Source organism: Phalacrocorax aristotelis, chromosome 1, assembly GCF_949628215.1.
Source record: "Phalacrocorax aristotelis chromosome 1, bGulAri2.1, whole genome shotgun sequence".
In the NCBI taxonomy this organism is placed as follows: Eukaryota; Metazoa; Chordata; class Aves; order Suliformes; family Phalacrocoracidae; genus Phalacrocorax; species Phalacrocorax aristotelis.
Window position 1 is genome coordinate 17,213,155 of NC_134276.1, and position 260,847 is coordinate 17,474,001.

Consider the following 260,847-nt stretch of genomic DNA (forward strand, 5'->3'; position numbering starts at 1 on the left):
GCTTGCTCTTCTGGGTATGTGATTGATGCTGAGGAGTTCACAATCATGCTTCAGAGATCAGTTATCCTCTGCAGCAATTAAAGGGGGTGCCTCTCACCCCAAACCAGGAGAGCCTGGGGACATGGGAAGTAGTAATAAGCTAAGAAAGTAAAGCAGGCAAAATTCTGATCTTGGAGCAAATGTGTGTTTGAACACAAAGCCGCCAAGTTCACCTTAAAAATCAATATTCTTTCGTATTACCAATTAACATTTCAAAATCAATTTATTTGAGCTCCAATCATTCCCTGTGACTGACAGAAATCTCTCTGCAAAGCCACATGTAAAACTACAAGCTCCCTTCTCTGACATACAGCTATTGTTGGATGATTTCATTACCTATCATTTATTATATATATCTTTTAATTATTAACTGCAATATCCCCAGACCTCTGGCAGCTGCTCTGGGGAACTTCCAAGGCTTGGAAAGAAAAATCCAAAGGCACTGAAAAGAAGGTCTGGACACAAAAAAAGCTCAATTATTTTTCCCCCTTCAAAAAAAAAAAAACTAAACGATAAAAGGCGGCAGCGAAGTTTTCCTTTCATCTGCTCCCTCTCCCCTTGGCATGAGTGCCCACAAGCGCCGAGCGCTGCCCTGCTCGCCTCCCTCCGCTCCATCCTGCGCCGCAAACCCCGACGGCGAGGAGGGGTCCCTCACCCCCGGGGGGGGGGGGGGGGGGGGCAGCCGCGCACCCCCGCTCCGCAGCTGCTCAGCAGACGCGGAAACGCCCCGCCACCTTCGTTAATAACGATGCTGGTGCTTAGTTACACCAGCCCCGGCCGCCGGAATGACGGGGCGGCAGCGGCCGTGCCCCCCGCGCCCAGCCCGGGGCAGCCACCCTGCCTGCCCTTCTCGCCCTGCGCCCGCGGCGCAAACTTGCGCGCCCGCGGATGTGCTAACGGCAGAACGGGAAAACAAAAAACCTTAAAAAAACCACCCCAAAAGACCCCCAAAGCCGTCTCTTTCGCGGCAGCTGCTCCCGCCGGCGCTGCAGCGGGCGCCCGAAGCCGCGGGCGGCTCCGTGGGACGGCGCGGTGCGGCGCGGCGCTGCGCGGTGCGGGCGGCGGCGGCGGCGGCGGCCGGGGGGCGGGGGGGGTCGCACGGCGCATGTCCGCCCGCGCCGCGCCGCGCCGCCACTAGACGCTCCCCCCCCGCCGCCAAACTCACCACCACCATCTTCTGCATGTGCAACGTTCGCAGCCGGACAGAAACCGCTCCCCGGCGATGGAGACTGCGGGAAAAATCCGGCGCGGCGGGATGGCTTGCTGAAACGGCAGCGGCAACCGGGAGAGAGGCAGCGCGCGAGCGGGAGAGCATAGCAAACGAATACTAAAACAAAAAAAAAAAGAAAAAAAAAAAAAAAGAAAAAGAAAGGAAGAAACCTCTCTTTTTCTCCCCCTTCTTTTTTTTTTTTTTTTTTTTTAAATTCTTGATTTTGTTCGTAGCCACCTCGTCCTCAATGCCTCTCTGAGCAGCATCTAGCGAGCGAGCGGGAGAAGGCGAGACAGAGAGGCAAAAGAGAAGATGAGGATAATTTGCAGACAGCTTGTCTTGTTGTTTTCTGGCTTTTGGGGACTAGCAATGGGAGCTTTTCCTAGCAGTGTGCAAATAGGTAAGCGCTGCATTGGGCTGTGTGCGTGTGTCCAGGGGTTCAATCCTTTGCGAAGTGAGTTGGGAAGGAGGCTCTGAAGGCAGTTCGTAGATTTCTCCTCCACCACTCATCCCATTTCCCTGCCTTCACGAAGAATCCGCGTGTATTTGTGTACGTCTGCCCGTGTGTGTGTGTGTGTACATAGATATGTGTGCGCGGTAGGGAGGATGCTTGCCCTTTGCAGAACTCATTCCAGCTCCGGGGCGCGAAGGATGGGTAGAGGAGGAAGGGGCTCGGGGCTGGTGCCCCTGGGCTGCCTCAGCTCCCTCCGGCACCCCCCGCTTTTGCCTGGCTCCCGGAGGAGTCGCGAGTTATGTGCACCGGAGGTTGCGGTAGCCGGCAGGGGTGGGGGTAAAAGGCAACGCTGCCCTTCTTTCCCTTCTCATAGTTGGGAAGTTTAGGTTTTTGTAGGTGTCTCCGTGTCGTGCTGTGCCCCTTCCTCACCCCTTTCCCATCGCCTCCTGCTTCCCTCCTTTCAGACGTGTTTCGGATGGGACGCAGCTCTCTGAATTCTTTCCAGCTCAGCTCCATCACTGCATCATTTCTCGTGGACTTGTAAAGATGCTGCTAATAAGGCTGAGCTGTGCCCTGCCTGCACATGGCTGCATAGGAGCAAAGTTCATTATATTCCTGTTTAGTGCAGATTATCCTACATTGAGTTGGTATTTTCTTTTTTCTTTCTTTTTCTTTTTTTTTTCTTTTTTTTTTAATCCAGGGAGCATCATTGCCCTTAATCAGCCCGCCACTTAACGTAAGAGGCTGTTGAGTAGCTGATTTACCAGTGTGTTCGGTATCAGGGAGATGGAAGCTAAACACTTTCAAAGGTCAATGTAATCATGACAAATCTGGGTTTTTATGTATGAAAGGCTGGAAACTGAGAAGTCAGGAAAGAAGCATGAATACATCAGGGAGGTTAAAATCGATTGAGGACAGTGATTTAAAGGCAGCGGTTGTGATTATGAATATGATCAGTTCATTATCCATTAAAGTCTTAGGACTTGCCTTACCGTGCAGCTTTGGGAGAGACAGTTGCTTGGTGTTAGAGATAGTAAGTAGCCTGCAGATAATTCACCCTGCTTCCTTTGCTTTTTTCTTTTTTTTTTTTTTTTTTTTTTTTTGTAGGTGGTCTCTTCATCAGGAACACAGATCAGGAATATACTGCTTTTCGATTAGCAATTTTTCTTCATAACACCAGCCCCAATGCATCCGAAGCACCTTTTAATTTGGTTCCTCATGTAGACAACATCGAAACAGCTAACAGCTTTGCTGTAACAAATGCCTGTAAGTAAACATGCCATTGATCTGACCACCTTACAAGTAAATTGTACTGGAAATAACAGGAAACCACATTATTGTTTTGCATTGGAAATACATCAGTAAGTGTGTCTTCAGTATGGATACCATTTGCAGAAGAGCAAAAGGGGCAGCAGTCCTTGTTAGTTTCTAACCAGAGCAAAATCCCCTCTCCTGCCTTCTGCTGACTAACCTGATGTGACATTTACTTTAGTGTTATTACTGTAGTTTCTTGCTTCCCAGTTTCTATGGAGATGAATTTTGTTGTTGTAAAGAGAAATTATGAATGTCATGATCAGTCCGTAAACCCAACAGTTACTCTTGTTTGCTCTCGGGTATGGCGTGCCTTGCATGTATTTGAAAATATACGATAATATTTGTGCTCACAAATGCTTTTCTAATGGCTGTAAAGGAGATAGGGAAGCAGTGGTGTGCAGGATAATATATCTGAGTTGGTTGACGCTGCAATTGATCTGGTGATGTCACTTGAGGCAGCCCTGCGCTTATATTCTAGGTTGTAAATGTCTCTTATCATCTCGTAATGCATACATCCTGTGGATATGTCTCTATGCATCCATACATTGGTGCCAAATCATGTTAGTATCTGATCTACTTGATTTCACAGACCACCTCAACTGGAACAAATATTATCTTCCTACTATATATTTTATACACATACACACCCGCACACACACAGATGCACATATACCATGAGAGGAAAACAGGAAAAGAAATGCCCTTATAAAATGAGGTAACATTTACTCTTTTTTCTTTTAAACACATTATCATTAGGTGGACTTTCTACATTTAGGTCACCTCAGGGTCTTTAGACTTGGTTAAAACATATGCTGGATACTGCTTAATCTCTGAAAGTAGCAAAGCATTATTTGTGTTTATCTTCATCGATTTCAGGCTTATAAAAAATAATTCATGTTATTATGTAAGACAGTGGGATATAGTGTCGCAAAGCTGAAGACTCAGGTAGCATTACTACTTTGATGGCTGTATTTCGGATTCTGTAGGTTTTCCTCTGTGGCCTTTTAAGTTTTTGAATCCCTCCTCTTCGTTGAAGAGTGAATTGCCTCTGGAAGTAGATGCCCTAAGCAACATTGCTGAGCGAGTTTAAAATAGAAACATACTGGAGAAGGTCTTACTGTTCATCGTGCCTTTAAAATATGTACTATGTTTCTCTCCACTTTCTCACAGCCACCTCTGTGGCACTTTTTAGTATGTAAACATACAATGTACTGTGCAGTTCTCACATATAATTCAGTGAATGATTGCAAAATTTCTTTTTATGAGTCTTTGGTACTCCAAGTTTCAGGTGACCTTGCCACCTTATTTAACAGGAAAAGCTGCTGAGCTGCCAAAATGGCTCCATTCATTTTATGCAAGAAAGGCTGATGTCCAATTAACTGTGAATTCTATATTAAACAGTATTAGTTGTGTTTAGCATGAAAATCAGTATCAAATTCCACTGGGAGAAAACATTTCAAAGGTGCTTTGAAACTGGAAGGAATGAGATCTATGCAGGTGTAGTTCATTGAGAAGATACTACAATGCATGTCAACTTTTGCAGGTGCTGATTATATAGTCCATGAAGACAAATGACATAGTAGCTTTTTTAAACTTTCATTTTTAGTGAAAGAGGAGGGGACTAAAATATTTGTATATTGAAATCAGTAATTTTAGGTGAAGTCAGTTATTTTAGATTCTGCCTACACATCCAGTTCTACCGAATAATTTCCAAGGCTATTGTTGGTACTGTTTGGAGTAAGGGTATTGCACAGTATTTCCGTTCAAACAGTAGTGAATTAATTCTGATTTGCATAAATTTAAAAGTGTCAAAAATGGAACCACTTCTCTGTGGAAGACTAACATCATAGATTCAGAGAGGGTTTGCCAAAAACTTTCCTCATTTAGACTATTCGCAGCAGATTCTTCTCTCTTATTCCAACCACCTTAGGTTACGTTTACCTTGCATTGTTTTAACTGAGGAGAACCTGTCCCCTTATATTTACTGACATTTATAGAAATAGTGATTCATAATGTTATCCTTTTTTTTTTTTTTTTTTTTAACTGAACCCTGTTCTAGTTCCAAAGAGTTTAATGACTCAGAGATTATGAACCTTCACAGCATGGGGGGAGGCAGAGAAAGAGGGGGAAAGTAAACTTACATGTTTAAGTGTGTGTGTGCTCATGTAATCCTGTACATGTCTGTATTAAGTAGACGTAATCCTACAGGCCTTATTTAAGCCTGTACTTTCCACTTAAACCAACATGTATTTTTGCATTAGTCCAAGTTTGTATTTATTTCACATTTTGCAGTCTGGTGCCAACAGTCTGACTGCTGCTTCTTCTTTTTTTAAACGTTTTAATACTGAAAATATTTTTTAAACAACAAATCTCCTAATGAAACGTAGGCAAACTGACTGGCAACTGAATGAACACATCGCATGTACCTTAAGCTAAATATGAGCAGAATCCTGCAAAAATCAATTGTCTGATAGCTGCAGGACACTGGCTTCCATGTGATTGAATTTTCTGGCTTGACAGAGGCTTCTAAAGCACAGATGTGTGAGGTTTTCTAACCTAATTAAAGAACCCCCACCATCAGCTCTGAATTAAGTGATTTCATGGCAATATGAAATGATAACTCTTTGCTGAACTGCTGTGAAACAGCGGCTTTGGATCTTGCGATTTGTGTAGAAATTACTCAGCACACACGTCCCCAAATACACAGTACAAAAGCCTTAGAGCTGCTGGACTGAAATGAATATTCATGTGAGTTCAAGCATAAAGCTCTGAGACACGACCAGTTACCTCTATTTCTGTTTCCATTTGCTGCAGAGGTTACTTGTGAAGATTCAGGGCCTGGCCCCTTGCACGTGTTAGGGACTGTAAACAGACCATTTCAAAGGATTATGGGTGGCATATTAGCAGGTGACTAACCGCAGCGTTGGAAAAACTTGAATATTTTTTTATTTTCACTAGGTAAAAACATATAGCCAAATGTTCATGCCGGAGGACTTTTGGAACTGGAATAATTGTGTATAATCAGTTTAATATCTGTCTTCCAATGGTTATCTTACACTATTTTGTTTTCTTTGAACAGGCCCAGAACATTAGTATTTTTGTTCTAAATTGTGAACGCATATGAAACAGGTTGCTTGAGCAGATAGCCTCTGTTGTAAGTTTGCAAAATTGACCTGATCTACATTACTTTGGAGATAGTCCTCTTTCTTTCCCCTTCCCATTTGCGTGTTTTATTTAAACTCTGTTCATTTCTTTTGCACTACATACATTATTCAGAGAATCTCTCTTACTGACAGAGAGAGCTGAAATTATTACAAAACATGAATAGTACAAGATTCTTACTCATCAGAGAACAATACACCAGAGCTGAAACATTTGACTATTGGCATACATTGGTTTGCACATTATAAGCAGCAAAATTTGCTCTTGATTGGACGTCTACCTTCAGCTTGATTTCAGATGTTGGAGCAATGCGTTGGTTTTTGGAGAGTATTCTATGTATTTGTTCTTCAGCTGAATGCAAAATAATTTTCTCCACTCCGTGCACCCTCTATATTACATTAGTATATCTTAGCAACGCAGTCAACATTAAACCTGCTTGCAGACTTTTGAGAGGTAGCTCTATGATTTTACAAAGCACTATTTGCCTTCCAGCTCTTGTCTTGTGGTTGCGAATTTTTCTGTTGAAGTTTCGGAAATCCGTAATGTATAACCAGTCTTGCAGTTCTTGTAGAGGATTAAGCAAAATGGGGAAGATAAGAGATTGATTCAAGTCTTTCATCAGTGTTCCATATTAAAAGTAAAGCTTTTCCCTTTTAGTTTATTTGACTTTATGTGTATTCTGAGATTAATATATTCCTAATAAATCTAATTTTGGTGTAACTCATACACTCCTCTTGTTTCATCTTGTGCACAACTCAGTTCTTACCAGATTTTGGTCCCAACAGATACAAAACCCCAAAATACAACTTTATTATGTGCCACATGTATTGGAAGAAAAAAAAAAAACACCCACTGGAATTAAAAATTTTGTCTCTTGGAATAACTTTATCTTATTCCAAGAGTTAGTCTCTTTGACTTTTATGCCTTATGGACTCATGTGGGTTTGATGACCTGAAGCTGGAGGGCCTGATTCTGCCTCACCAGCATGAATGTAGTTTCTGGGTGAGATCCCCCGAGGTTGGGGGCAGCGCTGACAGACAGGAACCTCCCTTGTCACCCTGCCTTCTCTGTGGGTCTGTCTCTGGGTCTGTGTGTGCTAGTGAGGGGGGAGGCAGTGTCATTTTGGCATTAACTTTTCTGCTGAGACATCCCGAAAGCTGAGGCAATAGACTCAAATGTAGTATTGCCTTTATATTGTGACTATCTGTCATTTTACTTACAGCAGTTTTGGCGTTGATTTCCTAGGCTGCATCATAATGGGATTTTCATTAAATTTGGTTATTAATTCTTCTTTCTAATTAAAACTCAATTTAGCATTAGGAGTGTAACCTTAGTTTAGTAATCAGTGTAATTTAAAACCATGGTGTTCTTTATTTAGGAAGTGAAGTTTCATATAGCTGAACAGTATTTTGCTATCAAGAGCAGTACAGTATTCCCAAGGATGCAGTTTGGAGTATATTGAGAGTTACCATAAAGGCACACCATACGGTCAGGTTTGAACTGCAAAAGCAAATAGTGTGCCAGTTGGCTAGAAAAATGGGACTGGATTAAATCATACCCTTCCAAAATAGGATCGATTACAAAAACTCATTTGAAGTGAGTGTTTTGCCTTAATACATGGAGTTCATTTCAAGCTAGACCCCACTTATTGAAAACAATTTCTCTTAAGATTTCTATTACTAGCACTTGCTGATGGAATCAAAGAATATATGTGTACTCGGGTGTCATTTGCCATAAGAAGGATTCTGTATGTTTTTAAGATATAACAAGATCCATATTCAAAGAGTTTCATAGCTCTAAATGTGATCTTTGTAAAATAGCCATACAGCTGAGAGAAAATCAACCATCAATAGCTCCAGTCCATCAGAATCTGGATTTAATTTTCAGGGTTATTTTTGGGAAAATAAATGATGGGCCTTTGCTGAAATACAGTCAGTTTTTTTTCGGTGAAAATTCAGAACATGCATTTCCCTGGCATGAAGAAAGACTTTTGTCCTAGCATGTTACTGGACTGGCTAAAACTGTAAACTCAAGAGCTAAAACTGTAAACTCAAAAGCTTTATTATAGGCTACAGAAATAATTTAATCTTTATTTCAGAGGATTAATAACAAAGACTGTGTTCCTTCATTCCTCCTGCAGAAGCCAATGCAGTGCAGTACTTCTTGTGTAGGACAAAGCACTTTAACAAGTAAATTAAATTGATTAACTTCAGCTTTATCATTGTAATCTAAGTTTGTATGCTAGTCAAAATAGCTCATGCATTTCATTTTTAGGTCGTGATTGTTTTGAGACTTGCTTGGTCATGAGAGAGGAAGCCGTCTGCTTTGATTCTTAACCATTTTAGATTCTGCTATGAATTGTGCAAGTTCAGGTTGTGAGCAGGTGAAGTTCTTTGGGTTTAAAAGTGTTGGATCAAATAATCTTTTCTCATACTTCTTAATGCTTAATATACAACTGATTTAAAGGGGATGAAATTTGTGCTGCTGCAAAAGTGAAGAATGCCGTTTGATTGCACCAGTGTAATTAAAAGGAAAAATTGGCCTCCTCTCTGGATTTCCATGACTCTAGGTAGTTGGCTTGAGGCAAAGTTTTTGGACTAGTGCAGCACAGAATCTGCTCCTGCAACTTGGGTAGGCATACCCATACCGAAGTTATGCGTTGGGACACAAAGTCAAACTAAACAACTTATTCCTGTGAAAATCAAGAATTGCTTTTCTGCATTTGTAAAAATAAATTTACTCAAGAGTACCTGATCACAGCATCTTGTTTGGAAATGTTGGTGTTGCCTTACTTTTAAACATCTTCTCAGAAGTTTTATTATCTTTGTCTAGTTTGGGTTCTTACACAATTTTTTTTTCTTTTTTTTTTTTTTTAATTATTTTAAAGATCTTAATTGTTTGTCAGTGGAATTACGGGTTGAGTACTCTTGAAAATTCTGTATCAGTGATGTCTGTTTTCAGGCACCGAAGTTTAAATAGAGAGGTTATCTTACGTTTTGGCACTCAAGAGATGTTCCAGTATTTTCCAGAATACTCAGCAGTACTGTCTTCCCAGTGGGAACTGCTTACTGCTGAGCACTTTGGAAAATGTGTCCATATCTGTGTGGTAACGCATGGGTCAGCCGTCTTGTCTCAATAGTGTTACTTCTTTGTGAGAGCTCTGTTTCTTCCCTGCTCTTTTTTCCATAGTCCTGATGAAGCATGTCCCTGACTTGTTCAAATAATTGCAGCTGTTTGTTGGGTTTACTTGTGGTAAGAAGATGGAAGCAGTGTGTCACATACCTATCACCTTTGGCAATGCACTGTAGAGACCCAGCCCATCCTTCCTCTTCACCAGGTTCCTCAGAAGCTGGTTATAGATAAGCTCTGTCTTGGACTCAAGGGGGAATACCTGGATACTTATTAACAAGCTACTGTTCTTGCTGGGTTTTGGCCAGCTATGCTAACACTAACAAATTCCAGTTCAAATACTGGCTCTTGTCCTGCAGTTCTTTCCCCAGGCAAGGCTCTCTGTGATTTAAACAGGGATGCTACCTGAGCAGGGATTGCGGACTGTAGCCTGTTATAATGAAGGAATAGTAGGAACCAGCTTTTTTGCAATATGATCAGGTTCTCATTCTTTCATCTCATAGCTCAAATTTTTAAAACTATGCTTAACTCCTGTTATTTTTTAAAAATATATATGATTTGTAATTGGACCCCTGGTACATAATTGCATTTTTTAAAAGGATGTCATTTGGAATACTGTTTTCTAGTGTTCCACAGGCTATTTTGGTGGTGTATTTATATGCAATCACTGCTCCTGGAAAATGCAGTCTTGTGCAGTACCTTTCTATTCTAACGTCATGGACAACATGAGCATGACTACAGGTTTTTTTTCTGTAAATACAAATAGCTCATAAGAGAAACAAAAATCACTTAAACTTTTCACCAGCTTATTTATTAGCTTATTTGTGGGAAAAGGCTTTAAACACATTTTGAGGACCAATACTAAAATATATCCGTTTTTAACTATTCATAACAGCTCCTCTGTTTCTTACTTGTAGACTCTCTGTGCTTGCGCAGTGCATGCACACTCTTCCAGTTGCTTTTATGGTGTATTTGCATAGTACGCTCTCAAACCTATAAAATTTGAACTTTATTTTTATTTGCACATCACCTTTTCGTACAATTCAGGTATGCCCAATGAATATCCTTTTTGGAAAGTTCACAGGTAGCGAGAGTTAATTCCTGAAAAGAACTGAGGCTTTTACACTTTGCCTCAGTTTTCAAATGCATTTCTAAATGTATATGGAATTTGCAGTTTCACATTGTGGTGCAGAAGGTGATACATATGTTAGTATTAGAAATTATTATACAAAATAATTAGGAATTATTGTACAAAATATTCTGGTTTTGTTAATCTCACAGGTATGGGTTATGCTTTATTTCCTTTTGTTAAAGATTTCACTGATACCACATGGCTTTTTTCTTGTCAGTGTCAGGGGTCAGACCTGTTTCCTCAGTGGGTAAAATGATTCGTGTAATACATATTCAAGGCAGAGGCAGGGGAAAGAGAGGAAATTCTTGTAGAGCAAAGAGAGTACGTAATAGAGCATATTATTTATCTGCAAAAGCTTCCTGTTCTGCTTTAATATTTCTGATGTACAGTGGCAGTATTTCACACTACTAGTTAATGTGAGATATGGGTCTGGATGGTACTGTGTTCAGGTCTGGAAAACATTATTGAGTGTAAGTGAAAAACACTTTGTCAAGCACAGATACATTCATGTAAAATTTGGGAGTAAAAAGCTATAATGATAATAATAATAATAAAGCACATGCACGTCAGTACATATAGTCCTTTGTTTCCTCACCTAAGCTGATGGGGGAAAAACAAGCAAGACTTTACAGACCCACAGTCTCTGCAGAGTTGTGTAAGGCCTTGTGTTAGCAATTTCCTCTGGGTTTTCTGTGTGGATCTGTCCTGGAGAGGCTTGCTAATAAAGTCCTCCAGGCGTGGTCATTTCCATCCATCTAAACTGAGAAGAGTGTCTAAGAATGGACTTTTCAAGAGCCCTGCAACTTCAGAGAATTGATATTCACATGCTTTTGACTGACTCAGGAGTTTTTGTCACTTCTACTCCAAGTAGAGAGCACAAGCCAGGCAAGAAGCTGGCTGTTGGGGCTGTTTGCGCACCCTGTTAACACTGTCTTTGTATCTAGCTGTTTGTGTGGCCTCCAGTTGAGAGCTGGGCAGGGGTTTTTCTTTCTCAGTGTTGTTTGTTTTTTTTTTTTTTAATTTAAATCAATATCCTTCAGTGCTTCTCAGGTGGTAAAAACAATGGGGTAATACTTTAAGTGATACATGATGATATAGAGAAGAATTGGAGTTGCTGTCTGGAGGCATAAGTAAATGTCCGAGGAAAAGAGCATAAGGAGACATTGGTGTATTGGGAGTACATAATGTCTGCATCTGTTGCAGGATTACATATGCCCCATGAAAGTGTGTGGCTGGCAGGTCAGGAGTAGTGTCATCTGGAAGTGATCCAAGTTACAAGTCCTTATAGATGGTACAGAGAAGATGTGAAAGCAATCTGGGGGATGAAATGTTGTCTGATGGCTATGAGCATCAGTGTTTCAAAGAAGAAAAAGTAAAGGTCACCAAAATAAATGGGAGCATGAGTGGCGTGTAATAGTGTTCACAGATTATTGTGTTCTAAGGCTAGATGTGACTGTTTTGATCATCCAGTCTGACCAATGAGATGCTAGTCGGCCAACCTCAATTAATTTCTTTATCCAACCCGTAATTTTTTTTCCAAATAAATCCAGTGTTGAATTAAAGACTGAAAGAATCACAGGTAAACTGTCATATCATCAACACATCATTTGGACATATCACCCACTGTCTTTATCTGTGTTGAATGTAGGAGCCATACAGAGTAGGCAAGCAGAAGGAAAATGTCCGCTGTGTTTGTTGTTGGTCTTTAATTTAGAGGGATACCATAATCAGTGTGATTTGCATCCAGTCATCACAGTTGTGGAGCTCCCAGAGCCCCTTGAGGTTTGTTCTGGCTGGTTGGTACTGTGTCTTGCCTGTGTGGAGGGTCAGCATGGGACACCCTTAGTAGCAAGGCTTATGCCACACCAAGACACGTAAGGACTTACTGGGCCTTTTTCAAGTTCCCTTGAAAAATACTTCCAGTGGCCACAAACGGTGGGGTTTTTTCCTCTCCTGAAAAAGAACATCTCCTAACTCCAGAGCAGGGATTATGGCTTGAAGCAATAGTAATATAAACTTGGTAATATGTTCAAAGGCCATTAAGTATGTTTTTGCTAACAAATGTACACTAATCCCTGTTATTTGTATTCAGACTCCTCTACCTACAAATACAACTTAATGGTCATGTATGTTACATATATTTCACTTTCTATGACCCACAGAGGATGTGAATCTATTACTGCTTTCACCTGGAGGGTTTGGGCTGTTAGCTTAAGATACCAAGAGTTATGAATTTAGCTTTGGAAATCCCAGGTTTCACCTGCTTTGTGTGTCAGAGGAGATGGCGGCCTGAACACAAACATGATGATGAATGAGATTTAATGCACAAGAATATTTGCAGAAAGCAAAAGCCTGAAAAAAGGAGTACAAGAAGTGGTCCCATAGCTGTCTTCAGTGATCTTTGTTGTGCTATTCTGAATAGCAAACGTATATGGAAAGAGGAAAAAAAGGACAAACCTTTTATTTCCTTATACCATAAGTCATTAAAACAGGGAGGAATAGTAACATGAGACCTCAGCAATTAATTATGGTATACTAATAGCTGTACATGCAGCTCCTGTTTACTACCACTCCATCTGTTAAATGGTTTGCTTAAATGATTTATTATACAGTTATTATTAAAATCAACTGGAAAAAAGGCAAGGTTTTAGATAACTAACTTAGAAAAAGAACAGGCCCAGTTAATGCAAATGCATGTGTGCAGCATGTAATTGGTGAGGTCTGGCCAGGCATTGTGTGCGATGACTTAGAGCCCAGGCAGGAGGTGGGTCTGCCCCGGTTCTTCAGGGACCCTTGCAGGCTCAGAAGTGACAGACTGCCTGGAGTAAGGAGTCGAATGACTCTGAGACGTTGCACCTGAAGATGCTGTTTGCCCTCTGTTCATCCTCAGCTGGGTGGGAGAAGGGATTCAAAATACAGCAGGAGCCGTTCATTTATGAAACAATATTATTTTATGTTGGGGAAGAAGGTTTCTGAGAGTGGAGGAAGGACTGATGGGCAGCACTGCTTGCTGCATGGGGAATTCTCCACTTCTGCAGACAGAGCAGGAAGGTGTGGCTGGTGCCTGTGAATTATGGATTATAGCTGGTGTGAGCTGACATGACTTTGAAAAACTTTAAGGTGAACATGTGGTGGTGCTAAGCTGAAAACTTAGTACAGAGGGGGAAGTAACAACTAGTCCATGTGTTCAGTGGAGTACAGTAGGAGTTAATAGACATGGAAGAGCATAAGGCTAAAAAATACTCTTCAAAGAGACTGAGTGAAAATTCAGTTCTCTTCCATCAGCCATCCTCCTCTCCCTCCCTGCTTTTTACTCTTATGTGCCCCAGCTTTTCATGGTGGAATGGGAACAGTCTGGAAGAAGTGCCACCAGTGGAAGATGTTGGCCATGGTGCTTCCTGAGCTCTGCAACTGTGGAGAAGTGCTACTGCACTGGAGGCAGCAGCCAGCATGCCAGGGCCTGAGCCCCCCATCTCCCTCCTGCCCACACCTAGGGATGAGCTGCTGCAGCTTCTGGGTTCAGCTGTGTTATTAGCTCTTGTAACGTATTGATTACAAATAGCCATTAGCTTAACTACTGCAGGGAAAGGAAGGGAAGGGACAGAACATAAAATATTTGTTTCTTGGTTACAAAAAGAAAGGAAATTATATCCTTATATGACCTCAGATAAACCATGCCTGTTTCCATCTCTGTCTTACTGCCCCCAGCCTGCCTTAGACTCCATCATGGTCAGTACTTTAATATTTTAAGGGAGTGAATGGAAGGAGGGAGTGGTGGTGTTGTACCACAAAAGACAGTTAATACAGATGAATTGGATTGCTTTCCTCCATTCTTCTCTGGGTCTCTGACAGATGTTGAAGGACTCCTGTATTTTTATTTCCTGGTGAAAGCCCCAGAAAGCCCATAATTCTTTCAGTTACTGTTTATGATGGGAATCTTTTGCACTTCAATACAGCTGGCGGGCACCAGAGCTTCACACCTTAATCACATTTTCTTTGTCAGCCTTTCACATACTATGCTAAATGGGAGACTAGCAGAAAATCCTTTGAGCAATTACAATAATAGGATAATAATAATTATTGCAGTTCCTTGCACTTATATAGTGTCTGTGAGATTAAAATGAGATCCAGCATAAAATTACCCCTTTGAAAAGGTGTGGATATGCCTTGCCAGCAGCATCTCCTTGAGAAACTGCTCTCCATGGCCACAGCTTCTTGCTCCCTTAGCTTTAGTGTGGTCAAGCAGGGCTGCACTGCCACCTTCCTATTCATGTCTGTGAGCAATTGACTGCACAAATAAAGTCATTAAAGAGAACGTGAATGAGGGGAATCAGCAGCATGATGAAGTTTTTTTTTCCTGTGTGTGGCTATAAAAGACAGGAGAATGTTAAAGGGTAAAGTCTCTCCAGTTCAGAGGGAGCATGCTTACATGAGGTATTTTCTTTTCTTGACTGCACATCATGTAGATCTTAGGAGCATTAGTGAGAGTTAAATGTGTGCAACCAAAAATGTAACACACAGGTGTAGCTTTAAGCCTGTTAAATGTGCATTAGGATAATGCACTATCTTCCTATCTGGTCATTTCTGTGAAAGTATTGTCTGCAAACTGTTGGATTATTGGTACAGTAAGTGAGCAGTTTCTGTCTACTGAAAAAATCCTTTGGGACATTTTTCTGGCCCCAAAAGAAGTGCTCCACACTTAATTAAAATTACGAATTTCAGCATCAACCTTTCAAAATGCTGTACGTATTGTTAGTGCTGTGATGATAAGTTCCTTAAGGATGTGTGTGACCATAATAAGTTGGTGCCATGTTTTTTTCACCAAGACAAAAATAGCAAAGTGATTTAAAATCCTAGATTTTTTTTTTTTTGTGGTGGTGCAGTTTGTAACTTTCCATGTTAAGAATATAGAACAACTCTGACTATTAGTGGGAGTCTGCCCCTTTTTCTCACCTCTCTCAGTAGGTCCGAACAGAGATGGAAGCATGTAAAACCTATCAGAAGACAGTAATGCAGCAGACTATATCCCTGCATCATAGTGTGACTGAAAAACCTAAGTTTGTCACTTCAATTAAAATGGCTATCCTGATGCTTGACGTCAAGAGTCGTCTGGACAGGGTGCTGGGCCATCTTGTTTAGACTCTGCTCATCCTAGAAAGGTTGGACTAGATGATCCCTGAGGTCCCTTCCAACCTGGGATTCTGTGATTCTGTGAAATAATGGCTCAGACTTCCTAAAATACAGGATGTGCTGCAATTCTGGCTCCTTGTATAGCCAGTTGTAACCCACAGTAGACCTCCGTGGAGGGCAGCCTAGGTGTGGCCATTCCCAGTATCACATTGGGTGAAATGCCTTGATCGGCAGCCACCCATTCCTCATTGTATGAGAAGACAAACATAAAAGGTTATACTGTAATACTTCTCACTCTCCCCTGTGGTCATCTTGACGAAGCAGAAGACACTTTGGGCCCTGATGTCAGTTTGGATCCAGTCCCCTGGAAGTAGTAACACCTGACAGTTGTCCTAAAAGATTGCAGCAGAGGTTTGCTGGAGTATCTTACATTTCTGCCACTCCATCTTCCTTGGTAATTCCAACTCTGTTTAGCTGTACTGAGGACGTGAGGAGAGCAATTACAATGGCTGGCAACCGTCACCTTCCTGGGGCCTTTTTCTTCTGCACCTACACCCCAGCCAGGACAACCCCTACCTGAGAAGGGCACTGAGAGCAGAGGCTCCCTTTCTGCCAAGTCAGCAAAACTATGCAGGGAGCAAAACAAGGGTGACACTTGCATTCTTCTCCTGCAGGGCCTCCCGTACCTAATGTATTTATGACTCCTGTATTTATCACTTACGTCGCTCTGGCTTTCTGACACGTATCTGCAAGAGAATTTGAGCAACATTTTGATTTCTGGCGCTCCAGCTGTTTATTTTCTTAGGACTGTTACTTGCTTCTCAAATTATGCACTTGATTGACAGTGTTTGCTTTGTGTTTGAGGTTTGGGGTGATAGGGACAAGGCGCTACAGCATTTTGGGATGGTGTCTTAGGTTGAGCTGAAGAGGCAGACACATCTAAACCATCTTACTTGGTTTCTTCTACATGTGTGTAGAGAAACTTTTACCAAACACTTAAATACCCTTAGAACTCTTCTGTTGGCAAGTGTAAATATTTAGGAGACAATCTCCAGGAAGAAGTTTTAAGAGAGTGATGCATCGCACATCCTGGGACAGTAAATCCCAAAACTATATTGGAAGCATGAATGGGAGTTAATTTGCTTGGACCAAGTTGTTAATTTCTAGTTGAAATTGTTGCCCAGACATCTGTGTAAATGTGTATAGCTGACAGAGAGCCGTCCTTCTGTACATGCATTTCTATACTTCTTTCAGCTAATTCAACGATTGAAATACTATATCTAGCACTCAGACAGCTTTTGGATTTATGATAGTCCTGAAGGACTTTGACTTAGAGTTATTCATATAGGTAGTTTTTAGAATTTATAATGGAAATAATAACTGTGATAATATTCGTCCTGTTGCTTTAGAGCACCGAGCGAGCGCGAGAACAAAAAAAAAAGCACCTGGAAATTCCCAGGGTGAAGCTTTTGGCACAGCGCTCTGCTGTCCCTCATAGAGACTTTAGAGGCCAGAGACATTTCAGGGACTCTAGAAAATTTTCAGAATTTGCAGAGATGTAAAACCAAAGTGAAATGAGCCCTGGAGCTGCAACTAGTATATTTAACTGTATTTTAGATGCTCTACTTATCTCTTTCCACTTAGTTATTGTTTTGCACTGTTCGGGGATGTGCATGTGCACTGTAGAAGCGTTTAGCAAGTTGTCTCTGTCCCACTCTACATCCTCACAGGATGATGGTGACCTTCAGTGGTTTGTTCCGCCCCCCTTGCTGCTTTGTCATCATCCACGTTACTGCCCAGAGCGCACGCTGGATCTTGAGAGGTTTCAGCAGATCTCTGGGGTCTAGGCAGTAATGAGGGCATCCTGGAAAAACAAGAGCAGGCAGCTGGGGATTAGCAGAGTTAAGTCACAGTGAACTACCGGATGCGGTGTTGCCCTGTGTTCTCCCTTCCCCGTCCGGCCATCACATCCACCAAGCTCTATGAAGGGAACCTGTCAACAACACTGTTTAATCAGAATTGATTTTGAGGATAACTTATATATATATATTTTTTGGTCATACTTGTGATCTGTGTTTTCCATGTTCCTGTGATTCTCTATTGGAAATGTGATGTCTTCCGGTACCCAGCAATGTGGAGGAGGACGTGGAGCACAAGTGGGCAAGCAGATACAGTATTTCCTGGGAAGAAGCGGGGAATGAAAACCAGGTCTCTTCTGCACTTGTCCTCAGGGAGAACAGAAAGAAGAGCCTTTCTTTGGGCTGAGGTTGAGTGCCCTTACTGAAACAATGTAAGAGTTAAGATTTTTAACCTTAAGGGCTAAGAAACTAACTTTGGTGTAAACTTAATGACACCAAAGGGCTTTCTCATAAGGGGAAAGGCTGCCATAGTCAAGGGTTTTTGTTTTAATTTGTGACTAAGGCAATCTTTCTTCCAATAGACTAACTGTGACCTGAGGGAAAGCCCTTTTGCAGTGGGAGCAGAAAACATCTTTAAAATTAGTGTCCTTCTTACATTCGTGTCTTTGTAAGAAGAGGGTTAGTGATGTGGTCAGGTGTGAGCAAGATGAATGGTTTTCAGATATGCTTGGGACAATGGCTTTGCTTTGTTGTTGGGGTTTTTTTTGCTGTTTGTTTTGTTTTGTTTCATCTCACACTCAAACGCAAGAATCTTCTGTGTAAATCTTAAAAAATCCCATAACTCCAAAGTGGGTGAATGTGGGCAAAGTTGGTACTTTCCATTTCAGTGAGGCACACTGGGGCGGGAGTTGTGCTGCATTAATGCTGTTTCACAGGTCGTTAATGACCTGCAGAGCTGCTGCTGCCTCACTGCCTCCCCGAGCTGTGGCAGTGCTCCCACGCAGGGCTTGTGGCACCCCTCGCTACAGGGTGCTGGTATCCTTTCTTCCACTGTCCCAGCACATCTTGGCCTCAGGAAGGGACTTGAACGCAGCCGAGTAACAGACAGGGCTGCTTTTAGGATGGGAATGGGGTTAAGCTGGTAGGGTTGTACTAAAGCCATGGTGGGCTGCAGCTATTAGAGAATATTGGAGCAAACTCGCATTAAGCTCCTCCAGCCCGTGCCATTGCTGTCTGTGCTGAGCAGTGCCCACCTCTGCGGCTGGCTGCCGGGGTCTGGGGTCCAGACCAGGAGCTGCCTGGTGCCTGCCCACCTGGATCCTCACAGGGGAGGGGGCCGGGCAGCAGGGCTGCAGAGGGCACCAGCTGTTCTTCCATAGAGGTAGGAGCCTATAAACACTGATTACCAGCCTCAGGCTTACTGCAGCGAGTACTGTCATTAAAAGCTCAATTGCAACCACTAAGGTGAATATAAGTGACTCTGAAAATAGGTGATTTCAGAGGGAAACTTTCAGACCTTTTAAAAAGCAAAATAGCTAGTGCTTGTTTGTATGCCTTGCAATTATGTGGGGTTTTTTTCTTGCTCTTTAGGGTTAATAAACTGTGGTCATGTCGTAAGAGCATGCCTGTGAAGTGTTTATAGAAAGACTTCTTGAAATGCTGCCAGAAGACCTGGAGAGCTGAATACCTTGCTTTTAACACAGAGCGACAGCTTTGCATCACACATCGTGCCACTGCATAGCCAGGATTGTAAATACCAGATTTTAATTACCAAGTATATTTATAATTCATTAATAAGAGGTAGACAAATAGACTGGGCTAGCTTTGCGGTGCAAGGAAGATAAATGGAATATGGTGCATAGGTAATAGGTGCTGGAATAGAACGTGTGGAATTTTTCTTTCCTCCATTTTGGCTTGCTGCAGCTATTTTGCTTGAACTCTCAAAGTTGTTCTGGGAAGAGGGGCTTGAAATAGGACAAACTTACACCCATCATAAATGTTCAGAATCCTGAAACTGAGCTTTAAGTACAATGTGGACTGCTGAACACAGAACAGAGGAGCCGCTGTACTGTTTTGTTATATTCTGTGGCAAATATTTCTCGAGCTATTTAACAAAACTCCTTTAAACTTTGGATATATTGAATAAAATATTTCTTAGCCATGTCCTTTCTAGTCGTTCTTGAATATATAAGTTTAATTGACTTGATAAATATTCCAGGAGCTGCTTATCAATTTGGGTGGTATGATAGATGCTATATAATTGATTTAATGACCTAAAACTGTTTTTAGGTAATGAGATTTTCAGAGCCTTTCTCTTGTAAACCTATAATCATCTGCTTCAACAGTTGTTTTCCAGGCTAAATTAAAAGTAGATGCGAGAAACATAATGTATAAGCAATATGTTGCATACTCAGCTGTAACTTGAGTAACCATCAGGCTGGCTTCAGAGGAGTAATTAGCTATAAGAAAATGATGAGTACCTATTTTTATATCATTAGAGATTATTATTATAACTGGGAATGCTTTTAACCTGAAGGTGAATAAATGGCACCTGTGCAATATATATTCGTAGTTTGAAGTAATTTGAATGAAAGATGTAATGGGAGATAGCAAATGGAAATTCTTAGTTTGTTCATAGCATCCCTTTTTCTTGTGGAGGTATCTTCTGACACTTGTGATGAAAGTGGCATTTAATACAATTTACTAGTTGTGTGTAAGCTTCGTGGTGGATATGTGTTACAGCACTATTAAATGTGGTGGTTCTTTGACTCTCTGGACCAGGGCTTTGCCAGGAGTCTTCTTGGCCCCCACTAGCCCCCACACCTGGGCATTGGGAGGGCCTGGGGGAGCACAAACCTCCATGGGGGAGCTTAAAAAGCCCCCAGGTCCACTGACTTATTTTGCTCACTTTATGTCATGCACTGTAGTTGGGATCATAAGTCATGGGTAGGAAGGGGGGCGTTTTTTAATGAAGAAGGTTCTTTTCATTTTAAAAAGTCCAAACCACCAAGGGCATGAGATACCTGGTTCCCAGATGGAAGCTGGAGACCCCATTGCCTGTGAAAGCAGCTGCTTCTAGAATGATGTTCAGAAGCATTGCTTAGTCTTCTCTTCACAGCTGACATTTTTCCCCAAATGGAGAGGGGAAAAAAAAGCTTTTGGTCTCCTCAGTGTCTTTCACCTGGGGATTTCAGATGTGTTTGTATTATCTATTACCTAAGTTTCTGAATGTTTCACAATATATGTGGAACATGAAAAGATTATTTCACTTGCTGTGCAGATGCATTTGCTTTTTGTGTGCTGTAACGGGTCAGGAGAGCTGAGCAGAGATCCAGAGGAAGGCTGGCATCCTCCATTGCGGGCGGTCCGTGCAGGTGGGGTGAGAGGGAAGATCTCTAACTCTTAACACCAGGCAAAGTTCAGCAGCTAGAGGCCCTGAGGAGAGCTCCCCATCGCTGCTGCCACAGACAACAGAAGCAATCTGGGCTATTTTCTACTGATCAGGCATTTGGGGCCTGATTTCCAGCAGTAGTGTGCTGAGGACACCCACTGCTTCAGCAGCGGGAAAGCTAATGGGAGGTGCTGTTGCTCAATTTTCTAAAAAATAGGGCTCTATTTTTCTCCTGATTGAGTCACCGTATGTCAAAGGCAGTTTATTTTGTCTGGATAAAAAAGTCAGAAGGGTTTCTGCTGGAGCACGTACGTGAGTTCACCCAGTTACAGGATCAGTAATTATGTGAAGTGACTTTAACCACCAACTTCTGTTTCAGTTTTAGTTTGTGAAACTAATAACGTCAACAAAACCCCTCTTCTTTTATAGTTTTTAGGACAGCTGGAAATTCAGAAAGATTCAATTCCCAGCTATATATGCTGAATGTGCAGTAACATCTAGGTACATACATGTGGCAAAGTGACTCTAGGTCCAGTTTCCAACAGTTTGATCAACTATGTGCCAAAACCAGGATTTTAATTTTATCTAGATGTACTCATCAGCAACAATCTTTTATTTTAGTAACTGAAAATGCACAAAAAGTTGAAGGAAAGGAAATCAATAGTATAAACTGCTCGGTGCCAGTAGATTTCAGGGCATGTTCCTGCTCCCCATTTCTGAGAGTTTAAGGGGGGCACTTTCATACTTCAGAAATAAATTATCCACTATCAATGAAAAGTAAATGCAGTGGACAGCCAAGCTACAAGTGAAAATAATCACTGCTATATGATCCATCTAATGTACATTTAGCAGTTCTGCTTTAGAAACAGGGTACAGAGAGTATTCTTTGAGGCCCATCTCAGAGAAAATTTGTTTTCATGCTTTTTTCACAGAAACCTATTTAGGTCAAAGTCACTGTAATTATGTGGATGCGTAAAGTTAACCATACTTCTAAATGCTTAGCTGAACAGGGTGTTCGAAGCATTTCAGTGTTCTTCAGGCCAAAGCACAAATACTTTACAAATGGGGAGAGAAAAGTGAAATGTTTGCTTGAGGCCAAGGAACCAGTTACCAGCAGGACTGCAAGGAACTGAATTCCTTGACTAGCTTCTTGCCAGCCAGAGCACAATTTGAGTCATTTACATATTTAGATATGGGTGTAGGAAACTTCATGATGGTTGTGTTTTATGGTTGTCTTTATTCTCTGGAAATGCTCTGTCTGAATAATATGAGTTTTTTAAAGAGCAAATAAGGTATTAAATGAGAATCTATTACTAGTATAAAAATAAATAGAAATTTATGCATATTTTCTTGTTTTTGTCTTATAGCATTGTCATGAACAAGTTTATAGCCTTAGCAATATGTTCCGTTTTCCCTAGTACCATTAAAGCTGTCATTTAATTTTAGTTGTGTGGTGTAAAACTGCTTGTTGGTTTATCATCAAGTTTAAGAAAGATGGTATATTCCTGGAGCAGGGAGTACACTTTTTCCCAGCAAAATTAATTCCCTGATTGTAAAGGGCAAGAGCAGTTGCTGAGCTATTGTTTTACTATTTTGTTTTGAATTTTTGTTTTAATAATTTATTAAATATGTAGTGTAAGCCTCTCACACATTAATTTTTGCCTGAAAAAAAATTCTGAAAGTAATTCCTCTGTTGTTGGGCTGTTTTTTAAGGAAAATACATATACATGCTGACTTTTTAATAACGATTGAAGTATGGAAACAATTGTTCCCAGAGAGTGGGATGACCTTTCAGAGTTTTAGAAATAATGGTGTAAATGAAAGTAATTTATTTCATACATTTTTAGTGCATTTCCCCAACAATGTTTGTATGCATCAGATTCAAACAAACAAACAGATATGTTTTTTGCACGATGAGAGGAAGACCTAAGGGATTCTTTTCTGAAGAAAACTGTTGATGCAAAAAGTTTGCATGGATTCAAGTACAGATTAGCTGTGCACTGGGGGAAGAGGTCCACGAGGCCAAACCACTTGGAAACACCCAAGAGCTGTAAATAGTTGAGTGCTGGAAAATTCAGGGGAAATATTCACTTGTAGCCACTACTGGAGATAGGTGGACCCTTTGCCCGAGGCAAAGTTACCATTCTTATTTTGGGGGATATTTCCTATCACCTTACGGTTATAGACTCTTGATGTAATGCTGGGCTTACATAAGAGCAGGCTAGACATAATGGCAAACCGTCTTTGCACTGGTGAGACTGACCCCCGAGTATGATTTCCTGGAAGCGGGGGGACCACTAGAGAGTGCTGCTCACGCTGTTGAGCATCAGGCTCATGCAGGTGTAGGTGATGGCATGAGACGCAAAGGCTGGAGAGGTTCAGACCCAGTAATGCAATTACATGTTCGGTGCTAATGCTATCGAAAGCCTCACAGGTATCTCCAGAGGAGAAGGTACCCTTTCTACTCATAAACATCAAAGGATCTGTAGGGTTACTGATTAGGAACTGCAGCTTCTTTTACTTAAGGAAGGCATGGATAATTAATGATTTTGCGTTCTGATTAGAAAATTAACATTGCTAATGCTGTAACTAGATAACTGAATTTTGGTATTATAAAAACGTTTTGAAATGCAATTTGACAGAGCATATATCAGATTAAATTGGATTGATTATGGGAGTTTTGAAGTTGTTGATTTCTTTGAGAGCTCTGTTAACGAAGCATTATATTGTTACATAACCCATTAATAGTACTGTTCTACGTAGCTAACAGCCCATTACCCTCAATGGGTAATCAAGTACGTATGCAAGATGCCATAGCAAGCAGGGGACAATAGGGTACTCCACTAAGTCCACTATAGATCTAAGGGTACCATTCTAATTTTGCTGTGTTGTGGGGTCTTGTTTTCGCTGCCAACTTGGGCTGATGATATCGAGTCTCACAGATTGCTGTCGTGAAGTGAAACCATGGTTTTGCATTGTCTGTTAGCGTGGGTGGAGTGTTGTGAGAATACCACATGGCAGGATGGTGCAGTGACAATATTCTGTCTATTCAAGGAACTAGTGAAAGGAACTGACACACTGGGACATGTGCTGTGACTCTCAAAGTGGCAATGAGTTAATAACCTGCATATAGTTTTCCTCAGTTTTTTTTGGGCAAGGTACTTTTCTCCCTAGAGGCCAAAGCAGCTGCACTGTACTCTGGGGTACCATGCAAGAAATGAAAAATGTACATTAAATATTAAAAGGAGGAAGCCAGCCTCAAAACTAGTAGTAACTAGAGATTTTGGCTGCACACCAGTTCTTTTTAATTCTTTCACAAACTTCCCTGCTTTGAATCTTGGCCAAAACCCTATTATACTATATATTCAGAACTTTGGAGAGAAAAAGCCTTGGCGTCTTATAGTGCAGCATCTGTGGTATTCTTTTCCACCTTCCCATGCCTTACTCTGATGGCCCCATTGAAGGCAATGGGCAATGCTAAGGTACAACTCAAGAATATAATCCAAAGTCCAATGGTACATAGATATGACAAAAAGTTATTTTTCATCTTCTGAGATTTTTTTATAATAGTGTTGGTGCAGGAAAAGATATTTTCACAGCTGGCAGCTGAAAACTGTACTTTTTGAGGTCAGGAAGATAGGGGGTCAAAAAATAATAAAAAACATCTGTTGTTACTTTTTGCAGTAAAATTGCCCTTTATGCAGATTTTTCGCACTCCACAGCTACCTACTCTGGTTATCTGGGAGCCCCAAAAAAGAAGCCGCCTGCAGAGGAAGCAACCACTAGGGGAAATACCACTAGGGGAAATACAGTATACTACAGTTCTGTTGCCATCCTGGCATGCACGGTCTGCTACCTTATGCTTAGGAGATAACACCGAATTTTTATTTTATTCTGTGAAGAGATTTTTGAGGGTAACAGGAAGATTAGGGATGTAGGGAAATTATGAACTTTCTGGAAGTTTGTGTTTATTTACTTGCCCCAAGGATTCCTGCATCATCTTAACTGTAAGAGGCAAAATCTAGGCTCAGCAGAGGTTAATAGGTCTGAGAGAAATAACCCAAGTAAACCTAAACGTACCTGTCAAAGACTGATAAGAGCATAAGTCTGTCAGCTGCCCTTATTGAAAGAATCTGCATTTCTGTAGTTCTGGAATTGTGTCAGCCCAAATTCCTCTCTATTTTATTGTTTTTCAGTAACACACAATTCTTTGGAGTGTTTGGTGCCTTGCAACCCCCGAAACATAATTCAAATTTTTTGCCATCGGAACTACACTCACAGTCCTGGAACATTAAAATTCTGCCTGCGTTGCAGGGTGGAGGCAGTAGCTATTTTTTAAAATTTTTTTTTAAAAGCCCCAACATTCACAAAAAAAAGCAAGACATAACACTTCCTGCTTTTGATGTTAAACTCCTCTTTCTTAGACTATTTTTTTTTTAAATGAAAAGAGCTTTGCACAGATGTAATTAGCCTGAGTTCATTGGCATTGATCTGAATTTACATTGTCTCTTGTCTCTTTTCTTTTAGCAAGTTTTCATTTTCAGTAGTTTGAGTTTCATTTTGAAAAGTAGTCTCCACACCCAAAGTTGGAAACTTGTGAAGCAGGACCTAGAATCAAGTAAAATTTTAGTTTCATTTAGAGAAAAAAAATGTCAAAACTAAAATGAAAGCAGGCTTCTCAATTAGGAAACCGTTTGTTTTGCTCTCATTCAAAAAGACAAAAAGAAAAAGTTAATTTATTTTGAAGAGGGGCAAGTGAAATGGGAAGGTGAAAAATGGTTAAAAGGAAAGGGCGGCAGATGCAGGAAAGGTTGAAAAGCCTGTTAATGTAGTTTCAATCAAGATAACCAAAGAGAGCAAAAAGCAGATGGAGAGGATTTACTTCCATGAGTCAAACAGGAAAGTAAAAACAGCAATTCCAGAGCACTGCAACATGACAATTGTTGTGCAAGCTGGACCAAACCCTATCTAAGCGCCATCCTGCCTCTAACAATTGCTACTGGAGAATATTTATAGAAAACCAGGCCTGTACAGGGTGATCATTGCTCTGTGACCTGTGCAATTTCTGGCAGAGCGTAGAGATTTCTGGGGCCAATGAGTATATCCATGCCATTCCATCCATTTATCTATCCTTCATGGCTTTGCCTAATCCTTTTCTCAATTTACATATCCTCCTGAAATCCACAGCATCCTGGAGGGGCCAGGAGGACATCATATTCATGACCTACAACGTCTTCCCTTCTTTGAGTTATGAAATTAATGGGAAAGGGACAGAACTTCTGCTACTGGCAGTTGCTTTTCCAGAATTTACGCAGAAAACTGCATCATGGTGACTGATTAAACTAGGAAAGATGTTTTCTCCAAAATATCATTTAGCCAAACATACAGATTTTTTGATATGGAGGTATTACATTAATCCATTCAGATTTTGTGAGTAAGTTTGGCGGCTTGCTCTCTCCCTGTATCTCTTTCCCCATCTCCTTAGGAATCGTTACATTCAATTTAGATATACTTAAATACCAGTTTCCAGTTTTAGTAATTGATACTCCCATTTTGAAAACTACTTTAAATTCTATGTAAAACTCTGAAATTTGAAAATGACACAAACCTAGAAAGAGATTTTTTTACCTTCAGATATGTTTCTGTTTAATTGTCCAAAAAAAAAAAAGAGAGGATTTTATCTCCATCTACAGCAGATGTTGCTTTTATTTCAGAATTGCAAGCAAACTGAGAAATAAGTTATTCAGTTTTCCTCCTGCATCTTCAGAAAAGTCATATAAAGTTTAATTTTATTTTAGAAGTCTCAGATGATAACAGTTGTATTGTAGTACTCATTGGTGTACTCCAGTCTTGCAAATAATCAAAATATGTATGCCATTGGCACATGGCATGGAATAATGCAAGCAGTAGCACTGCAAGACCGGGTCATACTAAATTCCCCAAAATATACAGTTAACTGTTAAAAATTCTACTCTACCCAGATACGAAGTTGCTACAGTACTCTCTGTCTCCTTATGATTTTTGTGACTGCTTGGTCAATCAAAATCAAACAAACAACTAGCTCTTGAAGACACTCTAGATTTGTCAGAGTCCTTTGAAGACGCAATATTTGATTAAAAAGAACATTGAAATGGCAGAGGAAAATTGTCTGTAATATCTGTGACTTCTGTTCCTGAAACCACTGCACTGAGATTTTGAAACATAGGAAGTGTTTGAAGACTCCCCTTTGGAAACTGTACTTCTATGATAAGTAAGCCCAGAACAATTTTAAAGGATATTGCACTGTATGAACGATCAAAAAATGCAGATGTTTTAATAAGTGGGCACGATATTTTACGTTATATCACTGAAGCAAGACAGTGCAGCGAGCAGGGATGGCACTGGGATGTAGAAGTCTAACCCTGTAATGTTACAGGTATCTGTTCTCTACCAGAGTTATTAGGACTCTTCTTGACAAAGAGTAGAAATCCCTTTGCTTGCTTTAATCCCAACCTTATATGCCACTTAATAGAGAAAAAGAAATAATCCTAATGACAGTGTAATTAGGTAATTTAGATTTTATTTTCCCTATATTTTATTCCACTCTCTATTTTATCACCATCTTCCTAATTAGGAAGATACCCATGATAGGTGTGAAAGCTGCTTGGATACTGGGAACCTTTTGTTGGTTTATGTTGAAGCAGCAGAAAACAGCTAGAATGACCACGGATATTCATATTCAATGCTAAGTATCAACCTAATTAATATTTAACAGTCATTTATTTTGTAAAAGCCATTTTTTGAAAAGGAACTTTTTATGCCATACCAAATTATATGGCATAATAATATGGGGAGAGAACTTCTGCTAATGTAAATTGGTAGAAAGCCAGGGCTCTGTCTTAAGTTTTTAAAAGTGATGTAGGTTAGATAAGAAAATCTATTGCAATGTGCAGGTTTTTTTCTCCTTTTTACCCTTCTTTTTTCCTCTATAAAGCTAGCACATGTTCCTTAGTGGAATTTTAGTTTTCAGAATTACTTGTGGTAATCTGTGACTTAAAGGTATTGGATAACTATTACAGTCTACCAATAGAGCACAACAGACCACTCGCATCCTTTCCTCGTTACCACCTAGGATGTTTTTTCCCAATTGGACAGGCTTCTGGTTGTGCAGACAGTGGATGAGTCTGATTTTACATCAATATTCTCAGTAAAATTGGACAGATGTATTAGTAATCTTGCTCTGTGTGCTGACAAGCAGTGCATGAATAATGAAGAGGTCTTTCCAATGTGACCCTGCTGCAGAGCGCTAATGAACAGGCATGTGCATTATTAGTTGATAGTACATACCAAATTAGAACAAAGAAATGCAATTTAAGGTGCTGTTTACATATGTAAAGTTGTAGCTCCTTTACTTTAGGAAACAGTAAAGAAATGGGACTTCCGTGCTGGACCTGTGTAGCTAGTTTTCCTTGTTTTTTAAGAAATTAATCCTTTTTCAAGAAAAATTAAGAAAGCTTCAAGAAAATATTGTTCCTAGCTTTGTAGTCAAAAAGCAGACTATATTACCTGTAAAAATATTTCCATTTAAATTACAGTATGGATGAACAGATAAATGGTTAAAAAATGAGCATTCATGTTCAGCTAAAGGTAATGAACATTTTAGCTAGAAATGTAATATTTTTAATATTTTTATTTTTTTTTTTTAAGATTTTGTCATCCACTGCTATCTCAGAATTAAGAGTCAAACAAACTGTTTTCTCTTGCATTCTCTAACATATGCTAGCAGACCTTATATTTTGCTTCCTTTTTTGTGATTTGGTGGTAATGGGCACCAATGGTTCTATGATGAAATTATTTTTTGTGTACTTTAGACTGCAAATTAACCCTTTTTGTGTTTTGAAATTGCAATCAGTTCCATAGCAAGGGAGAGAAAAAGATATTATGGGATAAAATTTTAGCTCAGGGACACTGCGATTCAGAAGTGGTCATTCTAGTAAGTTGGTAGTCATGGGAAGGCGTCACAGGTCCATGGATTCAAATCGTAGTGGCATATCCCTCCAGTTTGGCACTACTGCCATGGACGTTTAAGTCTGCATCGTTAATATCCACAACACAGCCACGCACAGGGCTAAAGACAGATACTCACCACCCAACACAGACACAATCTTTTCCTGTGGTGTAGTGGCTGGTGAGATGAACTTTCCAACCCTGCAGGCTTCAAGCTGTGTGTGCACAGGTTTTCACTAGATGGTCACCAGGAGAGTAGGTGAAAAAGGAGAGGTGTGATGAGCTGATTGTTGGAAGTGGTGTGTGGCAGGGGGAATAGTTGATGCTGTGTTCGCTCAAGGAGTCTTTGGCCCTTGGAGCAAAGATACTCAAAGACAGAGCTCCAAAGACATCTAAATATATTGCTCAATATTTTGTAAGCCATGCTACTGTGGACAAAAGTTTCTCTCTCTCAACTTTTAATTTAAAGATAGATCAGAATGATAGTTTAAAGGATGGTGGTCTTTTGAACTTTCACCTTCATTCTAAACCTTGCTTTGCCCCAGAACCAATGGAAGATTTGGGGCAGTTGTGTTAACCTTTCTGGCCTAAATTTCCACTGTTTATTGTTTCACTTCCCAAAGATTCTTTCTAAGAGCAAACGAGCAAACACAAATTGCTTTCTATAAATGCTGGCTTCATAACTCATTTACTCACCAGCATAAGGCTTTCCATGTTACCGTTTTACTTGTTTAGAGTTTTATCATTTTCCCCATAAGTTACAATGTTTCATTAGGTCTCTTCAAACAAATAATATTAAAAATCATTTTATAAAATGAAATGCTTTCTCACTGTTATTGAATTATATATGTTTAGGATAAGGAGCACCTCATTATTATCAGAGCATGAAATCATCGATCAGTTTCAGTTGACCAGCTAATTCAAGGAAACATCTGGTCTGTGGTCTGCATGTTCCTCAGATGACTGAGGAAGCCAAGAAAAAGTGCTTGGAAGACAAGCAGTCTTCCAAGTCCAATACAGTCCAAAGTGATTTGTTTTGTTCCATTTAAAATGGTAGCAGCTTGATCAATCAGATTGCCTCAGAATTGGTGTGTTCAGGTTACCCAGGTATGTGAGGAAGCTCAAGGCTTACTCACATTTGGAAGCACAGCAGATGTGGTTCTAATCCTTCCATCAAAAGTAGTCTGTTGAAAATCATTGCTTTCATTAAGAATCAAAGTTAGCCCCTAACCTGTATTCTGAATCCTGTAAAGTTGTGGAAATAATGGAAAAGGCAAGTAATTATTTTTCTTGCTGTTCTGTTCAATTTGCATAGTTTGGTTTAAACGAGAGTTTGCTTCAGTATTTGTTATATTCCAGTAAGACTAGTTCTGAGGAAAGGATAAATTCTGGGTGTATTGAGGTCTCTTCCAATTTATGGAAGGGCTTATCTCACGTGGTTGCTTGTATTTTTAGGGGTTTGATTTGATGGTTCAAGAGTTAACTTCCAGACAGATATTTCTGTGTTTTCCTCAGATTTTTAGAGGAATTGATCATTTAAACCACTGTGGTGAAGAGAATGGACAATACGTGGAAAAGTGATCTAGCCCAGGCAATCTGGATACCATTTTTCACCAGTTCTGCAGTGACTCTTCTGGGTAACGTCCCTCTCTGTGTATTGTAGATGAGCTGAGTTAGTCCTGAGTAGTGCACCTTTATTTGCAAACGTAATGTCATTTTAGTAGTTCTGTGTTGCAGGATTTTGCAAAGTGAGTATGTACATTTTAGGGCAGGGAAATGCAAGAGACTTAACTTTGTTTCTTTTTCTGTTTTTACACTAGATATTTCAGAATATGAGTCTTTTTGTCTCTTGTCTATTTTGCAGGTCCCTCTAGAAAAAAATTTCCTTACAAGTTACAGCAACGTGTGCATATACATATATATGTGTACAGATGTGGGCGTGCATGTTACACTTAAGTCCTCCAGTTGTCGGTTCTTATGCAAGTTTGATGCTTTTAGTGATGTCGCTGTAAATACTTGGGGAAAATAAGGACTCCTAAGGTGAATAAAGGTTATGTGCAAGGTGCACTTCTTTTGTTTATGTTTACAAAGATCAACGTGTTTATAGGTATATAAAGGTAGATATAGGTATTTATAAGTATACACAGACCAAACTAGCCAGGCATGAATTTCCTTTGGCCTTAAACCATTCACTGGCTGCAAGGTAGATGTGTTAGGACTGGCATAGAGACCTGTTCGACTGTAGGTCCCTTTGCCCTCACCAGGTCTGGGCACTGGAGCAAATAATCCACGGCCTGATCCAGACTACAAAGGTAGAATAGAAGAAAGGAAGAAGTAGCCCAATTGGTCTGGATGGTGGCTCCCTTCCAGATACACAACCTCACCCCATATAAAGGCATTCTCCACACCAGAAGTATGGATGGAGATTGTAGGATTATCCCCGATTTCACCATCTCGTAGTGGAGCCAGGACTAACAAGCCTGTGGGAAGTGAAAGCCCTTGGCTGTTGTTTGTGATAGGAAATTTTCCTGCTAGGAATGGACATGTTATTGCCAATGGCTGGCACTCCTGGACTGGCTTTGAGATGTGCAACACTTTGGATCTGTTGTGGCATCACAGGATTAAGCCAACTCCCCCTGTACTTTCTGGACCTTTAATCCTTAGTGTCATTCAAGAAACATCCCCCTCACAGCAAAATGGGGCCAGAGTGGGGCAGTCCCACTGCCTGTTTCATACATACATTCATACTTTTCCTTATTTTCAATTCATTATGTTTGACACACATAACATCTGACATACTCCAGGACATGTCTCCTGGACACACAGGTTTTCTGCTGCTTTGAAAGTCCCTCAGGGCTTCTGGATGGTCTCTGCTTGGACCCCATAACATAGCTACTAAGAGCAGTGGAAGTTCCTCTCTCTGGAAACGTCGTCTTTGACCAAGGAAAACTGATGGGATAATCTTAAGGCTTCACTGATGGCAAATGTAGCCTGTTGTCACCGTGACCCTGCTCAAGTACCCACTCTGACCTGTAGCAGCTGAGCAAGTTGGCAGTTCTACTGTCCTTAATTGAACTATTCATGAGCTTGAAGTAGTTCAGGGTCACTAAATATATATGTAAAATCTATGTTTTCACATTAGAAAAATAATGCAAATATATTTTGTTTTCTAAACAATTCCTTCTGTTCTAGTATAAGGGGCAATTTGTATAGTTTTTGTTGTGTGATTTAACTATATAAATATTTTGACAATAATCTGAACAAGTGATGTCTTTAATTAGCAAGCAATGCTTGAAAAAACAAGTAAAATATTAACTAAAACTGTAGTATCTTCTATTTTCATTTTACTGACTGATGAACATCAACAATGGCTTTTAGACCATCATGAACTACATTTGCGTTTGCTGACTGTCCACAGTTTAAACCATCAGACTGTTCTACTGTCCCACAGGCTGAGTTTTGTGTAATTTACCATTATGCGTTGTGATTTTTGTCGGATGGGCATTAAAGCTATGCCTTATGTTTTTTAAGAGTCACAGTGGTTGTACACTGAGGATTTGTCATGCCTGACAAAGCAAATAATAGGTTCTCATGTACTGGGACCAGTGCCCACCAGTACACTCCAAATTAAGCCATCAGGGGCATACTTAGTCATATTGATTAGATGAGTATAGTTAGAGATGTAGAGGAAGAAATTCAAGTTGAGTAAACCTGATGGGAAAAAACAAACCAAAGAAGCTCAGCGCTGAACAGCAAACACCGTACCTGGTAAATGCCCCTGACAAACTCTGATCCCCAGCTCGCGGATGAGGCAGGGGAGGGACATACGGGGGAGCCGCGTGTCTGCCTGTGTCCCTGCCAGCACAACCCAGCTCTGTGCTGATGGACCCTGCAGGTGCAGTGACTGTGGCTGCTGTGGACTCCCAACGCTGCACTAGCATCAGTGCTAAGCACTGATAGAAATTAGAAGAATTATTCTGTAAGTCACCATCTAGAAGGTGGTTGTCATACACTATTGAAGATTACATCTCTTTGTGCTCTATTGACTAAAAATTATAATTTAAACCTTTAAAATATACATCACAGTGTCTGTAGACTATAACATTAACAAGCTTGTACTATGCCATGTTGACTGACAAGATAATATATATTTAAATAAAAACTGACAGTGGGGCTCCAACAGACTTCCCTGGAATTCAGACAGCAATTAAACATTACTCAGTCGTCTTTGTACCACAAATTAGTGAAGAGGTAGAACAACCAGCGAGGAAGCTCACAGCCAGAAAATACCATTTTCGTAAAGTGATCATTAATAGGATGTCAATATTTACCACACTGTAAATATGCAGTCTTGTCTTTCTTTTTCAAAGCCAAATACAGGGCCATGGTACATGTCATTTCTGTACAGTGATGACTACTGTAGCTGCAAATAGCTATCAAATAAATATCCTGCCAAACACTATTAGTACTTGTGCTTGCCATAGAAATTAGAAAAGCTTACATACAGTTCTTAAATGAGGGCAGCATAAGTAGCTCTGGGCAATAATTTGGACTGTCCGATCGTGTCAGTTTTACAAGAGGACCGTGACTAACAATAGCTCTCCAGTACCAGGAATAGTGAGAGCAGCTTGGGATGGGATGGCTGGATGTGGCAATTCAGGTTATGGGTTATCTCAGTGCTGCTACCTCAGGTGGAAGCATCTTGCTTTTTATAGCGTTAACTGTAGATGCAGGACCCTGTTGGAGCTAGGCCTAGGCAGGATCAGGGAGCTCAGTGTAATATTTAAGAACAAAGAGCTGAATATGTATACAATTGTTTCTTGCCTGTAGTGATATAACTGCAAGGGGTCAGACCTTTTGGACTTTGAAAGGTATCTGTTACTTCAAGATGCTAGGTTAGATTTGCAACGTGAGGTGAAGACCATATGTGACAACATTAACCTGTGTTGGTGGCAGTAAGCGTGATATTGCCACTGAGTAATGCCAGGACTTCACTGTTGAACAAAAGCCATACCTCAAAATTAAAATTGATTATGGATTTAAGAATCATAAAATTAGCTGAAGTGAATAAAATAAAGACTTAAGTGACAGTGTTTAAAAAAAAAATCACGTGTTCCTATCAATATAGTAGAACAGGGACAAAATCTCACTAACATAAAGTATAACAAAACTTTTTTATTCAGTTCCAGGGTGGAACTGCTTGACAGCTTGTTTCCTCAGTTCAGTAAAACACATGGTGGACTTGACAAAGGATAATCTAAATAAATCACTGTCTCAACCTAAATTGATTATAGTATTGGAGTGATAATCATGTACTTAAGGTTGCACTTCCAGGTTCAGACTCATAAAATATTGTTATAGCCAAGTATATAATGCTGAAATACCAGCCATGTTTTTATTCAGGCGATGTTCAAAGTAATTAACAGATTCATTAAAATTAATATTATAATTAATATAAAGTGGTTTATGATTTCAAATGTCCTAGCATTTGCCTTAACTGGAGGTGACTTCTTTTTGAAGCTAGAATAAATTCTCGACAACCTTGAGGTTTCCAAGTGTGGAAACAGTGGGGCTTATTCACTTAAAATAATGGATGGAGGCTCTTTTTTTTTTTTTACACATATAGCTAAAAGAGACCTTAATTATTCAGTCCTTACATTTAACATAGTATATTCTTGAATGAAGAAATACGTGCTCTGCCTTGCTTGAAGATTAATTTAATTAATACAAGTACTGTTTAAACCAGATGGAAGTTAGAACGTGATCTCTTAATTCAGGGTTATAGTGAGGGTTCTAGTGTTGCTGCTGAACTGGAGTAAGTGTATGTGCGTTTCAAAATGAACAAATTTACGTTTTATATAATTACCTTTGAGATAGAGTTTTTAAAGTAGCATAATGCATATGTACTTCATTTGCGCCAGTCATAGTAATTTTATTTTTTTTTTGTGCTGGGGGTTTATAGAAAAGGGAGATATTTTCCCAGATACTTTATTTTTGACAAGAGGCTTTTGGAACAAAATGCGTATTTTTTCAAAGGATTTCTGTGGGTTGTTTTGGAAAATGAGCAAAATCTTCAACTGAAATTGGTGATTTTTACTTTGGATTAAGAAATTTTTATGCATCCTTTGTAGCTGAAAAATTGAAATTCATACTGTAACCTGTTTTCAAATACTGTTTTAACAAAAGGAGGGAAAGGAAATGGATGTTTCTCCACTGAACAAAGCAACAGTTTCTTCCAAAAACTTTTGCAAAAATACCTGCCTTTTCTAACCTGCTTTATGCTATATGTTTCCTAGTATGAGAAGCACATTAAGATAGCACAGCTAGACTCTTTAACTGACAACTTTCTCAGTATCAGTCTCATGAAGATGAATATTTTCTTGTGGCAAGGGAAGGTAATAATATTTGCAATAAAAAAAATTCATGTTCAGTCTGGAGAAACAAATGCCTTATCAGAGAAAATGCCTTTATGAGTTGGGTAAAACCAAGATACTATTAAAGTTACTTTGCCTTTTGAAATTTCTATTAAATATCCTCTGTAGAGAGTCGGTCTCGTGTACCTGGGCACACCATTCAGCAATACGCCTAGGCTTTTCAATGTCTTTTGTCCGCCTCTGTCTATTGAATAGATGAGATGTTGTATTATTTGGTGTTAGGAAACCATCATTATTTAATTACAGAAACTGTAGTGATAATATTAAAAATGGAATATTATCTCCTTGGAATAATATATTATAAAAGTAACACTAGGCTGTAGTCTTGGAGGAATGATACAAACCAGACGACCTTTGTGTCCATGATTGATTTGATGTAATCTAATTAAAAGCTGAATGAAATGGTCTCTGATGAAATGCTAATGAGCAAGAACTCAATATTTTGGCTTTGTAGTTCTTTGTCAGAAATGACTCGCTTAGCAGTTAGGAGCATTATGAAATCTTTCTAATACCTGATGTGCTCCCTGTTTTCCTGGTATGAGCCATTTACAGGGTGGTTGCAGGTGCCAGCCCTGAGCCCTGCCGGGGTGGGCTGTCTGGCTGCAGATCGAGCCAGAAATGTACTTTCCTGGTTGAAGTCCTAAAATATCCTGATGCGCCGTCTTGGCATGTCACCTCAGATACTCATCAGGCTGTACTGCTTTTCACTGCCATACATAGACATGAAGGACAAGCTTCTGCACTGCTTTGTACAAGGTGGGTATAAAGCACTGTCAGAGTCACATCAGTGGTATGCAACTCTTTCTTGTATCGGGTTGGGGGGGGTGCGGGGGTGGGAGTGTAAGTGCCTATAGGAAGTGCGAGGCAGGGGAGTGTCATCTTGAGTTTCTAGTTCGGAGACTGTATGATGGGAGCTTGGGTTCTTATTGTTTTCATGCGGGAAGCCTGAGCTGGTGCTGGTAGAGATATCTGAGTAAGCTCATGTGATTCAAGTTGATAGATAATAATTTATAGGATGATTAGTTATCGTTACTGCAATAGTAGCTACATGCCATCAACATTTACCCTGCATGCAGCAAGTGAGATTCTGTTGTGGGGGTTTTTTGGGGGTGGGGAACAGATGGTTTAATTTTTTTGCTAGATCCCAGGAGATTATTGGGAGCTAAAGGATTCATCCTTAGAAATCCAAACCTGTGTGGTATTGAGCTAGAAGGACTATCCTTTTTATACTGAGATTTCTGTTTTGTTTATACCATGTTTGAGACTACACCTGATAGGTCTTGGTTTGTATGTGCTTTGGAGTTTTGGTAGCAAGGATACACTGTGTAAATCATTATCCTAAAAAACCCCAGGTTTTACTTCTGCATAATCTGGCTGCCTTGTATATTTTTCTCTTTGGACACTAAGGTACTGAAACAATCACATAGATTTATGATTTACCTGGAGGACCTGTAGCACCTCAACAAGTTTTTTTATGTGCCCATTTGCCACCTGTTTTAAGGGGACTTGGTAGATACTTTTTATAACCAAGTCAGTAGATAAATCCCTGAATATTATTTGTGCATAAATTCTCTTTTGAAAGTGTAACATTTATCATGCATTCAACTTTTCAATTAAATAGAAGTGTATTGTTAATATTAAGTCTTGATTTAGTATAAAATTGGATATTGAGTATATAAAATATTGAATTTATTATAAGAAGTATACAGAAGAGTAGATAGCTGAGAGCTGCGTATGTGAATCATCAAAGAAGATTTAGACTCTGAGGTGTTACATCATGAATGTGTCACACTCTGATTTTCTAGTTCAGTTGTTTACTACCAAAAAGTCAGTCTGGTGGAAGCACTTCATTTCAACAAGTCACAGATTGTGGTCTCCATGTGTACTGTATGTTATTATTGTCTGTGTTTATAATTTGAACATGGTAACATCTAAGACACACTATGTTAGGCACTATAGCAACATAAGGGAAGCCAGTCCCGGCCCAAGGAGAGTTTTAAGCTAAGACATGAGATGATTGATGGAGAGGAGTTCAAAAAAAGAGAGAAGAAATCAGCAGTGCTTATATGGGCAGGTATTGGTAAGGTAGTAGTGCTACCAAAGAGTACAATATTTATAGATGCAAGAGTCATGCTAATATGGGCAAGGAAGAAAATAGATATTTTAGCCTAAATTTTCACCTTCAGGTGCCTAATATCAAGTATCTAAATTAATAGCTTGGGAGATGTGAGAATCTCTTACCATTCTCACTAGAATTAACTGGTGTAGAGGCCTGAGGGCAGCTTTCACAGTCAGGCCTGCCTTTATGAATTCACATTTGGAGGTGTTGGCCTTTATATCCTAGCCATATGTGTGTTTCTTCGTAGTTTGCAACCAGCAGTTTCTTGTAAAGTTTATTTATTTACTACATAATAATTCTAGCAGTTTCTCATGTTTCTAAAAGTATAGTAGGGTGGCAGAGCAGGATGAATTAAATCATGGAGGAGAGGCCTGTATTTATCCACAAATAGAAGTTAAACAGCTCAGTTTTTCCAGGAGCATGAATATGTAAACCCTACACAAAGGTCTGCAGCATACTCTGTAATTCTCTTCCTATTTAAGGGCAAAACCCTGGCTTCTAGGAACTGAGCTCAGGAGTGGGTTTCTGGTATTCCTGATGTAGTAGTGTGCAGGACTTGATGCTTAAAAGAATGAAAACTTGGAGGCTGTCCATTCTTCTGAAGGATGCACTGGGAATTGCCCTTTAGCACCTGTGAAGAAAGAAAATCAAGATAGACATAAGTATTCTTGGATATAAATTGCTTTCAATACTGTTAGGAAAGCTGCACCCTTCTTCTCATTTTCTCTGTGTCTCTTTCTGCCTCTCTCTCTCCACAGCTTTCTTTCATGCATTTATTAAATATTAATTAGGTGGTAATGTATTCTATTAAATTACAGGAAACATTCCTGTGATTTTATGCTTTGAGCTTTGCAAAACCATAAAGAAAACACATTAAAACACTAGTACAGATGTGTAGTTATATTCACTTCTGCCATATAAATCTGTACTGAATTTGTCTCGTTGTAAAACCTTTAGAAAATCGACATTTTTGCACAAATGCAAAATAGCAATAAAGTCATAACAAAATGGAAGCGTTTTTTTTTGGGGGGGTTGTGTTTCTTTCTGCCTTCTTACTTAGTAAGTCACCTTTGGAGGGTGTAAAATACCAGTAACTGGAAAAGAAATGTAAACAGAATAAAATTATATCAATAATTTTTCAAGGTCGAGTATATTTTTGCAGACCTAATCTAGCCACCTTATGCACCTCCTGTGTGCGTGCAGGGATTGAGAAGGGTGCTGTATGTCCATGCTGAATTTGTGAATGGGAAAAAGTGGCAGAGGGCTTCAATTCACAGTAGTTGTTTTACCTTCGTTTTTGTTATCAGCCTCCTGAAAATAAGGTTTTGGCAAGTTATCTTCATTAGAACTTGCTGAAAAACAGCTATAAACACCTCATTTACAAAGAAGCTTTATGGCTTACATACGTTGATGCTGACTGTGGGGTAGTGTTCTGGATGCTCTGTAGTTGGTTTCTGATACTGTGGCTGCAGTTTGTGCCAGCTGCAATGACGGTGTCTGGGTTGTTGGACCCAGAGGTGTTTCCCACTTCTAAGGTCTGGCTGTGTATCCCACCCATGCCTCAAATCCATACTCCAACACAAACTTATTTGTAAAATTGTATGCTTACTTGTGCGTTCCCAAATTTATTTAATTTCTAACTATAATTGCAGATAGGATACAAGGCAGATACATAAAACTCCCTCTAGATAAATAGTTAGATACTGAATTGTGTAAACACTGAAAATTTTGCATATCCCTTAGCAAATCTTTGCTAATGACAGCATATTGCAAGGTAAATCAGTTAGTTTATAGCTCAATGGAACAAGACTTTGAAGACTTGGAATTCAGTAAAGGTTAGGAGCAGGCACTCTTCCAGAGTGTTTTCTGTGCATGCTTTTTCCCATGCTAATGCCCTGAAGTCATCTCAGCCTCCTGCCTTGTCCTCTGGATTATGTGCTTCCTTGGTCATTCTCCCCCCAAGACAGTCCTTCCTTCTGTATTCCCTTGCTTGGCAGATGGAAAATTTTGAATTGTTTGCACAGGTCCTTAGTTTCATATCTCCACAATGTCTTCATGTCCTCCTCTGAGCTCTCCTGTCCTTTTTACCTGCATCACTAGATCCTCACCTTCATGAGTAGTGTTATACAGCACTTGTGGTGTAAAGAGATTCTGGCAAATCCTCAGCCTTGCAGGTTTGGCATCCCGTCACTTTTAAGTCTGGAGAAGATACTTCTGTGAAGGCAGCTGCAAGAGTGTGCCCCGTACTCACATAGTTCACAACTTATTTAGGAAAGTGGCCTTAGAGAATAAAAGAATCTAGTGTTTACATTTTCTGTGCCACTGTTACTGTTTTATCCATTGTTAATTTAGAGGATGCTTGCTATGAAACCTATGCTTGTTTGAAGCATAAGTGCATATTATTTGCTTGAACAGTTACAATATCCCTTCTGTCATATATACAGGTTACTAGAAATGTGAGTTCAGTTTTTCATTACTTATTCTTTGTGCAGCTGCTAGAGCAAAAGCTTTGTCATTATGCTGCCTACATAAGTTCCTGACATAGAAGAGAACTAGTAACAGGTATTGTTAGGATGCTAAAAAAAATTTCCAGTGTCCATTCTGGACTGCATTAATTATAAACTCTAAATCCTGAACACAGACCCCACTTCATGAGCTCAATTCTATAGCCTTCCATGAAGGTATTTTCTCTTGTAGGCAGCTTTTTTTTTTTTGCCTATTTTTAGTGTTACTGTAATGTGTGTGCAATCTAAAAGAAAAAATAAAATCCTGCACTCAAAAGCTGAACGTGATGCAGAATCAGGGAGGAATAGTTCTGCAACAGAGAGAAATACTGTTGAGTTGCACTATATCCTCTGTGGCATTAGTGAGCATATGAATTGATCTGATGTTACTTTTTCTCCCAGTTGTCACCAGATGGATCACCACATTTATATAGCACCAGTCATCTGTCTTATTTCTACTTCATAATATCCAGTGTGAAGTAAACAGCACTAAGTAAACAGCAGAATAGTTCAATACCCTGAGCTGATTTATGAACACATGCAATACAGCAATGAAATCAGAGGCAATTACAGTGTAAAAGAAAAAAATGTCATCTTTGTGTACACCAGGAAACCTGAAATTGTATTACCAGTTTGGAGTGAACATGCAGTGAAGCCCTTTCTCACGAGAGGATTTTAATATCTAATTAATGGCGCCATTTCTTGCTCTGAATTGGACTCCTCACCTGAACAAAGCAGTAGGTGTGCTACACGCTTGAGGGCGTGAAGGCTGGTCTAGTCAGCAGTTCACCTGCATGACCTTTACATTTCCCTGCTGGAGTGTGGGGAGCCTGTTTCCTCTCTTGCTTTCTATAAGGAGGGAGATGTAGAGGATCTCCGGTTTAGGATGCACACACTTAACTCCTGTTAATCCTTTTGAGAGTTACACTGTGGTATCAAGGTAAGTATGTACTTTTAATCTCTAAAGCAGGCCTCTAAGAGGTAACTGGAATTTATAGGTCTTATCAATTTGCAGCAGTGCAGGTGAGTAAGAAGAGTCTTTAAAATAAAGCAACTGCTGACTCAGCCTAGATAGAGGCTTGGGAGTAAAACTGAAAATTCAGCAGTGCTAGTCCCTCCTCATCTGCCAGCTGACAGAAAGTGTTACTGTTTTCCTGCTAATCCTCAGAGACTGGTGTAATGTAAAGACTTGGAGGTATGGGTGTCTAAAACAGGAAATCGGTAGTGTTTGGAGATGCTTTAAAGGGTGGCTCCTCAGGGAATCCTCCCACAGCTGACAGGGAGAAACTCAAAATAATAAGGTTTACTTTACATCTGAAAACTAACAGAACTGTTCAGGTAGATTCACTAGCATGAAGACGGTTCAGCTAAGATTTCCTTTGTTATCAAAAAGTGGTAGGTGCATCTGCACTTGATCACTTTTATATTTTGATTACTTGAGACAAGTAAGGTTTGATAATCATCCTAATTTGAATAACAGCTATCCAAATAGCTCGCTGCCAATACATATTGAATAACAGTATCATTGTGTAACATCAGATTTATGTAATATGCTATTGTCAGATGATGGATAATAGAAATGCAGGTTTGTTGTGTGGTGCTGGGAGGACCACATTTTGAATCCACATTTGAGGGCCAACCTTAATTAAATGAAAGATCACTTCAACCCCCAAATAATTATGTTGCCCTTCCAATCATCCAAATGGCTCAAATGTCTGCTTAATGTTTGAAAAGATATTGAAAATTGGATACTAGACATACAGCTTAGCAATAAACAGCAAAGCCAGAGATGCTGTTCCTGCTGATAATTTAAAATAACATACTTTCAGACAGCTATGTTTATTTCTTTAGGTACTGGTGATATGATCAGTAGTAGGAAAAAGTACAGTGGAATAAGAGGGCTGATATACAGAAAATAAATTCTATTTCATACACTTATAAAAGAGCAGTGGTGTCTTGAAAAGCTGAAAGTGTTCAGTGGGGGCTCTGATATTCTGCCGTCAATTAATTTCTAATATCTGGAGCTTGATTAATTATTACCAGAAAACAATGGCCTTATAGTTGTGTCACTTAATTTTTTTTTCTTTGTAGTTGTGTAAAACCATTCGGAGTGTTAGGCATTGCTCAAGGTGCTTTAAGAACCAGAAGCTTGTTCTTACTTAGCTGTCAGCCAAGGGTTTTTTCAGGTACCATTAACAAGTGTTACTTCCTGGAAAAAACTAAGTACATTCAATTTTGTATGACCATATTGCAGCAAACTTCTTAGTTTTAAAATTATAAATAACATTGAATGTTATATTTTAAGGATGCAGAACTTCCAATATTTCTGGGGTTTATTCTCATAACCCATTACACTTTGCTTTTGAATAAAATGTACATCTACCTACTAAATGCCTACTTCACCATGTAGAACGCAAGAAACAAGTACAATGAACAGAATTCCATAATGTAAATATTGCTTATAGTTGTAAATATTTTGAAATATCTCAAAATTTCAAAACGTAGATATTTTCAAAATTTCAAAATGTAGGTGTTTAGAAATATTTCAAAAGGAGGCATTTTGAAATTGCAAATGCAATGAAAAAATCCATATAAAAAACGTCTGTGCTTGCAGATATTTATGGAGAAATTTCCTGGATCATTAAATGCCTCTTTTCATTCATAATATGGAAAAGTAGTGCACCTGGTGTTTCTGATGAAAGAAATCACACTCATTTTCTTTCAGCTTCCTGAAGTTTAACATATCCATGATCTGAATAACAGCTTTTACAACAAAAAGCTTTATGGGTTTATTCTGAAGGCTGATAACATGAGACAAAATATCAGAACAATTAAGTGTATGCATAAATCCAGATAACTACAGGGGGGGAAAAAAGTCATTAAAAATCTTTATGAACCTGGGACATGTTTTGATTACTGTTCTATAGAGAGAAAATGCTTTCATAAGAACTCATGATATCTGCAGTTAAATTATAAAGATGACATTACACAAAATTAAGAAACATAAATCTGAAGTTTATATTCATGACTTCAAAGTCGAGATCTGTATTTCATCTCAGAAGTGAAACAAAAGCTGAACCCTAAATCAGCTGCTGTTCATTATAATTTATATACATGTATACAGTTAGAAGTGAATGAAACAGTAGAAAAAGATGACAGTATACTGCCTTTCCTTAAAGAATTGTCTGTAAACTTTTTGTGTCTTAACATTTGATGTCCTTCAAGGATTAGAAATTGCAAAGGAGGTCCTGGCATGGGTCAGGAGACTCCACTCCATTGCTCATGTGTAGCACTGGGAAATTTTGGCCTCAGATTGGTGTTATGTGAATTCCCCAGCAATGGCAGCTGTCCTTTTCTTGAACTAGCTGTTGATGTTTTTAATGTTGGTAACCCAACTCCGTGTTATAGCCTAAGACTGCTGTCGTGCAACTCCATGCGTGGGTGACTGCTGCCTTCCCTATTCCCCTGACCTTTTCCTTTTTTGAGTGTGGAGTCAACCATGTTAGATTGAAATGCCTTCACTGTTGATTTAAGATTTAAAAAAAAGATTTTGCGTTGGGGCGTTGAGTTTAGAAAGCACTCGTGGGCTCCATTTAGTTCACTTTTCTGTTGTCATGGTGATCTCCAACATGGAGGTGTTAGAAGTGGCCTGAGGTAATAACATTTGCAGCTCTTCCAGCTGCCTGCAAAGTAAATATATGTCTGTGACCTTAGATTCTGGGACGTAGTTTTTTAATAACTGCCTAAAATAAATGTAAATTTTAAAAATGAACCCTTTGAAATGTATATTTATTTAAGTCTATAGGACCATATTTTAATTCCAGTGCAATTAATACTCTTGAATATAACTGCATGTTTATGCTTTGAGATTATATATCTCAGTGCTTAACTTTCCCGGGGCAGACTCTAATATCCTGTAATCCTCCCAGGTCCAGCAGCAGAGACAATCTTGTAAACATGAGAATTTTCTCCACAAAACTGTCCTTGAAAAATAAATCTATGGAATTAGCCCCCTATCACTGTTCACCACTTACTCCTGTAAATATAATGTTTCACTATTCAATGGGTCTAATTTAGATTAAGTCTTCAGATCAGGGCTGTAATTTCTCTGTCTGTTTACATCTGTGTTGCTATTTAAAGTTGACATATTATTGACCTAAATCATAACTTACCACATGTTTTTTGTCCAATAAGGTTTTGTGAGGCTGTCTGATTACAAGGTGAATAGAATGGGGAGAAAAAAGTGCATTGCTGGAGGGGCTGCAGAGCTTTTTTCAGTCTTTGCATTTTCTGAGGTGCTGTGTGAGGAAACTGTAAAGGATAGTAGTGTGTCCAAGGCCTCTAGTTTCTTTTCAGTGCCTTAAAGGAGTGTGAAGAAAATGGACCATTTCCCAAGTTCTCTTCTGTTTGAGAGCCATGCTTAAAGACTCTGTGAAGAACCTTAGGTTGGTACCCAGGTACCAGAATAATAGGGGACTCTTCCAGCAGGCCCCACATTTCCTTTGCGCCCACCTATGTTGCTACTGAGGCACATGAAATGACATGAGAATGGGCATAGCCAACAAGATGAGTTGCACAATGTCCATTGGAATCTGGCGTCATATCTGTCACTGTACATTGCACTGCCTTATATCTCTGCAGCTCAGAAAAGTCTCCTCTTGCAGCTCAGAATAATCCTTCCTTTAGGTGATGTTTACATCTTTATCTAGCCCTTCTTACCTGACTTCACTCTTGAACTATGAAACACATTCCTTCGGCACTGGAAGACCTGCAAATGTATCTGTCGCTGGCCCCAGTTCAGACGGTGGGAAGGCAGCAGGCTGGTTGCTGCAGAACTGTCCCAGCAGTTAAATCTGTATCTCTCAAAGCTGATATTTCTCTATACATTTCTCTATTCACAAACTTGGAAGCTGAGTCTTACAGTTATGTGAGTCTGTGTTCAAAGTTTTCTACTCTGGACCTGAAAGCTTAGGACAGTTATGGACTAGGCTTTCTTCTTGGACAAGCACTATCCGAGTCTCAGCCTGCATGGCTAGGTGTGGTTCCTATCTGTAGTGCTCACACAGCCAGCGAAGCTGAAACAAGTTCTAGTTAGTGATCAATGAGTAGAAGATTTATGTACATATTTTAGTGTACAGTCAAGATAAAGTATGTTTTAGGTATACTCATGCTATATGTAAGTGATCTGATACTTTATCACTGGATGTATGAACTAAGCCAACTTAAACCAATGAAAGAAGTTATATGGGAGGGTACAACATAGCTGCTGTCATTGGATTTGAATGTAAGATGGAAGTCCACAGCATGCATAATGTTTGCATGGGAAAGACGGAGGTTTGGCAAGTGCAAAGTGTGGGATTTCATGGCAGATGGTGTTCCTCAGGTTCTCCTGAAAGGTTTCCCGTAGTGCATGTGAATGTGGAGCTCGCCAGATATTCTATGAGCCACTATGGGTGTACATAACTCAAAGAGTTAAAAAGGTAATGAAAATGCTTTAGGATAATGCAAAGGGAAACAGATTTAAGGCATATAGCTCTGGGTGCCTTACACACATCTGAATTTGTTCCTGAAAACAGCACTGAGCACAGTTTTGGAATTCCTGTCATTTGATGTAGAAAGCCATAACAGCATCTGTGGACTTCTGTGACTTGAACTCATGCAGGAGGACTAGGGGACTGAGTCAGACAGTTGTTCAGTAATTTACAAGCTCAGTTTCAGTCTGATTTTAAAATAACGCTGTATCTAGGTGCACTTAACCATACATCAGTGCCTCAATGGGTAACAAATGGGAAGGAAGAGATCTGGCATTTGACAAAATATTTTTTTTTCTGCAGAGCTTTCCTGGACAAAGTCTTGTATTTGAATAATCTGCTGCCATTTTATTCTTGCTTTCCCCCAGTATGAAAATTGTGAAAAGGGAGGAGGGGGAAGCTAGATTTTTAATTGTCCCAAACAAAACTGAACCGTTAACCCAGTTAACCACTTATTTCATAATTATAACTGATGCAAACATATAAGAAGTTTGTTTTCCACTTTTTTTTTGGTAACTGCTTTGCTTTCCACTATTTTTTGTAACTTAGTAATTATAAAACAAGTATTATTGATGATGGCTTTAAAATACGAATGTATAGTAGTTTATTTAGCATCTCTTGATTTTTCTTTGAGATGCCTTAAGCTACTGGAAAAATTACTTATTATGTCACAAAATTTCCTGCCTTACTAGTTAAAGGAAAATATTTCCCTACAGATATTTTCATATGTAATGCTATTTCTCATATTTCACAAGCAGTTTGCAGTTTAAACTTAATCATCTTTGCCTCTCCGTCACTGAGGCTTTTTAGAATTACCTTAGAGATCTAGATCTTATTTGGATATTTATAACATAATTAGATTTGACGTATCATACTTTGTTTATCTCAGTTAATGCCTAAAGGCTTGATTCTGATCTGAGATCTGGAGAGGCATAGCACCAAATTTGGAATAAACTCTGTATCAGAGATGCTTATAGCAGTCTCTGTCCAAAATAGTTACTCTGCTCTCCTGTCTTCTCAAATGTGCTAGGTTGGAAAGATGTATTTGTATTTTGTTTAGAATGAGATAATGGCAGGAAGTGGAACCAGTCTGCAGGATTTAGTCTTTTGTCGTGGTGCTCTCCATATATATTATTGCATAGCTGACATATGAATACATTTTAATTACTGGAATAAATATGGTTTTGAACATTCAGATATACTCTGCCATGATCACTTGTACTTTTGCTTTGTATTTTTTCTATTTTTAATAATGCAGAGATCCAGATATAAAACTCAGCATTCCTGGAGAGTCAGTCTGGTGATGAAGCTCCCTGGAGATCTTTATTCTCGTTAATCAATGAATTAGTTATCACACAGAATTTGTAGCTCACCCCCAGTAAATAAATAATATTTTTGGTTATTTTTCTTCACATGCATTCTCCAAGGATAACTCTGGGCCTGTGACTGCCACGAATTCACATCTTTCTTTGCTTTGTGAAAGTTTGGTATGGTCATACCATGCTATAGATACTCCCCATAGCACTACAGCTAGTGCTGTAGTACTAGAACCAGTGTTGCAATATGTATTGGCTGGCGATGCATAATTCTTACTGCTGGGTATTTGTGTTTGGAGCGCATTGAATTACAGTATGCGAAGTGTTATGCTTCTTTGTCTTGCATGTGTTAGCAGAACTCTGTCATTGTTCTCTCTGCAGACACATATTTTTAGCAGAAGGTCTGGTATCGTGCTGATATCTGTCACCAAGCTGGTTTACCATGTCGGTCATGAAGGCTGGTCATATTTGAAGGCAGGAACACTTAGCTGGCTTACAGTAGTTTGCCCACATTGAGTTAAAGGCATAGGGAACCTTCCTGTGTTCAGCTCTCAGAACAGAGTATGTGGCAGGAGAACCCTGGTGTAAATAGATTCACGTGTGTACTGGTTTTGTTGAAATGCTAAGATATATTTGCCAGAAAATCAGAGCTGGTACTCCAGCTTGGAGCTGGGCCGGTTTGTACTCTAGCCAGGCTTTGTTCTTCCCTGATTTAGGTGTTGTGTAATGCAGCCTATGGACTCCAGTTGTTAGGAAATCTTTTTCAGCTTCATAATTGTCTATTTGTGGCATTTGAACCCTGATCAGAGTAAATTAAACTCAATGGCCATATTCAGGCTTTATGGCTGCTATCACTTTTGTGAAAGGGACCCTTTTAAAAACATGTAAGACTCCCAGAATGTTTATGTATAGGCAGTCTCTTGGAAGACATGTAATGCATTTCTGGGTTTCCTGAATGAGAGAACGTAGGGGAGAGGTATTTTTTAATTATCTGTTTTAACAGTTTGAAAATTTGCAGTTGTGTTTTGAAGGTTGTTCTTAATGTTATGTTTTTATGGAAAAACAATATGCTAAATTAAAATTTGCTGATGTGCAATACAGGTTTGGGCTACACTTAAAAATAATGATACACATAAAATATTCTGCAATTCTCATAAAAATACAGGCACACAGACTGATTTTTCTGGTCTAACCTTCAGATGCAGAATGCTGGTTTATTATTCATAAGGCAGAGGGTAATGTCTTGCTTTTCAAGTTTGGGTGCACTGTAGAAAAAAAATGGATAGTGCTGAAAATTACTGTTTCTATAGAATTTAATTTCTTATTGGACTGTGTGGTTTCAGAGAAATGCAGCTTTATTAATAAAAGACAAATTAATATCCTTTACTCATTATTTAGAGGCTCTGCATACACTAATTAGTACTACGTCATTTCTCAGATTTTCAAATTATAGTGTACAAATAAAATTTAATTGGTAATGATTTATACAAAACTTATTAATTTTATTATTACAGATTGTTGATACTGTGGAAAATTATTAATGCAGTAAGTATTTTCGACAACAGTAGGGCAATAATTATTGTTACTATTAGTATTCCAGTGTTATCCAAAATTTACTGAGCCTTTTAGAAATGCAGAGGACTGCTCAGCCTGCATCTTAAAAAATGCATAAAGCAGTGAGGACAGATGTAATATGCAGAGAGTCAGATTGATGCTAGGCAAATGTCTCATTATTTACAGGTTTGGTCCTGTAAACCTGAGCCTAAATTTAACACATTTGCGGTATTTAAGCCATTGCTGTCTGCACTAATCCGTCTAAGTCAGGAGTGACCAACCTGTGGCTCTTGAGTAGCCTACACACGTCCCCCTGCCAGGATTGTATGTGGGACCATGGTGAGGCTGCCCATCACAGACATCGCTGGATAAATAAATACACCCCACAGCTGTGGGAGCCAGTGGATGCTGCCGAGGCCAGCCAGGCACTCCTGGGCCATGCTCGCACCCAGCCCTGGCTGGTCTGGATGGGAAATGCTCCCATGTTGTCCTTAGGGTATGAACTGTTAAAGAGCTTCGCACCTGTTTCCCAGCTCTGCTGCCTCCTAGCCCCATGCGGGAACATCCTGTCTTCTACTTTCAGCCTCGTGAAGGTCCAGATATGTTGCATGTAGCATCAGTGTGTGCTGCTTATAGCCTTTTCTTTCTACAACAGTTCTGGCTAGATGAATGTGGGCTTCGTACCTGTACCCCCTACCACACATACTTGAGAGCTGCTATAGGCAAGAAGAGTGCCTCCAGGAGAGAGCTGGCAGGGAGTGGGGAGCTTTTCCAAACATTTCAGAGTGGGTGATGCCATTGGAATCAGAGCATGGAGGGAAGTGGGAGCGTATCTGTGAGAAATGTAACGAATGAGGCATGAATAATGCCTTCATGACTATATGCTTTTAATTTGCAGCAGTTAGAGATCTCAGAAGTAAGGCTAGTGAGAGCTCAGAGGTGAGTCTGTGATGAAGAAGTCAGGGAGACCCTGTCAGAGATGACTCTTCCATGGACCAGAAAGGAATGAGTGTAATCTCTGTCAGGCCACTGTTCAGGCACCTCTATGAATCAAGTTGGTGAAGGAGCAATAGGACAAAGAAAATAAGTAGTCTTAGATGCAATGTGAGGTAAAAAAGTAGTATCACACATGACTTGTGTGGGTGAGGTAGGTGAGGAAAACGGGTCAAAATTATGTTGGGCTATGTCAGAACTGCATGGAGAAGCATAAGTATCCCTGGAGGAAACAAAAGAGCTCTGTTTTGCCATGGTAAGTTTGAGCAGATACTGTGAAATTATGAGTTGGATTTATTTATGGAATTGAATAAATAGAGACAGGCCATCACTAAGAGGCAGCTTTGCCTTCAGTCACCTAGACAAGACTATTAACTAACAGTGTTTGAACAAGTAAAGTTGCCAAAAAAAAAAAGAGAAAAAAGGCAGCTTCAAGACGAGGAATTAAAGAAAAAAAACATGCGAGGCTTGGGTGTGGTGGAAGAGAGGGAGCTGATGAGGATGGGAAGACAACTGCATTTGATTGAGCCGAAAAAATAGAATGACCATTCTCACTGTTTTCCAGTTTCTCAGCGGATGGTAAATTAACATATGTCAATTGGTTTGAATTTACAACAGCTGAAGGTCAGACCTTCAACACTGAAACAGGGTGGCATATGTAAAATGGTCAGAGAGACCCAATAAATAATAAATAACTTATTTGATCTGTATATATTATTTCTAAAGGGCTACGCCTGCAAAGTGCCAAGCACCCTCCATTTTCAGTAACTGGTCAGCAGGAGCTACTCATAAAAACATTGCTTCGGCCTAGCAAGAAAGGAAGCTAGATTAATTGGAGGATTTACCCCAGTCAGTAGGATATAGTGTGTTCGGTTGCCGTATTAACACGAACCAGCTTTCTAGTGATACACAAGAGAAGATTTTAAATAAATCAATGCAAAAAGCAACTGTGTCTGTATGGAAGCGGTGGCAAAATAAAATAAGAAAAAAAAATTGATGTTCTCTACTACAGATCAGTTTAAACAGGGTCTGTGTTTAAGACTTTGTGTGTAATATTAAAAAAAATCAAAAACAACCATAAGGCAGATGAATCTGAAGTTACAGTTTATGCAAGGGTGGAAGCTGTTGCAGTTGTGGAATTCCTCACAGGAAAAGTGTTTACAGTCACAGTCAGGATTTGCAGGATTCTGCACTAGTTCATGTATGCAGAGATTCCCCAGAGCTGAGTGTGCAGGTTGTGCTCTGGATCAGTAAAAGTGTCTGCTACCAGAAGCTACGACTCCAGCATGTGTTATTTTAAATGCAGTTTTGGAAACAAGAAAGACCTTCCTAGTTTTATAGCCCATTCTTTCTCTGAAAGCACAACCATTTTGTTGCAAATATACCTGCTTACCTTTCTAAGATTTAATTAGGCTGACCTTTTGTTACAATTAAAAGCAAACAAACAAAAAAGCAAAAAAAAAATTTTAAAAAATCTTTAAAAAGTTCATCAAACTTTGAATAAATCAATTTAGATAAGACAAATAAAATACTGTAGCCTGACATCATGGGGGTGCTTAGACAAAATTCTAGTGGGGTTTCTTCTGACCCTAAAAATCTGCCTGTCCAGAGCATCCTGGTAGGTTGGCTGATAGCAAGGGCTCTTACTTTTAAATATACATGGCATTGGCTGGATTAACAGTAGCTCATCTCTTAGATGGGCTGATGCAAATTTCTACTGGTGGAAGTATTCAGCTATAGGCAATATTTGGCCTTCTTGAGAGTGGCAGAGCGTTGATCACTCTTACTGTAAGCTTTGCTAATGCAGAATATTGCATGTATTGGGGATTAGCTGCATTTCCTCTCAGAATTGTGTTTCTTGTACAAGTGACTTAAAGGTGTGCTTTTTTTCTCTCAAACATTAAACATTTTTTGTCTTCGTGAATTCCATATCTGCTGAAATAACTTAGTTTAACTGACCTTATAAATCAAAGTTTACAGTGCAGAGAATAATTCTCATGGTATATTAGGAGCTTTTCAACCTTGGTGTTGTGAGTCGGATTCACACAGATTGGATCTTCCAGAGTATTTTCATGTCAGTGTTGTTTTTCCCCCCACTTCACAAAATTTTCCCAGTGTTTAGTTTGCAGTTCAGTCTGTCTGAGGCAGCAGAGCTTCTGCCTCTGCTTATGTGGCCATTCATCTACGCATTGCAATGGCAGGATAGGTCATCATATTCATCTTAAATCATACCTTACTTTCATTCTGTCCCACTTGATTGTACAATTTGCTCAAGCCTAAGTATAATTTTTTCCTTCTGTTATTTACGTATATGCAGACTAACAGCAACTACTTTACCATCCTTTAGAAATGTATTTCTGATTGCATTTGCTTTGAGGAAGAAAACTTAAAATAAATTTTTCTTTGGAGTTTTCTTTCTCCTCTCCCTTTCCTTCTCGTCTTCATATATTTGTATTGTTTTTTTCTTAAGGATGCATAAAAAAGGATCTCATAAAGAGTGTGGTGGGTTGACCTTGGCTAAGTGCCAAATGCCCACCAGCTGCCCTCTCGCTCCTCCCGTCAACAGGACAGCGGGGAAAAACAGAATTGGAAAGTTTTGGATTGGGATGAGAGGGAGATCTCTTACCAGTTACTGTCATGGGCAAAACAGACTCAACTCAGGGAAAATTAGATAAGCACCTTTTCCAGGCCCAGCTCCACTCCCTCCCTTCTCAGCCCTTTCGGCCTGCCCTGGTGGCACAGGTGCCATCGTGGCTGTGGGGCTCGGCTTAGCCCTGTGGTGGGTGCATTGGAGCCAGCTGTGTCCGGCACTGGGCCGGTGGGTGCGTCGGAGTCGGCTGTGTCTGACATTGGGCCGGTGGGTGCATCAGAGCCAGCTGTGGCCGGCATTGGGCCAGTGGGTGCATCGGAGTTGGCTGTGGCCAGCACCAGGCTGCTGGGTGCATCGGAGCCGTCTGCAGCTCCCCTGCTGGTGCCCACGCTCTGACACCTTGTACAAACAGCCACAATTCAGTGAAGACACCCAAAAGAATATTTTTCCTCCCAACCCCAGGTACATTTTCTCCATTCTCTTTTCTAGCAGTTTCGGACTAAAGCTTTTTCCTGTGTGGGTGTGTGTATGAAAGCTCACTCTTGGTTTATATAAATAAAGGTGGTATTTTTCAAATTACATTATTTGATTCCTAAGCTGTTGCTGCTTCTTGCATAAGTTTCTCTTTCCCCCTGTTTGTCCCCTCCATAGTTATTTTCCCCCACAATCAACTCTTAAATAAGGTTTACTGCTCTGTATTTATCAGAGTTACTCTGCCTTTTGGTGGACTGTTAGAGCTTCCCCAGAGCTGTTGGTAAGTATAAAAGGACTAGTCCCTGTCACTAGGCCCATTCACTTCTTCCTCTTCTCATGTTAATGAACTTGGCTGATGCCGAGTCCTTGCCCAAACCCTGCTGGAACCTCCTTTACTCTTTTGGAGAACATTACCAATTCCAGCTTACTTCTCGCTATGCTTGTCCATTGCGTTTGGGAGTAAACTTGCTGTTCTTCTTGTGCTTCTTTATTTTGATTTTCCAAAGTCAATGTTGCTTTCTTCAGCCTCAGACATTTGGTTGTACACTGGTATAACTATACTACCTACTTCACATTTTGCTCTTCTTTTAGATGAATATTTGTAGCTTAAAACTTTTCCAAAAAAAATATGTATGTAACATTTATTATATATATTTTATATTATTCTATTTTAGATATTATATATAATATATTAACATTTCCTCTCCTGGTACTTAAACCACCATTGTAAATGGTTTAACAGTATAAAATGTCTTTCACAGACTCTGTCACTGTACTTTTGGTTGAAAATTATATATGTTTCTCCTTACTACATGAGTTACCCTATATTTTGATGATTTCAACCTTTTCCTCTTTCACAGCCACCAATCATTTAATTATTGGAGTCTTCTGTCAATAGGGAAACTGAGACTGAAAATGGGAATATTTAGACTCTGAAGCTGGATTTTTGGAGGGAGCTAGTTAGACTTTCCTGATCTGAGGAAAGCTTAACAGTATAAATATTGCTAATATATCTTTGTCCAGTCCATCTCTGGACAACTCGTGAGCCGAACATACACTGAGGTGTGAACAACCAATTTCAGCTTAATGAAATATTATCTTCCAACCTTTAAAAATATGATCACTTCAGGGCTCTATTCAACAAGTTGTTCAAAACTCAAGTTACTGAAGCTTAATTGCAGAACAACTGATATTTTGTAAAATTCAAGTCAACTGTTCTTGTCTTGAAAAATTATTACTTCATATTGTTGTCCTTTTAAAACTACTGATGTGCTTATTTCAGCTCTTGATGGTGGTGAAGGTATATATGTTATTTATGATCACTGAATGTCAGGTGTATTTTCAGTTGCTTAGCTCTCAAAGATAGACTGTGTAATTCATGTCAGTTTTTTTTGAGTAGCACTATTGTAAGTTATGGCCAAGCCACATGTTCAAAAATCCTGTTTCTGCTTTGTTCATAGAGATTTTTTATATCTGTGCAGCCTTCTGTGAATACACTAATCATTGTAGATATAATGAAGATCAAATAGTTGTAATAGATGACAAGTGCTTAAATCTCTTATGAATAACGTGATCTGGAAAATTAAAAAGACTGATTCCACTGTTCCTCCTGCCCTCTACCCTGACTACAGCTCTTGTAATGACCCTGGGTCAAGAGGCCAGGGGAAACGTGTTCCATCATAGAAATGTGGTCGGCCCAAAGAGCTCCGTCCCAAGTGAGAATGAAAAATTGGCTGTAGAAGGAAATGACCGAGGATGGACAGTTCTGAAACAAAATTTTCTGAGAAAGTTTGAAAAAATGAAGTAGTTTTATTTTATTTTATTTGAAATGTAAAAATTGGGTTTGATTTTACTGATGAAAAGATGGAAGTTTTCTGTAGTTGAAGTAGTTGGCAGAGACTTCTAATTATGTTTTCCTAATAATATTCATATTTAGGAGATGCCATAGCTTTTTTGATCACAGTGTACACTGTGACATTACCCTTGTGCCTCTTTTATTGAAATTAGAACCATTAGTTCTCATTAGAGATTTTTATTGTTTCGACATTATTTAGTAGTCCTTGGTTTTCGACATGTGAAAGCTCATGAGATGAACAGACCAAAATTGCAGAAAATAAGGTCAGTAAGTAATCATCTGTGCAATCAAAAAAACTTCATGTTGTTTACAAAATCCAACCCAGGCAAATATCACAATTTCTAACAACTTTTTTCTTGTGTTAAAGGTACAGAACAAAAATAATTATAGCAGAAGATAATTTGAATGTGTGTATATATACACATGTAACTACCTTTTTACCTTATTATTTGTGTGCTGTATCTTTTCATGATTTGTCCCTATTATATGTCTAAAAAATGTACATGCAGGAAATGTAAATCAAAGGTGGTAGCCTCAGAAAAAGAGAGAAGATATGTTGTCTTTGTCTATGTGATGCAGTACATTACGTACAATAGCACAAGGAGAAAAACGGGCAGCATTCTGGATAAGAGGGCCCTCAGTATCAGAGACTGCTTAAGGCATATCGCACTAGCTGCTTGATTTCCTGATTGCTCAGCATTTTGCAGAAGATAGGAGTTACACTAAAAGCAAATGTATGTGTTTTGTACAAATTATTTACTATTTCTTTGCTGCAGGGCTATTGCAAAAAACAACTTGGACTTTTCTAGTTTTTCACAGAGGAGGTTTTATAATAAAAGGCCCCGATAACCTTGCTTCACCCAATGAGAGGAGTGTGAATTTAAACACTATGCTCAGTGCTAAACACCCAGTGTCAAACAAAACTTTAAGAGGAGTTTAAAGTGCTGGCATTTTCCTCACTAAAACTCAGTCAGTTATTTCTAAGGAAGAACATTCCTATCCATTACACACCTCATGGTGAAGCGCTCTGTGCTGGTAGAGCATTATCCTTCATGAAATACTCACCTGAGAGTTAAAAAAAATTCACCACTGTATTTCTTCTATTTGTAAATCTAAACTTCTCTTAAATCTGACATACATCCTGACATACATTCCTTAAATCTGACATAAATGTTAAATTGAAGTATATTTCAGAGACCTGTGTCTATTTTTTCACAATCTTCCCATTAACTTCAGTGCATAGATTGCTTATAGACGTAAATCCTATGTCTGCATAGCCTCCTAATTTTGTTAATGAAGTGATCTGCTGTGCCTGCGCAGGAACTGATTTCCAAAAGTATTCTGTTACAGCTCTGTTTCACGGTTTTCTTTCTTGAGGTAGTATGAAGGTGTGACAGTAAATAGACAATCGTACGACAGGGTGACATGGCCTACAGAGCAAGCCCTTAGCCCTATCCTGACATGTCTAGACTTAAGCCTTAGGCAGTGTACAGTGTCAAATAATCAAACTGTGTTGTTTAAAATACTCATTGATATATGTTGTTTTATTTTCTGATGCTGAGGGATGACTTCAGGCTAGATTTTGCCCTTGCATGGGCACAAGCAATTCCCACTGACTTTGAAGCAAGGTGACTCCACACAGGAGCAGGATATTGTCCCTCAGTCTTTATGGCAATGCAATTATTTAATCAATTGGAGTTGTGCTTTTGTTACACCTCATAGTGCACCCAATCAATAATAAATGATCGGTCAGTATTTCTGTTTTTAGTAAGTGATTTGGAATAAAACATGTTCCTCATTGTGTTAATAACATTATGTCATAGGCTCATCCATGCATAAGCAAGCATGACTTTCAGTTTGTTTCTACAGTTACCTTACTCCTGGTCGAAATTTGGCACAATATAGAAGAATATGATTATTAAGTGCAAATTTGATGTGCTTTTAAGCCCTTATATTCTGAAGTACGTGAACAGTAGTGTTCATTGACATTACCATTGATACCCGTGGTTTTAACATATTTTTTGTTTTGGTTTGGTTTGTTTTCTTCTTCCTAATAGCTATGCTGACTTTGTTTACAGTAGTTAGTTACTGCTTCCAATGGGGAAAGAAAAATGTGGTGTCTTGCAGGTAATATCTAGAGAAGGGTTTATTAACCAATATTTGATTATTTGCCAACAGTTTCCTGAGCTGTATGAACAAGAGCAGAGCCAGTAGTTCACGGCAGGTTATTACCCACCTTGAGCACCTGCGCTGTGAGGAGAAGCTGGGGGAGCTGGGCTTGTTCAGCCTGGAGCAGACAGCTTCAGGGGACCTAACAGCAGCCACCAGTGCCTATAGGGAGGTCGCCTAGGAGATGGAGCTGGGCTCACTGAAGTGGGGCAGGGTGGGAAGGTGAGAGACAAAGAAAATAAACTGAAACAAGAGAGGTTTGGACTGGATATTAAGAAAAAATTGCCCCCATGAGGGCAGTCAGGCAGTGGCACAGGATGCCCAGATATATTGTGCAGTCTCTGTCCTTGGAGGTTTTCAACCGTGACCAGGTGAAGCCCTGAGCAGCCTGGTTTGGCCTCAGGGCTGACCCAACTGTGAGCAGGAGGTTGGACCAGAGACCTGAGGTCCCTTCCAGCCTGAATCATCCTGTGACCCTGTTCCTACCCTCCAGCCAGGTCACTTGAAATCTGTTTGATTTTTCTGAATTTTGATCTCAGTTAAACTCAGGGATAAAAAGTAGCATGGTAAGGAAATCCTGTGGGGTTGTGCTGGGTTTATCAGCACTGAGATCAGAACATTATGACAACGAACGTGATGCTGGAGGAGATTCCTTTAAGCCCCTAGTGCAGACCTCCCTATTCTCACAGGTCACCAGCTGGCAGGCCATCCCTCTTTTCTTCAGTCTGGTGGAATTGAGACAAGCAGATTAAGCAGCTGGTTTGTTTAAGCTATCTCTCGATAGTATTGTATTTGTACATAGAAGAAGAATTATCCAGCGAAGTATGGTTGTGAAGTAGATGATCCAGGCATTGAAAATCAAGAAAATACAAGAAGTACATTAATAGGACAAGATTTTTTTGTAGCTCCTCTATGTGATTTCAGTGAAACACACATTACATGTAGTAGAACCTGGAAGAAAGTAAAATGACCCTACCTAGATTATATTACTCCCTAGCAAAGGAGTAGTTGGTACATCTCTCTCTTTCCTGAGCTATGTAGGTATATAAGCATAACTATTGTGGAAATGCCACAAAAATAGGCTAAGAAAGAGACAAGAGAAAGACAGATTTTAAAAGACAAGTTTTCTGTGCTTCTATGTGTCATTTCTTTTTCACAGCAACTCTTCCACTTAAATCAAGCTGTGAAGAATATTTGATTCTGTCACTTTAGTAGCATCTACGTTCCTTTGTGTACCTATAAACAAAACAAATTCACCAGGCTAAAGGCAGTCAGTTTGATTCTGCATAGCTGTGTAGGAGAGAAAAATGCTTTATTCTGTACATTGTTCCTGACTGATTGAGTTTAGGTATATGATGTCAACGTTTCATTTAAACCTTTGGTTGGTGGAAAAGGCCTTTACACATCATGATCAGTGTTTTCTGAACTTGAAGAATGATTATTTACAGAAGTTGATTTTGGCCAGTAACTGCATATTTGTATAATAAAAGCACTGTGGTACTTAATTATTAATGGGTTTTCTGTATTTTAGAAATGAAAAGATGATAAAACATTTTCAAGGCAACTACAATGTGATTTTTTAAAAAAATACATGTGGTAACTTTGGGCTACCAGAAATTAATAGTTTTAATGGCAGAGGTAATTTTAATAAATATGCTAGTATATAGGTGTTAAAAAAATGTGTTGCAGTCCTTATCCAGGAGGAGTTTCCATTTCTGTTAATGAAATTTTTCCAGAAACAGAACATAGGGTAAGCAAGATAGTCTCAGAAAGAAAGGAAGAACTTGCTTTATAACAGCTATTTTGAGTAGGTCTTGCTGGAATCATTAAAACTGTGGAAAACAGTTTTTAATACTTTTTGTCTAATTTTATGAGTAAAAAGAAAAGATTGAACATAATTTTCTTAAAGACTCTACCTACAGCAGTCTGCCTTTCTCCAATATGCCTATAAGCAATACCCATCGATTATCCTAAGACACTCAGTTTGATCCTGCAGAGTACTGCAGAGAAAAGCAACATGTACAGAAGCATTTCTGCACTTTGGTGTTTCGCGTGATTGATTTGGCTTGGGTGCACATTAGGACAATCACATTTCATCCACCAACTCTTCAGCCACTGTTAATGATTTTTTGTCATTTTTCTTTTTTGTATATAGCGACAGACTATCTGGGAATTATGAATGAATATATGCTAATTAAGACAATAAAGTAGTTTAAAGGTACACAAACGTTAATAGGATTTGAAATAAGAGGTAGCTTGAGGCCAGTGCTGTAACTAACAGGCCATTTAAAAATTATTAGCTTCAGGCCCAGTGGACCAGTAGTAAAGTACAGCTGCCTTTTTAGTACAATATCAGAGCTAGCAGCCCCTAGACCCTGAGCTTTACTCCAGTGATCACAGCTGTGAACTGTGCTGAACTAATTTTGCTTATTCCTGCAAATGCCAGCATAGAAGCGACTAGCCTTACATAATGCCGGGGGTGATATATACAATATTTTGTTATTTGTAAAGCAATCTTTACAGCAAATTAATTTAAGTACATCAACAAAGATATGTTCTTGCATTATTTAGAGCAGGCTGTTAAATGTTTTATTAATTTTTGGTGGTCTTTTTTGCCGACTAAGATCAATTTATGAATGGAGTATATTACCCACTTTGTTGATCGAACAGTTCAGTGAAGTGAAGGACTCTGCTTTGGTCAGCCCTACAGTCCAAAAATAAAATGAAAACCAAGGGTTTCATTTGAGAAGGCTACTATCTGAACAGCTAAAGAAGTTTACATAAGGTGACAGCTATTTTACATCCCCTGTGATAACCATGATAAAGAAAAATATTTTGTAATGGCAAATTCAGTTTGACAATCTGCCTCCTTTTCCCCTAGACCCCACAGCAAACCCACTGTAGGTCCATTCACAGAGATAACAGGGTGCCAGCCAACCAATCTCAGTTAGCTTCTTATCTGTCTTCTTTTCTAAAACTATCACAGGCCTATTTCCCAGCTCTGTAGAAATCCCAATTATAGATAGTCCGTTTCAAAATGCCTTGTGGATGAAGCCCCGTTCCTGCATCAATATGAGAGAACAAAATGAGAAGGCATGTGCTCCTGTTTTAAATTAGTGAAGTTGTGGAAATAGTCAAGATGGTGCCTGAAAACCTGGCATAGAGGAAACAGGATTAGCTGAAAACTCAGGAAGAAATTAAGATAACTGAAAAATATATTTCTGTCACTACTTTCTTTTTGTTAGGCAGTTTCCAAGTACAAAAATCATGATCTCTACCTTCAGAAAGTAGATTTTTTGAGAAATGAAGAAAACTCATCGCGTGTAGAAAGATGTAAAGTGGAGCATGAAACTGAATATTAACAGCTGGTTTAGGCTTTGACCAGCAATGCCCTCTCACTTATTTGGTTCTATGTATACTTTGCCATCTTCTTATTATGCTTTACAGATTATTGTTTTCATTTATAAGCTCACGGTTTGGCAATGTCGTAGGAAGAGAGGTGAAACAGCATTTTTGATTGTTGTTCCAAGATCAGGAAGGGAACCCAAATATCTGCATCACAGTGTGCCTAAGGAGGACAATGGGCAGATAGTTTTTGAGATGCAGTTTGATTTCTTTGGGTTTATGATTTTAAGCCAGCAGGTTGTACTGCCATCTTTTTGTGTATTGGGAAATATTGTGAAAGAGAACCAGGACGGCAAGAAAGATTCTGGCATTATTGTAGTCAACAATGCAACAATGCAATTTAGTGACGTCAGTTGATGTTAATGCAAGTTAGCAATTTTGCTCTTAGAGGAGAATACGAGCTATGCTAAGCAATTTCTGCCTACTGAAAGGTTGTGTTGTGTTTCAGAATGGCTACTTGAGTCAAGGCAAGATAGGTCATGCCAAGCATTCAGAACCTTTACCTACATTTGACAGGCTGCTTTTAGTCTGGTAGCCATTAGGAGCTCCAGTTTTTGATAAAGACACCATTTTGTTAGATGTTTTACAGATACAGTGTTACAAAAGAGATGATCATTCATAACAGGACCTGCAATGTAATTCATGTGAAGCAATGCTTTGTGGGTGGTAACTATGCTTTAGCAGACATCATAAATGTTCTCCTCTCATCAGCTGCTAGGCTCTCAGACAATAGCACATTAAGCTCCATAAGTATCTCCTGCCCCAAAACTGAACTGAAATAAACTCTCCTCGTTAAACTAAACGTGGAAAAGTATATAAGTAAGAAAAATGTTAGACACAGTTAAAAAGTGATGTACTTGTACTTGGCTTATCTGCCTGTTTCTTTTAGACTTCTAAGCTAACGTCCCATTTTATAGTAGAGATTTATGTGTTTAAAATAAACAGCTGTACAGTTTACATTGGAATAAAAGATTTTGTGATCCACAGAAGTAAAAAACGCATACATATTCTTATGATGTATACACAGATGAATTTATGCATGTATTAAACCTTTTCTTAAGTCTTGTTTTAGCTGAAAAGATTTATTTGGAAAGCATACTCCATTCATGGCATTTGACACTGAAACCTGCCTTTCATATCAAGCAGTTAGAGCTTGAAGCCATTAGACACAGGGGCATGGCCAGAATCCATCTTGCACTCAGATCTGATGAGGTTGGTCTTCCATTTAGCAGGTGAATGACTTTCACTTTAAATAACCTTGGTCAAATGGTTCATTTATATTTTATTTTTTAAAAGGTAATTCCTTTTTATCATTATTTTAATTATTATGTGAGACCTACAGCTATATAGAAATGCATTTTATACATAAAAAAGTAGAAAGATTAATTTTTCAGAGAAAGAAGAAACAACTTGGTGACAAAAATGGAAGGCAGTGGAAGATGCATTTCCAGTAATCCATGCCAAGCATTTGATCTCAAAACCACCCAACTGTATTGTGGTCGGTTCTTACTAGCATAATTGTGGGAGGCTAAGAAGAATCTCTGTCTTAAAATTAATAGAGAAGAAACTGCAAGGCACACAGGGGAAAAAGGAGAGGAGAAAGAAAAGAGATAGCTCAGGGTTTCTTAGGCTTTGGACTTCTTGCCCTCCACAGGCAGCAGTTCCCCAGTTTGACATGACATGTCCATAGCAAGTGGCATCTACATCTGAAAAATCCCTTAGCTGTGATCACAGCATTATCTGGGGAAAACAGGCAAGGTACAAGATGCTGAAAAAACTTCAGTGCAGTGAGATGATCAAAACAAGAAGGCAACATAAAGGAATAAGTACAAGTAATGAAAACACAATCTGTTTGAGATGTCAGTGTGAGATGTCTTGAGTAACCGTAATTCCCAGATATATAGAGTCATTCAAACAGGCTAAGACACAAATTTCTGGGAAGAGCAGGAGAGAAAATCTCCTGGTATAATTTTGGTTTTGTGAAGTTAAGAGTAATAATGCCTAGGATGTTTGAGGGAGGGCTGAAGTATGAATTACAGAACAATGAAAGAAATCTCAGCGAATTCTTGCTGCACAGGCCTGTGCTGGATAAGAAGGGTATCTACATTCATCTTAGTGATTCTTTCAAAATATTTTATTCATTATTCCAACTATGTGAAGAACGTAAGTGTTAGAATCTTTGGTTTTCAGACTGGAACACTCAGAAAAGCTAAGTGACATGTCTATAGCTGTGGAAATTAAAATGAGAGTTAGAGTGAAAATTTACCAACTCCTCGTGTTTCACTTAGACTGTGTCTATCTCTGCAGGTACCATTTGCCTGTTCGTCAGATTAAGGCTAGGAAAACCAGTAGAAACAATAAGGTCACGCAATTTATGGGGTAATTCTAGGGTGTCAGAATCACCCAAGTGTTTTGGGAAAGCTGTCATTGCCAATGGTGATGTGTAAGAAGAAACAATCCAAACAACCAAAAAGTACATTTTGGATGTACGTGACAAAGTAAATATCGCATTATTTTAAAAATTTATTTACTCATCAGAACATGCTTGTGCTATGCCAGAAGAATAATCATGGAAGCATGGAAATCTCTTATCCACTATAAATAAAACCAAGGTCCTCAAATGTGAGAAGACTAACAAAGCAATTGTTAGGTTTTTATATATCTTGATCTTTTTCATGTATCTTGATCCCTGAATTGATAGCTCAGAAGATACCCCCTGTTTGGGGAACAGCTTCAGCAAAGCCCTGTACACTTTGTCAGAAACTGCTGTTCTGTCGATACACAGTCACAGACTCCAGACGGCAGCAGCAGAATTTTGTTTCTAGATCTTGTGAGGAGTATTTTCTCTCTGACCAAGTTGCATATAATCTTAAGATGTGATACGGTGTTCCATTTATCTGACAGTAATACTAGTTTCAAATTCTGCTTCGTACCATCAGAGGGAAGGAAGGAAAGGACAAATAGATTGTATCAAAAGTATTCAGAAACTTTTCTTATGGAAGTCCCAGTTGTGGCTAAAAAATAACTGAAAAGTTTTTTTTTTTAAGTTAGGGTGTGTGTAATTAGACAATAGCTTTTATTAACCCATGGGAAATTGGGAAAAGCAGATGACATTTTTGTCACATATATCCTCTTAACATTAACATTGTTTTGAAAAATCAGAAACCATGTTTTCTGGCTCTTTAAAGGATACTTAGATGTAAGAGTAGCCAAAGAAGAAATGTTGTATTAATGTTATTTAGTCAACAGGATGTGGTGGATGTCTGTTGATCTTACTGAGGCCAAAAGAAATCTATGACATCATTCATTCTAAATTGTAAACAGCAAAGTAGGAAGAATTATTTAAGATTATATCCTGGTGCAATAGCATGAATCAAAGTACGCAAAGATTGAAGTTGCTAGTGAGGGGACTCTTGATGGTGTGAAATGTGTTACTGAGGGAAGAAAGTAACAGAATTCCCAGCCTCGCCCCTGCCAACATTCAAAAGCTTGGACTGGGTGGAGAGCATTCCACTTCAGTTTGCCACCTGCATTGGCTGGAAGATTAAAGTAGAAGAATAAGAAACTGGGAGGCAGACTCACCAGTAAAAGAAAAATAGAGTTCCAGCGATGGATCAAATGTCATCACTCCCCTCAGGACAGGCTTTATTTTTAAAAACTACAAACCAGACAAAAAAAACCCATCTCCATTCAGACTTGAATGACAACCAGCTAACGACCCTCATCTTCATGAAGGACCAAGTTAGTCACATCTTTCATTATTCCCTGCCTTCCTTTCCTTCCTTTTCCCAGATGTTTCAGAGATCTCAGGACAGATTTCCTAAGTCAGAGGGAGCAGTTAGATGATTAGTGCCCTTCTAAAGTCACTGACTTCTAAAGTTAGTACCAAACTTCCTTGATACTTTAAAAAATGTTTTACTTGAGCTTCCTCAAATTACAGCAGGTTGTGTTTTGTTTCAGTCCAGTTAAATTAGAACGTAAAGTTTGATATATAGAAGCACCATTGGTTCAGTGTGTGAGGTATAAATGATGATAATGCATCCATCAAAACAATTTAGGTCAGGAGCCATACTGTATGGCTCTACCTCTCATACCTCATGTGAAATTCACTTAATTCCCGCCAATGACAGTTTTACTGGCAGGAGTACTGCATTTGTCCAAAACGAAGGAAAAAAAAATTGTTACTGTTTTTTTCCAAAAACTACAAATAGTTCTGCACAAGAAAATTCTGTGATTATGTAGCTATTTATAAAAAGCTATTTTTATGTAATCAACTGCACATTTTATAAGATACTCTCCTATTTAAAATTGTGGGGTTTTTTCAGTTCTTTTTCTCCTGGAAAAAAAAAAGTCTGTTTAAATGTTCCTATTTTGTCCCTTTTCAAAATAAAAAGAAAAAAGGAAGCAAATGTTGTAGAGAATCGGGCCAGCAAAATATTATTTCTTAAAACAAAATTCAGACTTCTCTGTTCTGTTTCATTAAAATGGGATATGGGGGCAGGTTTTATAAAGTCTTACATTTTGGGGAGAAAAACAAACTGCAAAGAGATTTTTTTTCTCTACGAAGGGATGTTTGGATGAAGGTCAAATTTGAACTGAAAGAAATAATATGTCTCATAAGGAAATGAATCAGTCCAAGAACAGCAAAAAATGTTTAATCACAGAAGCAAAAAATGCTAATCACACAGTAAATCTAGATAAGGTATAAAACATTATTTCTCTAGATATTCATCTAATGAGGATGAGCTTTCCCTCAGCTAGCAAACTGAAGAGGTGATATGATTTTGCAAGAAGATTTCTAACCACCACGTAAGTATCTGAGTTGAAATGTTAACCTCAGTTAAGCAACTGGGAGTTTTACCGTTGATTCCATAAACCTCTTTTTTACTGTAGTCCAGTCTAATTTCCATGCAATCTGTTATGCCTTTCTGAGCTTCAATCCTGAAGGAGGCAGGAAAAAAAAGATCCCATGGACATTTTGTCCTTGAGAAAACCTGCCAGCTTCATGGGAACTTTCTACCAAAACCTCTATGTTTAACTTTTTTAAAAACCTCTATGGTTTTGAAAAGCCTGGCAGTCTCATGTGGTAGTGATATTTTTATCAGTTTTTAAAAACAGCCAAGAAAGAACTTCTCTACCAATGTGGATTCTCATTCACATGACTACGAAAGGTAAATGCTGCATGTTGATTCTCTATGGGAGAGCGTTCAAAGAGAAAGTTTTGGCAGAGTTAGGGAAACGCACGTGTATGTGCATTGCCAGGCAGATATAAATACCAGATCCATGGAGTGCACAGGACTGGAGGACAACGGCACAAAGACTGGATAATTTATTGCAGAGAGAGCTGTAAAGTACTTCTAAAAATGAGAAAAGATTTGTTAGCATTCAGCAAATGTGAAATTCATGAGGGGAGTTCTATCAAAGAGATTAGCCAAGGCACAGTGGAAAGAGAAATTTTATAAATAAAACCAGTGGAAAATGTTTTCTTGTTGTTCTATTGGATTTAAATTATTTGGAATTATATATTAATGAAGGTAAAATACTTTAGTGGTGCAAACGTTTTCAGATGGAAAGTACTTAAAAATTAAAGCAGTTTTCCTCATAGAAATTTATGAAAGGCCAAGCTGTTTTGTGTTCTCCATCCAGAAATGAGGTTTGTCAGCACTTTTCAGGAAACCAGAGATAGATGGTCTGTACCTGAGAAATACCTGCAACCCCTGGCTGGGAGGGATTTGTGCCTGTTGTATGAGAAGGCCCTCAGAGAAGGGCAGCTCCAATCCAGTATTAAATATCAGTATGGGCAGGGGAAAAAAACCACAGAGATAAGTTTCCTAAAGTGAGACTTTTTTTTAACAATTTTTAAATGTAGCTATCTAAATATAAGTGCCAAGTCTTTCATAGTTGCACAGTCTCCTTTTACAGCCAAAAGAGATAAGTACCTCTAGTGGATGAATCAGTACACCTAATTTATCACCCATCTTAAGCTGTGATGATCTGTCTTCTGAATATGACATTTTCTGTTTTAGAGATGGGGTGAGGGGAAGAATTTTAAAACCTAACTTTCAGGTGGTAAGAATCAAGTGTGACAGTCCCCTCCACTCTCCCTGAGTGCACATATACATACAAAGGCACACACACTCCTTTCACGTATTCTGTTGGGATTGGTTGGAGGAATCTTTAATCGATGTATTCATCTGTGAACAGCAAACCTTGCTCCATATGAAGCATGGAAAAGACTTCAGCAGTTGGATCTACAAGTCATTCTTGTCTGGTCTCTACGGCCCTCCTTTTTCTGTTATTTTGGGCATCTTTCAGGGTAACCTTCTAAAGTTCTGTAACTTAGTGATCTGGTATAAGACATTGTGCAAAAAATACTATATTGCAATGTTCAAATTGGTTTTAAAAGAAGAAAATACTGTGCATGTTAATTAAGCTAATTCAATTCCATTTTCTATTCAATAGGCAAGAAATGCACTATCACTTTCCGGTATTGTTTCAGGAATTGACTTTGAGCAGAAATAGACTTTTAGAGACAATTCACAAAAATTGTTTCTGGAAACTTAATTATTAATTAAAAAATGTAACAAGTTTGTATCTTGCTTTGCAATATGTTCTCACATCTGCAGTTGCACAAACAAAGCTGCATTTCCCAAATTACCATTTGATCTAGCACATTAAACAAAGGTTTTCATTGTTCCTAGGAGAGTATTTGTAAATGAGCTGGCAAGTCACAGAGCACTAGAAGTAACCCATTGCCGTGGGTTAAATGTAAAAAACACTCGTGAATTTGCTGCCTCAAGTTTGATGGCTCCATCTGTTGATCTCCAGGCAAATACTCCTGCACACTCTTTAGTACATGTTTAATTTTATGCATGCAACTAAACACACGGACCTTTAGGACAAGTGCTTACATGTTTTTAGGGTTCCAGAATTGCAAGATAAAGGTCCATTAGGTGTAACGTTTATACACATTGAGCCAGCATTCAGAAGCCACAGCTGAGACAATTGGACCATTGTACTAAACTTGTTACAGACATCTAATAGGAGACTGGCCTTCCTGTCAAGTTCTTACAGTCCAAAATAGACGAGACACTTAAAATGTTGAGAACTGAGACATGGGAATGTGAAGTGATTTGCTCCAGAGTATGAATTTAGTTTCAGAGGTTCAGTGCCCGACATACCAGACTTCTTATTATGTAGTTACATCATAGGAGGATAAACGTTTGAGAGGAATAAATATTTGAGAGAAGAATAAATATTTGAGAGGGTAATGTTTGTGATTCATTTTTTTTTAAACTGGAAAGGTCTTAATGTAGTCGCTTTTTGTTCACTTCCATCATTAATACTGTATTGAACTGTAGAGCAATAAACTGATTTTAGTTAAAGTAATGATGTGATATTATTTCCAGTTATAATGCTTTAGGCATGATGCTACCCAAAGCGTGATGCATGCCTCCTGAATGCAGGGGAAGATAATGCAGAGGAAGGTAGACGGTGATTTAGAGGGTGCAGAGACTATAAATAGAAAATGAATAGGGTTGTGATGGGTGCTTGTTTCATTAGACACAAAAAAAATCTAACCATATAATTTGTAAAAAACGCCTTGTTTCCCTTTTCCCCTTTCTTGGATAGCAATATTTAGAAATACCCTTTTCTATTCAAGACAGTTCTTAAGATAGTAGTAAACTGGTCCTAATAAATCTATAATGTTTTTCATCCACCCACTTTACGTAACGCTGTTTTCTCTTTTATAAGCCTATCTGTCATCTTATATCAGTGATTTAATTCATGAAGATACCTCATTAAGTTGGTCTCAGTGCTGGGAATTTTTCTCAATGCAAGAGCATAATTTAGTATAAAATCAGCAGTCTCAAACACAACCCAGAGGGAGAGCATATTTGTATCAAATTTGTACTGGGTTTGGGTGCAAGATAGTTGAAAACTACATGGGAGATGAATTTAGATCACTTGTCTTGTAATTCTAGAGCCCTGACTGGCCTTGTGCCCTCTTCCAGGTGGAGGTTGGTTGAGTGATCAAAAGGAGGTGGATCAGGGAGCACAGAGGAGAAAGAGAGTGTTGGATGTTCTGTGCAAAATGAACAGAAATGTGTTTTGACATTTTTAGAGGAAACTGTAATTTCAAAGCTGTTTTAGAAATATTACTTAATCTCATCTCAAGTGTTGGAGCTTGCACACATCTATGTTGATAAATCATTTGACCTTGGGAGGCAGGTCCTTATTTAGATTAAATGATTCTCCCTTCTGTGCTTCATCTCACTTGTAGAGCTTGTATCACCATATGGCTAGGCTGTTCCTCTTGGAAGGAGTTCTTTGGGTTGAGAAAATTCACCCAGTACTTTCACATCAGTGCTGGCAAATGCAGGTGCACAGCAGCTGAACAAAATAGAGAGTATATGATTTTGATCCTTGAGGACTTGGATCACTGACAGCATTGCAGGCACACGTCAAATGAAAGCCTTCATATACTATTGTGATGGCAAGGATATGTAACACCGTATATATTTTTTTGAAATTTATTGCTGTCTGGAGTTTACCAGGTGTATTGGCTTTCTGTGGGCAGGTTTTGGTTCTGGGGGTGCTGCAGGGTGGCCTCTGCGAGAAGACCCCAGGGACGATCCCCATGTTGGACAGAGCCAGTTTGCAGCCGGCTCCGAAACAGACCCACTGCTGGCCAAAGCTGAGCCCATCAGTGACACTGTGGTGCCTCTGTGATAACACATTTAAGAAAGGGCAAAAAGCACTGCATAGGAGCTGTGAGAGAGAGGAGTGAGAAAATACGAGAGAAAAAGCCTTGCAGACACCAAGGTTGGTGAAGAAGGAGGGGGAGGAAGTGCTCCAGGCACTGGAGCAGAGATTCCCCTGCAGCCTGTGGAGAAGACCACGGTGACACATGTAGTCCCCTTGCAGCCATGAAGAACCATGGTGGAGCAGATATCCACCTGCAGCCTGTGGAGAACCCCATGCTGCAGCGGGTGGATGTGCCCTTAAGGAGGTGCAGCCTGTGGAAAGCCCACACCAGACAGGAGCTGTGGCCCATGGAGAGGAGCCCACGCAGGAGCAGGTTTTCTGTCAGGAACTGTGGCCCATGGGGGACCCACACTGGAGCACTCATTTCCTGAAGGACTGCACCCAGTGGAGAGTACCTGGAGTATGGAACAGCAGTTCTTGAAGAACTGCAGTGCATGGGAAGGACCCATGTTGGAGCAGTTTGGGAAGGACTGTATGCCCTGCAGGGACCCCACACTGGATTAGGGGAACAGCGTGAGGAGGAAGGAGTGGCAGAGACAAGTTGTTACGGACTGACCGCAATCCCCACTCCCTGTTTGGATCTCCAGATTATAGAAGATGAAGAGACAGTAATGAAAGACTGTCCTCATACCTGGAAAACTTCCATAACACAAACTGCTCTAAGTCTTTGAGTCTTGGTGCTTCCACAGTTTGTGAATTTATAGCAGGTCAGTGGGTCTGTCAGTATATCTGTAACAGCCATCTGTGCCAGGGCATCCCATGTAGGAGCCTAAAACCTAGGGAAAAGCATTTTAAAATACTTGTTCCAGAACTTGTGATCTGGAAGACTCAGTCTGTGAGTCATGGCTCTGAAGCAAGATCTACCGTGTTACTTCCCTGTTAGACTGTGGGTCTTCCAGATTCGCATCTATATGGTATAGGAACTATATAGGCTGTCAAGCCAAACTAATGCTGTTGGCAGACCAGCTGTGCTCTGCTTATCAGACTTCATTTTGTAAATATATTGTTAAGGTAGTGTTTTATTTGTCTCTTGAAGAAATTATAAAACTTTCAGCTATTGCCAAATGATAAACCAAGACCAATATCTTGTAAATATGTGTGCAGGTATGTATACATGTGTGTATTTGTACATACATGTCTCAAACTTTCACTTGATCTCTTCTGTGTCATTTTCATGATTATGGTTACAGCTGTGTTTGGACTCTGACTTCCCCTGTGCCTGTTTAGAAGATTTAAACTATATGGGTATGACTTCTGGAAATCAGTGAATAAGAAGAAGTTGGGATTTTTTGCTTTTTGTTTTCAAGAAACGATTTCTGTTTGAAGTGTGGGACTTGTCTTTAGAACAGTAACAGGGACTTTGGGAAGTCTTTCTGTCACAGAGAAAGAAGACCACCTGTGGCTTGACTCTGTGTCTCAGGAAACCCTGCAGTGTACAGTTTTTGCCATCTTGCCATTACAATTTCTTTTTTTAACTGAAGGTCACGTGAGTCGCCTGTTCTTTTGAGGTGATAGCACTACCACATAGTTCAATCTGCTAGATTAGAATGTATCTGATTCATATTACAGCTACTGCAATAACATTATCTTGGCTATTTAAGGTGCATTGCAACGTATTCCCTGGAGTCTTACCTCCACATTTATCTTATCTTTGGTGAGACCAATGGCATTGCAAAATTTGCAGGAGAAATCTTCTGTGTAATACTGGAATTATATTTTAAGCTATGAATATATGTCTGGTTTAAAGACAAATTATTCAATATATATCAAAGTATGCTTATGAAAGTGTATTTATCATGGCTTTATATTTGTGGGGGGAAAAAATCTTGAACAAAACTTTCTTCGAATGCTAATATGAGACTGTGTTTTACCAAACATAATTTAGTCCATTTATAATAAGTAAAGTGCCTTTAGAATTGTAAGAGAAATAGATAAAGAATTGGGAAATCCAGGTAATCATGTTTGCCAGGAGGCATTTTCTCAGAACAGTAGTGAGTCAGAATGCAAATCCTCATGGTTTTGCTGATTTTTGTGGTCACTGCTGATTATTGTAAAATTGATTCAGGAGTGTTGCAGCATCTCTGCATATGTTTAAGCCTAATCTCCATAGTGTCACAGGCATTTTTTTCTCTCTGTGGGTATTGTACTGAGTAAGGAAAAATTCTCATAACCTTCACCTTAGCATTTTTTCGTATCAAGGAGCAAAGAAGGGCACTATTCAGTAACTTCCCAGCCTTGTTCTCAAATATAGCAGCACAATTTTTTTCGAATTCTTATTTCAGGACTTTAATGATAGTCAGATAATCTTTTGCTGCATTTGGATCTAAGCTGAGGCAAGGATAGTTTGCTTTGAAAACGCGAAAAATTATTATTCTCTTATTTTTGGTGATAAGAATTTTAGGGTCATATCATGTTATTTAGTGAAATTTCAAGTTTGACTCTTTTCTCTCTTTTTTTTCTCCATCCTGAGAATGAATTTGAGCTTTAACTCCACTAAGTGTACAATTGCGCAGCTTGACATTGATTTCTTGTATTTTTCATCATGTAGAATCCTATGGCATGGACCACGTGTTACAAAAAGTACCCTTTGCCCATGTAAAACTGCAAAGAAGGAAGGCAATGCAGGGCCTTAACGAGGGTTTTCTCTAAACAGAAAACAAATTTAGTAACTACCACTTATGTACACAAGGTTTACATTCAACAATTTTAGTTGGTACAATTAACTGGACTGTGTTTGAATATAGAGGAGGCCTGCCATTTCCTCACAGAAACACTTGTAAAACACTGAGAAATTCCTTGATAGGGGAAAGTAACATGCAGGATGTGACTCCAGAACTGATTGAATGATTATACAAGAAAGATATAAGAAAAAAGTGTTTAAAAAGGATTATTAGTAAGAAAGATTGTGTTGAAGAAATCAGGTGGTATAGAGAACATTTGTTGCAGAAATGAGAGCCTAGGTTAGGACTGCTGGTGAAAAATGACACTTGCAAAAGACATTAAAACAAGAGTAGAAGGTCATTTACATCTCTAAATACTAAGGCAGGAAATAGGAAAATAATTGAAGCTGTTATATATTGATGATGGGAGAGAAAAACAGGAAAATCTGGTTAGAGACATAAAACTAATAGATACTTCACATTGATTTTTACTCAAGAAGGATGTTGACCTTAAAAGAGGTGTGATGGCTAATGGGAATAGGGAAATCACCTCTTTCTTCTGTGGTTCTTAAAGAATTGGTTTACCGAAGGGCAAATGCAATAACAAGTGCTTCTTAGTAGAGCTGTTAAATGAGGTGTGATACATATGATCTGAGAATAGGAAATATAATACCTATTTTTAAAGGGGGGCATAGAATCTGGCAGCCGTGGACCTAGCAGCTTAACCTCAATAGACTGTAAAGTTATAGAACAGATTTTGGTGGAAGCAAGCTTTAAAATGCAGCTATAGACGGAAAATGGCATAAAGTGCTACCAGAAGAAGGTAGAAGGTGTGGGATTAATCCATATCTTCCAACTACCAAGAGAATAAAGTAAAATAGACATGCTCGTAAGAGAAGTGATTTATGAAAATAGGGGACAAGCAGGAGAGTTAAAAGTTAGGCATGAAACTAAGGGGAAGATGGCAACAAATGTTGGTGGAAGATGAGGTACCAGGCTGGATAAGCATAGTTACAGGAGGAAGATACTAAGAGACGGTTTTTACAGTAGACAAAGATAAAAAGTCAGAAAAAAGTCAGAGTACCCTGGTGGACTTTGCTGGTGAGGCAGATACAGATATTGATAAAAGTACAGAGCAGGCTAAGAATATATGTGGAAGTAAATAATTTTGAGGAGTACAGTAATAGATGTGACATAATGGAAAATTAATAATGGTGACTAATAAAAATATCATGCTATAAGCAGAAGCTCATCATCTGGAAATGGCCTGGAAGGAAGAAGGAGCATAATTTTGATCCCGAGTTGATCGTCAGCCATCACTGAGGCGCAGATTTGGAAAAACACACTATCTTAGGATACGTCAGCAGAAGTGTTTTACAGCAGAGATGGGGAATTAATGTAAAAAAAAGCACAAAGCTTTCAACTAAAATTCTAAACATGTTGGTCATCTGTGTTCAAAAAAGATGAGATGAAAGTGGGAAAGCACAGAACACCACTTTTTAGGATGATTAGTGGAATGGCAAGCCAGTCATTTGATGGGTCTATAAGAATGTATGTTGTGTTGTCCAGCAAAGAAAACACTAAGAGGGTTTGTAAGAGCTGTGTATCAACATATAGAAGGGGAATTTAGGGGAAGGAAGAAAGCTTTTTAAAAAACTTCACTTATTTATAATCTGGCTATGAAAATCCTTAGGTTGGGGACTGTAACAGTAGGGCAGCACATAAAATCACAGAACTGTCCTCAAGCCTTCTCACTTCAGAACTGGATAAATCACCCAAGTCTAAGGAGAAAAATGCACAATTTGTATTTTTTTGCTCGTTATGCAGTAATTGTTATACAAAAGAATTAAAGCTGAACTGGTTTGAATTAGCCCATTAGCTAAGTGTGTACGCTGCACCGTAATTCTGCTGCTCTCACAGGATGACTGTGACCTCCAGGCTAGAATAGACGAGGGCATCGTCTAGTTAAAAGGGTGTGACTTGGTTTTCCCATGTTCAGGCTACGTGTGTGAATGGGTTGCAAGGAGGGAGGCTTTGGGACAGGAGAGCATAGGAAATAAATACTTAGGAGAAAATGGATACAATAAAACCCTAACTGACTGTTCTTTTCTCCTTTTTCTATGATTCTAGGATAAGTAACACTGTTAATGATCACACAGTTTCAAATAAGTTGGTTTGTACTTCAAAAAAAGTGAGATATTTTTCATTGGGCTCTTTATGAGTTGCTAGAAAGGCAATATTTTCTCAGGAAAATACCCTTATGTCTGCATTTATGTGCATAGATCAGTAAAGCCCTTGTCCAGTCTGCTGAAATCAATACAAGTCTTTCTGTATGTCTTAAATGCGTCCAAGAGCAAATCAAAACTCAGAATATATATTCAGGTCATTTGTTTTCTGGTTTTGAAGTTGACACAGAGTAGAAATAAAAGGTTTGGGGCAAAAATCTGATCACGTTGTCTCATTACATTTTCCTTCAACTGCTGTCTTAAAGTCCAGGAGTTTATTCATGAGCTAGGGTTTTACACAGTGTCAGTAGCAGAGTTTTAATGTAGCACAAGGTCTCCCTGCTTAAAAGGGAGTGAAGGTTCTATATTGTTAAAATTCAAAATGTCCAAATTTCACTTAAGAGGTCAGTAACATTTTTGTGATAAATTTCACATTTTATTACGGGAGCACTTTTCTTTTTAGGTAATGGAAATGTTCAATGCCTGATAATATGCAGAGCTATGGTTAAAACAGCATATGTTGACTTTTCACTGGTGTGCAAAAATATGTTATTTATTTTATATTTTATTTTAGAGTAAAAACACTACAGATAATGTAATGTTCTATGAATAGGATCAAAAAGTGACAAAATGTTTAGTTATTTATTCATTTGTTTCCAGAATTAAACATGTGAAAAGTCTGTGTAGTTAAATACAGGTGGAAATGGAAATCTTCAAATTAAAAATTTGGGCATGTTGGAATGTGTAAGTATGTGTTCGCAGATTTTGTCACTAGCTGAACTCTGTTTTGGTTTGGTTTTTTTTTGTTTCCTTCCAGTTTGCTCCCAGTATTCTAGAGGAGTTTTTGCCATTTTTGGACTATATGATAAGAGATCAGTACATACCTTGACCTCATTCTGCAGCGCCTTGCACATCTCCCTCATCACGCCGAGTTTCCCGACGGAGGGTGAGAGTCAGTTTGTGCTGCAGCTGCGGCCATCTCTGCGGGGAGCCCTCCTGAGCTTGCTGGATCATTATGAATGGAACCGTTTTGTTTTCCTGTATGACACAGATCGAGGTGAGTTGTGACCCAGCTTCCTTACCTTTTTAGTTCAAATTACTTTTACAAGGCTGTGCATTTTTGTATCATATTGAGAGCTTGGAGAGTCAAATTTTAAAGGGCCTTTGAGGTGAAATACCTCTGACTGAGTAGCTCTATCTGAAGGAAGAATTTCTTCATCTGCAAATATTGGATATCGGATGTACATAGTATGTAGTCGACCAGCCGAAGCCTGTGCTTTAAGTCGGGAGTACTAAAACATGTTAAGCAATGTTAGTGAAACAAAGACACAGTTCAATAAGCAGAATTTTACAGCTCTTGATTCTTCAACTCACTTAATAAGTGACAGCTGTACAAAGTAGAGAGGACCAGCCACTTCTCTACACCTGCGTTGGTGTAAGCTGCAATGTGAGTGAGCTCCTGCAGCTTCCATGCTTTGGAAGGTCAAGGCGGAGAGAGGCTCACTGAGTGTGAGGCTCTCAGGCTGCAGCAGAGAAGTGGAGGTAAGAGGCAATATCTGCGAGGTGAGTGGAATCCATGGGGCAGCAGAGGGAGGGAGTGCTGTAGAAATCTATCTTCTCCTTTCATCTGGAGTTATCTCTGTGATGGACTACACTTCTATAAAATACATAGCATGTTACACAAAAGGCTGTATTTTCTACCCACATTCTCCACTCCACATTCCAGAGCATCTCAGAAACTTTTCAGTGGTAAAAACCTGCAAGTGCATCACTCTGAGTGGTGAGGCAGTGCTGAATTGAGATGTAAAATCTCCTGTTCTCCACATCGTGTGTTCACTTTGCTGGCAAAGCCCTTTGCCTTTTGTTTATGGAATAGGATTGAGCCAACATGGCTGAGCTTCTGTGGAAGAGGCAAGATTTTTATGTTGATGGCTTGCTTTCACAGGGGAAGAGAGCAGCATAGCTGTAGTCAAATAATTATTTTACTACAGCTGTTTCAATATAGCTCCCCATGTGGACAGTCTATTCTGGAATTAAAGTGGCTTTATTCCAGTATAATTACTCTGCAGTAGAAGTAGGGAATTATACTGACTAACTAAATCTGTTTAATTATTTGATTATGGCTATAGAAGTCAATTTTCTCATATATACAAGCACTAAATTTTAGTGAGTTTTTAGCTTGGTATACTGCCTAAATACCTGATTTTAAATCAAGATGAGTAACGGAACAAGAGGAAAGGGTTTGTATTGTTCCATAACTGTGGTTTTTTTTAAAGAAAAAAGTTTTTTTAATATTTGCTGGACCTACAACAGAAGTTCTGGGAAGCATTATCACAGAATCACAGAATCGCAGGTTGGAAGGGACCTCAGGGATCATCTAGTCCAACCTTTCTAGGAAGAGCACAGTCTAGACAAGATGGCCCAGCACCCTGTCCAGACGACTCTTGAAGGTGTCCAACGTGGCCGAGTCAACCACTTCCCTGGGGAGAATATTCCAATGGTTGACTGTCCTCAGTGTGAAAAATTTCCCTCTCGTGTCCAATTGGAATCTCCCCAAGAGCAACTTGTGTCCATTCCCCCTTGTCCTCTCCATGTGACTCCTTGTAAAAAGGGAGTCTCCATCTTCTTTGGAACTATCCCTTAAGTTATATTATCCCCTCTGAGCCTCCTTTTCTCAAGGCTGAACAAACCCAGCTCTCCCAGCCTATCCTCATATGGCAGCTTCCCAGTCCTTGGATCATCTTGGTGGCCCTTCTCTGGACCCCTTCCAGCCTGTCCACATCCTTTTTGTAGAGCGGGGACCAGAACTGTACACAGTACTCCAGGTGTGGCCTGACAAGCGCTGAGTAGAGTGGGATGATGACTTCTTTCTCTCTGCTGGTGATGCCCTTTTTGATGCAACCCAGCATCCTGTTGGCCATCTTGGCCGCAGCAGCCACTGTTCGCTCGTGTTGAGCTTCCTGTCCACCAGCACCCCCAGGTCCCTTTCCACAGAGCTGCTCTCCAGCCAGGTGGATCCCAGTCTGTGCTGCACTCCTGGATTATGTTTTCCCAGCTGCATGATCTTACACTTGTTCTTGTTGAACTTCATAAGGTTCTTGCTGGCCCACTCTTCCAGCCTATCCAGATCTCCCTGCAGAGCAGCTCTCCCTTCTGGAGTGTCTACTTCCCCACTCAACTTGGTATCATCAGCAAACTTCATCAGGCTACACTTGATGCCGTTATCCAGATCACTTATAAAGATGTTGAATAACGTTGGGCCCAATATCGGTCCCTGGGGGACCCCACTAGTGACAGGTTGCCAGTTTGAGAAAGAGCTACTTACCACCACCCTTTGGGTGCAGCCTGTCAGCCAGTTCCCCACCCACTGCACAGACCACTTGTCTAGGCCATAACACATCAATTTCTCCATGAGGAGACTGTGGGGGACCGTATCAAAGGCCTTGGAGAAGTCCAGGTAGACAATGTCCACCGCCATTGTGGAATATATATATATTCTATATATATATATTATAGAATATATTAGGTGAGTGGAAAGAGAAAAAAAATAGTGAATTTAAAAGTACTCAAGACATAGTAATGGCTAACAAGAAAACAAGCACATAATTACAGACATGATCCTACAATTTCAGCAAATTGTTAAGAGAAGTGCACAACCTGCAGTCACCTTTCTCATCTAAATTCACACGCTTAATTAGATTGAGACATCATATTTAAGCATGCAATATCACACCAAGGGCAGCTTCAGAATGTCATCTATAACAGTGTGGTTAAATGATTCTTATGGCACTGAACTCAGCAACTCTGAACTCATCAGTGCATCTTTGATAAAAAGATGACATTTCCCAGCTTGGATGCAGGGGATGCTGCATGGGATAGTCTCTAAAATTCTGAATAGGTCTTGTGACTCAGTTTAATGCAGAAGAAAATAAGATTCAATATATCTTTAGGTTTTAAGATGACTGTAAAGGTACATCATTGCTGAATAATTTTCTCTACCATTCCACAATAGATATATTTAATGTAGAGCTGAGATATGGTAAGAAAAAAGTAAGTATCATCTCTTACTATCAGTGCAACTGGAAAAAGAAGAAAAAAATTAGTCGTGTTGAGCCACAGGGTCTCTGTCAGTGAGGCCAGAACTTAACCTTGTCCAGATTTTTGCCAAAGATCCTTCCGTGTTTCCCCGTCTCTCTGAGCACCCCATCCAACCAAACTGAAAGAAGGGGAGCCCCCTTAGCCTTTTGATTTTGATAGTGGGCCTGCGAGTTGATCTTCTCAGCTTAACTGGGAAGCTATAAATAAACTCTTACAGGGGAGGGAAGCAATAAGCATAAATTCCAGCCAGACACAGTAGCTGTTTATGAAGAAGGCAGCATTTAGCAGTTATCAGTATTGTAAAAGGCAGAAGTCCTTGGCAGAATAAACCTAGGCAAACATTTAGTAGCAGTGGTGACATACTGTGGTGAGCAAATGCATGTTGTTTTCAGACCTTCTTTCCCAGCCTTTCCATCCTGCCTGCTCTTGGTTCTGTTGCATGTGGCTCAGTTGCTGTTCGCTCTTAGGGGGTGAACAATTAAATCCTATTATTAAGGTAGGTTTCTTTGCCGTATCACTCCATTCATCTCTTCGGCAGCCCCTCAGCTCCCTGCAGAATGGCAGTCTCTTTGCTACTGGGGGCATCTGTGTTAGGAATTCGGTCCAGATCAAAGTCATTCCCATGTACCACACTTGGGTTTACACCATGGAGTAGTTGCGGAGCTTACAAACTCTGCTGAGGTGGTGGCTTCAGCTGTTATGTTAAATCTCCCTTTCTGATGTTCTGCCAAACTTGCAGTCTGGAAAATCACTGTCCTGAGACAGGATGAAGATACTAGGATAATGACAAAGATAGAGAATGAATTGGATCTAGCAGGAGACATTACAAGAAAGGAGAACAGGTTTTGCAAAAGACATTAGACCTAAGAGAAAGAGGAAGGAAAATTCAGCTCATTATGTAACAGGGAAAGTGAGCAAGTAAGGAGTGACACAGAAGGCTAAAGCCTCAAGGGTCCTTTTGTTTCAATACATCCTTCTTTCTCTTACTCTCCTTCAAAAAAAATGTTTAATTATGACCTGGTGCTTAATACAATTAAATTAACAGCAAAGAGCCAGGAACACAGACAGGACAGGGAAAAAGCAGGCTGAAGAACACTTACCTAAGTTACGCAAAGCATAGTGGGAAGGGACTGCAGTGAAAACCATGCCTCCTTGAGGTATCCAGAGGAAAGGGAATTCCAGCAGGGGTGAAGCGCTCAGTTAATATTTGATGTCACCTCTAAAGGGACTTAAGTAAAAGAATCAAATTAATAGACCAGAAGAACATTTAGTATATAGATGATGTTTTACTGTGATTGAGAGGTATTTCTTTTAAAAAGAGGCATACAATCAAGTGGAGCTGTGCATCTGCAAATCCATGGGATTTTTGACCTAGTGAAGGTATGCCTACAGTATGATTTTGCTAGTTGACAACAATATTTTTTAGCAACAGAAAGCAAAATTTGGATACTGAAACCACAGAAGAAGGCTGGAGAAGTTTGTGTAAAGTTTGAGAAGCTGTTTAAGAATAGAATCATAGAATCGTTTATGTTGGAAAAGACCTTTAAGATCATCAAGTCCAATCATTAACCTAGCACTGCCAAGTCCCCCACTAAACCATGTCCCTAAGTGCCACAGCTACATGTCTTTTAAATCCCCCAGGGATGGTGACTCAGCCACTTCCCTGGGCAGCCTGTTCCAGTGCCTGACAACCCTTTCGGTGAAGAATTTTTTCATAACATCCAATATAGAATGGAGAGGTGCAAGAATTGAGTGTACAAGAGTTCTATGTTAGTTTTTCACATTGTGTGCAGCCTTACTGAGAGCTGGAATGGCTGAAGCTGCTAGTAAAACTGCAGGGATTACCCAGAGCTAAGGGGTCTCAGGGTAGAGAGCAGTAGAGGAGCTGTGGAGCAGCATGGGACACCAGGGAGGATGGCAGCCACCAAGCTGGAAACTGCTTTCACAGAAGTTCAGCAGCCATTTGAATTCAACCGTGTTTCCCAGCAAGTTTTCAGTCCCTGACTGTGACTAAAGAGCGGTAGCGGGAGGGGTAGAGCTACCAGCTGGCCGAGCAGTTGGCTCACCAGAGGCAAGGACTGTAAAATAGTTATAGTTCTCTAGAAATTAGACATCATGTGTGAGCCTGTTTGTGTACCTTGTTGATGTTTTGTTTTTTTTCCTTTGCTCCTTGTACTTACGTACTGTTCATTAAACAAACTCAGTCATGGTTGCAGGTGAGGAAAATCAGCTTGCTGTGCACAAGGTAAATTCAATTTTCCCGCATTTGTTGATAGCATTTTTATAGCAACCCTTTAAAGCTGAAACTGTTCTTTTTTATGACAATCTAAACCTGGCAGAAGGATTACACGAATCCTGATGGCCTCTTCGAATTAATCCTACAGTACATAGAGTAGCAATCACCAAGCTTTTGTCTTTGAGGACTTGTGGAGAGTAGGTGAGTCCCAGATGTTTGGAGAAGGCAAAGAAAGGTACAGGAAATTTAGAGCTCTCCCTCTTATTTTGAGGGAGATTATAGAGTTGGTTCTTTACAATCAGTTTATCAGACTAATCTAATTTTCTCCTCTGCCAGAGTGGCTGGCCCAGCAGAAAGCAGTAGGTTTGGTGTATCCATGATTAGTAACTCCAGTGATATTGCCTCAGGCCTGACATTCTCCCAGAAAAAGAAAATAGAGATTCAACTCTAGCATGGCATCTTGAAAATTAGAAACAATAGCTCCAAAATTGTTACTAATGACATATTTTAAAAGTAAGAAGAGATCGCAGGTGAGATGCAAGGGATTTGTCTTTGCTCTGGTCTAGTGAACATGCAGTATGAACTTGCATGATAGCACAGAGAATGGCTTTGTGGGTACCCAGCCTGGCTGAGGTAAGAGTGATGCGACACAGGTTCAGAGTTCAGAGTGATCTTGCTAAATGGATAGATCAAGAAGGTGAAATAAGATAAAGGTGGTACAAAGAGTAAACTTAGTAGGGAAGAATCAAAGATCCAAACACAATGTGCAGAGTAACTGGCTCAGCACTAGTATAATGGGAAATATTTCAGGAGTTGTGGTGAGCTGTAAGGATAGTGTAAGTCCAGAAAGCCGTACTGTTTCCAATAAAGTAAATGTTATTCTGAAATTTAGGAAAAAGAATGTTGCATGTGAGAAATGAAAGCTGAATATAGCTCTCTCCCAGCTGTCTATGCTGCTGTGTCATGTGTTGGGATTTCAACTGCAGCAGAAAAGATAAAAAATTTCCAGTAAGCTGAAGAAGTGGAATGGGATTGAGTGGATAAGGCACACAGGGCATGATGGTGACAGCACTGCGTCCCACCACTTTTTCTTTGCCCTTTGAAAGCACTGGGTACTGTTCACAGGTATATCAAGGGCCTTTGGTATGAGCATGGCACAAGGATCATGTGTCTGTTGCTGGAATGGCACTGTGGTCACTGACCATCACATACAGATATCACATATATAAGTTTCAAGGATCCAGAGGAGAGGAAGAATTTTTTTTTTTTTTTTAAAAAAAAAGTTCATGACCTGTGAGAAAAAGCTTCAGGAATTGAGATTTTTTTATTCTAGGTCTGTTAAGGAGCAAAGACCAATTCTTTATACCCACTGAGATCAAGGCAAAAATTAGAATTATTTTGCAGGAAGGCAGACTTAAGGTGTTACTAAGAAAAAATGTTTCAATAAGGTTAGAATAATTGGAGCAGATTGTGGGCATTCTTACCACCAGATATTTTAAACAAGTTTGAAATACCTGCAGTGGTGATCTGCTTTACTACATTCCTGCCTCAGATGATCTCTTATGTCCCCTCAGGTTTTATATTTATGTAATTTTCATGGTGTCTCTAGGAAACTGGGAATGGCTTCTTAACTGTACTTGGGACACTGAAAAGAAAATTTTCTACTATGGAGCAACTTTCAATAATACATTATTGCTATTCAATTATATATATATATCCTTTGTAAAACATTCAGTATGTTCTATTATTCAAAAATCAGATCAAAAACATTCCAAGTGTCTTAGATAAAAATACTGTAAAATCAGGTTGAAGGAGTATAATTATAATATGGTTCTCCATAAGTTAAGTTATCATTAGCTGGGCATTTAAGAACTGCAAGAATAGGCTCTACATCAAGCTTTACTGGATATTTTTACTGTACTTTGAAAAAGTTTGTCTATGTCTTAATAATGAAAAGAGTATGGTTAGCTCAACTGAGAGAGCTAGACAAGCTAAAGCCAGTAGCAATAAAGAAATGTAGCCTACATGTTTATCTTCATAAAAACACTGAGTCAGGGCTGCTTTTTGTGAAATAAGTTAAAAAGACCAAGTGTTGCTAATAAACAGGAAATGGAATATGAACTAATGACACAATACTGCCAAAGAAAAAGGTTTTGCCACCAAGCGTTTTTTAGTTATTAATTATTTGCTGCATAACACTGTTAAGCCCAGACCTACATAGCTCTTAAATGTCACAGGGTGTTTCAGGTAAGCCTGAGAAACAGCAGTTATGTGCTGAATAGCAGAGAAAATTATGCTGGGAATCTGACTTTGTTGAATTGCAGTGATCTGCTTGATCTTGGCCCGTTTTTTCAATATGATCACCAGGAAGAATTCAGAAGGATTCCCACAATGAGCATTTTTCATCCTTCTGACCTTTGGCAAAATGTCCAACAATAAAATAGAAACAGAAGTTCATGACTATGTCCACTAAAAATAAAAGGTTCTTACCTGCATCATGTAGTTATTTACCAAACTTTTGTGAAATGAAGATCAGTGCTGTCATGACATTGCAGAAATATTGATATGATGTATTCCAGAAAACAAACAGTATCTAATACCTGGTCTCATAGAGTTTATCAGACTACTCTAACATCTGGTCTGTAGGTTTGAACTTTTCCATATTTTGTATCTTCACAATTGCTGAGATCAAAGTCGACAGTGTTTTCAGCATGTCAGCTGTTACCTATTTCATAGTAGTTTCATCAAGTCCAATGGTCAAAATGGTTTGGAGTTTCAGTAGTCCAAATACATCCCAGGAATAGGAAAGCACTTATGCTGCAGGTGAACAGAAAAAAATCCTCACTAGATTTGATTAAAGAAGCTGTTTGTCTTCAGCAAACACACTACATGGGCAGTGAATCAAGTCCTACATACTGGGATCCAAGTACCACCGTGTTTGTTGTTTACCAAAGTCGTGCTGTAATTTCATGCAGGCCAATCTGAAGTGATATGCAAAATATAGGGTAAAAGTTGTTTTATCAAACATCAGTGAGTGTAGAAAACTGTAATAAGTTTGTCAACATCCTTCATAATATCTGCTGCTATCTATACTCAGTAAATTCTGTGTTTTTAATGGAATAGACCAATGGGCTTTATCCATCAATAAGTGGTTTGCAGCAAATTTCATTTTGCTAGTGTTAGCTCATTAATAATTATACCAGCAACATGCCGGCTTGTCCTCATCTTCTCAGTAGGTGGTAACAACTTGAAAGTATAGGTAGTAAATGCACACATGAAACTAAGACGCAGCTTTGTCCTAACATCAGCATCAGTAATGATACTGTGACTTTCCTTCTTTCCCTGTCTTACCACCAAAGAGAAGCAATAATGGTAAACCAGCATGGTCATCGTGTAATGAGCTCAGAATTCAGTATATATCAAAATCTTCCAAGAGCTTTCAGACTGCTTCGTTAAAGAGAAGTACTCCTCTTGTTGATTGAAATAATAGAACATTAAATCAAGGTTAAAATTAATAGAAAATACAGGTATGGAAATCAAAAGCTGATCAAGTGTACAGATGAGTCCCTTGACTTTGCTGTTCTGTTGAAGATGTGGATCAAACTAAGCTGCACCAGAATATTTCTGGGTGTTTTGGTATCTCGCTAAACAAGCTAAACACTCAGAATATGAAGCACAGCCTAATATGCAAATGCCATAGAAATATATAAATCAGAAAACATAAAATAAACTGCTGCTCATTATATTCCTGATCTGAAGAACTGGCTTTCCTTTATTCTGGGTTAGTGGATGCCATGGAAAAGACAAGAGACTCGTGATAATTTTAAATGTTGCTTTTCAAGTTGCCACACCAGTGAATCAGCTTTGCCCTTTTTAATGATTTGTTTGTGACAGTGTTGCAGACTCCTTAGAGCTAAGTTCTTTTCTCGGTAATGTTTATCTCAAGTTTGCACACGTGTAACTCAAGAGTATGCCTGTAGCTTCTATATGCTTTCATATTCCAACATTCTAATGTAAACAACATTGCTACTTCCAACAGCCTGTTCTAGTAATATTGGAGCAATTGCACTTACAGAACCTGGCACGAGCAATTAATTTGTTGTTACCTGCATTTGTAACGCATTCTTTTAAAAGGAAACATGTAATTTCTAGCTGTTTGTTACACACATTCTGTTTTTACTTGGAAGCAGAAAAGTGTGGTCTGTAATTCTGAATATCTGAGATACAACAAGGAAGGCCAAGGCCCACTTGGAACAAACTCTGGCAAGGGATGTCAAGGATAACAAGACGGGCTTTTTTCAAATACATCAGTAGTAAAAGAAAGACTGGGGAAACTGTAGGCCTGCTGCTGAACGAAGTGGGTGCCCTGTTGAGGCAGGATGCAGCGAAGGCAGAGTTACTGAATGCCTTCTTTGCTTCAGTCCTTACTGCTAAGGCTGTCCCTCAGGCATCTCAGCCTCCAGAGGAGAGACAGAAAATCTGGAGAATGGAAGACGTCGTCCTGGGTGAGGAGCATTGGGTTAGAGATTGTTTAGGCAAACTGGATCCTCACAAATCCATGGGCCCTGATGGGATGCACCCATGAGTGCTGAGGGAGCTGGTGGGCATTGTCGCTAAGCCACTCTCCATCATCTCTGAAAGGTCAGGAGGGGTGTCCGAGGACAGAGGGGTAGCCAATGTCACACCAGTCTTCAAAAAGAGCAAGAAGGAGGACCCAGGTAACTATAGGCCAGTCAGCCTCACCTCCATCCCCGGAAAGGTGATGGAGCAGTTCATTCTGGAGGTCATGTCCAGGCACGTAGAGAAAAAGAAGGGTATCAGTAGTCAATATAGATTCACCAAGGGAAAATCACGGTTGACCAACATGATAGCCTTCTATGATGGCATGGCTGGCTGGGTAGATGAAGGGAGAGCAGTGGATGCTGTCTGTCTTGAGTTCAGCAAGGCTTTTGACACTTTCTCTCATAACATCCTCATAGGTAATCATAGGAAGCGTGGATTAGATGAGTGGACAGTGAGGTGGACAGAGAACTGGCTGAACAGCAGAGCTCAGAGGGTCATGATCAATGGGGCGGAGTCTGGTTGGAGGCCCATAATTAGTGGTGTTCCCCAGGGTTCTGTGCTGGGTCCAGTCCTGTTCAATATATTCATCAATGACCTGGAGGAAGGTACAGAATGTCCCCTCAGCAAGTTTGCTGGTGATGCAGAACTGGGAGGAGTGGCTGATACGCCAGAAGGCTGTGCTGCCATCCAGCAAGACCTGGGCAGGCTGGAGAGCTGGGCCCAGGGGATCCTAATGAAATTCAACAAAAGAAAATGCAAGGTCCTGCACCTGGGGAGGAACAACCTCATGCACCAGTACAGGCTGGGAGTTGACCTGCTGGAAAGTGGCTCTGCATGCTGTACATTAGGAACTCTGTGCTGTAAACATTGATTTTATGATTAGTTGATCCCAAATAAGAGCAGGTGATTTATATACATACTAATGAGACTACTATTTGTGTTTTCCATGGATTAAATAGATAAATTCCAGAGAACAACATTTGAAGCAGTCATTTGTGTTGTGTTTTACCTATAATTAGGTTTCATGTTAATCTTTAGCTTTGCCCTTCCTTATATATATCTGTATCAGTGGTATCATGATTGACAAAACTTGCAAAATACTGTCTTCAGTGAAGGGACTGTTGCAGCCCTACATCAGCACAACCAAGAGCATCTTTTCTAAGTATGAAGTTGTCCTATGTTACCACTACACATTGGTCAGTAATAACACTGCAGACAGTTGATAGATACAACATCCAGCAGTGTGGACCTCCAAAGAAGGCCTTGAAAAGACTCAGACAAGGAAGCCAGCCACACATCCAAATTCTTATGCTTTAGAAATTTGTTTCAGTGTGGACATCTGAGTCCTGCAGCTGCTGTACATAGCCTTTTATATGGCCACAGGTGTTGGCTTCAGTGCTGGAGCACGGAGCGATAGCAAACAAAGGGGACTATAGTCAATGCTGCCAGAGACCAGACATAGTGCCAATTTAATACTGAATGTAAAACAAATACGTGTGCCAATTTGATTCTAAATGCATTTTTAGTTAGAAAAATTAGCTTGTCTTCTGAGAGCATTATCTATGTGTGGGTGAATGTTCCAAGTTTTAATACAGTATAAAGCAGGCTTTTTAAAAATCAAAATAAATAAACAAAATATAGACTTACAAATATCAAAACCTACTATCCTATTGCTTATACTTTTATTGTTTAAAAAAGAATCAAACTCTATTAGACTAATTTATTTCTTCATTATCACTTCTTGGCATATTTTGTAAGACATTTATTCCTTGTGTAGTACAAATTACTTCTCTGGAGCTGCAGCAGGAAGTAAAGGTAATTTAGCATTAGAGTATGTTGTAAATTAAATCTGTGTTTGTATTCAAGGGCATTTCTGGAGTTGCACGTTCTTAATTCAGCTGATTGATTGAACATTTTCTGCTTTTGTGAAGAATGCGTATTCCAACATATTCAGATTTTCACTATTTTGAGATGCATTTTGCCTGTAAATCAAGTATATTTTTGGCATTTCGCTCATTAATTACAGCTGATTCCTATTTGCATACATATTTATACAAATAATTTGTCTTTGGTCGATTCCAAAAGGAGAGGTGGAAGTGTAGAGATCCTTTTAAAATGATTGACTACTTATCACAGTACTACATATGCTATTTCTACCTCTGTACAGGGAATTTCCTGCACTAGTATTTACAGATAATAACATTAACAGCTGCTTCTGTTACCAAAATTGCAGTGAACGTTTGAGGTATTTAGCATTTTGCAATTGGAAAGAGAGTTGCCAAAGGGTCCTTCAATCCTAAGGACTTGAAATCCCTCTTTTGTGCTACTACCTTGGTGGGTTTTAATATTAATGCACACCTGGATGCTGCAGGAGGTTTTCCTGTGGCCAAGGGACATACATTTTGTTCCAGTTTGATTTGGCAAATTTCCAGTTTGAAATGGCAAACAGAGCATTTAATGTAGTTGAAGATCTAGGCATAATAAGTGATGGAAGTGTCACCAGAGAGAGGAGTTGTGAATGCAAAACTGTCGTTGCTAGTCTAGATCCCTGGAACAAATATGTATTTTATGTGAATTCATCACTGGGAAAAAAGAAAGAAACTGGCCTGGGGAGTAAGGACTTGTATCCTAGATCTTCCCTCTCCTAACACAGAGCCCAGTCAGCATGGGACAGTTGTTACTCTGGAAGGTCCCATTTAGACACTTCTATTTCATAAAAGCTATTGGAGCTAATTTTCCTCCGTAGAGAGTTCAGAGTAAGAAAACTAAATAACAAAAGGCAAACGTAGGTACACATTACAAAAAAAAATGGATGGTAGTAAACAAGCCTTGAATAGAGAAAGATAATAAGCAACATTTTTTTAATGAGCTATTAAAGAAGTTCCTCATAACAGAGAAATGTGTTTGCAAATGCTTGGTATGAAATGGTTTGACTTGTATGAATGAAACTGAGTAGAAATGAAGCGCATTACTTTGTTAGTAAACTTGGTAAAAGCAAGGCATTAAGATATCTCTTTGATAGGGCCTCCCAAAACCCGGCTTATCTATTTTGTTGCTCACATTTCCACTGCTGCAGGGAGGTTTAATTATCTTCAACTGTGTTATCTCATGAATCACCTCAGGATCTACTTCTGCTTTCACATATTTGCCCAGATTTATTTGCTTGATTCTGCATTTCTTTTCCTCTTTATCACTTAGCATTGGCTTTTCTTCTACACCTTCTTCTACTCCTTTTCCTACACGTTCCTATTCTATCAGTACGTTCCAGTAAGCCTGATTCATTTGCAGCGCTTGCACATTATTTGAGAACCTGGGAGCATCCCACTGCCTTCTATCTTTATCTCTGCCATTCAAAATTTTTGCAGACTATGGTTTTTAGCTTAAAAAAAAAAAGATCAAAAACATGTAATATGACTTAAAATTAGTGTATTTCTGTGACTGCCATGGAGGAAAAAGAGCAGTTTTGTTTCCAGGGTGAACAAATAATTATCAATTTATTTTAATGCATCAATATTCCAGTTTGCATGAAATGAAAGACATAAAAAAGAAAAAAAACCCACCAGGTACTGATTTATTTTTATTCTAAATAATTTTAGAAAGGGAAGGAATTCCAGTTCTGGTTTACTTACTTTATTGCTGCTAAAAATGTGTGTGTACTTCACATGCATGTGTTGCTAAACAACAAAAAGAGAGGTTCACCAAGTGCATTATCTTGTATCCTCAAGCGCCATTCCAGGCTACCAGACAAGAGTGATAATAGGAAATGCATAGAGGTGCAGTATTTCATCTGCACCAAGAGCTGAATTCACAAGTAGCTTCAGCACCAAATTACATAATTTCTCCTCCCGCAAGTCAGGCACGTTGCGGTGGCCACCGCACAGCTGCTGGCCTGGGCGGCATCCAGGCAGACACAGTCACAATTGTCCCTTTTCATCTGGGTCATTCTGAATTCCCTCGACAGGAAATGGAACGCAAGCAGAAAAGTTTTAAAAACATCCCAGACATGAATCAACAAAACCCCCGAACATCTGCTCATCAAAGCTCATCAGAAAACAGTGCATTTTATTTACACTACTCTTCTGGATGTACTGAGAATGCCTAATGAGGTTAGAGATCACTGGAAAATATTGCTGGCATGAAGTGTCCATTTCTCTTTCCAGATTATTGGCCTAATCTACCCAAAATATGTGAAATACAATGTATCATATTCACAGTCTCTGCAATTGTGTTATTTATTTTAGCATAAAGTGATGACCTTTTATTAAATCCACAGTTTGCATTAAATCCAAGCTGGCCAAAAAGAAGGTACAATATTTTAATCAATATTTTAATTTCTTTTGAAGATAACATAGTGCTAGCAAATGTGAAAAACAGGATAATCGAAAGTGCATTTTATGTAAATGCATTCAGCAGAGGAGTCAGGAACATTTTCTGTATAAGCAATCGCACGTTCAGATCCTCAGATAGAGAAGTTCAGCATAAACTACTGACTGCATCCTGCACTGCCAGTGATGTGTTCAAATGTCATATATTGTATAGTTTTTCTGATCCACAGGACAGATCCCATGAATCCATGTGTATTTGAAAGAAGTCTTATTACCAGGGCAGGTCTAATTTCAGCTTTGTCTGGAGTAAGAGGTCAGATACTTACCCGTTTTTTCAGCGGCTGGTATTTTGGTGGAGCTACATTCAAGCTATTACACAGGGAAGTGCTTAGCTCAAAGGTGGATATGGAGTTACCTGAGCTATTTCAGTTATTTCAGGGAGAAGCTCGCCTCTGCTATAGTGAGGAAACATCGGCTTACTGTGGCTGTGACCTTGTCCTGGCAGACGCCCTTGCACTTCTCTCTGCATATCATAACGGAAACAAAACCTTATTTTGCAGGACTAAAATTTATTGGGGAGTAAAGGGAGTATTTTAGTTTTACGTGGCCACTGATTGATGTCTTTTTCAGGCGTTTTAGACAGTACCTATCACCTTAGTACCAAAACACCACATAGTATTTCCTCTGAGGCTTTTCTGTTTATGTTCATAGGAAAGCATGTTCCTAGGCAATGAATGCTTTTAAAGGAATCCAGTGTAGCACCTTGGTCACTCTCTTAAACAGTCATCTCGGAGATTATGCAGTTTTCTCAGTAATTTCCAGAAGAAGCAATATTTTCATAGTGTTGGTTTGGAGAAAGAGGACAACAGCATTGATGAATGACTAGAGCAGCTGTAAGTCACATAAGAGGTAATTAGTTTTTGCAAGTGTGGAAAGGAATTTTATTCTGCATGTCTGCTGTGTAGCTACAAAATATTGCTGTCAATGCCAAAAAGGATAAACACCTGCTAAAAGAACTGTGGAGAGGATTATCTCTCTTTCTTACACATACTCTTATGAAATATGTACTACATGTTGGACCGTCTCCAGTTTTTTTTCTCTTTGTCTCAGCATTTTTCTAGCCATTGAATCAATTGTTCTTCTTCCCTGCCTGACCTGTGAAGAAGACATCTGCTATGTAGAGAGGCCAAATATCAACATATGACATGCTTTGGTTACCCTGTGCCAACCTGCTAGGAAACAACATTTATTTGTTTTTTAACCAATATGCTTTTGAGTTCTGTTGCGCGGTGGTGTTGGTGGGATGTGGGGCCGGTACTCTCTCCTGCTCCTTATTCCTCCTCACCAGGCTGGAAAGAGCTACTTGCTGATTTCTCTCCACCTGTGCAGCTGTAGCGATGCTCTGCCAGCAATGCTAATGCTCCCTTGCCAGTTTTTAAACATTCTGCCAAGTAGAGAGAATTAATAACAAGATCTGAATCATCTCTAAAGTAACCCCAATGCCCCTGTGTCCTATTCCTCCAGTATTATGTCATTTTTCAGCTCCTGTCTAGGATAATAAAAAAGATCTCTTATAACCCCACAGCTGAGAAGTGTGTCAGGGCAGGCCATGCCATTTATTCAGGCTACCCTTTTGCCTTTGTGGCTCCAAGCATTTAAAAACCTTTAGGCCAGATTTTACAGTCCGTGCCGTACTGCTCAGCTGGTGCAAAGTGGATGGACTCCAGCCAAAGCTGGCGAGTGGCCACAGCCTTCCCCTCGTGCCCGTGAAGGCAGCCGGGAAAGAGCAGTGCGGTTCTCGTCCTTGGGGCCCCTCTGCGTTACCACATGTGAGGCAGCCTAGACCCAGGCTCCCGCCACCCTCGGAGAGGAGCCCCAGGCTGGGCTAAGCCCAGTGTGTCTGGCGGCACGTGGGGATATAGCTGACACTGCCTCCTCTGAGGATACCCACATTTAGAGTGGAGCTTTTGATTTTTAGACTGGAAAACAGAAGAGTTAAAACAATTGAAGGTTTCAGTGGATGTTAAACCAATAGGGAGACACTACTAACCTGAGTCATAGCTGATGATGTCTGCAATATACACGCCTACTATAACTTCAGCAGCAGCTTCCCACTGTGATGTGGGCTTAACTTATTCTCTTTATTTCACTTTGTTTCATCCTTTTAGCTCCATTTGCAAGCAGAATAAAGATCTTAAAGCATCAGGATGAACTATCAAAAGTGAAGGTACTTTGGGATGGCTGTGCTCAGTTAGTACTGCACTTTCAAGAAGCACTGCCAAGCATTCCTTTTAGGTTTAAAAAAAAAGAAACTTTTGTTTCGGAGTGAAAACTTGTCTAGTCTCCAGAGACCTCTACAAGCTGCATGATGGTCTGCAGAGCAGGGGCAAAAGAGTGGATCTTGCTCCAGTCAGTTGTGGTGCCCATTTCTGCTCCTAGCACCTTTTATTCCTGTTGCAGCTACTGGTGGCCTGCTTTGGCTGGGTGTTATGCTTTCCTTCCCAGTGCTCTGGGGAAAGTCTGCGCAGCCACAAGCAAAACCTGGTACACTATGAGCTTCTCCCCTCCCTTCTCTCCTGTCACTCTTCTACCACACGTCAGTCATAAACTTTACTTCATATTCAGATGGCATCCTTGCTTATCTGCAGCTCTCTGCGGTGCATCTGGTTTTCCCCTGGGCATGAAGTCTTTGAGGCAGCAGTTCTGCAGGTCTGTCTTTGTAATTCTGCAGTCTACATCTTCTGTCTACTGTTGAAAATAAGGACAACACTAACTGCCTGCAAGGGCAGCCCTAAATACGAGTGTGGAGATTCTGAGACAGCTTGTGCAGTCAGTGTGTTAAAAGGCAAACTTCCTTATAGAAATGAAAACATGCTCTAATACTTCACCATCCGCTTCTCAGTGGCCATGCATTGGCCTTGTCCTGCCCTCAGCATGTGAGCTGCATATATATGCCACATCACATTCCCTTTTACCACATCGTATACCCACTGATTTTATTAATAAGGGGTTATTCCACAGCGGCTCTGGTGATAACAGGGTGGTTGGTGGTAACAAACTGACCTCAAGAGCTGCGTAAAGCCCTGAAGAGAGGTGGGAGAGAAAGATCTCTTTTTAGATGAAGTACATGCCTTCTTTGTCCTGGCCAAAAAGGTTCACCTGGCTTGATACACCCACTGAAAGAATCTTCTTATTTTTTAACAGGACCGCCTTCCATCTGTTTCACTGTTAATACCTTAATATGACAAATTAATATGTCTGAAAGAGCTACCTGGTACAACCCACTAAATTCCTTTTGGTTCTCTACTCCGTTTGTAGTAAAGAGGCAGTTTCTTAAGGCCTACAAGTTATCTGGCTTGTAAAGAAAAATCCAATCTCTGGCAGAGACTGCAGTTACAAAATTTGACCTACTTAACAAAAAATCCTATTAGATGGATTTACACATGACTCCCTGAGATCAGACTGTCCAGTATGAAGAATAGGCCCTGATGCCTTTTAATGGACCTGAAGTCTTAAAGCTGTTTAATGCTGTCAGGTATTTTTCCAGGTTACTTTTTCTTGCTTCTTTCAGATTCTGGTGCTGAAAATAATGCAAAATATAGTGTGATCCATATAGAACTTACAGTTTGGGATATCATCGTGCCCAACCACTAAATCTGCTACATTACAATTTGATAAACAGCATCCCTGTAAGCAAGAAAAAGAAACCTTAATCTTTTTTTGCCACAACTAGCTACACGGCATGGCAAGATGGGCCTCCTCAGAGCCTGTTCTGAGCTCTGAAGGAGTCAGCTCTCATTTTAGCTTGCTGTGGTGAAAACTGTTTTTCTTGACTTCACACTGCTTCATCTCACCCTGTGCTGCAAAGCCACATGGCTTCATTTGAAAGCTAGCAGTACCAAGTGGTTTTTTCCTTCAGTCTCTTGCTTGAAGAGTCAGGTGATTTTGTGAAGCTCTCAGCACTCCTTTCTGTCCAAAAAGAAAATACAAAAAAGGAAATTTCTATCCCCCGTCGTTGTAGAAAAAAGTTTGTGGCTCACTGGGTCAGAAATTAGGGTTCAAAAGAAAAATCCAAGTATATATTGTTATTTTAAAATCCTCTTTTTTGTATTAGTCTTGTAATTTTGGTTTAGTTTCAAGCAATGATTTTGAAAGCTTGCTTGCTTAACCAAACTTTGGTTAACAAGGTCCTACCAAAAAAAAAAAAAACATCACCCCAAACCAACCCCAAAACCCAAAACTCTGCAAAAGTTAGTATGAAGTCCACAACTGCTAATAGTTTGATTCATTGGGACCATCCCCTGCTCCCTTGTTTTCTTTGACTTCTTATCTTTTACGTAATAGTGTTCCCGTAAATGGGAGATGTGTTTGCCAGAATCCTGGTACCTCTGTTACATAGCTGTCACAATTTCCATAACGTGGGCAGGAGTAGCAAATGCCCTTGCCAGCCTGGCATAACTAGCAAATTTGCTCGCTGCATTCCCAGCACAAGGTACTCAGAGAGTCACCCTTGGCAAAACATGACAAGACGTTTTCTCCATAAAGGATCAGGGATGGTATTTCTGGGCCCTGAGCAAACACCTTTTTCTCCAGCATCCTATAATCTAAGCACAAGGAGGGGACATTACTATCTTGGGCATATTGAACTCTTACTGGTTATGAGCAATATTGGTACAGTGTGTATTGCAAAGCAGAATATATTACTTTCTATGTAATAAAGTAAGGACTTCAATTCAGCATTGTAATTTCCTATGTTCTTTATATGAGAGTTTATGGGGAGTCTTTGACAGAGAAGATATATATTTATTTTAAAAATCTATAGTAATAAATATGTGCTAGCCATAGCGATTAACTTTCTCTGTCCTTTAGCTTTTTAAAATGGTTGTGAATAACACTATAAGAGGACTAGATTCCCAGCTGTCATCAAAAGCAACAAAAGAGGCATTTATGCATTTATCCTCTGAAGGCTGGTTCCCAAGGCTCCCTTCTGACATGACTAATGTGCCAGGAGCTTGCAGCTTTTGCTAACCTCAAGCTAGGGAATCTCCATTGAGGGAAGGCTGGTTTCACAGGCTTAGGATACAGACCAGGGACTCTTTCACTTATCATTAAAAAAAGTACGTGTGTACATGTGTGTGTATGAGTAGGTGTGTGCATACATGTGTGTGCACATGTGTGCGTGTGCTTTAGACTTTATTTTGCCCTGTATCTTCAAACAGAAATACTGCTTAGAATTTCAGCTCATCTTAGTTTGACTTGGCTAACTCAAGCTGAGAACACACCTCTTTTCCATTTGATATTCCTGTATGTTTTAGTCTCCATAGACTTGAACAGTAATTATATCTATTATAATGAGTGCAAATGGAAGGTGAAATATTATTGGTCTGAATTAAAACACCTTACACTGGTTTTGCATTTATTTTTCATAAATGATCATGAAAATACAAGGTCTTATATATTGATTCCTCATTCTTTAGCCCATTGAGGTTTACAGTACATTTCACAAGTGGGTTATTGACCTTCATATGATGTTGGTCAATGTTATATCTTAAAACACTAAAATCTTAGTCTCATCTAAACAGAAGTGGATATCTTCTTATTACCTCTCCTTTTTCCACATGGATTATTATATTATAAATGACAATATATTAATTTAGCTTGGCTTTACTTTGAATTGTACATATACTTGAATTTCCAAATAGGGTATTTGCAAGGAAAATAATGTATTAAAGATCTCTGGTGAGACTTAATGAATTTGTAAAAATAGAAAACTGCAAGTACAAACACATTTATATTTATGGTGAATTTTCTTATCCCTGTTTATATTTTATGTAGCATAATCTTTCACAGGATTAGGTGTGGTCTGCTTCTGGTTTATGTGACAAGAAATTTAAAGCAGCTAATATCAATCAACATAAGATACAGTATGCAATGAGTTAATATCAGCACTACAAACGTGAAAGTTTTTAATGCTTAACTGATGTATGCGCATGTCTTGTCCTTCTGAATTAAAAGGGCCATTTGAGGCTGAAAACTAAATCCTAGCTGAACTGGTTTTCAATTAATAAAATAAGGGGAACAAAGCTTTTAAAACATTTTGTGATTCATAGATATACTTCATAGAGTGCACACGGCAATAGCTGTTCCTTCAGCCTGATTCTGCTTTCAGTGACAGTGATGAAAATCAGGAGTAACTCCAGTGAAATCAGCAGAGCTACCTGGGGTAAGATGAGAACAAAATGAAGAATTTATTGTCACAGCTGTGGAGCGAATATATAGCAGTGATGGATTATTTCTTTATGGACTATGACACGGCTTGAACAAAGAAGAAATAGTAGTGGCCTATACGCAATTAATTTTTTTTTTCAATGCTGAATGCAGGTAGAGCCATTGTTTGCCACTGCTCTTATGCAGAGAAACAACTGGAAAAGTAGAAGGAAATTGTACTGGATATGAAGATCTTTTACAAAGACACTCTCACTTTAATGATTGGAGCACAGTAGTTTGCCTTTTTATAAAGGATAGTAGGTGTCTCTAAAACGGCTGACTGATAGAAAACAAATTGGAGAAATGTATGCCAGACTTTCTGAAGTATTCTTTTTTTTGCAGCTAGTAATCTTTGAGTAAATTCAGACTCATTCAGATTAAGATATTTTATTGTATATCAGTTAGAACTATTGCATCCTTCAGTGACTAGTAACACATTTCATTTTTTAGTTAATAAATGATGGATGACTTTGGGTTAAACAGATCAATCTAGACTTCAATTTCTGACATTTCTTTCAAACTGCTCTTAACTCCCTTCCGCTTTACATTCGTACAGGTTAGTACAGTGGTTATATTTGATCCATAGTGAACATCTGGTGCTAGTAACATTTAATAATCCATTTGATGTATCTTTTTCTTGCTCTTCCTTGTCCTCTACAAATTATCTCATACTTGGTTTTGATCCTTAGCAAAAAAAACGCTGCTATATTTGTCTTCTAAAGGATCAGATAATACAGAGTACAAACTGACACTTAATTGTAACTGCTTAAAATGCAGAGGGCAGAAGTTTCACTCAAGCATAGAATTTTAATAGCCAACAGGACTTCAATAAATTTAGTGAAAGGAAAGGAAAGGAAAAGAAGGACGTTGAACTACTACTTTTGTTTGGTAAGAAGATTAAAAAGCAGCTACTAACAAGATGGGGAATTTAAGAATCAAAAACTTGTAAAGAAAATTTCTTAGAGCACTGTTTTAAAATACCCAAAGAAAAATTTCAAGGAGCTGAGTCCTAGGCTCAGAAAACCCCCAGTTGGATGAATCCAGACATTGGCAAACGTAAAACATTTTAACTATGGGACTATCAAGGTTTCACTGGAGGGAAAGGAAGCTACCAAAGGAATCCCCAGGGACAGACATCTTTAGATTTTCTTCAACACCTTTGAAATGATTCAGAGGAAGTACAGAAACTGTCTAAGAAAGAGAATAAATAAAGATATTATTACAAGAGGCCAGGTGTTCTCTTTCTTCATGTTAGTGCATATGAACAAAGATATATTAGATCTATAGGTCTATAGGTATTGTAGATTGAAATGGCCATGGAAAGGTGGCCATTTCAAAACTCATGAAGAATTTTGTATACAGTTTTGAAATTATACCATGAAAATGACACTTAAAGGGTATTGCTGAAGGCAAAAATACAGCATACTTCAATTAACGATTGGAGATTGCTATGAATAACAATGTCTTCAGTTATACAGGAAAGCCAAAGGAGAACTATTGCAAGGAAGCCAGTATCTGAACATTAGAGAGTGTGATAAAACTGCAGAGTGTAATACATAGCAGCTGCTTTTTGGCCTTTTTGTGAAGCAGCTGATGCTGCGTATGGCGAGAGATAGGATACTGGATGGATTGGACTTCGTTTTGTTCAGTGTCAAAAATGAGATGTTGTAAAGTAAAAAAAATGGAAATTACTCTCAAACAAGATGATACAAAGCCTGTCTCTCAAAATTATCTGGCCAAAATTTCTCTTAGATAGTTTGTCCAATTGTATTCAGTGTGGCAGGACTGTGGTAATTTATCCCAGGTGACAGTAGGCCTTAGAGCTTTAAGATAGGCTGTAAAAAAAGAAGAGATTTCAGCAAAACAAACACTTAAAAGTAATCAGTCTTGAACGCCTGAATTAAAAACTACCATAAAGCTAATAAACTGTTTTTAAAATTAATGACAACATAAAGTGAAAATCTGTTTTTTGAGGGGAAGAAACATTTCATTCTGAATCTCAAGTTGAACCTCACAAAGTTCCCTCACAGGGAGCAGCTCCTGGGTTTCCTGCTGTCAGCTTGTAAAACTCACCTTCAGGTGATGCCATTGAGCTAGTGCAGCTGGCTAATGTTTGTTTGGAAAATTGGAAAACTCAAATGCTTCAAGCTAAATATTAAGCTGCTTTTTGAACAGCAATAAAATTATAAATGATGGAACAGTAGAAAGAAAGATGTGGGCATTTCTGTATCATTTGATGTTAAGTTGCCTAATCAGTAACGGTGAAAGAGACTTGTATATCTGGCGCTGTGACAGTCACTGCAAACTCTTCTACCATAGAATGAAAAACTTACTCAAATACGTAGAAACAAAAAAAAAAAATTAGCACCCATATTGAAGAAAACACTGTTGGGTTTCTTCCATGATCAGTCTTAGGATGGCTGCCACCCACCAAAACCACAAATAAATAGGTCTTATTTTCTGAACGACAGCAATAAAAGTTCCATGAATACTGTAGCAAATAGTTAGTGTCTCATGAAAAAACAGAACAAGTAGACAAATTCCTCTGCTTTCTGGTAGCTTGAAAATGTGTACTTCAAATGTAACAAGACATAGATATGTGTAAAGAGGGAAATGAGCCTAAAAATCTAAAAGCACTTTCAGTGAAATTTTAAAACAAGATTTTTCATAGATCTCTGATGTCTGTTTCAGGTCTTCCATATCTGCAATGCTCAGCAAAGTGTATTTTTGCTGTCTTCTTAGCATTTATCTAAAAAGCTAATATTTGTGATAAACTGGCAATTAGCTAATTATCAAACTGCTTTGATGCAGATTGTCTCATTTGGAAGAAACCTCCTTAAAGGTATTTGAATCAAAAATTTTTAAGGAGTTTCAGAACTGCTGCCCTGTGGCATATTCACACATGGTACACTGGACATTTTCTCATCTTCCGCTAAGATAAGAAGTAAATAATTTTCACTTTAGGAGTCCTCAAAACATGTATTAACCCTTTATCTATTGTGTTCACACGTATTCCCAATGCACATCTGGCGGAATGTGAAGTTATCAGCCAGTTTTGAAAATGTACTTGTGTTTTGGTATCCTTTCATTTTTAATGCAAATTTGACTTCACATTTGTTACCTAGGGACCTTAATTTATGTAGGGCTTAATGTAGCTTTTATGCAAAGAAGAATCCAGTCATCTGTTTCAGACTGGGCTTTGAAAACTATGTTATGCTGTACAGTATTTAGACAATCTAAACATGTCATGATGTGCGTAGGTTTTTTAATAACATAAGAAGCTATAAAATAAGTAGTGTTCAAGGCATATTGATTATTTACAGAATATTTTAGGACAGTTGGGCAAGTAAAAAGGAGTTCCCCTGGGAAAGAAAAAAAACTTTTCTGACTTGTCTATTGCCAGTAGGTTATTGACACTAATAGTAAGTTGCTGATAGTTTTAGGAATAATGGTGTACACAATGAAGACATCCTAACGAGTGAGTGAACAAACAAACTTCTACCAGAAAGAAATAACAACCTCAGGAAACAAAGGTTTCCTACAAACATGCTAGAGAAATAAATTACTGTAGGATGTACTAGGTGTGGATTTATAGCAGATTCATTATTCACCAGTAACTACCTGACTATGAGGAAGGTTGACTGAGTGATCTGACACAGGCTGTAAGCCAAGAACCTGCACTTCTTTGTGTGTTGGTGATGATCCAACAAGTATTCATTTAATAAATATTTTTTGAAGTCTAATAATATAGCACATCGTTAACTAGTCAATTAAATTCAATAATCTTGATTGGGAAAAACATTTAGGAGTCCAAACCCAGTTATGAAATTGGAAATATATTTTTGGCTTTCAGTGGAGGCCTTGGTAAACTAGAATGAATAAAGCAGGCAAAATCTGATCTACTACAGGTAGCAATGTTTAAACCTCAAAATCTTAGCAAATTTAAAAGAGTTCAGTGTTCACCTTCTTGATTTCATTTGATGTGACCAGCATGCAAAGCTTCCAAATTTGTCATGAGCACTGTTAACTTTACAGGGCAAAATTGCTTGTGCAGCAGTCTTGGACTTTTAATACTCTTGGTATATTCAAGCACAGATTATACACCTTGTAAGTAATATTTAATTAGAAAAGGGAAGGGTTTTTTTTTCCTCCTTTTTTATCTTGAGATGCTGATCTGACTTATTCTGAGATTTTAATACCATTTTTGTTAGAATCTCTTTATGTTAGTGCTTTGTTCCACTTTCAAACTCCAGAAACATTTCTAATATGGCCCTCTCTCATAGAGGACACAGAAGGCTTTGCTGTAGATGTTTGGCTTCAGGCTGTTTCTCAGAGGGATCTGACATTGCATCAGTGTGTGTCCAAGCCCCAGCCTGAGGTACCCACATAACCAATACGTGCAGAAATAGGAGATTCCCATGAGCAGGCACCCTGAGACAGGAATTGTCAAAGCCAGATGATAGGAAATACGAACGGGAACAATGTTCTGCACCCCCTGAATACTTAACTTTACATAATGAAATGGTAGGGAGGCATCTGTTTGAAGTTCACTAATTTCCCTTTGGAATTAGTCATCTGAGTTTTTCCTTTTGACTACCCTGCCAAGACAGGTGTCTTTTTTCCCTTAAAATATGACTGGAAGAGATTGTGCCATCTTAGATTTTGATACATATTTTCCATTAAGTAGTAACACTAAAAATCCTGTAAGGTCAAAAAGTGAACATAGCTGATATGTGGAGACAAGACTTTAATGTTAGTGTAATTTAAGTCTTAGTCTAATCAAAAAATGAGTTACAATTAGTCTTATTAGAGTCATGCTAACACTAGGACTTAGAGTGCTTATCCTCCCTCCACATAAGATAGGGGCAAGGGGAGCTGGACCATCAGAGATGTGAGGGGTTTACTAGGATGAGTGTCATGTTGGTGAGGGTTTCTTCCTCTGTGGTCATCTTGAGGGCCTTTTCTAACGCAGTCTCCTTACTTGGACTTTCTTCATCAGTTCCCAGTTCATAGAATCATAGAATAGTTTGGGTTCGAAGGGACCTTTAAAGATCATCTAGTCCAACCCCCCTGCAGTGAGCAGGAATTTCTTCAACTAGATCAGGTTGCTCAGAGCCCCGTCCAACCTGACCTTGAATGTCTTCAGGGATGGGGCATCTACGACTTCTCTGGGCAACCTGTTCCAGTGTTCGCCACCCTCATCATAAAAAAATTTCTTTCTTATATCTAGTCTAAATCTACTCTCCTTTAGTTTAAAACCATGACCTCTGGTTCTGTTGCTACAGGCCCTGCTACAAAAAGTTTGTCCCCATCTTTCTTATAAGCCCCCTTCTAGTACTGGAAGGCCACAATAAGGTCTCCCTGAAGCCTTCTCTCCTCCAGGCTGAACAACCCCAACCCTCTCAGCCTTTCTTCCCAGGAGAGGTGTTCCATCCCTCTGATCGTTTTTGTGGCTTTCTTCTGGACCCGCTCCAACAGGACCATATCTTTCCTGTGCTGAGGGCTCCAGGTCTGGACACGGCACTCAATTCCACCTTGTCTGTTTTTTCTGTTCTCTTTGTTATCCTTGAAAACCATTTCACCTGACTGAATGACTAGCCACTAACTACTGTGATTTGTGATTACAGTGCCAGGCATCTGCTCTTCGCTTCTACCTGCACTTTTCGACATTACACTTCCACTCTAACTCATGGACTGTTCATTCTATGCAGGTCAACTGTTACAACGATCTATTAATTAGGAATAGGTGCTGCACCATACAGCTGCACACAGCTGAACTGAAGCTAATATGTATTTAGGCAATAGTCAGCTAACTGCTAAATGTTTGCTAAAACAAGCTAAAATCAGCTCAGGCCAAGGCAAGTCCAGAGGCCTACACTGTTAGATCAGTAAAAAGCCTTTGGTCTTAGTAATGGCAAAATCATGTTTATTAGTGTATAAATTGGATACTTCAAGTTTTCTACACCTATTTTTGGATTTGGGTATTTATTTTGCGGCTCAGGTTCATTGCTTGCTGAAAAAGGTGTTGAGCTATTCTCAGCAGGACACTTCTGCTGGGTTGCCCTCCAAGTTTGTCCCCATTGTGTTGGGAACAAGCAGGTTGGCTTGCACAGAGCAGGAGACCACGGGACCAGCGCTGACAGAAGAGCTTCACAGAGGATGGAGAAACAGTGAAATAGAATGACAAATGAGATGGTGGATGCTGCCTTCTCTGGAGAGATTCTGACAACCTTTACATTAGGAAAACACGATTTCAAGAGAAAATCCAGGCTATGATTTAGGACACTCTAGCATGTGCTCTTGTTACGAGATGATGGGCCTTTACAACAACACTGTACAAACACACACACACACCCAATTTTCATGTAATATATGTATTTGCAGACTTTCAGTATCACAACAAAGTGCTTTGTAGCAACAGCCTAGTAATAAAAAATGCAATTATCAATAATTAGAACAGACAAAGCAGTAGTCCACATCAAGAGCCTGCAGAAATTTACTCTTTGTTGTTAATGAGTGGAAGAATGTTAACTAGAAAGCAGATGCTAGGATATGTTCCTAGTCACTTTTTACCTCCTTGGCTAGAAACAGACATTCATTTCAGAACGTGCTCATGTACAAATTACATTGTAAGAGTTAATCAAAGAACCTATATCTAAGTTAAAGGAATTCTTGGTCTGCCCTAGTTGTAGTTTTAAAATGAGAAACTGGGATATCCCCTTTACAGGATAAATTCCTCTGCTAAACCAAAAAAAAAAAAAGAAACCCCAAATGAACAAAGGGCCCTGTTTAGTTCCTAATAGAGGTAAATTCCTTTTAAGCCTTCAGTTAGTATACAAGAGCAACTTCTATCTTCTTCATTGAGAAAATACCAGAGCTCCTGTAGTTTTGATCAACATCTCTGCTGAGTCTTGGACTGTTCATCTTGGATTACATTTATGTATTCCATCTTTATTTATATGAGCTTTTTACTTCATCAGTCTTGATGTAGTTTTAAAAACAGGACCATAGATGAAAAGAGACAGAGAAACTGTGTTACTAGACATGGACAGAATGTCTGCCATGACATTCTTTCTCTCTAGTTCCCTCTTCCCTTTTCTTTGCATTAGCTTGTAAAGCAGCATGTTTCTGACTGATAGCACATAAATGGTGAAGAAATGCAGCACCTCCTGCCATTCCTGTCAGTCTGACTCAGTGAGAACCCAGGGATTATAAAACCAGATGGATTGACTGTGTTCATCTACCTGCACATTCTGCAATACATGAGGCGTAGATTTTCTGATTTCTGTGTGTAACCAAGAGTACTTCTAGTTAAGCATCTCTTGTCAGTCATGCATACTGAACAAATGCATCCCTTACCAGGCACAGAACACACATCTATATTAAGGAAATAGGTGCAGCAGAAATTTTCTCCAACAGATTTCTGTTGGATGATAGAAAATTTTTGCTAAAGCTGGATTTTAGTCTACATATACAGGATACCATCTCAACAATATCTGGATAATAATCTGGACGAGGGGATCAAGTGCACTCTCATTAAGTTTGCAGATGACACCAAGTTGTGCAGGAGTGTTGATCTGCTCAAGGGAAGGAAGGCTCTGCACAGGGATCTGGACAGGCTGGATTGATGGGAGAAGGCCAATTGAATGGGGTTCTACAAGGCCAAGTGCCAGGTCACAACAACCCCATGCAACGCTACAGGCTTGGGGAAGAGGGGCTGGAGAGCTGCCTGGCAGAGAAGGATATGGGGGTGTTGGTCAACTGCCAGCTGAACATGAGGCAGCAGTGTGCCCATGTGGCCAAGAAGGCCAACAGCATCCTGGCTTGTATCCGACATAATGTGGCCAGCAGGAGTAGGGAAGCAATCATGGCCCTGTACTCGGCACTGGTGAGGCCACACCTTGAATATTTTGTTCAGTTTTGGTCCCCTCACCAGAAGAATGAGATGGAGTTGCTGGAGCATGTCCAGAGAAGGGCAACGAAGCTGGTGAAGGGTCTGACAAACAAGTTTTATGAGGAGCGGCTGAGGGAACTGGGGTTGTTTGGAGAAGAGGAGGCTGAGGGGAGACGTTAGTGTTCTGTACAACTACCTGAAAGGAGGTTGTAGTGAGATGGGGGTCAGTCTCTTCTCCCAAGTAACAAGCAATAGTACAAGAGGAAATGGCCTCAAGTTGTACCAGGGGAGGTTTAGATTGGATATTAGGAAAAAAATTTTAACTGAAAGGGTTATCGGGCATTGGAACAGGCTGCCCAAGGAAGTGGTGGTGTCACCATCCCTGAAGGTATTTAAAAGGCATGTAGATGTGTTGCTTAGAGACATGGTTTAGCGGTGGGCTTGGCAGTGCTAGGATAACAGTTGGACTTGATGATCTTAAGGGACTTTTCTAACCTAAACTATTCTGTGATTCTTTGAATAATAAGTAATGGTCTGTCCGTGGCTTTTGTGAAGATAGCTTATCCAAACCCCGAAGGGATGTTGTAGTCTGGAGTCACAGAGGCTTAGCTGGCGTGATATGAGGGGTAAGGCTGGGAAGTAGGTTTCAAGAAGGGAAGGCAGAGCAAGGCTGAAACACACATCAGAGTCAATAGCAAAACCTACTAACAGCCCTGCTAAAATCATAGAATCACAGAGTAATTTGTGTTGGAAGAGACCTCTGAATGTCATCTGACCAAACCCCCATTCAAATATGGGCCAGCTTCAGTTTTGGAACAGATTGCTCAAACCCTTGTCTAATCAGATTTTGAGCATCTCCAAGGATGGGGATCCCAGAACATCTCTTGTAAATCTCTTCCTTTGACCACCTTCTTTGTTAGAATTGGAAATTCTAGTTTTGGAACTTGCATCTATTAGGCCTCTTCCTTTTACACTGCACCACCAGAAGGCTCTGACTCCATCTTCTTTATATCATCCCATTACATAGTTGAAGAGAGTATTAACATCCCACTTAGCCTTCCCTTCTGTTGTTGCGTTCGTCTGGTGTAAGGCCTGTGAAAGATGTAGTTCTTGCAATTTAAATTTAACTTGGTGAACTAGGTAAGGCTTTGGGCCGATATATTTAGCCTCAGGTAGGCAAAGCAATTATTCCTCAAAGAGTTAATATCTTTCTGATCCTGTGTTTTGAGTAGCAATTTGAACAGAGTAGGGAACCTTATTTGGAATCATTTACGCCAGTAATAGCCTTTTTCAATCTTAGTTATGGTGTCACTAGTATAATATTATAAGAAGATTTCTTTCCTCTGCCTTAGGTAAAACTAACAGCAGAGACAGAAATTGTGCATTGTAGGTTAGACTCTGTTGGTTATATGCCCTCTTAGCAGGGGGAAAAACAAACTGTGACATTGCTCCATTATGTATTCCGTAGATTATCATCTCTCTGCCACCTCAGCCCATCCTTTTCTGGGACACTCCATGCACAATTCTTGAAAACCGATGAATGTCAGGATTGAAATTGTTCCTGACTTCAGTGGATAGCACATGAGGAATTGGTCACAGAAGGAGTAGGGATAATCTAATTGCATGGAAATATCCCCCTTCTTCTTAGATATGCAAACACACAATGCCAAGGGCTGAATGTTTTGCTTCAGTGCCTCTGAAGATGGGGGCATAACGTAAGGCTGATTGCATTGTCAGTCTGCTAGCCACGGGAAGAAAGGAGCAGCTACCTTTCAGGCACTGTTTCCCCAGTCTGCTGCACATATGTGAGCTAACGGAGGAAGGCTAGAGGAGGCAGAAAAAAAGAGGCCACCGTGGTTCTGACCCCCAACACTCTCCTCACAGCAGCTGGGCTGTCAGGAGGGCATGTAAGTACACCTGGTGCATGCCTGGCTCTGGCTGCTTGCATTGCAAGGAGGAAGCAGGGGACTGAAATGTGACTTTCTGGGTCACAGTGCACACCCGAATCTGCCCCTGAGCTATGCAATTACAGATTTTCCTTATCCAGGGCTCATGCTGACTATGTGATCTAAATAAATTTCAAAGCTTCTATTCATGTAACTGTGATTAGATAAGGTGGCACAATGGCTGTTTTTACACAACTGGAGTGCACTGCATCTCTGTGTATGCAGGGTCTAGCAAAATGCTGAATAGAAGATTCTGAAATAATACTTTCTTCAACTGAAATTTTGTTTTCTATTTACAAATGAGGGGTATTTTCAAAAGGGTTTTACCTTGATACTTTTCTCTCCTGGGAGGTGTGTGCAAAGCTCTCTACCCCATAGATAAGGCAATGACAAAGCTAAATTCGATGCATTAGATGTCATACTTCTACATTTTCTGGTGGGCATACATTGTAGTAGTGTTTACAACATGAATCAGCATAATTGTTCCTGACAGGTTGCTTGTATCATTTTCTTTCCTCCAAGAGACAGCTCTTTACTTCTTTTCTTTGAAAAGCTGAGCATCTCTTATGAAGCCTTATGCTGTATAACTGAATATAATGTTTCTATGAACTCCAACAGAAATACCTTTCATTGTATTTGTTCCTGATGGAATTACCATGCAGGATGAAAATTTTTTACCTTAGTATAGGTCCTCTGAACCATAAATATATTAATACAAAAACCCAACATCAGATGATTATAAATGTACAAATGTCAGAAAAAAATGAAGTTATTGTTCCCACACAGATCGTAATTTCTTTTTGCTGGGTATATGCAGTATGTAGTATTTCTCAGTAATGCTTTACGGTACTTAATTTTTATTTCATAGCCACCTCACGCATGATTTATGATGACTGCAAGACTTGTTAATTCAGATTTTCCAGGTTTACAGGTTCACACTATAAGTTTTTCCAATGTGTTGTATATGGAAAGGTAGCGTGGGTCCTTATTTGTGGGGGAAGGGAGAATCAGAGCAAGTAAGGAAAGGAGGGGACATGATTAGATAGATAACAGCATGCATTCCTAAAAGATACTACATAACTCTGTCAGAAGCCTGTCCCTGAACTGATGCTTATTTCAGGCCTTTTTCTGTAACTGAGTCAACATCTGATTTGGATGTATTTGTATTGTGACTCCACAAAAATGCATGTTATGATGTGATAGTCTAATGAGAAGCAGAAGCACTTGCAGCCACTAAAGTCTCTCCTTGCCACTGCTTGTGTGCAGCTGTGGTATGTAAAGACTGACAATTCTGTGAACTCAAGATGAAAGCACTAGAGGGAAAAGAAAAACAACTACATTTATTCAATAATACATTGTCAACAACAGCCAGGCTACAATTTTTAAATGGATATATGTGTTCTAGATCTGATTTAGAGTCATTCTGGCAGGGCAAAGTTAAAAACAGAAAGTGAGGGAGATGCAGAAGTAATAGTATCATCCTGACTCCTTTTTGGAAATAGGCTAACTGAAGTGCATACTGAAGTATGTCAGTCTGGTCTGACTCCACACACTGTGGGAATGCAAACAGTGGTGCTGCAGAATCACAATGGAATAAACATTTGTTATTTTTAATAATTTAATAAAGTTAATGATGATCTTAATGAAGAAAATGAAAAATATCAGAAAGCAAGAAGTTTTGCATGGTCTTGGAAAAAAAGAAACCACAAAGTATGAACATAAAAATTAATTATGTTATTAGTGTGGTTTTTACAGAACTTTGGTTTGGTATATTTTAGCAGTGGTCAAATTATCACTGTCCTGTAGAAAGGGATATATTTTTGAGCAGTCACTGGAAGCCTTCATAATCTTCACAGAATCAGAGTAACATAATCTGTCCAGTATGGCTCAATGACACAGCAGAGTTTATCATTTTATACTCATTAATTCTATTTATTAATAATTTTCTACTGTTTTGAAAAACAGAATCATGTTGCACGTCATCATACATATGATTCTGCCTGTCCTTGGATCACTGAATCACATCATCTCTATCTGCCTGTCATGGACCAGGCCTTGGCATATGGTTGCATATTCAGAAGGTTTATATTACATGAAGTGAATAAGGGCTGGCCAAGTTCTTTGTCTGTAAAACAGGGATAATACCTGTTCTCTGTTGCAAAAACACACACAATAAAGTACGTTTTTGAGATGCTGAGATACAGTAATACTAGAAGCTACTTGAATGCTAAGCAAATGGAATCTGAAGGTTATAAAAGTGATAGTTAATAGAAAATATTCTTTTTTTCTTATTTCCTCTTTTTTTGTGATTTGTCAAATCACATTACCAAGGGCTTTTTGATTATGGAGAAATAAAATCAATATGTCATCAGTCACATCTGTGGAGCAGCCAGCAGCCAGTTTATCACATAAACCAACACCTCTTTTTTTGCTTTCTTGAGCTATTCATTATGCTATAAGCATTCACTTTATGCTATCAGAGTTCACATTTTTTATTAAAAAAACAACAACCAACAACAACCAAAAAATTCATTAATAAAGTGATGGCAGCTACATGTAAAAGGTCAAAACCACCAACTGCTGATGATGCCACTTCAATATCTGTCAAGTGTAATTTCCCAAAGCATGGAAAAGTCAACTTGCTCAGTAACCCTCTACCTTCTCTTTGGAAATATACTTCATAAATTACATGCAAAACTACAGAGAGAGGAAAATACAGGGGCATCCTACTTTGATATTCCTTGCAGTCTGTATTCGGCTTTCTGGCTTCTCTTGCACTTATAAAAAATACAACTACTGATAATACTAAAACATCATTGTTGCATGGTAAACCCTTTCACTAGTGCTGCACATTAACAAATGAACAGCAATGGGTTTATTTCTCATTTCCTTCCTTTTTCCAACCTTTCCTTCTGATTCTTACTGTACTCTAGCATAGAGCTTGATCTCTTTTAGCTTCATATGACTGCAGAGATGTCTAAAGGAGTCCTGGTGAAATTTTGAGAAGACAGTGACAACAACAAGGGCCAGGACCATTGCACAGTGCTCCAGTTTTTCTACTCTGTAGAAAAGCATTCAATCCCTAAAATGAAATTCACTTACAAATGGCAGAATTGCTGAAAGGAATTCATGTGGGAGTGTGACATATCATGACTATTTTTTGCCTCAAGTAGGATGGAAAAGCTACTAACAAAATATCCAGGTAATCGGTTTAGCTAGTATTATTCAAAACCTTTGGTTTTAAACTTCCAGCTTTTCAGATATAGAATTCATGGTTCTCATAGATGGTTGAAAAATTATTCATTAAACATAATTAGAAATGAGTCAAGACAATGTGGGCTATGCCTACACTTCATGTTATGCTTTGATTGGGACTCTTGCTTTTTGGGCTTGTTCAACTGCTGTTTCCAGGACCAGATCACCATTCTTGTCACAATGCACGTGGGTTTCCTGACTGCTCAGGAAACATTCTAAAAATGGGTCTTCCTCAACATAGCATGATAACTTCAGAACAGAATTAACAGCGGAACTGCCCAAGGGCAAACTGTACCACATAAATGGAAGTAGTATGTTCATTTGAGTAGTATTTGTTGGTATCGTAGCACTTGAGAACTGTAGTAAGAGAAGATAACTTAAACATAGTAGTACAGAAGAAATAGACCATCATTACCTAAAGCAATTGCATCTATGTATTAAGCAGGACAGCAAAAAGAGAGCAAATGATGAGAGAATTCAGTCATACAGAGAAACATGGGAAGTATTCTTAACGTTGTAGCAGTCTAATCATTGTCAAGCCTTCTTGCAGGTGTCATGGGAAGGCAGTGTTTGAGGGAGGATAATGAGGTGACTAAGCAAATGTTCAACAGGGAGCCTCTACTCAGCCTGCAGAACCGCAAAGGAGAAAGCAGACTTGAATGCTGGAGTATCTAGTAAGTGGGCATGAGATTAGCATCACTGATCATCAACGTATCTAAAATAAATTATAATATAGTGGAGGTAGGTCAGAAAGGGCCTTGAAAATAAGTAGAAATACTGAAATTTGATGCAGTGAGGAAAGAAGAGCAAAGCAATATGAAGGAGGTATGAACACCAGAACAGTGGGCTGAGATATTCATTGAGTAACATTATGGATCAATATGAGTGAGGAAAAATTAAATGTGTCAGAAATTAATAAACTAATGTTGAAATAGCTGAGAAAAAGCATGGATGTTACAGGAGTTTACAGTGCAGGATGGAAACAATATCCTAAATATTGAGGAATTTAAACTGCAAAGATAAGACTGTACATTAGAATGTTTAATGTGATAATTTATTAGAGTTCTGATGTGTAGGTTAAGAGCCTGCCTTGTAAATAAGATACGGTGTTTATGTTATTAGAGTATTTAAGACAGTAAGTAGGCAGTTCAAGAAGGAAAATTATTCATATTGACCCTGACCTCATGAGGAAACAGTAGAAATGCAGAATACCAGTTTCAGTCTGTAAGAGAGACAGCCTGGAATAGTAAGTATCTAGGTTATACATATCGATAAAGATGGCAATAGATCTAGGAAAGCAGAGACAGAATACAGTTTTAAAGGTCTGAGTAAAAACTTTAGCTGATACAGACAGGTAGGTGGGATAGCAGAAGAGATGATCTGAGAGGGACCTGGCAGAGAAGCATGCTTAAAGGGCTTATAAGCAAAGGAATCAGAGAGCTTAGAGAGAAAGGAGAGTTGAGTAGTAGTAGTAAAGGCAAATGGAACTAGCATTGGTACAAATTCAAGCTCTCATTGGGAGGACACTATGATAACTAATGTGTGTTAGAGTATATGCCTGTATAAGCATATTTATAGGCTTATAAAATAAAGGCTATACTCCAAAGGGAAGCACTGCTACATTTTTTTTCCACTGTAGCTGCATTGCCAGTTTATAGGAAGTATGTGGGTTGCTTTTAGAATACAGCAATTCCTTGAGAGTAAAAAGGGCATAACACTGGCTTAATTTATGAAGAGCCTGTGTTAAATTGTTCTGTTAAGAGCTTTGTTCCACTAATTATATAGGTAAGTGCTAATATAACTGGTTTATATTACATTTAGAGTATAATATGCAAGAGGACTGATGTTGCTTTTCTAAACCTCCTTTGTTGCAGGAAAAGATAATGAGAGCTATATAAAGTCCTGAAATCATAGCCAATTTATCAGGCCCACTATGTGAGCTGATGCAAGATTAGAGACATACTGAATTGACTGCTGATCATTTTATACCACTTTTAATGCCTTGAAATGAAAAGAGAGAAATTAATAGGGAAATAAAGAGGGGAAAATGGAATATAAATAATGTATTTTTTGACATTTTGAATCTTACCCTATTATTAATCTTTTTATATGGGAAGAAAATCCAATCAAATAATACAAGTATTCCGGTTTTCTGCTTTATCCCATATACAGGGATTATAGAGGATACTCAAAGAAGTATTGCAAAATAATACATTTTTGATAAGGATCTAAAGCGAACAATGAATGGGAACTAACACAAATATGGTTTCCCTAACTGTGATGCTTCATCTGCCACTATCATTTGTTGTTTTTACTACAATAGTTAATACTTCATCAGCATTTCTTTCATAATACTATTATTACAAGTCTAAAATTTGTTTATGAGGCCTTGCTTTAGTCTAAAAATTGAATTCTAAAACATAAGCTAAATCATCTCAATTTTAAGTAAACGAAGGAAGAGAAAGATTGTAAGGAGTAAGGGTAATAATTTCAGGCATATTTGTGTTCTGGTAACATAAAACTTATTTGATTCCTAGTCTGAACTGTTGATTTTTAGGCCTAAAAATCAAAGTTGTCAGCATATGCTTGTTTAGGATGACATCAGAGGACTTGACCCAGTGGGAAATGGGAGGCCATGAGGAAGCACCTGGGGAACAGAGTGATGGGAGAGGATCTTATGCTCTTACCCGGTAAAAACGTTGTGACTGTAGTCTCATCCCAAGTGCCCACACCTGAATGCAGCAGGAGTAGATGTTCCTGAACAGCCACCAAACCAGGAACTTGTGTGCGATTACAGAGAGGAGTGGGATGACTCACAGGATGGGAGTGCTGCAGGGCATGGAGGAGAGGGGTACAGGCTCTTCAGGAAGCATGGGCTGGGAAGACGAGAAGCAAGAGCTGCACTCTGTGCAAAGGGGGAGCTGCAGTGTGAAAGAAATTGCCTACAGGACAAGCTGGCCCAGAGCATGGGGGTCAGAAGCAGAGGACTTATGAGCAGGGGTGGTGTGGTGGTACGTCTGCTACGTGCTGGCTGGTCAAGAAGTGGAAGCGGATGAAGCCTTTAGACAGGTGGAGAAAGCCTCAAAACTGCAGGCTTTGGTACTCATAGGGGACTTCACCTGCCCTGATATCTTGCCAAAAGGCAATAGGGCAGAGTGCAAGCAATGCAGGAGATTTCTGGAGAGCATCCAGATGGTAACTTGAAACAGGCAATGAAGGCGATAACTAGGGTAGACCCATGCAACCTGCAGTTACAAGCAAGGAAAAGCAAGACTGGAGATGTGCAGGGCAATGGCAGCCTTGTCAGCAGCAAATACGTGATTCTGAAGTTAAAGACAGAGACATAAGCAACACAAATAGCAGAGTCACAGCCCTGGTCTTAAGGAGAGCATAGTGCAGCTCATTTAGGGATCTTCATGGCATGATCCAACAGATTTCTACCCTGGAGAGGAAGGGGTCCAGGAAGTCAGCTGATCTTCCAGGGCAGTTCCCTCAAAGGACCAAGATGGTCCATTCTGATGTGCAGCAAGTCAAGCAAACATGGCAAAAAAGTCAGCATGGATGAATGGAGAACTCCTGACTGACTTCAAATGCAGAATGGAGGTCCACTGAAAATGGAAGCGGGGGCAGGTTACCTGGAGGATTACAGAAACATGGCTCAAGCATGCAGCTGTGGAATGGAATGAAAACCAACAAGGGATGTGAAGGGCTTCTAGAAGAGTATTGGCAGCAAAAGGAGGAGTAAAACCCTGTGAGTCCACTGCTTAGTGGGCCGTGGAAGTAGTGGCCAAGGAAACAAAAGTCTCAATGCCTTTTTATCTTGATTTTTACTGGGAAGATCTGCCCTTAGGCATTCCAGATCACTGAGCTTAGTGTCAGAATTGGAGTAAAGAAGGGCCAAGTCATAGAATCATTATGGTTGGAAAAGACCTCAAAGATCATCAAGCCCAACCCTCAGCCCAACACCACCATGCCTCCTGAACCATGTCCCAAAGTGCCACGTCTACACTTTTTTTTTTGCATACCTCCAGGGATGGTGACTCCACCACCTCTCTGGGCAGCCTGCTCCAATGCCTGACCACTCTTTCAGTAAAGAAATTTTTCTTAACATCTAATCTAAACCACCCCTGACACAACTTGAGGCCATTTCCTCATCCTGTTGCCAGTTACTTAGGGGAAGAGGCCAACACCCACCTCTGTACAACCTCCTTTCAGGTAGTTGTAGAAAGCAATAAGGTCTCCCCTTCTCCAGGCTGAACAACCCCGGTTCCTCAGCTGGTCCTCATAGGTCTTGTTCTCCAGACCCTTCACCAGCTTCATTGCCCTTCTCTAGACATGCTCCAGCAACTCAGTGTCAGAGACTTATAAGCCAGTTGGATTTATACGGATCATTGGGACCAGATGAGATCCATCCAAAGGTGCTGAGGGAACCAGCTGACATCATTTAAGGCTGTCCTCTGTCATCTTTGAAAGATCTTGTTGTTCAAGAGGAGATTCATGATGACTGGGAAAAGGAAAACTTCTTGCCTGTCTTCAAGGAGAGGAAGAAAGAGGATTTGCAGAAGTACAGGCTGGTCAGCTTTGGCTCAATCTGCAAGAGGATTATGGGGCAAATCTATTTCTACATATATGAAAGACAAGGAGGTGATTTGGAATAGCCAGCCTGGATTTATCAGGGTAAGACTGTGCCTGACCAGTTTGATGGCTTTCTATGACCAAAATACTGGCTCCATGGACAAGGCAAAAAACAGTAGATGTTGTTCAGTTTGACTTCAGCAAGGCTTTTAACATTATGTCCTATGCTATCAACAGCCAAGATACAATTTAAGCGTGTGAATGATAAGTTGGGTGTAATATTGGCTGCATCATTGTGCTGAAAGTGTTGTGATTAGCTGTACAAAACCCAGTTTGCAGCCAAGCATTGGTGGTGTGCCTCAGGAGTCAATAAGGGAATTTATAATCTCTAATCAACTCTATTAATGACTTGAACATTGTGACAAAGAGCATGCCCCAGCAGGTTTGCAGATGATACCAAACTGGGGTAAATGACTGATAAGCTGGACAGAAATAAAGTTCAACAAACACAAACACAGGTGTTGCACCTGGGACAGAATAAACAAAACGGTAAGCTCTCGAGGCTGATGAGATGGTGTTGTGGTTTGACCACAACTGACAGCTAAGCCCCACACAGCTGCTCAATCACTCCTTCCCAGTGGGATGGGGGAGAGAATTGGAAAAGTAAAAGTGAGGAAACTTGTGGGTTGAGATAAAGACAGTTTCATAGGTAAAGCAAAACCTGCACATACAAGCAAAGCAAAACAAAGAATTCATCACTCCTTCCCATGGGCAGGCAGGTGTTCAGCCATCTCCATGAAAGCAGGGCTCCATCACACATAACAGTCACTTGGGAAGACAAATGACAATACTCTGAACATCCCCCCTCTTCCTTCTTCTTCCCCCAGCTTTGTAAACTGAGCGTGATGTCATATGGTGTGGAACATCCCTTTGGTCAGTTGGGGTCAGCTGTCCCGGCTGTGTCACCTCCCAGCTTCTTGTGCACCCCCAGCCCGCTCGCTGGTGGGGTGGGGCGAGAGGCAGAAAAGGCCTTGATTCTGTGTAAGCCCTGCTCAGCAATAATGAAAACATCCCTGTGTTATCAAGACTGCTTTTAGCAGAAGTCCAAAACATAGCCCCATACAAGCTACTGTGAAGAAAATTAACTCTATCCCAGCCAAAACCAGCACAGATGGAATGCAGCTTTGCAGAAAAGCACCTGAGGTCATGGTGAGTTGAACATGAGTGGAGGAGCAAACTGTTTGGCAATAGTAGTTTTATTTTGAGCCTGTATGAAATCTTCCCAGTTTCAGTCCCGAAATAAGATGGAGTTCTGTGATGTGGACAAGAGGCAGAAATATTCAAGTCTGTATACATTAATAAGAGGGGAAAAGATGGGATTTCCTCATCCTTAGTGTTTACAGTCAGTGTCGTAATTGTTTCTTCAAAAGCAATATTGAAGACGTTACAGGCGTGTGGAAGTATTTCTCATGCATGAGTTGTGCCCTTCCCTACCCCCACAAAAAATGCCATCTGAATGGATTTTTTTATCCATTTGTCATTACTAAACACTTTAAGGAGTGGCACATTGCTGTACATAACTTAAGATGTTCATTGATTCATTGGAAACTCCTCTTCTGCTTTCTGAGCTCCGTGTTTCTTTTTTTTATTTTTTTTTCCTTAAGCATCAGGTATTTTTAGATATTAGAGATTTTTCAAACAACACTGAGGCAACTCTTGGGAATGTAATCCTCATGAGATAATCATACCTCTGGAGTACTGAATTTACTTGCCTACCACTCCTGATTCAAGGTGCTGTAGGATACGATTATCTCATTATTTTTCATGCTCAGGTTAAATAGCTTATGCATTTCCTAACACTTTTTACAGTTTTGTATTTTTTCCTAAACTTACAACAAATAAATAGTTTGTGCTTTTAAAAGAAGATTGTTGGTGTTCATGTAAATAATACTAATCATGATAAATAAAGCTGTTTTGATTTGGAGCATGGGTTATATGAAAAACTTAAAGCTACGTAGTGGTGCGCAAGACTTCTAACCATGGGAAGTCTTGTGGCTTCTCTTCAAGGAAGAGGGATTCTGAGAAGATCTGCTAGGATGATCATCACTATGCACAGCCTGTGTCATGAGAGGAGAGTAAAAAGGCTCTTCTGTAAAAAAAAGTGATTGTTTTTCATAAATATATTATGAGAGTAAAAGTAATGGTGGTGGAAGTGGAACTTTTTAAGCTAGAGGACAGCATTGACTGCAGCGTAGAAATGGTAAAAAAAGTTATTGACTTCATATTGAAAATCAGAAAATAATTAAGCAAAACAGGAAGAAGGTTGTGGAACAACCTTCAATGACAGGACAAGGGGCAATGGGCACAGGTTGGAACACAGGAAGTTCCACCTCAGGCGCTTGGCTTAGTTCCAACTCAGGAAGTTGATGATTCTTGTTTTATGGTTAGATTTTGTGCAGGTGTTTTGTCAAGGAATTAATTTTACTTTTAGTGTTTGAAAAGGAAATGTGTGTTGTACTAATACCATGTGCTTCCTAGTGTAGTGTTTTTCATCAGCTTTTTAAAATGGCATATATACCCCTTTTGGGGAAGATACCATATCCAGCAGTGTATTCGCAGGGGACAGAGATGTTTGGTAATTTGTAAATTAACAACGGTAAATTGAGGGGGATCAAACCCACATTTTAGCTTTAAACCTATCATAATGATAAATACTCTAGAATGCTTTGACAAGACTACAGAATATAAATCAACCATTATCAATAACCAATCAATAAACTTTGTAGTAATGAGAGTACAAAATAGGAACTTTTGCTGTTTTACGATTACCAGCAGTAAATTTTCCCCAGTCCTAGGCTTTGTATTGTCTTACTTTTGCAAATGTCAGCGCCAATAAGGAAAAATGAACATTATCTGAATAGTCCAGGAGTCCAAGATAAATACAAAGTGACCCTGTTCAAATTCTCCGTGAACATTTAGGTTTTAATTTTGTAAACTGAGGGTCAGTAATATTGTCTGTCTAGAAAGACCACTAAGGTAAAAGAAAAATCAGGCTGCTGAGAAGATAAAAAACAAGAACTGTCAGGATTTTATGTACTTGTCAAGAAAAAGTAAGTTTCTGAAAGTGAGTTGCCTGACCCTTTCATATAGTTTGCTCCTCTGTTTCTTATTATATCTCACTGTCTGGAGGGGAGCTCTTCTGCCTGCTGGGGTCAAGTAACTCTGCTCCTTTATTAGATACACCAGTCTTTGACAGGGCTTTTAGGAAATGGATTAATTTCCCTTTGGATTTCATCCTATTCCCAATACCTAACCAACATTTTCAGAAAGACCTTTTCTTTGCCTGTTCCTCTGGGGTTTTGTGTTTTATTTGTTGGATTAAAAAAAAAACAAACTGAGATTTTGAACAGCAAAATGCACCAGCCTCTTGAATAAAAAAAAATAAACTGTTAACCAGCAAAAGCTCCTTTGAAAAGCATTTTCTACCTCACTGACTGTTTATTTAACCTGGATTGCCATATAATTGACTGAATTCCCTCAGTAGATTACTCTAAATTCTTTGGGTTTCATTGGGACTATGCATACAAAAAAAAAAAGTCTTGCTTTTAGGTTCACATTTCTTCATCCATAGTGTGCACAGGATCCACATATCCTAGTGGGATGGTGAGTGGCACACAAAGGCCTGCTTGCAGGGAAATTACAGAGAGGATGCAGCAGATATCTGGGAAGGATTAGGTCACAGGATTGGGCCCAGCTGCTTACTGATGCCAGAAACAAGCCCTCCGTGTTTATCAGATTGGAAGCAAAAGGGCTGGATGAAATCCTCTATTGAATTGTTAGAGAAGATGTGGGACTAAATAGCATAAAAAGGTTTAATTCCCTTTTCATATTTCAGCATATTTGAGTGTGGGCAAGAACAACAATAATAAGTCTCTAGAGAATTGGAGAAGGGTTTAACTCAAGGTAATATACCTGAGTCACACAATGAGGAACAGTCACAGTTTTTATGTGATTATCATCAGTATCTTTGATCTTGATTACTTCAGTTTTTAGCTTTTTCTTTATCTCAGCCTTGGAGTGGCTAGGCACTTGTAGCTTGGCACTCTGTTGTCTGAAAAATGGGGAAGAAATTACTGAATGTGATTTTGAGTGTCTGTAGCCCTATTGTACAGAAATAGAATGTAGGTTTATTTCCCAATCTATTGGGCACTTTCTGCCTAATTTTTACCTTTTGATGTGGATACATTATGTTTGTGGCTTAAGTCTTCGTTTTTATTAAAAAGAAGCATTTAAATAAAAAAAGAAAGCACCATGAAACAGATAATCAGATGTAACAATAAGCCTATGGATCTGGATTCCTGTAATTTCACTGAGGTGCCTGCAAATCCCTGTAAATACAACGAAGTACTCTAACATTGCATGGATTTGGTATTCAGATAGAGTCCAACATGAAGGTAGCTTGCAACTCCTGAAAAGACAAAAGGAGCAATATCAGGAAAAGAAAATCCCATGATGCTTTTTTATAGGATGCGCTTACTTTATCGGCTGCTCTTTCGAATGCCTTATTTAAAGAACAGTGTAGCTTTCAGATTTGAGTATTACTGTCTTGCAGCATAAAGACCTTTTCTGGTACCAGTTTTGAGTGGCATGAGACCACAAGTTCAATTCCTGGTTGGTTTCAGTAGACATGCAAGCCTGGAGTGTGCCTGGAGCAAGTTACTGTACCAACAAAGAAAGTTGCTATTCAAACTGAATGTTGAAATGTCAGTTTGCTGCAAGTTATCCTTAATAAATTCTAACATCTCCCTGGTAAATGTTTTGTAGTGTTTGTCAGCATGGTATGGCTTTTTAAAGTTTCTTTCCTACCCAAATATTGACTATCTTGGATATTAAGTGATTGAGATTGTTCCAGGGTGGAAAGGGCTTTTGCTATTGCAGCCCCTTGAATATGTGATACACTTCACCCATGTAGAGCTCCTCTGCCAGGAAATAGGTAATACTGATATACTGGCATGCTGACAATGAACTGTCAAAACTGTAATGAATTCTAAGGAGAAAAACCTATGCTTAATCTATGGAAGACATGTTTGGTCATGTTTTATGTGTTCAGTTTGCAAATAAGGCATGTCATTTAAAAATCAGAATCTGTCGCTTCATGTCTTTTGGAAACTGTCATAAAACATATGCAGTAGCTTTTAAAACCATAGTTCTGATGTGCCAAAACTGTGACACACATGTGACCATCCTGAAGTTGTGAAACTGGGTGTATGTGAAAGATATACAAGAGAAAATTGCACAGGAGAGGTGACTGTTCAGTCTAAAAAGTGAAAAAACTTATTTCTAGAATAAAGTATATCAAGACAAGATCTAACACACGGACAAAACATCAGTTCCAGTCCAGACTGTTATTTGTGATGTTTATTATCCAAATTCACCTAAAACATATAATATGCTTCGTGACAAGACTGCAGTTTCAGTGTATAGTACTAGTTCTATGAAGAAAGGTCCCCTTCCGGCCCACCTTCCTTCCAGCTGTAGTTTTCGCCTGCATACTGGGGTCTCATTTTCCTATCTGATTCTTTGTTAGCTGTTACTTTAACTTCTTTTTGTCAATTACATTTTCACCTGGCACAGAATTAGTTGTTGTACACTTAAAATCCAGTGAATGTATTAAACAGGTTTTGGAATTAAATGCTCTCAATTTTTAATTACATCAGATTTCAAATATTGGATCAATTTCTCCTCCCATGAGTAGTTCCAACTAAAGTCAATATGAATATTTTATAAGTTATGCAACAGGATTTGTTCTATCTTGTAAAAGTAATCTTAAAAAAACCCAAACATTATTTGTAGTATTTCTCTAGTTCTTATTTTGTGAAAATGCAACTTATGATATGGACCATGTAGTGACTCATCTGTAATGCTGCAAAAGAATGACAGAAAGGAAAATGCCAAGTAAATTAGCTAAATAATTTACTCCTAACTGTATTTAAAAAGAAACAAATATTAATATAAATAAAAATACAGAAATATATACATATTCAAATATATGTGTAGTTTGTGGTGGACACTTTTCATCATCATATTTTTAAATGAATTACTGAATATCCAAGTGAAAGCAAAGTGCTTTATTTTCAGACTTATAGGTATGAAAAGTACTTTTGAAATGTCTTGTTGACCTAATTAAAAACAAAAGTAGAAATAAACAACTTGCCCTGCCTCCCAGTCACAGGTTTCCAAAGTTGTCTTTTTTGAGACTTTTTCTGAATACATATTTTGTATGGTACGTAAGACAATGAGGCCTTTGAGCACAACATTAGTTATGTAAATACAAACAATTATTCATAGCAGGATGTCTAAAATTTATCCACATTCTCTCTCATAGGGTGTATTTTACAAGCCCATCTTGTATTTCATTATAGTCATCTCAGGATCAGAATAACCTTTTTAATCATGAAGATGAATTAACATTGCTGAAAAAGGACTTGTTCATTTAAACTACCATGCAGATGAAAGCTAAATAGTGAATATTAATATTTTCAGACAGAGATAAAGCCTTACAGAAATATCTGTGAAGTAATTACAACTCTTTTTCTTGCACACATACATTCCTAAATTATGTCACTAAGGTTTTTTTAAGTGTGTTCATTCAGTGATACACAAGTCAAGATGCCATCATCAATAGAATGCTAAACGTAAGTAAAACTGGTATCTTGTAGAGTATTCTTCCCTTTTTTATTCTGCTTTTTATGTCTGCTTTGTTGTATTAAGGAAAAATCTCTTCTTTGTGTCTGTCACAAACAACCTCGGGAGCTACTTACAACATGGTGCTTGAGAGTAGCTCCAGCCCACAGAGGCAGCCCGGCCCTGGGACAGAGGTCTCTGTGGGGGGAAACACCACACATGAGCGCTTTGTAAATTCACACCCTCCTTCCAACTGCAGCAAGGTCTACATACAACTTTGCACAAGCTTGTTTGGTGTAAACATCCTGTAGTGTGTAAATACTGAGATTGTTGTCCACATGACATCTCCAGTGTTAACAGCTCAGCAGGAAAACTCGTGCTGCTGCTTGTATCTGTGCAAATTGTCTCTCATAAAACCATCTCAAAAGAGACACAGGCAACTGCCCAGTTTCTGTAATGATGCTTGTTTATTTGTAATTAATTAGCCCGATTAGGCTCAACGATTTTGAACCTGATTTATCAGGTAACTTTAGCAAGAGGAATGAGGTCGCCCAGTCTCTCATATCTTGGGAGATCGTGCCGTGTCCAGTCTGTAGTCACAGCCCAAAGCTGCCGTGCAAACGTTCCTTTGGGGCATCAGTAGGCATAGCTTCAATAACACAAGCAAAACATGACATGCTTAAGGAATTATGTACAATTCTACAGCTGTAGCCTGGTCTCTTGGAGACGCTTAAGGATCCCCAGCAAGGAGCTGGGTGTGGTGTCTACTTCCTTCCACTCTGCTTCCAGAAAAAGGGCCTTAAGTATTAATTGCGGCCCACTGACCTTTTTGGAATAATGTTTCAGCCCTCAGGTTGAAAAGGCTGGACATTGCTGCATTAAGCAGACTGGAAAATTCAAATCTACATTGTATCTCTTGAGGAAAAGAAGACTGTTGAGGTAATTTATAGTGTTTAAGATGCACTGTTATGAAATAATATCAGTCACATGGAACAGGGCAGCAGAAGCCAAAACATATAGAAAAAGTATTAGTGGGTAGAAGGTTTTTTCACAGTAGTTTTTGAGCAATAGGCATAGAAAGAGTTGCTCCAGGCAGCAGTTTCTAAGGAAATTAAAGATTAATTAAATAATACTGTATACATAGATGGATTATCATCTTCTATAGCTTTTTCAGAAATAGACTTTAATTTCCAAGTACAGCAGTGGGAACATCAAAAAATTTTGTGAGAGTGGGATTTTTCTGGTTTTACACTAATACAACTGCAATCAGGCCCTATTCACTATTTTATTTTCAACTGAAGTTACAATCTAAAATGCCAAACATATGTCCTAGGACTTGTAAAGTACTTTATTTCTATTGAGCAGTTACTGGGTTCTCACTTCATATTCCTCTCAGGTACAGAAAGTCCCTCTGTTGTATTTTTATTTTTTACCTCCTTAAGTTTTTGCAGCCAATTCCCACATCCTCTGCAGCTTTTTTTCATGTGTTTTTATAAACTACTTAGCCACTGAAGCAAAGATTGCAATAGAAGTTTTCCCCCTCTCTGGTAAGTATTCTTTGTACCATGGTGCAGAGTCATTTTCTCTGTCTTTCTCTGCCTCTGTGAATATTTTAGCCTTGTTTTTATGCTGTGGAGCTGCTCCAGATGGAGAGATGAAGAATCAACCATCCAGGACACACTCAGTCCTAATGATCATGACGCAGTGGACTCAGGAGCACCCAGTGACACATGCAAAGTCCCATGCTTTCTGGGGGGCGGGGAGAGGGTATCTCACTACCACTGCTCTCCTGGGTTATGGTTATGCAGATACTAAATCGTGCCTTTTGTTTCTATTCGTGGAGATGCCCTAAACAGAAATATTTAAGAAATATCCATTTTTATTAGGCGTTGTTTTCACTTCTTTGAAACCTTTGACATATTTTCTTCTGGCCAGTCCTATGCAGAAAACTCAGTCATCTTCATTAAGACTTGGGATGTCACCAGAGTGCACTTTTCTGTGAATAAACAGCCATTCAGGGGAAGAAAAATGCCCAGCTCTAAAATGAACAAAGTTCTTAAGACCATTTGCTTTCAAAATGGTCAACACAAGAGCCATTGTATAATGAAAGATCACAGGCTCTTAACTTTTATGGAGCAGTTATTGACTGGTCACTGTTCATTTTCAGACATTAATGCCCAGGTCAGTTAAAACTAACCAAAGTCCAGATCAACATGTATTTACTATGAGAAACAGGATTTTATCACGATTTTCTATCCTGGCCTGTTTTCAGACAGGACAATCACAGATTTTAATGTCTGTATTCTTCTACCTGTTATCTTTTCATTATACCTTGCCCATTTCCATGTTTCCTACTAAATGTCAGTTCCTACAGCTGAAATTTAATTTGAATTATTAAATATATTCATTGTACTAGAGCTTTGAACACGAGTTTATGATTACTTCTTGCCATATAGCTTGCCTCAGTGGGACATAATAAATTAGTCTAATCATATGGTGAGTACTTACTTCATCCTGTGTTTGTTCCTGCTAGGAACTGAAATTGTCTCTGTAATTGTATGCAAATCCCTTCAACAGAATAATCAAAGGAAGCCTATGTGTAGCTGCCCATCCTCCACAAGAGAAGCATAAAAGTAACCTAACTTTTAGTTCTGCTTAAATGAAAAGTTGTATCTTCGTATGTAAAATGTAGATACAAAATAGAACTTAAATTAAAAGGCATGTGAGTAGCAAACAGATACTTTGCTAATATTACAGGCAGCTTTTAGTTCTGCTTTTTGACATATGCACAATACTATGTTAATAGTGTTCATGGCATTGAGCCCGAGAAATAATAATAGTGGAATTTTTTGTTTTAAACCTGGGGGAAGTTCTCCTCTCCTGAAAATATATGAGATAGATGGTAAGAGGTTTTATGGATTGCCTTCAGAGGATGTCTGTTTCCGTCCACTGCCTGCACAAGGAGACTGGAGTAGCTAGCTCAGACTTAGCCATCAAACTTTCAGTTGAGATAAATTCTCCTGTAAGTCTCTTACTCCAAAGCATGTTTTATATATTGGCCTCAAATCATTCTGATTTACCTCTTTGAACTCTGTCAAATATCTTAGCATTAATTTTTAAAATGTGGACACCAAAAAGAGATACAGTCATGTAGCAGTAGTCCAGTGTCCTGTATGTAGATCATATCACTCTAGACTTCCTCTTCCCTGTTTCTCTATTCAGGCATCTAGATGTTACTTTAGCTGTCTTACAGCATTGCTGGAAAAGATCAGTTCTGTGTATCTATGACTGTGATAGCAATGTTTGTAAAGACACTCAAATGAGGAAAGGTTATTAAGTGCCTTTTGCCCCATCAGTTCTTTTTAGAGCAGGGGTGAGAAGAGTGAGAAGAGGGTAGAAGGAGCAAAACAATCTCTATTTGTTAATTTGCCTCCCTTAAAAGTTATGTCACTTCTTTGCATGCTATTTTGCAGATTCATATAAAGTATTTACACATACACATACATATGTAGGTATGCTTGCGATGTCTTGGAGCATTTAGAAAAACACATTAAAATGTTTTTTCACCTTGTTTTTTTCTTGCAGGATTTTGTTCTTTATAAGAAACTTAAATTCTAAGCTGTTTTCAAGATTTAGTTGACAGTGGTACTTGCAGTCCTTCAGCTGAAGTGCCTGGGAGGTGTAACATTGTTCAGTGTCATTACACTTCAATAAAAGCCACTGCATGAAATCTTTCTGTGTTTCCCAAATTGTTGCTCCAGTCCAAAAAGAAAGAACCACATCTTAATTCTGGTTTACCTCAGAGGAGCAATGAGTAAGTTTTAGGAACTGGAAGAAAGTCACAGAGCTTTAGGCTCATCTCCAAATTCTTAGTTGTTTGCTGTAGGGGAGGCAATCAACTTCTAGTAAATTTGTGGTCTATGGGTCAGTTTAAAAGAAATAGTATGACTTATTTCAGACTTGTTTCAATCGAAAGGTAACCATATTATAATCACAGCATCCAAATTTTAAAACCTCTCTTCCCAGGACATGTTACATTTTTCTGAAAAAAGTTAAATACTTGAGAATATAGATTTCAAAAAGGTTTTAACACAACTGAAATTCAAATTCAGAGATAACGTGCCTGGGATCTCCAAGTAGAACTTACAGAAGGAGTCATTATCTGCTGTCTAGCCACCACTAAATATGGACATGGCCACATGTGCATAGAGATAGAATTAAAATTAATGCTTCTTAGTGTGAATGCCTGTTGTTTAAGCCTGAAGATTGTTCTTGCATTTTTATGTACGTTCTCTGATCTATGTATTAGAAACAGCACTGCACTAAAGTCAATAGGGAGAGGTCGTCAGGTATTTTATAGTAAAAGACTAGTTTTCTAACAAATCCATATAGAAAGGAGGCAGAAGTTCTGACATCAAGATCCTTATTTAGTACCCACAGTCAGTTCTGTCCTAGGGCAAAGGTATCTTACGCATGCAATGAGCCAGATGCCTTGTGGGGGAACATACTATATGTCAATATAATTAAAGACAGCACAATAACACATTAATTAGAATGCATTAGGGTACTGCTAATTTTAAGATACACCAACTCTTGAGTGCTTTAGCTTGCAGTCTTAATATTCTTTGACATGGTTTTGTGGATGTTGTTTACACAAAGGTCTATGTACAGTTGTATACCATCACAGGGCAAATAAAATCCTATTAAACTGAGACTAGAGAGGTAAGTTGTTGGGAAGCTAGCAATTTCTGGAAAATAGCTTTGCATCAATTAAGATACAGTGTAAGAAAGATAATTTATTAGTATCAATGTTACAGCTGGTAGGTTTTAGTGAAATTAAGAACTTTGGCTTTAAGGCATTGCGCTAAAGAAGGAAAGTTTAAACTATAATGTATAAAAGCAAGGATTATTTACAGCTAAGCTGGATATTTGTCAAATTAATAGTAATAATAGAAGAACACAGAAAAAAGGTAATAAGTTACATATTTGAACATACTGTATTTTCTTCCAAAATAAGTTCATTTTCCTGTTTTCTTTTTTTAGAATACTGATACGCACTAGGCCTAATGATAGACTCAAGATGACATATCAGATAACTGGATATTCAGAGAGACTATGTAGCCTCTATAGTTAAGTGAAAATGCTAGTCTGACAGAGAGTAAGCCTAGCACCTGCTTCTTTTTTATCTCTTTTTCCGCTCAGTGGCTTAATTGCTGTTTTTTTAAGGTAATAGTTTATACAGTTCTGATAACAGTGTAATTACACAAAGTTTCTGATTTAGCAGTCGAAGTTCTGTAGCAAGAATTTGCTAAAATTTGCTAAGAATGTGGCTTCAGTGCTACTTGTAAACTTCAGAGGAGCCAAAGTCTTCTCGCCCGGGCCATTTCTAGCTGAACCCTTTGGCATAGCTAAATAATAGACAAATAAAATCAAAGAAAATATAAAATGCTAACAAGGTACATAAATACACTTGTGGCATATATCTGCAATTATTCTTGGATGTATTAATCTCTATGCATGCTTGCCATAAGAAAAGTTACTGGACTTAGATGTTAGTTTAAAGGCATTTAGTGAAGTGGGAAGGGTAATGGTATCTGAGAACTGTGAAAGCACAAGCAAAACTATCAGATTGCCTTCGAAACCAAGGCTTTTGTTCAGTCCCTCTCAAGTTTCCAATAATCTTTATCACTTGGCATCACTTGAAATACCTGTACGGTGCATTTCATGTGAAGGCTGCAGACTCTGACATGCAGAGGGGAAAAATCTTGCTGCAGAGCAGATATGGCATAAATGGGACCTGACATAGCCTGAAACTTTGATCATGAATTCCTGTTGTGGAGTAAGCCAAACCTCCTCCCATATGCTCACTGAAAGCACATAACCTACATGCCTTTGATTCACTTAAGACTTTTTTTTTAAAAAAAAATGGTCATGGTTGAAATATATTGACAATATTTGCTTGTAGCTTTATGTCCTCCTCAGGAAAGAAGGCTTATTAAGTACCGCACATGAAGTTGCACATGTACCAGTTTCTAGAGGGTTATGGGAGAGAAGGACAGAAAGCTTGACCATAAACCACCGCTACAGCTTGTTTTGGAAGTGTCTCACAACACAAAAAAAATATTGAAGATCATAGACCTCAGGGAGGTGAAAAACGTAAACTAGATCTTAAAGGTAATTTTCTTTATCATCAAATATTCGGAAATCTTTGAAGCAAAATAGCAACAGAGGAGATGGCTAAACTGGATCCTTTATTTCCTTAGTTTTGTTTCAGAACCATCTGTAATAAAATTGGGGACAGACTTTTTAGTAAGGCCTGTTGTGATAGGACAAGGGTAGATTTAGACTAGATATAAGGAAGAAATTTTTTATGATGAGGGTGGTGAACACTGGCACAGGTTGCCCAGAGAAGTCGTAGATACCCCATCCCTGAAGACCTTCAAGGTCAGGTTGGATGAGGCTCTGAGCAACCTGATCTAGCTGAAGAAGTCCCTGCTCACTGCAGGGGCCTTGGACTAGATGATCTTTAAAGGACCCTTCCAATCCAAACTATTCTATGATTCCCTGAAGATTATCCTGGTCATTGATAGTATAGGTGACTTAATTCACAACCTACAGCAGAACAGATATATTTGAAAGTACATAGATTTTGGAAAGCTAAGTAAACACAAACATTGATTTTTCGGGGGCAAATCATGTGACATAAAGGAAGTTTCCTTCTAGTACAAAGTAATGGGGTTTGTAGTCATTGGGGAAAAATAGATGTCTCATTCTGGTAGGATTTTTTACACAGTTTGCATGCAGTTTTGCTAAATGAGCTAAAGAAATTTCATCTTGATTAATTTCTTAGAAGATATGTAAAACTCTGGTCACACACTTGAACTCAGAAAGAAGTATATGAGGTTCACTGTCGAATAAGGAGGTATACATATCCAAGAGGTATCCATGGAGAGATCCATTCTGGTTGCAGTTTTTCCCAGTATCTTTGTTAATGACTTGGATGAAGGAACATAGAATACATGTGTTAAATTTGCAGATGATAAAAAATTGAAAGGACTGTGTGTACTTTGGAACACATTTTCACCAATGCATTTCAGGAAAAACTTGGATCAATTGCAATATATCCAGAGGAAAGCAAGGAAAATTGTCAGAATCTAGACTAAAACACGTTCCACATGGAAAACCTGAAAGAATCATGTTGCAGCAAGGGAAGGGCAGGCAGAAAATAAATGAAACAGCAGTCTTCAATTATGTAAAGGGTTGCTTTAAAGAAGGAGGAAACAAACTCTTCTCCAGGTCTACAGAGATAGGACAAGAATGAGTGGCTTTAAATTGTGCCAGGGGAGACTTAGGTTAGACTTTAGAAAACATCTAATGATAAGGGTAATTAAGCAATGAATATATTACCTAGGAAGTTACAGAATCCTCCTTAGAGATTTTTAAGGACAAAGAAAGATATCTGTCTAGAATGATTTAAATATAATTTATCTGCCTTCGAGGATGGAGGGATACAGAGGAATAGATGGGATTATTTCTTGAGCTCCCTGTCTTATTTTCCAATTTATGTGTCATTTCTGTGAATTAGACCCAAGAAAGACTCCAAACACACCTGTAGTTCTCGATTTCACTCTGTCATCTAAATTGACTGGTTGTATGTACTTTCTGTTGAATGTTCTGGCTCCAACTCCAAATGCGGAGAAAATTGGGCATTCAAATGAATTATCATTCATTCAGAAGTTACGTGTTAGAGCTTATAAAACTTACTCGTTGTTTTCAAGTTCTGGGAGCTGTACACTGTACACTGACCAAAAATTTAAAACAAAACCATATGTTAATAAAAAGGTATTAATCATAATGAGGAAAACTAAAATATGCTTGAGTGTTTGTAGTTATTGGTTGAATGTACAATCATGCATCACTCACACTGTAAATTTCTTGTATGGTTTTCATCACTGTAGTGTCTGGATTCATCTTGCCAAGATTTGGCTAGATAAATGGTAGGTACTTTCACTAAGCCTCATGTCTAGACTCCTTCAGTATTCATTGGGGAAAGAGAAAAGCACCTCTGAGACAGATAACTCAGACTAGAAAAAAAAGAGGATTTTTTTATGGGAAATATGTCTCTCCTTTGAAAGCTTGGATGATTAACTTAGACAACTATGTTATAGACAGCTAGAGTTAAGTGACATGAATCCAATCCTGAATGTCAAATATGTTGGCTTATCCATACCAAATGATTTCATCATTTATTCTCCACTTCTGCTGTGTGTTGGATTTATAACAAATTTATTTCTTCTGCTGATCCTAATACAAATTCCAGTTGATGGAAGTAGCTTTCATAAAATAGCTCCAGCATTTCAGTATTTGTGGCTGTTGGAGTCATAGCTAATCTTGGGAATGGGATCAATTCCTGTTTGAAAGTTAATTGGACCAGAGAAGAAAACAATTTGTTTCAGTAACGTGCAGTATATGATGCCCATCTTTGGAAAAGACCCATGTCCATCAGAGGTGTTTTCTAGTCCTGGGGCTGTAACAGAAATATAATGCATATGCTGTTTCCAAGTATATTAACCTGTTAACTTTTGTCATTCAGTATTGTCAGTCTGGTAGCCAGAGTAAAGTACAGTAATAATATGTAAACACTGCATCCTCTTCATTATAGAAAATTAATAGTAAGTTACTTCCTGCACAGTGGTTCCAAAGTAAGAATTATTTACTGGGGGTGCTGCTGTTTGGAGCAAGCAGCCACTTTGCTATCTGTCTCCTGCAAACACCATCAGGAATGATTGCATGCATTTAGAGGGGCAGGGGAAATGTTTCCCAGAATTAATAGGCTGCTGGAAGATGAAAGTTATTGAAATTTAATTATAATGCTGTAATTGATCACTGAAATATTTCTGGTGAAAGCAAGCAAGCAAGAAGAAAAAGAAAAAAAAAAAAAAAGAAAGAAAATGAAACAAGCTAACCGTGTGGATTCCAGGAGAAAAATAAGTCAAGAAAGTGCTCTTCTGATGTCTTTAGTTTATTCTGAACACACTAAAGAGATTTACATATCAAATTTTACTTTTCATTTAAATGGAGACAAATGAAATTAAGTCATTGACTGCTGAAACAAAATTGGATAGGGGAAAGCCTAGCTGGTATGGCAGAAGACAAATAAAAAAACCTGAAAGGCCACTGAACCTTTAAAATAAAAAAAATCACTCATGATTTCAGCTACTTGGGTGGAGGATGGTTATGTATAGGCTCCAGTTACAGCAATGTTGCTGTGACTAGGAGGCATCCTGGACTCCCCAGATTGTACACTTACAATGTGTTCTTCAATACCAAAATTGCTTAAGTGCTTTACACCCTTTGGCCTCCAGAAGATATCTAAGTCTCTCTGAAAAAATACTAATCTCTCTCTAAACAGACATAAGGCCAGGTGCACATCTGACATTGTTTTTCAGTGGCTGATGCATTTTGCAGTGCAAATATGCCTATGGAGTGTGGAATAAGGGAAGCAGGGATAAAAAAAATTCAGATTTTGTTTGTAAGGTACTTAGCTGTAGTATTATCCCCAATACGTAGATTTTCTGTGGTAGGCATCTCCAGCTCTGATTTTATGGGAAAAGTATAGAGTAACTTTTCATTTTCATGTTTTGGTTTCTTTTTTTTTCCCCAACATGATGACTCTGTGGTGTCCTTTTGGAAAAAAATAGTATGTTAGAACATCGGAATTCCACCTGACTAGAGAACAGAAAAGCAAGGAGGGAAGGGATCAAGAAAATAAAATCTTTGCAGACTACTTCTCTCTGGTTTGGTTCCAGCATGTTGAGGTGGGATTGGTATTACTGGTCCTTAAGCAGTTGTCAATAGTATCTACATTGAGCAATGACTTACAAAAAGCAGTTGGCAGACTACTCATCCCAGGTTGTTTGAGGAAAATTCCCCAGAATCATAGTCCTATGAAGACAAAAAAGAAACCATTCTTGCATATAGCATCCTTGCATTCAGGAAGGACTTGATCTGTGTTTCCAGGCATACATTCATGTTTTGTCTTGTTCATAGATCTGCTAATTTAAAAACAAAACAAAACAAAACAAAACCCAAACCACACACAACAATCAAAAAAACCTCCAGGAAGGTTGAATCAGTTGGCACGGAAAGGTTATTATATAGATTTGTGAGAACTTACCTTACTTTTATTTATTGGCATGGTCCTAAACATTTTTTAAAATAATGTTGTTTTGAAAAACATTGATTGTGTAGCTCAGCTGATATGAGTTATCCTGGTTTTTTTTAGTTTGCTTTCATGCAACAAATAATATTTTGCAATACATGGGACAGAATGTATTCCAAAAAATGAATCATTCATCTGTCTGTAGCATAACTGAGGATAAACAGCAGATAACCAGAAAATAAATACCTTTTAGACCACAGCTGTAAGATCCAGGTCTCCTGTCTTTACTCAGGCAAATGTCTTTCTGAAGTTTTAAGAATCTTGTCTAAATAGAGATGCTGGACTTGGTTTCTGAGAATTAACCCAGGTTAGTTTCAGGTTTTTTGCCTTAAAAAATGTTTGCAGCGCTATCTACAACTAATTTTTTTCCCGTTAGCTGTAGCCAATTATTTTGGACAAATAGGCATTCTCCTCAGCATGTCTAATTTTTATGCCAACTGAGCCTGTGAATGCCTTTATTCATTATGCATAAGCTCCACCCTTGTCCGTCTGCTACATTAAAAATTGTTCCTGCACAGTGAATAGATGACTATGCCACTGATTACTTGCACAGAGATTCTGAACTCTTCGAATGACGGCGTTGCACCATATCCAGTTGCTACCATTTAGCTGTATTATGCTGTATGTGAAAGACATGCTAACATGAAAACCCACATCTGAGCGCCAGCTACTGACAAGAAGCTACAGAAGCTTCAAATGCCTAAATGAAGGCACTTGCTAATGAAATGTGGCAAGTCAAACCTTGATCCAAGGTAGAAGAAAAGCTTCGCTATGTGTTTCTCTGATATTTGTCATGCTTTATGCTGGGATAAATTCCCAGTTTGTTCAAAACACAACTTAGTAAAGTTGTCCAAGTGAAATAAGAAAAGGATGAGGGGGTGTCAATTGCCATTCATTCTGAAACAAAGAAAATGTTAATTTGTGTCAGGAAGCTGAATTAAGTAAATGTTGACTGCCTTTGTAGCAAAGAGCAAGTCAGAGTTCCAGTGTAAATGAAGCAGGAACCCCTGTAACACTAGAGTAGTTTTAATGTATGTCTATATATGGAAATGAATAGGAAATGAAGCAAGAAATACAATGTTTGGGAAAGAATCTCATCATGATTTGCAGAGATAATTACAGGCAAAAAGGAGATTGAATATAGCAACAGGAAAAGCAGAATAATTATGCAGCAATTAACAGGAAAGCTGTGTGGCTCTTCGAAAAAATAACAGTCATCAGGTTAAAAATATATGCTGAGTACAGAAATGTTTTAATACTCGATACATCAAGTATTTTAATTCATTTCCTAAGATAAAATACTGTTTCATAAAATAAATGTCTCATTTATATAATGAAATGTTATGCATTTTACATATTCATTATAAATGTTTGTATTTTTATCTTCTATGTATCTTCTGAATTTGAGAAAAAAACTAATAAACATTCATTTTGGAGTGTGGGTACATAGTGTCACAATGATAAGAAGATACAGATTTTAAGTTAATATTTCAAGGACTGCAAATGTCATAGAGGCCAGTAGAAAAACAGCTACTCCTAGATTTGCAAGAGAATTTGTTTCTCATCTGTCCTAAAATCTTCATATTCTGATAGAACTGTTGTCTACTTTTATTTTACTGGAGGCAATCTCAGGTTTTGGTGGTTTTGTAGATCTTCTGATAATAATTAGTTAGCAACAGCACACTCAAAAGCACTCTTTCTGAAATGTAGCTTACAAATATTCCTCTTGCAATCTGAGGGAATGTCTGATAGTGCTTTTTACAGGGAATCTGTCATGCAGTGGCATTTTCAAGTGCATTAAAATGACAGCTGGGGGTCACTGCACTCAGGCATGGGACCTTGTTGAAGAGAGAAAGGAGAGAAAGGAAACACCACTGTGTAGCCACATCAGTAAGGATAGTTTTCAAGAGGTGAAACCTTTCATTTGAATCTCGTAGGGAAGATTCAGCCAGATAACAAGTAAAAAGCCACGTGTGCAGTCTTCATTGCTTTAAACAAAGTCACCATTTACTCTAGGTAAAAGATGGAACAGTACATGCTTCCTACTTCAGGAGTCGGTTGGACAAGTCAAGGCTAGACTGGCAAGCTGTCCTAAGATATGTCACACCCTCCTCTCCTGCCACTGGACTGCACATCCCCTGTGAGAAAAAATTAGGAGAGGAAGAAGGTGAAGGGCTGGTGGGCCAGGGCATGCTGAGACTGTAGGCAGGGAGCCTGCCCTGCGGGTTCAGGTGGAGACCTCAGAGGGGACGCTGCCTTTCCCTTCTGTGAATGGCTCAAAGATGACAAAGTGGGCATCAAATATGGGTAATGGCAAAGAGCAATAATCCTGCCAGTAGTAATAATTAATGCTTCTATGGTGCCCTTCATTCACTGACCTCTGGTCACTTTGCATGCATTGATTAAAGCTATGTAGGGTCTCTGAAATATTTAAATATAATTTCTATACACACATCCACACATCTGTACTGGCATGTTTATATATGTATAAATAAATGAAAAAATGAATCCTTATTAAGCATTGAAAACTGCTTGGATTAAATGTTGACAAAAAACAAAAAAGCAAAGCATTTGAATGTCTAACATGCTGCTTTTGTAGTATGCAAATATTTCTGGTGAATGAGTAGGTTCAGATTTTTACTTTGCTGTGTCATGAAATGCCCGGATAGAGAAACCTGTATCAAACCAGTCAGAGAAGCTGAATACTTGTCTAGAAGAGCTCATGTGTATAAATCATATGAAGATTATCCATAATGCTGAGCGAATCATCCCAAGGACTCTGATCATAGCAGTTGTAATTTTTGTTAATTGCATCCTGTGCGCTGGCCGTGGCTAGCAGCATAGGTAGGGATACAAACGGTTGCTTATTCCCGTACCTGCAGGAGCAAATACTAAGAGACATAATAGTGATTAAGGACAATGTCTGTTCAAAAACGCAATGATTGTGTTACTACTGTACTGTATCCTTTTCTTTTAGGTTATTCAATACTTCAAGCTATTATGGAAAAAGCGGGACAAAATAGCTGGCAAGTCAGTGCCATCTGCGTGGAGAATTTTAATGATGCCAGCTACAGGCGGCTTTTAGAAGACCTGGACCGAAGGCAAGAAAAGAAATTTGTAATAGACTGTGAAATAGAGAGGCTTCAGAATCTCTTAGAACAGGTAATACCTGCTTTTAATGTCACTGTAAGCTCTTTACTGAAACTCCAGATGAGATACCATTGTGCATTGCGTTTCGTTTATTTTCTTGATGGCAATAAGATTGCTTGCTCGCTCTTTTTGTTTTTCTGCATGGGCCTATATTTGTATGTCAACTTGCCTGCTCCATTTTTTTTCCCTCCATAAAGTTCTTCTTGTAACAGCCAGCAGGTCAGCGCAGTGAGCCCCCACTTTCCTGCTTAGCAAGTCTGTGGGCAAAGGGTGCCAGCAGTCAGGGCAGCTGCCCATTTGGGCGCACATCCCAGCACCTCCATGCCTGATACTTCTTGCATCAAGGTCTTAGGGCTGGCAGAACAACATGGTGTACCTTAACCACCAAGACACCCTCAGTCAGTACCTTCATGGCGGTAAAACTCAGTTTTGTTTGAGGAAAAAGAAGCTTATTTCAAGCCAGTATTAACTTTCTATTCACCATATATATTTCTAGCCATAAAATGCTTTAAAATTATTATTGCACATATTTAAGCTGATAGTTTTATTACCTTGGCAGACTATTTATGAACATGAAGAACAGTAGAATAAAGGTACTATTGAACTGGGAAGGAAGGTCAAGTTCTTCCGTCAGTTATTCATGGAAAGCTGCTATTACATAAAGAAAATACTGGGCCAAGCAGGCTGGCTTGCACTGGGTAGTACCGATACCAGTGTGTAAAGTGAATATAAAATCCTGCTGCTCTGATGTGGCAAATCTGTGTCTATATAGTGCTTATGTAACAGCGCCTTCTTTAACGATGGAAAAAATAAAATAATGCTTTGAAAGGACCATTTTGTCAAATGACGGGAAAATAACTTAGGGTTAATGATCTGCTTCTCGCATGATCCCGCATATTATGCTGATGTGGTGCAAGCACACCGTTCGGTACCTCCTGCTGCTGCTGCAGCAATTGCAGGGAGTGAATGCCATCTGCTGGTGGTAGATCCTCCGCCACCATGCTGCTTCTCTTTGCTAGGGCGTTAGAGAATTTTAAAGGTTTTGTTGCAAAAGCGCTCATGATGCATTTGCTACTGAAGTCACAGAAATATGAAATGTCGTTTGAGATACAGAAATGCATAAAATAGTACTTATAGAAATATATACACGTCAGTTTTGCTTTCACTGGCAGAAGATAAAGAGGGAATCTGAGAATTAATAGTATGGCTGATTTAACAAGGACTTTTTCTATGATTGTTGCCAAGAGAAGAATAGATGATGCCATATTGCTGAAGATACTCATTTGGCCATTTTTTGTGATTCTGAATGCCATTGTCTTTTAACACATGCTTCTTGTAGCTTATAATTAAATCCTTCCCCAGTTCAGCCTATGTTCAGGTAAAACAGAACGTCCATTTGAGGGTCTTTTAAAGTACACTTAGAAAAATAATTTCTCTCTCAGCTCTGTGTATGTGCACATGTGTATGTACCTGATTTTTTTTACACAGTGTGCAAATGTGACTTAGAAAAAGTATGCTATATTACCATGAGTCTTGAAGTACACCCACCATCCTGTGTAGGTGTATCTACTGAGTATCCACTTAGTTTCAAAACAAAATGAAGTCATACAGTATGCATTTGGATCTCACATGTACATTTGATTTGCTTCCAGGAGCTGCTACTCATTTTAATTCCAGATTGGCACCTGCACAGTCAGTTCCTTTTTAGGAACATAAACTGTGCTCTTTGTTCAGATCATGCAGAACTGAATTGGATATTGATTTTAATATGATTAGGTTTTGACCTCCTCTGATTTCATACATGTCTGGATTTTGCATGCATAAAATAGGTACTAAATGCAGGCATGGTAAGTCATAAAAATGCAGTGCCTGACCTCAACAGACTGAACCAGACAAGATGACTTTGGCTGACACCTCTACAGGGAACGCTCGAAAGCTAATTGAGTCCTCTTTCCATTAACTGCATCAGGAGAGCGGTGGGTAGGAGTTAACACCTAACTTGCAACATACCTCTATCTTAGCCAGTGGTACAAGCACTTCTAGGAAGTGATTCATCTGGCTACTAATTTTGGGTGGTATGAATTATACCCAGGAAATGAACTCTTCTGTACTTGTGCTGGTATTTATTCACACCTAAGTGTAAAGCATTTCCCCTTAAATCTATGCTAACGAAGGGAGATAAATTGTTTTTTGGGCATGTGGGTTTTTTCTTTTCTCAGTAGTGACCACCTATATATATATATTTTTTTTACACTTGACCTTATTAAATTGAATTCATATGTTTCAGAATATTTATGTAATTTTGCCAGATAACATGAATTCTGTTCTTCCCCGACATGCCTGGAGATCCTCTCCATCCTTCCAAAGGAAGACACTGTACAAATAGGAAAGGCGTTATAGCCAGGCTAGACAAAGTATGCGAAAGAGCTGCAGCTTTGCTCTCCATTATGAAGGTCCTGGTCTTCCTAGACAGGCTAAATTGCAAGCAGGCCTGGGGTGCTGATATGGCGTTCCAGAAAGAAAGCACTTGCCTTCAGAGATCAAGGGCTGCTTAAGGATGGGCAGTCAGAAACAGTCTTGGACATGAAAACATTTAGTCTGCCAACAAAGGGATTGAAGCAAAAGGAGTCTAGCCCAATGTAGAAAATGCAAAATAACAGGCATTTTAAAATATCAGCCGTTGACTTTTCCCTTTGCATGAAGGCTTTAATAACCTGTAGCAGACAGGTAAGATGGCTTCACAAATGGACTAAAAGTTGGCGTGCTCTTCCCTGCATACACAGAGGAATTGATTAAGCTTCAGTGACTCTAATTAACTCAACTTCTTTCCTGCCTAGTTCTCCTGTAATTGAGAGCCTAAGTTGTGGCTATACTGTAATACTTTGCAATGTACAAGTAAATGTTCTGCAGAACATTTAGGAAAAGTAATTAAATCTCAGTAATGAGACCGTAACTCCAAGTGCTTTGCCCTTAAATCTATTCTAATGAAGGGAGAGAAACTGGCTTGTGGATTTCTTCTCAAGTGTGACTGCCCATATATATGTGTGTGTATATATATATACACACACACATTCACACTCCTCATGACTGTGGACCTCAAGCAGTGAAGGCTGGAGACTTTTTCACTGTCTGTGTTCAAGAAGTGAGCTCATGTGCTGCTCCCATGCCCATACCTGTTGCCCACTTCCTGACCTGGTGTCTTCTGCTCGCTGCCCACTCCCAGCTGCCCAGCTCATAAAATCAGCATCCTGCTGTTTCCTCAGTTCTTGTGCAATTTTAATCTTACCATTTTCTATTTCCTTCTGTCTCCTGTATTTTTCTTAGTTCATTAGTTTTTCTCATTTATTTTTTCCTCTTCATGTGCCTCGGTGTGTGTAAAACTGCCTCCACACTCCATACCAGAGGCTTGTCTTCAGGTAAAATTTCTCTCCTGGAATCCAGTGATGTATCTGAAATCCAGACTTCTCCTGTGCACAGCCCAGGATGCGCATTTTTCTTCATATGATCTTCCTTTCAGGTTTTTATGTTGCTGTGGTGAGGCTGATGTTTTGGGCAAGGGCCAAACCTGTACTCCCTTTAAGGGTGAATTATAGAAAGATGGAGCTTCATTTTGAGATTTCCATTCTAGAAGGGGAGAGTAGGGCCAGCATTAAATTCAGGAGATGCATTCAGCCTGCACACAAGTGTTTATATCCAGTTTGCTTGGATTGCCTGCTACTGTCTTAGCCTCAGAAGAGGTTTCAGCTCTTACCTCTCATAGCTGTGCCAAGAGAAGGACCTGAGGGTGCTGGTCAACAGCCAGCTGAACATGAGCCAGCAGAGTGCCCATGTGGCCAAGAAGGCCAACAGCATTCTGGCATGTATCAGAAATAGTGTGGCCAGCAGGAGCAGGGAGGTGATAGTGCCGCACCTCGAATATACTGTATTCAGTTTTGGGCCCCTCCGTACACTAAGGACATCGAGGTGCTGGATTGTGTCCAGAGAAGGGCAAAAAAGCTGCTGAAGGGTCTGGAGAGCAGGTCTTACGAGGAGCAACTGAGGGATTTGGGGTTGTTTAGCCTGGAGAAGAGGAGGCTGAGGGGAGACCTTATCGCTCTCTACAACTACCTGAAAGGAGGTTGTAGCGAGGCGAGGGTCAGTCTCTTCTCCCCAGTAACAAGTGATAGGACGAGAGGAAATGGCCTCAAGCTGCGCCAGGGGAAGTTCAGATTGTATATTAGAAAAATATCTTCACTGAAAGAGTTATCGGGCATTGGAACAAGCTTCCCAGAGAGGTGGTTGAGTCACCATCCCTGGAGGCATTTAAAAAATGTGTAGCTGTGTTGCTTGGGGACGTGGTTTAGTGGTGGGCTTGGCATTGTTAGGTTAGCAGTTGGCGTCAAGTGATCTTAAAGGTCCTTTCCAACATAAATAATTCTATGATTCTATGATTCAAAGCCGTGTTCAAGCACAACACTGGAGCAAGACGTCAGTTTCTGCAGGGTTTCAGAACTGTTGCTTCAATTCATCGGTAAGAGAGACAGTGTCTTCAGCCTATCTGAGTCAGTAGATCTCCACCTACTCTCGAGAACCTGCTGTAACTTAAGCATACTGAGATAATTTTAGCTCCTTTTTTAAGACTATTCTCAGCATGGTGAAAGAACACCCTACCTCCTTAATATCATTCAACAGCCATAACAAGGAAAACCTTTTTGTAACCTGTGAGTGAAACTCCTCCTGGCAGACCTTATCATCCTGCAATCCCAGGCTCTGAAAGGCAGATAACAAACATCAAGACTTTTGCCTTAAGTGTTTTCTTTACTTGTCCACTTTAGTGTTGTACATGATTTGCCTTTGGGGAGGGCAAGGAGGTCCTGACACAGTTTAACAGTATAGACCTGGTGTATGGCTAGGGGTGGTGAGGCTCTGAGCATGGACCCTCACTGTGGCCTCTCAGGGCAGCCTTGGCAGTGCTGGTGTTCTGGGCAGCTCTGCAGTCCTTGACACAAGGAGATGCAATGCTTGGCATGACTGCTGCTGCTCACTCCCAGAAATAGCCCCAAAACTGTGTGTTTCAGTGCTGCACATGAGCAGCAAAAGGAGTAAAATGAAGATGGAAGGAATCCCTGCCCATGGCAGCGGGGTTGGAACTGAATGATCTTTAAGGTCCCTTCCAGCTCAAACCACTCTATGATTTGATGATTTTATGATCTATTTCATGTCAGCTTTCCCCAGAAATTCCAGAAAGTGTGTTTCCATTTTGGAGAAAGCACATCTACTCTTAACAGTTATGGGGGACCCTTTATGCTTAACAGAATGTTTTCTAAAACCTCGTAAGTGATCTCACTAAATCTGATTAAGTGTCTCCCCTTTGTTTCATCTGTTCATACACAACCATAATAAAAATATGCCACATGTTTTTAATTAAAAAAATAAACTATGAAAGTCTTTATTTGTATTGCATAAATGACTAGGAACAGAGACAAAGACTCATTTTCCTGCATGCACATAATTAGAGATCGTTTTTACCATTACCTTTCCAGCTTACCAGGGCAAGATAGAAAAAAGGAACAGAAACAAAGACACAGAAAGATAAAATTACATCTCCACAGTTTTATATAACAGATATAGCTTATATAGCAGAATGCATTTCTAGTGATTTATAGTCTTCTGTCAAGGACCGTTATGTCCTTGTCTATCAACAACCCTTTTTCCTGTGAACGACACTTTCAGCAGGTGGTCTTTTAAAAGCACAGAAATATTCTGTTTGAATCAAAGGATGAAAGTTGGTGAGAGATACAGAAAAGTCTCAGCTTGTGCGTCTCTTCTTTCCAAGTTGCGTTTCTAAAGTGCTCCCCTGAATTTAATACAAAGAACTTTCTTCTTAAGATGCAATGAACACTCGAAACAGATTGCAATGTTGTGATTTCCATTTCCTACCATCTAATCCGCTAATACTGGCTGCAAGCAGTACAGCATCTGAACAGTCCAGGCCAAAGTAGTAATTTACTGCTTATGGCACAGCAAGAATCAGGCCCATGTGCTTCTCTCATTTTTCATTAAGAATTTTCCTTCTTTTCCTACTCATTCTTTTCATTTTCTTTTTCTTCGTGCATTCTAAAATAGTGTATCTGTTTGCATTTCTGGCTTATTCACCTAAAATCAGAAGCCTAAGGATAAAGAGAGTATCTACCAAAATTAGACAATGTTTACTTTAATCTTATTATATATCTACTGAATTTATGTTTGAAACACAGAACTCATGTTTCAAAATAAATAACCCTATAAAAGAAATGTGGTTTTATTTATTGCTGAGAAAGCCCAAACAAAGTTAATACCAGATACCTATTTAAGCTGACGTTATGAACACCCAAGTCAGGCTTCCTAGTTTAACAAAATTCTTTTTCTTCTCATATTATTTTTTCTCACTAGTATTTATCCATTGCTTAATTTGTATCAGTACAATCTGAAGCAATCCAGAAGCTACATATAGCAGGACTAAACAGTGTTTAGAATTACTAAAACAGCAAGGAGTGAGGACTGATAGCCCCTTGGTTTTTGTGGGCTTTGTTTTTGTCTTAGACCACCACTGCCACCAGCACCATAAAAATCTGCTTCCCCAAAATGTACTGAGCAAGCAAGAAACAACACATACTATGGCTAATCAAGAAATATGTGCAAGCTGACTGACCAGGTACTGCCCATGTGCTGTCAGGCAGGAGGTGTAGTGTCTGGGTACTTCTTAACCCTTTGGTGGCAAAAACATATGGGTTTCTGTTCTTCACGCAGAGCCAGTGTTAATAAGACTTCTATGACTTAATGTCTTACATGTCTTAGATGATGTCTTAGAGGCATTGTCTTCCTTTCAGTGTAGCTGAAATTGCTGAACGTGTTAAAAAATATTTAGTGGAAAATTGATAAACAGACCACGGACAGCTCAGTAGCACAAATATGATTTCCCTAGGAAAGAGGACTAAAAATATATAGCAAAACACACACATTTAAGGAAATGTCATATCACCCTCTTCTACATTTTACTTGCATTTAGTCAGTTGGAATAATTTGCCTTCAGTAAGTACGTGCCATAGATTTCTTTTGTTATTTCTTTGTTTGCTAACTTCCAAGCAAGAGTGAAGTGTAATAAAATGATGAAACTGTGGTCAGATTTAAAGAATAGCACAAAAAATAATCTTGAAGATTTCAGTGAATACGTGTTTTTTGTTCAACCATTGTATTTGTTCTTTTTACTTCTTCAGACACTAATAACACTTGCTACTAGAGAAGCAGACTGTTATTTGCTCAGCCATAGCTGATCTCACAGCTATTACTTGTAGTTTGTTCAGTGCTCAGAAATGTGTTCAGATATACAATGAAGTCAATGCTCCAAATGGATTTTACAATTAAGCTGAAAAGTGTAATATAAGAATCATTTAGATAGTGATGCATAGTTCTGTTAACTGTAAATACTTTAGCCCTTTGCTTTTGGCCTTTCATTGTTTTTCTTTTTGCTGTTAATCTGTTCGAAAAGGACATTTTAGATTATGTAAGGAATCTTTCAAAAGCATGAAATGCTGAAGTAGGAAGTTAACAGTTATGGTCCCCTCTTTCTTTTTCGGCCAGAATTCTCATTGTTAGCACATGTTAAACACTGCAGAGCAAATAAGGTACCAGAGAAAAGGCTGGAATCTGAGAGCTCTGAGATTTGTTTTCAGGCAGATTTTGGACCCGGTTTTGAGATTTTGAAATTCAGACTGTGCAGTACTGACACGAATAGCTGTATTCTACAAACAGAATAACAGAATAATTGGGGTTGGAAGTGACCTCTGAAGGTCATCTGGATGCTCCCGCTGCTCAAGGGGGCAAGATTAGATCAGATTACTCATTCCAGACAAATTTCAAACACTTTCAAGGATGGAGATCCCGCAACCCCTTTATCCCCGTTTCAGTACTTGACTACTTCATGTTAAAAAAAAATTCCTTATATCTAGCTGGAATTTCTTGTGTTGCAACCTGTGTCCTTTGCCTTTTGTCCTACTGTTGTGCACCTCTAGGAAGAGCCAGATAGCCTCTTCCCTACTCTATCCCATGGGGTATTTATATGTATTACTAAGATCTGCCTGAGCCTTTTTTCTGCAGGCTGAACAGTCCCAGCTCTCTCACCTTATTCTCATACAACTAATGCTTCAAGCCTTCAGTCCCCTTTGTGGCCTTTCTCTGGAATCTCCAGTATGTCCACATCTCTCTTGTACTGGGCAGCCCAGCACTGGACACAGCAGTCCAGATGTGCCTCACCAGAGCTAAGCAGAGGGGAAGGATCACCTACATTGACCTGCTGGCGATGCAGCCCAAGAAGCTGTTGGCTTTCTTTGCCATTAGGGCGCATGACTGGCTCATGGTAAACGTCTCTACCAGAACCCCCAGGAATTGTCCTGCTAAGCTTGTTCCTATCCAGTGTGTACCCAGTCTGTCATACTGTGTTTGTTGAGTCAGGCTGAGAGTTAGGCCAAAATATAAGGCACAGATCTGCACAGATGAGGTCATTCATTTCTCATTACTCTGTTTGCACACCTATAGGCAGCTCTTGAGATAAAAATACCTTATGAGTGGGTGAACTGTGTATCATCTTGTATTGATTTTTGCAAACCCATAATGTGCTTGCATCAGAAAGAGCCAGAAGGAGTACCAGGGTGATCTGATCAACCTCTGTGCTACTTCAAGTGACCACATCTAAAAAAATCTTTCACTAAGCCTGGAAACATGCTTCTCCAGTGTTTTTGTTTCTCATTCTCTGCTACTAAATGCTCTGCTGCTACTTCTTTATTTCGGAGACTCCTCTTGAGCAGATTTTTACTAGGAATTGAGTTTAACTGTGTCTCCATAATGACCTTCATGCAAAGCAAAGCAAAGCTCAGCAAAGCAAACTGAAAAAAACAGGCTAACTGTAATTGCATTTGCCTAGGACCTTTATGTTTACTTCTTTCTGAAAGAGCATATTGCTACTCCTAATTTCTGTTTTCTCAGGCTTTTTCATATGCAGTAACATTTGCAGTGTTTGTTTCTATATTTGTACACACAGATACACAAATACACGCACATGAACATACACAGGACTCTATTCAGCAAAAAAATGTTTTCCCTTTCTGCAAGAATGGCAATGGATTTCCTGTCTTTTTCCATCAGTAGCAGTTTCATCCTCTCCCACCTGTCTCCATCCAACCTCAAAGTTCAAACCTCAGCACTCTGTGTGTTAGACATCTTCCAAAGTGTGCACTGTGAGCAGCATTTTCTTCTGAATTTTGCATAGTAAATCAGTTTTGCTGTTAGAGATCATCGGTCTGGCTCCTGGTCTACCAGACAGGCTGATTCGAGTCTTTTTTTCCTGCTCCCTGCCCTCCTCTCCCCATAAGAACTAAATGGGATGTTTCCCGGTAGACCAGCACCACTTCTCTCAGCTCTATCAGTGCTCTGTATCAGCAAGATCAAGCCTCACTGCTCATCCAGGGCTGTATGTGCCTTTAAACACAGAGGTGAAAACTGCTATGGAGCATCTGGCACATATTTAATGCTTCGATGTACACAGCTGAATTGATACATAATAATAAAAAGGATGTACTCTGCAATATTAAAAATTAAACATGCATATAAAGTTGTCACATGGCAAAGTATTACTATCATTAATCTTATCTTGTAAAATTACAAGCCAATAAACTCTAATTAATAATAGCTAACAATACTTATTAACAACCATGATAGGGAAGTAGCTGCACAGTGTCTTGGACACCATTCATAGCTGTCTGACTAACTGAGTTTTTCAATGTGTTGTTTGATGTTGCTGATCCTCAGCTTCCCCAGCCTTAAAGAGCCTTGAGATACGTAGCTGTTAGCACTGAACACCAAATCTCTCTGATGGGTAAAATGGAGCAGGCTGTCACGGCAAGATTTATTACTATTATTATTATTATTATTATTATTGTTATTATTATTATTACTACTATCAAAACAAAAGTAAATAAATGTGTGAGTGGAAAAGAGTACAGAAGCTGACATATTCCACTCCTTCTTGGTCCACTCTTAATATTTTCCCACCGGAGTGCTAAACCTGGAAAAGTAATGTTTGACTGCTGAATTTCTCTAAATTGATCAAGATGTAAATTTTGCTGTTTTTAAAAATGTGGGTTTTCTTATCTTAATTTCCATTGTATCTACTAATTGAAGCTAGCAACTGGCTTTTTTTTTGCAAATTATATTTAGATCACTGGCATAATTAATGTAAGTTAATAATAAATTAGAACATAATACTTTAGTAAATTGAACATAGTACTTACAGGAAGACAGAAATTAACCAGACACACTAATTAAACAGAATATTAGCTCAATCATTCCTCCATAATTTCTTCTGCTTTCCTGTTTTTCATGAATGCAGCAGCACATTGGCACAAAGGATCACTAACACAACACAGATGAGTATTTATCGAGCGATCTCATTGCTTTTACATGTTGTTTAGTTGTGTAATGAGGATTTATTTATCCCTTGAGTCAGAAATGGCATGGACTTCCCTTGTCTCTCACTGTCTCCAGTTTTCCTCTGTATCTTTTTGATTTGCATAAACAAAACGCAGTTTTAGTTCTGCTCACACAGAACCACAGGAGCAAATCATTAGCCAAAGAATTTGGTATGTGCATGGCACACAGGAATTTGGGCTGATAGCAGTATTATTGGACTTAGACTACTTCAGGGACGTAGTAGTAGGTCTCTGTGTATCTTTTCGTAGTCCCAGAGGGGGTGGGAGATTAATAAAGTGCCTTTTCCTCATCATTCCTTTCTCTCCATGTATTTTTTTTTTGCCTACAGGTCTATGGAGTTGCTTCTAAGCAACACTGATAGCTCTTCTCCTTGAGGCAGCCAGCTGCCGGTACTGCCACCAGCATCTTCCTCACCCGGCAGAGCCAGGAGGGACTTTCTGCATAGGCTCATTTTCTGTGAAGCAGCTGCGATTTTGCACACAATAATAGTCCCACACTGCACAGTAATAAAAGCACATTTTGTCACTGCACCACACAACTGATGAGGTTTGGACCCGAGAAATAGGTTATTTCAGTTACTGAAAGAACAAATAGGCGATAGAAGACAAAGGATGAATCCAAATGGTTTGGGAGTTTTGTAAAATTACCTTCTTCTTACCCTTTTTTTCTATTTCCTTGCCTTCTTTCCCCTACAAGTCTGCATATCCCATCTAGCTCTGAGCGAGCCTTTCACAGGAGTAAGCTTTGAATGCAAACAACTTCAGCAGCAGAAGAAAGCAACCAGCCATGCTCAGGGCACTGGTTAATGGCCTTTGAGCCACCTCTCCAGGTTTCCTTCCCCAGCAGCTGCCTGCACCAGACAGGGCTCTGCCCTGCCGGCTGCTCGTGGGCGCGGGGGCTGTGTGGGAAGCATGCTTCCCCTCTGCTCAGCTGTGGGGTAGGTGTGCACGCTGGTGCAGGTGTGCGCTCTGCTGTGCCGACTTAGCGCCTGCCTTCACAACAGAGAAAGAAACGGATCTGTAAGGAGCCACTTCTGCTTTGTTTGTTGCCTTCTTTAACATCCTCTCTGGTGGCTGTAGGCTGTTAACAGTCCTCCCTTTCCCCAACAACATTGCCCTTTCACAAACACTAGCTGTTAAAATTAAGCTTGTTTCTCAATTCTTTTTTAATGGCTTTATAAAAGATTTATCCTTGCTTCAGATATTATATAAAATTCCATTTCAGTTCTGGTTTATATCATCACCATTTCTGCCTCTGTATTTCAGGTCAGGTCTCAATCTCCCATCTTTAACAAGTCTCCACACTTCTTATATTGTGTTAGGCAGACTTCATTTTATTGCAGGTGTTCTTTTTCTTAAGGCAGTGGATTGTGACACAATAGCAAAGAGGAAAACCTTTGTTAAAGACCCATTGGTAATGCACAGCTATCACCCTTTGAAGAGATTTAACTGAAAGTAAGCCCTTTTCACTCCAGCTGTACTGACCTCCATCTTCTGGAAATCATAACGGGGGGACATTTCATGCTACAGAAGTTAAGCATTCTTTTAAAATTGGTTATATGCAATATCCATTTCATAGTAGTAGAGAACAGAGGATGACTTGGGGCCTGATTCTGTTTAGATGCTGATGTAAGTCTGGAAATGGTTTTATCAAAGTCAGTGAACTTGCCACTCCTGGGGGAAAAAAAAAAAGAAAAGAATCAAAGCATTCATTGATAGCTCTTCTTTTCAATAGTGGAATAGTTTCTGAATTTCCTAGGCCAGGCTATTGTTCAGCTAAATGGAAAGAGCAGTATTGTATGATAAAGCCAGAAAGTTCAGAGTTTTATCTAAAGCCTAATCTGGATTCAGATCTCACTGGCCCTGCTTTTACCACACTTTAAAGTGAGTGGTATAATTCTAGTTAGTTTTGATTATCACTGGAATCACTGAAATCAGAATAAGGCATTTTCTTAATTGCAGTATGGTAGATCAGCAACTAGAAATACTCACAATGCACTGTCCTTTTTAGTGTCTTATATATAAATGCATTTGGTAACATGGCCTAAGGATGATTTCTTTTTTTTTAAAGTTCACCTCTCAGGAAACACTCACGTATACAACGATATTGGGGGGGGGGAAGTTGCATTAGATTCTGAAACAACCTTGATAGCCTAATGGCCGTATTATTTCACTTTTTTTTATTCTATCCTGTTGCATTTACTGAAATGAAGTGTTCACTAATAGTGTGACTACTGGATAATACATGGACTGTCTCTTGTTTTTCATGTTAATAGTAATTTGGGAAGCGGATTGTGTTTTCTTATTCATTCTTCTTCAGAACTGTGCTGATTATTTAATAATTTCTTCAGTTTTACAAATAAGAGTATAAAAGAGCTCCAACTGTGGTGCTAGCCACCTTGGTCATTTAATTAAAACATGCAAATCTATATACAAAAGCCAGTGCAGCATCCTGCTTTCCCCTGCTCTCATCCTTCCCCAAAGAAGTCACAAATCAGTTCCCCCCTTCCCAACACTTGCTTCTCAGAATCTCCTTGAGCAAGCTGAGGTCACCTTAAACTCTCACTGCGACAAAAGCCAGGTGTAGTATCTTTGTGTGGTGTTTGAGACATCAAGAGTGGGAGTACAGAGCAAAAATAAATGTTTAGAAGGTGTAAGTGAAGAAGTACTATTTGAGAGGGAGGAATGGATTTGATCCCACTTGCTCAGGTTCCTGGCACTAGGACAGTTTTGAACCAAAGCATACTGAAGCAAAGAAAAGGACACATACAGAGGGTCCTCCCTGACCTATCATATCTGCAGTTTCATGGTGTATTACTGCTAACATGACTGGCAAAGCCCATCTTCAATGCCTAGCCCTGCCTCAGGTTTTGCAGCTGGCTGGGCTGAGAACCAAGCCAGACCTCCTGCTCCCTGGGCAGAGCCACTGTGGGTGCCTGTGACAGCGTCACCCTCTCATCAGGGCCTTCCTTTTGAAATGAAGACAGTTCTCACTGTTCAACCTCTTGGTATACATGGATCTGCCACCTGCTCCACAGATGCTCAGGGCCTCTCGAAGAGAGTGGGGCCCAAAGGTCCACAGAACATCTTAGCTTTTTTAAAGTGAACTTCTTGATTGTGGCCATTTACTGTGCCATGTTTCGCATAAAGCGTGGACTCAAAATACATTAATTGGTTTTCTTCTTGATGATGCCAAACAAGATGTGCCCAGAAGCACCCCTGAAGTACACTGGCATCCAGTGTGAGTGTGTCTTGAGACCAGGTTAGAGATAGTCCAGAGTAAAACCCTGAAATGTGCATGGATGCCAGCTCCATAGCACCAACACTTTTGCTGTACAAATTCTATCCTACAGACTTCGCTGCTTGCTAATGTAGATTTTAGGCGATGCAACTCTGCCCTGTCTCTGAACTGTGTCTGAGCTTGGCCCTTTGGTCTGAATTTAGGGGTGCACAAGGAAATACCTGTGTTTTTAAGGTGCCCCCAGACTTAATGAACTTCTATAGCAAAGGCTTTCTGGCACGTGTTCTCATCTGTTCAAAATCTCAGACTCGTTTTTCCCCTTCAGAATAGAGTTGCTGGATCTTTTACCCACCCCACTCTGCTCTGCCATAGAAGAGAAGTATTCTTCCCTCACTCACCAGCACTCATCTGTTTACTTTGTGGTTCAGGGCAATATCTATTGTTATGTGTATGGAATGGTTGAGATCTCTGTTAAAGCTCTAGTCACCACTAACCAGTTAAAGAATGGAGAATAAAAGTGTGAAAGTTTGCATTACAGACTAAGTAGCAGTCAAAAACTCCTTCTCTTGTTACAAAAGACTTAAGTGCATTGCCTCAATTTATCTCAGTGGAGAAGTACTGTATAGAGAAAGGTGGTTCTTCAGAGAACGAGAATTCATATCCTGTTTCATAGCTCATAATCTACAGCTTTGAGTATTTGAGGAAGGTAACTGTATGTATATTTTGGATATTCAAAAGTAGGAGATGCTTGCAGAAAGCTGTTTCACTAACCAGGCACTTTTTTCCTAAATCATAAGCAATTCCTATTTTGCAAACTGTGTTTGATCAATAACCATAAATATTTTCAAATTCAGACTTGTGTCCAATCTTGGTTGGAAATACAAGCCATATAGCATCATTTCTCTTCTCTGTCTGCATGATCAACATTCTTAGGGTGAAATTTGTCTCAGTTAACATTAAGGATATAAAATGTAGGTGCCTACATCAGAGCTAATCATCATCAACTCTTTTTCTAGTCAGTGCAGAAAAATATGCACTTTCAGGGCACAAGCTGTCTAATTAATTTTAGACATGTGCTTTAGGATAGGATGAATCATTTCCTCAAAGTGCCTGCTCTTTCCACTGACGATGAAGGAAGTTAAGACAACTAGATGATACATAAATGCGTACTTTATCACTCACCCTAAGAGACAAGTTTTGAGAGAATACACTGAAAAATTCAGGCTTTTTCCAAAAATATTCTGTATTGTTCACATTAAATCCAGGAATTCTGCAGCTATTTCTACAAGCATTTGCTAGCGCAGCAAGCACAGAAGCAAATCTGGTTAATCATTTGCAGTATTTACTCATTTTGGCTGTCACAACTATGGACATGTATGTAATGTACCTCAATGGTTGCAGGTTGATCATGTGCTTGCTTTATTTGACTGATATATTGCAACGCTCATCACAATTTATGTTACGAAACCAAACAAGGGAACAGATCACTAAGGGTATTAATTGCCAAAGCTACGTCAGCTTCTAAGAGCTCAGAGGGAACTGCAGTGATTTGCCCAAGCTGAGGATCTGGTTGTCATGTCATGTACATCTTAAATTGTGTCAGTCCACTTACATTCAAACTGTGATACTGTAGTTATTTAGAAATCTATATCAGTTTCCTCTGTAATGAGGTGGCAAACATATTTTTGGTACCATGTGTTGCTGAAGGAGCACATATGCAAAAGCATATTGGTGTCAGGGATCACATCCCTGTTGAAGCCATAGAAACAGCAGGGGCTTGAACCCGTTGTATTCAGTGCAAAAATAGGGCTTGACAGCACCCTCCTCACATGTGTTGAGTCGGTGTTAGGGAAAAGTGTGATTTCTCTTTCTGCTGCCCACCAGTAGAATGGTAGCACTGGTATGTAATCACTGATCTTAATGGGAGCTTGACTGAGTCCAAAATAATTCATTTATATGAAGGGTGACAATCACCCTTGGGGTGGGGGTGGTCTCTTTTGGGGCTTATTTTAGCTTATGTTTGGCTTTTTAAATGAGATCATTTTAGCTACAGACTATAAATACGAAGTAGAGGTTGGGAAACAGGAAGGGAAAAAAAGGATAACAGACAAATTGCTTACTCACTTTATTACTTTAAGATAATGACATCAAAACAGTTCTCACAAGATGCCTGTACCACATCCATTTGATTTTCCCTTCCACTCTGCTGTAGAGGCAAATTGACTTACTGGAAAACAGAGCCAGGAATCAAGCATTTCCAGGTCTTAATCCAGATTTAGATCCTGGATCTTTGGGTGTCTGTTGTGGTTTAGCCCCGGTCAGAACCTAAGCACCATGCAGCCGCTCACTCACTCCCCCCACCCCAGTGGGATGGGGAGAGAATCGGAAGAGCAAAAGTAAGAAAACCCATGGGTTGAGATAAGAACAGTTTAATAATTAAAATAGTAATTAGTAATAGTAATAATAGTAATAGTAATTAATAGTAATTAAAAAGAAAACGAGAAAGAGAGAGAGAGGAGAAACTAGGGGAAAATAAACAAGTGATGCAACTGTTCACCACCTGCCAACCGATACCGCCAGTCCCTGAGCCATGATTGCTGCCTCCCTCCCCAGCCAACTCCCCCCAGTTAATATACTGGGCATGATGTCACATGGGATGGAATATCCCTTTGGTCAGTTTGGATCAGCTGTCTTGGCTGTGCCCCCTCCCCTCCCGGCTTCTTGTGCACCCGGCAGAGCATGGGAGGCTGGAAAGGTCCTTGACTAGTACAAGCGCTACCCAGCAACAACTAAAACATCAGTGTGTTACCAACATTACTCTCATACTATATGCAAAACACAGCACTGTGCCAGCTACTAGAAGGAAGATTAACTCTATCCTAGCCGAAACGAGGACAGTGTCTTTGGCCTAATTGTTTAGTCCTTCAGCAACTTGTCTCTCATCTCCAAAATCTGAGTAGTTTTTTTTTTTTTTTGCTGCACCGGGAAAAGGGGGCTGCAAGGCTTAGTGAGTGTTTGTTCTTGTTGAACAAGAGGTACAATCCATGAAAGCAAGAAGTTGCCAACTCTTCTGGACAGGGCCTAGAGCTAAGAATTCAATGCAGGAAAGGAGGCAGATCTGTAAGTTTCCCATTACTCATTGAGTAACCTGCACCACATGGAAAACTTGTACCTTGTTTATTCATTTGGAAGGAAGCTAAAATATATTTGTGGAGATGAGTACATCAGGAGAAGAAAACTCACATATTTGCACTGCAAGCAGACTGTTTCTAAACAAGTGGTAAACTATCAAAAATAAGAGTTCAAAGGACTCTATTAGCATTGAATGCAAGCTCCATGTTCCAGGCGGTACTGTTAGTTTCTGTTGTAAAAACAGCTTTAATCTGTAATGAAACTATTAATGCTGTTTTCTGCTGACAAAATATTCTCTCCTCATTTTGATTTTCAGCACATTAAATAAGAAGCATTGCACCATGGGCATGTGTTGACATAGTTTTTGTCTAAACCCTGTTGTTGATCTTGCCATATCAGGACTGTAGCAGCTGCACATCATGGTTGTTCCTTTTCTGCATCACTTGGTGTTACATTCTGGTTAAACACTCAAGGGCAGCCTTGCTGTCCATTCTTGCTCTGTCCTTGCTCATGCCTGTTCCCAACGTCTTTAGCGTATTACTAAGAGCTGAATAACACTCATAGTACTTGACCACCTCAAGGGCAAACAGCTTTGATCCTGAGATGAAAACGCAGCTTGATTCATAAATTCCACACTTACTTAAAATGAAAAGGTACATCACTGGGCAGGCTTTCTAGCTAATATGTGACCTCCTCCTTCTGAATTTGTATCCCATAGATAATTGCTCTATTTGATGAAATAGTATACTGCAGTAACATTTCCAATCATAGGGAAGACACTTAGATTACCAGTTCATTCCTTTACTCACTTTCATTTTAGCTTCCCATGATTAAGCACTTGGAAAGTTATAGCTACCATATTGGAGAAAGTCTCTCAACATTACATTGCTGGTGTTATATATTTCAGAATTTATATCTGTCTAGCTATGAAAACACCTTTCTAGAGAAAACAATATGATGATGTTTTTTTCTTTTTTCTTTCTTATTTCTCTCCCACAGATTGTGAGCGTGGGAAAACATGTTAAAGGATACCATTATATTGTTGCTAACCTGGTAAGATACTTTTCTAGAATTATACCCCTGCTCGGTAAGTGGAACAGTCAGTTTTGCTTTGAAGTTATAGCACTTCACACAACATTTGCCATTTGTCACTAATATGTGGTTGCGCATAATACATTCTTTATGGTGCATAAAAGAACTTGGTTTTGTTGTTACAGCCATCTAGACAAGAAGGGCACAATGTTACCCTCTTAAATTTTATCAAAATCAATGTAGCATAAAGGACCGCTAAGTGTATCTTGTGGCTGAATTAGAATTTACAGAACTATGCTATCATTTTTGACTCATCTTTTCAATATTACTAACATAACAAGTCTCGAGGTAACTTTTCTACGTTTTCCAGGGAACATTCATTTTACTGTAAGATCAGCTATTTCCAGTCATATTACTAGTTCAGTATTTTTAATCTAAACTGCACATTCATACAGATAATGTTCAGAAGAGGGCAAAGAAAGAGTAAATGCAATATTTCGTTATTAAAATTGACCCATTCTTTAAGGCGAAACACCTGCCTGGCCAAGCACAGCGAATGTAGGACAGTCTCTAATGTATGCTTTAAATTGTTTTCTTTTTACTCTGCCTCAAGGATTTTAGCTGACATGAAATATTTTGTTGTGCTTTGCTGTACTTGTTCCTTAACTTAAGATCACATCAGATTATTTTTAAGACCTCAGGTGCTTTAAATGAGACATGTCTATTCTCTTAGGTCTTACAAATTAGGTTTTCAGCATTACAAATTTATAGTTCCCTGAGTAACTTTTTCCATGCAAAATAGTTGCTGTAAACAAGCAACCGGATGTTGCAGTGAACTGTGAGTGGGATATACAGTGGAGACAGGTACATCTACTCATCTACTTCAGTAGGGGCACACATTGCTATCTACTGGCCATTCAATAATGTAAGCAATATGACTTTCTGATTCATCATATTTTATATTTACTGTCAGTATCCTTTAGGACATGAATCAACTCTCTATACTTGACACTGAGGTATTGGATCAGTACCCCCACAATTCTTTTTCCTAAGTCTTTCTTTTTAGTTTAAGTGTGATAATACACTTCTGTTTACACTGATAAATGCCAGTCAGAGGAATTTAAGAAAACAAAAATCAGATACCTCTGAGCTAGCATTAAACATAGCAGCTAGGAAAGGAGCAGAAAGATTCATGCTTGCTTCTTAGCTTGCTTTAGCAGTTTGCATTATGCATTTTCTTGATGTTCAGTTATGTCTCTAAAGGCAAATTTTACTAAAGAATTTGTCATTATACATGCTGAACAGATTAGCCTGAGAAACTAATAAGTCAGGTGTTATGTGTACTGTATTTTTTCTTTCTGGAGGTCACCCTAGGCTTTAGATGTAGAGCAGACCTGAGAGCTACCACCATCATGTTCCACAAAAGTGTGACTCTCATGTTATATTTTCCTTGCACAAAGATCCTCATGTGCTGTCTCTGCCATCTAATGTCTATTATATTATCTCATTATCTCAGACACCTTCAGCCTAAACAATGTATCTGGAATAAATGTATTTACACAGTAATGTAAATACATTGCAAGCATGCAAAGAAACAGGGATATATCGGTTAAAGCACTAGTAAAATACTCATTCAAATCTGCTGACTTTGATGAAAATTAGATTAAGGCTTTAATATTCTGCAGGCACTTTTCATTTGATTTGCCAAAGACGTTTCTACAAAAACTGTCTGCCATTCCCAGCAATGTGTTGCTTAGCTGTCAAGACCACCCTAGCAATAATGTGAGAAATTTCTTTCTTGGTTTTGTTTCATTCTTGATTACACAAATGGAAATTATGAACAAAGGTTCAACATTATTCTCTGGTTTTAAGTCTTGGCTTTTAATGGAAACCTGCTGCTGTACATTCTTTATGCTCCCTTGCTGACCTAGAACAGATTGGACCCACAGTGGGGTATGAGGACAAACAAAATTTTAAACTGATTTTCTAGGGATTCAAAGATATTTCTCTGGAGAGATTTATGCATGGAGGAGCCAATGTGACTGGATTTCAGCTAGTAGATTTTAGTACCCCAATGGTAACTAAGCTGATGCAGCGCTGGAAGAAGCTGGACCAGAGAGAATACCCAGGATCCGAGACCCCACCAAAGGTACCGGCTGATCGGAAGCACTACCAAAGATACCACTCAAGTGTTCTAATTTCTGATTAACGTTGTTGAATACATGAATGAAGACCTTAATATTTAGGCAGAGGAGAAGGCAGTTCATCTTGCTATTAGTAGCAATTAGTTATGCCTATCCTTATGATTGTATGATAGAAACACAAACTGCAACACATTTCACTGATGTACTTTAATGTCCTTTGTCACTTATTCTCCAACTTCATCCCTTTACTGACAGGAATTAAAGGTCAAATGCTTAACTGACAACTTAATTTCCACCAATTTTACATGAATTAATCTAATTATCTAGATTCACTTAGAGTGCAGAACGTTCCTGACAGCTGAAATCTTCTGTATATGAGACACAACCTCAATTGTAAATTTACTACCCTTAAATTTTTTTTTTGGAGTTTCCTCTGGAAATTCTATCCACCTCAAAACCTGGTGCAGGCACAAACCTGTAGGCACTGTCAGGCACGATCTTACAGTGAAATTACATCCCAGTGTTCCTCTAGCCTAATCCCTCACAGATGGATAACAAAATGTTTCTCTCACCTGTAATTTTCTTGGCAGGCAAATCACAGCATAGCTACAAATATGACTTTGTCAAAATAGTTCTGTTATTATATGTACTAATGCATATAAGACCTAGTTGAGACTAGGTACCTTTGTGCTGGGCACTGTGCAAAGATAAGCAATCAGCCCTCCCTTGGCTGGGAAAGTGGTGGGTTGGTAAGGTCTAGAGAAAGTATCAACATAGATAATAGAAAGCATAGCTACATAATTCGGTGAATATTCAAGAAATTCATGTTCTGCAGGAAAAAAAAAAACAACAAAAAACAAAAACAAGGATGCTGTGGGCTATGGCATGCAGACGTCCCCAAATACTGGTGACAGGAACAATTTAGCCTATAGGGCTCCTTGCCACATGAACACAATTGTGCTGCCTGCTTCTGAGAAGTCAGTATGATTAATCTGAATTGCACATAATTCACCTATGGATAACCAAAATTTGAGATTATAAAGATAAACCATGTCCCAAAGACCTTATAGTATGCAAGACAAAGGAAAGGAAGGAAATCAGACTTGAGAAAGTAAATTTAAATTTTGGAAGTTAAGAGGGCCTATTTATAGCAGCCCTGGGCATGTGAACAACATCTCCTGGTGCAGTATGTCAATCAGAGGACCATACTGAGAAAATGCCCCTTTGTTTATGTGGCTCCAGGCTAACATCTGTTGAAGACTTGCTCTACAGATTCATTTGGCATGTTCTGAACCTAAAGCAGTTACTGTAGTTAGTGTAGAAACACAGACCATTCAGTGCCCTCTGTCTTTTAGGTAGACAACATAGGCTTTCCAATTGGAAGAACATACCCTTGATCATTCTTAACAGTTCCAATAGCCTGGATGTCTGCTCATTAGCCATGCTTTTTTTCAGTTATTTTTTCTGAGTGAGTTACTGTTTCTTTCTTTTCTTTTGAGTTAGTTGGGTGGGTGGGGTTATCTTCTACCATATAAGACAACTGGGAAAAAAAATTAAGACTTTAATTTCTCCAGTTTGATTTGTTTCTTTTAATAATTCTTCAGAGGCAAATTTCTCTACCCTTAAGAAATACAGTTTTAAAGCTGGAGCTACTGAAATGTACACTTCTCAGTCCTGCATTTATTCCTTAGACAAAATTGCTTTTGATTTTGAGGAGATATTTTTTCTAAGTGAAGGTGTAGAAACTGCTGCATGATGAATCAAACTAGAAACATCCGAGACAGCTGATTTTTGTAAAGATGTGCCAACACTAAAGTGGTGTGTTTGTCCATCTATTCAGTATACATCTGCATTAACATATGATGGAGTACTTGTGATGGCTGAAACTTTCCGTAATCTTAGAAGACAGAAAATTGATATTTCAAGGCGAGGAAATGCTGGTGATTGTCTTGCTAACCCTGCGGCCCCATGGGGACAAGGAATTGATATGGAGAGGACATTAAAACAGGTAAGCGTCTTTTTATTCTAGTGATCTCTGTGAATATTGGATACTAGATATTCACTATATGACTTGAAAGATATTATACACAATGGCAGTAATGGGAGAGGAGGAATTTATTTTTCAGTTGCCATTTGGAAACAGCTGGGGCTGTTCTGGTTGTTCTGGTTTATAACTTGGAATGAAAGCAGAGGGGAACTGCTGCCATTTGAAACTACTATTAGTTCTGTTAAGATAGTTGGGACTTCCTTCACTGAACTGGTGAGCTCCTGTGTTGCTTTTGCATATAACCTGGGTATACAGATATTGCCATTTAAGAAAAAAGGTGTAGCTACATCATATAACCTTTCAAATATGTTTCTGTCATCTTGAATAAACATAGATTTCTCCCAGGGAAATCACATAGGTAGTGGGGTTTTTTTTGTCTTTAAAAAGAAATAACCCAGAGCTATTGTTCTCTGATGTCAGGATTTTCAATTCCTGATAAATATGGATGCCTAGAAAGTTCCAGATCTCTGTCAAGATGATTTAGCCTTTCCTTTGAATAGGACAGTAAGGAAATAAAAATCCTGCAGTAGAATTTAAATCATTGCAAATGAGCAGGCTCCATTCAGGAGAAACTGCAGAGAAGTGACTGCTGACAGAGTTGGCAGCTCTGCGCCTGGAAGCCAAGGTTTCAGTCTTGGAGAAAAATCAGCAGAGATAGAAATGGACAGAGGGAAGGAGTAAGTAGCTTAAATCCACATCCTGACTCTTAGTGATAGAAATAAAGCATTTTGTATGCTTCACATACTTCATGCAGATGCACAGATCTGTAACAATTGTGAGAAGCTTGAAGTCGGGCTTCTGTGTTAGGGCTTTGAATCTGGCCAAAGTGGTTTGCGTGGCTGGATCCTGATACAATCAAAGCCAGCAGCAGTATGGCCGTGGCTTCTTTGGGATGAGGACCACAGTCTGGGTATCCTTCAGTGAGCCAGTAAAGCTCTGAAAGAAAAAAAAAAAGAAAGAGTTCTGGTTTCAAATGAGACACAGGTGGTGGAAAACTGCCAGAGCCAATCTTATGGCTTTACATCTGTTCTTCTGCACTCTGAGGCTTTGAAAACAGTTTTCAGCCCCTATGCATGTCACCCATCTTCTGTGATAGTAAATTGCTTTGCTGGGGCCAAGGTTGTTGTCAGGTTTACCTTGATGAGCAATATATACTCAATTTATACATTTAATCCACAGGAGTGTGTGCTAAAAAGATAAATGAGCTCAGGCCGAGCATCGTTTAGGTTTATTTCATGTGATCCAAAATATTATGCAGCATTGATGAGGATGGTAAAAAAAAATGCACTTCTCTTTAGGACCTGCAGCTGGAAAGTGTTGAGCTGCACAGCATGAAAGAAGAGAAAGCCCATTGTGTGTCTTTGTTAGCACTTAGATACTGGTGTATCTAAGCCTATTTTGAACATTGCTTGACAGGAAAAAGGAATACAAAGGAAAAGTAGCCAATGTTTTTGCTTTATAATGCCTGTCTATTGTAGTGTTATGGTAGTCTAAGGACATAGCCAGGATAACTTTCACTACTGTGTGACATTTGGAATAAAGGATATAAGGCTGGATCTTCATGACACTTTTTCTTCCATTTGTAGGTTCGAATACAAGGATTGACAGGAAACGTTCAGTTTGACCACTATGGTCGCAGAGTCAACTACACCATGGATGTCTTTGAACTGAAGAACACGGGCCCTCGGAAGGTACGTGCTGACAATGTTTACTATCCTGATATCATATAAATGAGTTTTGTACGATGAAATGATTATGCAAACTTATATTAAACTGGACCACTGTGTGCTTTAAAAAAGAGATAATATATTAAATACATGGATAATATCTCTGGTGGAAGCAGATTTAAACTGCATTTGCTACTAAATACTATTATTCAATGCAACAAATTGGGGAACACAGAAACGAGTGTGCATCTTGGGGAGGTGGGACGTCAGTCAGTCAAGCATACTAATGAAAACCAGCTGGATGGCATACTAATGAAAACCAGGCAGGCTGCTGGGTGGTGGAAAATGGTCAGAACCCAGAATAGTAGATATTTCTTGTATCTTATCCAAAGATTTCTATCTTGCAAATTACTGGCGTTTTTAGGCAGGGTCATTTGTACGTTCTGTGTAAACATGAATCATAGGCTGTAACTACATAGGGCTTTTAAGGGGGAAGGGAGAGGAGAGAGGAGGAAGAGAGAATGCCCTGAATACTTATATTTTCTGAAATTAATTGCAGTATCTAATTGTGTGTGCTTGATTGGTTGCTTGTAAGCAACTTAGGCAAGCACACATTAACATATAACTAAGCAGATTCTCCATGTCTGAATTCATAGAGCTTATCACTCAGCCCAGTCACTTTGAAAACATGAGCCTGGGTACTTTGTTAACCCTTTCTCTTCTGTGCTGAAATTTGTCCATTTTTCGTAGTATAAAACAAATAAAGAGCAGGAAACGCACGCAGGCTCAAGGATTTTATTTCCTTTCGAGGCTGTGTGGCCTGTTTTGTTTGCGAGGTCGTCAGAATAAGAAAAAGTGAGAAGCTGATGGTGAATAGGAAAATCATGGCCACTTGAGTAGGGCAAAGGCAATCAGAATTGAATTAGTCCTCTGCTGTCAGGCCAGAGGTGGCAAGCCCAGTAAATAGTACCCCAGCTGAACTGTGTCCCCCTGAAGACAGTTACATGCCACAATGATGAGGAGGCAGAGATTTAAACTACAGACCCGGAGCAGGTTTACACATTGGGATAAACAAACTGCCAGTATATCACAGTATAGAGCTGTAGACCAAAGCAAAGCATGTGCCTTTGTATAAGGAGGATTGGTGTAGTTGACAGGTAGCTGAAGAATAAATTGGGAAAGGTGAGTGTGTCTTCCTTCGCTCTTGGGAAGCCTAGTGTCTCCTGCCAGGCAATGTATCTGACTTTGCTGCCACTCCTGCTCCTTTCCTGGCTGCAACACTGTGCTGTTGGCAGCCAGCAGGTGGCTGGGGTGCATTGAAGGCAAGTGGAGGCAAGTGGTGAAGTAAGACCTTTCCATCTCCAGTTCCCAATTGGGCAGGATGTGGTTAATTAGGTCACAGCTTTAGTAACTCATTAAGGAATTTGTTTGCAGCAAACTGTAGAAAGTGGTCTATTTTTCCTGTTTCAACATTTGTCACCTGTTTCAGGAGAGGTGTCTGACTGGCACCACTGCAGGGATGTCCCCATCCCCTCTTCATGCCTGCAATTTGAGGGAGAGGGTGGCTGCAAAAAGAGGAGCTGTGAATGTGCTGTGCTAGAGTCCCAAGGTGCTTTTCCTACCTTTTCAGGCACACTTCTCTGCCACTCTTAAGCCATTACCTGTCTTTGATACAACAAGCTGTAACAGCTTTGACAGATCTGGCTACTCACAAGAATGTATTTCTCATGTATTATGTGGTGTTTCACTTGTGATCATTGGACCAGTTCTGTGCTCCAGCCTGACAAATCCTATCTAATATGTGAGAAATGGCTATTCTTAATTGAACTAACGGGCCTTCACTTTTGATGTCTTCTTCTCATGTCCTACAGAACAAGACTTATGAGTCACCCAGCAATATTTTTTTCAGGACTAGCCTTTCCAGTCAGAGTAACACATGCCTCTAATCTTTAGAAAAGTGATTTTTGTTGTCCACAGCTTTAAGGATGTGAACAGAGCATTACAAAATGGCACAGCTGGTCAGAAGCAGACTTCCATATAGTGTAGTAAAATGGGAAACAATAGCCAATGCTCGTATTAGTTACATTTTTGCAGCTTTTCTTACTTGGTTCTTATCTACAGAACAATAACAAAGCCTGCTGGTGATGGGAAAAGGTGAGAGGAGAAGGATCACAGAGATGGGTAGTGGGATGGCTCCTGTCACTGGAGTGCTGCAGTGAAAGGATACAGACTTTTTAGGAAACTGCGTGGTCTGGTGTGGCCCTCTGATTATTACCTACTATTCGTTATGCAGGTTGGCAGTGATGAGGTTGCAGAGAGAAGTCCAAAAGCATCAAAAGGGACTTCAGGGCACTGAGGCAATTGGTTGAAGGATCTGGAGCACAGGTAGTGTTTTCCTTAATCCCATCAGTGGCAGGGAAGAATACTGAAAGGAACAGGAAAACTCACGTGATTAACACGTGGCTCAGAGGCTGGTGCCATCAGTGGAATTCTGTTTATTTTGATCACGGGGAGGTTTACACGGCACTGGGCCTGCTGGCGGCAGATGGAGTTCAGCTATCTCAAATGGATATCAATGGATAGAGTTCTTGATTCTTGGTGAAGTAAGGAGGGGGAGTCCGCAAAACCACTACCATGGACTTCCGGAGGGCAGGCTTTGGCCTGTTCAGGGCACTGGTTGGGAGAGTCCCTTGGGAGGCAGTCCTGAACAGCAAAGGAGTCCAGGAAGGCTGGGCTTTCTTCAGGAAGGAAGTCCTGAAGGTGCAGGAGCAGGCTGTCCCCATGTGCTAAAAGATGAACCAGTGGGGAAGAGGACTGGCCTGGCTGAACAGAGAACTTATGCTGGGGCCCAGGAAAAAAACGAGAGTTTACCACTTTTGAGAGAAGGAGCAGGCAAGTCAAAAAGAGTACAGGGATCTTGTTAGTTCATGCAGAGAGAAAATTAGAAAGGCAAAAGCCCAGCTAGAACTCAATCTGTTGTAACGGCTAACAAAAAAATGTTTTTACAAATCCATTAACAACAAAAGAGAGCCAAGGAGAATCTCCGTATTTTATTAGATGTGAGGGGGAACATTGCCACCAAGGATGAAGAAAAGGCTGGGGTACTTATTGTGTTCTTTGCCTCAATCTTTAATAGTAAGACCGGTTATCCCCAGCGTGTTCAGCCACCTGAGCTAGAAGACAGGGTTGGAGAGAAGAATGAAGCCCCCATAATCCAGGAGGTTTATGATCTGCTACGCCACCTGGGCACTCACAAGTCTACGGGGCTGGATGGGATCCACCCCAGGATACTGAGGGAGCTGGCAGAGGAGCTCGCCAAGCCACTCTCCATTATTTATCAGCTGTCTGGACTAACTGGGGAGGTCCCAGACAACTGGAGGCTTGCCAATGTGATGCCCATCTACAAGAAGGGCAGGAAGGAGGATCTGGGGAACTACAGGCCAGTCAGCCTGACCTTGGTACTGGAGAAGATTATGGAGCAGTTCATCTTGAGTGTACTCACCAGGCATGTACAGGACAACCAAGGCATCAGGCCCGGCTAGTGTGGATTTAGGAAAGGCCAAACTGATCTTCTATGACCAGGTGGTCTGCTTACTGGATGTGGGAAAGGCTGTGGATGTTGTCTACCTGGACTTCAGCAAAGCCTTTGACACTCCCACAGCATCCTCCTAGAGAAGCTCATGGCTTCGACAGGTGTACTCTTCGCTGGGTAAAAAACTGGCTGGCTGGCCAAGCCCGAAGAGTTGTGGTGACTGGAGTTAAATCCAGCTGGTGGCAACTTGTCACGAGCGGTGTTCCCCAGGGCTCAGTTCTGGGACCAGTTCTGTTTAATATCTTCATCAATGATCTGGACAAGGGGATCAAGTGCACCCTCAGTAAGTTTGCAGATGACACCAAGTTGTGCAGGAGTGTTGATCTGCTCGAGGGAAGGAAGGCTCTGCGCAGGGATCTGGACAGGCTGGATCGACGGGCCAGGGTCAGTTGTATGAGGTTTAACAAGGCCAAGTGCTGGGTCGAGCACTTGGGTCACAATAACCGCATGCAACGCTACGGGCTTGGGGAAGAGGGGCTGGAGAGCTGCCTGGCAGAAGAGGACCTGGCTGACAATTGGCTGTCATGAGGCAGCAGTGTGCCCATGTGGCCAAGAAGGCCAACAGCATCCTGGCTTGTGTCAGGAATAGTGTAGCCAGCAGGAGCAGGGAGGTGATCATCCCCCTGTACTTGGCACTGGTGAGGCTGCATCTTGAATAATGCATTCAGTTTTGGGCTTCTCACTGCAAGAAGGACATTGAGGTGCTGGAGCATGTCTAGAGAAGGGCAACAAAGCTGGTGAAGGGTCTGGCAAACAAGTTTTGTGAGGAGCAGCTGCGGGAACTGGGGTTGTTTAGTCTGGAGAAGAGGAGGTTGAGCGGAGACGTTAGTGTTCTGTACAACTACCTGAAAGGAGGTTGTAGTGAGGTAGGTGTTGGTCTCTTCTCCCAAGTAACAAGCAATTGGACAAGAGGAAATGGCCTCAAGTTGCACCAGGGGAGGTTTAGATTGGATATTAGGAAGAATTTCTTTACTGAGAGAGTGGCATTGGAACAGGCTGCCCAGAGAGGTGGTAGAGTCACAATCTGTGGAGGTGTTAAAAAGACATGTAGATGTGGCACTTCAGGGCATGGTTTAGGAGACATGGTAGTGTTGGGTTGACAGTTGGACTTGATGATCTTGTAGGTCTTTTCCAAGCATAATGATTCTATGATTCTATGACAGGCAGGGAAGATGAAGGAGGAGTTGCCCTTTATGTAAGAGAGCAGCTGGAGTGCATGGAGCTCTGCCTGGGCATGGATGAGAAGCCAGCTGAGAATTTATGAGTTTGCATTCAAGAGAGACAGGTGACGTTATAGTGGGTGTCTGCTCTAGGCCACCTGACCAGGAAGAAGAAGTGGATGAGGCCCTCTACATACTGATAGGAGCAGCCTCATAGTCACAGGCCCTGGTCATCACGGGGGACTTCAAGCACCCCAGTATCTGCTGGTGGGACAACATTGCAGGACATAGGCAATCCTGGAGTCCATTGACATCTTATTCCTCCAAGGGATAGAGGAGCCAATGAGGAAAGGTGCTCTGCTAGAACTCCTACTGACCAACAAGGAGGGGCTTGTTGCAGATGTGAAGGTCAAAGGCAGCCATGGCTGCAGTGAGCATGAGATGGTGGAGTTCAGGAGCCTAAGGGCAGGGAGGACGGTGAAAAGCACGCTCACACTTGAGGATGGTAGACTTTGGCCTCCTCAAAGATCTGCTCGGAAGATAAGGGGTAAGGTCCTGGAGGAAAAAGAGGCCTAAGAGAGCTGCTTAATATTCAAGGATCACCACCTCCAAGTTCAAGAGAGTTCCATAGCACTGAATATGAACTCAGGCAAAAATGCCAGGAGGCCTGCATAGATGAGCAAAGAGCTCCTAGACAAACTCAAACACAAAGAAAAAGCATGCAGCGGGTGGAATAAGGATGGGTAACCTGCAAGGAATACAGAAACATTGTCTGAGCATCCAGGGAAGAATTTAGGAAAGCTAAAGCCCAAAATGGAATTTAATCTGACCAGGGACATCAAAGAAGACAAGAAAGGTTTCTATACACATACCCAGGTGATAAAAGGACAACTAGGGAAAATGTGGGGCCTTTGCTTGATAAGACAGGGGACCTGAGTACACACGACATGGAAGAGGCTGAGGTACTGAATGTCTTCTTTGCCTCAGTCTTTATTAGCAAGACTGGCCTTCAGAAATCCCAGGTCCCAGAGACAAGGGAGAAACCCTGGGGCAAGGAAGATGTACCCCTGGTGGAAGAGGATCAGGTCAGGGAATACTTAAGCAAACTGAGCATACATAAGTCCATAGGCCCTTATGGGATGCACCCACAAGTCTAGAGGGAGCTGGAAGATGTTATTGCAAGGATACTCTATAATCTTCGGTTGATCATTGCAACTGGGAGAAGTGCTCAAAGGCTGGAGGAAAGTAGATATCACTCTCTTTTCAAAAAGGACAAGAAAGAGAACCCCGGGAACTACACCTCGGTCCATGAGAAAGGTGATGGAGCAGCTATTCCCGGAAACCATTTCCAGGCACATTAAGGACAAGAAAATCTTCATGAGTAGTCAGCATGGCTGACTTCACCAAGGGGAAGTCATGTTTGAACAACTTGATAAACTTCTACAATGAAGTGACTAGCCCGGTAGATGAGGGGAGAGCAGTGGATATTGTCTACCTAGACTTCACTATGGCTTTTGACACTGTGTCCTGTAAGATCCTTGTAGAGAAGCTGTTGGTATATGGGCTGGATAAGCAGACAATGAGGTGCACTGAAATCTGGCTGAAGGGCCAGGCCCAGGAGGTGGTGATCAGTGGTCTGAAGTCAATTTGGAGGCCAGTAACCAGTGGTGTACCCCAGGCATCAAAACTGGGTCCAGTCCTGTTTAACGTCTTCATTAATCATCTGGATCTGGGGCAGAATGTACCACCAGCAAATTTGCTGGTGACACCAAATGGGGAGGAGTGGCTGATATGCCAGGGTGTCATGCTGCCACCCAGAGGGACCTCAACAGGCTGGAGAAATGGGCCAACAGGAATCTCAAAAGTTCAACAAGGAGGCACGGGCCTGCACTGGGGAAGGAACAATCCCAGGAACCAATATATGCTGAGGCCTATCCAGCTGGAAGACAACTTGGCAGAAAGGGTACTGGGGTCCTGGTGGCTCAAGTAGAACATGAGCCAGGAATGTGCCCTTGTTTGTAGCAAAGAAGGCTAATGGTATCCTGGGCTGCATTAGACCAAGTATTGGCAGCAGGTCAAGGGAGGTGATCTTTCCCCTTTACTCAGGACTGGTGAGGCCACACCCAAAGAACTGAGTCCAGTTCTGGGCTTCTCAGTACAAGAGAGTCATGGACATACTGGAGAGAGTCCAGTGAAGGGCCACAAATATTAAGGGACTGGAGCGGTTCTTCTACAAGGAAAGGCTAAGAGAGCTGGGACTGTTCGGCCTGTAGAAGAGAAGACAGGGCTCAAGAGGGATCTTATCAATGTGTACAAATACCTGAAGGGAGGGTGAAAAGAGAGTTGATCCAGGCTCTTTTCAGTGATGCCCAGGGACAGGACCAGAGGCTATGGACACAAACTGACACACAGGAGGTTCCCTCTGAACATCAGGAAACACTCTTTTACTGAGAGGGTGACCCAGCACTGGCACAGGTTGCCCAGAGAGGTTGTGGAGTGTCCATCCTCAGAGATATTCGAAAGCCATCTGGACACAGTCCTGGGCAACGCTCTAGGCTGAGCAGTGAGGTTGGACCACATCACCTCCAGAGGTCCCTTCCTACCTCAATCGTTCTGTGATTCTGTCATTCTCCATTCAACATGTCGCCAAGATTTTTTTTTTTAAAAAAAAAGCATATACATGTGCATGTACATGCACAAGGTAGCCTAAGATTTGCCCTTAGTGACTTGTGGGCTTCAGCAGGAGCACTTCAGTTGTTGCTACAAGGCACACAGGCCTTCAGAAATTACACTATTCATTCAAATACCAAACTGTTGTGACAAATCTACTTTGAGGCAGATATTTTTGCAATACTGTTTCCTAAAAGACAAATTGACCCTCTGTGTAAATGGATGCAACTGCTGTAAAGTCCAGTTGCAATCCAAACAGAATTGTATGTACTTTAATAGCTGAAGTCAATCCTGTCTTCTGATGAGAGTTTTTTCCTTGTGGACTCGAGGTATTTATAGGAAAGCATATTGTTATTTAGTGCTCTCACAGTGACTGGGAATCTATATACTTAATACAAGTGTCATGATATATCTTATATATTTATTCAGTAATCCAGTTCCAGAATTTAGCGCAGGTTTGAGATACACATGTGCAAGCTCACACCCACACACACAAGCTAAAATTCCGTTTGAAAATGCCCGCCATTTCTCAAAAGTCTTCTTTATCAAAGCCTGCATTTTGATATGGTACTTACTTTTATAACACAGTACATCATTCATTTTCTGCTTTCCTTTTGAACTCTCCAGCAGTGAGGAATTACACAATGAAAAACAATCATTCACTTTTATAATGAGCTTCCCAAACTGCCAGGTTTTGGTGTTCATATTCTGCCTTTAGCTGGTCACATTTTTTGACAAGAACTTGACATTTTCAGTTATCAATTGTATCTGTGACTCTATGGTTGTCTGGATGAAAAACAATATTTGCATCCTACTAGGAAGAAAACCTCCCTCTCTACTATATCAGCAATGCTGAAGCTTCCTGTTGGCTGCAGACACCTAAATCAAGGCTCCTGTGCTTAATACAATTGCAAAATGAAAAGGAACATTTCAACTAAATATACCAGAAGTTGTGCATGGGAAGAGTTTGTGCTTGTTTGTTTGCTTCACTAATAGAAAAAAAAATCACTCATAATCAATCATACTCACTCTCATTGAATTACTTCATGAATTTGTAATTCTCTGTGGTGAGTGTGTCTGCACACTGCTCTAGGGGCTGCTATTCAAAAAGGAAATTAATGAAATAGTAAATGTAAAAATCAAGAGGAAGGTTGGCTGTTTTAAGAATATACAGTATTCTTTAATACATATGAGACCAGTAACCAAAAGCACTCCCCTGCACTTTTAGACTCTCATGCCACATCACTGCATTGATCTGTGCATGATGTTTCTCCATGTCATGGTGGCAGAATCCTATGTGATGGTGAATTTTAGTCTGGGTTCTACAATACTGTTAGAAATAATACTGGCTGCATAACTTCTCTGATCATTCAGCCAGTTTCCATCCTGCTGAAGTCTTTTCATCCAAGGCACAGGCTGTCCTTTGGCACTGTCAGTTACACTGGAGCTCTGTCTGAAGACCACTTTCCACTAAAATTCCCTTTCCTCTTCTGGTAAGATGGACAAGGCATTCCTCTTTCCCAGCCTTTGGTGTCAGGAACTCCTAATTAATCAAGAAAGGAGGGAAGGGGGAGTTGCTGCTGACTGGTCCCCGGATGCTTCTGAGAAGTTAGCTGTGCCGGCTTGAATTGCATCTCTGTAGGAACCCTTTAAAATCACTGCTGCTGTCTGCACCTTTCCTGGGAAAAAAAGATCAGTCTCTTAATTCATTAGGTTCTCAGCAACCTGGAGAGCCCCTTTAGGTGGGGTTAGAGCACTGTTCTCCTGCTGACATGTTTGTGTTCGTGTTGTCCGTTTGACATGGAGCTAAGCGTTGTCAGCGCTGGGTCAGAGGAACAGGCACTGATCAGTTCCCCAGAAACCTTGTCAGAGGGTCCACAGACAGCCATGATCCAGTTGCAGAAAAGAGAATGGCAAGGAGGGGGAAAGAGAGGATGTTGGCTAGTGAGCCACAGTTTAGATGTGAGAGCAGCTTCGCCTAAGGGACCTGTGTCTGGCATGCTGAAAGGATGGTCAGGGAAGTGGAATTAGACATCTCCAAATAAGAGTGAAACAAGGGACCACTGTCATGAACCACTTGCCATTTCACAGACATCTGCTTTGTACTAGGAACATCATGCACACAGGATTCCCAGGAAGACCGAAGACCTCTCCTACCTAACATCACCCAGGGCAACGTTAAATGATTGGTAGGAACTCTAAAACCAGAAACACCACTTGCTGATAGATACTAAATGTTGTCACCACATGGAGTGAGGAGATGAGTGTGCTGTAAGATTCTGACTGGCCAGGTTTTACAAAAACAGTGAAGTATTTTAGGTCTCATGAACAAAGGCAGCTGTTTCACCTTAAGGCTGCCCTGGGAAGGGTTGTGGCAGCCTAAATGCACCCAGGGAGAGGAAAACCTGATTTGTTTCACCTCCCTGTAGGCACCAGAGATACTTTTAGAGTGAAGTCACTCTCACCATGCTTTAGGGTCAGTGGGAAGGCAAGCGCTTTTCTAGGAGGGGTGCGTATCCTGCATGAGCTGAGTCACTGTCTGGTGGAGTCTGTCTGTCCAGTGAGTGTAAAGAAAGCTTTAATGACAGGGCTTCTAACGTAGGTACTAAAGGTCAGTGCCAGCAGTTAAGAGGAATAAGCCTGGTGTAAGCCCTTGGTTTGGGGTCTCCTGGGAGACCCACAATGGAGCAGGGAATTGAGATCAGCCACTGAATTGCAAAGCTGTCATCCAGATGTCTTTCACTCCTCCAAGACCAGAAGATGTGGAGGATTAGGTGAATGAAAATTTTCTTGTGGAGAGCTAAAATTCTTATATCTCATTTATGCCTCAGGAAGGCTTCAAACTATTAAAAATGGGATTTAACTTGTGCCTCGGTTCAAGTAAGTAACTGGGATCATTCAGGAACAGCTGAGCGATACCAGGTCTCACTCTGTGCAGCAGTGGTGCAAGGTGGTGTACCCAAAGTTTTCGATACACACCACCGTGCACCTCTCTATGAGCGTGACCGTACTTCCTTTGTTACAAAGTTATCTTTGGACCACTCTGTTGTAATAATTTATATTTGTAATTATACAGAATGTAGACTTTTCTACTGTAAATTATATACATTTTGCCTTGCAGGTTGGTTACTGGAATGACATGGATAAACTAGTTTTGATTCAGCATGAACCTACACTTGGAAATGACACTTCGGCCATGGAGAATAGAACAGTAGTTGTCACTACAATTTTGGTAAGGTGTTTCTTTTTTTAATGCTCATACCGGTGTGTGACACAACCTCATTTCTAATTATGGTCTAATTTAGTCTGCCAGTTCCTAGGTTAGTGGGTGGGTGAGAGCCATATATCTTAATTATCTTGACTGTCATGTCTGTACAGAGGTTTTTTTGTATGCATTTAATATAATGATTCACTTGAAATCAGGTTTTTAAAATTGACTTGTGGTGATTTTTTTCCTTTATTCAGTCTTGTCCATTTTTTACTAAAGTACATCTCAGAAATAAAAGTGAATTCTTTCAACCTCTAATTCATAAATCTTGACTCACAAAAATCTGGAAGTAAAGAAAAACCCAAAGCCTCTAAATGACAGAACTAAACAGAGGGTATAAAATGAAGCATTTGTAATGCCAGTGTCCTTTTTTGTTATGTATTATAAATTCAAAATTGGCATTAGCAAGAGCTAAAATTCTAGGTAGTATCATTCAGTCAGACAATCAGAACTGGATTCTCTACTTCTAATTGTGAATGAAAACATGAGTTTAGTAGATGCATTTGGAGATTTCTTAATATGTTTATTCATCATTTCAATAAAATTTCCATTTTAATAAAACCGAAATAGATTTGGGGTTTTATCTTCCAGTGTTATTGGGGTTTTTAAAGAGTGGTTGCAAAGGAGAATGCAGTTGCTTCATTCATCTACATTTTTAATATGTAGTTTTTCAAAACCATTGTATCCTACAAATCTGTATTTTAAACAAAATACTTAACATTTTTCCCTCTGAAGTCAGACATGCCCTTTTAAGCTGATGTTTGTCAAAGCCAGCTGGCAAAGGGTGACCTTTACCTGACCGCTTTTAAGATTTTACATCTCAGTTCACTGCCCTTTTCACCTGCTTCGTTTACACGAGATATTTTAACCCTTTAGAATAAGCTGTGTCTCAAATGGGAAGGAATATTCTATATGTGTGGTTAAGCAATAATTTTTCTAATTTAATACACAGTTGAAAATAATCCAAAGAAAAGTGTCAAGACATTTTCTTACTCAAAGATGCAGTTAGTTACCAGATTTCCAGCAATATTTATCAGCATTTATACGTTTAATACGTTACGTATGTCTTAACAAATCTCCTGTTGAAGAATATCATTCCAGGATGCAAACCAACCAAACTACTATACAGGAATTCTCATTGTTAACTCCTAACCAATTGTGTAACTTTTTATTTTATTTTAATTTTTTTTGCATGGGACATTTAAAATATATGTATATTTTTCCTAAAAAAAAAAAAAAAAAGACTTGGTGATGGAAAAAAAAATATACTTCAGTACAGTCCTCCTCTTTTCAGCCTCTGATGAAGAATCCTATTTTAAGAAATTGATCAAGGAAGAAAAGAGTCCCAAGATGCTGCGAACATTCCTAACTAAGGCTCAAGTATTAACCACCAGTCTAGTAGCATTGAGCTAATTTTTCCATATGGATTACTGTTCCTCTGACTGGATGACCAGGCACTGAACCACCAAGAAAAGTTCTGTGACTAATCTGAAATGTCTAGAACAGATGACGTTAACCTTCAACTTTGCCAAGCTGAGAAGAGAACGATGTGAATAACAAGCTTTCAGTCGAAATTTTCCTCTCATACCAATCCTGATATCTTTGACTGAAGCTACCATACATGAATACTGTAATTTCCATAAATAGCTCCAAGCTTAGGAGAAGCGAGTAAAACATAATAATGAAAAGTAATATAAAAGATTCCTGTTTGCCAGAAAGGAAAAAAAGGAAAACAAGAAAGCTTTTAAAATGTATTATCTTGCCTGTCCTGTTTGCATTGAAGCATTTTGATGTGCGTAATAAATGTTATCTTCAAAAGAACTTTTCCAGTCCCTGTATTGAAAGGACTGGTGGGATCATTTTCAAAACCAAAAAGCTGAATTAATATTCCAAAGCATGCCCTGTGTTTGTGCAGCATGTCATTTTGGGATAAATGCAATTATTTGAAAGCAGCACTGCTTCTTGACCAAAAGTGTCCCCTTTCAATGTTTCAAATCACAGTGCAAGAGAAATATATCAGAATTTGGTTTGAATAAGAATATATGGTGAGTTCTGCCTTATCATGCCCATCTCCCATTGACTTCACTGGGAGCTGCACACATGATGCAGAACGCAGATTAAAACCATGATTCTTAATACTGGCCTGCCAGGGCAATGTATTTAGCATCCACAAGCATATGATCACGTACACAAAGAAAAGATATATTTAGCTAGAATAACTTTCAGAATCCTGTTATTTTGCTCTTCTCTGTGTTATAGTCATGTTGCAAATGCCAGACAGACCTTTTGACCTGTTCATTGCCCTCTTCACATTGAAGGGAAGTTGAACCATTGTGGATGACACATATAGTTTTGGTTGCATGCATATTTTCCAACATTAAACTGAAAAGCTTCTGCAACCAGTACTGTCAGGCTTTTCAGCCTTCAAAGACAGGTGTCGTGGCAGCATAAGAAAAGTTTACCAGTTTTCAGCATGGCTCACTTTAATTTTTGCCTGAAGCCAAATAGCACAAGTTGATTTGCCTGCTGTGTCTTCAGTTTTTCTGTGTCTATGCTTACTTTGCTGTAATGTGGCTGTATGGCTATTGCATAAAAGTTGCATTATAATGAATTAGCCCTGCAATCAAAGAACTTACTACAGTGTTTTCTAGTTGGCAAAATGTTATGTTCATTTGTAATGTAGTGAGAGCATGTAGAATTTATTTTACAGTGTTGGTTTAGCGCGTAGGCACTCTGCCTCTCTCTGATGAGTCGTGTGGTGAAGGAGTGCCCCAGAGAGAGGCGGCAGCGAGGGCAGCTGATGTGCTTTACTCTACCAGCTGCCATGCCACCCTGCTTTTTAGAGCTCCTGGGAGAGCCCTGTGTCCTGCACCTCATGTGATGCACGGCCTCCTGCACGTCTGGCCCTCTGGAAAGGACAGATTTTCTACCTGTGCGCAGAAGCATTCCCTCCAGGGGGTCTTGGGACCTCCAAGTGCACAGTAGGCTCATTGTATGACTGGAGAAGGGTGGCCATGTGTAGCCCTCCTCTAACACTAAGGTAACGTGAGTGACTTAGCCAGCTATGAAGAACGATCACCTCTAATTTAGCAAGTTGAGAAATATGGGGACAAGATTTTGAAGTAGAATATAGGAGTGTAGTCAGGGAAGACTACACCAAACCTTCTAATCCATTTCATGATACAGCCAACTCTGTACCTACTCTGAGATTGCAAAACTTTAAAAAATCATAAAAATCCTTCAGAACAAAAGCTTGATGTACAATGAGCTGCATCTGCATTTTGGCTTCCAGCTCAGTATTTTAATGAGATAGTCCTGGTGTTGGCAGATTAAGCTTCAAGGGCAGGATCGAATTCAAGACTGAGTCACCTAAATGTAGATGACTTTATAAAGGGTATTGATTCAGTCACCCACTTATAAGCACTCAGTGACATTTAAGATGCTCTGGGATATACTGCCTACCCCCCGTTTCTTACAGTGGCAGGATGACACTTGCCTGTTTCATGCCATATGTGACCACTCCATGTGGATGTCTCAGCTACTGTATGTTGTTTCAGGCATGTGGGATGAGTTGTGCCCCAAGTATGTAATTTTTAATCAAAGCCTACAAAGATCTAGTTGATTTGGTGGCCCATAGGTGGATGCCTAGCACTGAGGGTATCAGGCCCATCTGTAAAGGGGCAGCGCAAAGGACCTGCAGAACAGGACTTGGAGGTCAAGTAGTTTACCTTAGGGCATCTCAGATGGCAGATACCTTCATTAGGTGACTGAGAATCACGCGTATTATTTTGACTGATATACTCTTGACAGAGTCTTACCTCAAAAATTCTAACTATAACCTCCTTTCTCATAATAGAAAAATATTTTTTCATCAGAAATTTTATTAATTAAATTCTTTAGTAGCCTGGAGAAAAAGATTGAAGTTTGTTGCATGACAATAATAAAGACTTCAAACCGAATCCTGGACACTTTATTCAGAAAAAAAAAAACCAAACCCACAGAAACAAAAAAAAACTTCCATTGACATCTACAGGTTTTTTTCAGAATAAAGTGTGATAATGCGTGCCACTCCTGTTCTAAAAATGAGACATTTCCTTGCACAAATATATGTCACTTTTACAAATTATTTTTACATTTGAAGATTTTGAAATGAACTTCAGAATAGGAAAGCCAAACATAGACCTGTTTGGTATTTGAGTTAGTTACTTTCTCCAGCTTGCCTTATAGTATGAATCATCAGTTGTGAGCATTTTACTGTACACATGAATTTGTGGCAATGTGGTGGAATGATTTGTTTACATCTATAAAGGTAATTGTTGCAGACATTAACTTGTATTTACAAATGTTAAGTATTGTTATAAAATTGTGAATTATATAAGTAAAGCTTGCACCATTTCAAATACCTGTTCCGTGCTAGTCATTGATCATTTCAATGTGGACTTTTCCTTGATTCACTATCCCATAGAAACTATTAAGCAGCTGAAATCTTGCAAATATTGTGGTGTTAAACCTCATTCAGCAGTAAGTCAAACCTGTATTTTACATCAGTAGGTTAAGAGTTGATAGTTCAAAAATGTAATAAATACAAAGGCAGTGGGGAGAAGTAGTATTTTTGTTAGATAAAATCAGATGCTATAACTGGAAGTGGTGAAAAAAGCATGCCTGCTATTTTCAGCTATTTCAGCTGATCTAATAGAAGATATTACCTCTCCATAGTTATCTTGCATCTCTCACATCTTTAGCATGCTTACACTAAAATTACTACTAATTTATAAAATGCTGTTGTTACAGATTATAGAGAAAAAAATAATCTTTTTCAGTACCACAGATAGAAAAGAACATCAAGATATGGCTGTGTCCTTGCTATTGATCAATTCAGATATTTCATGACTTTGCAGTGTGACCTTGCAAGTTCATCTGTGTAAGTTGCTTGTTAGCAAACCAGTAGAACTTGCCTTTCAGTGTCCTGATGTTATCATAATAACATCTGCAACCTCATTAGTTCGATACACCCCCAAAGTCTGAAATGGACAGAATTTAGAACTAGTGCTACTATTTGATTGTGTTTGCAAACAGTCTTTATCAGAAAGCCACATTCAGTCCCACCCACATCCCCCCATCAGATTCCACCTTGAAAATACATCTGTCATTATTTGGCAGGTAAAGTAGGCACAACAATTAAAGAAACTGTTATTTATTCTGTGTAAAATAGGTAGGAGGGAAAGGACAACATAGTAAGCAAAAGGTAGTGGATATTCCCATTATTTTTAATTGTATTTTTTCACACTGGCAGATCTCACTGAATTGCTGCTTCTTTTAAAGCAATCACAGCAAGAGGACCTTACTTTTCCCTTACTCTATAAGAGAACTGCATTACAAGAGATGTTCCTTGCTGTATTTTGCTCTAAATCAGAAAGATCAGAGTGTGTAGAAAGAGGAGTGGATGGGGAGAGAACAAGCGTGGTTCCTCCAAGTCACCCAACAGATCCCTGCCAGAACCCTGGTTTTCTGAGCCCTCACTTGATGGCACCTCCACTGATGGGATTGCCGCTGCTTAGACCTACCAAGGACCATTGGACCCCACTGCTTCTCTTCTCAGCGTTCCCTCACAGAACTCACAGGGAGGAGAGCTGAAGTTTATTTAGCCTTTAACAGGAAAAATAAGGCATCTGTCATTTTGCTGTGCAGAGACAGTTGAAATGCTTTTTTGTAGCAGCCCCATCAGTGATGAGGTGCAGGCAGAAGCACACTGTCTGGGTTTTGGGAGAAGGAGCAGGCTGACCTGGCCTCCTCTGTGTCTGCCTGCTTTGTGTCCCTCTTCAGAATTATTATTTCCTGGTGTGACTATAACTGTATGCCTGTGGCTTGGGATTTATAAGAAAGGATGAATCAGAGGAGCCAGCAGTCACTAACTCTGGTCTTTGAAAAACAAAATTACTTTTGAGGTGCAGCGAGCAAATGTAACTGAAACCTGTAAGGAGGGTCCACAAATGCAGGATACTGGACAAGACTTGGTTGTATTTCTAGCTAGCAGTTGGCTAAATCATAGCCAGGTGACATAGTATTTTTTGCCTCTTTTTATTTGTAACCATTTTTGTGAAATAGCATATGAAGAAAGACCCCGAATTTGGCTTTTCCTCTCATGGGAACAAAGAGCCTATATAAGGGAGAAACATTTGATTTGTATGCCCAAAATACTTCCTAAAATCAAGATCTGCTGCAGAGAGAGGGCAAGACTCATTCTCCTTGCTCTTCTCTCTCCCTGCCTCTGGAAGACGGGTGTTTAAAATTAAGCTGATTTAACTGGGTATATATGGATACAAGAAATGGTGCAGGCTGCTGGTAACACTCTGCAGTTTTCCTTTGAAGATACAAACTCTATGGTCAAAGGCATTGCACTGCATCACTGTAGTAATTACAGTGTGTAGTTAATGCTGTAGCTCAGTGGTCTTCTCAGTGCCCAGGCCGCACACATCACGATGGTAACAGCTTGTTTTGTGATTGCCCCAGTCCTTGGCAACCCTTAGCCATGCAATGGTCGTAACTAGGTGCTCAAGAAATGCAACGATCTGCTGTTGTCAACCTCAAATTTCTCTGGGCATTTATACTTATATATAGGTCAAGGAACCAGGTAGTCAGACAGAGTTTGACTTTGAAGTGATTATTGTGGACCCTTTTCTGTGCTCTGTGGTTCCTTCACTGAAGTAATGGCCATAATGCATCAATGGCCTCTAACACTGAATTACTAAAGGATTGTGGCCCAAAGAGGCATGTCCATAGCAGAGAATAACATAAGAAGGAGATGACAGGAGGAGAGATGTTCTGGGAATACACCTGAGAGTGAGACATTCCTCCAGTACTTAGGAACCTGACTCTGTCTTTAAGGAAACACTAGCACTTCCTCATTCCCAAAATGTGTTTAATATAATCTGGGACCTTTCTCTCACATTAAAGTAAATGAACTGCACAACTTTCTCTACTCACATTACACAAAGCTCCGTTCTGACATCCTTATACAGAGGTGGGTCCTGGGCAGTTACCACAGGGAGTAAACTTACATAAGTTAAGGGAATAGTGCCTCTCTCTTTTCTATTTCTCTGCCTTTTCACCTTATAATAGTAAATTAAGGATACTGTTCAGGCTTGCCTATCAAGTCCTTCTCTTGGGTGACTCTACAACCTGCCAATAGGAGCTATATATTGGTATCCAAAAGGAAAGATTTGTCTGACACACTGAAAAATTTTGGAATTAGTTGATTCAATTCCCCTATTGCTCACGTAATACCACGTATCCTCCATTGTTAAACACCTATTAGAGGTTAGTTACTCGTTGCTTACAGCTTATTTTGATGTAGTTTCAGTGAAGCAGAAATTCTCAGACTAGGAAATTCTCAGACTGTAGGAAAGATGTGAACAGGGCAGAGTGCTACCAAGGTTAGTGTCAGAAAAAACAATATTCACCAGGGCCAGCACAGAGAAAACTTAAGTTGCTGGTATTTTGTGATGTAAATTCAAAGAGTGACTTTAGTGGCAGGTGTTTTATCTGGAACTGGCTATGAATATGAATTATGTGAAGTAATTTAAAATACCACCAGAAAGTTAGTTTTACATAATGATTGCTAAATCTGAATTCACACAGAGCAAAATAGAAAAAAGTGATGTTAATTTCCCAGTGTGACCTTGATTTCACAATCACATAGTGTTCACTGTTGTGATGGTATGGTTTACACATGGGATGTAAGATCCAGTTTGAGACAGGTTTTACTTGTTTTCAGTGGCACTCATCAACCAAAAATATTTCGGTACTTCTTCTTCATACAGCATATAAAGTCAGTGTCAGCTTAAAACTGTTCCTGTCCCTGCATATTGCTTAGATTCATCCTAAAAGACCTTGCAGAATCTGCACTGTTTATTCAAAGGGGAAGATATATGTTTTCTCAGGAACATGTTTCTATGTCCTCTCTAAAATGTATGTAGCCTCTTAGTAACTATGCATTCTAAACCCCAAGAAAGCAAATCATTCAGGCTTTGCATCTGAAATTACATAGATAGTAACCACATTATGTTAGAGGATATGCTTACTTATTGAAGTAAAAAGCATAAATTATATCTTGCGTTATCCCAGTCATCTCATTATGTAGGTTCAATCTCTATTCACACTTTAAATTTAGCATGAGGTCTTTCATTTAAAACAAATTAAAATATGCATTCTTGGATAGTTTTTGTGTTTGTAATTTGTAAGGTTGATAAATCTTGTGAAATGCATAAGCCAAACTACAGTGTAAATAGTATACCTTTCCAGAGGATTTCTGTTCATACTTTTTAATCTAAATGTGTTAATCCATGAACTTTTGATAAAATGTGCATTGTGGAGTCAGTAGATGACATGTTACTTTTCAGAGAATATTCTGTATACTTCTCCTTTACAGTTCTACTTCTTTCATTATAGGAAGCCCCATATGTTATGTTCAAGAAAAACCATGATACGTTTGAAGGGAATGACAAGTTTGAAGGATACTGTGTAGATCTGGCGTCAGAAATTGCAAAACATATTGGTATCAAGTACAAAATTGCCATTGTTCCTGATGGAAAATATGGAGCAAGGGATCCAGAGACAAAAATCTGGAATGGGATGGTGGGAGAGCTTGTTTATGGGGTAAGCATACCAATTTTTGAAGCAGGATTTAATTTATCATGGTATTAGCCATAAAATAGGAAATATATGTGCATTTTTATTTAACCTTGGCATCACAGAAAAGAAACAGAATTGTTTCACATCTCTCTGCTTTCATTTATTTTCAAGTGAAACTCAAATAGTTTCCTGCCAATTCTACTCTTTATTCAACTAGTACCTTGTAACATTAGAACATCCATAGTTTGCACATCCTTTAAAAAATCATTAATGTTAGAACTAATGTTAGAGAGCATGTATTTCTGCTACACTGTAAAACTTAGTTGGGAAGAATATCACTCATTCATTTTCATGGAATAGGGGACAGATCTTTTAAAAAATATAGGACTCTTGGTCTGGTTTGAGAAATGGAGAATCCACCATCATATATTAAGCAATATTGCAAACCACTACAGACAAGTACACAATTAGGCAATTCAGAATTAAGTCAGACTTTTAAGAAGAACATCAATAACAAAATTTAAGAGAAACCTGGTAAGTTCAGCAACTAAGAGCATTGTTATACAGGGATCTGGAAAAGATTCTTCAGAATAGCGTAACAGTTAACAATTCTGTTGACAACATAAAGTTGTAATATTTAGTAAGAATAGTTCCAACCAACCCAAAGAAATATTTGCAGTATCTGGCATTACCAAAAGTAGAAAAAACTCTGAGCTGTGCTTGGTGATGACTGCCGTTCCTAATATTTGCACTAAGAGCAGATCAGAATTCTGAGAACAGATCAGAATTCTTAGAGAAACCTTCCATTTCAGTGACAGAATAAAAAAAAATCCTAAAACTATTCAGGTGAGAACATTTTCACCAATGAACTCATACCATGCCTTAACCTCCCTATGAAAACCTGCTGCATATGGGTTGGTCCATCCATAGTTGCAGTTTCCACAATTCCAATGGTGGTTAAGGCCACATGTGGCAAAAGCCTAGTGGCTTTTCTTCCAGCTCCATTTCTGTTCCCTTTTGTCAGCTAATATAGCTGATAAATCTTGTCAAAGTGTTCTCCACTAGGAACAATTCAAGGGGCACCTCAACACGAAAGAGACTGCGTGCTTTAGGAGTGTGGGAAATGGTGCCCCAGAGTTTTGTTGATTTCCCCTCTACATGGGAAGGTTATACCAGCCTCACAAACCCCTCATTTTGTGTTCTTGGAAGTTCATGGAGGAAGCAACCTCACTTGTGTCTTTCAAGAGTGGAAAAGCTGAATGAACACCAAGTATGTATATCCACTGTAGTGGGTTGGAAGCAGCTCAGCTCTCAGGATTTTAAAAGTCAATTTTATTTCAGGCTTATTTTATCAAAATGGAGGTGACACCTGGTCTGGCTTTTAATCACAATAGCCATTGCATGGATGTCAATGACTATGCACTGTTTCACACCAGTAGGTTTTTTAAAACATCAAGGAAATTTTATATATTGTCAGAAAATTCCCTTGCCCAGATACAGAGTCTGAACAGCAGAGTTTCGGTGGCCTATCACCTCTTTGAAAATTACAGAGGAAACTTGATAGTTTTCAGTTTGGGTAGTTTTTTTTCCTTTTATTTATCTTGAAAAATTTACTTCAGCAAACCCAGACTGCCCTAGTGCTAGACTGAAATACAGAGTGCTGTTAGGAAGCTCACACAGAGGTTCATGCCAGTACTGGAACGTGGCCGGCTGCTGTTAACATAGCTGAAAGCAACAAAACTTACAGGCATAAGGAACCTGTTGCAAATGACCTGCATGAAGATGACGTCTTTTTTTGTAATGAAAAAGAATGAGGTGAAGGCTCTTTAAAGGTTTGATGGCACAGTTTAAAAGCTCCTGCGCAACTATCCATTTAGGAAAGCTGCAGTCTGATTGTAATTTTGGAGCTGAGCCACAGCAAAGTTCTTTGAGCTGCTTTTTTATTGAAGGAACTAATGGAAGTCCGCTGTTGCCCAGTATATTTGCTGTGCTACTGTTCGAAGGCTTCCTTAGGCTATATCTATCCCAGTATATCAGTGGTACCAGGGAATATCCCTGGGCACTGAATCTTGCTTGCATAACTGTTACATTGCAACAATGGTTCCTGCTATATTTTAAGCCTATAATTACTCTCCAAAACAATTTTGGAGCCCAGCTGCACACTAGCATGGGGGAGAGACCATTCCCTATAAGCAGCTTGAAGGCAGCCATTCTGGTATAGAAGTTAAATAACTTTCATGGTAGCGACACAGATTGTCCTGTGCCAGCTGGCCTTAGGGCCAAGAGCTACTCCAAGCATGTTTAATGTACTTTTACAGGTGTAGCTTTAAAGGAAATCATTCTTCCTGTTAACTTATAAAAGTTTGCTGCTTAAGATTTCTGTAGGGAATCCATGAAGAGCATCCTCCCTGCAACTTCCTTGAGCCCTTGCCAGATGATTTAGCAAACGTCAGCTTCCCTGGCGTATTCCATATAGAGAAAGTGGAAAAATCAGTCAGCCAGACTTTCCTGCAAAGCTGCGCTATAAGAGGATGTTCATCTTCTCTGGTAGATCCCCAAATCATAAACACAAGTACTCTGAGTAGTTGGCTGTGCTTCAAGCTAGGCTTTTTGTATGCAGCCAGGATTGGGACAGAATTTGCAACTGAATTAGCAAGTTAACAAGACAATATATTTGGGAAACATTTTACAGCTTCTAATTCCCAACCACATTAAAGGATTAACAGACAGTTTTGTGCCAGCCAGTCAGACTGATCCTTTTCTGTGCCACATGAAAGGCTCCCCTCCTCTCCAGCAGTTTACACCATACCCCAATGCCACTTAGCCCCATCTGTGTTACTGAGAGTGGACACGTGTGCCAGTTTCATCCAACGATCCCTTGAGAGCCATATGCGCCGTTGGTCGTTCCAGTAGCGGGACACCTTCAGATACTGCACAGAGCAGCTTGGTTGTCACCTAAACTTCGTCGTTCATTTTTCCGTCGTGTCCCAGGGGAAACAGTGTAAGAAGTGCTGTGTTGTATAGTTTTGCTATGACTGTAAGGAAGGTCAGGGCAGGGGGAGTTATTTTCCTGTTTTGTTTGTAACACTCTTAAAAACAACCAGGAAATCTTGGTCATTTGTCCCTGATCTATCTGAATGCCTGCAGTAATCCATGTGGGACTCTCGAGCCCTTGATATCAACCTCACAGGAGAAATCCTGGCTGGGGATGAAATGCCAGTAAGCACATGTAACAGGTGCTTCCAAATGCACTAACAGTCCGCCCCAGTTAGGTATTCATTCACCTGACACAGAATGCTATTCTTTCACTGCTTAATACAAAAGGTCACAACTCATTTCTGTTTAGAATCTGAGAAGCCATGAGCTTCTGAAGCTGAAATCATTTACTGCATTATTTTTCTCAGATAGCTTTATCACCTTCATACAATTTGTACTGAGCATAGATTTTATTCACAAGGTTTTAATAATAGGTTCTGGAAAAGTAAAAGTCTCTTACCATCAGACTTAATCTAGTCTCATTGTATAATACTGGAAGAATCCAGAATCCATCTGTACTTGGTAGTGGTGCAGCCTTGATTGAAATGCTGTTACAGATGCAGTTGCTTCAAGTGTGAAGTATCATTAGCCTTTTCAAAACAGATTTCACTGGCAACAAAATCATTAATTGTTTGCAACATTGTTACATTGTTAATAATTTAAATCCATAATTATATGGTGTAGATTAACTGGGCAAAGCACAAACGCTGATGATTATAAGGCACAGCTATTGTGATTATTTAGCTTTCAACAACAAAGAGTTTATGTAGGCCTTAATGCGGCACACAGTAGTCTTACAAAAATAACAAATAATATGATCAGATTGGAGAGACTGGACTTTCTCCAATTATTTGGCATCTAATTGTGACCTATCTCTGTACTGTCCCTTTACATTCATTGGCATGAAATGGCTTTGTTTACATTATGAATCACCTGACATTAGATCACTATGGTAATGGAATGGGATAAGTACCTATTTCTCCTCTTTAACTCCTTAAAGTAGTGGAGGCAGCTAGTTCTGATGCAGTTTGAGTTCTGCATGTGAGCATTTAAATTTGGTAAGGTTACTCTTACCCAGTGTTTCACACACAATATGCAGTGCACTAATTAGGTTTTTAAAATCTCCACAATTCACACTAAAACGGTGCTGTCACTTTTCCACCTTACATCGTAAAAACTAACAACCCTCAAGGATCCTTGTTTTAATCCCAGTAGCAATCTCCAGACACAAAAAACAAAGTGTTAGCCAACACTTTTGAAGACCAGTGACCAGGTGTATCATTTACACGGTGTTAAGGAAGATACTGCTATGTGACAAATACAGAGAAGATTAGCAGTGATACATCACAGCTTCCCAGTCTTTCAGTTAATTCATTTCAAGGACTCCACATTAGGTGTTCACAGTAGCTGAAATTTAGGAGTACAAAAGACAGTGATTCTAAGGGAGGAAACCATCCTTCTAGAAAAAAAGGAATTAATGAGTGAGATGGAATATAAAAATACGCAGCAATGCCAGTAGCCCAAACCATCCTACAGTCCCTAGACTACAGAAACCAAATTTACTTTACAGTTTTCAGTCATGTTATTGGTCTTCATATAGTACCCATCTTCATAAAATATCTGTTTTAATCAGACTTACGTATTCATAAGACTTCAAGCCAAATTCTTTAAAATGCCTTCTGTTACTAAATTTACATTAAAATTCAGACAATTAGCACTATTATCGTAATGTTTACCCAAAACATTAGCACCAGAGATAATGTCTGATACACTTGCAAAATCATTGTTTTAATTGTGTTGCTTAAAATATAATATCTTTATATAAAATTATATTGATAAGTATTTGCATCACAATTATTTCAGAATGACAGATATAATCTGGTGGTTAATACATAGCAATTTTAATACAAATTTGCATTCTGGGGCCATTGCAGTCGAATGAGTAATTTCTTTTGAATTATTCAAAATTATACAGCTATCCAAAATAGGTTTAAATTTTAACTACGTGAAATTAATTTTAAATTAAATTCCATAAAATATATATAGTTCAGTTTAACTTAGTGTATAAAATAACAAAAACATTATTTTAAATGCATTTATCTGTTTCAAGTTGTAGGATGGCAAAAAAGCCTACATTTCAATTTCTTTTTTTCTTTATCGCACAAGCTATTTATATAGCACTTAGATTAAACTATTTAAGCACATCCTTAATTTTCAGTATGTTTTAATCTCATTGAAATTGATGGGATTTAAATATATCCTTGTATATTTTACTGAATATGAATGTCCTTAAGAACATCCTAAAAGGTAAACATGCTTAAATGCTTTGCTTAACTATAGGCTATGGACTATATCTGAAGATGCTACCCTATAAGATGAATTTGGGCCAACTAAGTATGTAGAAAATAAAATGACAGTTCTATTATGGAGATTTATGAATAGCTCTTAATTTTGAAGATGACTGGGCCTGAGGTGGGGTAAATATAGGCAGATTATCTCATACATTGAGGCTTGAAGCAGAGTAATGCCACTGCAGAAGGCAGGTTGTGAGTATACCTTAATTACAGCCAACACCAAGTGTTCTCAAAATAAGCTCAGTTACCCTCCTTAGCCCATAAGCCGTATAGAAGTCCAAGCTGGCCACAGAGCACAGGCTCTGCTCTGTGAATCCATCTAGATACAGCACCACGGTGATGAACAGGAGAAAGGTTTCAGCAGCTCCTGCATCTGTTCACCTCCCACCACTGCCTCTTTTGTCCCGGTTCCTCTTAGAGTTCCCCTGTTAAGCACTGCTGTAGTGACAGCTTTGGCGTACAAGGCAAGGCAAACAAGGCAAACAGGAAACTTTAATGTAACGTTGAGACCCTAGTAACAGAAATGACCCATCAGCACAGCTAGAATACCTTAGAGTTCACACAGCCATCATTGTTAGCAGCCATAATCACCACCATCGTCAATAACAATTCATTCAAGACTGGCATCTTCATTCTAAAAACATATTAAAGAAACATACTAAAAACTATTCTTGTCTCTAATGAGAATGGATTCAACACACTTTTTATCCTTTTTTTTGCATGATTTTGTACAGCTGTTTTCTGCATACTTGCTTTTTTGCAGTGTTTAAAAATCTCATTCATTCCTATTGAACTATCTTTCCCCCAAGACAACTGTGTGCGGTTTTGTGGCATCAGGACAAGAGTTAATCACCTTTGCTGCTTCATGCTATTTAGAACTTCCTTGAGTCTATGAACTGGCTTCCCTTGAAGAATAATTGTATCTTACAAAAATATAATAAATTACTGTTTCTGGGATCTCATAAAAAAATCTCTCTGCATTCAGTGACAATAGGGTCATTCTCATTTTTCATTCTTCCTTGAATTCCTTTACTTTAAATCGAAACTAATGATCTACCTACACTGTTGCCCACCTCTGTAAGATTTGAGAGTCTTCTCCTTAGAGGGAAAATGAAGTATTTCTACAATTCTGTAAAATAAAAACCTGCAATGTGTATGTTTTACTGAAAGTATATTGAGTATATATAGACTGTGATAGAAAGAAATGGAAAGACGGTATAAAGAACATGTAAGCCACACTGTCCTCATGTTAATGACATACCTTTGGAATTAGCTGCTTATCTGAGTGTATAAGCCAAGTCCAATTAATCTATACATCTATATTTCTTTTTTCTTTATAGAAAGCAGAGATTGCTGTTGCGCCTCTGACCATCACTTTGGTACGAGAAGAGGTCATTGATTTTTCTAAGCCTTTTATGAGTTTGGGGATATCCATTATGATCAAAAAACCCCAGAAATCTAAACCAGGAGTGTTTTCCTTCTTGGACCCTTTGGCGTATGAGATCTGGATGTGCATAGTCTTTGCCTACATTGGTGTCAGTGTGGTCCTGTTCCTAGTTAGCAGGTTTAGCCCATATGAGTGGCACACAGAAGAACCAGAGGACGGGAAAGAAGGACCCAGTGACCAGCCGCCCAATGAGTTTGGCATATTCAACAGCCTCTGGTTTTCCCTGGGTGCCTTTATGCAACAAGGATGTGATATTTCCCCAAGGTTTGTGTCAAATCTTTTTACATTTGCATTTCATCTTCAACACTGAAGCATAAAAATCTTCCTTTGTTTATTTTCCTGGCAGTGTTTTGAAGTTCATTCTTTAGGAAGCCTTTTCATTTTCTTCTTTTTTAATAGCTATGATAAGGGCAACAGAGAATCTGCTTTGAATTTCAGTCATTACTATTATTTTACATATGTCAATGTGCATAAACCACAACCAGCTCTCAGAAACAGCAGGTATACACAGGGGCAATTCCACTGCGTTGACTTCAGAGTAACTGTGCTGTTGCTAAATTAGTTCAATTGTATTACAATTATGAAACTCAGACTATTGTGCTGAATATTTGCCTTGCATGAATTTATGTCCCATTTCTGTTCCCTATGAAATTCTACAGCACTGCTTGCAGAATCTTGCTATCTGTGAGAGAGAGAATATTTGACCATCTCTTTCTGAGAAGCCACGCTGTATGGCTAAGCTATGCCTTACAGAGTGGGTGCCTTGGATGTAACATATGATCCCAGTCCTGAATTTCTCAACCTTCTAAGATGTTCTGGAACTTTAATGTGCAGTAACTACAACTTCTTAATTAAACATTATGACCCAATCTTTCAAACTTGAATGCTTCATTTTAGCCATTAACAATGAGATTTTGAGAGTGTTCAGCACTGGCCTAACTCTGCTATTACTGAAGTTAGCAATAAAACTTCTACTGATTAAGACTGGATGTACATTACTCTGCAACAGCCTTCTCAACAAATTACAGATATTAAAATGGAAAATATAATTTTTTACCTAACATAAATATCTGTGTAACCACAAAATGCTTGCTTCTTAAATAAGAAAAGTGTGAAAGTTCAAATGATGGCAGTAGCTTGGAGAATATTTGATAAGTTTGGGTGACAGGAACATTTTAATCCTAGAGCCAGCATAATCCATTTGCAAAGCCTTTCTGTCTTTTTTTTTTTTTTAAGAGGAAACCGAGAAAGCTACTGATTTGCAACTACCATGCTTTCCTTTCGTCTCCAAAGAGACATTACTTATCCAGTATTTTGGACAAAATTTTTCTGTGTTAGGCATTTCCTGAAATAATAACACCAGGATTACTGTTCAAGAGAATTCAAATTTACGTATCTGCTTGATACATATTAATACAGTGGACTCTGTACTGTAGGCATTAAGATTCAAGACAAAAAGCATTTATTAGTATTTAAAAAGCAAAATATGTCCCTCCCATTGACTGTTACTTAGTGACACATGTTCAGCAATAATGGTGCCTTCTCTCTTTCTCTCTTTGTGGCTTAAGAGACAGGAAAATGTGCATTATCTTATCCATGTTTAGATCCCTCTCAGGTCGCATTGTTGGAGGTGTCTGGTGGTTCTTCACGCTCATCATTATTTCATCCTACACTGCTAACCTCGCTGCTTTCTTGACTGTTGAGCGAATGGTCTCACCCATAGAAAGTGCAGAAGACCTTGCCAAACAAACCGAAATTGCTTATGGGACACTGGACTCAGGGTCAACCAAAGAGTTCTTCAGAGTAAGTTGGCATGTCCATTAGAGCAGCCCTCCCTACCCACTGCTCTTGTAAGATGCTTGGAAGGGTGAAATAATGTTACTTTGCAATTATATGTAATATAGTTTGTAACTCCTGCAATACTTCGGCTACACTTTTACCTCCACAACACCATTTGTTGGAGTCTTCAGTTATTTTAATTTGTGGAAAGCTTATTGATCCTGTCACACTGGGCAAAAGAGGTGCCCCAAGGGATACTGAAGCCAGTGATAATTAAAGCAGTGTTGTACTGTTGGTTCATCTGAAGCTACGGTACTGAAATGATGCACCACATTGAAAGCCTATGATGATAACAATGAGTCTTGCAGGTTTTGTTTCTATGTGTCCTGGTTTCAGCTGGGATAGAGTTGATCTTCCTTCTAGTCGCTGATATAGTTCTGTGTTTTGGGTTGAGTATGAGAGTAATGTTGGTAACACACTGATGTTTTAGTTGTTGCTGGGTAGTGCTTGTACTAGTCAAGGACCTTTCCAGCCTCCCATGCTCTGCCGGGTGCACAAGAAGCCAGGAGGGGAGGGGGCACAGCCAAGACAGCTGATCCAAAGAGGCCAAAGGGATATTCCATCCCATGTGACATCATGCCCAGTATATTAACTGGGGGGAGTTGGCTGGGGAGGGAGGCAGCAATCATGGCTCGGGGACTGGCTTGGCATCGGTTGGCAGGTGGTGAGCTGTTGCATCACTTGTTTTTCCTGGGTTTTGTTTCTTTCTCTCCCTCTCTCGTTTTCATTTCTGTGACTATTTTTATATTTATTATTATATTTCATTTAATTTCAGTTTTTAAACTGTTCTTATCTCAACCCATTGGTTTTCTTACTATTGCTCTTCAGATTCTCTCCCCCATCTCACTGAGAGGGAGGGTGAGCAAGCAGCTGTGTGGTGTTTGGTTGCCGACTGGGGCTAAACCATGACACTACTTTGGATTTGACTGTGTGCATTTTGCTGTAGGGTCTTGGGTGGTGGGCAGGAAATGTGTTTTTTAATTTGCTGACTTTCGAGTTAATAATAAAGATTAAATATATCTCAGAGGGATGTGGTTGGAGCATTAGGAAACAGTCTAAATAACCATTCTTAAGTCTGTGCTGTCTGTATTGATTACTTCATTTTCATTTGCTTTCTTTTGCTAGCGTGGTTGGTATGTAATCCTCGTTGTTTGCCAGCTGGAAAACAGGGAGCCTGGACATCACAATAAGCACATAATAAAGAGTCCCTCCTGCTTTATTTCGTGTCTCTAGGAGATGAAAGTTAAGCCTAGCTGACTGAACTTGTTTGAGTTTAGTGTTTGAACATGACTCTCAATAAATGCTGTGAACCAGTAATCCTTCCTTGAAAATTACACAGCATTATTTATCTGAAAGATGCAGTTTAAGGCATTTTTAGAAGAAAGGAAGATGGAGTGATAATTTCTTCTTATTGTCTAATTGAAAGGGGACTGTTCTGTGTAGGTACTCCCACACGCCTTGACTGTTTTCAGTTTGGCCAAACTGAATTCAGTGAATCATTAACAAAATCATGGATGGGATTTGTGAGCTGTAGACAGTATCAATTCAAGGACAGCTGCTCAATGTCCCCCAAAAGTGAAATAACCTTCTTACTGCAAGAGATATCCCCATAGAACTTGCAAATATTTTCTATTAGCTGTAAAAAGATTATGTCTTATAAAACTGTTGGAGTGGCTCCAGAGGAGGGTGACAAAAATGATCCAAGGGCTGGAGCACCTCTCCTGTGAGGGCAGGCTGAGAGAGTTGGGGTTGTTCAGCCTGAAGAAGAGAAGGCTGAGGGGAGACCTTATTGTGGCCTTTCAGTACCTAAAGGGGGACGGTAGGAAGGATGGGGCAACCTATTTAGCAAGGCCTATTGTGACAGGACAAGGGATAATAGTTTTAAAATAAAGGAGGGTAGATTTAGACTGGATATAAGGAAAAAATTTTTTACAACGAGTGTGGTGAAGCGCTGGAATGGGTTGCCTAGAGAGGTAGTGGAGGCCCATCCCTAGAGACATTCAAGGTCAGGTTGGACGGGGCTCTGAGCAATGTGATCTAGTTGAAGATGTCCCTGCTCACTGCAGGGGGGTTGGACTAGATGACCTCTAAAGGTCCCTTTCAACCTAAACCATTCTATGGTTCTATATAAATGGCACTTAACCTTAACACACAGCAGTTGAGCCTTCACATAATGAAGCTGTCCAAGGAGTTTAGTCTAAGATAGTTTTCCAGATTTCTTCTGTAGACGCTGGAGGAAGAAAAGCACCCCTGTGCATCCTGTATGGGACAAATGTGTTATGTTGAAATAAATCACCCTTTAACATATCCTTCTCTTTGCATCAACTCTAGCGGGATCCCACTGAAATAGCTAGAGTGCTTGGTACCTCATGTTTTAATGGATAGAGTTCAGTGACAGGTTTCTAGCTACACCTGTCTTTTTCTATAGTCAGGGTGTTGGTATACACGTGAATATGACACTACAGATGCTCTCTGGAGCCTTAATTTTTACCCCAAGCGGTAGAAACACAGCTTGTGGTCCCTAGAAGCTCTGATTTCATATCAGATGTCTGCAAAAATGGTGACATTAGGTTATAGGAGGCTTGGCTGAGAATGTAAATATTTTGATCCTGAGGTGGCCAAATTCCCTATTTTATTGAAGAGTCTAATCCCCCAGTACTAATTATTTATATCCGTCTGTGCTTAACCCATAGATTCTTCTTTAGCTCAGTTTGTGGAAAGTTAGGTATTTAATTCTGGGAATTCCAGTTTCAGTCCATCACAAGCTGAAGTGGTAACCACAATGTATGCATACAAATAGTTCTTTCAACTAGAATGAAGCTGTGATGATAGTTAAAAACATGATGCTGAGGACCAGGCAGTTTATTTAACTCTGGTTTTATTAGTTTGTTGCACTCTCAAGAGTATGCAGTGCTTGCAGTTTATTAGGTGATGATGCAAAAATTAATTCCCAAGGAAATAGTAAAGAATGACGGAATTGAGCTGTTTTCTTAAGAGAATCAAAACACTTTTACAAGCTATTGTTTTGAAGTAATGAGGTCAGATCTTTTAACATAAAAAGTCTTGATCACAAAATGTCTTGATTCTTTTAAATCACCCTGTAAACACACATAGTTTTTTGTTTGAATCAATGTTTCACGCAAGATCTCTCCTTAAAGAGAAGGGTCTTTCTATATGTCTCTATGTCTATAATGACAGCCATTCTTTCACTTTAATCTTAAAGGGTTAAGAGAAAAAAAAAAAGGAAAATCAATGTCCTCTTTATATTTTTTTCTTTATTTCAAAATACAAAAGGAAACTTAAAAGTAACTTCAAATACTAAATATAGTTGCATATGCAAAATTTGAAGCTTTATCAAGATTTAACTGTGTTGATCACTTTTATAAAAATGGTGTAGTGTAATTGAGGCCCTGTTGTCAAATGATTTCTAATCTCTGCAACATATAGTGATTGTTAATGATTTTGTATGCGCTATTTCTAAGAATATTTTTCATAAAACAGGGACAAAGATAAGATATCATTGACACAAATATTTGCACAAACACTGTTTGCATAATACATAAAGTAAGACCTAGCCTGAAACAATAGCGGGAGAAGACTTGTTTCCCAAGTCTAACATTTTGTGTGGTTGGAAGCAAACATCATCAGTTTGGTAATTAAAATCCTGTGTAACTTTTCTGTCAGTGATTACTATCTGGCTGAAGATGAGTCTTCAGTACATTTTCTCATCATTTGATCATTTCTGATCAAAATGTCAGAAACTCTAGACAGCTATTCAGTCTGCTTTGATTCTAGATTGAAAACAGAGAAGGGAAAAGTCGTTTTAAAGCCAACATAAAGAAAAAGAAGGCTTTGATACTCTTAGCTATTTACGTGTTTCCTGGCTTGGACACAGTGAGAGTTGCATTTTCTGAGCAGCTTGCTCAAGAGGAAAAGAACTTGGTTGTAGCAGTCCTACTCAGAAAAGCCTTAAATGAAAATTATCCTAGCCTGGATGACTGCAGGGGAAAGATGCAATGTTTCCTCACATGATAATAAGGAATATCTGTTGGTTCACTCTTCAATTTTCACTCTGGGTTGACAAATAGAAATTGAATGTTAACAAATGAAAGCTTGGGAGAGAAAATGTTCTTACATAGCAGATGCCTTGTTAGACTTGTCATAATTTTTTGTCTCTTGATGGGCAAAGGAAACTAGAACCTAAAAAAATAGATTTAAATGCAACCTTTTGCAAATGATATAGAACATTATTTCCTCTTACTAATAGAGCTATTTTATGTGTGGCATGTTTTTAGTTTTGAAGGAAAATGACCTATTAAATGTTTACTTTATAAAGAATCTGATGATATGGATGTTAAGATGTAAAGAATGATTGGAAGTGAAGGCAAAGGCAAGTAAATATTCTTGAAATGATGCCTGATTCATTACTGCAACTCTTCCATTTTTTTTTTCTTTCTGTAACTTTAAATCACGAAATTACATCAGCATAAAGCAAAACGAATACATGGGTGGCTTAGCTTACGCTCTGCCCTCAGCCGCTATTATGTGAGTGGAAAGTAGCTGTGACTACAGTGGAAAGAGAGGGTGACAAGGCAGGATGTGATTACGGACATGCACAGCTGTTGTTAATTTAAATTTTACTATATTTGACAAAAAGATAAAATGATGCATACAGACAAGCTTAAAAAGCATGGATAATTTATCATGTTCTGTTATATGGTATTTTTAGTGAGCATTTCTGGTTAAATGCCGCTTACTTTCAAGTTAGACCAATCCTTCAGTAACTGGTAAAAAGAAGTGCTTCAGGGAAATTACTCTTACCTATACAAAGGCTCAGCTTCAGGCTTTTAAAAGCCATTGTCAATTTAAACAATACCTAGATTATAGGATTTTATATTTGTTTAATATTCTAAGGCCCTTTGTTTTGGGGCTTTAAAATAATGAATATTTTCCTGGAGTGCTCAGCATAGTACATAGGCCAAATCTTGCTTAGCTAGAAACTTGTATTGACTCAAATAAAAGCTGACATGAGCATTGTGTTAAAAAGTCCTTTTTGCAGCATGCATAAGAGTAGACAAGTGCCATCTGTTATTAAACTAAAACACTGTATAGCGTTCAGCTGATGCAGTGCTGGTTTGCATGTATGTTGCTGGAGGAAGCAAAGGAGTTGAATTAATCTAACGACCATGGGAAGCTTCTCAGCCTGACAGCATTTCTTTCCTTCTTTCCTTCTTTCTTTCCTTCCTTCCTTCCAATTGAAATTTTAATTTGTTTTTCTTTATTATTAAGTTTTATTTTTGCCTAAGTTTTTACTTGTGGTAACACCATGCATTCCCAGACAGGAAAAGTTCCAACTAATGCACTCTAAGCCACGAATTCTTGTACATTCTTTGAGCAAGCATATTTCTTACTCAAGTACTTGCAGGATCAGAGTCTTTAAAATAAATCCACTGATACTGCAGTTCTAAAAATGTACCTAATACATCTTTAAGACAAAAGCTTAGGGCATTTTATTTCCTTTAATAGCATATTTGGTCCAATTTGCTATTTCCATCTGTTTTGTGAATGATGTCTTGAAATGTTGTGCAGCCTTTCTGAATGTAAATTGAATGAATTCTGTATTATGAATGTTGAAAACAGAAATCTCACTTAAGCTATTGTGGTTTTGACAGTGTGAGAAGTGTGTGTTAGGGCTGAAAAATGCTTCAAGATTCAGCTCAGTATTTATGGGGAGATTATTTTATTGTTTCTCTTTCCCATAGAGGTCTTATGTAGATACCTATTTCATATATAATTTCCTAAAACACACTTTACAAGACTTCGTGTGAACTGCCTTCATCTAGTAGTAAATTCAGGTCTTAGCTTTACAGTTACTTTATTGTGACTGCTAGAGGCTAACTGGGCCTAAAAATAATACCTGATTTTATAGCATTGATATTGTTATTTCTTGTTTCTTTTAAAATAATCACGGAATTCAAAGAAAATCCTTATCCAAGTATGATTTTCCCAACCCCAGTTGTTTGAAATATTAAGTATGATTGATTTTATTTTGAACAGTGCCATTCTGAAATGTTGCGATATTCTTTCATTCTAACTTCTTTTTAATTTTCTCCAGAGATCAAAAATAGCAGTGTATGAAAAGATGTGGACCTACATGAAATCAGCAGAGCCATCAGTGTTCACTAGGACTACTGCAGAGGGAGTAGCTCGTGTCCGCAAATCCAAGGGCAAGTTTGCCTTCCTGCTGGAGTCCACCATGAATGAATACATTGAGCAACGAAAGCCATGTGACACCATGAAAGTGGGAGGAAATCTGGATTCGAAAGGCTATGGCGTAGCCACACCGAAGGGTTCTCCATTAAGGTGGGTGGAATAGTATAACAATATAAAATGTGTTGTTATAGTATTCCACCTTCCCTGATGTCCCTGATATAGCTCTTTTTGTTTTGTGTGTGAACATGGTATGTTATTTTTCTTTTCTTCCATTTCATATTTTTTTGGTCAACAAAGGTAACCATTTCTAATTGCAATATGGATTTAGCAGCTATAGTTGGCATATCTTTCAAGGCCATATAAAAACCAAACTGGTTGAACACTAGCTACCTGAAGTCAGCCTCGATAGAATTAACATCAGCTATTCTATTTCATCAGCTTTTTTTCACTAAATTCAGCCCTTTGTAGCAGTATTATGCCTACATTATCTGCATCGGTATCTGCATCAATAGTATGCCTACATTTTATGTTTTGTTTATTGATCTTGGCTGCTGATTTCTGAATAAGAAGCTGCTTGTAACATCTTTCTTCAAATGTCATCACTTAGAGGCAATTAGTCCTTCATTAAAGTAAGTTTATTAAAGCACCTTCTTATTTAGAAAAAAAGAAGTTTGTGTTTCTAGCATTATGCATTTCAGTACTGCCTTCAAACTCACCGGTACTTTCTTTTTCATGGTATCAGATGCATTCGGTCAAGTAGGAGAGTTTTTGATTCACAGGCAGAAAATCATTTGCATTTCATTCAAATTGTCAGGGAAACAAAAGTGAAGGTACTAGTTCTGTGTTAAAATTGGCAGTATTTACTATTGTGTTGTATTTAATGTTTAAGACAAACAAAACTTGCCGCCTTCCTCCTTTTGCTTTCTTCAAAGCAAAAGAGCAAGTAGTGGATTGAGGGAGTGTGGCCTGTGGAGTCTTACAGTGATAGGGGCATGCGAGAAGGGGAGAGGGAATGGCCCACAGAGCAACCAGCACCCCACTGCTCAGATTTCACCCATGTGCTCATGATAAGGGGTACAACAGGCTCTGATGAAATAGATTCACCAAGGAGATGAAGTGGGAGGAGCTGCAAGTGCAGATGGAGCCATAGCTCTGTGCAGGAATCAGCTAAGGAGGTACCTGTCTACATACGTGACCACAGGGGAGACGAAATTACCACTATGCAGATAACTAGCCCTAACTCATCAGTGTAACCTGCACATGATACCACAGACCTCAATAGCCTTAACTGTAGCAGCAAAAGAAAATTTGTATGTGCAGGGGAAAATCAGGCCAATGATTTAATACAACTTTTTGGTCGTCTCAGTACCTCTCAGATTTAAAAACTGTCACCTTCACCACTGAATAAAACAGTAAGAGAACATAAGTGGGTGAGAGAGGGAAAATAATTACAAAAAAAAATATTAATTGTAAAGAAAAACATGTCCAGAACTCCTGGGGTTGGTAAAGGTAGAAGGCAGCAGATAATAGGAGAGGCTGATCTGTTATCTGGGTCTGTTTTCAAAGCACTTAGTATTTATTTTATATTTCTAATAGATTGCTATCTCCTTCTCAGTGTTTCAGATGACCTAGAAGTGGTAGGCAGCACTGCAGTTTAGTGGAACTGCTTTCCCATAGTAAAGAAGGGCCACTGCTGACAGTCATGCTTTACTATGCCAAACCTAGGGCAAACTTGTTAGGAATCACTTTAGCTGCTGTCATATATATCCTAGCAGTGGACTGTTTGCTCTAAGTATGCTTTATGGTGCGCTTTAGTCCCTCTCACTCTTTTCTGCAGAGTATCCAACACCAAGAGACAGCCTGTTACAATGAGCACTAGTAGCCAGTGGAGGTTGGTTTGTGTCAAGTCTGGGCTTATTGCAGGTTTGTTCCGTGGGCTAGATAAAAATATCTAGGAGTAACGGGGCTAAGGCATAACACAGTTAGACTTCAAAGGAAGAGGGCCTAGTAAGAGAGTTTAATAATGGAGAGGAAGAGCACAACCTTGATTGTAAGGATCAAGTGTGAAATCCTGGTTCCATCCCAGCTAAAGACTAAGCTCCCACATGTTTCAGTGAGGCCATGGTTTGGTCTAGCTGGGGGTCAGCAACTGTCATTAGGGTGATTTGATCAACAGCATTTAGTTCTTCACATCCTACCTTCAAACGTTTTTCAAAAAGGGGATATGGGGAATCCTACCCAACCTGAAAATCAGACCAAATCTTCTTTCAAGCTGTCTCGACTGGCTGTCAACGTCCATGCCTTTCCTGAGCCTTTCTTTCACATGTGCTAAGCTGCTTGTTCTCCTGCTGCACCCCATTCCCTCTCCAGCCCCAGTGACAAACCTCAGGCAGCACGTCAGTGCTGCTTACCTATTAAAAACATTAAGCAACACACTTAATGTTCTGGACAAAAATAAAGAACAAGCAACACCTCACATTTATACCACCTCTTTCGTGTACGTCTATAGATAGTACTGCTTACTGAAGAAGGGAAAAGCTTCCTACCCCGGTGCTTTTGAATAGAAAAGACTCAGCCATAAATTTAAACTGCATGCTTCAGTATTTTCTGAATTGTTTCAAATTGTAGAATATGCTGGTTTTGCTATTTTGACTGCATCCCACATGGCAGTGTTTCCGTTACTGATCAGATGACTGCACAGATAACTGCAAATATTGAACATGCAGTTTGAAGTCCATGAAGGGCAGACTAGCTAAGCTCGTTACGTAAATTAGTCAAAAGACATAATTTGCTATGGGAATTGTAAATTCTGTATTTTAATTCATGATCATAATTTCCTATTTGAGTTATGTGTAGACCACAAATTACTCAATGTAGTTCACAGATAATTGCAAGTAGCATTTAATGTTAAATATCAGTACCCTATTCTTGGTCTGTTCAGGACTAGGGAAAAATATCGATTTTTTCAAATTAATTTTTTTAACAAATTATTCACTAAACTCTTTGAGCACCTATTTCACTAGAGATATTTTAGTCTTAATGATTATAAATCAGGTTTTTTTTCACTGAAAGCATAGTAACAGCTGGATAAAATTGATCCAGTGTATGGAGAGCCAGACCATACATTTTCACACATCGAACACTGGCAGGAAGTGGGGTAATCTAAATCAGACTTCTTCCCGTAGCGTAGGACTAGCGATGGTTCCCTGCCATCACATCACCTGGCTCATGTTCATTACAGAGCACATACCCATCACTTCAGTCATGTGGATGAAATCCACCTGTCAGAGCGATCCAGGGACTGGTCTCTGTTGCTCATGACCCTACATGTGAGTAGGGTAGTGGATTTTAATTTGAAACTCTTCCTTACTGGATTCCATGCTACACTCCTGCAGTGTTCAACCAGTACCTATCGGCTAATTGGAATGATTTGTTCTCAGTGCTGGTGCAGTATTAGACTTCGTGCATATCACTGGATGGTAGAGAATGGGAAATGCTTGATGTGTGTTTCTTTTATGCCCACTGGGCAGAACTATGTTACACATCATGTGTGTCTCCTTCCTTCCTTCCTTTTCAGTGATATTCATTTCTATATAATGTTGTAAAAAACTGACATATTTGAGAAGGAACATGGGATTGAGGGCAAAGGCTCTCATCACAACAAAGACTGAGTTTCTCTCATGACACTACCCAGCTGTCCTTACTGTTTCCTCCTCCTACCACGGTAGGTATCCTGCCAAAACTACTGTGTAGTAATCAGTGTGAATTAATGAGTTTTTTTCTTCAAAGGTGGTATTTTCAAAGGTGGTTAAGAGAGTGCTGCTTGTCTGCTTAGCAAGACCTGCCTTTTTAAATGTGTTGTTGTTAGAAGACATTCTCGTGGCCAGACATCTGGCCTTGTGGATACCCCCGGCTCATCTGCCTTGCCACTTGCAGTTAGCTGTGTTTCTAGAGGGCAACACCTGGAGATCTTGTACAATGCAAATCCTATGCCTTGCATGCTTCTGCTTTTCTGTTTTAGATATGTAGGCATCATAAACAAGTTCAAATAGTGATGAACATGAAACAGTTCTCCACTCTCCGCAGAGGTAATGAAAAAGGAGGTAGGGGCAATATTGTCTTCAAGGTACGCTAAAAGCGTTTTCTACTTTCTGTACCTTGAAGCTGTTTAAAATGCAAAGTTGCATGACAGGTTGAGCTAAAAAATCAGGAGTTGTTGTCATTGTTTATGTGACTGTTTCACCTAAGGACTTTTGGCTGTCCTGTCCTGCAGCTGACAGTATGCAGCCTGGATGAGTGAAACCTGCTCATTTCATGAGTGTCTGGTGACACGCTTTGAGTGTCACTGAAAGTGGCAGGATTAGATCTAGCCAAATAATAAAAACTATTGTGAATAGATATGTTGATGTATTTTAGAGACTGGTGATGGCTGTTCACCAACCTGATGAAATCCAGAGCTATATTATCGCTAATCTTTATAGAATCTGGGTTTCTATATTTCATTATTCAAGTGTCTATTCTCTGTATGCAGTAAAGAGGTAACTCCAGTTTGACTTTAGGAGAAATTGTTTAAGGTCTATGGAGGAAGGGAAAGGGTCCACATGGTGATATCTACTGGTTCCTTGCAGTGTGGCAGCTGGTGACCTGAACTGGCTCTTTACACTGGTTAAGAGCCAGTTCTTTATCCATTCTTTACTGTGTTTGTGTTAACATGAGGTGGGAAATGTGGGAAGTTCATCAGTGAAGCAGGTGATGCGGATGTAGTTTTCTGATTATTCTAGCAAGTTTTGTGAAGTTCAAAGTACAACGTGAGTGAAGCTTTGGATTTTAGTTTCCATCCCTTGCGAGGGAAGAGTGCCCTGGAGAGTGCTTGATGTGCAAAAGGCATCTCAATGGTGCCCTGTCAACATCTTATGGATTCTCCTGTTTTATGTAATTGTTCAATATCTGAAAGAGATTTACGCTAGAAGTGAGGTATCTGTGGTGGAGGGAACTTTTTATGACACAACCAGTGAGTTTATGTGAATAAGGTAAAGATCTGTTACAAAGGGAGTCTTTCTGTGCATGGGCTTTATAAACTACCGTCTTGATCTCAGTGACTTCAGCTTGTTTTCTTGAGGTAAATCTCTAAAATTGCCGTTCTTTCATTGCTTCATTTCAGTGTTGCACTACAGCTGACTGTTACCTTTGCTTTTCAAGGATATCTCCGGTATGGTCCCTTAATTAGAAATGTGTTGAAGGAAAACTTGTTTGGGTAATGCATGCATGTTAATACAAAATATTAGCAGACCTTGCATAGATGGGATATTCCCTATTCTTTTTTTTTTTTTATGTTTTTTTCATTGACCTGCAACAAGCTTGGGAAAATAAGGGTAAATTTGATAGTATAATTTCTTCCAAGGGGACCATTAGCCTTTTTATCAAGTTCTGTCCTTGATGTTTTTGGAGACCAGACTATAAGATGCTTATTGTGGAAGGAATTCCTAGATCATCATTCACTGTCAAAGCTGTTTACTTTGAACTTAATACATTACGCTGAGATATATCCCAGTTCTCTTTTTACCCTGGTTTTGTAGATGAGTGAATTGAGAATTAACACGATGATCTGTTGTAAAAAAATCATAGCCATTACTCAGTAGTCACCTGCAAGGATAGGTAAAAAATATTCTGCCAAAACTTCTTGCATTCTCTCGTTTCTTATGATGCCTATAAAACTGGAACTGTGTGTACAAAAAAGGGCTGTGATGTTCACAGATTCCCTCCAAGAGGAAAACTAGGAAAGAATGTTTGAGCTGACCACCCAAATTACTGACAGAGTCAAAATTTATTTACTATAGAGGAGTTCTTTCACTAGTGTTTTTCAAAGGTTTTGTAATGTAGAAATTCATGGATCTTCACAAAAATAGAATTTTCCCATGAGTAAAGTTTCCCTGTGCAAATTGTGTTGCATCATCAAGTAAGCATTTCCCTGGACCACTCTACACTGTACCCAATATTGTTCAGTTTTCAAAGGACTTCATAGATTTCTTTATTTTTTAACCAATACCATTGACATAGCTATTCCAGCATGTGGTCTTTCTATGCGTCTGGGCTGCATTGTTTACTCGATGGTGTGGTCCTGTTTCTAGAAAGGTACAAAAATAAGCAAAGGTAATGTACGCTTGGGTCACCATCATGGTGAGGTCTGTGCCCTGTGTGCTTTTGAGCGTTGTTCTGGCAATTCAGAGAGAAGAATGGGTATTTCCTCTGCTGGCTAGCTGTCCTCCAGCTGGCAGCACTGTCATCCAAAGACCTCCCCTGATAATTCTGAAGACAAGCGACCTTCACAGTGAGTAGAGATGCAGAGGAAGCAGGCTCGATTTTTCTCACATTTCTCTTCTGCCAGAATGGCCGGTCTTGCCCATAATCAGTGTATTATTCATAGAGGCAATCATTTCAGCAAAGCACTGAAGGAGCTAGAAGCTGATGTTCTTTATGTTTGATGTAGAGAAAATACAGAGACAACCAGTGAATAATGGAAGTTTGAGGATAAAATGAGTGATGTGAAATTACTGAGTTTGACCGTTATTCTTTTAAAGCAAGGGGCAGTGGGGAAAACAAAAATCCCTGCATAGGTATAGGGTGGTCTGTTGCTATTTACAAGATCAGGATTTTAGTCAGGAGTTTCACTTGCCAAGATTTTACAAGGTCATTTCTTTCTGTGATAAAAAATTATTTGAAAACTAGAACGTTATCTATAACATTTTACACATATTGTAAACATTATCCTGTTTGACTCATGGTGTAGATCATACTGTATGAATTTGCATAATAGTCTTCCCTTCACTTTAGGCATAACAAGGCTTGTATTACCACCCCATTACCCATTCAGTGTCAGAGCCTATGGCCTGGATATTTCTCAAGCAGGTCAGATCCTTCGGAGCTCATTGAGTTTTCCGTCAACTAAAAATAACATTTACTTCATAAAAAGGCAGAGAGTGAGCCACTGCTTAGCAAGGAATGTAAAAGTCACAAGTCAAAAGAAATTCAGTGAAGGGAAAGCCTGGCAATGAATGTTAGCAAGTTGTTCTTTCAGCTGAGCCTGGGAGGCATTATTTCTGTCTGAAAACAGAATATCTGTTTTAAAAGTAAAAACAAAGCCTTGAGAACAGGGATCAGAATTCCAGCTTGCTCTGTTCCCTAGTGATGCCTATTGGGTTCATTTTATAATTTTTAACCAAGATAAGGATGTTCCCCATGCAAAAGGAGTGCAATAAAAAAAGGAGGAAAATTTGATGATGGCTAGTGAACTCCATTGCAAGACGTTTGTGCAAATGTATTTAGGCGAAATCTTCTACTTGGAGTTTTGCCCTTTCTTGCAATTTTTACATATAGAGGCAGGAAATTCTAATAATCCTCACTTAAGTCACCAAATTCCAGTGAAAAGCATTGCTATTGAGAAGGTTTCTGATATCTGTAACTTTAGAGAAAACAACTCATTAGTGTCCATGATGCTGCACTCACTGAATTTTCTCTGTCCTGCCAAAAAATAATAAAAAAATCAATATATCTTTCAAGTACTTCAAAGAGCCATCTCTGATCGACCTTGTTCCACAGAGCCTATTTCTTCATTGCCACCTGCAGGAAGTTTCACCCTCAGACTTCGGGGGGCGATTCATGATAGAACAAAGCTCTCCGTGGTCTGGAGAAGAGAGCGAAAGTCACTGGGCTTTGTTCTGTTGCCACTTCTCTTTTTCTCCACCACGAATGATATCAGAAGGCACTGACGGAAGGCAAAGCTCTTCCAAGAAGCCCAGCTCCCATTTTGGTCACACAGTCACATTCTGGTACCTCTCTGCTAATATCATCCTGCTCCTTAACTCCAGGGAAGGTCCCAGGATTTTAGTGAGAACAGTTGTGAAACGAGGTGCTTCTGAGCAGGAGTGAAAGGACAGAGCATAGAAACAGCAATAAAACTATTGCTTAGAAAGGTAATTTTTTACTTAAACATTGCAATACCAATAGGTATTTTTAAATTAACAGCTTAATGGGTATACAAGGTGAAACCACCATTCTGTTAAGCATTGGCTTAACATGACGAGGTTTGGGGGTTTTTTTTTTCATTTTCCTCTTTTATGAGATATTTATACAAAAACTTTGTTGTTCTTATATTTAGTGTTTACTAAAGGTGAAATTTCTGCTGTTGTATAAAGCATTGTTTGGGCTGATCCATGGTAGTCAGCACCAGGACAAGTGTTATAACAGGCTCATTTTCTACAGCCAGAAAGAAATCAAGGCATCCAAAAAAAATCACAGTTCTTTTTTTTGTTTTTCTGCTTCAGAAATATTTAAATGCTAACAGACTAGGAGTTTCACAATATCAAATCTGTCCAAATGAAATTTGTCAAGCTGTTTACTTCCCTGTCAGGTAAAAAAGGGCATATTTATAAGTATAACCAATGAACTTCCCTACAACTATCAGTGAAGACCGGAATCTCTCAGAAATACTGACACCATTTCTGTGCACGTGTCTTACCGACTTTCTGGAAGTTTGCCACCGTTTGATAAGCATTAATCCCCAGAGTAAGCCAGTGGGATACAAAAGCGTTATCATTGTTTCCAATCTATTGATCCTTCAGAGAACAAACTCTGTTTCTTGGCACTTCAGAAATAAATTTCTCTTGCCCTTTTCCCTGCCATTTCCCCAATCCCTCATAAAGTAGCTCAGCAGAGGGCAAGATGCAGCCCATTATACTATAACAATGAAGCTCGTTATTATTGCTCTCTTTTCTTTTTTTTACAACTGTTTCAGTGTCAATTCCCAGGAAGCTGCTAGGCTTCAGAATATGTATTCATAAAGGGCACAATCCAGCTACCTTTTGAAATTGATGGTACAGTTCCGCCAAGTAAAAGGCCTATCCCACTAAGATAATAATTGTCCAGGTAAATTGTAGGTAGACTAAAGCAAGGGAGCAGGCCACTGAAAGGTATCTCAGCAGCTTGTAACAATACCTCTCTGTGGAACTGACATTTGGGGAACAAATAGCACCTGGAAAACAGTTGGCGATTAATCTGTGTGGTAGTTGCAAAACTGCCCACTTCCAAGTGACAGTAAGTACTAGATGGACTCCTCAGAGACACAAAATGCCATTTAGTCTTTATACAGCCTTGGCTTTTGCGAGATATCCCAAACCAAAAGTAGGAAAAAAATTTACTTTCTTTTTTGTGGAGTTTCTTTTAGCTGGGAACAGTATCTTAATCCAGCACACTGTGCGATGGAGTAGGTGTTATAGCAGGAATGGACATCCCAGAATGAAAGGTGAAAATTATGCTAATGAAAAAAAAAAACCACAAAACAAGGTTCAGGAGGCCTGGGACTGACACCCAGCTCCAGCTCCCTGGGCAGTTTTAATATATCTTTTAAGCTATTGAATATATTAAAAGATATTTGGCATGACATCTCTAAAATGTGGCTGTCAGCCCACATCAGCAAGATGTTCCCAAGATGCTCAGGTTCCAGATAAAAATGGCCATATGTGCATCTCACTGAACATCACAAGTTTAAAAGATTGTGTGATAAAACGGTAACTTCTGGTTGATCAGTAGTTATTTGTCTGAACTGGTCTACCTGGTATGTGGTAGGAAGTAGGGTCAAAACTACTGCTCTTTTTCTCAACTTTGCTCAAGTTTTTCTGTATTTTTATAGCTAGAAGCCTTACTCCCATTTTCTGCCTGCCTTCCTCTGCTTACCATTCCAGTTAAATCACTGAATAAGAGCTTAAATCAAAGCTGAAGAAGGATTTAGCTCCTATTTAACCATATCTTTTAGCAAATCACATGATGCGGAAAAATGCTGTGTGGTCTTTTGTTGAGTGAGACTCTAACAGGTTTAGGCAGGATTGACAGTTTTCTGTAGTCAAGGTTTGACCTACAATTTTTCCTGCCCTTTTTTAAAGCCAAAAGTGAACTGGACTCAAGTGGTCCAAGCCTGACCTGATACAGAGACCTATTTTATCGTTATGCTTCAGTTATTTCTTTCTACTCTAAAAGAACACATGAAAAGAATAATCTACCTCCAGCACCCAGAGCAAACAGAGATTTTTTTTTTTTCTCCGCCCCCCGCCCCAGCAGGCAGGAATAGCGTCTGTGCGCAGGAAGATCCAGATCCCTTGTATCTTCCGTTGCTAGCAGCAGGCACCACCAAGGCCTGCATGTGAGAGCAGCCCCAACATCTGGCAGCCCATCTGTTACCTCCAGAATACGCTTTCTGTGTAGGTAATTACACATGAGGCTTATTCTGATCTATTGCAACCATGTTTGTCGTAAGAGAGGCTTTTACATTTAGAATGAGACCTTTGGCTTCCTTGGTATGGATGTAAGGACCTGATTTTGCACACAGCAGTATGGAAATTCTTTTTACAGCATTTTACGCTGTGTTATTTTTGCGGTTCAGATCTATTTTGGATCTTAAGATTCTGAGTCTACAGAAAAACTCATAGAACCCGGTTGGAAATCTGCAAGTTATTTCCTATAGAAATCTCAACTTTTTCTAGATAAGTCAAATCACCCAAATTTCAGGTGCCTAAATGCAAACGTTACTAGGCCATTTTTTAGATTTTTACATTTTCAACAAAATTTTTTAATTTGAAGGTTTCCACAAAAGCTTTTCATTGTGTGTAACACAAAACAATAAGAGCCAAGACATAGGCTGAGGCACATTTCTTTACTGATTCTAATTAAAAAGATTATGTCCTTTTGTGTGCAAAGCTGTGGGACCAGTCTACATTCAGATGCTCTGCACTTTCTAAGATCCAATGCTTTAGGTTTTAATCAGTGTATGCCACTATTTTAATTATATTCTAACTTTACCTACTAATGATGTTTTTCTTTAAAACCACATGAACATTTGACAACTAGTTCTGGTTGTGTAGTGTTTAAATAATGTAAACTCAGGCTATGAAAGTGTAGTTGAAAGTGAACAGAAAGTCATCACAGTTTCTTGAGGATTTAGGAATTGTTCCTATCACAGTTAAATAAGCAGGCTGCTACTTTTGGCATCTCGTTTAGATAGTGGGCCATTATCCAAGGCAGTTCCAATTAGAGTGCTTTTAGCTCATCCAATTTGTAGGCCACAAGGAAACATATTGTGGCATCAGATAAAATAATTGCAAACATTCAGATCACATCTAGAATACTGCATCTTTTTTTAGTCTCCTTATTCAAGAAGAACATCAATAAATTGAAGCAATTTCGGTGGAAGGTGATCAAGTTGGAGCTGGAGCTGGAGCACCTGCCCTGTGAGGAGGGGCTGAGGGAGCTGGGCTTGTTCAGCCTGGAGCAGAGATGGCTTGGGGGCGGGGGGCTTAACAGCAACCCCCAGTGCCTATGGGAAGGTCTTCAAGGCAATGGAGCCAGGCTCTTCACAGCAGTACAGGGCGGGAAGGTAAGAGACAGTGGGCATAAACTGAAACGGAAGTTCAGACTGGATGTGAGGAGGAACTTTCTTCCCTGACTGCCTGAGGACAGTCTGACAGTGACACTGGTTGTGCAGTCTCCATCCTTGGAGGTTTTCATGCCATGACTGGATGAAGCTCTGAGCAGCTTGGTCTGACATCAGAGCTGACCCTTGTGTGAGCAGGAGGCTGCATGAGACGCCTCCTGAAGTGCCTTCCAGACTGCTCTATGCTAGGATCCTTTTTTGACAATTCTGGATGTGAAAAGGACATCTTCAAACATCACAGTCAATCTCCTGGAACTACGGGAGGATTTGGAAAGTTGTAGGAACTTACGGAGAGGGGTGTTTAAGTTTTTGCGTAGCAGGAGGTCTTCTCCCCAATTTGTACAAAAGCTGCTCTTGACTGCTAGGCTTTATTTATGATCTCTGTGGATCAAAAGTCAATCAGATTGTTCTCATTTAAATCCCATTCTTATGCTGGAAAAGTAAAAGAGAGTGAGAGTATCTGAATTCAAGTGAAATAAACAGCAGTGCTTTGTATGTCTGCTTTGCCATGGCAAAGCGAGCCCTTAATTTCCCAAGCAGCCTTATATATCTGCTGAGTGACTGCCAGCATGGACCTTTGTGGAACCCCTAAGAGTGGGGTCAAAAGGTAGAAGAGTTTTTTGTTACAGGAGTCAGACCACTCAGGTTGGCTGTCTCTCACTTTTGGCAGGGTATGCAGAAAAATTAGGAGTGTCTCATGGTTAAAGACTGAGTTGAGGGAATGTGCACAGAAGTTTAAGTTTAGTCTGCCTTTAGGAAGTTATTTCCATTGGGAGGCCAGAAGGATACATTCTCTATGAACACTTGCCTGAAAAGGCCTAAAGGTTTCTGAGCGGCAATGAAGTGTGGTTAACTGAGCATGAGGCTGGAAGTCATGTCGCACTGATGAGCTTAATTATGATCCTGCCCTTATTTCCTGTGACTCTTGGAGGAGGTCAGTTCACCTCCTGAATTCAGTTTTACCTTTACAAATTGAGAGTAATGACAATTGCCTATCAACCTCAGAGGGATAATGAAGATTAATAGCGTAGTGTTTATTGTGTTGTGAATATTTAAAGTCCATTCCTACTTCAGATGTTTGTATGATTATTTCAAATCCATGGAGGTGTGTGCCTCAGAACAAACCCTGCAGTAGATTTCTCAGTGTCTTTGATCAAAGAAACTGTTTTGGAGTTAGAACAACAGGGATAATGCAACTTCAGGTAATGGTGTCTTAAACAGTCTATGGTCTATGACCACATGTTGTTCTGTCTTTCCTTTAGAAAGCAATAGCAGAAATCTCCATCACCAGTGGACCCTACTCCCTCCAGCTTTTTTTATTAAAAGTGGCATCTGGGCATGTGTTCAGGACAACAGCAATTGCATTAGTTGGATAACCGTATCCACTGCGGAGATTTATTAGTAATTTCCATACCTTGTTTTCTCTATAGCCTGGCTGCTTCTGTTTGAAACATCACAAGCATGATTATTACTGTTTTGAAGTGACTGCGCTTGGTCTGACTGGTATGGATGCTGGTGTATTTGCATTTGCTGCTGTGTACATGTCTCTGCCAATGGTGGCAACGTTATATTGCTGGTTGCCAGAGGGATTGGATTGCCCTTGTCTGATAATTTCACCTGATCTTGGACGGATGTTCAGCTGGCCTGAGGGCATTTTAATTATCAGCACACTGGCTATTGGACCAACCATCTCATCTGGTTTCTGGCACCATTTATGTTTGTCTCGGCCTATCAGATCTCCCTCATTAACTTCTGTGGTAATATTCAGACAGAAAGTCCTAGGAACTCTTCCAGCTAATCCCCATTTTGGCTGCTGACCAAATAAGGCTTTATATGACACAACTGTAATTGCTTCATTTGTACGGTATTGATCTGCCATTAGGCAAAACACAAGCCAGCATTTCACTAAGGCTCACGTTATGCAGTGTTATTTATTGTTTGCATTGCAGTTCCAGCTAGAGTTCCCACCTGGGGAAGGGACTTCTTGATTTTTCTCACAGTCTCTGCTTCTAATTAAAATAATGAACTTCAAAGTGCTTGCATTATAATTAGACCAAAGCTTAAGAAACCACCTCTTAGCGGGGATCTTTCCATTCATTGACTTCCTTCTAATACTTCTTTATGAAAAACAACAGTATGGAGTCACAAAGAAGCATGTATAGTTAAAGAAATCTCTCATACCTCTTCTCAGTCTAAGTTTAGATGTGACAACAGTGTATCAGCTGTGCAGCTCTTAGGAATTAGTGGCCTGCTTCTGGCAACAGTAAAAATCAAGCATCCATGCTGATTTCTCAGTGTTACGGATGGCTTTTGACGTAGTGGCCACGTTACTGTAATTCCTTTTCGGACACTGGTGTCAGTGACTGAATTCCCTCATAAGCAAACTGCAGTTTTGCCATATAGCTTTCCCATGTGGAGTTGATCTCCTCACTAGGAAGAAGATAACGGATGATCTGACTGCTTGTATTACAGCACTTTCAATACTGTACAGTACACTGATGGTATTTGGCTTTGCAGTCATTTCATGTTTCATTCTCATTAAGGTGAGACTGGGACTTGGTGGCTGAAAAGTCTAACCAGACAGGCAAAAGGCTGGTGCTCACTGGAAACAGCACCTAAAATAGTGGGTTTGGTTTCTAAAAAAAGAAATACAGAAATTAAATTGAATCTGGCCACTCCTCAAATTCCTGAGAACAGTAATAGCAGTAAGATAATTTTTTTTCTAGTTGCAGCTGCTGAAGAGATGGCGGGAGGTTTTTTCTCTCACTGTGACTCTTGCCACAGATACCTATGCCTCTGTCACCCTGAGAGTGGTTAAATGCAACTCATTTTGTAAGACTTCTCTGAGGACATCTCAGAAACATTAGCTGGGACAAAGGACTTCTATCACCTTTTATGAAGCATCTTAAGCTGATGGTGAGGTAGTTTGTGAAAAAGGCGTGCACAGATGTTCAGCTGAGCATCCTTACTTGTAGAAGTCAATCCATTGTGACTTCTGATGTTTTTTTACCATTTCTTAATCTTATACTTATATCTTAAACTAATCAGTTGCTGTTATGAGGTCTTGTTGCTTGCAAGGAAGAAAATGCATAAGGAGAAGAATAAGGAGAAGACCATGTCAAATATAGTTCCCCTTATCCAACTTACCATTATATGTTCATAAAGGGTGAGATTCAGCCTGGCATAAATGAAAAATTGGAGAAGTCTGATAGCGCAATCTCTTTAAACGTTGCCAAATTTGAACCAGTCTCCAAAAATGACAGATATGTTCAATATTGGATTAAGAAAGATCGTGGGTTTATTATATTAGCTGCCCTGCAACCCACTGAATAGAACATATATTTATATAGCACATCGAGACATGGGGCTGGTTAGGAACCAGAAAACCCAGTTTTTGCAGTGAGTCCAACAGGATATTTTACTTTCCATGATTTGTCAGCAAGAGTCTTGACTGGCTTGGAGGTCACAGTAACATTTCTTCTGGGGATAGGTGATTCAGCCTAGCACTGGGTCTTCCTGTGGGTGAAAGCTGTGAAATGCTCTGTCCAAGGCATGATATTTCTGCCATTGCTGGGACATGTTGAATGGAGTGAAAAATTAGAAGCTGCTGAAACAGCTGCCACCTGCTTTGTGCTGGAAGATTTTGATGTAGTAAAATATTCCTCTGTGTAGGGTTGCCAGAGTTTGCGGTCTTAATAGGCTGTCTAGTAATCCATCAGTCATATCAAATGGATTGAGATGGATTTAAAGAAGGAACAACTTTCTAAGTTATAAGGGACCACACCCCGTTTCTATTCAATAAGCACTGAATTGCATGCAAAAGAGAGACCTTTTTCCTAGCCTCATTCTGGATGAAGATAGTCACTCCATGGCATTCAGACGCATAAGCTTAAAATGCCTTACAAATGTGGCTGGGATATTACGAAAAAAATTTAAACCTACTGGCCAACAGCTGCAGCGTTTGGGCTTTTCTTGAGGACTGAGTGGCATAAGGAGTCTCAATGAGATGTGCCTGGATAACGTAACATAGTATCACTTAGAGAGACGTGCTCTAATGCAGCCTGGGTAGGAGAGGAAGAGGGACAGCATGAGACCTGGTAGAGTTTCACTGCTGTGGCTCCCACTACAAGCCATTACTCCCTGTCTCTCAGCAGCACTAATCCAACACGGATGGAACCTCTGCCTGGCACTGACCCACGTCCTGTGCCCACCGCGAAACCCCTACCTGTCCATGCCAATGCTACCATTTTCTCTCAGCTGTGGGCCCCTAAATGTAGGAGTTACTGGAGACGCAGGTGAAACAGCATCCAAACACCCTGCTGTGACGAAACCGTGAGTCGAGGTCTGCTTTGCCTAAGGTGCAGAAAGGCAAAAGGCTTTCTGCCAGCCGTGCCAGAGGTGAATGTTAACCCATCTGAAAGCATTAAGTATTTTAGGGGCATGTGTTGAAAAATGCTCATTTTACACGTTTCAAATTTTAAAATATTACTGTAAGTGCTTTCAGCAATATCAAATGTATAAAAATGTAAAAGGCTCAGGATTCCTAATGGTTCTGAGGTGAGAGAGTTTCGAGGCAGTTGGCGGTGGGCTAAGCTTATCCCCAGAGCAATTCCTGCAGTGTAGAGCAGCGTTACACCGGTGCTCAGATGCTTTTGAAAAATCCCACTCAAGCCTTTAAAACATGTATTTTGAGTTGCAGGTGTTGGACTGCAGCAGCCTATTCGCAAAATCCTGCTTATGCTGCAACCAGCAAGAAAAACTGTATTTTGAAAAGTGGTACTGCTCAATGAGAACAGGATTAGGTAGTCGTTAGCGAAAATTAAAATAGCTCAGAGTTGAGAGAAACTCATGTTTCTGCTTCTGCTAAAGACTGTATACTGAACCAATACAAGCAGTTACTCTAGGGACAATTTTATGTGTTTTTTATTTACAGCAAAGCTTTGTATAAAGCAGCAAAAGAAGCGTAGTTGCCTTCCTGGGTCAACTGCTGTTGTTTTTACACAAGCAAAATATATATTTAATTTCTTGTGCCAAGAAATTTTTTTTTGCATGTTTGCATACTGTAATTGGAATATCTTCCTGCAAAACAGCTTTTAATTTCTATAAATACTTTAAACTATAGTCATCAGACCTCTAGCTGGTGTAAGTTGTCAGAACTTCTTTGAATTCAAAGTAGCTGTGGCAATTTTTAGCAGCAGTGGGTCTCCCATTAATTGGAACTCCTGCTGATCCTCAAGGTGTCAGTTTGGCTCATATTTGTTTACAAAGCTCAGTTCGAGTAACTAAGCTGCACACTTAGGCTATACATAGAAACTGTAAATACTCAGTGCCCCTGGAAATTAACCATCTTATTTGGATGGCTAAATGAAGAGCGTTACACTTATTTTAATCAGCCATAATTGAAAAGTATTTGAGCACTGCTTTAAATTTCCTATCTCTAAACAAAGAATAACAATACATAACACTCTTTAAAAGATACTTTGTTCTTAGTGTTTGTAGAATATTTTCAGATATTGCTCTGGAAGTGGTGTTTTAAGTGCAATTGGGCAGGGGAGTTTTAAATAACATTTAGAAATGGCATTAGCTTCTGAGGCAGCACAGAACCTGTGCGTAGCTTTTTTGCGAGACTTTTGGCTTTCTGCAGACCAGTGAGTTGCATGGCAGTACGTGGGTTTTGCAAGGTGGAATTCAAGAGTCCCTCACTGTCCTGGTGGATCCTCAGCTGGGCCTGGACACTCGACTGAGATGGTCGGTCACGTCCTTTATGTGATAAGCATGTATATAGCAAGAGGTTAGCAGAAAAGTCTGAGACACCTGTTGCAGAAGAGCTAATATTGTTGTGAAGACTCACAACTTGAACACGAGGAGTTCTTTATTTAACAGAAATGCTGGGCAAGCATCAGAGCAAGTCCCAAGGACTCTATTTTATTTGAACTATCAGCTACATGTGAAAATGTCTTCATATGTGCTGTGCTTCAGTATTTGAATACAGTTTTTTTCATACAAATAACATTGCAGCATGCAAGCCTTTATGAATACCAATACAAAAATCATTCCTATAAATTTTTGAATGTGTTTAAAAAAACATTATTTCAAATTTGGCCCTTTGTCATTAAAATTTAGGTTGTTTTTCTTGTAAAAATGCCCTTGCATTACCTGTCTTTTTTAATATTTGCATTATTGATCCTTCAGGCCTTCTGAGTACAGAATGATATAAGCTTTGGCTTCATCTTCCTCGTTAACGGAGTGCTTGTTTCATTCCTAATTTATTAAGCATATTCAGCCAGTGCCATGCAGCTTTGCACTTAATTTCTCTTGATTAATTGTCAAACGCACTTCAACTGCGCTGCATTTTGTCATGTTACAATCTGCCATCAGCACTTTTCAAAACATGCTTAAAATAAACAGCTCAGAAGCTGGGCAGGTTTTAATTTTTTGCTTGGTCAGGTTGCATTTTAATTTTTCCCATTTAAAATTATTTGAATGGATTATATGAACAAGCTATAAAAATGCACCGGCTTGTGTTTCACTAAATATGTCTGAGACAGATCCTCAGCTGCATCTGGACAGCACTAGGTTGTGCGGCGAGGGTAGGCTCTCGGGCAGCTGTGGCCTCCTCTTCCCAAAAGACCTGAGCTGGATACAGATTAGATCATGAGAGAATAACTGTAATTCACATCACTGAAATAAGGTCAGTGAACTCAGCTTCATTGGGCTCTCTCCCTGCCTCGTCCCGAGGGAGGATACCCTCCAGCCTGCACCAGGAGTGCCGAGGGGCTTGTCTGGGTGATGGCTGCATCAGCAAGTAGCTGCGGGGAGACATGTCCAAAGTGCAAGGAAGAAAATGAGCTTGGAGTTGCTTGAGGCACATCATCATTTGCCAACACACCGCTGGCTGTGACGCTGTGACACTGCGATCTTGGGAAAGCCTGTTCCTTCAGTGAACTCCTCCTCCGGGTACTCCACCACATCTGTCGTTTCACTTCTCATTGTGTAGTAGTTTACTGAGCGCCACTTAGTTCCAGCCACTACTTATATAGTAGTATTTATACCTGACTAATTAGTTACAGATTTTACTGGAATAAAAAGCAAATCCCTGTATTTTTCCAGTTGGTCCATACCTTGTGTATGGCCCACCTGCGGTGCTTTGATCCTTTAGCATTCAGGTACTCTTCATTTGAAGTTTGCTGTACATTCAGAGAACCTAACATTAAACAGAGGTGGCATCCCACTGCATGATGTGAGTTCTAAGTGACTGAATGATTTCTGAGGCTTTCAAAGCCCTGTGAGAAGGATTTATGAAAATCCTTTTAGAGGGTCAGGGTCTCTGCTTCTGCCTCAGTAACAGCAGTGGTGGCACCAGCGACTCTCAGATGATACGCTGTGCAATACGGCTGCAGTTCAAACAAAGCTGTCTCTGTGTATGTAGAGTCTCGTTAGTGAGTCATGTTACTTTTGCACATCCTGCTTGTTCGTTATTTCAGGTGGACAACATCCCCGACACTAAGCAATGAAACAACAGTGCCGCCGCCTGTAAAGATAATGGCAGATTTTCACCAAGAATCTGCCCAGAATTCAGGGAAATATTTTGCGATCTAACATGCGACTTACTTACACAGAATTTATGAGCCTAAGTTCAGGAAAGGGATTCAGGAAAATGTCAAACCTGTTTAAATAGCTAAGACATTTAAGTTTTCCTGGCAAAGCGCTACCAGTTGCCTCAAAGGTGGTTATTAAATGCTCTCAGCAGAGATCCTGCCTTTTAGTATTCAAAAACAGGTATTTTGGGACCTGACTTCATGGAGGGGGTCCGCTTTGCCACGTGTGCTCAGGCCAAGGCTGACTCCTCTGAACTGCATTCACAGGTGGTGCTGATGGGGGGTGGTTTCCATCCATCCTGTGAACCACTATGTATCCTGGGATTTGGGGAGCTGAAAGACTTAGACAAAAAGCAGCTGTACCGAGACTGTGGATACTTGTCCTAGCCTAATCAGGCTGGAGAGAGCCTCTTCTGCCTACTGTATGTATTCGTGCTTTGGGCATTAGGCTGTTGAAAACAGGCTTGATTTTACCATGCAGGATACATTTCATGTTTCAGTTTCTGATTTCTTAGAGATACTGAGTTGCTGTGCTGAAATAGGTGCTTAAGGGGGTGCATTAGGCAGAATTTGGTGCCCCATCCTGTGCTGTTCCCTTGTGGCTGTCTCAGACCTCCAGCAGCGCTTGTGATGTTGGCTGCTGTGGTCCCTAACCTGGGCCTCTTTCTCATTCAGTCATGGTGCAGGGACCTCTGTGTGTCTCTGTCAGCCTTGGAAATTTCCCTCCTGCGGCTCAGCATGTTATTACTAGGTATCACAGTGTTGTATGCCATAGCATTCGGGTCGTTCGTTGAATGTCCGCCTCTCTGCTTTGTACCAACTGAAGTCCAATGAATGGGTCATCTCTTAACCATTGCTGTGACCTAAACTCACTGGAAGTCGAAGCACACCTCTCTACCAGCTTCCCTGTGCTTTGGGCTAGCACCCTACTGTGATTCTTTTGGGTGGCAGATGAGTTGTCCCTGTTTGGAGTCACAGATGTTATTTTGCAAAGGTCTGGGTAGTTGCACTGTCACCTGTCTGTGTGGTTTTTATCTTTTGCTAACTGTGAAAGATGTATCTGCAGTTGGCACAAGTAGGGTCTTTAAAAAGAAGTGACACTGATTAACATTTTAAACTGCTTATTACTATTTATTTATGGGGAGATGGAAAGTGATTTTAAATGAGTGAGAATGATTTAATTCTCATCAAGTTTTTCATACTGTAATTCTGTAGGCAGCTTAAAAAAGCTGTGATCCATACATTGAAATTACTGACTGTGCACACAAGTAATTGTGAAGTGAGGTGTCACTGTAACAGAGGGGCCGCAGTTTTTGGCTGAACTGGCTTGACTATCTCATACAAGGGCTCTTGTTTTCTTCTGAGTAATAGAAAAGGCAGGATTGTGCATTGACAGCAAGGATTAGGAGTCAAATATTAAAGCACTTGCCTGCTTTCTAAGTACTGCTTACTCTTGCAAAGATTTCAATTCCTTTATTGAGGAACACATTGTTCTTCAGTGGGAGTTTTGACTAAGTGTGGTATTGAGGACACAGTCCTATTTTTTAATGATGAAAGAACAGTTTCTGCCATGGATACTCAAGTTTCAAAATGCCTTCCTCTGTGGCAGAATGAAGCACTGTCTAGGATGAGTATGAGTGATCTAGCCTGGCTCTGAGGTCTCAGGTATATAATTTTCAGTGTACTCACCATTGGACCTATCAAGATCTCAATTATAATATTTCTGTGGGAGAGAGCAGTGTTGAGCAAAGGTTCTTTGTGTTTTGCCAACTAAAAGGAAATTATTTATTTCCACATGTTGAGGTGGACCTGGGTAACAAAGCAACAGAGAAAGCAGTGTGAAACTAACCTGGTTTTACATGGCCTACTAGACATGAAGGACGATCATGTGTTACATTTATAAACAATACAGCTTAATTTCAGAGCAATGATTGCAGCTTAAATCCACATTTACTTCTTCATCCTTTTTATTTCCATTTCTCTATTGTGCTGTGAAACTGTCTATGGATATGGCTAATAACCCAGCTAAATAACCCTCTCATGAATGGGTTTTGTTTATTTATTTATTACTCTAGGATTACTATCAACCAGCTGCAGCTTCTCTAAATGACCATGGGAAAATTTTTCTTGGCAATCTTCAATGATTTGAAAGATAAATTCAAATATTTGGCAAGTGAGAAAACTCTTTCCCTTCAACATGGAGATTCAACATGAAAACATATATGAGTTGTCATGTAGTTGTTATTCATCTTAGAATACCCAGTTAAAAGGTCTAAGGAGATATTAACTTGAAAAGCTTGAAAAAAAAAAAAGTTGTAAGTTATCAGGTAACATCTTCACCCAAGAAAAGATAAGGATTAAAAGAAAACAACTTCCTAAGGATTTTAGCATAAGGACTTTGTCTAGTTCAGTGAGCTTTAGTGTTCATACTTGAGAGACTACAGCTTAGAGGAAATAGTGTGAAGATACTTTTACAGATAGACTGATTGATAGGGCTTCCCATCTGCTTTAAAATTTTGGCATGTTGAATTGAGATTTAGTGATATTCCTTGAGATACATTTCATTTTTCATGGGAGTGATCGCTCCTGCCCACGTCTGTAGCAATGTCAAAGCAGCTGTTTATGTTATTGTTACCCAGTGTGACAATTAGGCACAGCAGCATTAAATTAGGCCTTGGTTTGGTTCCTGTTGAAGGGAGAAGGAGTTTTGACATTGACTTTGTGGACAGCAGGCTCAAGCTATATATCTAAGCCATTTTCAGAAAAAGTGATGTCGCTCAGCATCAAAGAAATAGTGCTTCTAGGATCATCTTTCATCTATGGCTCAATCCGAATGTCCTTACAAAGGTAAAATTTACATTTAGTGTACTGGACATCTGGCTGTAAAGTGGCAAGGCTGGCCACATAGTTACCTTTCTGAATTGGGCGAACAGGCCAAAAGCATAGGCTTTGTAACTAAAAGCTGAGTAGGAAAAACCTGTAGTAAATATGACTGGTTCAAAAGCAATTGCTTCCAAGAACAAAAGGGACAAATGAACAATTTCATTCCAATTTTGTGATTTCTCCTCTCCCTGTGGAGTGTGAACCGTAATTAGAGCACTTATGCAAAATCACGTTTGTCAGCCTGGCTGCGAAATTCCCCTGAAAGCTTTATCCACAAAGAGCAGTCTGTTATCGCTCCCACTACAGACTACAGTTCTCATTTTAACTTTCAGGAACAGACAAGCAACTACTTTATCTGTATTGAAAATCTCATATAAATGTAACTACAGTGAAGCTAGATAGTCAGATCTACACACGAGCAGTTTCCAAACTTCATGACCAGCCAGCAAAGACCTGTCTCAGTTCCAGCAGGAGCTGTATGAAAAGCTGTTACCAGACAGTGAAGGTATGTCTTGAAGCTGACATTTCTGCCACAGACAGGGTCGATGTTGTAAGGAATGCTCCATAAGCTGTGAAATACCGTTGTCTGTACCTGTTTGCCAGGAACATCTCTCTCCTAATGAGTGAGAGAAAACTTTCCATTCTGACACCAGAAGGGATCCCCAGGGACCAGAGACCAGCCATCTCTAGAGAGGGTGAATCACAGGCCCCAGTGGCTTCTGGTGCCATAAGATCTGAGGGAGCCCTGCCACCAGAGGATCTCTCTTCTCCAACTCTTCTCCGAGTGCTTTCAAGATGTTGCATTCTCTCATAATTGAGGAGGGGAAGGTGCCACTGACAGACATAGCTCATGCAAAATCCCACTCAGCCCTGACAGACAGATCTTGACAGCATTAAAAAAATTCAGAGAGAGAGAAACTCCATCTTTCTCAACTGCATATTGTCCCTGAAGAGCAGTAGTTAAGCTACTGGCACCTCACAGATACCTCTCTCTCTTTGGAGATGAATGGTGCTTCAAGGATATGATGCCACTGCACCACATGCCTCTCTACATCCACAAGCAAGCCTGGGCAGACACTCCCTAGAAAAAGTGTATGTCTCTGCTAGGCATGGATGCAGTAGGGAACTCTGAACATGAAAAGAGGAATAGAAAAGTTTATTATTATGAATTATGAACAAATATTGATGTAGTTGTGTGCCATTAGGATATAACTGTTGAGGCTCTTAGTAATAAAGATACGAAGTCATACACTTAAACAAGTGCAAAAATTCCTCAGGAGGTGATGAAGGCTGCATAAACACCTTCGCAGATTAGTTATCAACTGATTTTAAAGTGTCATATAGAGACTGTAGTTCCTATCATAAATCCAGGTGCCTTACGTTTGGATTTGTATGGCAATCTATACTGTCTACCCTCTGCTATCCAGCCTTAATGCTGTCTCTGCACCTGAAGGAAAACCTCTGAGCATGTGCAGAAGCACCCCATCCTATGACCAGCTGTGTCCCTTTCTTGCCTGAGTTTCTGTGCAGTCCTGGCAGCCTTGAGTTCATACAGAAGCGGCAATTGTCTGCTTTAGCCTTCATGGCAGCAGTGCACCTCTGCCTGCACAGATCCAAAGTCTCTCTCGGGTACTTCTCGCACCTGAAAAAAGAGCACTAAACATGGACAGAGGACACCGGGTGTCATGAAGCCCCTTTAAGTGTGTGGTGCCTATGCCACCATGCTGCTAGTAATGCAGGATTCATCTTTCATCCAGTGGTAGCACAACATGTATAAACCCTCCAGCAAAAAGTCCTCAGGACATCCCAACTACCTGCTAGTATCTCAGCACCCAGCAAATGGGCTGTGTTTAGTCTTCTCAGTGCTTGAACTTCTGCTTGGCTGCACTTTCCCCAGGTTTCCTGAAAGGAACCCCTTCACCTCCACCTTCCTTCTCCGCATCGCGGGTGCCCTTCAGGCTGGAGACAGGGTGCTCTCCCAAGAAAGGGGGGCAGTCCCTGGAGTCACGGCACTAAGCTAGACCCCAGGTCTTGCATTTCAGCTAAGTCACTAATGCGCAAAGGGAGCAGGACGCTAGAGCCTGCATACCAAACGTACAGATGTGCCCATGGCAGGTGGTGAAGCTTCAGATGGGCAGGACTCCTGGCACCTCTTTGAGCATTTTTTTCTATCGACTGGCTCTAGACAGCATCATAGTCAGCATGCAAGCTGTTAGTGCTCTTCAGCTTTACCTCACACTGCCTGTTCCTGGAGCCTTAGCCCATAGGTTGTGCGGGATCACTCTGAATTGCTGTATGTCAAAACTGTATGTGACACAGTGACTGGCAGTGTCTAGCATAGGCTGACTGGATCTTGCCTCTTTAGTATATGGGGATACATCTTCCCATCTGCTTGAAAAATCAGCCTGGGCCCACATTAAACGTACTCTAAATATAGATGCAAATAAATCTGTGTAAATCATTTATAATTCCATGCAGGGTTTTATCATCATTTTGCTAAAATAGTTTTGGTTGGTTGATAGAATTTTCATGTTAAAATCCAAGCCATTCTGAAAATCATTTCTACACTGGAAACACATTTTTTTCACATTTGAAAGTAACCACAATTATTTGTGCTGCCAAGGGCTTTGAAATATGGAAATGAGAGGTTTATTTAGTGTGGGGATCAAGCTTATAAACAGCTTAAGTCCTCATTCCTTCTAACATCTTAACAGCTGTGCAGTTTCTTACAAAATATGTTTTATCGTTTCAAGAAATGCTGTTAACCTCGCAGTTTTAAAACTGAATGAACAAGGCCTCTTGGACAAATTGAAAAACAAATGGTGGTACGACAAAGGAGAATGTGGCAGCGGGGGAGGTGACTCCAAGGTTAGCCTCAATGTCACCAAAAGCGGGTAAACAGTATATAAAGTAATTGGTGCATCTGCTGGGGTTTTACCTGCCACGAAACAGCTTCACCAGTAGCACAGGACTGCTGGTACCTGCAGTTGAAATCTAGGTGTATGCAATTACTGTCAAAGCAAAAATATTTGCATTTGTTTAAGTGCCCTAAGGGGAACTCCTAAATGGTCTCTGCTGTGAGATGTATCACCAGTGTTCAGAAACCTGCATCTTCTGAAATCATGATGAGCCTTTTCCAAGCTTGCTCGTGTGAACAAGCAGTCTGAAACCTTCAGACACAAATACCTGATCAGACTTTTTTCTACTATATGGTACTAACCAAAATATTTTTCAGTGACAGTGCAGGAAGAGGGTGAAGATCAGCGTGACTGCCTCCTAGCAGTAATCTAATGCATGGTCCAGGCTCAGGGATGCACTACTGGCACAAACAATGCTGGTACAAATTACAATTTTCACGAGTACCCAAAATAGGACAAATTCAACAAATTTCAGCTCAAGTATCTTCACATGACATTTCCTGATAACTTACCAGCAAACTGAAAACCATGGTGGTTCCCTAGGCAGAATTATCAGAATTTATCAGACAGGAATTTTAGGCTGAATTTTAGGTTGAGGTGATGACAGCTTCTTATTCTTCCTGCATTTCCATATCTTCCATGTGGCCAGTGCCACTACTTCATTGCTGCCTCACAGCTTCCTTTTGGGAAACTACTTTGTGCTGAAAAGAAGCAAAGATGTGGAAGTGGAGATGGTAAAGTGGGGGCGGATGAAGATATTAAAAATACCCCTTCCATGCCAGGCAGCTTGTAATAATATTTATTTGTGTGCTTGTGTGTGAACAATATATAAGAGAGTGCTGCACGGGTAACTGTGCAGGCACAGAGCTAGTCGGATATAGATGATTAAATTTGACTGATTTGTCATACACAGTTTATGTAGCTTTCTTTACGGTTGCCTACATATATATATATTTTCTTACTATTTTCTCTCCTTCTTTAGCCCTCCTGCTCTTTCATGCTGTGTCCTTGCCTCAGAGACCATCCCTTGGGCTGTTCTGCACTCACCCAGAACTGGTCTCCTAATCCTCTTCACTTTGCCTTCAATCCTGCTGCTCTACCTATTTTCCCCCCACCACTCTGCTCGCCAGCAGTCACAGTTTCAAAAATGGTCTCTATTTTCTCTTCCAAAGTGCTTGGGCGTATTAGACCTGAAAGCACGTACCTGCAAGTGAAGCAGGCGCCAACTTCTTGTAAGGAAGTTGACAAGTGAACCTTAGATCTCCCATATTGCAACTATATGCTCCACCCAAGCCTGAACTTTTTCGTTACTGGGGGAGGGGTGTTTATTTAATTTTTTTAGATGCCACAGGCAGGGAGTCACATCATTAAAATACCTCAATTTTCTTAGAATACACTCCTCACAAACCTGCTGTGGTTGAAAGGTGAGGTAAAAGCTAGGTAGCAAACTAAGAATGCTTTTATTTTCCCTGATTACCAGCCTCTGGTGCTTTGAGTCATGAAGCAGGAAAAGGGGAGCAGCTCATGGTATAGGGTCAGGCAGGGGTTCACCAGGGAAATGTCGGGAAGTGCTGAAGTAGCAAGTTTGGTGTGATGGCAAGTGAGAGAAAAAGGAGTGGGGGAAAAATGTAGAAAAGAAAGGCGAGGAGTGCGGTCCGTGGAGAAACAGGGAGGATCTGTGAATGCAGGAGGGAGGAAGGAACACATTGCCAATGAAATGAACAATAGGTGACACAGGCAGGTCAGGGTGAAACAGAAAATACGGTGGGCAAAGCAGCATTAGCAAAGGATGGAGAAGGTGATGGAGCTCAACCTTTTGTCCTAGGACTATATACAGCCTGCCAGGAGCATTCGTCTGACCTCAGGCCTGTTTCTTGCCACACTTTTCTCAGGCACAGCTGAGTGAGTAGGCAGTACCAGTGCCCTGGAAAGCCCCAGGTCTATCGTGCACCTGCGCTGCCCGCGTTCAGTAGGACCAGGCACATCAGAGATGAGCAGGCAATACCATACTTTTCAAATTCTGTACTGCAGCAGCATCTTGTTTTTCAAATTACAGCTACTCTGACTCCCCAAAGTGTTAGTTAGCCACTTATCATCTACAAAATCCATTTCCTTGTTCAGGAACAATTTTGTAGGATCTGATGAATCAAAGTCAATAAGACCCTTTCTACTGAATGAATGGAGCTCTAAATATTTTAATTTTTATATGCTAGCAAATGATCATTAGTGGAATAACCAGGACACCATTCTGTAAACCTGACAGCTACCAAGTCCTGAACTAAGCTCTTAAACATCTCTAGCTACTACTTCTTTTCATTGTATGGATTTAAAAAGAACAAACCCTGAGTTTTGTTAGCAGCTCCAGTGCAAAGTGGAGGGCTTCCTACTGTCATGAATGAAAATAAGAACATCCGCTTCTCCTGAAAGAAACACAGCACCTGAGACTTGGCTGTTAAGTGTGCTGTTACTACTGGAAATTCACTAGTCAGAATACGAAACTAGACCCAGAATAACCCTTCATGATAGTACAGAGGACTACAGAATGGGGAGTTTCATTAGAGCTCAGCAGTTCTGCAAAGTTTTGTGTTGCTCTGCAAAACAAGATTTCCTCTACCTTCATTCTGTGCTCTTAAAAGGTCACCTCTAGCCTACCCACTTATTTTCCCTCTAAGGAACCGTCTTCCAAAATTCAGAAAGACAGTTCACAGAGCTGCCCTGTGTGAACCACCTGTGGTTTAGTAACCTCAGTAATTAAGTCATGTGTGAAGATAAAACTGAGGCCCCCATGTCATTTCAGTCCTTTTGAAAGTATTACCTCAGATCTTACCTGTATGCCATCATCTTTCATGCGAACTGTAAACACAGTTTTTGCCACTCTGCTCCATTGTTTTTATAGAAGTGTGAATGGAAGGAAGCTGTGCTGATGGAGCTCTCCTCCAATCTCTAATGGCAGCGCTCAGGAGAACATGGTGGTCCTTGTTTTTCATTCAGCGGATGAGACTGACCTTACATTTAAATTAATGGCTGAGCCATGAGTGGGTAATGAAAATGCTCCTAAAGCATACTTGTGATTGCATTGTTAAAATCCCTGTGTACCAAAATTCTGTATTGGCTTCAGAATCACTCAGTATTGTAATTTAAATGCTATAATTGCCCATTTGTTGTCCTGGACACAACGAACAGAACTTCATTAATGCTGTTTTAAAGGGCTGTGATTTCGCTGATGTTGCTGGCACAAGATCCAGCCCAAGGCTTTTAAAAACCGGCCCTTCCAACAGCAATTGATTGATGACAGGATAGGAGGAAATGAGTAAGAAGCTGAGAGAGGAGGTAGAAGGGCTGAGAACATGATGAAAAGGTAGAAAACCAGTATCCCTGTACCCAGCTCAGGCTGCGCCACCGCGGACTTCAGCACGTGTGTGAAGAACAGGGTCTCCTGTGCTGTCACACAACAGTTTTGCACTGTGGCTACAAGGGACAAATTCTTCTCCATATATAAAGGGTCATTTTAGTTGTTATTTCTCAGATATTATCCTTATATAAATTTGAGGCAGATGGATCCTGTTTATCTATAACAAGGGAGATTCTCAGCAGCTGTACATTGGAAAAACTACACTGATTTTCACAAACTCTGCCAGTTTACTCTAACTGATGATTTAGCCCAACATTAGTAATTCACAAATCACTAAACAACTTGAAAAAAGCCCAAATCTATAGCCATTTTCCACTGTAGTATTATGTATACAAGACTGAACTTAATGGCAAATTTATTTCTAAATGCTGGATTTACCCTCTTTATATGACTTAAGTACATTGCTCTTACTAATGTACATCAGACCATACTGATTTTTAGTTTCTGCCCCTTTTAATATCAGTGGGACTATTCACCAACTGTTTGTGTAAGCAGTGTAGTAACAAGTTGTAGTCTCTTGAGTTTGTGACTGACACGATTAAAATGATGCTTATTTGGAGAGGATATTTTCAAAGAAAGGAAAGACACCTAGAGAAGTGACTTGCCCTGAAAGCCAAGGTGATCTGGGCATTCATCTCCCATGGGCGCTGTTGAAAATCTCCTACTGAAATGAAAAAAACAAACAAAACAAAGCCTAAAATACATGAAAATTCACTACACCTGCAATCACTTACAGTGATTGCAAACAGGCATAAATGTTGCTATTCTGAAAAGCGTAAGCAAAAAATCTTCCTTTTCCACTCTGCAGCCCTCAACCTGGGCTTCTCGTATTGGATCATGTACATTTCCCATCGCAGCTGGCTGATTTAAAGTGAGACATAAATCCTGTTCTGAAAGCGTAAAATATTTTAAGATTTAAATTTAAATATATTTAAAATACTTTTAAATAAATTTAATTCAAAGTGATTCTCCCTCATCACAGCCAGGAGTGTCTGAGGTGAGATGTTAAGGACACATCGTGTCTCATTCACACGGCCTCGCTAGGGCAGGCAAGAAAGTTAGGGACAGAGGACAGCTTTCCCTGAGCTTGTGCAATGCCTTGATTCAGAAGGTCTTTCAGCAAAAGTAGTGGAGAGGAAAAACAAGGGCCTGGCCTTGGACACATCACTGGCTGTATTTCAGTGAAAAGTGGGAATTGCCTCATCTATGCTCAGTTATATATTGAGGACAGCATGGCAATTTCCCAAAGGAAAACCTGAGAGCTTCCTCACAGAGACAATACAGAAAGGATGACAATACAGAAAGGAACTATAGCTGCAAAGAAGAAAAAATCCCTGCCTGTATTGGGCTTTATGTACTTAAACTGTCAGTGCTGAAAAAACAAGCAAAGGACTGGGAGACATCTGTTTTCTGACTTGTCCCAGCTTGCTGCTGTTCTTGATAGTTCATATCGAGTTCTAATTATCGCTTTAGTCAGTTTAATCTGCAACAACTCCACAAGCTTCTGATTTTCCATGTGGGAACAATACCTGGGTGTCCCTTGTCCTTGTCATAACCGGCCCCGTTACACTGCTGGGATTTAGGAGCACCGAAATGTGGCTCAGTGCCAATGCATGGCATGTTACAGATGACAGCTACCCAAATAGTATTAATTATTTCGCACTTGTACTAGAAGCAAACAGAAGATCATATTGACAGGCAACTTGCCGGCATCCCAAACTGCTGCTCACTCATTTCACAGCTGTGGGACTCTCACATTTCACTATCAACCTGCACAACCTGCTGCCAGGAAGCCTGAAGACAAAATGTAAGTTTGAATATTGAAAAAGATCAAGAAATAGGCATTTTCTGTTCTAGCAGAGTATTCCGTATTAATTAAATGTGTGGGATGTGGAAAGTGGATGAAGCATTTCCTTTACTTAAAGGGATCACTTCAGAGTGCCTAGGAATCCCCTCACCCCACTGTAGCTGTCAAAAATTGTCATTTCTCTGAGGCACCAAGGCTTCCTCAGCAGTAAATAAAAAGAGATGGGCATCTCAACAGCATGCTTCATCCTGTGTTAAAACTGGTATCTAAGCCCACCTTTTGGAGGTACCTATCTTTTCCCTTAACTGAGGGAAGCCTAGACAGGCAGCCAAAGCTTGGGGCGTAACTTATGGGTGAAAATAATGAGGTGAGGTGAATCCCCCCCTTTATGAATATACATATAAAGAGTAATCAGAATGTATGAAAAGGCGGGACCCCTAAAGCTAAGAGTAGCGTACAAGGTTCAGGAGCTGTTACTTGTATATCAAATATATATATATAAAAATGATATATATACACAAATATATTAATACATAAGCATTTGGGGATTAAACCAGTTATAGAGTGTAACATGCCCCTTTTCTCTTTCATAGTACCTATTTTAGTAGGTTCAGTTATGCTATACTAACTAATGCTTGTGCTGGTTATTTATTTATTAAGCCTTGAATTCATGGGTTAACATTTTAGCAATTAATAGATTATGGTGTATAATGAGATTAATTTTCCCATAGAAATCTGCTGGCACACACAGGATCAGGTCCTATGTCATAAAACATCACCAGAAAGCTATCTATCACATGCCATTTCTGTTTAGCTACCTCCATCTCTGATATATATTGTATTTTCATGCACACCTGCACATAAATAGATACCCACATGCCTACCACATTAAAAATTGGGCAGTCTATGATTCAAAGGGGAAAGTACATAAAATAAGTCTGTTAATCATTTTGTAAGTTTTTAGAAAATAAACTGGTACAACTGCATGAAGTGGCGCATTACCATAATACTCTCAGATTATTCACTGAGTTTAAGTAACTTCAGTGTAAACCCATAGCGGTTCATGACTTTGAGGCACCAGATTAGATTTCATGTCAGTATTAAACTCTTGTTACAGCACCCACAGCAAATAGAACTAGTAAGAGAAGATATTCCAAGTAGTAATTTATCATCAGCCTGGGACCCTCGAAAGACTTATGTGAATAAGTGAGATTTAAGGAAAAACTTTGAAACAGGAAATGAAAATGAAACATGGACTGTCATGTTCTTCTCAGCTGAGGATAGAGGCATCGCAGCTCTCTGTCTAATTCTCTGCATGCAGACCTGCTGATTACAGATCTGTGCAAGTGGTTACAGGCAGCAAACTGCACGAAGCAGCTCCTTTCTCTTGCCAGGATAATTTTGAGGGCAGTAAATGAAATAGCTATAGCCATGTCATATTATCAGTTTGTATGCATACAAACTAAAAATAGATTGAAAGCAAGGAACACAAATTAATATGTTTTGTAAATAGTATATCAAGTTGTATTATATATGTCTCTGAAGGGTATGTTTTTAATATGTCTAAGCCAATAATTTTGGGTTCACAGTAATTGCATACTATTTATTTACAAATCTTCCCCAGCAGTATGTGCCTGTTACCTAAAGCGATGGAGCAGGTCCCGGTCGTATGTCTGTCTCTAAACCTGGGCCAACAGTACATGACATAGCACCCACTGTGGCCTCTGCTCTGTCACTTTGCAATGCGATTCTATGTAGTTTGACTTGAATAACATAAAATAACATATATAATGTTATTTATGTTATTTTCCACGTGAAGAACTCCTGTAAACCTTGCCGTTTTGAAACTCAGTGAGGCAGGCGTCTTAGACAAGCTGAAAAACAAATGGTGGTACGATAAAGGTGAATGTGGACCCAAGGACTCTGGAAGTAAGGTCAGTCGCTGCAGTTCGGGACCTACTGTCGTGTTCACAAAGCAGTAAAGGAAGTAATAAACAAAATGACTTAGAAATAAAATAAGCAGCTGTAGACACAGAGTGAATCCGTTTCACCCCGTCTTGATGGGGCTCACACTTTAATTTAAAGAAGCACTATTGCTTTTTAAAGTCTTCAGTGATACAAATCACCAAACATCATCCTCTATGTTCAGGGCATTTGTTGAAGAGCTACAAGGCAGTTGTTTGGTTTTGGGGAAGCAGGTTGGGTTAGTTGTTTCCTTCCTGCCTACAGGGGATGGACTTTCCCCATTGACTACTTAGGAAATGTCCCTTCCCACCTTCTCCTTTTGGAGCTGGCCTCCCCCAGTGGTTTTCTGAGAAGGAGAAATGCTAATGGGAAGGATTGCCTTTCATTGCTGCCCATGGTGGCTGTGCCTGGCTCCCTTTGGGAAGGTCCCTGGCTCCTTGAGGAGCCAAGGAAGACTTAACTCAAGCTTTGAAGTGAAAGGCTTTGATAATTAATAGCTTTGTACTGCTTCCAGTGTTTACCTCAGTCCATTCCCAAACAGTAATCCTGACAGCTCCAGGGAGCGGAACCTTCTCTGTTTCTCTCTACTGGGGTACAAAGACAGAAGCAAGTATTTTCTGAAGGCTGGGAACCACCACAGTCAGTGCCAGCCCTGTATTCAGGGAGTCTGAAATTTCTTCACAGTGCTAGTCTCCGTCCGTGCCAGCCTGTGCTGTCCAGAATTAAAAGGAAAGTGTGATGGGCAGTGACTGCTTGCTGCCTGCATGCCCTGAGAGTTACCCTGCTGAATAGCAGGTAAAATTAACCTGGGAAACAAACTTCAAACATATTTTGCTTTTTCTGGCAAGTGCTTTGGAGAAATGAGTGAAAAGCGGTCTAGAGGATGGCAGAGTACTTGTAAATGACAGCTAAGAAAGCCTCAACCCACCACATACGTTAGTTCAGGCCTTTCTCAGTCTTACCTCTTCCTTGTTTGCAAGCAGCATGTTAGCAATTGCCACCAGAGGAACACAGTCAGCTCCAAGATATTCAGAGTCCTCCTAGCCAGCTAAAAAGAGACAGACAAAGCAGAACCCAGCTGTAAAGCCCAAACACCTCTATACGTCCGTGGGAATTTTACTGTGGTAATCTACTGATTACACAATAAATAGTGCCTCTTTAAATTAAACATCCAAATATTCTGCATTTTTCATAAGTTGAAATTTCATAGAGAATACAATCGGAAGTTAAGTACTGTCCTTACTTTAGGTAAAGAGTATATAGTCTGCGTAAGAATAAAACTTCATAAGTATCATAAGGCGCACAATGTAGTATATGGAAGTCAAACATGAGAGTTCCTTGAGAACTGTGCTAAAAATGCACATGGATTTGAAGTCAAAAAATATGATTCGTAACTAAGCAGTGAAGTATAGAGAAATGTAGAATAGAAGTGCAGAATACAGTACATCCAAGAAGGTGATCTTTTATAAAATGGTGCATATTTAATAATTTGCTAAAGAAAGTTCTCGTTGTCTAAATTACGAATAATGTGTAAGATTTCAGAAATTGCTATTTAAAATTGTACTGTTACTAAGCCTTAGTAGTCCATGGGCATGTTCCAGAACTGTGTCTATAATAAAATAAAAACAAAATACAATAATCGGTAAGAGGCAAATATATCATGATGTGTATGGTATACTGTGCACTTTCAAAGGAAGTGTTTGTTCAAAGAAATAACTTAAGCCTCACATGTTATTTTCAACTGTTATTTAAGTATCAGAAACTCAGTCTGGATCTTTTAAATTAACAGCAGTGCCTACCACAAGTGCAATTACTGTTTTCATAAAGATCAAGCAGAGTCTTGTCTGATGTAAATGGATTTCTGGATTTCAAAGCTTTTAAAGAGCTTTACGTAAACGCAGTTTTGTATCAGTGCTAAAATGACCCCTAAAGAGAGCTAGTCATGTCGTTTAATCCTCCACTTAGTAGAAGTAATGCTTTGCAGTAAGCAAGTAATGACATCCTGATATGTTGGCAATATACTTATAATATTTTTTATGCCAACCAGGAAAATTAGCACTTAAAATATATTTTATACATCCAGATAGGTCAAATTTTGTGAGAGCTATGTAAATAAGTGTCATTTAATTTCAGCTAAGCGTTGTTATTTATTTCTATTTCCAATGTTTTAATGTGTAGCTTGTGCGCCTGGGGATGTGTTTTCCGGGGTTAACTGTGTCGCTTCTGTTTCCCCAGGACAAGACGAGTGCCTTGAGTCTCAGCAACGTTGCTGGAGTCTTCTACATTCTGGTTGGAGGCTTGGGCTTGGCAATGCTGGTGGCTTTGATAGAGTTCTGTTACAAGTCCAGGGCAGAGGCGAAACGAATGAAGGTGGCAAAGAGTGCACAGACTTTTAACCCAACTTCCTCGCAGAATACCCAGAATTTAGCAACATATAGAGAAGGTTACAACGTATATGGAACCGAAAGTATTAAAATTTAGGGGTAGGACTTAGGGCCTACTACAGTGAGTGGGTGATGCATCTTGTAACGCAGTGTTGTGACATGTCTGTCTAGTGGTGCTTGCTTCTGAACAGAGCTTTATATTTTGGAAAACTTCAGTGCAAAGTGGTTCAGTTTTTTTGGCTGCAGATGTACAGTATACTATTCTATGTTGCTAATAGACATCTGCATTGCAAGGAATTTTTAACATAAAAATTTAACAACTCAATGTTGTTGAATCAGTTGCAAGATGACAACTATTTGAAAACATAAAATATTTAGTCACAGGGCCAATGTTTAATTATTTGATTGGCCATCTGTTTTCCTAAAGGTTTGCACTCTACTAGTGACAAATCACTGTAAGCCTTTATTATTCTATGTTGGCCCTAACTGGGACTTTGTTATAATCAAGACTTAGGATAGGCAACGTCACTGAACCATAGTTAACCTAACAGAAGACAAGGCACTGTTACAAGAAGTCTAAATGTTGTTTTACCTTCTCTCCCTCCTCCCCACCCTATTCCTTCACCCTCCCTTTGATATATGTTTTATGCTAATTGTGTGGCTTTTTTTTCACAATATCCTGCTTCAGGTCAACCTTTGCCCACTATAATAACCACAAAAAGTCACTAAGCAGTGAACAGACCTTGATTATCGTCCTCAGCTTTCAGTAACATACGCCCTTACCTAGCTCAGGACTAGTGTATTTTTGATGTTCACACAGTGATTTTGGAGAATGGGCCGGTGATGTTACTGAGCTGCATCTGTGTAGTTCCCCTGAGTAGGCGTGCAGGGATGGTTTACTAATGTACTTGTTGTCATCCATGCAGTGAGTATCTTGCCAACTAATCATTAGTCAAATCAACCCTCTGACCTTTGGAAATGGCACGTAGCAGCAAATTGAGCTTCTAAATATAACCTTTACATAGCTCCCAAGCTATACTGGCTGCTTTATAAGTGAAGGTGCAGCTAGGACCCTGCCCTTTTGTGCTACCTAGAGCTCCCTTGCCCTTGCAAATAGCAAGACATGTCTCATCTGTTAACAAAAAGCTTGAGCTACCTTTTCCTGAAATCACTGAGCCATCTCTATAGTGGAAGTAAGAAATAAAAATTTAGGGAAAGGAGATGAAGAATATAATTTTTATGTTGCCACCTAGAAAAAACTTTGGAGGAAACAGCTGGAGATACAATTATTATTTTTTATTTATCATTTATATAGCGCTGGAGTACACGGCGCTGTACAATAGGTGAAGTGTGCCAAACACATAACAGGTCCCTGTCTCGAGGAGCTTACAGTCTAAAGGCACAGCCGGTACAATACCGAACCATACAGTACAGAGCAAACACAGAGTGAGCAGAGAATGGTGTTTGAGCATGATAGCTGGAGCGCTGCAAGGAATAGGTGGGTTCTCGGGGGGCGAGGGAGGGGGCTTGGCATACACTGGCTGGGAAACTATCCCAAACATACTGACACTGTGCAGTTTTCTTTTGTTCCCTGCTGTACAAGAAGTTGTGACCCTGGTTATATTTTAATTGTAACAGAGCTGCCTGATTTCCCCATGTTAAAAAAACAGTCTTAGCTGTGCACTTTGTTCACTAGTGAAAATGTGAGGTATAGTAGGTGTCGGGGATTCCAAGAGCATAGGCCAGTGTTCGTTACTGTGAACTGGGAGTCAGCACTTCCAGATGCTAATATTAATCTCCCAAGTTCACTGCCTACTGTCAGTAATAAGGGTCTTAAAAATAAATAATCTGTGCAAGTAATTATGCAAAATGCAAATGAAGAGATCTTCTTCCTTTAAATTCTTTAGTGATGTGCCCACAACCAAGAGTGCACCCAGGCTGGTATAAAAGTTAACAGTCCCAGAAAACGTATTCCTTATTAGGTATACGGGGTGCAATGCATCCAAAACAGTCTTAGAGGAAACAAACAAAAAAACTAAAGCTTTCATTCAAATATTGACCTGACCCAAACTGGCTTAGCGTGCTAAACATGACACATGACAGTCCCCTGAGTTCCCACCCAGCTCCATGATTCTGGTGCAACAAATGCTATGATTGTAACTGTAGAATTTATTTTAGCCTTACTGTGTTCTTGAAATAAAAATGAGGGCTAAAAGAGTTTTATTTTTTAAGGAGAAATCATAAGTACCTTTCTCTGAAGTTTGGATCTTTGTGGGACTTGTTGCAACACAGAGATGAATTCTTACAGGAAAAAAATTATAAAAAATGCCCACATTGCATTTTATTTTATTGAAAATTCATGTTTGGGTCAATCAAAACTTCTGATAATCTCTTAAAAACATTTTAGGATGCAGATATTTAAAAACTCACAAAAAAATAGAAATAACTAGGTTTTCAAGCAAATATAGACTTCTGAAATTCTTCATTCTACCTATTTGCTGTAATATTTACCTGAGAAATTTTAGCAGGTGGACTTATACAAAAGCTAATGTTGCGAAGGTCCAGTCATCCTGTCCTGACAATACCTGGCCATCCCTAGCCACACAGGAAGCTCTGTTCGGGGTGACTATGCTGTCTGTTCATATGCATGCTAGTCATAAACCCCTGTTAGCTGGCAGCAGTACAGAGCCCACAACACCGGTTACATGTATTTCTACAGATATATGTCTGTCTTACGCATTTTGAAACCTTTGATATGTTTATTTATCCAAGGAGTAAAGGGATCATATTGGGACTAAAACTTGCTAATATGGAAAGATGCTTGGTGGTTCTAACCTGCATGCTTAACCAACACACTAACTTTTTAAGATAACATCAAATAGTTTTAATAGTATAAGTTTTAAACTAATATAAAATAGCTTAAATAACCCACTTGACATTTACTATTCATTGCCATGTTTTTTCTTTTAGTTTAATCTAGTCAAAAGTGAGCTGCATCAGGGAAATTCACCCGCCCGCGAGGCAGTAGAAAATGAAAATATAGGACTAGTCTGTATGATAAAAGCCTAGTCTGTATGTGTGGGATAAAGACATTCAGAAGGGATGACAGGCTACTGCATCTGCCAAAGGCAGGGAAGGAAGTTTGCTTTAGGGAGGGAACAGTCCCTTCCTCTTCCCCTGGGCAGCAGTTTTCCATTTTTGTGTATCAGTAGTAAGCCCTTAGTACACTAGATGAGCTGATGCCATGAGAACTGTGGAGCCTAATAGCCTTCTCTCCAGCTGCTCTAGGGAAAAGCCCTACCAAGTTCCTCACCTCAAACCAACAGGCTTTCGAAGGGATTGTGCCAGTATCCAGCCAGCCACCACCGCTGCCTCTCCGTGGCCGCCTCAGTGGGCTCATGAACCAGCTTCCAGCTCAGCTGCCTTCTCTTGCTCTCCCATCCCATGCTATTGTTTATAATGAACAAAATTCATTACAAAACTACAAAAAGCAATGAAAAAATTATGACATTAATTACAAAAAAAGGTGAAGTGCTACAGGATGGCTCAGTAAATGTGTAATGCACATATTTTGACTTCTATACTTCCAATTTCATATTCAGGATAGAAAAAATCATTATAAGCTCATCTTAAATATTTGTGCCAAACACATCTCTATGTGACCCAGGTACCAGAAGAGACTGAACAACAAAAAAACCCACACAGGCTAGGATATTTGTATTATACAGACTGAGGATATCGGTTTCCTAAATTCTCATTTCCCAATAGCAACTGGGAAGTTAGCGTTCTCATGTGATTAATTCCCCAACTAATTTAATCAAAACTAATGACAAATCTGTAAATACATTATCACCATTAACTGCACAGACTTACTGCACAGAGGCTTCCACAGTTTGGGTAATATTCACAGTAAATACCAAGACTTTGCCCTCTCATCCCAGCCTCTCCTGAAACTGTTTCTGCAGCCAGACCATAAACCTGAAATCGTAACAGCACAGTTAAGCAGAGTATTAGTCTGGCTTATTACCTATAGTATACTTTAAAATACAACACAGACACTTACCTGGTTACCTGGCTTTATGGCACCTTCCTGAGTACAAGTTTGACCTGCTCCTCCTGGCTTTGTTAACTGTCTGGGTTGTTTCTGTGCTGCGTTGCTGAGTTGTCAATCTCTGCCATGAGAAGAGAGGAGTTGTTTTACTGCAGCTTTTTCTGTCATTCGGTGGAAGGCTGCTGAGACATTGTTTGTTATTCTCATTTGATTTTTTTGGTTTTTTTTGTGGATCCCTTTTTACTGTCTTTCTGTCCCGAGTGTGTTGTCAATGGCCAGAAAGCTATATAGACTGATCTACAAAACCACAGTTACACATAACTTGTATATGCCATATAAATCTGAGTTCTCTCTCAGATTCCCCAGTGGCAAACCCTGAAGGGCCATGAATAGATAGCTCATCAAAGTGACGGAGAGGTGCTGGTATATAATGACGACTTTCTGGGAAATCTAGCACATCTGGAGTAAGCTGTCCCTTTTCCACACAAGTTTGCATTCTAACCTGGTTTGGACTCTCATCCCTCCCCAAAACTGAAGCACCTTTGTTTTTTCTTGCCATTGACCAAAACATGTTCTGTGTATTTCTGCAGGCAGTTACCAGTCCTCAACACCCATTTGCAATGGGAGTCTGGACATGCACTATGTGGAGCTACACCACATTGCATTGTGTCTGCTTTGCAAATGCATAGATTTTTATTTGCTGCTGGGAAGTAGATGAGGCTTTTGGTACTGTATGGGCCCAGGTCCCCACTCCCTCGTTACCTCTGCCTCCCTTTTTATACCTAGCTGTTGCATTAGGTCAATATACATTTGGTAACGGTCCCTGTCACAGAGTACTGTGGCAGCAGGGAAACTTTTCAAAGGGCGACTTTGGACATTGCAACTGATGATTATCGAAGCCAAGGTTTTTCAGCATAAGGAGAATGCCATAACATGCTCCGTAAGCTGAGGCCTTTTCCTGAATTCGGCTGCTTGTGAGGGCTGAGGTTTTTAGGGTAATTGATTGGGAAAGATGTTTTTATATCCAAGCTCTGGCTGTGCCACAACAGCAGCTATACTTTCAAGAACTCTTTTTTGAAGGAGCTACTGATAGCAATGCAATATTAGACTGGTGCATTTTCACAAAAGTGCACCCAGAAGCACCGGAAACATTTGGGAGTTTTAAGGAATCTCCCTCATCTCTATACGCACACACTCATACATAAAATTAACTTCAGCATATCAAACACCAGCTCAGGATTTCACTGCTACCTTGAAGGAGAAACCGGGCTCAGAGGGACAAAGTTCTAAATGCAGAGATCAGTAATAAAGCAAATAAAATGATTTTATGATGTTTGTCATCCCTTTGCTCCTATGTGAATGCACCCGTCTGTCTCTCTTCTTCCAATTGGTATTTCAGATTGCATCCCTGCACACCAATTACATGAGTTAGATGCATAGACCGAATCTTCTGCTGACTAGAAGTCAGATTTCCCCACTAATTAATATTTTATCATGGTATCTTTGAAACCTGTTTCCACTTAGTGTAATTTGGATGCCTGTTGTTCCAGGTGTCCTTACCGCATGGGTTGACCTTAGACACCTTCCCTAATTTTAGTCATCTGGAAATCATTTAGTCTAAACTTGGCTTTTTCTGTCATTACATGAGCGAGCTCTTTTAGATTAGGTTACTGATTTTTGGATGGCTAAAATCAGATGGCATAACTACAAATTTGCTTGAGTCAAATAGTCCCTAAACAAGATATTTTGTTCTGATTTACCTGAAAGTAAAGATTTTGAGGTTTAAAAAAAAATAAATTAAACCTTCTTGTGGAAAATTCAGGCCTAATGTAGAAAACTATAGAAAATTGTATTTTCTCTCAATAAACTACGTTTCCTTTGAAAGTTTCCACCTTCTCTAATTGTAGGAAAATATATATATGAAAAGAGATTTGAGGACAGTTCTCAGATTTACTGATACTAAACATGTGCAATGTGAAAAAGAAGTAATTTTTGTAGATCTGATCCATGGAATTATCACAAAGATAGCTGATACAGCTATTGCAATTTATAAACAATTTTCAATAGTTACACTTTATCTTTACATTCCTAGTTGAAGGTCTAAACACCTGTGCATGACTTTATTCACAAATGCTAAGGCTTTCAGGTTCATAAAAGGCCTTGATTCTCATTTCACTGTATATAAATGTAGTTTGAAGCAGTTTAGATTAAGGTGTTGCCTCTTCTGTTAATTTCTTGGTCAAATTTGGATTTTATATTTAAATCAATAATGATTTATTGTAATGAAATTTATCCACAGAATTGCTAGTCTTTTTTCTCTAGTGGTCTTAAATGCTTTGTATTATATTTATGATGATTACTATTATTACATTTAATGTTAACATGAAAAAATGCAGATGTCTAAAATTTAATATTTTGGTGTTTGCTGTGTCCTGGTTTGCTGAAGGACAGAAACATTGTAACACTTTCCTCTTTTCTCCTTTTTTTTCAAACCTAGCTTACCTTTTCTGAAGCCATAAGAAACAAAGCCAGATTATCCATCACAGGGAGCGTGGGAGAAAATGGACGCGTATTGACTCCCGACTGCCCGAAGGCCGTGCATACTGGAACTGCAATTAGACAAAGTTCAGGATTGGCTGTAATTGCATCGGACCTACCATAAAAACCAAAAAAATAATTGAGTGCCTTAATCAAACTGTGTTGGTGACTGATGGGAACACAGCACAGACTGTAACGACATGGGAGTGTCATTGATGAACTAATAATTTGGCTGAGAAAGGGAAGTACGTCCAAATGCGCCAGACATCATCAGCAACAATGTGTGCATGAGCTCAGCTCGGAAACCCAAACTCAGATTTTATATCAGGAAAATTCATAATTTAGTTTTTTTGGGGGGAGGGGGCTGGGAAGGGTGTATTAACAGCAACAAATTTCACTTGAGTGGACTTAAAACTAATAAGACTTGCCAATTTAGCGCATTAAACTGTGAAGAACATGCTCAGAAAGGACAACATTTTGGTCTTTGGCTTGACAAGGAGAGAAAAATAGCTATAGAAGTCAATGAACATGCTAACCTGTGTCTCCAGAACATCAATATATACAATGGAAGAATACTCAGCTGTTCAGCTGTAGAAATTAATCACTAAACTGTGATAAGAAAATAATAAATATGTAAATCCTGTGAAAAAAATAAAGAAATTATTTACATTTTCTTTGAAAAAAAGAGGAATATTGAAACATGCTTGCTTTTTAACTGATGTAAATTCGGTAGAGGACAACACAATTCTTTTTTCTAACCATCTTAGGGAACAATTCATTGCAATAATTGATATAAAATGCCATCACTGTAATAAAATTCAGAGACTTTTTTTTTTATAAAAGTTGTTGGTCATCCTCTTGTTTGCTGTTACCGTCATTCTGTTCCATCATTCTGTGTTCCACAGATTTGCATCTGTCTAATACAAGAAACAAAATGATAAAATGTTTAGAGTACGTCATCAGTCTGCAGTGTAGAATCAAAAGAGACTACGGGTCACTCATGTTACAGATATTATTTATAATCTTGTTCTGTGTAAGAAACTGTGGTTTTTGTACCCACCAAAAAGAATAAAACAACAAACGTTCTTATAATATTGACAGAGCTTGAGTTGTTTTCTGATCATTAGGGAAGTCACCTGGAAAATAGAACAAGGTGGTTCACTCCTTACCGCAGGATGCAGGACCTTATCAGAGACAGTCTGAGTCCACCACATTTGTGAAGTGCTTTCAAGTCCTTAGAGAGGAGGATCTCGAAGCTGTCAAAGTATTGTCATGATTATTCACTAGGTATTTTAGTAGTAGTCCTTTAACACACTTTCTGAGAGGTTAGGGAATCATTTAGCGATAGGGTTTGTTCTCTGGGTAGGTCAAGGAATGAGATACCAGGGAGCAGGAAAGTACAAATGATGGTCAGTCAGATGGATGTGATAGGTACAGCGTGCTTGGTACCCAGCAACCTCGATTTTCATCAGCCAGGCTTCAGTGGCACGCCAGGGAAAAGCTAGCAGGCACCATTTGAATAAAAGCCAAATGTCGACAGGAGCAGGCATGTCTGTACATGCAAAGTTGTAGCAAGTCTTTTGTGTGCTGGCCATTCTCCTTGGCCACACCAGGAACTGCAGTGGTCTCCAAATCCAGAGTATTGCCACCAGTTGAACAGCTCCATGCCAGAGCCCAGACCTCAAATCAGATCAAACTTGGTTTAATCATAGCCTCTAATGTCCTTGTGATTTTGCCAGGCCCATGATGGGTCATGTTCAGATGGCTTACATTTCACCAAAGCCTCCATGGCTGGTGCTTCTCTCAGCCCACAGGGCTCCAGGCCCTCACGAAGAGGAATGTGGGCACAGGGTGGAGCCTAACGCTGCCAAACGATGATCAGCCGTCAACAACTGCAGCAAAGGACAATCAAACAAAAACACTTGAGGTGATACCCATCCTATGTTACAGTGACATCTAGGAAGTAGCAAAGCAGGTGTTGGCTTCAGTCAAGGTATCAACAATATAGATACGAATCTCTTACCTCAAATACTCTAGACAGCCTGTATAGTTACTGGAGGGAAATAACCAATGAGAGCTAATTACTTCATCTTAAAGTAGAAAGTAGAAATTAAAACATCAAACTGCTGAATCACAGCAGCAAAAGCCTGTATCTTTCCACAGACTATAATCTAGGCTGAGGGTGACCAGTGCTTATACAGAGCTTGACTGCAGACAAAGGTGAAAATAAGGTGATGCTTACCCCTAAGGCACAATGACTACGAAGTGTGCAGGGCTTTTAGAGAAAAAGACACATAACAGTACAATGAATCACTGTGACTAAACTCACTTTATAGCCTTGTTTTACTAGCATGTTTAGCTCATTCATGAGTTACTGTGAACTGTTTGTGTTTCTGTGGCCAGAATGGTGAGTGGTCTGGTTTTATTTCCTGAGTAAAGCTGGGACCTCCCTCTCAGACTTCTTTCTACAGCTGAATTTAAAAAAGTTCTGGGTCGAGTTTTGGTTTTGTTTTGTTGTTTTTTTTTTAAAAAAGTATTTTTCCTAAGTAACATTGGGAGACTGCGTGTGAAGGATGCTGTCTATTTTGTTCTGTTGTGTATGTCTGTTTTTCCAAGAGCTCGTCTTCATCCTTTCCTCATTAAGGACTGTGAGCAGTGCCAGTGCTGTCCTGGGATATTTTGCTGTCTTCCAGTGTTACTCTTCTTATATGCTCCCCTGTCTCTTTAATGCATTACATTTATTTTTCACCTTCAGTAAACAGCCCGTTGCTGCAGTTAGGAATGTCACTCCATGGAGCCTATTCTTAGTGGCCTAAGACAGGTTTCCATTTGGCAATAAGACCCATGAGTCCTTTGAGATGTCTTGGCCAGTGTCAGCAACTTCCAAGGATCCCCACCAAGAGGATTCACAATCGAGCAGTGCGAGCAATGCAGCCGCTGAGCAGCACGGCCATGGAGTGGCGTGACCCGCCAAGGGCATGCAGCCAGCAGCCATGGGGGGGAATGGTCACATCCTCTCACCACTTCCAAGCCTTGTCCTTGGCAAGGGACCACTTTCCTCAAAGAAAACTTGGTCAGATGAGGTGAAGAGGAGACTGTGACTTTGCCTGGTGCCTGTCATAAAGTACCAGAAATATATTTTAAAAAAAAAAAAAGAAAACTAGATACAAAAATGGTATAGTAGAGAGAGTTGACTAGAATTCAGGTGGTTGAGAAAGCAGTCTTAAGGTATCAGTCTGCTCTCTCTGCAGTAGCTTACTCTGTTGTCTCATTCCAAGGGGGTAACTGCTGCATGACTGCTATGACCATCTCTACGTACCTGTCTTAGCTGCCCCTCAGACACTTTTGCTTTTGCTTTTTCCTCTTCTCCTGAAACACTGATTTCCCACTCCTCTCTGTATCTTCCCCCCATCCTTTTAAAGATCAGTGCCAGAAGTCACCTTCCTCCCTTGTGTAGGAAATATGACCCAAAGGAGAAGAACGCTCCCCCAGGTCAGGTTCAGGAATACCATAGTCTCCAGTCCCCCAGAGGGTCTGAGGCTCTGTCATTAGATGAGGGCTGCTCCAAGGCGCTGCGAAGCAGCAGTGAACCTCCTGGCAGCTGCTGGGCTGCACCCTGCCCTCCCGGAACAGCAGTCTCAGCTCTCCTCCATCCCCTTGTCTTGTTCTTTCTTTGGCCACCTCCATCTAGCAGCTTCATGGCAATCACTGGCTCAAAGGGAGAAAAAATAAAGAAAGAAGGTTACTGATTAAAGGGGTCTATTAATATTGAGGCGTTAACTCAAATATTGTCCACATTTTTCCAAGATTTTGCCCTCAAAAAGAATATGGACAACAGAACCTGACCCATTTTCTTTCACATAGGATCTGGTACCACTTGGGATGCCTCTAGGCCATGCTGCGTGCCCTCCAGCTACAGGTCCAGAAAGTGTCCTATCAACCTTGAGTACTATCTGCCAGTTCCAAAGGTATCTCAATCACCATGGAGAATCAGAAAGAGGACAGGATAGCCATATGTGGGCAAATGAATTGAGTCTAATCCAAAGAACCATTCTGATCAGCTGAAGGCTCATTTCTGCTGCGAAGCCTAGGCATTAAGGGTCACTTGTGATCCCTTTAAGTATCCAACCTGGCCTCCTAGTGCAAGTCCAGAAAAGCGTGAGTGTTCTGTAGATCCTGGGTCAGATCTAAATGCTCCATGCAGATGTCTTAGATGGTCTAAGGCATCTCAAATTGTACCAGGTACCTGTGGGAGAGTAACTGAATTGCATCCTATAGTCTGTTCAGCTGAGTGTTTTCAAGCCTCCATTGACTGGGTTGTCATGGAATATGAAAAGGCCTTAGACACATAGTTTTCCTATAGATATCTACATTTAGCAATCTTAATCACAGAATCACAGAATGGTAGGGGTTGGAGGGGACCTCTGGAGATCATCTTGTCCAACCCCCTGCAGGAGCAGGTACACCTAGTAATCTTGAACTAAATGCTATTTGTATTTACCTGCTTCTAAAATAATTTCAGTTTTGATGTAATCAAGTGTAACTATTAACATTAATACTTAAAACAATATTAGACTTATCTGCAAAGTAAGTGTCCTCTGAGCTGGTGTGAATCATACACTAGGACAAGCCTGCTTTGATATTCACTGTTATATTAGCTCGTTTTCATTCTACACGTTCAAACCTCCCACACTGGTGGTGGATTCTATTAAACACCTATTAAATTCAAAATCAGTACAGACTTGCTGGGTTATCTGAGGACCTCACATGCAAAATTAATCTTACACAACCACTTGTTATTGCTGAATTTCACCTAGAGACTATCCTGGGAGATGAATGCACATGTTCTGAGTTAAATTTGCCTCAGTGCAATTGAGAACAGAGCCTGGGGAAAGGAGTACAGCTTTATACAACTGGTGTAATCACTGTGTGTGGTGGAGAGGAGAGTGGTATGTGGTCACTGCTTTCCTTAATAATTCTGTACTGGCTTCTGCCCTGATAGGATGTCAGAATGAAGAGCAAATATTCTTTAATTTGATGCAGAAACTCCAGTGTTTTTCTGCCATCTCAAAATGTAAGCAGACCTTCATTCATGACTAGACAACTACAGCAGAAGGGAGATCCTAAGCTCTCAGGTGGCAGAATGTACCGACTACGCTAATGCCAAAAGCAAGAAAAGGGCAGCCTGCAAGGTGCTGCAGATATTTGTTGTAGACATGGATTAATTAACACTGTTACAACAAAACGTGTAAGTAGCATGCAACAGCCAGTTAAACTTCAGCTGGAATGTCTAAGGGTAAGAAGTCACCAGTGGAATTATAAATAGAAATTTAGAGTTACTTCCTTTTCTAAATGAGAAGAGAGTCACAGATTCCAAATAACTTCTTGGTTTCATAACAATTGCATTGAATGTAAGGTCAGGCAAGCTGAAACTAGTAAATAAGAATCATATAATGATTTAGACTGGAAGGGACCTCTGGAGCTTTCTGGGACCTCATCTCCTTCAAACCTTAATTTAAAGCAGATTCAGCTTTGAAGTCAGATCAAACTTAAAAGTTTGAGAGCATTCTCAGGGTTAGTCCTATCAAAATTCTAGTGTCTCCAGTTTGAGATTGTATAACCTCTCTGGGCAACCTCTTTCAAGTTCAGACCCCCCTCAATATTTTCCTAAGTTCAAAATTTTCCTAAAATGTCTTTTTGCTCTGCATTGAAAGTGGATTCAAATGTAGGAGCACATATTCCAAGCTGCTTACTTAAATGCAAATGTGTATTATTATTTGTGCAACTGAGCTCAGATCTGGGCAGATCTGTTAAATGAGACTAAGGTACGCGGTCATCGCGCTTCAGAGGAGTGTGCACTACCGTCAGCCTTTCCTTATGGCTAAAATGAGGGTTCATCCTCCTAGCTCATCAAGCCATCATCTTCCATTAGCACCAAATATTAAAGAGTTATAAAGGCCGTACCCTAAATCTCTTTTTAAAGTGATATATATCTAATGGGCCTAAAGACCTTCAACAAGGCTAAAGTGTTGAAGTGGACTTTAAAGTTCTTTAAGATTTATTATATATTCTCCTAAGACTTTGAAAAAAATTATATGACTTTTCAAGTTACTGTATATTTTAGCTATTCCTGTAAGGATTCCAGTACTAAGGCCCTGATTTTACCTAGCCCTATGCCTGATACTAATTGTTTAAAGCGATGTAAATTTGATGTAAAAATGCAACCACTAATGTGGATGGGAAGATCTGATCTGGTGAGATATTTAAAACTATTTTGGTCTAATTGTGTAGAAGTTTCAGAGAATTTGGAAGGCACGAGACTATAGCAGTTTAAATCCAGTAACTCCATTAAAAGAGTCTTTTTACACATTACAGTATTTATCAAGTTCATAACAACGTAACAGAGGTGGTGTCTTCCCTTCTTCCACCACGCCAAGGTATGTGAGAGACATTCCATGCTTTCGTGAGCAGACTGCAAGACTGCAAAAATTCGTTTTTTGCTTGTATTGTAAAAGGAACACTGTTATATTCTGGTTACCTGAAATACTGTGAATTGCTAGAATTTCCCTAACACTTGATTCTAAAGCAACTATAAGGAAAAAATGCTTTTTTGGCTTAAGAACAAAATCAATATTCTTTTAAAAATTCATCTGTTAAAAGCTCCATCACAAAAAAAATAAGAAATAAATGCTGGAAATCCTGCAGAAAATTTAATGGCATTCTGAGAACATCTGATGATATTTGGGGTGGCACTCACTGACTTTAAACATCTCCAATGTCTATGAATTTGTAGGATGCAGTATATCTCTCTGATTTTAGATGACCTTTTGTGGGTGAGATAGTCATGCCCTAACAATCTTTTCTCAGTTTTGTTGGTGAAGGCCACTAAGGGAGACTAATTCCAATGTTGACATTTATGCTACAGATGCCTACACTTGGCCAGATGACTCCTACTCATGATGACCTAAATCCAGCCACCACATTGTGAAACAGAGAGACTAGCTCTGATTGCAACATCAGTAAGACAAGGAGACAAGGACAGAGTTGCTACTGTCACCTCCAAACTGTATTCTTACCCTTCAGCTTCACAGTATCTGATGCCTGGAGGTCACTTTTTTGCCACTCTATGTGTAGACATGCTACTTTGGACTCCCTGCTGTTCTCATAGTTTCTATTTAGATACCATGAGCCCCAAGAGATGAATGCTTTCCCTCAACCCCAAAAGATAATGTGGGTTGGTACACATTTAATTAAAATTACCATTTAATTAATATAGGACACTGGTGAGCTGGTGGTGAGCAGCAGCTGGGTGCCCTTAAATCTGAATTCTTAAAGTAGAGGTGAGAGGAGATGGGAACACATGTCCCTGTTGGAGCCTGATGGTGAATGTATCTTCAGCTCACCTCAGGCTTTGGATCAAGAGGCCTGAAGGCAGGTCAGAACAGCTATCCTGAGGACCCCTGGAGGTACAAGGCAACCTCCTCTGTGCATATAACCAGGTGCATTTTCATTACAGCAGGAACATCAACCTGTATCTCCTATGGCTCAGGTGACTTAACTAACTATTGGCAATACAGAAATTTCCATGTTCATTTTAGTCTATTAATACTTAATTCTTCACAAGTGGAATGTCTATAGAAAAACCCTAGCCAGGGGCAGGCCATTGATCATACCCAAGATGGTAACAAATAAATTGAAAATACATGAAAATTAAATCATTTATATGGAGACCAGGTATAAGAGTTCACTTCCTGTCTTAATATAGAGGATATTTAAAACTAACTCTAATATAAAGCAACAAACAAAGTTAGTGTATGAAACACTGAATTGCATCATTCCCAAAGAAAATGTACCAGAAAAATCTTCCTTTTAAAACAAGCAATTATCACTCTGAATAATGTTAAGAAGGAATGCCTGCTGTTTTGCTAGAGATATTTCAGAGACGTAGCAAGCCTCAGGAAGGAGGTTGTCAGACAGGTTGAGTTACACTGATAACCATGTCAGATTAAGTTAGGTATGATATTTTCCAAGTGTGCGATCAGTCACTGAAGGCTTTGAAGTGGCAAGCATGATGCAATTGAGTCTGAATTTCCTGCCGAGTTCCAGAAGAGAAGGGGAGGTTTCTTTCTTAAATGTGCGGTCACAACTTCCAGCCCATCTCCTCTTACTCCACATTAAACAGAATCAGGCTTAGGAGAGAGGGTGCAGTTAAGGTCACTGCTTTCAGACAGGTTTCCCAGTGCTCAGAAGACAGAAGCTGATGTGGAAATGCTGCTGCTTCCATTTCCTCCCATTTTACTTTGTCATGGGGGGCATGCAAAGCCTGAAGGAAGGCTCTAAGACATCTGAGCCATTAGCATGTAGAGCTGATAGGATTTGGTCTGTCACGTTCCTCTACTTTCCTGTCCATTCAGACCTGATGACCTGATTATCACAATCCCTGTTAGGAAGTGAAAAGCAGGAGTCACTGTGACATTAAATAAACCTGGGGTGCGGGAGTAAATGATGAGCATTAACCTTTTCTTAACCTTTTTCTTCTACTTTTAGCAAATTCTGTGGCATGTTTCTACTGATAAATCATAGGAGTCTTGGCCCAAAGAGGAAATGGGCTGATGCTTTCACTCAGAATTTTTGTCACTGTGTCAGTTTCTGAAGGCCACTGAAGCTCTGGACTGTGTGTGGTAGTACAGCATCAACAATGTGTGGTCAACTTGAAAAAAGGTCTCTGAGATATAACATCTCCACAAGGCAACAGGAGCTTTTGACTTTCCATCAGCATAGTGAAAGTGAAGTCCATCCAAACCAGAGCCATACTATCTTATCTTCTTATGAGTCTCAGTAACGGTCACAATGCACAATCCACACACAAGTCACTTTGTGTGGTGTTCATCTGGCCACTTGTGGATCAGCAAACCAGAGGAGCAGAAAGCCCTTTTCTCAGGTGCTTATGGCGCCATCTTTTCTCCTCCTCTCTCCCTCCTAGGCCACATCAGCCCTTTTCCCTCTCTGTAAGATTCTAGACTAAAGTCCTGCCCTGTCGGGCATCAATGGGCTGTAGCTAGTGAGAAGGAAAGGGACTGATGAAAATGGAAATTTGAATGGGCAGGTTGTGGACCTGCTCTACAGTTCACTCTCTGGCTGCCTTTCCTCCTTGCGGCTCTCCTGCTGTCCTGCACACCCTCTCAGCTCTCTTTCCTTATTTCAAGCCCCACAACAGCTCTGATCTCTGGCATTTTCCTGACAGACCTCCCTCTGTCAAAGCCTAGTTCTCCCCTTGGTCATGAATTTCCTTCCCTGCCCTGAGTTTTTCCACCTTTGCTGATGTACACCAAAGCCCAAGGCTGTCTCCCTTGGGAGAAAGGCTGGGGTTTCTATCACTATTGCAGCTTTTCTTTGTGCCAAGGTGCCTTGATTCATCCCTGATGAAGATTGTGATCTTGTCACCACCCAGTCCACTCTTTCAAGGCAGTATGGTATCTCCAGTCCTCCATGACAGCTAACCTCAGATTAACTTCTAAACCTCAGACTGGTTACTCTTTTTTCCCCAGGACTCTTCCCAGTCGAACCACATGCATCATGAAGTCCTGTATTGAAAGCTGCCTCCAGCTCAGGCCTGATGAGTGGTCACAATTAAAACACAAGGATTCCTTCATGTGCACTGCAGACAGTATTCCTAAATTTTATATTTAGGAGTATGAGGATGTTGGTGCATTTTCTTCCTGATTTTTTGCCGTAAAGCTCATCTTTCATTCTGCATTTCTGTAGTAGATTACTCCTACTTAAGTATACAGTTTTACATTTGTCCGTCTTAAATTGCATTCAATTTTTTCTCTATTATTTACCCAACGGATTAGCTTCATAGAAAACTTTGCAACAGTTCATACTATATAGAAAAAAATAAGGGAAAAAGGAAGGAAAGAGCATGTTTTAACAGAAAGCAATATTATTTCCTTATGACTACTTACAAGCTGCAGTGAGACTAATAGTTAATATAGCTTGAAATAACATTTTCAAAAGCTTTCTTGTTAAAATGGTGATTTCCTGCAAAACATATTGCAGAAAGGCTGCATTTAAAGTCATAACTTCAGAGTTATTTTCAAAATTATGGCAATGCAATGTTTTTGTTACATTAGCAACAGACAGTGTTAGGTTGTTATAGCAACAGAAGTGATGTGATGACTTCATGGAAGCAAGTGACATTACGGTGGCAGTTTGGGAATAGTTGCTTCATTTATGAGCTTGGCTTTGCAGAAAAAAGACAGATGAAGATTTGTAAATCTAAAGCTTCTCTGTGTAGAAAACGCCAAAAGTCCTAACTTCCCTCTGGGTAAATCTACAGGTTAAAGAAGATAAATATTTCAACAGTACTTCCTCAGGCCCCTGTACTTTAATATCCATTAGGAAAATAAGATTTATATTCATACATTAAGTTTGTAATATGGGATAAACACCACAGTTCAGTAAAGGTGATATATCTGAAGGGTTTCCTAGTAGGTGGAAGGCAGAAGTAGTAATTTCTAGGCAGTAGAACATGTTTTTCTTTTCTGGTTAGGTATGAAGTCATCAATCAGAAAACTTTTTGTTTTGAATCAGCCCTCTTGAATAAATGCTAAAATTAACTTTAAAAAAGATTTATTCAGTAAAATGATGCTAAGACAAAAGATGTCCCTTTCTAGAACATCCTTTCTTATGTTCTTTGTGAGAAGAAAGAAGAAGAAAGAAAAAGACTTGTACATTTTCCAACTGCGGTATTGAAAATTTATACAGGGCATCAGCACATGAATAAATGCTGCTGAGCAACATTTCAGTCAATGTGAAGCCTGATGTCAACCCACATTAAAAATAGTGAAAAAATGCCAAACTCCACAGTTCCAGCTACGATTAACATCAAACAGAGGGATGCGCAAATGAAACAGAAGCAAAGAAAGAACTACAGCAGTATTCACAAAAGTGGACAGTACTTGGAGAAAGTCCTTGGAATGAGAGGTAGAAAGGGCAAATCTGTTATTAGTGGTCAAGCAGAAATCCAAACATCTTGTTAGAATGAATCCAATGGAAGACCATTCAAAGGAAACAGAGAACATCTCCAGAAATACCAAGTCAAGAGTTACATACAAATGCTTGAAGGGGACATACAGGCAGTGAAAGGACAAGGTGCAGTGGGCAGAAGTTGCAACAGCAGAAATTCAAGTTAGACATTTGTAAACAAAATTTTCACAGAGAGGTTGGTCAAACATGGAGACAGGCTGCTCAGAGGGGCTGTGGGGCCTCCGTTCTCAGAGATATTTAAAAGCTGCTAGGCACGGTCCTAAGCAACCTGATCTAACACTGAGGTGGGATGTCACAGCTATGAGTGGGGGTTGGTGCAGAAACTTGCAATGGCCTCAAGCTTCTTGCGATTTAAACACTATTCTGAAAACGTTATTCAGTGGAGGACTGTTTCCTTCCTGACACTGGCTCTGTAACGTGAAACCATTTTTTCCTAGACTGGACAACCTAGAGAGAGATAGAAACTGTTCTTTGGTGGCCAAGCAGCTCCTACCTAGTAAAGTAAAGAGAAAAAGGAAGCATTAGTGTCGGATATGACACTTTGGGGCCACTCTAAAAGTACATTTGGTGAGTGCAGTTTTCTGACTTTCAAATACTTTGTGGCCAATGTCGCAGCAATGAGTCAGAAATATAAGGGAAGCAACAAATTTCCTGGGAGAGAAGGAGCAGGTTACTGAGCAAGAGGTTCATGCTAAGCATGTGATGCAACAGTGTGTGCTGGGAGATGATATGAAGGGTGTGATTTAAGGTGCTGATCGTGCACAAAATTTAAGTCATCTGCATAACCACAGATCCTGACTCATCCATCCCAATGGGGAACTGGCATCCTCACCAAGGATTATTCATGTCTGGTAATTAATAATATTAAAAAGATGACACCATATATTAAACCCTTGCTCCTTATAATGCCCTCCCTGCTTTCCCATAGCCTCCTTGTTCCCATTTGCTCCTTTCATGACCAAGTACCACTTATTTCCCAGATTTCTTCCACTAGGAGGCTCCCCATTTTGCAAGATCCACATGTCGTTCCCTGAAATTCTACTGTCTGTAGGCACACAGTTCCCTATACACAGGAAAGAGGGATATTTTCATCTCTAAGAAAGATTTTAGGAAAAAGGTAGAACCAAAAGAATGGGGAGAGCAGCTATAGCAAAGGCCTGGCAGAGAAAAGGAGATGTGGATAGAGTCAGTGCTGGGGTGGTTATCCTTCCTGGTGGGAGTGAACATTTGTAGCAGAATAAATGCAAACTGTTGCAAATGAATCATAGAATCACAGAATTGTTTATGTTGGAAAAGACCTTTAAGATCATCAATTCCAACCGTAAACTTAATGTCACCAAGTGCACCACTAAACCACGAAGCCCCAGAAGTTGCTGTTTTCTGACGGTTGTTTTGGAAAAAGACAAAAAATGGCAGGATTACAAGGAGCACCTATCAGCATATGATACCATTTATATCATATAAAGATGATAGGGAAAACACTGATGGTAATGGGTACATCCACACTGGAGCGCAGGCTGGTCATTTGGTTTCACAAGTTAATCTGTGTATGGTACATGCTGATTCCCATCTCACGATACCCACCTACCACCAGGGGTGTTCATTGTCCTGAGGAACTCAGACTGCGATCATTTATTAGCACAGACACTTTGGGAAATCCCTTGCTCTTTTCAGAGGCTCACAGTTCTACAGTCCAGAAGGGGAAATTGCAAGCATCTCATCGGATCGCACATATGCCACAGTCCGTAGCACTTCCCATGCTGGTGCTGGGCTTTCAAACGCCTCTCAGAACTGACTTAAAGATGTCAAGTCAAAGAAAATCTAGATCCCTAGGTGTTTTGTTGCAAGCCCTCAGGGGTAAAAATCATCTTTTTCAAGAATCCAGGAATTTGTGTTGGTTTGCCTTTATCTGTTATAACACTCTACCCTCAGAAATCTCCCATGTTGATATTTCTAGACATTAATCAAGCTATATTGTCATGGCCTGTTATCTCAGATAAATTAAATTGATTTATTATTTAAATATCTTATTGTACAGCAGTTTTTCCCAACCTGGAGTCACGCTTGATCCATGTATCCTTGGGCTGTGTCACCACAACACTTTAGTCAGTCATGTTTCATACTCCTGAAAGCTTCATCATGCTAAGACCACTTTGGTATGCAGGAGGGAAACCTCACTGCAGCCTTGCAAGATCCATTCAGATGTGTGAAGGTGAAGACAGAAAACTCCTCTGCCTTGCCTTTATTCAGCTGTAGATGTACCTGTTTCTCTCTTCTGGAACATGGCAGGTTCATGGAACAGGTTTGCTGTCCCAACTGTACCCCAAGCGAGCAGATGCTCCCATCTGCTGCTACCTTTCCCTCAACAAGCAGTCAGTGAGGGCACTTCCCAGGCCCTGCCATGGCCACCAGTCTTGGATGGACACTCAGGGAAGAGGACAAAGCCAAGTTCCCACCCAGGACCCCTGGGACAGGTTTTCTCCCAGAGCTGATCCTGGAGCAATATGGCGACCCAAATCCAGGGCAGCCACAGACTGCTGGAGGGAGGACAAGGTGGGATGAGAGACCGACCCCACTCAGCAGTGAGTTATTATCACATGCTACAGCGAACATGCGGTGGCTTTTTCCCTGCCTACTTCTCACGGGCCTACGACCTTATTCTGTTAATTTCAGTGGGAAATGTGATGAGTAGGTGAATATGTCCTCTGAATTGGTATTTCAGGCAGAAAAGATTAATTTATGTATATTTGATAATTGGTGATGCATTTCATAATTTGATTTCTTTTGGATGATTTCCTATATACCCACATATACTCAAAAATTAAAAAAGGACAAGAAGTTTTTTGGCTGCCGTATTTTGTGTATATCAGTAGCAAGATACATATGGGTTGGTAGGGTATTTTTTGCAGAATATGTGAGAGCTGCTAAAACTTATCAGACAGACTCCCTTTGAAACTGAAATTTCTTGTGTAACCCTCGGAAAAGTATTGCACGGGCAATAGCAGTGCAGGGTACCCCCAGATCACACCAGCAACTCTTGGCATCAGCCTTTATTTAGAGAGAAAACCATGTCTCAGTTATCATTGTCCTTTGGTCTTTGTACCCTCTGTTGTGCTTCTGGAGATGAATTGCCTGGTATTTTTGTGATGAGATTGTCTGTCCATTTGCAACCATGTTGAGTCAGCTTGGTGATGTTGTCAAACCTGGGTGCAGATGTATAGGAAGCCACTGAAGGAGAGTGCGCTGAGAATTGATTTGAGCCATTCTTTCTGCTGCTGACATAAATATGCTCAGCTCTTGCAAACCTGTTTGTCTCTGAAGATTCCCACTACCTATGAAACAGTATCTCACAGGGTTGCAGAGGTTCATGGTAGTGCCATTGGAGGTCAGATTTCAATAAGGAACAAGCCAAAAATGCTAAATTTAAATATGCAGACTTTGGAGGCATTTGGGGTTTGTTCTTACAAATCCCTTGCTATTTAATCCTTTAATACTTGTTTAAAAGAAGCTCCTACCATTTCTCCTCCCTTTGCTCAGTCCCTTTATTTCCCTTCCTTCTCCAGTACAAAAAAGTTTGTGTATTGGGAAAAAATTATCCAGGCAGCCACTGTACCTGAGGTTTGGGAAATATGAACAGGACACTTCAGTTTTACTCCCTGTCTCACTACACTGATTTAAAATAAGAATTTAAAACTTCCATTTGAACTCCAGGTTGATTGAATTTTTTTTATAACAATGACAAAGGATCAGAGATAAGGCTAGAACAAATATTTCCAATGAAAATGCAGGACTAAAAGGATTGACATGGAATTTACATTATGAAAAAACAAAGACACTGTCAGAAACAAGTTTAATGGGAAGACATTTGTTAACCTGAAAATACAGTCCCAAAGCTCCCCATTTCCATCTGTTGTATTGAAATTTGCTTTCTGGTATCCATTTTTAGCTATCAAATTAAAATTAACTCTAAACAATGACCTTAGAAATTGTGCCACATAAACCATACCTGCTACAATTCTGGACCTGCTCACTTATCTCAGGCACTTATCCCAGGACAGTCCCATGCCCCAGGCCTTTGACAAGAAATATTCCAGCAGGGAAATGTGCTATGCAACTAACCTGAGCAGCTCCATCACACCCTTCCAGTTGTACAATTTCCTTTTCCTTGGGTGCTCCCCTAATTTTCTGAGACTCTCACCACAAAAGTTCACCATTACTTTTGGAGGAATGATTTCAGCCTAAAATCTATTTAGTTCCGTCTCATCCAATCAGTTTGAAGAGCCAGCACAAACACTTCTTAGCGAAGGATCTTGCTTCTTCCTTTCTTTTTTCAGTCTCAGAAAGTCTTTTTTTTTTTTCTTAGGAGACTTTGACTCAGTGCCCATGATGTCCCCTTGGTCACTAGGTAGGGATAAGTGCTTTAAATTTCCATAGAAGTTGCTAGTATTGTTAATTTAGTATCTTCTTGAGAGTATCTCTGAATTCACCAACTGCCCTTGTTCTCCACCCTTTTCTTCTTCTTCTCTAGCTCCAGTTACAGAAGCATAGCGATGGTGGGGAGGCTGTGCAGCAGATGGAAAACCTCCTGCCACAGGACCCAGAACCATTTGTGCCACGCCGGACAAGAATAATAAAGGATACCAATCACCTCCTTCCCTCCCACTGATAAATATCACCCAATCAAAAATGTGATGTGTGTCAGATCTGTAGTGTGGACCTGGATAAGAGCACAGCAGCACACCGGAGAAGTGTTCATCTGCATCACCTGTGGGCTCAGGGGCAGCTCTGATCCTGGGGTCCATGGGGTCTGTTTCCACCAGAACCTATATTCTCCTAAACCTCCTTTGGTTTATATGCACCTGTGCATACACACACGCATGCACTCACACTTTCCTGTTCAGATAGATCTCCACCAACTGAAGAGCAGTAGAGACACTGCTGAGTATGCTGAGCTTCCCTTCATGCAGGCAATGATGAGGACATTAGTAGAGACACTGCTGAGTATGCTGAGCTTCCCTTCATGCAGGCAATGGTGAGGACATTAGCACAGTGCTAGTCAAGGGAAGGACCACTGCCCCTGCCACCATGTGTGCTGTGTAGAAGGGTCCTGCTGACCCCAAGGGACAGTTGTTCCCTTCCCTTTGGCAGTGGCAGAGGGGGTTTGAGAGGAGGCTTTTCAATGTCTGCTCCACTTGCACTGTTTTTGTGTTTCCCCTAACCTCCTTCTGCACTCTTGGATGAAAAGCTGTGAACTGAAGCTCACAGAGCTCCATTTCTGTCTTTCCCACAAAGATTTTTGTTCTACAGGAAATAACTCTTTTCTACAAAAAGAATAAACATATGAACTACTCAGACTTAACAATGCTCAAATATCAAAAGGGACAGTGTGAAGAGGGCATGAGGGACTTATTTCCTGAATGGGTTTGCTCATCCTGAATAAAAGCTGGCATCTTCTAATAGAGTGAATTTGCTTTTCTAGCAAACTGTCCAGCTAAACTGACAAGCTTCTGAGCACAGCCTCCTAAATAAACAGCCTTGTCTCCTTCTTGCAGAAACATTGCAATTATTATAAATACTGCAGATGGGAAAACAATTTGAAGGAAGGGAAGCTGGTGGGATCCAGGAAGGAGGAAGAGCCAGCATGTGCGCTTCGATTCACAGGAAGGGTCCTTTTGTGATAAAAATTAAGTAGGGCAAATACTTGTGTTCACTTCTGTCCCTGTTTCCAGAAAAAAATAAATTATCAAGATGATGTATGGCTAAAAATTTAGATTATCTAGATCTTATATATAAGGTCAAATACAAGTCAGTTCTTAGAAAAGTATGTGACAATGTATATTTGTCTTGACAGAAATTATGGTTTTCAGCCTGAGACAGCTCAGAGGTCAGTGATAACCCTTAGCTTGTCCATTTAGAGTCAGAGCTTTCCTGGATACCTTTCTGGTTTAGCCCACAATTTCTTCTTTATATTTCTGATCTGAAAGATCTTTCCAGCCCCAACCTGTAAAAGAAACAGTGCTAGTTCTTTTAGCTATAGTCTGCTCGGAGTGGTTTAGAAAGGCATTAGTGCACCAGTCACCAGCCCCAGAGCAGACAGTGTGCCAGTGCTCTGGAAGCTATCTGCAGGGAGGTCTGCACATGTCTAAAAGCAACTGTACTCCTGCCCACTTCCTGTGCAGGCCTTGAAAAGCAGCAGAAACACCCATACAAGTAAACGACAAGACCGGATTTATTTTTTAATGCTTTCATTAGATTGGTCCATTTTTGTCTCCAGCCCTTAGCTCAGAATTTTTTCTCTGCTAGAACCAATATGAAAAAATAATACTTCTTATCTTTGTTTTTTTTCTCCTTCTGTCTTTTGTGCAATTCTTTAAAGATTTGGGCACTTGGAAGTGGACAGTCACAGCTCAAGGGGAGGCTGATCCTCTCTCTCCTCCTCCCCTGGGTATTCAGACTTGGACAGAGACTGGCCCCTGGGATCCCAGGATTAAGGACCCTCATCCTCCCTAGGTCTCTGTGCTGCCACCAGCCACCATCCTGCCTTCACCTCTTAGACTCTCAGGTCCTCTCCAGTAATCCTGCAGTGTATTCCCTAGGGAGGGATCACCAAATGGCCCTCAGCTCTGCAAGTGCTCAAGGTGCCAGCGGGCTAAAATATTATTCTCTTTCAGCTTACCTGAACCCAGGCCTGGGAAAATTAACAATTCACCTGTTCAACTTTGTATATCCAATTTTCCTACTTCTTCGGCTGTGTTTTTGCTTTCTTGATTGCTATTTTGCTGCAATAGTGCAAAAAGATACATACCAGAAATGGGGTGACTGATCAGTTGATCTGTCTTCACAGCATTTCTCTTGAATCCTTTTGAGTGGACCAGTTTGCTGTGCTCGTAAACAACCTGGAGTCTTTCAACTAAAAGACCTCTGTGTTAATAACATGTATAAAATAGTAGTGATGTGTCCATTTAAAAGTCAGTTGAATACCTGAATCAATAGACAAGCATATTGGTCCTGGAGAGCCAAGAAGAGAGGTAAGATGCTATAAACTCCATAGTCACTGCCGTTCTTGCCCTTCACTGTGTCCCTGGTATTCACTTACTGACTCCATCTCTGTTCTCTGATTTCTGATCTGAGGCTTTTTTGTTGTTGTTCTTTTATTGTTACAGCTGGCCTTGACTAGTGGTTTTGCTCATCTGCTGTGTAGAGGATGCTGGGAGGAGCTGCTTTAGTGGAAAACCCAAAGTGATGCTGTATTGTTTCTTCTTAACAAGAAGAGGAGGAGGTGGTGGCGCCAGGCAGCCAGTCACTGTCCACCCAGATTGCTCTTGTCTGCTGCCCAGTTTCCCCCTTTCTGCTTTTCTCTACTTGTTTAAGTATCACAGTTAACTGCTTTCAGGTTTTTTTAATATCTATTGTCACAGCAGAGTGTGTACTACCCGCCTTGCTAGTCTAGTCCTCATGTTGCCCTCTCTCCCTTGAACTTCTCCCCAGCTCTATGACTGAACACTCAACCTCAGTCCTTTTTCGATGTTTTGGAAACAAAATGACCTTGACACATTTTGCAGACACAGCTGCTTCACCTTGCTTTGGTAAGATGACCAAAACGCCCTTCAGGGTACCTGAGCTCAAGGTTTCTGAAGCATTTTTAACTGTGCTATTTCTGACTGGTGGGATCTCACTTCTAGCCCTTGGAGGAAGGATGATATACTAAAAGGATGGCAGATATGAAGTAAGACAGAAAAGTCTGAGATGTAGCCCTGTGCAAAAGTCAAACAGCAATGAAGACAGAAGAATTTTATTATAGAAATATGAATATTTCACCTATGGGTTTTGCCCTCATACCCTGCAATTCTAAAAAGATATTCAAGAGCATAAACATTGCTTTATTGAAGCAAAGCCATAGTCCATCTGGCCAGAAATTCTGTCCCTGAAATTGGCTCCCAGCAGGTGCTTCTCAGAAAAGTGTAAACATACCTCACTAGGATCAAACTTTCCTCTGCTGTAACCTCAGGGCACTAGAATGTCATTTATCCATAAAAGTGATAGCCCTCTCCACTCTTACTCACTTGACATGGCTGTTCTGGCTGTTCTTGAGACCCATGTAGCACTCTTGGACACTCTTGGATTCTTGCCCTGTTAGGAAAAGGCACTTCCTATATCCTACAACTGTTTGAAAGCTGGCTGCTGCTTTAGAAGATTGTTTGACTCATGAATACTCCTATGACTGAGCAGAAAACCTTTGGAAAAAAATTTTTTTTCACACGCCTAGTACTGAGCAGTAGTAGTAAGTAAGATCATCAGCTCATTTCACATAATCCTTGGAATAGTTATGAGAAGCAGGTAATGGGTTTTCTCCAGTACATTAAACAGGTAAGATTTGCACTCCATTAACAGAGTAATACACAATACCTTTCCATGGAAGACCATCTAATTTACATCATTCCTGTTTTGCAAACCAAAACTTCAGAAAATGCTTTTCAAACTTCAGTTCTCTCTTTTAAGTTCTCATTTCTGTAATCTCTTCCTATCTCAGTGAGATAAATATTGGTTTGAAAAGCACTGTTCAAGTAGCTAAACTGACAGAGGAGCAAAATTAAAAATTTGCTTCTTCCTTTAACTCATACACTCCGTGATGGGGCTATCCATCAAGAGTGAGCTATCTCAGGATTGATCACAAGTCTGGCACAATGTAATTACTGAACCAGAAGCATTGTATTATATAGCATGAAATGAAATAGCAACTTTGCCTTCCACATTATGAGCCAGTTGACTAATGATGGAGTGTTGCAATTAGAAAATATGGAAGTAACAAGGCAAGGTATTCCACGGTCTGCTAATGTGTAGAATAAAAGTACTGATAGTGTGAAGAAGGGAAATTAAAAACAGTAAAACTGTAACAGAAAATAACAATGGGATTCTTAATAAACTGTAAAAGGAGAAGATGGAAGTGTCCTCTAAAGTAGGTCAAGTTTAAAAGGATTATGTGCAGTGCATGAAGATGGCTGCTTCTGGTCTTGTGTCAGTGGACCTGTATTTTTCTAATATGTTTTCTGATGACTGAGAACTGTTGCATTCATTGGCATAGTACATGTGACCTAGCATTGGGAGATTTTGCTTTAAAAGACCAGGAAGGAAAAACGATGAGCTGGGGGTGAGAGCTGCCGCAGTCACATTGCCCAGTGCTCCCTCCCTGACTCTCATTTCATGCTGTGTGAGTGATAAATGGATAGGTCACAGCATCACTGCAAGATTATCCAGTGACACCGAGCGAAAAGCACTGGTGGCATAACTAGTGGTTTGAAAAAAATCATTTTAGTATAAATTAGCCAAAAAAAGAATAAGAGGAAATTATGAAGTACTATATGTTGCCCCAAGTCAGTACTGAAGGCATTCTTCCCTTCCTTCCTCCTCTTATTTGCCTGGAGCACACGTCTTCAAATGAGTTGATTACATGGCAACAAAAAAAGTTGGGCATTTGTTTTAAAATTCAATCTTTTTTTTTATAAAGTGTGCTGGTTTTGGCTGAGAAGGGGTTAATTCTCCTCACTGGGGGGGTCGGCTACCTTTCCAGCTTCCCGCGCTCTGCCGCGTGGCGGGGGGGGGCTGGGAGGGGCGGGGCCATGGTGGGGGCGGCTGACCCCGACTGGCCAATGGCAGGTTCATTCCGTACCACGTGACACCGTGACCAGTACATTAAGGGGGGGCAGTTGTGGCTCGGGAGCGGCGCGGCGTCGGGTCGGTGAGCGGCTGCGTCGCGGGTGGTTTGTTTTGGTTGTTCGTTCCCCCTCTCCCCTCCCTTCCCCCCTCCCCCGGGGCTTTGCGCCTATCGTTGTTTTTCTTTCCATTGCATTTCTGTTGTTGTTTCTTTTAATTTTAATTATTAAACTGTTCTTATCCCAACTCACGAGCGTTACCCTTCTGATTCTCTCCCCCGTCTACTGGTGGGGGAGTGAGCGAGCGGCTGTGTGGGGCTGAGCTGCCGCTAAACCACGACAGTCTTTTTGGCGCCCAACGTGGGGCTCAAGGGTTGGAGATAACAGCTGCTGGTCACAGCACCATGTTGTCCTTTTTGCAGTTGGTGTTAAAGATTGGTGTTGGTTTGTTTAGTCTGCTGGGTTCTGCTGTGATTAGTAATGTTTTGCCTACAAGATTTGTTATACAAACACTCGTTTTCAGCTTTATCTGGTATTTGGGGTTTTTGCTGAAACCGTTACTGTACTTCGGATACCACCTTGTTGAGGCAATTAGCAATTATACCTCCTCCTCTGAGAGACTTTATATGGAGGAAATACAGAATAGTACCTTTGCAACTTTGTTCTATGATGTCTGTGCCTTTGTTACAACGTTTTTGTATCTTGAACATCCTTGTGTGGTTAAAGTGCACTTATTGTTCGTTTCTGGGCATGTTGTTTTGGTTTTGACTAAGCAACTTAAGAATATCACCCAGAAATCTGTCCTGAGGCTTGGTAGTTACAAGTGGCAGGGCATGTGGGATAGCATGGGCAAATACCTAGGGCAGTGGGCACCCCCAGTGTTTTGGAGTTTCACCCCCGAACAAGTGCAGAATCCTAAAAAACTAGTAGAATATTTGGAGAAAGTATGTTGTTATGCTGGGAACTCCAGAGAGACACAGATAACTGCAACGTGCTGGGGCCTGGCCCATGCATACCGAGCCCTGCTCAACAGTATTCAGTGCCCCCAGGGGGAAGAGAATGTCTCTGGATTGAAATGCAAAGTGACTGGCACTGTAGACACTCCTGCCCTGAGGACAGGCACTGCAGCCACTCAAACCCCCACAACAAGTACCGGAGCTAGCTCAGAAAATAAACCTGTACCAGTATCAGTTGCCCCCATACACAAGACGAAATATTGGAAGCGGACGTCAACTCGTTTAGAACGGGATGATGAAGAACCAGGGCCATCGTGGGGAGAGGAGGAAGAAGTCATAAATGAAATAGAGACCACCCGATCCCTGTCCTTGAGCGATTTGCAAGATATGTGAAAAGATTTCAGCCGTTGTTCATGTGAGCGCATTGTCACCTGGCTCCTCTGATGCTGGGATAATGGGGCCAGTAGCCTGGAACTAGAGGGAAAAGAAGCCAAACAATTGGGATCCCTTTCTGGGGAAGGGGGCGTTGACAAAGCAATTGGGAAAAAAACACAAGCTCTTAGCCTCTGGAGGCGACTCCTGTCTGGAGTGAAGGAAAGGTATCCCTTTAAAGAAGATGTTACATATTGCCCAGGAAAATGGACAACTATGGAGAAAGGCATCTAGTATCTAAGGGAATTAGCTGTGTTAGAGGTGATTTATGGTGCCCTGGACGATCAACGGTCATCCAAAGATCCAGATGAAGCCGAGTGCACGTTACCCATGTGGCGGAAGTTTGTACGGAGCGCACCATCTTCGCATGCAAACTCATTGGCAGTGATGTCCTGGAAAGATGACGAGACACCAACGGTGGCAGAGGTGATTGATAGACTCTGGGATTATGAAACAAATATCTCTTCCTCGCTCGTCTCTGCTGTGGAGAAACTATCCCAAGAGGTCCAGCAACTCAAAGAAGATATGTCCTGCTCCCCAGCTCAACAGAGTAGTGTCTCAGCTGTTAGGAATAATTGTCCTTTGGCTCAAAGAAGGGGATACACACCACGGGCCACCCTCTGGTTCTACCTGCGTGACCACGGAGAGGACATGATGAGGTGGGATGGCAAGCCTACTTCAACCCTACAGGCACGAGTACATGAACTGCAAGGAAGAACAGTCACTCAGGGAGGCTCTTTCAGGAAAGCTGCTGCTCCAGTTTCCAGTGAGCAAGTCCCCAGACAGAGGAGTAGAAGTGCTGATTTTATTTCTAAGTGTAATAGAGGGACTCCTGATTCACATTTACAGGAAGTGAGTTGTGACTGCCATGATCAGGACTAGAGGGGCCCTGCCTCCAGCCGGGTGGAGGAAAGGGATAACCGGGCTTACTGGACTGTGTGGATCCGATGGCCTGGCACGTCCGACCCACAGGAGTATAAAGCTTTAGTGGACACCGGCGCACAGTGCACCTTAATGCCATCAAACTATATAGGGGCAGAACCCATCAGCATTGCTGGAGTGACAGGGGGATCTCAAGAGCTAACTGTATTGGAGGCCGAAGTGAGCCTAACTGGGAATGAGTGGCAGAAGCACCCCATTGTGACTGGCCCAGAGGCTCCGTGCATCCTTGGTATAGACTACCTCAGGAGAGGGTATTTCAAGGACCCAAAAGGTTACAAGTGGGCTTTTGGTGTAGCTGCCTTGGAGACGGAGGAAACTAAACAGCTGTCTACCTTGCCTGGCCTCTCGAAGGACCCTTCTGTTGTGGGGTTGCTGAAGGTCGAAGAACAACAGGTGCCAATCGCCACCACAACAGTGCACCGGCGGCAATATCGCACCAACAGAGACTCTCTGATCCCCATCCATAAACTCATTCACCAACTGAGGAGCCAAGGAGTCATCAGTAAGACCCACTCACCCTTTAACAGTCCCATATGGCCAGTCCAGAAGTCTAATGGAGAGTGGAGACTAACAGTAGACTATTGTGGCCTGAATGAAGTCACTCCACCGTTGAGTGCTGCCGTGCCAGACATGCTAGAACTTCAATACGAACTGGAGTCGAAGGCAGCCAAGTGGTATGCCACAATTGATATTGCTAATACATTCTTCTCAATCCCTCTGGCAGCAGAGTGCAGGCCACAGTTTGCTTTCACATGGAGGGGTGTCCAGTACACCTGGAATTGACTGCCCCAGGGGTGGAAACACAGTCCTACCATTTGCCATGGACTGATTCAGACTGTACTGGAACAGGGAGAAGCTCCAGAACACCTTCAGTACATCGATGACATCATTGTGTGGGGCAACACAGCGGAAGAAGTTTTTGAGAAAGGAGAGAAAATAGTCCAAATCCTTCTGAAAGCTGGTTTTGCCATAAAACAAAGTAAGGTGAAGGGACCCGCACAGGAGATCCAGTTCTTAGGAATCAAATGGCAAGATGGTTGTCGCCAGATCCCAATGGATGTGATCAACAAAATAGCAGCTATGTCTCCACCAACTAGCAAAAAGGAAACACAAGCTTTCTTGGGCGTTGTGGGTTTTTGGAGAATGCATATTCCACACTACAGTCTGATCGTAAGCCCTCTCTATCAAGTGACCCGGAAAAAGAATGATTTCAAATGGGGCCCTGAGCAACGACAAGCCTTTGAACAGATTAAACAAGAAATCGTCCATGCAGTCGCTCTTGGGCCAGTCCGGGGAGGACAAGATGTAAAAAATGTGCTCTACACTGCAGCCGGGGAGAATGGCCCTACCTGGAGCCTCTGGCAGAAAGCACATGGGGAGACCCGGGGTCGACCCCTAGGGTTTTGGAGTCGGGGATACAGAGGGTCCGAAGCCCGCTATACTCCAACTGAAAAAGAGATATTGGCAGCATATGAAGGGGTCCGAGCTGCTTCAGAAGGGGTTGGTACTGAAGCATAGCTGCTCCTGGCACCCCGACTGCCAGTGCTGGGCTGGATGTTCAAAGGAAACATCCCCTCTACACACCATGCAACTGATGCTACGTGGAGTAAATGGGTTGCACTGATCACCCAGCGGGCTCGAGTAGGAAACCCCAGTCGCCCAGGAATCTTGGAAGTGATTATGGACTGGCCAGAAGGCAAAGATTTTGGATTATCACCAGAGGAGGAGGTGACACGTGCTGAAGAAGCCCCACTTTATAACAAACTGCCAGGAGATGAAAAGCAGTATGCCCTGTTCACTGGTGGGTCCTGTCGCCTTGTGGGAAAGCACCGGAGATGGAAGGCTGCTGTATGGAGTCCTACACGACAAGTAGCAGAAACTGCTGAAGGAGAAGGTGAATCGAGCCAGTTTGCAGAGGTAAAGGCCATCCAGCTGGCCTTAGACATCGCTGAATGGGAAAAGTGGCCAGTGCTCTGTCTCTATACTGACTCCTGGATGGTGGCAAATGCCCTGTGGGGCTGGCTGCAGCAGTGGAAGCAAAGCAACTGGCAGCGCAGAGGCAAACCCATCTGGGCTGTCACATTGTGGCAAGATATTGCTGCCCGGGTAGAGAAACTGGTTGTAAAGGTACGGCATGTGGATGCTCACGTCCCCAAGAGTCGGGCCACTGAAGAACATCGGAACAACCACCAGGTAGATCAGGCTGCCAAGATTGAAGTGGCTGAGGTGGATCTGGTCTGGCAACATAAGGGCGAACTATTTCTAGCTCGGTGGGCCCATGACACCTCAGGCCATCAAGGGAGAGGTGCAACATACAGGTGGGCTCATGATCGAGGGGTGGACTGACCATGGATGTTATTGCACAGGTTATCCACGAATGTGACACATGCGCTGCAATCAAGCAAGCGAAGCGGGTAAAGCCTCTGTGGTATGGGGAACGATGGCTGAAATATAAATATGGGGAGGCCTGGCAAATTGACTATATCACACTCCCACAGACCCGCCAAGGCAAGCGCCATGTGCTTACAATGGTAGAAACAACGACTGGCTGGCTGGAAACATCTCCTGTCCCCCACGCCACTGCCCGGAACACTATCCTGGGTCTCGAAAAACAAGTCCTGTGGCGACATGGCACCCCAGAGAGAATTGAGTCAGACAATGGGACTCATTTCCGAAATAGCCTCATAGACACCTGGGCCAAAGAGCACGGCATTGAGTGGGTGTATCACATCCCCTATCACGCACCAGCCTCTGGGAAAATTGAACGGTACAATGGACTGTTAAAAACTACACTGAGAGCAATGGGGGGTGGGACATTCAAGCACTGGGATACACATTTAGCAAAAGCCACATGGTCAGCCAACACGAGGGGATCTGCCAACCGAGCTGGCCCTGCCCAGTCAGAAATCCTACATACTGTGGAAGGGGATAGAGTCCCTGTAGTGCGCACAAAAAGTATGCTGGGCAAAACAGTCTGGGTCCTTCCTGCCTCCGGCAAAGGCAAACCCATTCGTGGGATTGCTTTTGCTCGAGGACCTGGGTGCACTTGGTGGGTGATGCGGGAGGATGGAGAAATCCGATGTGTGCCTCAAGGGGATTTGATTTTGGGCGAAAACAGTCAATGAACTGAATGGCACAATGCAAACTGCTATATAATACTGTGTGTCACCTCTGTGTTGTATCAATGATATCAGAGTATGAGCCTCCCAAGTCATGGAAGATAAAGTATGAAACAAGCTGTGCGGCAGTGATGGAACGATGACTGACTCGGTATGCAGCAACCCAACGCCACACACCATCTCTCCCACCCTGAAAGACTGATACGACAGATGGAGCCCAGAGTCATGGACTGGGTGAACTCAATGGACATTTTAATGGACATTTTACAGGGAAGGTCCATGAACTAAGGGAATGATGTCTGTGTATTATGTTAAAGGATGGGAAGGGGAGGGGTGGTGGTTGGTACGGTTGTATTGCATTGTATGGGACCTGGGCATGGTGTAAATGGTACGGAATAAGGGGTGGAGGATGTGCTGGTTTTGGCTGAGAAGGGGTTAATTCTCCTCACTGTGGGGGTCGGCTACCTTTCCAGCTTCCCGCGCTCTGCCGCGTGGCGGGGGGGGGGGCTGGGAGGGGCGGGGCCATGGTGGGGGCGGCTGACCCCGACTGGCCAATGGCAGGTTCATTCCGTACCACGTGACACCATGACCAGTACATTAAGGGGGGGGCGGTTGCGGCTCGGGAGCAGCGCGGCGTCGGGTCGGCGGGCAGCTGCGTCGCGGGTGGTTTGTTTTGGTGGTTCGTTCCCCCTCTCCCCTCCCTTCCCCCCTCCCTCGGGTTTCGCGCCTCTCGTTGTTTTTCTTTCCATTGCATTTCTGTTGTTGTTTCTTTTAATTTTAATTATTAAACTGTTCTTATCCCAACCCACGAGCGTTACCCTTCTGAATCTCTCCCCCATCTACCGGTGGGGGAGTGAGCAAGCGACTGTGTGGGGCTGAGCTGCCGGCTAAATCACGACATAAAGCTTGGATTAAAATCTTTCTGTAGCCCTGATACCAGCTACAAACATTCTGAGTCACTGATGCAAAATAAACCCACTAATGTATGGAGGAATCTGGCCCACATATTTAATCTTAATGTTAGCTGCAGACTTCAACAGTGCCTGAGCGATGTGGGGATTTAGACCTTCAGTCAAATCCATGTTTGTTGGAAGCTGTAGCTGCTGCTACTCTCACTCTTCTAGCTTTTAAAATCAGGTTTATTTGCTCATATGTAGCTACTTGCCTCTTTACCACTTTGGAGTACTCAAAGGCCTCTGGTTCTTGCTCTGGTTTCTGGATAACATGGTTACTGCATAATGTAGCTCTTCACAAGCTGACAGCCTCATGCCAAGTTGGGGATTCAAGAAAACAAATACGCACCTAAAACAACCAGCTCCAGCTTTTCCTGTGTCAGAGCACAGTGCCCACCAAGCCCCTTGTGCCAACTGCTGTCAGCAAGAGCTCAGTGGGTGAGTGGTCACAGCTGGGGCAGAAGCTTGTGCAGCCCCTGTTAGACGCGTGAGGCAGCTGTGGCGCTGTGAAAAAACCCTGTATAGTCATGCCACTGGAAGGTCTGCTTGTCCATGACTTTTAGCCTCTGGGAAGGAATGTTGCCATAGAAAGCCCAACATTCATACTATGTACTAATGTGAGTGATGGAAATGATGAGTGAAAGGTTGAGTGCCAGACCACAGCTTGTAGCATGAGATGCTATGTGCATACCATAGGCAAAAAATTTACAATACGCTGTGTTATTGAGAACCGATCCCAGGACGTGTTGCCTGTCTTGGGCTGTGTGACTGCTCATGACCTTGGAGAGAAAGGTTTTCCACTCTGGAAGCTCATGGGGTGCACAGGCATGGGAGATGGTACAAATCTGGTAGAGAAATGCTGGGCTGTGAAACAGCTACTGGACGTTTTGAGTTGAGAAACTGCCTGGAACGCAGCTGAATTGCCATCTTGGCAGGACTCCCTGTGCCACACACGTGATGCCGAGCAGGAGCAGAGATCCTGGTGCAAAGCGGCCGAGCCCTGAGCTGAACAGCCATGCTGCCTCCTCCACGGCTCTCCCCATCCATGGGGATGTGCTTGAATAACATGCTGGAGCTGGCTGAGCCTAGGAAATAAACGCAGGTCAGAAAATCAAAGGCAGCATCTCACATCCACACTGTGTAGCTAATGTCATTTCCCAAGACAAGACTTCAAGGGAAGCCAGCATGGAGAAATTGGAGAGATAACCAGGAAAACAAACAAATACTCTTTTTGCTCCTGTTCATGGCATTGTGAAAAATATCAATGAGGATAGTATCTCTCTCTCTGGTGACCAATGACAGGACCCGAGGGAGTGACAGGAAGATGTGCCAGGAGAGGTTTAGGTTGGATATTAGGAAAAGGTTCTTCACCCAGAGGGTGGTGGAGCACTGGAACAGGCTCCCCAGGGAGGCAGTCACGGTGCTGTTCTGGTTTCAGCTGGGAGAGTTAAATTTCTTTGTAGTAGCTAGTATGGGACTATGTTTTGGATTTTTGCTGGAAACAGTGGTGATAATGTGGAGAGGTTTTAGTTGTTGCTAAGTAGCGCTTACACTGGTCAAGGACTTTTTCAGCTCCCTGTGCTCTGCCGGGTGCACAAGAAACTGGGAGGGGGCACAGCCAGGACAGCTGACCCCAACTGACCAAAGGGATATTCCATACCGTATGACGTCATGCTCAGTATATAAAGCTGGGGGAAGAAGGAGGAAGGGGGGGGATGCTTGGAGTGATTGCATTTGTCTTCCCAAGTAACTGTTATGTGTGATGGAGCCCTGCTTTCCTGGAGATGGCTGAACACCTGCCTGCCGATGGGAAGGAGTGAATGAATTCCTTCTTTTGCTTTGCTTCTGCACACAGCTTTTGCTTTACTGATTAAACAGTCTTCATCTCAACCCATGAGTTGCCTCACTTTTACTCTTCTGATTCTCTCCCCTGTCCCACCAGGGGGGAGTGACAAGTGGCTGCGTGGTGCTTGGCTGCTGACTGGGGCTAAACCACGACAGGTGCCAAGCCTGACAGTATTCAGGAAGCATCTGGACAATGCCCTCAGAGACATGGTGTGAATTCTTGGGTTGTCCTGTGCAGGGACAGGAGTTGGACTTGATGATCCTTGTGGGTC

At 40.1% G+C, this 260,847-nt stretch overlaps 1 protein-coding gene across 6 annotated transcripts; it reads left to right on the forward strand.

The window, feature by feature from the left end:
* The first annotated feature begins 1,200 nt into the window (after nucleotides 1-1,200).
* Nucleotides 1,201-232,488, forward strand: GRIA4 (glutamate ionotropic receptor AMPA type subunit 4). 6 transcript variants are annotated; one of them, XM_075082018.1, is made up of 17 exons: nucleotides 1,201-1,649; nucleotides 2,811-2,969; nucleotides 74,222-74,461; nucleotides 132,447-132,631; nucleotides 150,494-150,547; nucleotides 152,517-152,675; nucleotides 154,511-154,678; nucleotides 156,304-156,408; nucleotides 166,928-167,038; nucleotides 175,523-175,729; nucleotides 182,436-182,806; nucleotides 184,147-184,345; nucleotides 190,497-190,744; nucleotides 222,511-222,625; nucleotides 224,892-225,026; nucleotides 226,356-226,538; nucleotides 231,589-231,671. In XM_075082018.1, the coding sequence occupies exons 1-16, from the start codon at nucleotides 1,562-1,564 to the stop codon at nucleotides 226,488-226,490; spliced, it is 2,679 nt and encodes an 892-aa protein (XP_074938119.1). In that variant the 5' UTR covers nucleotides 1,201-1,561; the 3' UTR covers nucleotides 226,491-226,538; nucleotides 231,589-231,671. The 6 variants fall into 6 exon arrangements, with proteins under 6 accessions (XP_074938119.1, XP_074938110.1, XP_074938101.1 ...); XM_075082009.1 differs by lacking the exons at nucleotides 222,511-222,625; nucleotides 226,356-226,538 and adding an exon at nucleotides 215,308-215,422 and having other exon boundaries at nucleotides 231,589-232,488; XM_075082000.1 differs by lacking the exon at nucleotides 226,356-226,538 and having other exon boundaries at nucleotides 231,589-232,488.
* The last annotated feature ends 28,359 nt before the right edge of the window (nucleotides 232,489-260,847 follow it).

Bases quoted from the DNA above. Each gene is read 5' to 3' on its own strand.
- GRIA4 (XM_075082009.1), top strand. From the start codon at position 1,562: ATGAGGATAATTTGCAGACAGCTTGTCTTGTTGTTTTCTGGCTTTTGG. The intron at 154,679-156,303 runs GTAAGCGTCTTT...TTCCATTTGTAG, and splicing joins TGGAGAGGACATTAAAACAG to GTTCGAATACAAGGATTGAC. The intron at 175,730-182,435 runs GTAAGCATACCA...TTTTCTTTATAG, and splicing joins TGGGAGAGCTTGTTTATGGG to AAAGCAGAGATTGCTGTTGC.